The 243,793-nt window shown below is 42.2% G+C and overlaps 6 protein-coding genes across 16 annotated transcripts; 4 read left to right on the forward strand and 2 right to left on the reverse strand.

The window, feature by feature from the left end:
- Positions 1–26,671: 26,671 nt before the first annotated feature.
- xkr9 (XK, Kell blood group complex subunit-related family, member 9) lies at positions 26,672–31,693 on the reverse strand. 2 transcript variants are annotated; one of them, XM_038727532.1, is made up of 5 exons: positions 31,321–31,693; positions 30,217–30,336; positions 29,081–29,535; positions 28,529–28,743; positions 26,672–28,440 (listed from the first exon to the last, which is right to left on the reverse strand). In XM_038727532.1, the coding sequence occupies exons 3-5, from the start codon at positions 29,389–29,391 to the stop codon at positions 27,812–27,814; spliced, it is 1,155 nt and encodes a 384-aa protein (XP_038583460.1). In that variant the 5' UTR covers positions 29,392–29,535; positions 30,217–30,336; positions 31,321–31,693; the 3' UTR covers positions 26,672–27,811. The 2 variants fall into 2 exon arrangements, with proteins under 2 accessions (XP_038583460.1, XP_038583452.1); XM_038727524.1 differs by having other exon boundaries at positions 30,217–31,693.
- Positions 31,694–31,834: 141 nt separating this feature from the next.
- On the forward strand, positions 31,835–38,484 carry tram1 (translocation associated membrane protein 1). Its single transcript, XM_038727541.1, has 11 exons — positions 31,835–32,113; positions 33,541–33,604; positions 34,687–34,805; positions 34,889–35,005; positions 35,104–35,162; positions 35,330–35,414; positions 35,604–35,674; positions 35,798–35,902; positions 36,023–36,166; positions 36,549–36,700; positions 36,987–38,484. The coding sequence occupies exons 1-11, from the start codon at positions 31,991–31,993 to the stop codon at positions 37,055–37,057; spliced, it is 1,110 nt and encodes a 369-aa protein (XP_038583469.1). The 5' UTR covers positions 31,835–31,990; the 3' UTR covers positions 37,058–38,484.
- A 1,142-nt stretch (positions 38,485–39,626) lies between these two features.
- On the forward strand, positions 39,627–98,502 carry ncoa2 (nuclear receptor coactivator 2). Of its 4 annotated transcripts, none has more exons than XM_038727508.1 (22): positions 39,627–40,003; positions 54,021–54,106; positions 65,636–65,743; positions 66,290–66,462; positions 70,174–70,277; positions 72,937–73,114; positions 74,644–74,826; positions 76,620–76,721; positions 78,104–78,244; positions 78,569–78,716; positions 80,080–81,436; positions 86,675–86,873; positions 87,088–87,294; positions 88,058–88,261; positions 88,641–88,770; positions 89,799–89,964; positions 90,092–90,388; positions 90,886–90,963; positions 91,150–91,606; positions 92,993–93,170; positions 93,751–93,955; positions 95,187–98,502. In XM_038727508.1, exons 3-22 carry the CDS (start codon positions 65,655–65,657, stop codon positions 95,196–95,198), a joined length of 4,608 nt encoding a protein of 1,535 aa, XP_038583436.1. In that variant the 5' UTR covers positions 39,627–40,003; positions 54,021–54,106; positions 65,636–65,654; the 3' UTR covers positions 95,199–98,502. The 4 variants fall into 4 exon arrangements, with proteins under 4 accessions (XP_038583436.1, XP_038583418.1, XP_038583441.1 ...); XM_038727490.1 differs by having other exon boundaries at positions 39,642–40,003; positions 89,799–89,973; XM_038727513.1 differs by having other exon boundaries at positions 39,650–40,003; positions 89,799–89,973; positions 91,150–91,369.
- Positions 98,503–101,504: 3,002 nt separating this feature from the next.
- Positions 101,505–106,211, forward strand: prdm14 (PR domain containing 14). The gene is made up of 8 exons (XM_038727552.1): positions 101,505–102,129; positions 102,371–102,424; positions 102,525–102,685; positions 102,799–103,069; positions 103,161–103,363; positions 103,838–103,939; positions 104,868–105,087; positions 105,508–106,211. Exons 1-8 carry the CDS (start codon positions 101,505–101,507, stop codon positions 105,657–105,659), a joined length of 1,788 nt encoding a protein of 595 aa, XP_038583480.1. The 3' UTR covers positions 105,660–106,211.
- A 24,004-nt stretch (positions 106,212–130,215) lies between these two features.
- LOC119909397 (solute carrier organic anion transporter family member 5A1) lies at positions 130,216–171,162 on the forward strand. 3 transcript variants are annotated; one of them, XM_038727604.1, is made up of 10 exons: positions 130,216–130,336; positions 130,821–132,280; positions 152,456–152,588; positions 152,693–152,910; positions 158,214–158,378; positions 163,040–163,238; positions 166,411–166,570; positions 166,944–167,185; positions 167,278–167,342; positions 168,846–171,162. In XM_038727604.1, exons 2-10 carry the CDS (start codon positions 131,326–131,328, stop codon positions 169,301–169,303), a joined length of 2,595 nt encoding a protein of 864 aa, XP_038583532.1. In that variant the 5' UTR covers positions 130,216–130,336; positions 130,821–131,325; the 3' UTR covers positions 169,304–171,162. The 3 variants fall into 3 exon arrangements, with proteins under 3 accessions (XP_038583532.1, XP_038583539.1, XP_038583550.1); XM_038727611.1 differs by lacking the exon at positions 130,216–130,336 and adding an exon at positions 130,515–130,665; XM_038727622.1 differs by lacking the exons at positions 130,216–130,336; positions 130,821–132,280 and adding an exon at positions 151,504–151,595.
- A 1,310-nt stretch (positions 171,163–172,472) lies between these two features.
- On the reverse strand, positions 172,473–241,400 carry sulf1 (sulfatase 1). Of its 5 annotated transcripts, XM_038727588.1 has the most exons (21): positions 208,595–208,937; positions 194,545–194,830; positions 193,877–194,116; positions 193,065–193,216; positions 190,250–190,419; positions 187,406–187,556; positions 187,128–187,303; positions 186,815–186,943; positions 186,166–186,222; positions 183,833–183,959; positions 181,299–181,512; positions 180,469–180,715; positions 180,257–180,353; positions 180,021–180,115; positions 179,799–179,870; positions 178,824–178,996; positions 178,527–178,669; positions 178,200–178,323; positions 176,563–176,596; positions 175,523–175,573; positions 174,594–174,778 (listed from the first exon to the last, which is right to left on the reverse strand). In XM_038727588.1, the coding sequence occupies exons 2-21, from the start codon at positions 194,717–194,719 to the stop codon at positions 174,745–174,747; spliced, it is 2,661 nt and encodes an 886-aa protein (XP_038583516.1). In that variant the 5' UTR covers positions 194,720–194,830; positions 208,595–208,937; the 3' UTR covers positions 174,594–174,744. The 5 variants fall into 5 exon arrangements, with proteins under 5 accessions (XP_038583503.1, XP_038583494.1, XP_038583512.1 ...); XM_038727592.1 differs by lacking the exon at positions 175,523–175,573; XM_038727575.1 differs by lacking the exons at positions 175,523–175,573; positions 176,563–176,596; positions 208,595–208,937 and adding an exon at positions 241,352–241,400 and having other exon boundaries at positions 172,473–174,778.
- Positions 241,401–243,793: the final 2,393 nt, after the last annotated feature.

The following is a 243,793-nucleotide window of genomic DNA, read 5'->3' on the forward strand; positions in this document are numbered from 1 at the left end:
AGGTTGCTAACGAGGTTGGATGTCTTAGGAGAGCACTCTGAGACCGCGGGAGTTTGCTGAATTTCCTGTAGGCTAAATGACACAGTGGCTCATGTGGTTAGAAAAAAAGAACATACTATACATGTAGATATCCATTTAGAAGAGATTTACCAACATGCACATGGATATTTTAATATCAGACATTTTCATGTTGTTCATCTGGATCTAAAAATGTATTTACAGTTTAACTTTTAGATATCAACTGTCAGGTTTGACCAACATATAATCTTGATAACAACATTCATCAAGGCTCACTTTCTCCTGTGTTGTCAAATCACGGAGAATTTAGATTATATGATGGCATTGTCAGTCTGCTGCGGCACAGAGTCTCTGATTTTAACCAGAGCTTTTTTAGTGTCTTGAGCAGGCCTGGGTTTCACTCAAATATAATCATGTATGTACACACAAATTTACACACACACACACACACGCACACATCTCATCAAGTTAGTAAGCACTGCTCGGACTTGACAGGTAACGGTCCTGCGGTTAGGATACCAATCAGTCTCCGAAAATGTTTACATTTCAGCTGTGCTGCATTGCTTTGACTCTCAGGTGCCCCTATATAGATTGCTCGACCACAATAAAGATCTATCAAAATTTTACATATGGGACACACTCACACACACAGAAAGAGAGAGACTAGGTCATTGTGTTTTTTCTGTTGGAAGGAGTAGGGTTGTAAGACACACAAAACATACACATTTATTTGTTAGAAGTTTTTCATAAATATTTTGTCTGTTCTTTTGAAGTATTCCATCTGATCGTTTTGCTTTTCAGAAAGTGTGCCAGTGTTTGTTTGCAGCACTGCTCATAAGATTGGATCAACCAAAAAACTGACTCAGCCTTATCCGTTCACTAATGCTTGATTTCAATCTTTCTTTTATGTCTGTTTGGTTGGACTGCATGTGTTTATGTGTGTGCGTGCGTGTTTGTGCTTCTGTGTGTCAGATCCTGACAGCTATCACTTCTGACACAAAGTGGTTGTTTTCTGAAGGCTTTGCTCCGTTTCATGTTGTAATAGCTTCCCTGTGATGGCGGAGAGGACCTCTGCTCCACGCTGCTCTCAGCCATGACTCCTGCAATATTTACATGTTTACGCTCACAATTTCCATCTGTTGTTTCTGGAACAATCAGCAGCAGGGGCCTGGAGAGAAGCACAGAGAACTGCTGTAAGTCGCGCTCAACTTGGGTTTCATGATTGGGAGGCTGGGCCTGATTATGCTCGACTCGGGCAGAGGGGAGGGAGGCGAGGGGGGCTCGTTTTCTCTCCTTCAAGGCCCTTTCAAGGTTTCTGACTGAGGGCTGGAGGAAAGCGAGGGCTCTGGAGATCTGTGCAAACTCGCTCTCAAGAGAGAAGCTTCACCAGTGTGAGATCATTCATTGCTGGCCTGTAACCCTGCTCACCCCAACGCTCACTGGCCAGGGCCAAACTCACTAATGGCTTTAAGATACATTACAAAATCAATTGCAAGGTTCAAATGTGGTCAAAGACATTTTGATTATGATATAAATTGGTATGTTAATACACCGTGAAGTTACAACAACCATTTAAAAGAGAGCGGAATACATTCAGTCATGGTTAATAATAGGTTGGAGTTTGTCTAAGGATGTACATATTCCTTTTCAACTTTGTGCAAAATAAAAAAAAACAGTTTATTAATCAGTCTTAAAGTGTTGCCTTTCAGAAATCAAATTTAGGGGCTTTAGGAAGATGACGGATATCATGCACTGTGGAAAATGTTGTTTCTTGCAGTTATTAGATCTTCATCAAAGTAGTATCAGCGGCACCGTTATGTGTTACAAAATGGACTTCTAAATAATCATTTAGAAGTCAAAAGAAAACTATTACTGCTGAGAAGTAAAGTTAACCCCCCCCCCGAAGACAAATGGGAGCTCTAAAAGAAAGGGTGATACTGATGACTGTGAGGATAGAGGGAGAAAGAAAGCAAAGAAACACAGTCAGGATGAAAGGGTGTGTTGGTCCCTTGTGATGTGGCTGCAGACGTAGTGGGTCCCAGCGTCAGCCTGGCCCAGCGTCGGGTTTCCCCATGCCGGAAGTGGCGCATTTCCCCTGGCGACAAGCTCTTCCTGCAAAATAAAGAAATCATTAGAAAGATGACAGCTGGGCCAGCCAACAGAAAGCCCAGGGGGCCCGGCCTCAGAGAGCTGCCACCCAGCATTAGGTAGCTGCGCTTGGCTTCACCATCACCTCCTTCAGAAGGTAAACAGCGCCACTGCAATGGGCTTCTCTGCGAGATCACCGTCACGTGTTACACTGTTTCTCATTCCTAATTTTTCTTTTCGTATCTGTGGTCTGAACGTGCTTTTATGACAGTTGGCCTATCACCTCTCACTCACTCTCGCACACATCCTCCGACATCTCACGGTCCCTGAGGATGAAGGGTGGAGGAACAATGTGGGGGTTGGCCAACAAACTGACAAAAATTCTGACATGTGTACGCCAAGTCATGCGTAGTGGGTCTGGAGCTGAAGGGTCCAGGCTGGGGCAGTGACCCCTGGCAATCATGGCGTGTGGCAACCACACTGGGGCCTCTGCAGCACGGCCTTCTGGGAGCACATAGCGCCGCATTCCAGCCCAGAGCATTTCCTCCACAAGCCATCGTTTACTTCTGTCTGCCAGATGAATGTAGCCAAAGAGCCAGAGGACTTAAGGCTGCATTAAGAGAGCTCTCCCGAAAACCATCACTACTTGACCTCAGCTGAAATGATTACACTCTAAGGAAGATATTTTGAAATTGATCCCAAAAGATAGTCTCATCTTGTGCTTAAGGGCCTACAGGGGATGAACTGATGCTGCCCTTGGACCAAATGATGCTGTTCTTGCATTTAGTTGCTTATTATTTCAGGAGACAACTGAATCTTTCAGAAAGCTGTTTTACGTCTTTACCTTTAATTTTATCAGAAATAAAATCAGATTTGAAATAACCAGTAAACACAGAATGCTGAAAATATTTCCATTAGTGAAATAGCGCCACATTCTTGTAAATATGCTTAATAATTTAATAATTTCTTGAGAGAGAGAGAGAGAGAGAGAGAGAGAGAGAGAGAGAGAGATTTGTCTATGAAATATGAAGGCAGAGCTAGGAGATGCTTAGCTTATAGCCTAAAGATTGAAATCAGGTTGAAACTGCAAATTCTCTCCAATGCTCTTGGCTAAGAAATAGTCAGACACATAACCATATAAAACCATAACTTTTGTGTAGGTGTGTGTGTGTGCATGTATTGGCCGTAGGGTAATGACCAAAAACATGACACAGCCTCACAGACACCTCCAGGTGCCACGACTCTGTTGCCATGGCGATTAGGAGTGACATATAGGTTAACACCTGCTAGCGCTCACTCATGGAGATTAATGTGGCTGCTCAGGCAAGACACACACACACACACACACAGAGACCCTTGTCCCCTCTAATGGGGACTGATAAAAGACAGGCTCCATCTTTCACAAACAGGACTGACTGGGCAAGCTCCGCTGCAACCATTTCAATGTGCTGCTGCATTTAGACATACAGGCCCATGACTAGCAAGCAGGACACAGTTTCTCTGGACCCACTTGGCCTCACGACACTCCCTGCAACACTGTGACAGAAGGCTGGTGGCTACATAAGGTCACATCTGTGATATTAAGTTACAAAGACTCATATCAGCAGGTCACTGGGGTTGACAGGTAGGTAGATGTTTCTGGCTGAAGGCAGGCAGACAAAAACGAAACAAACAGTCTGTGAGAGAGCGGCTGACAGGCAGGTAAAGAGACTATGGCACAGTAAATCCTAAATGAAGTAGGATGAGCAAGTTGATCTAAACTGCTTTGAGACTGTTGACACACTGTGGTTCATTTTCATTTCCATTGCCGATGCCTGAGCTCAGACTTATTTACACACACAAATGAGCCTGACTGAGGCTGACTGAGGCTGACGTTGCCCTGATGGGAAGATTGCCAGGATCTGCATTTGACAGGACAGTCATTCTGTTGGATGTCTTGTCTATTCTGAACTTTAAGAGTCTTTTCATCCAAATGTTTAAATACATATCTTCTAATTACCTGTAGTGTCATCTAAACATGCAGATTATCAGGGTTTTATTTGTTGTTTAGCTGTTATATATCCTATATATATCCTATATGAAATACCTATGATACAGATGCTATTACAAATACATTTAAAGAGTTGCTTCACACGGTTTTTAAAATTCTATTTTCTTTCTCACCCTGGTATGTGTTTCTTAAATGATCAGCCCTTGCAAATTCTGCCTCAACCCCACTGCAACAGAGGTGAATGGAATTTCGCTTGTAGTGTTCACAGCAAAGAGAAATTATATTTGAAAAAATATCTTTTTCCAGAAACAGTTCAGACAGACAGGGGAAAAAAACGATTTCCAGAAAAAGCATCCCTGTTACTCTGGATAATCCACAGACCTCCCTGTCAACACGTTCAGAGGGACTATTTCTTTCTCAACAGAGTTGCAAAGAAAACTGTGCTTAGTAAGGTCTGTGGATTATCCAGAGAAACCTGGACATGTTTTTGGAAAGACATTTTTCTGTTGAATATTTTAGCCATGCTATTGGTATAGCTCCAGGTATGGGCAATTGCTAACTTATAATACCATTGGTCAATTACCAATTGAACTAATATCTCAACAATTATTGGATGGATTAACATTAATTTTGATGACTTGCATTGTTCCCAGAAGATGAATCCTAATGACTTTGGTGATCACCTGACTTTTCCACTAGTACCACTATGAGGTTGACATTTATGGTCATGAATTAAATTGATCTGATCTGGTAAAGAGATTTATGTGTCTAATCCTTAGGTTAATGACTAAATATCTGTAAAACTAATGATATGTATTCTTTTTCAGAGATAATTAGCACACAAAACTATGATGATGAACATGGTAAACTTTAGCTGCTAAACATCATGTTAGCATTTTAATTGTGAGGATGTTAGCATCCTGACTTTAGCATGCTCAGAGCTTTCTTATTTTAGAATTTTTGATCCTGTGAACAACGTGCATGCAAGTCAGTTAATCTCCATTGTGGTTGAGTGGTGGTAGAAATCTCAGAAATATATATCTCAAAATCTGTGCACGATACACTATGACTATCTCGGCCTATGTGGCTGGATATGGGTTAATTAGAAAATTAACTATTGCCAACTTTTTCAAATTATAATGATGTAACACTGTCCTTCATTCAAAAGTACATCTCTGACTCCACAAGTGGTTTTCATTGGGCTGTGCAGCCTAGAGCAGCTCCCATGTCCCAGAGCAGTGACTGTAAAATCCATTTGGGACACTAAGCCCTTAATGATGAGGGGATGCTGAGGTAAGGCAGGTACCTTGACTTCCCTCCTAAACTCTGATGGTTTTTGGACAACTCTAACTTCTCTGGACTTGGGTGTCCATCTGGGCCAAATCACTCACATGGTACTATTTATTTTGGCCTGTTAGAGACTCAGGGATAATCGGACCCCCCTGTTTTTTTTCTTCCCTTTTTCTCGTCTTTTTCCCCTGGTCCTAATAGCAATTGATATGCGCTATTAGAGGGTATTCACTGTGTAGTTTGTGCTCACATGAAAGTGGTCATCTGTTTACAGAATTCTAAATGATTGGGATTTGGAAAGCATTGTCATCACGGTTAAGACCAAGGAAAGGATACAGGGTACTTAATAACAATGAAGAGAAAGATCCACAGGCACGCTTCACCGACAGGGCAGAATGTTGGAGAGAACAAACTCCAAATTCATACACATAACTAGTAAACTGTGGACTGGCATGCTTTTCTGTAGCATTTATTATATTCACTGGAGAATTTAAGGAAGTACATTATTTTCTAATGACTTGAGGTTCGTAGTCAAACATAGTCCATCAGCCAGAAGATTCTTGGTTTACTATAAAACTGTTGTATGTTGTTTTTTTTAGGAAACTAATTTGAACTCAACAGACTGTTAAAGACCTTCCAAAACCGCACCTACCATAGTTATAAAAACAAACTCATTCTGGTTAAAATGGACAGTAATACTTCATTTTTGAGGAGGGTGCTTCCCATCAACTAAATCAAACACTGTAGGAATGATAGTCATAATAACAGTGTTTTTTTCCATGCAACCGTCTGCCAACTGCAGCACTCTCTAATACAAGCAACATGGAGGATCTCAATCTGTTCATGATTATCAACAATACGTCACTCAGCATTAAATCTTAAAGGAGCTGTTGTCACAGTGCTGTCACGCTATGGGCTGCCACCATAATGGCACACTCAACAATAAGGCCCTCAATCTTTTGTGTAACAGCGCTGTGGGCCACATGCACTTATTCCAAAGAGCCCAAAATATTTTTTTTGCCATTGATCGGCCCTGTCATTTTGTACATTTCACAAAAAGAGTGAGAAGTGAGGACAACAAAGCTCAGAGGTGTAAAAAAATAGCCTTGAGGCTTCGGGATGCATTGTTTAGTCTCTCGATACAAAAAAGGGAGGAGTGAGAGGAGCTGAGGCTGGGAATCACCCCGAGGGGTGAGGGTGGAGAGGTGGAGGAACACTAAGAAACAAAGTCCAGGTGACATCCTAGTGTCGGTGTCACCCATTTAGGGGGACAGCGCAGCCATATCAGTGACAAAAACCGCTGCTGGCTGTAAGCTCTGTCAATGCTGGCATGATCCTGACAGGGAGGAAGAGCGTCAAAGTTTTCAATACAAACCTTAAGATGACAATGTGTGTCTTACTTAAGGCATCCCTTATTGTACATGCTAAATGTTGCCCTGTCTCACTTGGTGATGGATGTGTTTTACCTGAGTGATTGTTCCTTAAAAACATATATGGATGGGACAAGTGAATTATACTTGTCCATCTCCTCAGAACTGTGGAATAACTCATTTATATGTTTTGAATGTACACAGTCAAATAGGTAATGTGGCTTCTCCAGCAGAACTAGACCCAATCTGCACAAAGCAGCATTCTGATAATACACACAACTTTCAGTTATAGCCATTTATAAAGTGACAGCTTGTTGTATCTATGGTCTTATTCTTTTGGTCTTTTTCAAAAATTTATGACCATTGGTGAGGATGGTGTCTTTGCCATGACAGTGGTGTATAATGGTAATATCACTAGATATAGGGGTTATGGCCAGATTTTGCGTGTAGAACTACATCATTGCCAAAAAAGTGAGGATGCCCCAAGCCATCCAACTGGACACTCTCCACTACGCCGCTGCTCCTTTGTGTTGAAAGGACCATATTTGTAGTGGTTAAACCATCTGATCAGGATACCTCCCTGCAAAGATATCCTCAAACTTGGAAAAGAACACGATGCAAAACACCCTGAAGGGTTTGCTTATCTGAACCGGTCCAGTAATGTTTCAGATTCCAAGAGTTGGCTGTGAAGAAGGACATCACTGCTACTTTGCGTAGCCTGTAGCCACCTTGATCTGGACAAATATAAGCAGCAGAAAATGGATTCAGATTACAATATGGAGCTCCAGTTTTGCCTCTGTCTCTCTCAGGTGTGAGTCTTTTCTGTTCAGAGATCCAGGCTGGGCCTCCTTCCAATCACTCTGGTGGTCGGGCATTTTCCTATGACGAAGTAGGGTCCACAGTAATGGATCTATTTAGCAGTAATATTCCTTAATGGAAACAGCCTAATTACAACCGCAAATATACACATGCCTTCACAAAGGATTAAATATACAATAGCAGAAAAAGGGCAGGTATACATTTTTCCAAATGATGAAAAAATTAAACATCTGCCGTTCTTAGCAGGTTTTAAAAAAGTCTCTGAGGTAGGAAGAAAAATGCTTTGTCACTTTAGATTTCACAGCACCAGTTTGAGCTACAAAGCGGCTGGTTTGGATTTCAAAGCCCTCTCCTTCCAGGGAGAAAACAAAAACAAATATTTGTTTTGCGGTTTATTGTGTTTTAATATGGCAGTGAGACGAGACGCAAATTGAATGCAGAAAAAAGTAAAAGATGCAGCTGCTGAAATCAAGGAAAGGGATCTGTCTCTTCCTTTGAGGAAGATTTGTGATTCTGATTGCTGCTCAGTTTGATTATTTGAGTTTTAATCTTTTTGATTATGTTACACATATGCATATTTTGTAGGAAATAGGAGCTTTTTCACTTTCTCAAAGGCTTTGCTTGACTTACCTTGTCTCGTCCTCTCAGCTATGGTCTAATTACCGTTGTTACTAGTGAGATGATCTCAGATAAGAAACACAGACATTTACAAATGTCTTTAGAACCTCTCAGACTCAAATTGTATAAAACAGAAACTTCCTCTTCCAAACAAATAACAGTAGATTCCCCTCTGCTGTGTGGACAATTTTAAATAAGGCCTGAATAGAAAAGCAAATCCGACTATCCAGGGTTATTAATAGAGTCTAAGTTGATGGCAGGCCACAGTAAGTGGCAGGTATAGTGAAATGAGGCCACCAGGGACTGCTGATTATGAGTGAGGGCCTGCAATCATCACTCATCACCCGTCGTTACACCCCTGTCGCTGCTGTTGGTTAGCCCCACTGGCTGCTAAAATTGAATCTCAAGTTGTGTCCTATTTTGGTTTGAGGAACAGGTGACATGCTTGGCCTGACATGTTCTTTGCCTCCACACCACCCCCTTGGGGTAGTTAGTGAATGCAATGACAACATAGTTTCCCAAGAAAAGAAGCGATGGTAAAGAGGGCCCTCTATGCCACAACACAGATCAATACCTAATCAGCATGTTGGAAGTGCTGCAGAACAGGCAACACAAGATTGTGTTTAAAATGGGGAAAAGACATTTATCTCTGCTTTTGTTTGGTGAAATAAATCCATGTTGGACGGCAAGCCTCACTGTTTGATTTGCTGACAGCTTGCGTAGTGCAGAGCTGTCTGTCTCGCTTTGTTGGCCTTTGTTGACAAATGCATGACTGACTTGAAAACAGCCACTCAAATTAGGCAAATCCTTTGTTCCCCATGTGCTCTGACAGAGAGTTGCACAGGCTCAAAGGCTGAAATTATCACTGCAACAAGCGAGATAAATGATACTTAATTTAACCAAGTCATATACTACAAGGGTAAATGACCTCTGGTTTGCAGCCAGAAGACAAACAGCAACACACAGTGGATCTGTGTCATTGTCAGCGGCAGCACACCTGGACTTTCCTGTGTTCTGCACCTGCCTGCCTGCTTTCAGTGTAAACTTCTCCCAACCCTCCATTTACATACAGGTCAAATCCTATTCAAATGGTTCCATCTAAACAGAGGAGCATTTCAAAACAGACACCCTCGACTGACTTGTGATTAGACATCAATTTGTATAAGCTCTCCACAGACGCAAACATGGAAATAATCAGATTAATGCTGCAGGCTATCTAATTGTTTATACTGTCATAATAGACCCTTAAATATGTTTTTGTTAATTAGTCTACACAGCAGTTTATTCTTCGTGGTCATCTTAAATCTATTTCTGGAAACCATAAACATAAATATCTTTCCTGTTACTCACAGCAGGGGTGGGATTGAGGGAAATAATGCTGCACCGCTGTGACAAAATAGTTGTTATTTGCCTGGCACCCTACCTAAAAGTTTCCTACAATCTTACAATTATTTCTACCATGTGGATGATTAAGGGGAGAGCAATAGATATGCACAGGCAAATTATAGTCCAATCTGGGATGCTTAGATTTGAATACCAGCGTGCTTAACTACAAAGGCCATGCTAGAGAAGAGCATGAATCATACAAGAGGGGGAAATAAGAGGAAGAGAGCATGCAGCCAAGAGTTCCACATCCCTGGTTTCAAGGGCACAGAGCAATACATGGATGGAGTATTAGTGTAGAGTTATATATTATGAGTTATAAGAATGAATTTGAAAGGTTTTTAAGGTAAAAGTTCTGCAGGATGCAAAGAAATTACATCCTGGGGGAATATACCCTGATACTTTAACTTCATTTAAAGAAATGAAGCGTTTATATTAACCACGATGAAGACAAAGTAGCACAGTGGCTGCTCTTTCCTGTGAAAGTGATCACATCTTTATGGCTCCCGTCACTGCTCTTTACAGATCTGTTTCCCAGAGGTATTTGATGGGGAGAGCCAAAGAGGGAGGAAGTGTGGGTCTGCAGCCCCCGTGTTAACAATGGCTCTCCTCAGACCCCCGGCCCAGGCCCAGCCAGTCATGAAACACCATGGAGATGTTATTGACCTCAAGGTTAACTCTCCTCAGGTAAGCCTGGGAGATAATGGACAAAGAGCAGTTCTTTTACAGGTGGAGTGACACGGCATATCCGCGCAGCGCAGCTCCTCTCGCATTGACAGATTTTCTAATTCACTGCAGATTCCCATAAAACTGGGTGGCCAGGGCCAGCTCTGCCCAACAGAGGGCCCATTCATGCTGGGTGGGATATGGGGCCCTGCCAAATTAACCTGGATTAATTTAAAAGAGCAAAGGGTCCTTACATCCGAATAAAATGAAGATCAATAAATTAAATGTCCGGGTCAGGATGTCAAGTTGCAGCGATGATCGACTGACATACAGAAAGCTACATTCTCTGGCTGAGAGCGGGAGCAGAAAAAAATGGACGAGAGATCCTTAATTACTTTATTCCAAGGAAGAGAAGTGCTTCCATGCGTCTCTCTTTACATGCTAGAGTTGCACTCCTATAAACACACTCATGTCAGAAAAGAATGCTCATTACTTCTCTCATTTGGCCTTGGGATTAGTTACTGTAACAGAAAAGTCATCAAAGAAACCACTTGTTAAACTTGTGTGTGTTCCACAGTAAGAATTATTATTTAATGTGTGATTTATGTCTCTCAGGATTTTCCAGCAACTTCTGTTTTTGTTGCTCTATTTGTGGCTGGATTGTTCTTTTCCTCTATAAACAGGGAATGAATGAGACTCACTCCTTAATTTTGTACCAAATCTTACAAGTTCAGCTAATTTCCAACTGAGACTCGGAAGTTCTCAAAGAAAAAGGTGTGCCGTGAAGAAAAAAGTTCAGCGTGGTGGAGCAGCTAGACCTAAACCTGAACCACATCATGTCATTCACTACATGATCAATTATCCAGCAAGGGCAGCCTTGTAAGGAGGCCATCTCATCATGCAGCCATTAATATCTAAACAGTGTCTGCCTGGAGATGACATATAGGACAATGGAAAGAGGGCCAAAGAAATGACCGAGTGGCCCAAGCCCAAGCTGTTAGCAGATTAAAGTGACTTAAAGATGCAGGGACGAATTCTCCATGACAAAATGTAAGGTAGGAGACACAGACATTTTGGTAAGCTCATGTGAAGCATTGTCTCTGCCTTTCCTCAGTATGTTAGACTCATCCTAAGTCACTGACAACAGATATATTACAAAGATAGTTCATGATTTTCATCTTATGATGCCCACAGTGGCTCTCTAAATGAAATACCAAGCCTGTCGCTGAGGCAGGCTTCACAAATATGCCAACAGGATACTTCCTCAGATTAGCAGGGCTGTTTACACAGTCCCCTGGTAATCTGGGCCACAGGGGACATACCTGTACTGTGTCAGAGACAGAGCTAGAGTTACACAGTGGGACCAACCAGCCACAACGGCCCACACCAGAATACGATCCAGAGGGTCCAGCGGGACTGGCCTGGCTCCAGAGAGGTTGGCACTGGGTACAACTGGCCTGCGAGACAAGGGGAGGAGTGGTGTGTGTGTGTGTGTGTGTGTGTGTGGTTGTGTAAGGTGGTAGTGGGAGAGGTAGACCGGTTGCCACCTCTACATCCTTCCTTCCTGTTCTTGTATTTTTTGGGGGGGCACATACTTCGGTAATTGGCTTGTCTACAAGTCCATAAGCAATACTGTTGGTACACACTGGCACACACACATGCACACAGAAAGAGGAAGCTTTCTATCAGGTAAAAAAAAGGGCAACTGTGCCTTATGGGCCCAGACAATGACAGCACACAGAGAATACTGGTGTTATTGTGCACTGAGGGGAGGGCAGTTTTAATGGAGCCTAAAGCTGATGGAGAGATAATAGGAGAGAGTTTCCCTGTTTTAACTGCAAGCATTATAATCAGACATGCGCGCACACACACAAATACAAATACCTAACTGTTTGCTCATGCATCCATGTATATGTGTGTGAGTGTGTTTCTCCCTCCCAGGTGCTCCTCACTCTTCATCCTTCAGCTGCTTCTCTTTGCAAACAGATGTCTGAGCACAAAAGACAGGGCTGCTCCCTAAGGAAAGAGACAGTAGAATATTAGTATCATTATCTCTATCCAACGCTCCAACTCTATCTCTCCTTGATCAATCAAAACAGCGCCTGAGCAAGCTCCACCCCGATGCAAGGGACAACAGGACAGGTCTGGTGAGCTTGACCAGTTCAACATTGTTTTACCCTTGTCCATCTACCCTTAAGTCCGTCCATCCGTCCGGACACAGAAAAGTCTTCAGTTCCTGTTTGTATCATGTATAGTTCCAGTTGAAAATGAACACACATAAAGGCATCTACCACACTGGAGCAGTTAAACAGTAGTAAAAGAAGAGATGAGAGATTTGTAACAATGCTGCTAATGACAATGACGATGATAATGATGCGATTACGCTGCTCCCCCGCCTCCCCCTTTCTAATGGGAAAGCAGCTACAGGGTCTGTTCAACAAGCTTGTGAGGCAAGAGGATGATTCTGGAGTAAATCACTTGTGGAAAGGTGAAATGTGGCCAGCACGAGTCGGCCTAATCCATGCCAGACATGTGCTGAACACCAGCGGAGCAGGTGCAAACAATTGAAGCAGCTGTCAGTGAGCTGCGGTGATCTCTTTTGATATCTTAATTGTTAGTCAATCCAAGAGCAATTTTGGCAACATTGCTGTCAGCCCCGGGACTTGCCCCGCTCAGCTCCCATCTGTCAGGGGCTTGCAGGGCTCTGGTGCTGCTCTCCCTCCCTGACTGAGGGCCCATGTCTGTGGGATGTGTGTGTCCAGCCCGTCCAGCATCTCTGAGGGAAATCGGGCCTGATTGCTGCCATTTCCGCTCACTTTGGCGGTTTGGGTCGGGGGTGCAGGCTAATGCTGGTAATTGCCACGTTTCAAAACTACTGGAATTCGTCAGGCCTCCCACCCAAACCCCGTCCAGCCCTGTTCCGACCCCCTTGTCGGTTCAGTGTTCCTAAACACTGTGATTAGCATAAGAGCGTGTGTGTCTGTACGGATTCAGGTCTAAGAACTGAGACTCTCCAGATACCCCCACTATGCAGTCGTTAGGATAGGGGTGATCAGGAGATACGTGGCCCGAGCTCCACTGGGACCAAGCAATCAGGCAGTAAACAGCACCACAAAAAGAATGGTGAGCTAATGCAACTCTTAGCCAAAAGTAGCTGAAACAATTGTTTTGACTGAAATGGCAATGTGTGTGCGCTTATAAAAAATATACATTCACATTTTCACACACACAGGCTTACACACATTCACAGACAGCCAAGAGGCGTCATTATAAAGAGATAACTCACAGTGAAATGACAGTGTGTGACCTGCCGGTACCCAACACAACACTAGTTGAGGCCTGACTCTACGCCCAGCCTGACCCTCCCTGTGATTTATGTGGCCCCAGTAAGCCGGGTCTATTTGAGGGCGCAGCGAGGAATGAAAGTGTTAACAGTGAATGCTGGCGAAGGTGGCCGCTGAGAGGAGAGTTATGAGTTTTCTCAGCTGAGCGCCCAGCTTTGGGTTTCTGACATTGTTTTCATCCGAGAGGGAGGAGAGAGCAGGAGTAGTAAAAGGTGGAGGGGAGGCAGGCAGAAGAATGGGGAGGTGGGGGGGTCCGTGGAGCCCGCAGGCTTGAACTCCACAGCTGAACCACTGACCCTGACCATCCATCAGTGTAGGGGTGTGACAAGGCAGCGGCAGGGGTATGTGACGGGGGAAAGGGACTGAGGGGCTATAATGGGCTCTGGGACATGGGAGGGGCCAGTCACTGGGGATGGGGGGGGTGGCAAAGAACGGAAAGGCCAGTGTACTGTAGAAGGACGGAGTGGGTTAATGGGATAGGAGAGAGGGAGGGACGTCTGGTTGGTGGATAAAACAATGAAATAGGTGTGTGTGTGAATGTGCATGTGCGTGTGTGTGTTATACAAAAAATAATTAAAGGAATATTAATATACAGAATTAAATTCCAAATCCTTTTAAATTTCCCCAAAAATCTTAATCTACTTAGTTTTAATACATTTAGGTAACAATAATTTAATATTTAAGAGGTAAAAAAATAAATAGAAATTGTTTGGAGTTAACCAGAAATGTTCATATTCTTGATAGAAATTGATACTTCCATTCACCATGGATGCATTTAAGCAGACCAGATCAGATCATTTAAACATGATTAATCAAGCCATTTGCAACATTAGTAATATCTTGGCTAGACTGAAATCCATTTAATGCCACTTTGGTGTAAAAAAAAAAAAAAAAAAGGATCAATTTATGATATTTCGTCAGGAAGATTCATTATTTGTTATTTTTGTTCATTGCTGCAAATAAAAATGAGAGGAGATAAAAGATGCGTTAAACTTAAAGCTTAATGAACCCACGTATTTGAGATCCAAAATGGAGCCCGACTATTGGAACTAAAAGCCCAACTTGTGTCCAGACAACAACTACACTGTACTGTACTGTTTCCACTTTCGTGAGATTTAGGAAGAGCCCAAAACCACATTGAACCCTCCCCCCATGTAGGCTCATACTGCCAGCGCCTTTCAGCTGTTGCCCAAGTCTCACTGTCACTTGGCTCCACACAATGCATGGCCAATGGGTAGACTGGATCCCAGCATCCATCCTCAAGAGGGGCGTTGGCCTTCAGCCAGACAAGCCTGAGCTGGGGCCCCTGTCGCACTGAATGACTAGAGCAACGCTAATGGTTAACTCTGAATCGAGCCGTGAGGAAGTGTCTGGGAGCGAGAGGGGAGGATCATTTTAATATGATCCAGTTTGGGACTCCATAACACATATTCCGGTTTCATTAGGGGCCAAAGATGGAGCCTTATGTCGGCAGCATTAGCAGTTATAGGGGTGACTGTGTTTGTCTGCTTGACACTGTGTAAAAGAGGGTTAAGTCACAGAGGATGAGATGGGGGAAGGGGCAGAGGGGGAGAGAGATAGAGGAAGAGAGAGTTCGTGGCCCTGCAAGTTAAGTTATGGCACTGCTGCATGGACAAATCCATGAGCAAGCGAAACCACTGTTTTAAATAGCAGGTATCTGGTGTCAGCATGCCCTGAGAGAGGCCCTCTCCATCAATATGTTCCTTTGCCCTTGTCTGCTCCTGATATCTTTATCTTGTCAGGACCTCTCCTGTATGTTCCACCTCAATGGCTTCCGTCTGCGCTCGCCCTGTCCTGTGCAGATGGGCCGCTGCTGTTCGGTCTGCTTTAGGCCACTAAAGCCGGATGGGGCAAGAGCCTGGAGGAGTGGGGGGGATAAGGTGCAATGGGGGTGAGCTGAATCCAGTCTTATGTCAACCTGTAGTCTACAGGGGCCTCATTACACAGACGCCAATGGAGAAGCTTTTAGAGGGTAATTAGACCATTACAGATAGCCGAGGGAATAAATGAGCGCTCCTCATGTCCTTTCAATAAATGAGATGTTAAAATGTGCAGCAGTTTTTTCCCAATAAGTAATGCATATGGGAATGTTCCCTTTACTTAACAACAATAGCAAAACATCGCACAAATACACAACCTTACATGCCAAATAAAGAAACTCACCCGAAACACGCATTTGTGTGCAATAATCAAAAACAGAAACTGTGAAACCCACAAAAAAACTCAATATAATTGAACATTTTTGTCATCTTTATATGCTACAAAAAGAAACGCAGAGCATATTTACAATCTGGTTTACCGGTTCCTATCATAAATCCATGATTCATGATAGGAAATTGACTAGACTCAGATTGTACTCTGGTCTGGTGGCAAGAGGAAGCTTTCACTGTTCTTTCCTGTAATTTCGAGCTTACCCCTGAGATGAAAATGGGAGCAGAATTGTGGGAAATGACAGATGTGGCTCGGGAGGGCCATTGAAGAGGTCATATGTCATCACGGGGTCACACACGCCCTTTGAGCGCTGGGGGCGGGGGGGGGGGGCTTCCCACACTACCTGGAGAAATGAGGCCTGGGAATGCAGCTAACTCGGACCTGACGGACTCCACTCACCTGTCAGTCTAGTCACGAGTCTGTTCTGGAGTTATGTTGGCCAGTCTGCCTGGCTCTGTCCTTCTACATGAGTAACTGTCTTGTTACAATCTCAAAAAACTGCTTCAGTAATGTGATATAAAAACAAACATTTCACTTTTCCTGAATACTTTCTGTATCACCTACATTTTTACTTTCAGCAGAAACAAACCTCTTGTACAGTGGGTTTATCAAATATTACACCTATAAATCATCACCATCATCAATGCCGTGTTCCTCTGCTTGGTATGTCCTGCCAGTGTTAGCGTTTCTGACAGACTGGCGCCTGCACTATAATTCATATCTGTCTTTCTTCCTCTGTACGTTTCATTTTCAGTCTCTTTGCAGCAACTTGCAATGTGTGTGTTTGTGAATGTGAGAGAGAGAGAGAGAGAGAGAAAGAGAGGAAGAGAGTGTGAGGAGCTCAGGACCAAGTGTGTGTGATTTTAACAGCCGTCGGTTACCTGCTCACACATGATACCCCTCCAGCCGGCTTGGGCAGATGGCTATTACTTTCCAGTTGTGAAAATCAAGCTTATACAAACACAGGCAAGACTGAGACGCGCTGGACCAAAGTGTAGTATCGCTCTGATAGATAGTATTGGTGTGTCTGTGGGTGTGTGCGTGTGTGTGTGTGTGTGTGTGTTGTGATGAGGGCTGATTCTCTGGCGTCTGTCATGCGCGGCCTATCCTGGGGAAATCATTAAGTAGGAGCACTAGGCCGTCACTTCCTGGCAAAGCATGCGAGTGAGATGAAGAGCTTTATCACTTTCCAGGACAGGTGGGGAACATTATTGAACGTAGGACAGGATTAGTGTCTGATCTGAATCAAAAGTGAAAATGACTTTTCATTTTTGATTTGTTGGAGCTTTTAATTTCATTGTCAACGTTTGGGATTTAAATAGAATTTTTAGACACAGACCTTTTTTTTGGACCATTATTTAAGGAGTAAAATATAATTACAAGTAATAAGTAAGACATGTGACAGTTTGAACTTTTAAATTTGCATCTCATTCTGCTCTGGCAAAAATAAATAACACATTTCTAAATCTACATGCAGCTGCTGTATCTTTGATTTGTAGACATGTAACAACCAACTGTAATTTTCCGGTTTCATTAATTGTGGGCACTTCATTTTAAGTATGAAACCTGAACTTCTGGCTGTCTTGAAACTCAATAGTCCTTTTGGTGTCAAGGTTGGCCCTGTCCTGCTGCCTCCCTCATGGAATCTGCCATCACGTGACTTGCCCCCACTGTCCCAAACCGCCGAGATTATTGATCACTCGCTGTCGTGAGTGAGACATTCACTGCACCCCATTATTGCTGCACACCGGAGAGCTGCTCACGGATCACTTCTTTTCTGTACAGTCAATCGATAGATAATAATGTGGTAAATTATTCAGCCCTTTCACCATGTCGACAATGTAATGTTTGAATAATATTAATGACAATAATAATACTTTTCTGGAAAATAAAGTCGCACATAGACAGGCATCCCGAGTATGTTACATTATAAATATTACCTTTATTTTGAATTGAATAATAATAATAATAATAATAATAATAATAATAATTCAAAAATTTACTTAATTTCTCTAATCAAAAGGCGAGTCGAAATAAAAATGAACGATAAACGGATGCATTTTCTAGGTAGGCTACAAATAAAATAGCAGTGTGTGCAATTTACACACTTTCATATTTTCTGTGGAACGTTTTACATGACAAAGTGCTCATTTCTACAAGAATTATACCGTATATCATAACGTCAGGCTTAATGGTTATTCTGTAATTATTACAAGCAATAACTGTGCTGAATTTATTATATTTACAAGTGTTTTTTTAAAAGCGATCAGCATTGAAAAAATAATGAATTCTAATTTTTCTCTTTAAAGTGTTTATTTTGATTATCTCTGCCTGAATTTTTGAATTAGACTACCGTTATGTTTAAAATGTCTGTTCCATTTGTGCTGTAATGTTTAGACGATGAATTATCAATTTCTGTATTTCTGGTTATCATTGCAAAATAAATAAAAATATTTTAGAACAGTGCATGCTAATTATTTGACTATCAAAGTGACATGAGCTGCAGGCCTATTGTCTTAAAGCAGCGCGTAAAGGAATTCATCAAAAGCTTAATTAGGCCAAAACTTGCCTGGGACATACAGTGAAGCCATGGCCGCTCGGCTAATTAGTGCGAAGAGGCGATGAGGCCGGATCAGGTGTCTCTCTGACCGCTGGCCTCTGATCAGACATGGGCAGCCAGTGACTGGAAGCCCTGGAGGGCCGGCACCTTAAACCTCATTGGGGGGACAGCGCTTCCGTGTACATATATCGCCATCTACCGGCAAGATAGCGGGTAGTGGCATGAAGTTATTGATTCCAAATAACACACTGGAATTTTAAACAATAAGCCAGAAGTGTTTGTGGTAGTGACAGAAATATACGATCATGGATATTTTATTAACACTTAAGATTATGATGATGTTGATGATGATGATGAGGATGATGAGGATGACTGTAATTTTGTAGAAAAGTGTTGTGAAACTAAATGTATGCTGATGAGTATCTTATCTCAAGTACTAATGAAATATTGGCCTGCTGCATTTATTTATTTATAATGGAAATGGAATTTTAGACACCATCACTTTCGTTATAAGTCTTAAAGCATTATTCAGACAACAAAAGTGTGGACAGTGTGACTAATCTTAAATGTGCATTCTGTTTCTGAACCAACGGGACCAAACACTGCAGGCACAGGGGTAGATAATCTGTCACCTTGTCATAATGAATGTGAAGGGTCCATTTAGAGCTGTCTGGTGGACCACATTCTGCATCTGTGCACCAACAGCTCCAGTTCACCCTGAGGGGCAAGAAAGCAGCAGAGAGCCTAAGCAACACATTGTCCACAATCCAAAAAATAGCTTTATAAAAATGTTGAAACTGTGTGTGTTTGTCGGTGGGAAATCCCACATGTGCCTGCCTGAACTCTCTGCCCTCTATGGCTATATATGGTTGAACCCTGCCAGGACAGGACCCCTGGGTGGCATAAACTATGCTTTCGCTTCACACGGTTCATAAAATGATCAATAACAGTCGTAAGTCAAAGTTAGAGCTCCTATCACACAATCATTTGTTAAAATTGGGAAGCAGGGGAGGGTTTGTTTGAGTTCCCCATTGCCCTTATAAGAAAAAGGCATTCATTCCTGCTTATTGGCTCTTTTGTATGTTCCTTGAACTTCACACAAACTCACTTGAATTTCATCCAGCTCAAATAGATGTTCTCTCTAAAACAGTACTTGTATCATTTCTACTTTGCTGGTCAACCTTCACCCAGCATCTCCTCTATCTTCATAAACTTTCCACAGATTTCTCCAACAACATAAACTCTCGAACATCTTTGGTGCAAATTATAGTCTGCAATCCCTCTGGCATGGGCAGAATACAAAATAAACTGCCTCTAATTGTGATGCTTTGACCGTCTTCCCCCTGATTGTTATTTAGCTTGGCCGCTGCCTGGAGCTTTGTGGTTTCAACCCGAATAGTTTAGCCGGTGTGAGAGGGAGAACACGTTATTATTCCCACTGCCTGCTACAGTGCACATGCTAATAAGGGAGAACCACTGGGATGTTTTTTTAAAAACGGGGGAGACGGTGATGTCATCAGTGTGCTTTATCTGAGTTGGGATCTAAGGGGGGTGTCATTTCCTCTGGCAGAGACTCTGAGGCCCCGGAGTGAACCTGGCTTTGCCAGGGAGTCTGTTTAAGGAGATTACTCAGTCACCGCACCTTTGTTGCATTATGGGCCAGAGTGAAAGGCCGTGCACTGTGGACATCCCAACGAGACGCCCTGCTGACAGCTTTTTGACACCCAAATGAACATGGACAGACATCAGCATTCATCTGAGTTCTCTGTTTCTGTCTTCTAAGATGGAGGAAGATTATTAATTTTATAGCCCTGTCAATAAGTAAAAACATTTTTGACAGTTTAACCCTCATAAGGAAGAGTTCACATGATGGCAAATACTTGCCTATGATGGCGCTTAGTTAATCATCTGATTCTTGATTCATTCTCAATCAATCACCAAATGTTTGATCACACACATTGTGGCATTGCTAGTGCAATGTTATACAGCATTAACTTTTCATAGTGCAACATTATACAGCATTAACTGTTCATGGCAGGTTCATGAAATCAGATAAAACTAAAGACTACCTCATACAGTACATTGGTGGCGGTCTCATATGTTATCAGATCCAATGTACTGAACAAATTACAATTACAAAATGAGAAAGACACACTTTGAAAAAAGTGGGACCCTCTTAGAAATTGCCGCAAACCCACAATTAAATTAAGTCATTTCCTCATGGTCTGGTAAAGAGATGGTTGAAGTCCTGATAAAGTCCTCAGTTACACTCGGCATTGTCAGTATTTTAGAGGTAAGAAGTTATGACCTTAGCACACAGTGTTGTGCTATTATATCTAGGCTACACAGTACATGTTTGGTCAAAATTGGGTTAAGACCAGAATTTGCCTTTTGTTGTACTTCACTGTTATGAAGTGTATAATGTATGTGAAAACAGCTATTTAAATTGACAGTTACGACAAACTACTGCCAAAAAAAGGTCAGTTTGCTGTTCATTGTGGCTATGTAGTCAGCAGCTGCATTCTGGCTTTGTATTGCTGCCCGTGTCTGCATTAAGTACACTCTGATTTGATAATCGCTGGATTCTGGAAGCCATTGTTGGGTGCACTCTCTGTTTCACTCTCTGTTTCAGAAAGACAACCAACTAGCCACAGCCAGCCTTAGCTAAAGCTAAAACTGAATTCACATATTAATGTTTCCCTAACATCTTGATAATCAGTTAGTCACTGCTCATAACAAAATGAGGCAATTGCTAAATCCTATGGAGTAGAGAAAAAACAGCTGCCAAAGCTAACTAGCTGTGCAGATCAGTGGCTGACATCGCTTGACACAAGTGGAATTTATTTGATTTGATGAAGTTGATCTACCTTTAACATATATTTACATGTATTACATGTATCAATCTATTATATAGCTATTACTATTTGAGCTGTAAATAATTAAAATAATCATTTTCTTAAACAAACTCAAATCTGTTTTACAGTCAGTAATAAGCCTAAAAACTTTAAACACTTTCCTCTGAACTTCACGGCTCTCTGCATCAGGCAAACATCACTCTTATTTTACCATGGCAGAAGAGGAGTAAGGCGAAAGTCTGAGACTCTGACCCTGGTAGGCAGGGGAGTTCCAAAGTGTATTCCAGCCACACAGAGCCTGATTTTATTGCCCTGATAAAACGTCCTCCAAGGTAATCGTGACAGGCAGTTGCCCCTTTTCATGCCCACACTGCAACGGCACTGCAAGGGACCGGAGAGAAAATCACACATCTCATTTCTCACACTGGCCTGTCCCTCTTACTCCGGCCCAAAATGCGTTTTATGGACATTTCCCCCGTTTGCTGCAGATGGGTTGAATATTACATCAAAGCGTCTTTAATGTTTCACAGTACTTCTCACATTTCTCCTCAGTATCAAGTTCAAAACTACTGCAGGGTGCATTTTTACAGTAGATTTAATGGATCAATGTCCATAATCACATTAGCACTGGCTTAACATATAACAAATTTCACCGTACCAGCATCAAAGACCTGACCTCTTGTTATAATCAGGCATAGCATCTTTTCCTTCACTCAAGATCTATGGGCCTTCTGACACTAGGAGAAACAGAAAATTGTCAAGGGGGTGATAAGTTGTAGTGTACGCAGCTCAGAGTAACTGTATGAGAGAAAAACGTTTGTCCCCCATAGTCACACAGTCACAGATGCTTTGTGAACCTCCTCGTTGTTTTCATGGCTCATGCTGATAATCCTCGCCTTCGAAAGACTGTTCAGCAGAGAATCAATGGCGACAAAACATTTTCCTTATAAAAATGAGCTTTTATTCTTAAAGGAAGGGGGCAGAGGAAGGGGGTCCGACTGAGATGTATGATGTCTGGGAGAAAAATACCACATCAGCCTTCACTCAGCACTTCCTGTGCAAGGCCAACTGGCCATCAATGAATAATACAGATTAGCAAAAGATTTAAACAGACAAACTGCAGACAAACTAGAATTGATGGTTTCCACTAAGCCACTCAGGGAACAGGCCATGACGTAAAAGGAAAAACATGTCGGGTTCCCTTGGCCAGGTTAATCAAGACAAGCTTCCCCTGTAAAAGACGTATGTGTGTGTGTGTGTTTGATTGCAGTGCTTTTCATGTGTCTGCATGTGTGAACCCATTTCTCATTCATAATATGCAATCTTATTTTACGGCTGATTGTATTTGCCATACATTGGCTGTATGCATGAGGTCTTTGCCCATATTCCGCTACCCAGCACAGCATAAATAAACAGGAACACTCTATAATCCATCATCCTGTGTGCTGTGGGAGCATGCCCAACACAAACATGGCTTCTGTTTTCTATCTGTGTGTACGTCTGTGTGAGCGCGACTGTGTGTGAGGACTAGGATGGGTAGCACTATTATGTTAGTGCTCAGTCTATGACTGTGAAACATAAAACGCCTGCACTAAATGAAGATTATACAAATGAGCTTCCTCTTTGCTCTTTGTTTCTGTGTCCCACTGTCTGGACATGACACAGAGTAGAGAGTAGCCTACTCCCAAAATTCCTTTCAAGATGACTTTCATCTGGGGTTGAGAAAGGCTAATTGATATGTTAAGAATATATGTTAGATTAGATTGATATTAGTTTAGCCATAAAGAACTGTGAATAAATTTGGCCAATAAAATAAACTTTTATAGTATGTCATACAATCAGTGCATTATAAACGAACTGTCCCAAGGTAAATCCATTGACTGGCAGGGAAAATCTGGAAGTAGAGGGTGATTAACTACCTCACCTTCCTTCCTCAACAGGTATCGTTACTAAACACTAACTGTCCCAATGTAGCTGCTCTGAGGATAACAACATAAGTCTGTGGCTGTTTCAGGCAGCTCCCAGGTGTGAGTGCTCTTGGTTGACATGTAAGGGTAGTAAAAATTGTAGAACCTTTTTACATCACAAAACTTGTGCATGTCATATATCTTCGCTGCACCCCCTGGTCCAGTTAGCTGTTCTTATTATTATATTATATATTATATATTATATAATTATATTATATTATTATACCTGGTGAACATTAGCATGTTAGCATTGTCATTGTAATCTCGTTAGCATTTAGGTCAAAGTGCCACCGTATCTAAGGTGCGTTCCAGTTGTACTGGGAGGTGGAGAATTTCCAGTTCGAAGTGGGCAGGTTTAACTGGAACGCTACCTCAAGAGGGAATTCCAACTCAGGAACTCGGGGAAACCGCACTACCCCCGACTTCGTAATCCAAGATGGCTGCTCTGTGTATTCTCTTTTAAGCAGAGTGAGATTAAATTTGCCCTAAAATGCTGTTAAAGGATTAGCAAACCAGTTTTGGACCTCACATTTCTTCTGTTGTTGTCTGTATTCCGAAAGGCTCAAGCATCACAAAGGCTTTCCAGGAGGCGTCCATCTTGTTTTCCAACGTATGACCAAAACTGTAACGCGATCATGTTGGCTTTACTCGGGTGTGACGTCATTCCCAGTTCCCACTTGGAACTTCCGAGGCAACTGGAACATGGCAGTCCAGCCTCACAAGGCTGCAAGCATGCCCATAGATTCTTCTTCTTCTATTGTAACAAACTGTGATTAAATTGATGGTGGTGGAGGCGTATTTGCACATGCTAAAACTCAAGATAAGAATAATCTTCTTGAAGTTTTTTTCAAAACTGTATTTGTTGAATTGGAAAAACAGACATTTTACTGGACTGTGATCGTACAACAATACCAGCTTCACTACAAGGGTGGGGCTCTAAATTAAGTCCAATTTCAATTAGTTTTTGACATTAATACAGTGCGAAATAAAGGATAACAATACATGTCAATGATAGGGCCCCTTTAAAGCCCCAGAGAATAAAGTGTCCTAGATAAAGCTAATCCTCTATAGTATAAGACTAGTTACTGTGGGTAATTGGTGCCTTATGTCAGATTTATGACTATAACTGACCTCATCCACAACATGTTCTGCTTAAGCCTAGATTGACTTCCCTGTTGCAGTTCTTGTCATACTACACCAACAACTACTCAGGAGCAGAAATCCAAATGGTAACAATGGTTGGGCTATTGTACTCAGCATAATGCGCTTTACAATATCCTCATTCATTGCATGAGGACTTTATTTACAGAACCCTCTGGGTAACGCAATGCCATGCTCTGATCACACACACCAGCCCACTGCATGTAATTATCCTCAGCCTGCTCTCCAATCTGTCACTGCCCAAACTCATTTGTAAGTGTGCATGTACAGTGATTAAAGAAACTTCTGTGCCATTGCAAAAACGGGGCTTCCATCACCCCACCCCCGTCCCCACCCACCCTCCTCCACATTCGGGGAATTCTCTGAGAATGAGGCGAAGCTGCCATGTCAGAATGAGCCAGGCAGATGTGTACAGATCGCCAACATTGCAAATGCATCCGCGGCACTGGTGCAGCAGTCAAGTCATAATAATTAAAGACATACAACATCTCAGGACTTCATTAATCATGGTTTATATGGACTTTGAAGCCCTAATGAAAAACAGCCTGCTTCTCTGGGTTTATTGTGTCTGTACAAATTGTGGGGACGGCGTACGCCAGGAATGCCCCCCCTCCTGACCGGCTGTTACAGGATGTGGTGATGGAAAACAAAAAGATAAGATTTGGTGAAAAGCTAGTGATGGTTATAGAGAGGTCAGTGGTCAAGATTGTTTATGCAGACGCTGAGCGCCATTCGATTAGAAAAAAACTGAGCTGTGAGGCAGTGTGAGTTTACATGTCTTTGTGTTTGCACATTCGCCCCCTTGTGTGTGTGATAAGATGCATGATTTTCTGTCTCTGTTGAGCAAACTGAAGGCCCGTGGTGTTCTGGAGATTCATCTAGCACTGTCACGTATCATCATCATTGATTTGCTATTAGTTTCTCAGATTCTCAACACGCACTCCAGCCCACCTGGAGGTGCATTACAGTGAGATCAGAGTGAGAGATTACTGGGTATTAAGCTCTCAGTGCCAGAAGTGGAAATTACAGAGAGGTTGTCAACGCCAGAGTTCCCTCTGCTTGTTTTCTCCTAGAGAGATGGAGGTAATGCTTTGCTCAACACGTTTCATCCCAATGGCTTGTGACTGGTCCCTGGCATTGCTATCAGCGGTGAGTCACAGCCAAAAGTATGTGTAGCTCAACAAAAGCAAAGGAAGACAGAGAGGGAGAGACTGCTTAGGACTCAAGCCCAGGAGACATGCATCTTCTCCCAATAAAAGTCCATTTGGCAGGTTTACATCACATTAGTTCACTGAACCCATGGAAATATACAGTGGAAGGGAGAGAGGGGAGCATCCATTATCTGAATTGGATGAAGTCATTTTATTTTCTCCCTAATGATGTGCCCTGCCTACAGGTACAATGGGGCAATATCCTTTTTTGGTTCCAAAGGTAAGCTATCAGCCTCATTTTGGAATTACTTTACATGAGCATTGTATGTCTCTTTGCTCTGTAGTTATTTAGGTAGAACAATTATCTTTGCCTATACTGTAAATACACAGAAAAAACAAGCATTTAATTGATACGAGTCAAAGACTTAAGAGTCTGTCCACTGCAGCTCCACAGTAAAAATGAATTCTGTGTGGTAACTACCTGGCAGTGATTCATTTCCTCTCCAACACAAGTTCCTCACTTAAATTTGTCATTTTATGGAGTGCCTCTGACAGAGCACAACTGACAGATGAAAGTTAAAGAGGCCCTGTAGATAAACAAGTCAAAAAGTTCTATGTTTGGCTGAATTAAAGGAACAGAGGGAGGGGGAAAAGCCTACATTTATTTGGGAGCCAGCAAGCATCTTGCACTCTGGACTCTGCGGTTTGTCAGCGTTCCTCCCAGGTGAGCTCACCCTGGGCCAGCCGAGCACACACAACCCCCTCGCACCCCGCCACACACACACACACACACACACACACACACACACACACACAATATTTTGTTGGTAGTCAAAACAAAATTAGCACTGGTTTGTTATTTCTAGTTAGCTCATCCATGACCCCCCCGTGTTCATCATTTCTAAGGATTCTAAGGAGAGGGAAATGTTTAGTTGCCACCTTTGAGGCGATTAGGATGAGAAAGAGCTGTAGCTGATATTTACACATTAATTGAAGGTCAATGAGATGATGTTGACATCCACTTTGAACAGGAGACACTTTTTTTTCAAGGTTGGGTTGGTGAGCATCCATTCTGCTGGATTGCCGTAGAGCCTTTCTTCCTACCAGGTCTTGTTAAACTGTACCCGATCTTGCATCTTAATTTATCAGTGGTGATCAATTAGGCATTTGGTTCTCATGTTTAATTAAACTAAAGAGACATTCTGGGGGAGGGGATTGGTGAAAAGAGGCTGAAAAAGAACAAGAAGATAAGATGCTCTGGCAAATAACACGCATCTCTACTTCAAACAAAAGGAAAGGATAATCTAATTAAGGAATTACTTAAATCATATAGTTCAGAATTTAAAGATTAACAAGCACTTACGTATTGTGAGATTACATCCAACTGGGCGCTGGAAATATTAAGGGAGAAGACATTAGAGTAATTGGAAAAGGTTTGTCTTGATCTTGAAATATTGACTAAAAGGATAACTCGATGAGTGTTGCTAATGTAGGTCCAGTAGTGTAGAGTAAGACCTCGCCTAGAAAAATCAACCTAGACAATAACACCACCTTGTGTTTAACATGTGTGTTACAGGCTTAAAGAAAACATCTGCCCACAAACACCAGATAGTATTCAGCTGAGGCATACCAGATGATATTACTGGACTGTAAATACCCGACTTCTAGGGTCTGACAACAAGGTGTGGAAAAAAACTTAATCAGAAAACAGCTTGCAAGTATACCATCTAACAGCTTATCATTGTGTCTTTGTCCGTCACATAAATGTGTATATCTAACATAAAAAGTAGAGAAATTATTTTTATCATGATAGAATATCTAGATTGGATTATTTACAATGCATTATTAATAGACAGTGTTGGTCACAATGATATAAAATATATTCAGGCAATCTAAGGAGAATATGCCAGCTGTCCATTAGGATCAGCAAATAAATTACTTTTTATAGATATGATAAGAATAAATATATCATTCATAACAAGTTTGTTAAAACAAGAATAAATAAAGATTTTGATTGCTACATTCAACTATTTTGCACTTATTTGCTTACCTAGTCATTTGTATCAGTAATGAAAAAGCAAACTTCACCTCAGAATATGGTAAATTAATTGATAGCAGTACTCGTATGTAGCCTAATGAATAATGAGCACAATATTAAGATGACATCTCCTTGTATAGGCTCTTTTTACCCTTTCCTCTTAAAATTGTTAGGTACCTGCAGATTCAGAATCGTTTTTCTCTACATCCCCATAACCAGGCTGGGGAAAATATTATTTCTATTTTTTTTAACAAACCTTCATCAAAGCTGCAAAAACTTCCTTATTCTGCTTGTGGTCCTGGGTTCATTACCCATGCCATCCACCTCATCTGCCTGACGCCACATCTCTCTGGGATGCAGGAGGAGGTAGTACAGCACGAGGCACACCAGCCCCAGCACTGAACCTCCAAAGATTAAACCAGTGATTGTTCGAAAAAACGTGGTTTTCTGCAACTCTGGCTTTAGAAAGGCCAGCAGTAAAGGAGCAGTAATGTTTATAACGCAATAGAACAAGTAGTAGATGATCATGGCTGCTCTGGTGTCCTGTCCTTTGATGTTGAAAAAGGTGAATATGAGGATAACTCCGGTGACTGCTCTGTACAGAAGCTCAAGGCTTCTGGATGAGCAGAAGTTAGTTTGAAGCAAGTGTGCCCAGGTTGTCCACAGCAGCCAGAGGATGGTGAGGGCAACTGTGCTGTAGCTGCTCAGTATGAGGAGGAGGGTGTAGCTGAGGATGCGGCTGGTCATGGTACAGAGTTTGTAGAAGAGGTAGATTGCTGTGGGGAGGCCAGAGGGCATCTCCTTGATGTCGCGGAGGGACCTGCGCAGGCAACGGCGATAGTTCACCAGGGCCCAGGCAATGTTGAAGAGGGAGAATGCCATAGATAAATCTAAAAGAAATTGACAGGTGGTACAAATAATCATACAGTAAGTTCATGAATATGCAGAAATATTCTCTCACTTTCTGCCTCTACTTACACTGAATGAATGAGCACTCATCATGGCCCAGCAGTATGTATAGTTGTAGAAGAAGTTGGGGAACACTCTCCAGGAAAGCCTCAAACAGTTTGAGCATGCTCAGATCAGTCGCCAGGCAAAACAGATTGTGGTGCACATCTCTTCTCTCTTCAACTATATAGGGGTTTGTTGTTGTCCAAACCACTTTGAACCCTTGTTTCAGCAGGTGATAATACCTAGCAACCGGTCAAACACAGTGAAAAAAGTCAGACAGGTGGTTGCCACCATGCAGTACATTGTTACCGATTCATCTTTTGCTGCTGCACAGACAATGATGCATTTGCAAGACTTTCTCCTAATGTCACACACTACACCTTAAATGTAGTTATTCCAGTTTGCACATTCCAGAATAATATGTCATTGTGCATGCTTAGCATACTTTACATTTTAAGTTACAACATAGAGGCACTCCTTACTGCAGCCTACACGGGCAGCTCATGCTATTTTCTTCTTAAGCTGCAGTGCTCTTATCACATCATCATCACATCATCACCATTTGTCATTATTTCATACCTGGTGAAGATGCCCAAGCCAAATAGGTGCAGGGCAGCAAGTCCACCTTTGGACATTCCTTGTATGGTTGTTTTCCCCTCAGGGTTTATCAGAACATCATTCATGTCGTCCCTGTACCAGGCATGGCTGAAGATCTGAGTCACCAGCAGCCCAACCAGAACAAACATTAGAGTCAATCCAGTCCACACAAAATGTTTCTCTTGAAAATATTTCAGTGCCAGACCGATGTCTGTCAGAATGTCCACCACATACAAGAACAGTCCAGCAATGGTTAATAACCATCGCAGTTTAGTGTATTGAATGTCTGACATTTTGCCATCAGTTGAAAGGCTCAAGCGAAGGTTTCACTTTGTGATGAAGGTAGATATGTGGTTGCTTTTTGAAGGTTCCAAAGAAAAGCTGAGATGGACAGTTTTGTGTTGGACTCCAGCAATTCAGGTGCCATTGTGGTCAATCTATAAAAGCATTACAATTGTGAAAATCAGGTGCATATTTACTACAATATAAAACAAACCTTTGCTTAAGACAGCTGAAGTTTTGAAATGCAGCGTAACTGCAGTCATCTGCTGTGTCAGTCTGCTGCCCTTTGATCACTATCATAAAAACATGATTATATGCAGTCCCTAATAAATGGCATACTACAAATGTGATATAACAATAATCAATGTCGTTATCAGCAGGAATTGCTAAATTATGATAAATCACACCTTGCTCATTCTGAACTCTTATATAAGTTATATTGTTTTTTTCTTACACTTCTCACAGAAAGGTATTTTCAGACCTTTTTACTGAATCACAGAATAAGTACATGTAAAGTCTCTTTACATCCTCTAGTTTCAATTTCATTTTAAACAGTTTATTAAGATGCCATTGGGGATTAAGTAAACCCACAAACCCGTAAATTTAAGGGCAAACAAAATCAAGGTATCACACTGTTAAACTGCCATTTATATTCTCTTCACTTAAAAATAAATAATGCCATAGATTTGCGAATTAATTACAATTATTATTATTAGTATTTTCATAAAGTTATAAAAGAAAATGATTCAGAGCTCGTATACAAATACCACTTGATCACATCCTGCCTTGAATTATCCACACCTGCAGAAAGACACAAAAATGAACATTGAACTTACCAGTAGGCTATATTCTGGCCATGGCAGACAGCTGTGTACAGTCACAGAGGCCAACACTACTGCTCCAGAGCTCTTTCTCTTTCCTTGAAACTTTTGACAAGCTCCACCTCAGTGACAACACTGTGAACAAATATAGCCACACCGGGGAAATGTGATTACATAATATATCTTGCGCCTGTGTGCATGTACTTGTGTGCGTGTCTGTATGTGTGACACAATATAATTTCCCTGTTGAGGTCTTCCATCCTTCAGACGTTAAAGACATTCTTTGGATGGCTTATACAAAAGCCAGCCATTGATGAAATGCCAAGGTATCTCTAGACATATATATATTTTACAAGTTAAAGTGCACTGCTTGGGAAATGCACGTCAGGTGAGTCTTCTGATTGCTGTGAACTGAAAGGTTGATGTCACAGCTCACACAGTGGTTTTCCTGTCATCCAAGCACTTGGGAATATCAGTATCTGAGATCAGGATCCCTGGAGCCTAATGCACTCCATTATTTTCAAATTTTTTCATCATTTTAATAGTTGTTGTTATAATTATTGGAGTTATACTATGACATAGGCAATCAAATTTAAACTTTATAACTTTTGAAAGAAGATAACACATTCTTCCTCTCACAAATATTGATCAATAAGCAGTGAAAGACACAGATGCTCAGTTCAACTCTCAGGAGTTTTACTGCTACAGCCTTATTTGGTCTGGTATGATCAATAGCTTATGGTGGCTAAAGTTAGCTAATATTACCAAACTTTTGCTAGATATTGCTGTGTAACTAACAGAGTCAGTATACTTTTCTACTTGTTTACTGTTATGCTACATCAAGCATTTAGCATTAAATTACCAAAGCTGAACTGAATAACAATATGAGAAGATTGATACCACTAGCTATTGTAGGCCTACATGTAAATATGGAGCAGAAAGTTAACTTTCTGGAGTGTTGTCCCCTTGCCTGGCAACCAGCCGACAAGAAATAGTTCCATACATAAACCCCAATGATAAATAATAAAACCTCAAACAATGACATTGTTTTAAACTTCAGTTTTTGTACAGGTCAAAGATAGGTGAGCTTTACAGGTGGTGGTAGGCAGATTTTATTACCTTTGGACTGAGCCAGGCTGAGTATCTGTTTCCCCGTTTCTAGTAGTTATGCTAAGCTAAGCTAACCAGCTGTTGCAATGTAGCTCCATTTTAACACTAGTTAGCTCCTAAAATAGACAGATATGTGAGTGTATTCCTTTATATACAGTCAATAGTGTATTCCCCCAACATGAATATAATATACTTCATCCATCCCCACTTATCCTTTGCAGGGTTGTATGGGGCTTTATACAGTCTATGAGTCTTCTTGCTGCGAGGTGACAGAGCTAACCGCCCTCTAACATACACTAATGTATGTCAAAAGTGGGCCGCATTCTACAGGACCTTTTTTAGACAGAAAAATTGTAGCTTGAACCAGCAAAATACAGTAACTTCAGCTTTAAGGTTTAGTCATTAGTATGCTCTTATACCCCAACCCTCGAGGTGGCGCTATGTAAAGATTCTTGTTGGTGAGGCGCAGGCGCAGCGGCTCTCTCACTAGGCCCCTCCCAGGCCCCTCCCACTAGCAGAAGAGTGACACGCCATTCAATTTTTGCCTGGCCCTTTGCTCGTATGAACCAGGGGAGCTTTGAGGATTCTCGCACAGAAGGATAATAATAGTAATAATATCTGATAGAAACAGACTACATCTACGCCGCGTGAAGCAAAAGTTGGGTCGAATCGTGTCGACATGGGGATCCGAAAAAAGACCACCAAGAGTCCGCCAATGCTGAGCCATGAGTTTGTCATCCAGAACCATGCAGATATTGTTTCCTGTGTTGCTATGGTGTTTCTTCTCGGGCTGATGTTTGAGGTAAGTCCTGTACACACGGTGAATGGGTTTTACTTGTGGATCACGCGGGGGTGCTGGCCCGGCACAGAGGACGGACTGCTGGTGCACAGGATGCGAATGCTGTTGTGGTGGAAACTGACATGGCTGTCTGATCTATTCTTCACACTACTTCCTCCCGTGATCGAAAGTTTTCTGCGCTCGATGGCTTCGCTTTTGCTTTTATTCCACGAGATCATCAACTCTATCGGGTAGCCTGGCCAACCAATTGTGACTTTATTAAAGCGACGTGGGGACTATTGTCCCCTTTCCATCTGGCTGCTCCCCATGATGAAATCGATATTTCAAATCACTCGTCCACAGAGGCCCGTGGTTTGATCATTAAAGAAAAAAGTTTTTTATGTGCAACTTTATTTATGGGAACATCAAGTTGTGTTGCAGATTTGCAACAGTCTATCGATCTCAGTGGTTACAATATTGTGCAACACTCCCGACTTGGTTTAGTTTATGCGTAGATGTGTTACGTGGCAATCATACAGCGACTGAGAGGGCTGTCATCACAGAAAACCGAGTCAGAAAGTTGTTCTTGGAGCTAAGCAATAGTGCAAATGTCTGTCGATGCTGCGGGCTGACAGCCGGGATCCGCTCACACAGCGTGGCCCGTGTCTGCGCTGCACGCTGGGCCACTTTCACACGCATTTATGTTTGATTTCAATGCATGTTTCGTCCTCAGTGAAAAGCAGCGCCATTATAGTCAGTGAGCGACAGCTTGACCTACTTCCTCTTTTTCTTTTCCAAAGTAAAATCCTCGTCTACTAACAGCTGTTGCAACGTGTACATTGGCTCGCAATGGCAGCTAAACTGTTTCACATTTACGGGTGTTTATGACGATGTAACTAAACAGTGCATATTTCTCTATATAATTTCATTTGTTTGGCCACGTAGTTCGTTTGTTGTGAAGGACGAATAAGCAACTTCCCATTTGAGCCGTATAATTCGGGCATCTTGATGCTGCTCCTTCAATACATTTTATTTTCACACATCACTACTAGGCTAATTATCCCTGTATCAACTTACATTCAATTATTCTATTTATTTTATTCCTCTAAAGGAGTTGATAGTGCTTTATCATTTTGTTTTCTGTTCAAAAATATAATTCCCATATAGCCTTATAGGTTTGGGTTATCTTTGTGAATTCTCAGCCTAACACTGCTATGAAATATTGCTAAAATAAAACATTTAAACTTTAGAACCAATGTGGTAAGTCAATATTCACATCTCAGTTACAGTCACTCCATTATAGGTCTCACAGGGAATCCTTATATGAGATGCACCACGTTTTAATGTGTATAAACACACTAACTCTTTTACAATTAAAATGTATTTGGTTGAATCCTTTTTTAAATGACTGTCACATATTAATATGTTGATTTTTTTTTTTCCATCTACAGGTAACCTCAAAGTTTGCAGTGTTATTCATAACAGTCCAGTACAATGTCACCATATCAACAAATGGTATGTTAAAGATTAAATTGAGAGTATAAGACATATGGTGCAGAACAGATGTTTTCAGATGATGCTTGAATGTGTTAGAATGAACACAGCGAGTTTTGGCTTTGACATATAATGCAATATTTTCTTAGAGTTTGTCTGGCTGGAAGCCTCTCATTTGGATTCTGGAGCGCTACTTGCGTGGCCTTACACAAACTCATTTGAGAGCTTTTTTTTCTTCCCCCTTTGGAGCTAAAATTAGGCCGCCTGATTTATAAAGTTCTCTTGTGGCAAGGTTGTGCTGGGTGAATTTGGGCTGAGGTGTAATATAGTCCTCTCAATCCCAAGTCCTGCTAATTTCAAGGTTAACAATTTCTTTGCCAACTTCAGATACCACTGAAGGAATGTACGACCTCAGAGCTTTTTGTACTCTGTTGCACAGGCTGTAGGGTTGCAGGCTGCCAGCTGGTGCACTTCTTATCTGGGAGACCTTACCACTTACCTAGTAACTTATTTACAGCATGTCTGTAATTGGACAAATAACTTGCAGCGCCTAAATCTCTCTGTAGTGGAACAAATTCAATAAAGCCATTGTATTTTTCCTATGTCTGTGCTGACTTTTACAAATGATTGGATTGATTTCATTATGTGGTTGCATAAACCATGAGAAAGGGAGTACATCTCCGGCTGTTTGCTGGGAACTGTGTTTATGTATCTTCTGTCGCTGTGTTTCACAGATTCAGAGTCGGAGACTTCATAGATAATATGTAACTTTAGAAAGGATGCATAAACAGGGTGCATCAAACATTTTGGATACGAACGAAACACATTGCCAGATAAAAGCAGATTTGGCTCTGTCAGATATCGTGTGAGGTTTGACTTTTGTGAGAGATGGGAAATCAATGGAAGGTTAAAAGCCTGATTATTCGTAACCCATTATGGGTGAACAAATATGTTTACCGGGTGGTAAATTAACCTGTTTTTATTTTCTATTTGACTCTAAAAATTGTTGCCTTTATGTAAAGCATTTTGAATTGCCTTGTTGCTGAAATGTGCTGTACAAATAAACTTGCCTTGCCTCTGTGTGTGTGTGCGCGCTACCGAAGGCCCAGAGGAGACGGCCGTGAACCACTTCCACCATGGCATCAAGGACTTGGCCACTATCTTCTTCTACATGCTGGTGGCCATCATCATGCATGCCATTATCCAGGAGTACGTGCTGGATGTAAGTGAGACACACGCTGCAAGCACACAGTCTTTAATCTCCTCGAACAGTTCTCCATTGTTTCTTGTTGGTCATCTTTGCAGAAAATCAACAGGAAGAAGCACTTCTCCAAAACTAAGCACAGCAAGTTCAACGAGTCGGGGCAGCTCAGCGCCTTCTACTTATTCTCCTTCGGGTGGGGCACAAGCATCCTGCTTTCTGTACGTACAGTGGCTAAGCTGGCGTTGTTCTTGTTTGGACATGTTTTAAGGCCAAAATCGGCCCGTGATTGCAATTTAACAATTAGCTTTGTTCTTAGGAAAACTTCCTGTCTAATCCGGTCACCCTGTGGGAGGGTTATCCCCACACACTGATGCCGTAAGTGGAGGTCTTGTGCTTTTTAGAGATACTGTTTGTTGTTTTTTTGTGGTTTGAATAGGCAAGAAAACCCATCACATATGTTTCCTTACTGTCAATTGCATTGAGATGTTCAAGTGTGGCTCTGAATTCCAAAAGCATTTCATTTTGTAATTGTTTTCCTTCAGATTCCAGATGAAATTCTACTTCATTTGTCAGCTGGGCTACTGGTTACACGCTCTGCCAGAACTCTATTTCCAAAAGACAAAGAAGGTAAGAGTGTGTGTGTGTTTGTGGACATAGTGAAGCGTCTGTTTAGACCATGAGGCTATATCCTGTTTGACTTCCTCGATTATGTAGCATTGTTTCAAAGAATCATACTTGTCTTGCTTAATTCTACTTACAGAGCCACACTGCTGTAAATATTTTGACCGCCCCCATCTTTTTGTGTGCACTGTTTAGGAGGATATTCCCCGCCAGCTTGTGTACATCTTCCTGTACCTGGTCCACATTGCAGGCGCTTACATTCTGAAGTAAGAACTGCTACCTAAGAAAGCCTAATATTATGTATGTGTCATTGCATGTTTGTACACCGGCCTTCTTGCTGGTCTTGTCATGTTTAATAAATGGGAATTCTGTCTCCTCGTGTCTTTCAGTCTGAACCGCCTGGGTCTGGTCCTGCTAGTGTTGCACTACTTTGTCGAGCTCCTGTTCCATGTTTCCCGCCTGATCTACTTCAGCAACGAGAACAGACAAACGGGGTGAGATTTCAGATTTTTCATATTGTATGATTGTTTGTGAATTTCTTTTACCAGTTAAGGAATTACTGATGGTTGAGAACTCTTGAATGCAGTATCATGGTCGCCCCCTTTGTCTTCCAGTTTCACCATATGGGCCGTCTTGTTTGTCCTTGGACGGCTCCTCACCCTGTCCTTGTCTGTCCTCACCGTGGGCTTTGGCCTCGCCAACGCGGAGAGTCAAGGCTTTGATTTGGCTGCAGGAAACTTTAATGTTCTTTTTGTTCGGTAAGTGTGTCTGAGAAGGGAAACAGGACCACTTCATCCTGAAATAATATTTTAAATATATGGGTAAATATTTCAAATGTAACAATCATTGATACATAACAAAAATCCTTTAGGAAATAGTATTAGTTAGCATTAGCAGTATAAAGAGTTGCGTATTGTGATGCACACTTCAGTCATGTGATGTCAAGTGTGTGTGTGTGTGGGGGGGGGGTTGAGAAATCTAGAAGCTATGCAAAAAAAGTACATTACAAAACTTAAATCACTACATGAACTGCTTTGAAAATGAGCATCTGAGATGGGACTTATATTGTGGACACATTTTTAGCTGTGTCTATGTGACCCACGTCTTTTCTAACCATTTGCCTTTTCAACTCTCCATTAGGATAACTGTCCTGGCCGCTATCTGCCTCACTCAGGCCTTCATCATGTGGAAATTTATCAACTTTCAGCTGCGCCGGTGGAGAGAGCATGCCCAGGCTCAGACCTTGAAAAAGAAACAAGTTCCTTCCAAGAGCAAATCAAAGAAAGACAAAGGTGAGCAAGGAGTACAAAGCAATTACATGATTGTGAGTGTATTCTTCTGCAAAGCACTGGACATTTCCCCAAGCAATAAAATGCATATCCAAGCACACACTGTTGTAATGAAACTGACTAATCAAATGGGAAGTAAAAAGGAGGCAACACCAAGTCTTTTAAGCTTAAGAGCTCACATTTGTTAGAATCAATTTCCTCTCATTAAATGCATAAAGGCCGTGCTTACATATGCTTCACATTGTTAATCAGTCAAATGACTAATTTGGGTGTGTCCTTTTGTTTTTAGCCAATGGAGTAAATGGAGTGAACTCCCACGGCGCTGATTCACCAAGAGCAAGAAAAGAGAAGTCCTCATAAATACATTTCCCTCAGCCCCCACTATCACCCCCTTTTCAAAGAACCATCTCCAACCAACCAACATTTCCTCCAGCTCCTCGACCATGATATGCATTTTCAGCTCCCACACAGGACTGACCTCCCAGCTGGACTTCATGGGCCAGAATGCATTTAGCTTTACTTGTCGCCAGTCGTCCAGCGCGCCTTGATCTGAGAATCATTGCCCTGCTGTGCCATTCCGAATGAAAACAAAAACCAATTCAGAAATAAACTATGAAAAAAAGAGCTTATTTAAGAAGTGCCTATTGATACGGATTGTTTTGTACAGGGTGTGTAATTTTAAAAATTTCAGGAATGATGACTTCAGTGTTTAATGTTTCTCTCAAGTCAGGTCATTTCAAGCTTTTTCCTAAATACTGTGTATTCCTGCTAGTGTTTTATCCACCCACCGCCCTTTTTTTTTCTTTGCCAATGACTTCTGTCCCTCTTTTCAGGGATTTTTGTAAACATTGTATGGAGTTTATGAATTTCCTTTATATATATATCTTATATTTTCCATGAGTGACGGTTACATACAATGTTAAGGATTCGACTTGGTTCACACATCCCAGACTGTTCAGCTCACACAGTGACCAACATTCGCCTAAAGATTGAACACCAAGTAGAATAGGAAAATTTTCAACGTCCACTCATGGATAGAATAGAGTGCATAAAAGTAAGCAAGGAAAACGGCAGATGTCACCCTGTAATACTGTAAATAGGTTCACAGTTCAGTGTTGTGCAACGCTGCGCTGTGACCTGATGTAGAACTTAATTATTGGAGTTCAGAGCAGCTTTATAATCACAATAGAACATTTTACTTGCCATGAAAGTTCTGCCTGTGACACGATTAATAAACGAACACACCTCGTGGTTTAGTTTACTTTATAAGAGATGGAAAGGATTAAATCAGGCAAAACATCCATTTAGTGAGTTTGAGTGAATCATTGTCTTGTATGGTCCCTCTTCATTCGCTGTTTAAGTGGAATGGGTTTACTGTATTCGTTTGGCCATGCATATTATTACTTGCATTAAAAATGCCCACAAGAATGATTTGTTGTAAAAGCACAGACTGGGAATGAGAGTCATATTTAGTTTGCCTGTTTCCCCCCCCTGCCCACTATTGACTGTGCCAAATGAGCCTGATTGACTGTTGATATATGCCTTTTACTTACATGCCATAAAATAAATTTACAAAGCTATGGCGTGCACTCAACTGTATTGTAAGAATCAATCACCTAGGTAACACTGACTTTTTCAAAAGAAAAAACCCATTAACTAATTTTAGGCACACAGAAGTGAGTCATGTTTGCCTCTGGCAGTACATCAGCAGTGTATGTGGTTATCTCGATTTGTCCTGAGGGTTTATCTATTCTATAAAGGAATAAAGTGTTTTATTGAAAAAAAGAGCTATAAGACTTATAATTTTGCTGCACAATGAACCAAAAAACATGATTTCCTTGTGTTGTAATAGTGACAAAGGGGGAGGTGTAGTAATTACTCCCAAACTAGGTCGCAGATATTGCTAGGAACCCCAATGCAATAAATGGAGACAAGCTAGAAGCAAGGCTGTAGTCAGGATTTATATTTTAATTTTTTATTTATTCAGTCATCATTTCAGTGACTGTACATTTTATATATTGATGACACATGAGTGTGTAAGTGTTCTTTCAAAGACGTCTCCACACTGGCAGGAAATAAATGAATGGTGAGATGTGCTGAAGCCTTTAGCATATGATCTAATAACAAGTCAATAATAACATTTTTTAAATGTAGAGGACAAACTTCAGTGTTGTTATTGGTAGCTACAGTTCTGATTCGGATGGAGCACCCTCGCACATAAATATTAAATACTGAATGTACTGAACACAAGTCCCCCCCCCTACCTTGATTTACTGCGTGGTCAACTATCCAGCCCCCCCCCAATCCCCCACTGTCGGTTTTTCACACAGCCGCCACTTGGCGGCGATGTTGCACTACTTTTAATGAAAAGAAAACGCCTGCCTGCTTGCTTGCGAGCTCAGTGGATAGTTGACCACGCAGTAAATCAAGGTAGCCACATAGGCTAAGTAGGACACGCTCATTTGTAATATTTATAAGGCTTGTAATGTGTTTTGCCGTCTTAGTTTTACTACATGTTAATAGTTTAAAATAAAATGGCATGGTGTTTCTTGAAAATGCACGCGCGTTATTGTACATTTTTCTTATGACTGTATAGTTACTACCAGTGGTAAGTGTTATAGCAAATGTAGTATCTTAAAATTAACAAGGCTGGACTAAAATTGAACTTCTAGATGTCTGAGCAAAGGAAAAATATTCCTTTTACCAGCCTTTTCATTTGCGGCACAGTGTTTAAACCTATCATTTTATAGGCAGACATAAATCTTTATGACCTTTATTGCACACTCATCCTGTACGCAGTATTCCAGCTCGTGTAAGTTATATGTATTCGCGTAACATGTTACATTTTTGTTCCCATATTGACAAAACTGAGCTGAGATGGGGGTCACAGTTTGCCCACTTTGTAAACCACGGCCACAACATACATTTAAATTAGCTGCTGACATTCGTGACACGGTGGTTTTTTTGAGTAACTGTTTTGACTGGTGGCCAGATTAAATGTAGACAACTGAATGCTATTCAATGAAATTACAGGTACTGTGTCATCCTAACAGGTAAATCGCCGTAGTATTGCTTACAAACCTCCGCGGTACTAGTGAGTTGATACTGCTGGAGCCCCGTGATGTGGTTTGGTGTGGGGGAGGATAGCAGCTACCAGCCAGATAAACACTCAGCATTGGTTTGCACAGCAGGAGTAACATGGCGGCACAGTTAGCCAGCAGAAATGTTGTTTCACTACCACGAAGGTCAGAGCTGCGTCTTTTAAACGGATTTTAACAGCGAGGACACAGCCGAAAGTATTAAATCGTAAGTAGCCACACGTGTTGGTGCTCCTTGTTGAGACGGGACGTGGTGTTTTCGTTGTGAAATCCATGAGCCGATGCGAGGTCTTCAATCTCGGTTGTGTGTCTGTCTGGCACAGGCTCTCGCTTCGGCGTTAGCTTATTAGCAAGCGTTAGCTTCTTGGCTAAGCCCGCTGCCTGTGTTCATAGTGTTTTCTGCAGCAAACTCAATTAGACTGCTCAGACAGCGGGCTTGCAAGAGACTTATTGCAATGTTGTCCGCTGTTTCTATTTGGTGGTGGTATGGTCACAAATACGTGTGATGTAAAGTAAAATGTAGCGTGCACAATACTTTCATATGTCATTGTTTTTTGTGCTGAGTGAGCGGGTGGCCGTGCATACAACACCGGACTAAGTTCGCCAGTTACAGCAAGAACGTAGTTAGCATGCTAACTGTTTAGCTGCAGGCTAGTCTGGCTGGTTGGGCGACGTTGTCAGAATATACGAGTGAGTCAGGACAGTTCTCACCATGTGTTTTAGCGGGCTGTTAACCGTGTTTGTTGTTGTATTAACCATGCCTCCGTGCTACCTGCTACGTTAGGTAAGTTGAAATTTCTGCATTTGTTCAAGGTGAAGGGACCGTTCTCATTTTGTCTTTATTTTTTTGCTGAACTGAAATATTTCTCCTGTGTTTGGCTTGCGTTACTTTGTATAGTCGAGGTGCTCTACTAATAGGCTAGTTTGCGGCCAAGCTATAACATGAGCGTTATTTCACGTAAACCAGTAGCTTCTTCAGGCGCTTGTAAAAAAAAAAAAAAAAAAAAACCCAAAAGAATCAAAGTATTCTGAAAGTTGTGCATGGATTCAGCTACACACCAGAAACCCAGACTTTAGCTCCACACTCAAGATTGAAAGAGGAAAAAGTCTGCACGGTACTTGCAGTTTGTTGTGGTATTGCTTTCCAAAGACGTCAGAACATGTTTAAAATAATCGGGTGGCGGTACAATTACTAGGGCTTCATTGAGGAGATGTAAATAGAGGCAGGTCTTTACATCGAAAGATGCTCTCTGAACACGTAGGGCAGTATGGGGGAATGCTGCTTAGAGGTTTGCTTTGTTGTGCCTGCGTGGAGGGTACACTGCACTCCTCTTAAGGGCTCTCCTGCTTGACTGATTCAGGACTATACAGGCAGACAGCTTGTGCCATTTCAATGACTGTCAACGCTGCTCTCAGTAATGCAAGAGGAACGCATCCTGTGGAACCAGTTGAGCAGTTTCTGTTACATCACTCTTCCCACCTGATGGTGCACAGTGCACGGGGTCACATCGCTGACAGGAGATTTAACATGACATGTTGTCCAGCTGGGGTTTGGCTGCATCTTCGGGGCTTCTGTGAAGATGTGATGTGATGGATTTCTGTCCGATCTACCTGTAGTCATATGCAAAGTAATCTCTCAAGAAGTTTAAAAAGAAGACAGCGTGTCATTTACAGCATATTGGAAAAGGGCCGGACCATATAAATGGATGAGTTTGAAAGATATCTGTTTATTACTTTTATCTGCATGTTTGTGTTAATCATTTTAAAAATGCTCCCCCCCTGCTAGCATGAGCAGCACTATATCTCCAAGGCATAGTGCCTGAAGTTATTAAATTTGCAGTGTAACAAAACTTGCTCTCTACTATTTCTTTTTGTGGATCGTGGCTGATCAAACGGTTTGTGTTAGACATGGAGCATGCCTATGACGCCTGTGACAGCCCTCTCCCTAGTTACAAAGAATGCAGTCCTGCGCAGATGCATTCCTATAGCTTTTGTTTGTTTTGTTTTTTTAAGGTCGAAAGCACCCTAGTCTGTTGTAAGAATGATATAACAGGTGTCCTCCTTTGGCAGGTACAGTGAAACATTAGTTTTGACTTAATAGTGCAGAAGAATAACCGTGTTGGGATGATGACAGTTCAGGAATTCATGTCAGTGTGTATGTAAGTATGTGGATGTTTATACAAGGATAACTGACTGGAGGTTTTCTCACACTGACTTGGCGCAGTCCTTGTAATGGTTGTTATCTGGAAGTAATTCTCTGCCTGAACACATTGTAAACTACAGCAATAGCAACAGGTGTGTGACAGTAATGCCCTGCTTGTCACATGAGCCGGAAACGATCTTCTACATCCATCTCTTGCTCGCTAATTGTCTTCTCTCAGTCTGGGCCTGTTCATTTCCTTCATACTAGCCTGTCTTTCTGTTTTTGTTGTTTAACTCTTTGAGGTTGCTCACTCTATGTTCTGTGTGTGTTTTTTAAATTCCACAAAACCGATTAAACTTGGAGACAAACCTTTCATCTTGGAAGCACCGACTTTTGCCCTGTGATAGGTGGCTTTGTTGCGTCACCTGAGTGATACTGTAATCATTTGACCCTTGGTCTTTTGCATATGCTGCCAGTTCTTTGGTTGTTGTCTGCCACTGTTGGCCTCATAGGATAGTCCCGTGACTTTTTTTGTACTGCAGCCCCACTATAACTTAAAATTACATTTTTGTATTGATGCCAGAAATATGCTTTGTGATTTATGCATATGTTTCATATGTGTTAATATAAGACAATTTCCTCAAATAAGCAAAGATTTTATTTGAATTTAAAGCATAAATTATAGGCTATACTAACCTATGAAACAGTTAACTACAGCCGAGGTGGTTCCAACGGTTACTGATGTTGTCTGTGGCATCTCAGTAATTTATTTGTATCTTGTTAAATTTCATTTATTAACATTTATAGATAGAATTATACTTGATGTAATACACTTTGATTGAATTTTGAGCTCAAAAGAGTTTTATCTAGCTATAAAACATTGTGTCAGTTTTGTCTTAGGGATCATCTGTAGAATTTGGTCAGTAAATTCAAGTGAAATGCGGATTATTGTGTTTCCCAAGTGACTGCACCTCATAACACACAGATGTTGGAGCGAATACCTAAATTACACAAGGTCCCCTGGTAACTCTGGCACATTGTTATTAGGGCGTTAAACTTATATTACAACTGGATTTGTTTTGGGCTTTTAACCAAAGCCCCATTCAATTCATAATCAGTTTTAGAAGAATTAACATATGTCTTCAGAACTCACTTCTAGTCTTTAAACTCCATTTAGAGCTGAAGTGATCACAATCGATTGATTAGTCTATCAATTGAAAATTAATCTGCAACGTTTTTGATATCAAATTTGAAGCTAAAATGCCAAGAACTTTGTGGTTGCAGCTTTAAGTCTTTAATTTTCCTGTTTTTGGTCTTCTATGATAGTAAATTGAATATCTTTTGGTAGTTGGACTGCCCTAAACTCATAGCTGGGCCTCTTTATTTGAATATTCTTAGGAAAATAGTCATTAACAATTCCTATATCAAGTAGTGCCATGTTGCTAATATTCTTTTAAAGCAAAAGATGAAAAATAAATGTCACCTTTTTAGACATTTCCCTCGCTAACTACGCTGTCCTCGTTTCCACACACACTTCTCTTTGCTAACAACATTAAGTTGACTCATTTGAACCAGGCTGGAAAATGACATCCATGTCTCTGACGCTTAGTACGGCCAGCTCCTGAACAACACCATCCCCGCCTGTCTCTCACAGGCTCTTTCAATGTGTACTCCTTGGCTCCTTTTTTTTTAAAATTTTTTTTTAATAAAGCAGTGTCAGATGACAACATCCAGCGCTGAGAGGCTGACAGGATTCTGGGCTTTCATAAGGAAGTTGCAAATTATTGCTCAAATCTGCACATTTCATTCCAAGACCTAGTGTTAGGAGAAACTACAAGGGCGGCTTTGCTTTTAGTAAACACTACTCTGGAGCAGTAGTATTGTCCCTTCTTCATATTAAGTGTTTTTGTAATAAACAACCTTAAATGATTCAAACTGGAAGATAGATTGGCTGCTTGATAAGGCCCATCCGACAAACACACAAGAAAGCATGTAGCTTCCACTTAAGTTTAGATGTAACAGATCGGACTGCATTGTGTTATCTGTCCATCACATGCTGTATAAGGTCCACAGTGGATTCCTGACATGATGCACCACTCCCCCCTGGTATCTGTTTGCCTTGTCTCACTGGGCATCTCACCCCGCTGTCTCTGCGTTTGTGTTGTCATGGAAACAGCAGTGTGACAGGTCCTGGGTGGGCGTGAGGGATGAGCTGTGGGGAAATGGCCAGGGTTTTTTTTTGTGAATTTTTTATTTATTTTTTTTTTTTTACAGCGGGGGGGGCAGAGGAGAGATGTCTAAAGCAAGGCGTGGATGAAAAGCTAAGAGGGCTTTGACATGGAATAAGTGCAGCAAGAGTGTTTACTCCCTCTCAGCTTCAAGGCATGTTGTCATTGTGTCGTTGAGCTGACCTCAAATCAGCCATCCCATCTATCTGTGCTGAGAGTAGGCCTCATCTTGAGTGTGCAGGATTTTTGGTTTTACTGATTTTATGTTATCCAGAAAGTACAGGGCTTGTCATTAAAGAGTTGTTACAATGAAGAGGCGTGCTGTCGGATGTAAGCTAAATTACGGGGTTTGCTCTGGATCAACAGGAGGAGAACATTACAGTGGTTTTCTGATACTATTGAGCCCATATTCGCTCTAGGATAACTTTAGGCCGCCTGCCCAGCGTTTGGCAATCAAGAGGTCCAATCTGTGATAAATGGTCATGGAGGAGTATGCCTCTCAAAAAGATATGTTCAGGAACATTTATTATATAGATATAATTTTATTTTAATTTTTTTTCTCCTCACATTTTTAAAACCGGCTGTATAAAGTGCTGTACAAGGAATAAAACAAAAACATAGACGACAAAACAAACAAATGGTTCACGAACAATTGAAAGGCAACAATAGAAGACCACACAGCTCTCATGCTGGGTTAAAAGCCAGAGAATAAAAGGGAATTAAGATGGGATTTAAAACTTTCGAGGGTGGCAAACAGATGCACTGTAGAAATGTCCCTGATTCATCTGTGATCATTTTACAGGTAAATTCCCTATAGCAGTTAGGTTGTGGTAAATTGATGTAGACTGAAGTCAATTTAGAGGATTTTATAATCTTTGTTTTTAAAACAGAGATTTGTAACATCACACCATTGGCTGCCTCATGCTCTACTCCCATGGAGACTATACGGGGCTCCAAGGATCTTGAGGCTCACAGACAGTCCAGTGATTTTGACAGTCCACACTCCTACCACTTATGTAGGTCAGCTGCTGCAAAGTGCATATTGATCTCTAAAGCTAAATGATATTGTGATGTCTACCGCTCATTGCTAAGAAGGTGCCCTCGGCCAGTTTGGCGTGAACAGAGGTCACATGATTGTGTGACAGTGCTTCTGCAGCTGTTTTCTCTTATATTGTGAGGCTGGTTTTGCTAGCTGTACATTAAAGTAGATCTGAAAACTGTTTCATTCACTCATTTTCATTTCAGAGGAGCTAACCTTCCTTGCCACAGTCACTACTGATCTGATAATGGTAATAAAATGTAATAAAATTAAATACATTTTTAAAGTTAAAGTAAACTTATTTATAACTTATTTACTTAGTAAAGTTCTTTATGAAAATGCATAAAATGTCCCCTCAAAGGTAGATCATAAATGTATAAGATTGAATTCTCTGTTAATGGAGGACATGTTGGGGTTGTACACAATGGTCAGGGAGTGTGCTTTGAAGTCTTAATTTGTGTGAGTGGGTCGATTGCATTCCCCTGCTCCACAATGTGTTTGTGGCACTGGGCGCTAGCATGTGGTTGGCACCGTTCCCACTGCCCAGGGTGGAATCCTTGGCACAGAGGGAGGGAGAGAGAACTTGGATTGAGCAAGCCGCCTGCTGGAGTTGGGTGGGTGGTCCAAAAAATATGCAGCGTGAATCATTCCTGAGAAAATCTAGTATACAGTCTTATTCTGGAACGGAGGTAAGCGGCACTCGTTTACCACCATCACGGGCCAGGCTAAGGTAGTATGGAATGACGTGCAGAGCAGCAGCATTTCTCACTTGCTTGTCATAAAGCCAGAGGAATGTGGGGATTCAGTTTCAGGCTTTTCATTTCTGCACACATTGTGAGGGTCAAACTCTGACCAGCATGATTTCTCTTTCCCTCTGTCCCATTCTCTTTCTCTCTCGCTCTCTGCTGACTCAGCAGTGCTCCTTCAGTGACCTATAATATGGTTTTGCTTGCTTTATATTTACCGTTTTCAGCATGGTAGGGAATCTCATTAGCCGACCAGGGTTTTCTATCTTGGAACACTGTAGGTTATTATGGCTAAATTAAGCACAGACCCATCAGCAGAAGTACTTGTTTTGCTTTTATTAATCACTGAGAACATGAAATTGTTGTGCAGGTTCATGAGCCTCGTATCACGCCCCGTTAACTCCCACAATGAACCATGAATGGCGAGTGAAACGACCAGTATGAATCGCTGAAGATGGTGTGCGTGTGAATCTTTACGTTGTGTAATGGACGGTAACTAACAGGTAGTTTGTTTGGTTTTTTTCAATAAAAATAGAACAAAAAACACTCAGTGACTGTGACAGAACAACAGCACATACCAATTATTTCCCCCTCATTCAAGAAGATGTAATCAGAAAAATATTAGTTTTTTTATATATATATACACTCATTTTCTGAAACAAGGAGAGGTGGGGATTAAAGGTTGATGTCAGATTCCTTACTGTTTGGCAGTCATGGTTCAGGCACAACCAGGAATTTGAGTGGCTGTAGAATATATCAAAAAGTTCTCACAGTATACAACTATTGAACATACATCCCCGCTGAAAATTCATACAGGCAAAATACACATCCCGAGTTTATTTATGTGTTACATACAGTGAGACTGTCAGGGCTCCAGATCCGTATGTTCAGAACCTAGAGCTGGGCCATACGGCCAAAAATGTTACCATGATAATAAATGTCAAATCATTATTTCAAGTTTAAAGGCAGATTTTTGCTTCTTAGTGAAAGTTGAAGAAACCAGAACCGTTTAATGGTGTTTCTAAATTTTTCTTTGTCAGAACAAATACTTGATGCCAAACAGTGATCACTTAAAAAATCTGAGAACAATTATGATAAAATCTTTTTTCAACAAATATGCAGGTGTAAAATTAAGTAAAATGTCAATATCAACAAAATAAATTAATTGCTAATTTGTTCATGATTAAAATGAATGAACATGTGTTATATTGTTGAGTAAAGTTATATTGCAAGAATTATCATTTTATTGCCCAGCTCTAGCAGAACCCATGGGGGTTTTTTAGTTTTTTTTATAGATTATATAAAAGTATGCATATATTATGTTAAACATATCATATAAGATGTTTAACATCAGGCATGTGCAACCACACATGAGGGTTCAGTGTTTAGGATTTTTTGCAGGGATGACCAGCTGAGAGAAAATAAACTTCACCTGCTGTGCTGATTTTAATGAAGGAATATGTCACCCACTTTCATTCGTGTGTTTTGAATAACAGTGGAGTTGTAGAGCCTGTGGTGATGTCAGGCTTTGGCTAAACAGACGCTACCTGCAAGCATGATAACTTTACTGTCAGGGTTTAGCTTTTTATGGGATCTGCTGAAAGCAGTTTGATGAAATAAGGCAGGTCTTGAACTTTTTCTAAAGTGGGGTCGAAGGGATAGAAAGCATTTTCCACTTTCCCCTTCTATAGGCTAATTGGCAATGAACATGCACTGCATATGTTTCAGAAAGTAAGATGCCGCCACTGCCACTACACTAAAAGGCCAGCTCTTTTGAATCAACTGGGTAATAACTTTTTGAGTATTTGGAAAGATTGTGCATATTTCCTTTCATTTTGGGTTTTGTGTATTTATGCTACTAATGCTAAAAAAAACAATTTGGAATTATGTTTGTAATTCATATGTAAGCAGTGAAATTCTAAATAATTTATTTACATTTCCCCCTCAACAGAATAGCCAAAATATCTATATTTGTCTTGCATGGAGCGAGTGTGTGTTTGTTTGCATGTTAAAATGCTCCCACTCATACCTTCCCTCAAGAGAGTTGAGGTTTTGGCACCTGAAGATGTGGGCCGTCAAAACAAAACCGCCTCCCATCTCATCTGGCAGTGGAGTGCAAAACAAAGGCATTCGTTGGAGAGTTGATTACACAGGAGAGTCAGAGCCACAATGCTACTGCTACAGAAGCTACATCTTAATTTAAAACCCCCTCAGTGTAGGGGTGGAGTTCTTTGGCCCTTGATAGAAATTATAACAGATGAAGAGATTAAGTCACCAAATAGTTCATCGCCCTATCACTATATGGTCATCATTAAAAACAGAATATTTAGACACTCGGCTAGATCACCAGTGTTTTGGAAGTTGCCGAACACTTATTGGGACACTTCTAGTCACATTTTAACACAACAATGAATGTGTGATTAGTATCGTGCAGAGTTAAACAAAGCTGCTTAAGTTGGATATTTCCCCATTTTCTGTGTGGCGTAGTGGCCATACCATCATCAATAGATACAAATGGCACGGAGGACACCCAGCCAGAAAACCTACAAGAGTCCCGTTTTAGAGTCCAGGGTTTCATAGTGGTATCTGCGGCCAATTAGATGGAAATGGCGGATATGCTTTTTGTCGCCACGAATTCTCAACATAGCAGTTAGCAAGGGTTGGAGAGGACACACACTACTTTTTTTTCAAAATGTTATACTTGAGATATCTCAACAGTGTTATTTTCATGTTGAGAAAACAAAATATGAATAAACTACATTTTAGCTCCTATTACCGACTGTAAGTGACTTGTTTTACTAAATAAAGGTTAAATAGCCATTATTGTAGAGTCTACTTAAATGGAGAGAATGACTGAGAGAAAGGGGAGAGGAAGGCTGCTTCTCTTTGCTCTTTGCTCTGTCTGGTCCAATTACATGTTCCTCTGTCAGTTAATCAGGGAATGCCGGGGTTCAAAGGCATCCCCCTAAAAGTGCGCCACAGATTATTACCCTGCTTACATGTTGGTTCAATGGATCAGACAAAGTGTTTGAACCTCTTTCTCTGTCCTTTTCACTCTCCTCCACCTAATTTAAATCCTAATTTAACTTTTTTGTGTATGTGTTATGCAGAATTTTCAGACACTGTGTTTGCTGCGAGTCCGAGCATTGGCCTGTCACATAGACTCAGTCTTCGGCTGATAAGATGACATAGTTGTGTCAGCTGATCTAGTCTTCCCCCTCCCCTCCATGCTAACATGGCACCTCCTTATCCTGAGTCTACTTCCACTGTACAGCCTCGGGCCTCCACAGGAACTAATTCCTTCCAAACTGTGACAGGCAATAAAAGATGGCGGACACACACACACACACACACACACACACACAGGCACAATAGATGTGCAGTTGACATGCAGACCAGTCACAAGATGAGCTCCAAATCATCAAAGCATGATACAGTGAGCCATGCACACACATTGTTCTTTCTGCCCACACCCTTTCTCACACCCTAACTCTGCGTTTACGTCGCTGTTTCAACTACACACACGTTTGCTCTCTCTTGTCATTATTACTCACCTTTTTACAACACGTCTTATCAGTCTCATTATGGTACTTACACATTTGTGTTTACTGTCCCTGTGGTCACAGCTGAAGGACCTGGCTGTTGCTATTTGAGCAACAGATGTAAGGGCACCTGGCACAGGGTTGCATCTGCGTCTGAGCAGCTCATTGAAATCTGCTGGCGTAGTGCCAAAGTGTAATAAAGAAGTGTTTTATGTGAGGATCTCTGTGTATGTTGATTTAACCAAGACTGCAGGATTTTCAGTCACAATTGGCCACATGTTTAGCAGCTACATACACCTCATTACATAAATGGTGAAAGAATACATTCAAATTGACATTTTTATATTTTTTGTGAATGGCAATTCTTTGTCTTTCAGGATAAATGAATGTGTCATGTGCACAGAGGTTTTCAAACATTATAGCACGCTCATACTTATTTTTCAGGCATTTTCCGCTAAAAGCATAAAACAGCGTTACGAGTTAAAGATGGTTTGTGAAAAGATCTTTCACAAACCAACTCCTCTACATCTAGCAAGGTTTTCCTGCCCATAGGCACCGTTTTTCACCTTCCCAGAGAAACCCAGTACAGCCTCAGTCCTGTAATGTTTGCTATTGAGCTTCTCCACTGACGTAAGTGGGTATCAAGTGCCTTGTTCTGGGGCATCCCTACGCATAACTGAGGCAGTAAAGTTTTAGATTTTTAAACCATGTCACATTGCCAGCTCATGGGTTTAACAACAGCTGCTATGTGCTATAAAACAATACAATTTTAAGCTTTCACAGGCCGCATATCTGCTGAAACAACATACCTTATACATATGATGATATGACACATGTTTTACAGAATAATCTGATATTGTGATTCACCACACCTCAGTTGCTCCTTTGCAGGCCCCCCTCCCTAGATAGCCCAAAATCAATTGATTATAGGTTAGGAAGAGGACCTTGGTCAAACCTTGGCGTTGGTTTCATTTGGGTGCACATCAGCCTTGATTCTTATTGGATTGAAAGCCATTAGTGGGCCATTCAAAAGCCACCCAGTAGGGGCTCCATTGGTGTTTAGCCCTTCTATGACCTGGCCATAATGGTCAATTTCTAGCACATGAACTATCTACCCTTTGTCCTATCTCAACCTGATTAGCTGGCTCATTAGCATTGTTAGCCCAGCCTTTGTAACAAAGTCTTTCACCCGATGGAGCCCATTGTCTTCTCTGGAAGGAAAAAAGGGGATTACAACTACTCCCCAAAGGCTTGGTTTTAGGCAACATTTTCTGCTCACCTCCCATAATCAGTCTGCTTGTGTCTTCTGAATGCCACTTGTCTTGACGAGAGTGTACCACATTCAAGGCTGTATGAAGTTTGAGGAGAAATCTGTTGTAGTCAATCAGTCACTCAGTTTATGGTGTTCAGTTTCGGTTCACAACGGGTTTTGTTTCGCTTTCATTTGATAGGGATCATTTTGTTTCGTCACAAACATTAAGGATAATGTGAGGTTTTACGCTGCGTAATGTATAAATGTAGGCGGCCTAATAGTTATGGTTTAATGGGCTGCAGTCTGTTTAAGGGCAGCTTGAACTTTTAACCTGATGATCTTTGACCTCTCTTTAAATACCAACAGATGGTTGGACTGTGTATTGGGCAAATTAGATTACTCTCATGATCTGTGCTTTACTGTGTTGGTGCATATTTGTAGCGTGTATATTTCCCTTGCTTCATCTATCTTTGTGACTTTTCATAGTTGCATTGAGGATTTTTTTTTTGTTGTTGTTGTTGAAACATTCTTAATTTTTAAATTGCGTGTAGCTTTACTGATTGTGTCAATCCAGTATTCAGGGTAACATAAAACTCAGTTAATGTTGCTGCTAAAAGCTCAGTGACAGTCTTGGCAGGGTTGTGTGTTTTTCTTTAGGTTACACCATGTGTCATTCAACGTGTGTGTGCCAAGTAGAAATCGCTCTTCGAGGATAGGAAGCCTAAAAGAAGCACCCCCTTCTCCCGAGGAGGTCTTCTGCTCTAGTGTGTCTATCTGATTGATTTGCACAAAGGCATATGTGCATGCATACTTCTGGTGTGACTCGCCACTGGTCTTGGATCACACCACTAATGTCACCAGCAGGTCCCCACCCCTAATCTCACAGGAAGTGTTGGCACGGCTCAGCTGGTATAATGTGTGAGAGGCACAATCTTGAATGTTGTCCATACTGACTTACACTCATAAACTCGCATATAAAAGTATTTGAATTGATGGAAGAGGCTACCACAGCAGGGTCCTGGATGCCAGCAGTCCGTTAAAGTGATGGATGTAACTGGATGTAAAGATGCATCAGTATTGCTTGTCGAACAGTATTTTTCTGTGTTGAATGACAACATCTTTCTGCGATTCATTTCTCTTCTGTTGTACTGCTGATTGATTTTCTGAAAGGAAATAATAAAACTAAATCGATCTTCTAAGCAACTGACTTAAATTTATAAACAAAAGACTCCTAATTGTAAAAAGTCTATCTCTTGCAAGGTTTTTTTTTTTTTTGAGCCAGTTTGGCAATTTGGAAATTATTACTGCTAAACTAGCTCAGTAAAGGGTTTTCACACTCTGCCTTATTCTGTCACTCAGTCTACAGATCAAGTGCCGGACTGAGACTTAGCATGTGACAGCATTAAAGCTCAGAGGAAATTCCTCCAGAGGATGAGAACTAAGAGCCATGCAGAAAGGGAAAGAGGAAGGTGCACTTGAGAAATATGGAGTTTCATTAAAAAGATGATTGACTGCAGCATTCAAGATATATCAGCAATTTTATGCTTTTACTATACTTGGTGCTTAGTCCTATACAGATGCAGAAGAAGGGCTTTTTTTATTTCCGAGATTGCATGTTTAAACTGGTCACCTCCCCTGACTCGTCACAGATTTCTGTGTGTGTGTGTGTGTGTGTGTGTGTGTGCCGCTGTTCAGAATACTGAATATCACCTTTCCACATGGGTTCTCGCTTTTGACATATGCAGAGTTCCAAGGGGGCATCGGCTTCCTCACTAGTTATGTCAGCACATGACGTGAGCGCTCTCGTCAGCTGGCTCAATTGGCAGGTATTTCGGAGAAATCACCCAGACCAAGAGGGGGGGCTAGAGCCTCAGCCGGCTATATGTAGTACAAGATGAGCTCTTCCACAGAAACGTTTCATTGGGAGCTTTTTTTCAGCATAGTTAAATAGCCTAGCAGATTCTTTTGTCTGAGAATTCTTTTTTCTGAGTTACCAGTTGCATTTTCTAATTATCCAAGTGGGAATATGATTTAAAATTGAAACTTTTCTCCTGACTAATTAATTGTGTGCCATGATTTAAAAAGCACTGTGTTCCACGATGTAATAGGCTTTGAGGTCCCCAAGGAAATGAGGAGCCTCTGTGTAGACACTTAACTTGCAGTTCCATGCTAACTTAATGCAAACAGTTAGCGCTACATATTAGATTAGATAACTTGTTGTGAGTTTGAAGGACATTAACAGTTAACTGAATCGCTGTGGATGTTTAAATCGCTGAAGTTAGCTTGTTTAGAATAGAGCTACAGCGATTTATCAAACTATTAAATGAATCACATTTTTCACCATTTAGACCAAACAACTAATCAATTAAAAAAATCGACAATGAAAATAATAATTTTGCAGCCCTAGTTGAGAAAGGTTGTGATATTTTTGTGCATGTACTTGAGCTTTGCATTCTGCTGACTGATTACACTCACTCTTAAAATGCACTTAAAATACAAAAGATCAGCTTTCTTTTTAATTAGCTGTTTTCAACTGTGCATTTAAAGCTCAGTAAACATTACTCAGTGGGGCTTGGAAGTATGATTTGTAATATATTTTCTATGTAGATCTTGTGCAGTACAGTTTTCACTGTAGGGAGTTGTAGTAGTTTTTGCTTTTTCTGCAGATTAGTGATAAAACATGAGCAGCACGAGGTTAAATCCTTTCAGCCCAATCAGGAAACATCAGGACACCCCAGCATCCTCAGGAGTCCTCTCTAAGTAGTTCTTTCAAGGTTTTCTCTTGGTTTTTCTGATGAGATTTCCATGGGAACTGTCCCTGTCCTCAGTTTTTTATTTTTTTTTTGCCTAACCGTGAATAAAAGCAACACAAATTAAATTTTAAAAAAACATCAACATTGTCTTTAATATAGTTTGAGCTAAAACAATTCATCTTTTTAATCGGCAAATATTTTGATTATCAATCATTTCCACGAGGTTCCAGCTTCTCATTTGTTAGTATTTTCTGCTTTTCTTTGTCTTACGTGATAGTAAACTGAAACTGGATTTCAGACAAAACAAGAAATTTGATCAGTAGATTAATTGATAATGAGAATTAGATAGTCGCAGCCCTAAATGTATTATTACATCACGTTTCATCATGTAACTACTGTAGTACAAAACGGCACAGTACATTGCAGCGAGAATCTGAAAGCATTCTTTTATTACATAGGGTTATACCTTTTTAGCTGAGCGTCGTGCTGATTCACTCTACATATTGCTCTTATTTCTTTCAGCAGGGAGAAGTGGATGATGCTTAAAGGTTTCCTAGGATTACCGTCTTGCAGCAATGGCCTGAGGGACTCTCTGGACTGAAACCAAGGTAAGAAGCAGAGCCACAGCCAGCCCTCTTTTACGCAACTCTACTGTGCAATGTGTCAAAGAGACGTTCCAATCCAAATGCAAACATCTAAACAAGATTAGACCTCATGCAGCATTTGGTTTATTGGCTTGTGTCGTCATTTATACTATATCTTAGATGATTTATCTCATTATAAGGGAAGTGCATAGATCATAGTTTTGATATGAAAAACCTCTAGGCATTTTTTCACAGCCATCAGATAAGCCACATAGTGAGAACTTTGTTACATGTTTACATAATGCAGTTTTCCATTAATTAAAACAGTGTTTTAGGTTAAGGGTCTCCCTGACTTGTGCAGATGTTACTGTAAAATGGAAGTGCTGAATTCTCTCCACAAAGTTCTTACTTGACTTTTAGTTTTGGTAGTGTCCAGATCTAGCCATTTTGTAAAAGTGAGGGCTGCATCCAATAGTCCCGTTGGTCTGCAGTGTTCATCCATCTTGTGTGGAGAGGGGAAAAAAACTGTTGAAATCACCATTCCTTCTGTGAGGTTCCTTTACAGGTTACAGTTCAGATGGTGTTGGCTAGAATGTGTCTTTTAGGATTACTGTATTGCCAGCAGTTCTTACAACACCATTTTCTGAGTGGACTTCTCTCAAAATAATAGTTTGCATTAGCTGACATGAGTTTGGTTGCAGTTAATGGACTTTGTTTTTGTTAACGTTGTAAGCTTTTGTCTTGCTGTATCAGAATATGCGCACCTTTTTTCTGGTGTGCAAAATCCTTTTTTTCGTCTGTGTCATGTAATGTGTGTTTTCAGAGTCTCAATCCAATATTTATGTTGTCCTATATTATATAATATAGCTAAGGAAGTGCACCCATAGCTTAAAGGTGACCTGTAGTGAAGCTAATTACATTTCCTACAGTGTCCTGCATTGTTTTGTATAATATCTATTGAGAGTTGAATACTTTTATTATATCAACAGCAACTCCTCAGAGGCACAGCACATCTGAAAAATGCAGTATCTTTAAAATGTATTTATTTCCGTAAAGCAGTTTTGCACTGTCAATGCCAGCATCATTTATTGAAACAACAGACAATAAACAAAGGTTTACAAGTAGATATGTGGCATTATTGATCAATTAACAATACCACGATTAACCCTGATGGAGGATCTCTGATAGAGATCATACATGGAGATGAGCTCAGACTGTCCCTATATTTAACCTTTATACAATAATCTGATTTCCACAGTGACAACTGAACCTCCCCTGGGGCATTGCTCTCAGCCACAGATGAATTGTTGACTATATTGCTGTGGAGAGGTGCTTATTTATACCAGTTAATCAATTTTGCCATCCGTTGACTCTTTGTCTCTCTTCCCCCCCATCTCTGTGGTTCTCTCCGACAAACCCAGAGCCCAGCATTCTGTGCTTATTATACAGAAAGCCCTCCCCTTCCCATCGTGTGACATCCTGAAGTGACTGCCAGCGTTAAAGATTCATGAGTGTGATCGTCTTTCAGTAAATGGGGGGCCTGGCTCTTGGTTGCACTCGGGCACTTTAGAGCCATTACCTTGCAGTGATTCTAGAGTGGACAAGCTCTTGAGTCGGAAACAGGCAAGGTGCATACCTTTCTGTGTACAACCTCAACAGCAGCCTGTTTGTGTGCTGTCATTTTCTGGACTCATACCATTTGAATGGAGTAGATTTGCTTTGTGTACTGAGTAGGGCTGCAACAGACTATTTTCTTTGTAGTCTAATCTGTTAATTATTTATTCAATTAGTCGACTACTAACGATTATTTTTGTCACCCCCTAACCCTAATTAAACCATTTAACTATCTTTCAAGTGAATTACTGATCTCCACCACACAGCCTAACTAGCTAACGTTCCCATTAAGCGAATGAGGCTTACTATTCAGAATGAACACCAGTATCAACGCCATGGGGAAACCAGGGAAGAAGACAAGACAGCATTGGCTACTCCTACAATTCACTGATTTATACAAACTTTAAAACGTTTAACTGTTTAACAAAGATTGAACTGTACACTAACAATGCATAGTCTGTTTAGAACAATAAAGCAACAGCCCCCTTTCATACTATTTCTGTAGTTTTATTTTTCAGAAGTGTTTATAAGTTTTAGGCTATAACTCAGTGGAGAATGTTCTGCAACCTACATCACGAGCGAGATGTTCGTTGATGTACTTTAAACCATTACTCATTACTAATAACTTTTTTTAAAGCTGGTTCGCCGACATTGCCAGCGTTGTGTTGGGCATTTATGCTGCGGTGTTTACGAGAGAGAGAGACGAGCGAGAGGATGTGCTGCGCGACTGCACTACGGCGCTGATCTACAATCAAATAAGATTTTAAATAGGCCTAGTAAAATAAAATAAAAAAACGAAAATCAGTATATGGCAGTCAGCGTTGATACTGTGGCGGGCCGCCGCAAATAAATGAACGTAAAGGAAACACTGGCTTTCCTCTGTCTCTGCAGCTCTGCTGATGCTGCTGCAGTGGTCTGAGTAACTGGGACCAGGCTCTGTGGGCGTGACTGGCCGGCCGGCTGGCACCGCTAACCTTGCGGGCGCTTGTGGAGCTTCTCAACCCCAAAAACGTTTGAGCGGATTTTCGATTCGCCATCAACTTTGGTTAAACTGTCAATATTCAAATTCTACACATTTGATTTCTCGCCTCAAAAGTGTATTTAGTAATTAAATAACGTACAAAACATAAAAACGAAAGCCATTCAGCTGTCCGTTACTTTCCGCTTCTCGCATGAATGCAGACCAAATGCAAATTTAATCCACACAACGCTCTCCTCGCGGGGGTTTTATCGCTGGACAACTGCTGAGTGTTCACACACAACGCGATAACGCGAATAAACACAACTGGCCATTACTACAGCTGTATGAACCCAAAGTAAACATTTTGCTGTGATTAAATAGCAATAAACTGTCAAACTGGTGCCGAAATAACTACAATATGATGCAGATTTATGAATTCATGCTTTGTCATGTCTGTCAGCAAGACAGCAGGGTTGTCTGAATGGAGTTCGGATCGATCAGGGCTATGCTATGCTAAGTTGGTCACAGTAAAGTACAACAATAGCTGGAATAAAGTTACATACACATGTTTTCTGAACTCACCAGGTAGTTCAACCTACTCGCTTTCTTTTTTCGAAGCAATGTCTAGTTTTGTCCAGGTTTTTATATAAAAATGAAGTAGTGCCAAACGACACTAACAACACTGGAACCGGATGTGCACGGAACCTAGCTGCTGAGAAGCTTAAGTGAAGATAAATCAACGTTGTAATCCCAAAAACTAAAGTAAAAAGCTAATTTAATAAAAGCAGTTTACTCTGAGCTCCTCCCTCGAGCAAACGGCGTAGTTGTCGGAGCAGAATCCAGTCCGACTACGGGTGTTTTTGTCCAAAACCTGGAGCACTTCTCCCTGCTCCTCTCCCCCAAGTTTAGCAACTCTCAGCCGGCCAGCAGATTTTCAGTCGCCTGCTCTGTCTGGCCCTCACCACACAGCGCTCTGAAGCCGTCAGTGACGTACGGACAATCTCAACGCTGATAGGCTATTGCGACTCAGCGTCATGCGAATTTCTCGCTTGAGTTAAAAATATTAACTCGCTTGCCTTCGCGTCGCCGGCACCGCCCTTTTCGCGTTGCTTCGCACAGCCTGACAGGAAATCGTGGCTCTACGCGTCTTTGCATTGACTTTGTATGTAAACTCACTGCCCCGAACGCTCGCTTCGCTTTTGGTTTGAAAGCACCATTACAGTCAAGCATTCATGGCAGACAGTGGAAGTGTTACTGCCCCGAGCACTTTCTGTAGTGCATTGCAGTTAAGAACATTTCTGGTTGTTTGTTTCTAATATGAAGATTGCTATCTCTCCCTTAAACGGCATCTATGTAACGATGCGTCGACAATGAAATTTCACGTCAGACATCGTCGATTACGTCGACTAATCGTTGCAGCCCTAGTACTGAGTAACCTAGTAACTAGAGGGGTTTAAATGTCATTTAGCTGACTTGAAGTAAAAAAGAGTGGGCTTGAGGAGATGACTGAAAGTGAATTATATGCACTTATATAATGCAATGCAATTTGTGCTTTAGCAGTGCTGTATATGGAAATACAGTGACACCCAGGGTCTACTGAACACGTCGTCATACACTCAGTGAACCTTCACTGTGAAAAAGGCCCATGACCTATTTTTTTGTTCTCGTTGTTTCCGATCTTCCTTCACCGTCTCTACACTCTGATCGCTCATATTCTCCCCTAGCTTGCTCTTTGTCATCAGCCCGATCCCCCTATATGTTCGGAGTAACAGGCCCGTCACTCAGGTCTTGTTAAATTCAGCCAAGATTTAAGGTTTCAAAATCACATTGCTCTTAATCTCTCTCAGTCCATCATCACATTCCGTCCTGCATCTCACTGTGCTTCTCCCTTGACCAAAACCTAATATCAGAACATCTGGTTCAAGGTAACAGCTGCTGTCAGCGAGGCCAGAGACCCCCACCCAAGTTGCATTCTGTTGAAATGGATATTGTTTTAAAATACGTGTTTGTCTTTAATACCATCTGACATGGTTCTAGCATGTTTCTGTGTGTTTTGGCTCTCTCTGCACTTCTTCTCACCCTTGCAAATATTGAGACGTAAAATGAGAAGACATGAGTCCTCTGGGCCCCTCCCCTGTCATGATTTTGTCTTCAGTTTGGGGGGAAATAAATGGCCCATGTTGCAGCCCTCCAGAAGCGATCTTTATTGGTGCGCTCTTGTTCTCCAATTCTCTCTCGGGGTCTGTTGTGCCAAGAAGCAATGTGAGGACAGATTACACACCAGCCAGACATTGTTCAGTGCCCCTCCATGGGTTTGCTCTTTCTGGAAGGGCCCTTATTATTATTATAGTGCAGGAGACTTCAAACACTTCCCCCAAAAACTTTTGATGCAGTTTAATGCACAGTCATGCCCAGCACTCTCTGAGCTCCAGAAGCACTGGGTGTGTCTTTATAATCAAAGCCCTGCTAACCCACATGATTACAGGAATGGCACACTGGCACATGGCCCTCTCCCCATGGCAATCAGATACTGATTTTTTTCTTCCCCCCCTGTGCATCTGTTTTCCCTCCATTATGCTATGACTGGAATGGGTGATTCAGTGTTTTTGAATCAATAATACAATAATACACTCAGTAGTCACTTTATTGGGTACACCTATAAAATCCAGCCAGCTCAGCCATACATTCCTTGCCAAAGGATGTTCATTTTGATTTACACTGACAGTGTATGTTACTAGATGGAAAATGTATACAAAATCACATACCGTACAACATAACTGGATTTATTTTATACTTTTATTTTGTTAGTTTTTAATTAGAACCTGCCTGAAATCATTCACTTGGACCAAGACAGGGTCATATCTTCATGGTACAAATTTAGCTGGAAGTCAATAAATGATGTAGTTAATGTCTGCTTAAATCAAAATATCCCTATATTCCTTTTCTGTACTGTTTACTTATTTTTAAAAGTAATTGGCAAATGTATTATCAGTGATTATACATCTTGTTTTAGTCTGTTACACCTTTCAAAGTCACTTTCCCTTTTGCTATCAGATGATGATGGTGGACGTATGAAATTTGGACAATAGCAACATACTGCTATCCAACTGGTTTTAAGTCCCCCTGCAGCCGACAGCACCATGTCGTTTGGCATCACTGTTTAACGCAACAGTTGGAAAGTAGTCCTCTGTTTGATGAAACATTTTGTGTCATGTCGTTCGGACAGCCTTACAGCCTAACAGGTGTAGTTAAAGGTTTCATTTGTTGCGCTTTGAAGTGTTCATTGCAGTCTGATGCAGCATTTCATCTACAGGCTGTACCAGCTGAGTTTGCCTGGACGAAACGTTGTCCCCCTCTCGGGGCAGGAACAGCAGCAGCAGCCCCTTGTTGTCTCTGCATTCCTCCCTCGCCAGACTGGTTGGCTCCAGCTCAGTTCTGGAGAGTCTGCACTTGTGACACCTAAGACATAAGCAATGACACACCTATGATCACCTCCCTCAAGTGCACCTAGTGCTTTCAAAGTCAGTTGATTTTTCAAACTTGAATTTTATCTGTATTCTTTTTTTGTTTAGTCAAATGAGCTGTTTATTACTGTGTAATCTACAGTTAAAAGTTAATATTTCATATTTTGCATATCTCTTAGCAGATCAATGCTATATATGATGGAATCGGGGCAATAAAATCTCATTTGTGGTGCATCAGTCTAATAAACAGGTACAGATTTTGGAAAATTATCAATGTTGTGTTGCTGAGGCAGTGTTGTGGCTGTTACAGTGGTTTGATAACCTTCTCATTAATTTAGCTGTGTGAGTCAGTCACACAGATGGGCCATGATGAAAACCTATAATGAAGTGAAGAGTTCACACTGGCAGGGCTGACCTGTCAGCGCACAAATACACAATTATGTTTCGCTGTCTTTTATAAGCGCGTGTTTGTATAAGAGACGGGAAGAGGGAGGCAGAGTCTGTGTAGGTAGGTGTTGTACTACACTTGTGTAAGTGGAAACCTAAGCTCATCACAACTTCAAAGTAGCAAAACAACCGCATGGAAGGCTATCTGCTCCAGAAACCCCAGGCATTATTTCCAGTCAAATTTGGGTTGTACTTTCCCAATGATCATCAGTCTGCCCAGTGCGTTGCCAGCAACAGCAAGCAGTTGGACAAACTGTAGATAGCAGTTCATACTTCAAGACAAATGGATGTCATACAGACTTTTTCTTGACTCGTGTTTGTTACTAGTATAGTATTATCTCTTTTGATATTTCCTTTGAATTCAACTTTTAAAAGCTGACAAACTGTCCGTGCCTTTTCCCTTTACCTATTTCGTTTTACTCTTTCTTACTCTTAATAAAAGTGTGGTGTGGCCAGCTGAAGTACTGCCCTTGATTTGAAAAGATGTTTCATTCATCATGCCTGTGTGAATTCCCATTTATCCTAACAATGATTTCACACCGCCTAACATAAGTAGCCATATGTCTCAACATACAGTACTAATGAACAAAAGGAAGTGACAGCTTGAAGAACTGCAAATGTGGTAGATGCCTTCCAGAATATGCCAATCAGTCCTATACGTAATGAGGTTACTTACCCAACCCCCACATACCCTACATTGCTTTGAGTCAATGTTATTGGCACACAGCACAGGTGTCCCAATGGCCGACAGTCTCTTATGCATGCATGGATCTGTACTCACGTAATGTAATTTAGTCTCTTTTAAATGCTATAAACTAGGAGTGTAACGGTACACAAAAATCTCGGTTCGGTATGTACCTCGGTTTTGAAGTAATGATTCGGTTTATTTTCAGTACAGTAAGGGAAACATTAAATTGCTGCTGATTTTATTATGAACTTTTGTAAATGTACAAATTAGTTGATTAATTTTTTTAAACAAACCTCCAAATTATACATAATAAATAAATTATATAAAATAAAAAAGAATAATAAATAAAATACTGCTGCAAACCACTAACAAGTTCTCCACTAACAAACATTCGCAAAACAATACCACATATAGCTAATAAATTATATAATAATATGGATTACAGTGCAGCATTCTTCTTAGTCTTTTTTTCTGTATATGAGCATTATCAATCCCAGTTTGAAGGCCTGCTCAAAAAAAAAAAAAAAAAAACTTTTCCGAAGTCTAAAGTCTGTTTAAATGTCGAAAGGCGTTTGCACTGTGCTCGTTTTTGTTTTTTTCCCTTGTTGCAGTGACGTTTTCCTTCGTGTGATACCGTTAGTGAGTTAGCAAGTTTGACGTGTTGCCAGAAACATACCCGATCCCTACTGAGAAATGGCGGCCCACTGCTTTCGTCTTATCGACTTGTCCGTTGTTGTATTTCACTAAGAAACCAAAGTGTTCCCAAACAGAAGACCTTAACAATAAGGGAGGGGTTTCAAGCTCTGGCTTCTCTGAACTGGCCATGATGCTTAAGTCACTAGTTAGCGAGAGGCTGGGCTAAAGCGGCTGCTTCTGTAGTGCCGCAAGGTGGAGATTTGGTCCGCCACTTAATACGTCCGTGTGGAAACTCGGAATTTACATATGTTCCACACACACAACAAGCCTAATATTTGACGTTAAAGACTGCATTCGGTGGACATGTGCACCGTTCCGAAAGTCCTGTATCGAAATGGTCCGGTACGAATACATGTACCGTTACACCCCTACTATAAACACTTAGTTATATTACTGTGTCATTTGCAGTGAATAAAATCAAGGCTATAAATGTTCTGCCGATTTAGCTAGACCAAACTTCGACCACAGTTTAACAATTGTGAGTATTAAAGATCAGTTTGTTTGAAAACAAGTTCCTCTCTCATAAGTCTTTCGGGCAGGTTAAAGAGCTGTTGTGTACACAGCGGGGAACTCATGATTGAGCCTTGCTGTCCTCGCAGCCTCTTACTTATGTGGGACATGGCTTCTTGGGTTCCCTTTTGAAATTGCTCAGTTTAACGAGGTGAAATTGATTGTTCTTTTTTCAGTCACAAAGTGGCAGGAGTGAGTGAATCATCTGCATGAGTGTTTCATACTGAAGGGAGATTGGTAAGTATCTTCGCAGACTGAGCTCGGAGCCTTACCTGCGTTGAGAGCCATAAACGTGATTGTCTGCGTCATCATCATCTCCCATTATGATCACCCTAAACATCACTGCCTTGACGTCTCTGACTCGGTGTGTGTTGTTCGCGGTCGAGTGTGTAACAGACTGCTGCATAGAATAATGTGCTGTACAATTTCTTTTTCATTGCTAAAAAAATGGTTGTGTTTGACGATTAAAGTCATCCTTTAAACCAGATATTATTTTTTTAGACTTTCAGACCTCCATGTGACCTGCGAGAGCCTTGGCAAGAAAAGGCAACTCCCCTAGTGGCCGATGTTGATAATTAACTCAGTGATGCAGCTCTGTACAGTAAGTGCCAACACCAGTGGCCAGCTGTTTATAGCTGCCAGGGGAACCAGGGCATTCTCTAGGATTAGAAATCCCTCGCTAGTCTGCCCATATGAAGATCGGACTCCCAGCAACAAAAACAGCCTGCCAGCCTGCTGCCCTAGCTGTCTGGCTGTCTGTGTTGGTGTCATTGAGACGTGCCTGGTACTTTTCAGTCTCTCTTATTTGTCTGAACATACACTGACCCATCATTACTGCCATGTCAAGGAGACGTAGGCAACCAATCATATCCGGCCCAGCGGGACAGGCGCAACCAATCAGGTCTAGAATCCCCATGGTAACTTGTGCTGGAAAGCCCAGGCACGACCAATAGGAGCGGAGAGTGCCACTTAGCTATGAGAGTTTAATGGCCTGTTTCTGTTGTCATTAATAAAAGCACATAACCTCTGCTATGGAGACTGTTGCAATTTCAGTGGACAGCATAAAGACACCCTGATGGTAGGGCTGGGCGATATGGCCTAAAAATAAAATCTCCGATTTTATTTACTTTAATTCAATTTACGATTTTTTCCGATTTCCCCCCCTACTTAAGGAAAGCAATAAGGTTTGTTGGTCAGTGCGGCTTTGTTCATCGCGGAGAGACTGGCATTTTTCATATTCGGCTGGATGTCTCTGTTTCAGGTGTTGGAATAGGTTTGTGGTGCTGCTGCCTTTCACTGCGATAGGCTTTAGGCAAATGTTGCAGCGTGGTGTCTGTTGTTCCACATCTGTCGCAGCAAACCCATACCAGTTCCAAACAACAGATGACTTTATTCCTTTCTTGGGAACAAACTTCCCGCTCTCACCGGTAGCCATTTTGTCGCTTGCTGTTGCTGTTTAGTGTATGATGTTGTCGCTATGGGAAACGAACACTACGGAAACCCCGGGGAGCCAAAAATGTGCTATTACACAAAAACTCGATTTACTTATTTTTTAAATCGCCCGCAACAAAAAATTCGAATTAATTCATTCAATCGATTTTTCGCCCAGGCCTACCTGATGGCATTCAAAAGGGCATAATGCAAGGACACATGTACCGTGACGTTTGTGTTCATTACCTGTCCATACACTGTACAGCCCAATAGTATTCAAGTCACTTGTCAACAGAACAGTGGAAATGTGTTTTACCCTTCAGAGTCTCCTCTGCCTCTCTGCCCAATCACCACTGCTTTGGCTTCATCCTTTTGAGCACAGGCCCTACCATTAGCTTAAAGTAGGTCATTCCAGGCCAGGAGGGATCCAGACTCAAGTTTGCATGGTCACTAGCTCTCTTTTTTTTAGTTTAGCCTGCTTCTGCTAAGCTATGCTATTCCTCTCTGCTCTGCATTGTGCTGTGCTGTACTCTGTTGTGCCTTATGTAATGGCTGAGCAGTAAGCGGTGTGTGTCGCAGCCGTTTCCATGGTTAGAGTGGCTGTGAGTGTATCACAACACAGCATGCCCCAACCTTGTGCACTGTGCTGGGGGAAAAAATCGTCTTTTTCTGTCTCTAGGTCTCTTTCTGTCTTTCTCGTCCCCTCCTCCAATGACCCTCTAAAGCAAAGGGCTGCTATCACCAATCTTGCATGAACCGAGAAGAAATGATTGTCTTGCACATATTTTTAAATGTCACTATTTCCTTTGGAAGACATTCACATCATCTATGTGGCAGATATCGTCCTATATTGAAACCCAAGCCCATTAGCCGCCGTCAAATAATGGTGCAGATGATGGTGCAGATGATGGTGGTAATTAATAAACCATTTCTTTGATCAATAATTGATTTTCTTTCATTTAATAGCAGGAAGTTCAGCCTGTGCTGACTTGGAGGGCAAGAGGAGGAGCAGAATAAAAGATATGTTGATTATGGATGCTCAACATCTGCAAAGGGACAAACTTGGCCAAAGTCTCCAAATGCTCTCGTTGTCAGAGAGAACACATGCTATAACCGAATTGGCATTTTGTCTTAATTGCAGTGTGTAAGGTATCTGTAAGAGAAAGAGCTGGCTGTGGGTTGCCACAGCCAGCTTGTCACTTGATTTCAGAAAGAGCTGTCAAGATATTGTCACATTTGATTTCTGAGTGACTTACAAGGCACTGCAGGTAAAGTATTATCAGAGGTACTCAGTAAATACGGACACATGTTGTGATTATAAACCCACTCGGCTCTTGCTGTCAGCTGACTTTGCTTGGTATCGAGTAACGAATGGGTTTTTCTTGGTACATGGTTGAGCACGCAGTCTGGTGCTGTGGGCAAAGCGCCGTGTTCTCATTTCAGTCTCTCTGGGGAGAGCTGCGCCATCAGAGAGAAATGATTGAATCTCTTTCTCCGCTCCATTTTCACTCATTTCTCCTGGAGTGGATCAACCTGTGCCCCCAGCGCTGGGGTGTGTGTGTGAATGTGTGTGTTGTATGCAGATACCCATGCTGGCGTGCTCACACACCTGCAGTGTATCCACATAAATCTGCTATTGGCGTTTTGATGTTGCTGCATCACATGTTGTATGTGTGTTTTACGTGTATCAGTGTCATGCAGTTACATTTATGTTTTTTTTTCTCTGTGTGTTTATTTTCCAGACGCTGATATGCATTGAGGATGAGTGGAGTCGGTGAAAACTCATCTGACCCTGCCAGGGCAGAGTCACGGAAACGCAAAGAATGTTCTGCCGAGCTTCTAGGACCCAGGTAAGACTTGTACCTCTGGCCAAAAGTCAGATTTCTCTTTTAAAAAGTCCCCCATTTGGAGACATTTGTGCTTGATTTGATTGTATACTGTTGAAAGCTATGACAACAGTGTGGGGGACATTTTTATGCAACAAAAGGTCAGGTCCAGATTCAACCACTCCGTCATTTTGCCCACTGAACTTTCCCAACCCTCCTGCACCATCTATTACCCATTGTAAGACTTTGTAACTAAGATGATGACTGAGTTTTGAACATGGTTAAAGTAAAATCATGTTCTAGCTGCTATCTGGAAATACTGTATACAATAGCTTTCCAGTAGTCCCAGTAGAATAGCTGTATGCTACTAAGGTAGCTAACTCTGGAGCACTGTTGAAATCTGTACAATAAATCTGCATAATTTATCTGTAGTTAAGCGTTCAAGAATAAGGGGATTCTTTATTGATGCAGTGCTCCATGTTGGTGCATTGAAGAGGCCTAGAGACATATTTCTCTGTCACCGTCTTCTCCATTGCTTTTCTCACCCAAGTGTTCTCTTTGCTTCTGTAGTCCAAAGCGGAGCAACGAGAAACGCAACCGCGAGCACGAGAACAAATACATCGAAGAGCTCGCCGAGCTGATCTTCGCCAACTTTAACGACATCGACAACTTCAATGTCAAGCCTGACAAATGTGCAATCCTGAAGGAAACTGTGAAACAGATCAGACAAATAAAGGAGCAAGGTACAAACTATAATGTTTTTTTTGTTTGTTTGTTTTTTTACACTTTATGTACATCTTCTGAAGTAATAGCCAAAGAATACTGAGTTACCTTTCAGCTGGCTGCTTTTTCTGAAGCATTTCATTTGCAATATCTGTTCATCTACGGTATTTCCCTTTAGGTTTTATGACATACAGCACAGTAATATACCAAACCTAAATGAATACCTTCGGATGAATTTAACATTGGTTTGATTTGTCGCTGTTTACTCTTGTGAATAACTTGCGATCCTATCATAAATACCCTTAGGATGTTGTTGTGGTTATTATTGGAGCCTTAAAAGGGCCACAGGTGGCACTACGAAGCATCATATTTGATTGCATAAATATTATGGTTTGGGAACTGCTCCACACACAATAATTGATGTTGTTATTAAAGAGCAGCACAATTGATTTAATGTTCCCTCCATCACTTCATCATATCATGCGGATGAACCAGAGCAGTTTTTTGTTGGCTGCTGATCATTCCCACTTCCACCCTGAGCCAGAACATCAGGCAAATGGATCAGCCTGCTCAGGTGTACTTGCCAGCTTCTCCTTTTTAGCACTCTTAAGCAATGTGTTGAGGTCTGTGTTTTTAAGTACTTTACTTTTTTTTAAATGTTTGATTTGCTAGACCAAGATGATAATTGGAATCCAAGTTTTTTTTTTTTTTTTCTTACAGGTTCTAATATAGCTAAAAGGGTTGTAACTTTCTCTAGTGAAAATGTTAAGACAAATACTAAATTGTGAATAAACTCGGACCTTGCATACAAGAGAAGCGGCTGAGTGACTGGTAGACAAAGAGAAGCCCACTCGTGGTGTACATGAATCAGTCCGGCTGATGACGTTGTCTTGTTTTATGTGACTCACAGAGCCAAGCGTTATGTAATGGTGAGCAATGTGATGCAAAAATCACAAACTCTAGCTACCTTCTGTCCGTCCGTCTCCCACTCTACTGTCTTATTCCACTCTCCCTCTCTCTAACCCTTTCTTTCCTCACTGTCCTTTTTCTTAAGACTAGGCTAAAGTGACATCCCCTGCCTGCCTGTGAAGGCTTCACTGTGTTTTTACAGGAACCACAGAGGGAAGGGCTAAACAGTCTTTGCTTTTCTGCTTTGTTCTTCCGACCTCAATGGCCAACAAGAGACACCTTTTTATAGCTAACGGGGAGCTTCTGCATCTCATATTGCACGGTTCAGAGGGGAAGCATTTTCAGCAGCCAGTCATTTTTCTTGTTGCACCTGTTGTTGCACAAGGGATGCACTGAAAGCTCATTTAAGATGTCTTTATGCTCAAATTGGATGTTACAGCAGTTTACCACCACCATTTGTTCTTTTCATTACACCTCATCTGCCATCTGTTTAGTGTTGTGTTCTAAGGATTGTTTGTAGTACACAATCTCTCTTTCTATAGGCCTGTAATGTGACTTAATAACTCTCACTGATTGGTGTCACAGCCTTGCAGAGAAGTGCAATGCAGCAACGATGGCCTTTGAAAAAGTGGCCTCCTACCGAAAGCTGTTCATTCATCCTGGTTTGTTCCTCTCCTGCTGGCTGCATACATTCCGCTGATTTAGAATCAGGGTGGAGTTGTGTGCTTAGCATAGGTTTGGCGCTTTTTCTGTTTCCAGCTTGTTGCATCTTAATAGACAATGTGTTGAGTAATGATATGTTTATAGAGTCTATAAAATAAGGGCATAGCCAAGAGTTTTACACCTTCCTTTACACTCTTAACTACTCTTGCCAACACAAAGACCAGCTCTCATTGGCTGGAGGCTGAGATGCAGAGTACCTGCTGAGCTGCTGCTAGCAGATGGTTTAGTACATTTTTTTTCATTATACATAAGTGAAAAATGTCAAAATACACTACATGTAAAATGTTAAACGAGGGAGAAGAATAGAGTTATAAAGCAAATGACTTGCCAGTTACAGATTATGTAGTTATTACCCTTATAAATCTATCCGCGGCACAGTTCTGCAGACGGACAGAGAGCCAGTGAGTGCTGCACTGACATTGAGTGATAGGTCTGTACCCAGGGCAGCTGTGCTGGTATACTGGGTCCCGCTGGGCCTGGAGAGGTCCTGCTGATGCACACATCATTAATGCTGAAAGAGATGAATGTGGGTGTGCGCAGTGTTGCACGAGCCCACAGAGCGGGGGGGGGAACCTGCGTTTGCATCCGCTTTCATACATCGACACCAAAAAAAAAACTACATGGACTTTGTTTGCTTTTCACCACAACATTCTCTCACCATATGGTCAGCCCTCTTCTTGGCATGGTGTGACAGTTAAATGTGTCCCCCCCCAACAGCCCACTCATATTCCGCCTCTCATCATCTTCTCCAAAAGTAGGGCAGCCTACGCTCTGAACATAAGGCTTCTCTGCATGGTTATTAACCCAATCACTCACATGGACAAATGCACAGCATCACAGTGCAGGTACAGGAGCTTACAGGGTACTCTGTTTCACTCCTAAGTAAACCAATCACAAAATCATTGCGTTCAGTTTTGTGGCAGTATATTGGGCAGTGGATACAAAGGCGCTATTCTTATTATTATTTTGAAACATCAGCGTGTAGCTAGTCAAATTATTGTAATTGTGTTTTGCTAAAATCCAGTTTGGTAATATTATAGACTATACGTACCTGTATAGGCAACAAGCCCTACTCTCTATCCGTACAGGTTACAAGGAGACACTGCCAGTTATTTAAAAAGGCATATGACAAGGGAGGCAACACCTGGCTAAAGAGCATCAAATGCTGAAGAGTTTCCAAAATGAGATGTGGTTCTATAGGAACAGGACAAAATGAAGACTCATATTTTGCTCATAGTTTATGACCTGAATCACAAGCATACTGTATATCTGCTGTGACAACACCTCAGACCAGCTTAGAGAGGTTGAGTGTTTTGTTGAGCCATTTCTTGTCTAGGTATATTTGATTTTTTTTTTGTCAAGATTTCATACTATCACGTCTCTTAATTAATCACAGGAAGTTATTTACCTAGAACGAAATCCCTATTTTTAATTCTCTAGTTTTAATTACTATTAGTAATCTGATGAATATAAAATACACTTAAAGTCTACAAAACTGTGACCACAGGATTTATAAGATTTAAAATGAGAGAGGTTTATGGTCAACCTTTTGGGTAAACATTTCTATGTCCTGCCTTTGCTTCTTGACTACATAGTAAGAACTTGCTGCTCTATTGGGGACATGAGTTGTTTACACACAGTCAGTGTTTCCGTAATAGCCGCCCCCCCCCCCCCCCCCCCCTTTTTTTTTTTTTTTTTGGTACATGACAATGCAAGCCATCCAGTGGCTACCACCAGCGTGGCAGCTGCGTGCTCTGACACACTCATTTACGACAACCTTTCACTCTGCCTGCTGCTCAGTGCTTGGGTTTGAGCCGTGTCAACATGTTCTGACAAAGGGACAAAATGTGTTTGCTGTGTTAGCCAGAAAGATACTTGTTAAGTCTTGTCAACAACTGACCTCTTTTAAAAGTATGTAGGTCAATTTTAGGGGCAAAGCAAAAATTGTTTTCCTCCTTGTTATTTCTTTTAGTTTAGTTTTTTTTTTTTTTTTTCTTTGACCTACATGTTTTGGTGTTGTGTTTCGCGATGCGGTTTTGTTCCCCCATAATCACACATTTTGCCTTTTAAACTTTTGTCATTAACTTTCCTGTTTGCAGAAAAGGCTGCGGCAGCAAATGAGGAGGAGGTACAGAAGGCTGATGTCTCATCAACAGGCCAAAGTGTGATTGATAAAGATGCCTTGGGACCAATGATGCTGGAGGTGGGTAGAGGGCCTTGTCGTGCTTATTCATAGTGTCATATCTAAACACCCCACACTGAACACTCATTCTCTCACTCGTGCAGGATATATTCTCCTCTTTAAATCACTATTGGAATATAATAAAGAGTGTTATCCACAGAGACCAATCCCAAATAGGCCAGTAGTGGTTGTGCATGAGTGTAGCTGTGTGCAGTAAAAGCTGCCAGCATCTTGTATCTGCCCTGGATTGGGTGTAAATCACAGAGCGGAGCAATGGCCTCGTTGTCCTGTGGAGGGCCACTGAAGTGCTTACGTATAATGAGAAAGAAAGCAACAGCCTGGCGAATGAATCAGTCCATTGAGCCTGTCCTCTCACTCACTTCCTCCCTCCCTTTCTCTCTCTTACTTGTTCAGTTCTCTTTTCTCTCTCCCTCCATCTTCTCTTCATTCGCCTCCAGATCTGTCCTGTCATGGAATATTTATAGCTCTCCTGGTCCAGCGTCACTGAATCGACATACTAACTCCCGGCTAAATATAGCCCGGCGCAGCCTGCATGCTTTCCCATCTGTCAGCAGCACCAAAACACTGCGATCGGCCATTCACACCCTCCCTGCTCTAGCCATGTCCCCGTCCGCCAGCCCGGGCTCATTACAGGATGCTCTGAGGAGAATGGCTGTCGGCAGGAAATGCACCCACACGCCCCATGACCCTCCTCAAAGGCCTCTCTGCTGCCCACTCTCATGCAAGAGCACGAGCACAGAGAAGGCAGTGAAAGAAAACATTAGTTTGCTGCTGTTTTAATCTTGTGGGAGCAAGCCTTGTCCTGTCACATGACTGTTGTGGCATATAGTTTGCATTCCGGGTGCTCCGTACGGTTGCTGATGTGTAGGATGACGACCTCGTCAGAGACCCATTCAGACTTTAAAGACTAGGACTGAGTATATTCTGAAATTTACTAGTGCCACTATGATACAAATATTATACTACAGTTTCAGTATTTACTATATTTAAATCTGTAAATATATCATTAAAAAATAAGTAAACACAACTCAACAATTGTTGATTCTCCGTGCTTTAAAAGTATTTACATTCAATACTGAGCCACACAAGAGACCTGTTGTGTTTAGAAAGACAGTAATGCTTTGTCATGCTATAATGCAGCATGTTTAGCAAGAATTTATGTGAAGAGAGACCCTGTTTGCAAAGCACCAGTATCGTATCGTATCATAAATATTAGTAACACTCAGAGGGGAGAGGGAAGTTGACCAGAACCTATTCCCTGCACTACAACAATTCACTGCCTGCTGTACATTGCTGTGGGAGATTAAACAATATAGTCATATATCAATAATAAAACAATAATAAAGGTGCAACGTGGAGAGTACATTGGCGTAGATTATGTTTATTAAGAGTGTATTCATTTGTATCAGCTTTAGTCACTTCTACAGTGTATATTTAATCAGGGCATTGTAAATTAAGGTATTGGCTAATGGCAGTATGCAAGACTGTCTGGAAGAACGCAATAGTTGGCACTAAAAAGTGTTTGCTCTGTTTGTGTTTGCCCTACTTGTCCAGTACATGGCCTTTCTTCACACATGGTGGACTTACACAACCATGTTGCATTTTGGAAGCGCTCCACTTCATGCAGTGATAGATGAGATCTCCTTTAGTCTATTTTCAGCCCGTGCTGTGTTAATGCAGGCAAGGGAAAGCTTATATCCCAATGTGATCATATGTAACCTGGGGTGTATGAGCTCGCTACACCCCGAAGTTTAGCCCGCTGGTTGATCGCAGGGATGTTATGCAGTGTAGTTACAGAGACAGGCAGTGGATTATAGGTACACAGGGTCCTGTATCTGTGGAACGATAAGACAACCAAATATGCAACAGTCAATAATATGCATAATATCATGAAAATATGTTAGGCTATTTGGGTCATAGCTTATGCATGACTTGTTAAAAGTGCATGTAAACTGTGTGTGGTGTGTAGGTAATGATTATTTAAGCTGAGGTTAGGAGCTTGGCAGGAGTCTCTTGTCTCTTATCTTGACACTCGATTTTACAGCTTTACAACCACCAGAATTCCCTTTAAGGGCTCTGGGTGATTTGATGGTCTAATTGACACCATCTTGTGTGTAATGGCTGACCTGGGGCTGTATACTTTCAATTAAGTGCTCCTCCTCCTTCACTTCCTCTGGTCTCCGCAGGCACATGCTTTTATCCTGCTTTTTAAGGCACACTGATGTTGTACATCTGCAGGAGTGATGGATGTGCCCAGCACACATTGTACCAATCACCTTGTACAAAGTAGATGTTGTGCATATTACACAACTTGATAAGACATTTCAGTACTGTATGTGCATGCTAGCTGATACACAACACCCCAACGTAGGCACAAGTGGCACATCACTAAAGATAATAAGCTGTAGAAATCCTGTTCATGAACCATATTTAGCTTGTGAGTTATGTGGGGGGGGGGGCATATCCGGGTTGGACTAGGCTTTTAATAACCTACTCAGCTGCAGCTAGTGATCAGCCAGTACTATTGGAAAATACAGGTGGTCAAACATATTTTACTCTCTGTTTTTTCTCACTCCTTCACTGTCAGAGATTTGTTATGTGTAAAAAGAAAACGATCAATAAACAAACCTCTTATTTTTCCTCTCATTTGCCCCTCCAGGCCCTGGATGGCTTTTTCTTTGTGGTGAACATGGAGGGGAACATCGTGTTTGTGTCTGAGAACGTGACCCAGTATCTGCGTTACAACCAGGAGGAGCTGATGAACACCAGTGTCTACAGCGTGCTGCATGTCGGGGATCACGCAGAGTTCATCAAGAACCTGCTGCCCAAGTCCCTTGGTTAGCCTCAAGCATATATATATATATATATATATTTTTTTTTTTTTTTTTTAAACATTTGCTTTGCTCTCTGGCTTTTTCTATCTGTCAGTTTGTGTCTCGCTTGTGTTTTCCACGTCTCTCTCTCCGTTTTTCTAACTCCATGTGTATGTCCCCTATGTTACATCACTCCCACCTCTGCTTATACCTTAGCAGGCTCTTGGTTACACCCTGGCTTCTTCTCCCTGTTCAGACAGGTATCTCGTAGGTGGCTGTTTCATAGCGGTCAGTTCAATTAAAACGCTAAAATGTTTATGGTTAAACTGCTTTTGAGAGGATGTGGGAAAACTGGCTGATAGAAAATGTTATGTAAGCTTTATATACAAGGTTGGAACCGTGCATAAAACCTATAGCTTCTTCATTTTCTCTTTTGCTGATGCTCAGCCCAGACATTCTTGCTCATCTCTCCTTCCTCCCTCCCTTTTCAGCTAATTAACTTCCTTTTTGGCGTCTCTCCCCTGTCAGCAGCATTGCTCCCTTCCTATATTTTCATCTCATGCCCTTCCTTCCCCTCTCTTCAATTTGTGTTATTCTCACTAAGTTCCCATTTTCCTATGTTCTTTCTTTCTCATGTCCTAGCCTCCCCCTGAAAAGCATTGTCTTTATCCTTGCATTGCTCATCTCATGGAAACAGGCCATTTATTTCTGTAAGACAGACATTTGCCTTTTTCTTTCTCTCCTCCAGTGTGACCCTCTTCTTTTCCCCCATCTCCTTTCTCTTCTTTCATACCTACCTCCGTTCCTCCTCCACATCCTACCTTTCCATATCCTCTGTGCAAGAGGTGATTGTAATGTATGTCAGCGTGCCCCAACTCTTTCTAAGTCACTTCTCCCCATCCTCTCTTCCTCTCTCCTGGTGCCTTGGATTGAGGTCTTAGTGCCCCCGCCATCTGGGTGGGGGGAGCAGCAGGGAGCGGAGTACCCTGGAAACGATCAGTGGGCTGTGTCCCAGATACTGGGAGATTATCAATGCACTGAATGAGATCACAAACCAGATGGAGTGTGATGCGAGTTTGCTAAGAGTTAAATGAGTTGTGTGTGTATGTGTGTGTGTCTCACTGTACATGTCTCTTTTTCTTTTGTGTGTGTGTGTGTGTGTGTGTGTGTGTGTGTGTGTGTGTGTGCGCGCGCGCATGCGTGTTTGCTCATGCCCCTGTAAGTGAAGAGAAGAAGAAAGATTGGCACTGATGTTTTAGAGGACATGCATATGGAGGCCTGGCTGTGACGCATGGCTGTGGAAGGATGGCACTGGGTTCCAACTGCTCATTATGACTGATCTCTACCCAGCAACTGCTCTCTCCTTTTTACACTTTTGTCGCCTTCATTTTCTCTGTCTTGCTCTCATTATGTCTTTCACATTCAGTGCGGTAGCCTCACTTGGCTCACTCACTCCCGATCTCCTCGCTTTGGCTGCAGTAAAATTCATCAAATAAAAATCCCCGGAAAGCCACATTGTAAATCTCCCTTGCCTCCTTCTTGCTCCCCTGTAGTGAATGGCGTCCCGTGGTCCAGCGAGGGTCCGAGGAGGAACAGTCACACATTCAACTGCCGAATGCTGGTCAACCCCCACAGCGAGAGCCAGGATGAGCCGCACGAGCATGAGCAGCAGAAATACGAGACCATGCAGTGTTTTGCCGTTTCAGAGCCCAAGTCCATCAAGGAGGAAGGAGACGGTATGGAAGGAGAGAGGGAGATTGTGTGTGTTTGTGGGGGAGGGGTGGGGGTGGGGTGGGGGTGTACCTCAGAGACCTTGATTAGGACAAAGTAGTTAAGAGGCTTGCTTCGGTCTAAGAACTGTCAGAAAATGATTACTGCAGAATGGAAATTGTCGTATATAATAATAATCAATAACCAGTTGCAACCATTTACATTTAGATTTATTATGAATAGATCATTGAGATTTATCCATATTTAGCCGTATAACTGGCATTGCATGTGAAAAGGGGTATAAGCAACTGATGAAGAGCAGCACTGGTGCCACTCAACTTCTATCCATGAAAAGTTAAGTGACACGAGGGAGAAGAGCGGCTGGGCAGCTGTCATTAAAGCCTATCTATAATTCATGCACATCCCTCACAAACCTGGACAAGGAAAGGATGTAGCTGCCTTTTGATAACCTTCAAATCATTCTCAAACACAGCAGCACATCAACACTACGCTACACAAGTAGCCACTAGTATAAACATCTGCTCCCCTTTCCTGGGAAATGATTTTAAATTGTATGTTGTCTCTGCTCTCCTTACAGTGTTCAGTCACTGAGAGGTCACTGGGCTTTTCCAGTGGTTTTAATGGCTTTAGATGGGAACTTGAGATCCTGTAGTTTTGAGTAAATTTCCATCACAAGTGACTGTCCTTTTTATCCAAAAACTCCCAGCACTTTGAAAAGCAGTGATACGCAATGCTCTAAAAATGCAATATTTTAAAGTTAAATCCTATTTGCTCAGTGGCTTTAATGAGCCACTATAATTTCCCACTGCCAAACTATAACTCAGTGGTTAATTAAAACAATAAGGGAAAATGCAAATGTTTCACTCTCAGGCTTCCTTTGTGCACCAGCTGCTTGCCAGCCATACTTTGGCAAATACACTGACTTGGCTCCGGGCCAGAGGTGTGTCAGCGTTTGTGTGTATGTGTGAGAGTAGCAAGGCAGGATCAGTGGTTACAGTTGCAGGAATTTGTCCAGCCAGAGACAGGAAGGAAGGAAGAAAGGAAGGAAGGAAGGAACTAACGAACGAACGAGAGAGAGGGAAAGAAACCCAAGAGAATTTAGAAAGATTCACAGATCTTAGTGCCGGACCACCCAAGATGCTCTGTTTACAAGTCAAAGTGAGGTTTGTGTGTCAGCCCTGGCATGCATTATGTTGCCAGACATATGTGTGGGCTCGTGGGTATTACTGGCACAGGAAAGTTGGATGGCAGACCTTTTGGGGTCACCTCAGTCCTGGACTTGGCGGTATCATGTATCTGTGTGTGTTAGAGGCAACTGTCATGATTGAGCGATGGCAATCTTTAATGTTGGGCCAACGGAGGTGTTGTCTCTGTGAGATGGCACTGTATGTGAGCAGAGCACACACACACACACACACGCGCATATATGCACTCACATGTACGTACACACACACACACACACACACACACACACGCGCGCGCCTTCAAAGGTCACACTTCGTCATTTCCCTTGCCAGTGATGGCTGCTCCTCCTCATGAAAGGAGCAGAGCCCTGATCCCCATGCTCATTAATAACTGTATTAATTATGCTGCCTGGGAATAACATACATTTAATTTTCTTTCCCTCCCTCTGTCTCTATCATTCACGCCCCCATCCTCCCCCCTCTCCTCTCTCCTCCCCATCCCCCTTTATCCCTTCTGTTTCTGCCCTGTCCTCTTTGTTACATCCTCTACCTACTCTTTTCTTTCTTCCATATGTCCCCTCTGTTCTCTCTCTCCTCCTCTCTCTCTCTTTTAGACTTTCAGTCATGCTTGATCTGTGTGGCTCGCAGGGTGCCCATGAAGGAAAGACCCATGCTTCCCACGCATGAGAGCTTTACCACACGCCAGGACCTGCAAGGTACACGAACCAGTCACACAGCCAGAAACTACAATCTAATACAGTGAAAAAGAACATTAACAGTAAACTTGATTTCTTACTCCAGCAGACAAAATGTATTTTTTTTTTATCGCACAGAAAAACAGTGTCCAGTAGAGGCTAATAGGGCATGGCGATCATAGTAGCCATTTTAGATCCCCTGCTCTCCTTTGCATACTGCATTTTCACATATACAGCTGTTTGAATAAAGCTGCTTTGCAAAAAGTGTCTCTACTCAGGCACATGCTCAGCACCACCTCATCCCTTGTCGCCAGCCTATAAATCACTTCACACTACAGTTTAGGTATTTAAAGATTATTATATCCTTGGTAAAGGCCCTTAGGATTGAACTTGTTACTTGAACACACTGCCCACCTCTGTCTGCACTCTGGGAGGTAAAGTATCTGTCTGAACACTGGCGCATCAATGCAGACAGTTGTCTGAGTTTTACCTGCTCTTTGATGTGTTGCTACCATTTTTTGTGTGGCATACACATACAGACACAAGACACACTCAAAGTTCCTCACTTTTTTATCTATCTATCTATCTAGTAATTTACTGTAGTTCCTCATCTAGACTTCTGTAGGTGTGCATGTATGCTTGCCTACATTTGTTTACCTGTTTGCTAGGATTGCACATTTATGAATAAAATAAACATCTGACTCTTAATCAATAGTATGGTTTTTATGTCTTTGATTAAAAAGTATTTCTCCTGCAGTCTTCTTTTGCCCATTAGAACTTATGAATGTTTGTGTGACAAGGCTGTAGTCTGTCCCTATGGCTGTCATTCAAGCAGCAGTCTGCTTGTCGGCCCTTTTTAAATGCATCACTGCCTCTATTTAAATTGCAGCCTGTTGTGGGAAAACTGTTACACTGCTACGAGTGACAGTGCGTGTGTTTACACACGTAGCATGGGTGTATTTGTTTGGACAGATAGTTGAGACTAAGCTGACCTAGTGATGTTTAAAATGAATCCTTCTACCTGTTGTATCGAGTTTCTAAATGGCAACAATTTGCACTGACCCTATTTGTTCTTCTGTTTGCTTTGTCTAATTCTGTGTAGCCACCTTAGATAATTTCAGTGCCTTACTTACAGAAGAAACTTCTAGCTAAAGCTCTTGACAAGTTGCACTCGGAATGTAAATAGAGTAAATCCTCAATAGTTTTTCAAGATCAAACTACAGAGCTTTTGTGCAGCAGAGTGGCCAAGTGAAGAACATCTTCTATAGCCGCTGTACATATTTATGTTGGAGAGAGACATTCAATCCCCATCAGCTCAGCTGGTGTTGGTTTGTGCATGTTTTATAGATATCCTTACTTCCATTTCTGAATAAGGCCTCCCTAATCCGGTCCTCTGTGTTTAGGTAAGATAACATCCCTGGATACCAGTCTCCTGAGGGCGTCCATGAAGCCGGGCTGGGAGGATCTGGTGAGGCGCTGCATCCAGAGGTTCCACCTGCAGAATGACGGAGAGATGTCTTTTGCTAAGAGACATCAGCAGGAAGGTAATGCCACTTACTACAAAGAGTATCCTGTTTAACTCTTGGCTCTTGATAATTCCTTCCTTTGGTCTTGGTGTCAGACGACTGCATGTGTATCAAATAGTGATTTGATCATGGGTCAAACCAACTTCTAACCTAAGCTAAAGTCTCTTATATGCTGCTGCTTTGAGGCTCTCAATCAAATCACTATTTCAACAAAGCTGAAAACCTTAACAATACAAAGTGGGGAAACCCAGAGTGGGTTGCTCATTATCGTATACAAGTGAATCATCTACGCAAGAAATGTTGTGTGCACATCTACTCATATAAAAACATGTGTGTCCTCAGTGCTCCGCCACGGCCAGGCATTCAGCCCCATCTACCGTTTCTCCCTCTCTGATGGAACCATCGTGTCAGCCCACACCAAGAGTAAACTGGTGCGCTCGCCCGCCACCAGTGAACCCCAGCTCTACATGTCCCAGCACATTCTTCAGAGGTATGTCTCGCTACCTACACCTGTGTCAGAAAAAGAGAGACAAAACTACAGCATGAACTGGGTTACATGTTTTAGCCTGTTATTGCCCTGCAGCACGACCTGTTGTGTGGATGGGTTAATATGTAAATTCATGCTAGCTAGTGGTCTGGGTCTTAGGGAATAGGGTCACAATAAAATCTGACATATAAAGGTTAGTTAATTAAAAAGGAAATTAAAAACATACTTTTCTACCTTCCCATTTGGTATAAGCACATAATTGTGGTTTTAAACTTGTCTTTATGGTCAGCACAAACACTTGATGCCAAACAGTGGATCACTTCACAAATCTGTGGTAGAACATTCAAGACAATTATGATAAAATCATTTTTCAACACACATGCAGGAGTAAAAGTTTAAATAAAGTTCAGTCCCTTTCCTTTAACAACAATTAAGTGCTAATTTGTTTGTGATTCAATTAATTAAATTGAAACATTGAAAATTTGTTATTGAGAAAAAATAAATTGCAATAATTGTAATTATTGTTTTACTGCCCAAGCCTAGTTTTGTATTTCTGGCTGTATACACTGTGGTGAACTATGTGTTTCTTGTCGCCTGTAGGTTATTACAGCCAAAATTGTGAAATGTGTTTAAGAGATACTGTGTTTCCTTGATACAAAAAAACCCATCAACAGACAGCGTGCAGTCTGTCTCGAGTAGGTTAAGCAGTACGTGAATGGATGTCTGTTGCTGAGCTCCTGTTTTTGTTACGCTTCTCAACTCAATGAGTAACGTTTGAAAGATGTGTAGCCTCTGTTTTGACTGAAATATGATAAGACCGTAGCCATACAACTGGGGTTGATAAAGTTGAAGCATTGTGGAAGTCCCATTGCCAGCGTGGCCGTCAGTTTATGTTGTATTTTTCCACCCTCTCCAAGCTCACTTATCTCAACCAAGGAACACAGACACAAATTGTAACAAGGTACATGGTTGTTAAGTAAGGTGGAGTGATAAAAGTGATTCCCAGTCTCTTCCTCACAGTGTGGAATACAGCTTATTCATTTTATTCTGGCATTGGATCAGTACTTGGCATCGAACGATGCCCAAAGCCCTGGTATTGGTATCGGGACTGAAGAAGTCAGATCGGTGCATCACTGGTTTTGACAGTATTTACTCAGTTGCTTCTGAGACTTCTACCACCAGTACAATGTAGATTTACAACAGCAAAATAATCATCAACAATGACCCTTTTCCAAAAACAATGTTGCACTTACTCAGGATAATCCCAAACACCTTACAGTGTCCAATTTTCTACTTTCTATGGAAACATCTTGGTAATGAAAACTGTTAAACTAATCAAATGTACTATCTGTGTTTTTAACTCAAGGGAGCAGACAGTATGTGGAATGGGCCAGGACATGGGTCCTGGCAGTCAGGCCACAGGGATGGCTCCCAAACCCATGAACTCCTCCACTCCCTCCATGACTCCTCCAACCCCAGGCAGTTTGCCGGGTTCGGGGCCTCAAGGCCAAGACACTACCATCAGCAGCAACAGTACGCCTTTTTCCCCTCCAGGCCCTGCTGGCCCCAGAGAGCCAGCAGCCATGGGGGGCCATATGCAGGGCTACCGTTTTGGCTGTCCCCCACCACACAACCACACTGGGGGCATGCAACCGCCACAGCAGGGCCCCAACTGGAGGATGAACAGCCCCTCTCGCGCTAGCCCCAGCCCAGCTGGTGGGCCCCATCCACCTCAACAGAACTCTATGCTGTCACCCAGGCACAGAGGTAGTCCTGGGGGGGCAGGCAGCCCTCGTGTAACAGGCCTGCACTCACCCTCCCCAGTGGGGATGTGTGGTGGAGGGCCTGGAGGTGCAGGTAGTAGTAGCACAACTAGCACCCATGCTAACAGCTACACTAGCAGTTCTTTGTCAGCTCTGCAGGCCCTTAGCGAGTGCCACGGTGTAGGACACGGGCATGGGCCCCCTCATGCACACACACTGGGGTCTCCGGACAGAAAGATAGGCTCCCCAGCTAGTGTCACACCAGGGTCAGGGGTAAACACTCACCTAATGTCAAAACTTGGAGGAGGCAATGGTGCTTGTGGTGGCACAGGAGACTCATTTGGACCTCACACAGAGGTGGGTCAGGGCCCCCCCCGGGGCCAGACAGAGAGCAACCTAGCTGAGCCTAAGGAGGAGAGGGAAGGGCCCTCCGAGGGCCACGATGCTCACAACCGCCTTCATGACAACAAGGGCCACACCAAGCTACTGCAACTGCTCACCACCAAGCCAGAACCTCTGGAAACACCCCTGTCTCCTGGCGCAGGAGGTGAGGGCAAGGACCAGGCTGGTACAGGGATCCGGGGTGGCCACAATGGAGGGAACACTCATGCCACATCCCTTAAAGAAAAACACAAGATCCTCCACCAACTGCTTCAGAACAGTACATCCCCTGTGGACCTGGCTAAACTCACTGCAGAGGCCACAGGCAAAGAGCTGGGCCAAGACCAAACCCAGGGTGCTGGTAGTACAGCTTCTGGGGGAGAAATTGCACCCAAGCAGGAGCCCTTGAGCCCTAAGAAGAAAGACAATGCCCTACTACGCTACCTACTGGATAAGGATGATACTGTACTGAAGGACAAGGTCCCTAAGCTGGAGCCTGGGGAAGTGAAGGTCGAAGGGGGCAAACACCCCCTTGTCAAGGCTGAGAAACAGGACGCAGGATACGACCGGGCTGAACAGGTCAGTATTTACAAAATCTTTATGCCACCTCGTGTGCACATTAAAAGGAACTTATTGTTGTTTTGGTGTTTTGGTGTTAGAAACATTTTGTCTCCCTGTTTGAAAAATGGCTTGTTACATTTCCATCTTTGAAATGATAAAAGATTTAGAGCTGCCCTCAAACTGATTTTGTAACCTCCTTATCTTCAGCCTGTTTGCAAAGACCAAAACTTTTTTTGCCCTGCACTGCTCCACTTGCCTCCTCTCTCTGTCTGATCGTTAATCTGGGTTAGGTAGCAGATGTTGGCTCCTCCAAGTCCCATGTCCACACAGGATGCTACAGCTACACACACAGACAGTCTGGTAGTGTAGAGGTTAGACAGACATTTGTGGCATATATATATATATATAAAATTATAGTCACGTTCAGATTTAAGTTTTTGTCCTTTAGTGTCGGAAGGTTTTTTTTATTTTTTATTCACACATCTAAACACATCTGGTCCTTTCACTGCCTATGTGTTGGCAGCACAAACTGAAGGGAGCTCTCCGCCAGCTTCAAACAACTGTGACATTTGGAAGGAGCCCCTGTGGTTCTCCAGCCATTTGATCCTGCTTGCGTTTGGCCAGAATCCTCTGCTTAGGTCAGGCCTGGCGTTGAGCGAGAGAGAGAAGTGTAGGAAAGAGTAAAGGGGAGTAAGGAGGTACTGTTGCTGATAAAACTCAACATTTCTGTGTAGCAGAGGCTTCAGCCTGCTGATTCTCTAATGCAGGAAAGAAACAAGTGTTTGTTGAGACCCATAACCTTTTATACAAAGGAAACCTGTGCACGACTCGCTCTACTAAACACACGTTAAGACATGAGTCTAGCAAATGTAGTTATATCACACACATCACTGCTAAACCACAGAATTGCATAGAATTACACAAAATGACATGAATCATCTTGCACGCTTTGCTTCTTTCATTACCTCCCTCTTCTTAAACCAGCCATTAGTCTAGGTGACATCCATACCATTTAAATGTCAACAACAATATGGTCATCCTTGTTCATCCATTATCCTAACAACTCTTGATCCTGGTCTGGAGAAACTTGCAGAGAGGTTGGCAGGTTTAACCAGAGTCAGTGTGTTTGTTTTAAAGGGTCGCACATATCTGAAGAAACTGTGGTTTTCCCATGCAGACAAAAGAGGCAGTGGTACAGAATGTCAGCTAGCTAAGCACGCTAGCTCTGTATGTGCAGTATGTGCTCGGGTACATAAGAAGAATAGGAAACGGTGATTTGGATGGATAATAAAAGCTGCTGTTGAACTGAACAAAGAAGGAGAGATGAGAGAGGTGTAGATACCCCCAGGAGAGCCCAGCCTCGGCAGGCAGAGTGAAAATGATGAGCCATATGCTCCTGCATGTCCTCTCTGCTACCATGGAGATAGAGGGGAGAGGGAGTGGTGTGTTTGTAGAACAAGCTACGTACCAGAAACAATAGAGGGAAATGGAAATTGGGATAAATAGGGTCTTAATATTTACGTCTTGCTACTGAAGGTTTTGTTTTCTATAAGTGGACAATGTACTACACATAACAAAATTAAATTGGTTAATATATGCCTTGTGTTGACCGTACAAATGATATGATGGTGATTAAAGCCCTCGTAGCTTGATGGTGACAGCTCATTCTGGCTTAACAGATTTCACTGTCTGAGCTTTCCAACCCAGAAAAAGGGGCATTAGACATGATCGAAGCCACGACTTCATTAGAGCCATTACATGTCTGTGAGTGTGTTTCGGTTCTTTACTAGTGAAAGCTGACTGTACTAGTTAAAAGTCCACTCATTCTTCTCTTAACTCACCTCGCCCTCTGTTGTCTCCGCTGTCTCGTCCTCCCTCTGCCTCCTCCTTATGATTGTTTGAGGGCTGAATAATTCATGGCTTGAGCAGAGCTAAGTGAGAAATCAGAGCAGAGCTCAGTGGTAGTGGCTTAGCTGTTAGCTGAAGGAAGTATAGGTATGGTCATCTAGTCCCGTGGCCCTACGGGAGGCAGGATTATCTGTGTGTTTGATTTGTTCGTGTTCCCAAACAGCGTTGTGTAAACCCACTGTCTACTGAGGCTGAATAAACCTGTTTCCACTACATGCATGTAATTAATTTAGTTCATGTTTCAGTTTCTCTTTATACTACAACGTATTATGGCATGACAGTAAACGCATTCTTCATTATCACATCAGTTAAATCTGTCACATTAAGCAAATATTTATCTGTAATTATAGAGTACACTCTGGTCCTTTTGGTAAGTTGTTTGTCAAAAACTGTGGAGCCAGTAATCCTCTGAAACATAAGAAAGGGAGATTTAATATTTTTTTTAATAATTGCTCCTCCATTACTTGAAGAGTAGGCGCTGCCATCAGAAAAGAGAATTTTATACAGGTGAAAATGTAAAAATCTGATTTCTTGGAATACTACTTTATCACCAGTCCTGGATTAAAACATAACCATTCAGTATGTTGCAACCTAACACCGACTTCCCCTTTTTGATGGCACTTTTTCTCTTTCAAAGCCCCAAAATATCGAGAACTAACCAGTTAGTACAAATAATGATAAATGATGTATTGAGATTCATCTCATAATAAATACCAGCAACAACGATGGAACAAGAAGTACTCTCTAGTGACACTCCCAAACACTGCAGCTAACCTTCAAATTTTGCGGTACGTAAGGATTGCAATTAATGTTGCAGCCATCCTTGTGACTTTCAGAATTGCCATTTCAGCTCTTTCAGAAAGTGTGGTAGATTTTTGCCAAGTTGTTTTTGTTAAATTCCTTTTGTATTTTTAGCTGACAAAAGGCCAACACGATTCTTGGGTGAAATTACTTTTCCTTTTGCCTTACTTGACAGTGGCAGTTCTGCTTTAACCACCCTGTTTCTCAGTTCCCTTTCTTATGAAAAGGCATAGGATCGGTCAGAGAGGCATATGGTCCGACTGACCTTAAGTGCACATTGACATTAGGGCACATACTGTACTTGAAATTGGGATCAGGAAGTGGATCACATAATAATGATTACAACTCGCTCATTTACAGATGTGATCGTTTAAGTCCCAGATGATTCAAGTCAAATGTTAAAGAGTACACATTAGGCAGAACCCCGCTGCCGCCCTGCTGTGACAAAGTTGGCCATTGCTTTTTCTAAGAACACTGTGATGTGTACCAGTGTACAGTGTATCAGTGAGTCAATGCGTTGTCAAAGTACATGAAAGTGGGCCCATTAGAAGTGCTGCTGATAATTGTATCTGTATTTAAGTAACTACAATTGAAGAGGATTAAGTAACATTTTCACTATTTTTTTTCAACTAGGTAAGAGATTCTTGTATGTCTGTTGGGTGTGTGGGGATAAACAAAGAGAGAGTGCCTGAATTGAACATACATCTACCCTTAAACAAACTGCATCTTGTACTGTACAGTATGTCTTTAGCTGCTTTTCCAGCGAGAGTACCCTTCTGATGTGAAGTACTTTAATAGTGATCTGTATATAGGACATGGCTTGAGACAAAATATTTAATGGTTATTTGGCCTTACACATATCTCGCTTTTTTAACCAGATACAATATACCAGCCTGCGATGCGGAAAAGAAGGGCATGGATTGCACTACATGTGCTGACATGCATTGACAGAAGAGAGTAACCGGGATTGATAGAAATGGGACCCATTAAGGGTAAAAGCAAGTAGAGAAGACGACAGAATAGAAAGTGGGAGGAGAGAGAATTGTAGAGGAGGAGGAGGAGGAGGAAAAGAGCAAACTGAGAGTACAGGAGCATTACATCATTCCTGACCTCATTAGGGCTTTTCTCTCTCCCACCACCGCCACCCCCCCACCCCCCCACCCCTTCACTCTGCTACTCTCTCTAGCTCTCCCACATATCCTGTATGCTTGTCTGCTGCTTAGAGTGATCAGCAGTGTGTCTGCTGCTGTGTATATGGAGATGATTTTATAACAGAATCTTGGGAGATGGAGTAGCAAAAGGTCTTAAATGACATTAAAAAATATGTAGGTTTTAGTCCTTGGCCACTAAAGACGGCCGTTCTCTTAGGCATTTTTGGCGGCTTTGTAATCTTCAATAGCATTAACATGCCTAACCGATATATGTCGTTGTGCAGGACATTGAAGTACATGGGAACAGTGGCTGGTGTGCTGTTTTCCTGCCATACAGTATGTCACGATCAGGAGCTATCAGTGATTCCATGTGTGCTGCACTCTTGTGGGCAGCTACAGCCAGTGCAACTTATTTATCTAAAGTCCCTCAGGTCCCTCTAGGAAGCACTACTGACGTTTCTGTTCAATTTTGATCCTAACCCACATTTTTTTGTCTAAATTCAATACAATAATGCTGGTATTAATGTTGCCTTTTATAAAGATAATAATGTTTGAAATTGTATCAGTTTGGTGTTGTATTCGACTGCATTATCTAGGTGTTCCCACTATTTTGTCCACCCCTTGTGTGTCAGAGAGAGAGAGAGAGAGAAATACAGAGGAGACGGTGCTTGTGTCCTAAAACAAAAACAACTGTTTCCAAGACAGTAATCTTTTCATTCTTCAGTTCAGCAAGTGAATCCAGATCACAGCATGGCCTTGTCTTTGTTTAAGATAGTTGTGTGAAAACTAAACAAAAACTGTCCAGATAGTCCAAAGCCCAGCTGCGAATGAATGTAGCCTTGGGCTGTACTGGGCAGGCTCAGTCCAGCTGTTTGCAGTAGGGGGGCAGAGAGCAGTTAAAGCTTTGGCACCAATCAAACTCCTGTCGCCTCATGCTGCTCTCCCGTGTTACTCAGCAGAAAGCAGCATCAGTAGCCACATCTTTTCTGTCTTTTCTTTCTCAATGCGGACAAAAGTAAATAAATTGATATAGCATATGTGCTGATAAATTGTAGACTTTTAAAAAGACTTCAGTTTGAGAACACCAGAAAGTAAGTGAAGAGTAGTATGTGTCTGATAAGCTAAGTCAAAGAAAAGTGTGGCCTAGATTTGATGCAAAGTGGTCCATTTTATCCCGGGGTAACTGCTGTAATATAAACAAGGCCAGGCCTGCTGTTTCCATCTCCCAGATAAAGACTCCAAGTGTTTACAGACCAAGTTTGCTCTCAGTAAATGTGTATGCCTGTCACATGTATATTTGTGCGTCTGCAGGTGATGCAGCAATTGGTTTCTAAGTGGTTCATCTGTTTCTGGTTTTCACGCTTTCCCTTTTTCTGCCTCTCTCTGGCCTCTCCAGTCGTCAGAGCTGGATGACATCCTGAACGACCTGCAGAATGCTCAGCCGCAGCTCTTCTGTGAGCCGCGGCCTGTTTCGCTGCCCAGTCCCATGGACAAACAAAACATCATCAATGACATCCTGCAGATGTCCGAGACCAATCCTGGCATGGCAGCGCAGCAGCAACACAGGGGCATCGGGACTGGCATGGGCCCAACGAGTGAGTCCCATGCTTGCAAAGAAGTTCACACAAGGGTTACCCCCTCACAGTAGACCACATGATATTAAAACTTTACAGTGTTCAGAAAATACTCCCATCATGAGTGTAATAATATAAAGTTCTAAATACATAACAATCAAATCATTTGAACTTTTTTATTTATTTAGTTTTCCCTCGTCACATATTTGGCTAAAACTCTTATTCCTGTCTTCAGACTTTGGAGGTGTCCGACCAGGCCAGCCAGGCAGGGGTCTGCCTGTGAGGAGCGTGTCTCTAGACATGAATGTGTCACCCCAGAATCCCTCATTACAATACCCCATAAGGGCCACCAGCCCGTACACTCTCATACAGCAGCAACAGCAGCAAGGCATGGTGGGAAGTCACGGCATGATGACTAACCAGGCCAGTATGGTCAACACAGGTGGGTGTGACAGTTATGCATATATGTGTCTGTTTCCAATAATGATTCCATCTTTGATTTAGTTCTGTACATTAAATGGGAATGACCAGCCCACAGAGTGACAGACTTCTTTATAGGTGTGGTCTGATACAGTGTCCTGGACATAGTCACAAAATGTCTATAAGTTTACATAAACATCAAGGTTACTAAAATACAGAAATCTCTTTTAGTTGATGTGTGTTGTCTCACATTCAAGAAAAGAGCTAGACTAGAGTAGGCATTGAACTAAAAGCACTAAAATCTGATTAGAAATTTAATTAATTTGAAGTAGTATCATAGTAGTTTAATGGCCTTTTTTCAGTTTGGGCTATTACAACTCATTATGTCAGGTTTTTGTGTGATTTCAACCTGGCAATGTCACAATAAAACCAGTGGATGAAGCGAAATTGCATTATTTTGTTAAGTTGTTGCTGCTGCTTTCCAAATTCTGAGGAAAGACCTTTTTCCCCCCTATCTGTGTCGCTTTCAGCCTCTGACATATCATGTTACGGCGCAGTGACTCACTTCCTGTGACAGGAAATGTTCAGTCACCCACGCTGGCACAAAGTTTCTCTCAATGTCACTCCCACATATTAGCAGTCCTCAAACATCCCCCAGTACTATATAGGTGGTGTTTCCCCTTATATTATACCATTGCATCATGGGGACAGAGGATATCCACTGAAGTCCAGTCTGAGATACTGCTCACTCTTTCTCATCTCCTTATGTGTGTTTGCTCCTTTAGGACTAATGGCTCCAGGTGGTCCACGGCCGGGCATGCAGCAGCAGGAGGGCTGGGTGGGTTCCGCTTCTGCCCCTCCTCTGGGAGCGCCCGGTCCTGGGCAGCAAGGTGCCATGCAGGGCAGGATGGTGCCAAACATTACTCCCATGAGGCCCAACAGCCAACAAGGGCCCCGACAGATGCTCCAATCCCCAATGATGGCTAATGGTGAGAGCTCAATACACCCTAAAAAGAGGAGTAGAATTAGATGATGAAAGCACCTGCATTGTATATTGTAGTAGTGTAATATAGTAATATGGTGTAGGGGGACTGGTGAGGCGCAGAGGAAAAGAACTCACCTACAGTATAATGTTATTGCTGCTGAGGGTTAAAGGTTGCCACCCAGTGGCCAACCATAGTACAGCAACAAGAAATTAATGTGATATGAAAGGCAGTGCTGTATGCTGGTTGTTCTGGGTTTAAGAGAATATTGATCATTATTTAGGGTGTTATATTGTTTTCCTCATGATAACCGAAATTCAGAATTGACTTTAGACAGCAGTGTACAACCATGGCTTAATATGTTTTTTTTTCTTTCTATATTTAGCCCAACCTGATATGGATATTGGTATGGCCGGCCACCATTTCTCCCAACAACAGGCTCCACCCAACCAGACAGCCCCCTGGCCAGACAGCATGATGCCAATTGAGCAGACAGCTTTTGTAAACCAGGCCAGGTAAGCTTCTTACTTGAAAATTACGATTACATGTTATTAATAGTGCAAAACTAACTAATTTTGACCATTGCATGTCACTAACGATATTAATTGAAGGGTTCATTTAAATGTGTCTAGCACTAGCAATGAATTACTTGGTGCGTACTATTTTAACAGAGAAAGCAGAGTTCTTCTACAGGGCCATGCCATCAGTGCCTACATTTAAGATTCATTGCACGCAAGCTTCTGATGCCCACGCCCATCCAACACACCACAGCAGCTCTGAGCCATCTAGCCGCTGGGTGCTAATCAAAGTTACACAACAGTGCCATCAGGGCATGTCTATCAAGTCAATTTACATACAGCAGCAACACACACGCACACACTGGCTGAACGGGCTACCGTATAACAACAGCGATAACACTAGCTGAGCTAGCACTGCTGTATGACGTTCCACAAAAATCAACATGACAAAACCGTTACCGGTATCCAACCTACTACTCTCGTTATTTAGTTTGCTTCAACTTTTGCTGAACTTTTTTGCGTAACGTTAACACAGTTTCTCTCGACTGCCCCTCAGTAGTACAACATTAGCCTTGAATAAATACGTCAGCCAAATGTAATGTAGCATGTATCCTTGTCCATAATATTCCCTGCACTCATGTTTTGGGATGATATTTTTGCTGTTGGAAATGTAGCTAGTTTTGCAATACAAGCGAAGAGAGCGGCATCTAGAGCATGCTCCCTGGCTACACAGAGGTGGAAGTTGGAAATCCACGCTGAAATAGCCTGTTGTTCTTCTGTATCACCAACTACAGCATGTACTGAGGAATTCATGGCATCAGTTAACTGCATTTACCTTCAATACTTATTGAACATCCACATAAAAAGTGCCAAATTGTCCCTTTTAAGATTAAGATTTCTCTTCTCATAAGACTTCCTTATATCAGTATTTTTGTTGTTAGAGTTTAAGAGTTTGTTATATAGTGGACAAAATGTTCTCATTGAGAAAATATACTAAGCACCTTCTCTGTCTCTTCTTTTCCCAGGCCGGTGCACTCAGCTCCCCAGGATGATCTGCTGTGTAGTACAGGGCTCAGCTCTGGTGATGGCAGTGGAGTAGACGAGGGCGCCCTAATGTCCCAGCTGTACACTGCACTAAAAGATTTTGATGGCCTGGAGGAGATTGATCGTGCTCTGGGGATCCCTGCTCTGGTAGAACAGGTTTGATCCGTCCTTCCTAACCTACATCGTCACATTTATTTTTATAGGTTTTTAGAGACTTTTTATTTAAAATTTTTTAGGCTCTAAATTTTTCATCTGTTTCTGTGGTCTGTTTCAGAGCCAATCACTGGACCCAGAACAGTTCCCCCAGGACCCCTCCATGATGTTAGACCAAAAGCCCCCCATATACACCCAGCAATTTGGTCCCCCAACATCCCACATGGCCCAAAGGGGCTACCCTGGTGCCCCTATGCAGGAGCAAGGCTTCCACCCAATGCCTGGCCAGATGGGTCCACGGCCAGGTTACCCCATGATGAGGATGCAGGCCCGGCCTGGTCTCAGGCCGGCTGGTGTCGTCCCCAACCAGCCCAACACACTACGGCTGCAGCTCCAGCACCGGCTGCAGTCACAGCAGGTACACGTACATCTAAGCTGTTCTGACACTGTCCATTGATTTAGTCTTTGTGATGTAACCATGCTGTTTGATCAGCAGCGGTGTGATTGAACATGCAGATGGGAGTTGTGTAATTATCCTTGAGGTTGACATTTTGGCAGGTCTTCTGTGCACACAAGGAATAATTGGGACATTTAGGTATACCTGCCACCTGCTGGTCTTTCACGGCATTTACTGGAATAAACATTATGTTGCACTTATGTGCCATGGGGAAAAAGTGAATTAGATCCATTAATGGTATCATTATTTTTATTAAATCTTTGTAATATGATCTCAATACAAATTGTCTCCTGTAGGATACTTATTGTTGGTATAGTGTGTACACTTTACCTATTGACTAGCTGGAAGTAATTGGTATGTTTGGGTATTTTTGTAGGAATTAAGGATTTGAACGATATTTCAGTTCATCAGAGGATGGTGTTTATCTAAACCTCTTCTTCTGTCTCTAATCCCACCAGAACCGTCAGCCAATGCTGACTCAGATGAGCAGTGTGTCAAATGTGAACCTACCTCTTAGATCCAATGCTCCAAACCAGGTAGGTCACCACTGCCATCACACAACACAGACATGCTGGCATAACTGTAGGCAATGTTTAGTTTTTTATTGACTTTTTGTTGTATATGTTGCAGAGGCACAATTAGACTTTCTTAACGTAGATCTATGTCGCACTTTCTTTTTTGCACTCCTCTATTCTTACACATGATTCCCCTTCCACTTCCAGGGGACCATCAATGCTCAGATGTTGGCACAGCGTCAGCGGGAGCTGCTGAGTAATCACCTGAGACAGAGGCAGCAGCAGGCCCAGCAGGTCCAGCAGCAAAGGAGCCTGGCCATGAGGGCCCAGGGCCTCAACCTGCCTCCCAGCATGGCCGGCGGAGGCATGAGTAACCCCCGGATCCCCCAGGCCAACCCCCAGCAGTTCCCATACCCACCCAGCTACGGTACCAGTACAGGCCTGGCCTCGCCACCTCCCTCTACCAGCCCCTTCTCCTCCCCTCTCTCCCCCAGCCTGCCCTCTCTCCCTCCCAACCCCCAGCTCCACCTGCATGGTACCTCCTCCTCTTCCTCCACCACCTCCTCACAGATGATGATGGGAAACACAAACATGATGGGCGGACAATACGGGGCCGTACTCAGCCCCCAAATGCAGCACAGTGCCTTTCAGTTTCCCAACTCAGGTACTGCTCCCACAACCCAGCCCTGCCACACACTTAACCCTAAAACCTGTGTGTGTCTGTGTGTCTGTGTGTGCGCGTGCGCCATTGTGTCTCTGCGTCAACGTGACTCCAGTTGCACAGCGTCACTTGCTCTTTAGTTGTGGCTATCATCTGATTTGTAATGTAACATACTGATGACTCTATCATCAGCAGCCAGTGAATGATCCAAATCATACTGCATATGTTACTCTTCAATTTTACAACAAATGAGTTGTTTTCAGGAAGTGTGATCATATCAAGAGATCGGACCGTGAACCCGACCAAAGCCTGCATGGAGGGTTCCATGTAGGCCCAAAAATGACGTCAAAACCCTGTGACATCCCGTTGCACATGAGAGATGTAACCGTATTGCTTAGATTCTAAACTCTCGGCAATCTAAAAAAAAAAACTATACAGCGATCAGTGACGCTGCATTGGTGTTTGACAGGTGAACCTCGTAGGTGGGCTGATTAATCAGTGATGATCCAAGTCAGACAAACACACTGAGCCATGAGACTTTTTGTTCCCGCAGCTACCAGAATTGCAGTGTTTCTGCCATTGTTCTACATCATTAAACTACAGTTATGATGCACGATCATGCGCAGTAGACGCTGATGCCAACAGGAAGTAGTCCTGTAGTAGTATTTTATTGGTCCAAAACTGCCTTCACTGCTCTCATTCAAATCAGCGGGGTGGCTTCGTCCAGTAATATACTGTCTGTGGATCATATACACTCATTTCTGTGCACTGTCCAAAATGGTGTCCTGGCTGTACACTCTTGCACCACCAGAGGGCACCAGGAACATAATCGAAGCTTAACTCATGACACACACTGACACCTGACTCCTAAGATTGTGAGCAGGCAGAGCAGTAATCAAGGCTGTACCTGTCTGTCTGACAGCATGGCGTGTAATCTGGGCATAATCTGATAATCTAGTGTAATACTGATTTGTATAATGACATGTTTGAACTATCCTTCACTCCTTAATCTGATTCTGGCCTGTGGGTTTGTACAGAGCGATAACTTACACTAGACATTACTTCTCTTTTTCCCCTTTTTCCTAAACCATCTCCTTAATCCCATTCCCATTATTCCTAGTTAATTGCCTGTTCACCGCTTACATGCATGTAGGAAATATTGTCAAAATATGTCAGTTATCCTGAATGCAGACTGGAACGGGCATTCTTCAGTCATACTAATAATCATGCTTGCTCAGTCGCTCATTCCCTGCCAGAACGTTCGTCTTCACATGGCATGATAGCTTAAATAACGTGGATTGCTTACATTTGCTCCAGTCAGTACATTGGTTTGCAGTTGCGTCTCTGCAGGTCCAGTCTGGTTGACCTGTCTTGATGCGTCCACCACAGGTATGAGCCAACAGGGAGACGGAGGCTTTGGAGGTCCCGGCACACCACAGAGCCCCCTGCTTTCTCCCCGCATGGCCCACACTCAGTCCCCAATGATGCAGCAGGGCCAAGGAAACACTGCTTTCCAGGGCTCCCCTGACATGAACGGCTGGCCACAGGGCAACATGGGAGGCAACAGGTAAAGATGGATAGAACTTACTCCCAAATAAACCCTAAGTGTCTGATTTAGACCCTTAGATTCACTTTTCAAGGATATCAATATATCTTACGTCCATTACAGATAAATGTCCATATAATGTATCTTTTTAGAAATCACAGAAAGAATGATGTTCCCTATAACTTCAGAAGTTGCCCAAGAATCATCATGATGTTCATTCATTCAGTCTGTCCATGGATACAGTGAAAACAAGAACTGCTAATTTGACATATCTTTAACCGTACAAATTTGCCAAAATATAAACCAAGATAGGCAAAAGAGAGAAATAAAGGACTGATGACTGCAGATTACTCATTGCATCCTTATAATTCCTGTTTACATCCCTCAGCAGGTTCAAGCAGTGACAGCACGGGTGGTTCAAGAAATTGTAATACATGCTGTTTGGAAAACATCAAACTTTAAATAATGCTAAAGAACTGTTCAATCTGTTCATCCAAACATGTACTTTCCTAAGAGCATCTAAAGAAACATTTCTGCTCCCAATGGAGAATGAGCTGGCCCATCTTGATCAGCTTGTTTGCTTTTCCTCCCCTCTCCCCAGTATGTTCTCACAGCAGCAGGCATCGCCGCAGTTCACCCAGCAGAATAACAGCAACATGTACAACGGCAATGGCATGAACCTCAACAACGTCTCCATGGCCACCAACATGGCAACCAGCAGCATGGGCCAGATGGCCGGACAGATGAGTGTCACGTCCATGGCCTCAGGGCCCTCCCCCGGCTTGCCCTCCATGGGGCAAGAACAGGTAAAAACACCAGGCCAATCCTGAGACATTCATTCTCTAAATGGGATAAAAATGAAGATTCTTTTGGAACTGGTGGGTCGAGAATTATCCAAAATGTAGCACTGGAGAAATAGCTTTCTGTTTTCAAGTGTTCAGTTAACCATCGTTAAAAATGGCCAGACCAAATTAGAGGTTTTTGAGTGGCCCAGTAATCTCCTCAGGGTGTCCTTTTACATTAGCCCCTTGCAGGAATATAAGGTAGACACACGAGAGTTTAAGCCTTAGAGGTTAACAAATTGGACCCCTTACCGTTTTACACAGTAATCGGGGGACCAAGAAAAACTAAAAGCTTCACCTTTCTTTCTCTGCACTCCAGGCTGCTTATATACGTGTTTGTCTTATCGTAAGACCCTAAGTGTTTGGGTACACTTATTGAACAGCCATGCTGGTGAATAATTTACTCAGTAGTTTACGTAACTCCTCTAGCTTGAGTTCTGATGCTTCACTTGAACTTAGAGGACAATGATGTAATAAGCAGTGGGCACTTTAGAGCCAGACCATTTAGACTATATAGATGTTACTGTATGATGTTCAAAGGCTGGCCTGTCTGGACTTAAGACTAATCAGCCCTTTAACATGGAAACCTCAGATCTGTCAAAGCTGCACACCCTCTACACACAGGATAAAATTTGATTTGGAAAGATGACAGCTCAGTCTTTCTCTCGCACGTAGACAGCTGACCTCACTCACTGAAAATTCAGGCAAACGGACAAATATTTACACTTTATCAGCGCCCCATTTCTGGTGATTATTTAATGTCATCCAAGTTAATCCCTCTTCCTTTGTCTCCCTGGTATTGTTAGCTTGGTATGTGGAATGCACTGTTGTTGTCCATGATGCTTTTAAGCCCAATAAAGCGCCATGAATATTTAACCAAGGTGCTGCTGTTTGATTGTCTGCACTTCAGACTGTTGCAGCATACCAGTATATCTGTCACTTGATTTATCCTCCTTTCAGGATTATAGAAATATATTGGCACTTAGATAATTTCAATTATTTACCCTTTGGCCATTAGTGCAGGCTTTTGTGATTTACTGTCTGTTGGTGTGTTCCAAGATGGTTTCTAATTGTTTATAGTCTCTTGCACATATGGCTGATTTGCTCCAGACAGGTTCAAGTTCTGCAAGTTCAAGTTAACCATTCACTCGTGCTGTTGGATTGCTTGTTTATTAAATGCGTTGTTTCTCTGCAGAAATACTGTTGACCCTCATGGAGGTCTGAACCTGAACCTCAGTGATCAGCTGGTGCAAGGAGCACGTCGGCCCTTTAAAAATTGTATAAACATGTAACCATCCGACTGCCCTTTGAACCAGCCGAGGCCGTGCCCTGACCCAGTCTCCCCAGCCCAGGTTTGCCGTCCGTCCCGGCTGGGCCTCTTCAGCAGCCCCGGAGGAGCCCGGCCCCGAACGGACACAAGGAGTGTGTGAAGAGGGCTGGGGAAGGATTGTGGATCTCTGTCCAACATGCCTAACCCTCCTGGAGGAGAGCCTTGAGATGAGCCAGTCTGTCTGCCTGTCCAGCTGCATTCACCGTTGTGTGACTTACTGTAGGCCTCCCGGAGGGGGACATTGACCTAAGGGGGCAGCAGTGGGTGGGATCTCTTGTTCTGATGAATGTATTCCTCTCAGTGGACAGCGGCCATTTACAATCTCATCTCAAAAAAAGACGTACACTGATTTTTCTTTTGTGTCCTACCTTTCTCACACATTTGTGACATTTCCACAAAGACTCCAAGTTATGTTCAAATTTATGGATGGAGCTCAAACACTTAGCCGGATTTGCCTTTTTGCTGTTCTTTATTTTATTATTATTTTAGTTGTTGTTGTTTTCTTGTTTTTGTTTTCTTGCTAAGATGTAGAAAGAAGATATGGTTGAAAAAAACTGATCTTGAACAACACTGCAGAAGAATGGTTTGAGTGGAATGGTGATTTGTATAATTAGACTAATTTAGTCAAGAGGTTTATATAGTGTATTAAATTAAGTTTTATTTTTCTGTATAGATTCATTTTAATTATTGTTGATTCTTTATCCTAGTAGCAACAAGAAAAAAATATTTCTAAAAGTGTAAAAGAGGCACTTTTTTATAATTTTAACAGTAATGGTTGTATTCTTTCTGAGAAGATTCCTCTATTAACCTGAAAAATGGATTATACTTTGGTCCTGTAGTTTCAGAAGAAGATGTCAAAATCATATATGGTTTTAAAATGAATTACAGAGATTGTACATAACAATAAGTAAAACATTTTCTTTCCTATTTATTTTATTCCTTAGGGTTTGGTTCCCCCGTCTGGTAACAACTGCCTCTTGAGGCAGAGCAGGTTTTTTTTTTGTTTGTTTTTTTGTTTGTTTTTGGGAAGTGGAGTGGGAGCCTTCACGTTCTGATGTTCTGGTACGATGCAGACGGGTGGGGGTGGGATATAAGGGTTGTAAGGGGGGTGTGCTGTGTATACAGTGTACAGATTATCGCTTGCTTCTCTGCCTTTAGCATAGAACACCACAACAAAGAAGAAGAAAAAAATTGACAACTTCAATACAGCCATACAATAACTCAAAAAAAAATTAACAGAAGTGTGCTTTCTATGTTGTCTGGAGTGAAAAATGCTTCATTCAAGCTGCTAGGTGCAAACTGTTCTGGTGTGATGTAAACAAGCAATAATGATTACTTGAGACACTCTTGGGGTTTTATTTGTGTTTTTCTTTTTGTAATTTTTGTACAGTTTCCTGAATAAAAAGGATACCTTTTTGCTCCACGTTTGGATGCAGTATTAAACACAGTTTTTTATTGCAGTTTGTACCAAGAAAGTCTACATCCACACACAGCGTTCCTATTAGATTATGCAGCATTGGCTGAGGCCTGGAGAGGGAAGTAGTTTGTGGTCCCCTTGTTGACACACGCCCTCTCTGCCTCCAGCCAGTCGTCTATAGCAGAGGTCAGAGTTAAGACTGCACGGTTCATGAGACCTGCTCTGACAGACACTTAGCCATATTTTATGACCTCAGGCAGTTAGTTCAACTACAAAGTGTTTAGTAATGACGTGCTATTCTTGTGCCCCAGTAGGGGTTTGGTTTGACCTTCACAAGAACTAAAGCATGTCATCTTCTCTAACCTCAAAAGTACACTTTCCTCAAAAAGCAAAACTTTTTATAACTATTTTAACCCAGGACAGACTTGGAGCAAGCCAAATAATCCTCACCTTTCAATTGGATTTGAAATTCTACCAGCTTTTATTTTCCTAGTGAGAGACGACCTGTTGGTTAGCATGCTTTGAGGCCCACAGAAAACAAGAAATTTATGATGTCACTAAACAGGGTCTAATGTAGATGTTGCATCAAACAGGAAAGAATCATTCTGAATGTATTGTCATGCTAAGGATGTGACTGATGGTGTTATTGTCAACGTGGTGTTGTACAGTTACACTATGCTCTTCTCAGCATGTAGGTAGGAATTTTCCCATTGTTGCTTCTTTTTTTTCTTTTTCTTTTTTTTAAACTTATGACGTTGTAAATGAAATTTGAAGCTGTAGCAAGTCAACTTTTGGACAAAGGAAAGTCTGCATTATTGTTTTGGTTGTCATCATTGCAGATGTCCTGCAGTTGTTTTGCTGTAGGCCTACAGGAGATCACACTTTTTTGTTTTGATAAATGCTGTTTTGATTGTATCATACAGTCGTGCAGAAGAAGCCTTTTTGAGACATTTTAAAGAATGATTCACAGCCCTTTGCAAATTTCCAAAGATTGTCAAGATTTTGAAAAGATACAAAGCCATGTGGTAGCAATGCATTTTATAGCATTTATAATGAGGACAGGTGCAAATAAATGATTTTGCCCCTTTACAAATATCCAGGCTTCGGACCCACTAAACAAATATTTTTTGTCTTTAACTTATGGTTTTGAAGAACTTTAAATGCCCTTTTGTATTGTCTGCCAATTTCTTAGAGCTAAGATGCAACCTTGAAATGCTAAAACCCCTAGCATAATGCCTTAGATTTCGTCCGTTCTCGTTCTTGTACAATACACCGCTGTCTGTATAAATTTGTATAATGACTTATGTACAATATTGAATGGGTGCACCAGTTGGTGGAGACTAGGTCAAGGTTAAACCTGTCCCTCATCATTGCTCTCTGTTCTGTGTTGGGTTGAAGACTCTGTTATTTCATTTCCCCCCCCCTCAGTGTTTGTATGGAAAAGATTATACATAGGGATATTGAAGCAATATGTAATATACTATATGGACTTTCTGAAGAAAGCCTATTGTGTTTTCCCGAGATTTTTTTTTCTGCATTGTTCACAGGAATCACACTGTATACCCGCATCCATCTTTGTACCCCTAGTGTGTGTGTGTGTGTGTGTGTGTGTGTGTGTGTGCGCGCGCGTGTGTGTGAGCGTTTTATGCAAAATTAGATATTCAAGAGAACTTAAAAACCACAGTTATGCAAGTTGTGAACTAATATGGCTTCGCTGATGCTATTTGCCTTGTAAATAAAGAATTATGTTATTGCAGTATTTAATCGAGTGACTCATCTTTTATTTGATTGAAAGTGAAGAGCCAAGGTTTGAGCTAAAAAAAACATTTAAAGGCCCTCATGTAGGCTACCTTTCATTTTCTTTTCTACATAGCCTATAAAAATGCACGAAAAGGATTTGTGTTTAGCTTTGTAACTGTCAGAAACAACAAGGAAGTGATAGGCCTAATGTTGTCACTGTCGTCGTCTTCTTAAACGAACCAACAGCCTTATCGAAAGTCAATAAAGAACACAATATGCAAATAACCAACTGTAATGAGTTTTAACAGAACACTGCATTTTAAGATAATGCATTAGAAATAGCCTATAAAGTTTACCTTAGGCCTACTCAAAAATCACTAGGCCTACAGACTCGCTGCAAATTCCTTCAGAAATATAGGCTACTTTAGCGAGTTTTCGATTTGGTTACAGGCCAGCAGGCTAATGCGAATGGCCTACCCAGGCTACACTAATTGGTATGTAAACTTAATTGTGACAGGATACCTACCAATTTATCTTGTGTTTTAGGGACACATAGGCTACAGCATTTTTTATACCCGCGCTAGCTTGCACCGCCCTGTGAGCCTTTAGGCCTACAGGGTGAGGTCCGCTAAAATGGGCCAAATAAGTTTGGAGCTTTATAGCACTCCAAAATTTTACAGCACAAATACTGATTTTGAATTGTTGTTACAACACTAGTTAACATGTAGTAGTAGTAATATTTTTAATTGGTCTGAGATTTATATAGTCGGTGGGGCACAGCCTGCATGAAGTAGCCTACAGAGAAATACTATGGAAAATGAGCGTAAATTTCGCTCATCACTAATAAGGGTGATAAGGCAATTATAAATAACCTTACCAACAAAGCGAAATTTTTATGAAAAATGTTTTGCCAGGCTCTTTCAAATAGGCCTAGCTCAAATTCGTAAAGAAACTTAGATTTTTGTGAAAATAGTCATTTTGGGTACTTTTTAAGCTCACTAAACTAGCGATTTCATGATTTCAGCTAAAATGACTGCATTGTTCTCTCTTTACATTTAACCTAGGCAGCTGGCCCATTTTGCCTGAGATCCGATAACATGCTGATATTCAAATCCTCATAATTACAAAACAATTATACTTTTTCACTTTTTTGCATGCATAGCTTATTAGATGGTCTTATTAGGCATTTACCAAAAAGTGGCCCATTTTAGCTGACTTCACCCTATACAAATGTCTTAAACAAAACCCAATAAGAAAATGCATTCAAAATATAGTCAACAAGAAAACACACTGTAGTGTGCGGTCTAAATTATACCATGTATTAATACAGATTCGTTTCAGTTTTATTTATTTTCTCAGTGAAGTTTGGTGTAATGATAGAGATGTAGGCCTAGGCCTGTAGCCGATAATCTATTCCGACCATTCTTTTCTCTCTTCCTAATTCACCACACTCAAGTCATAACAACACATGTCTATACTCCACTGGGGGTCTCTTAGATAAAATCGTATCGGGGTGGGGTGGGGGTCCTGGTATGGAAATGTTTGGGAACCTCACTCAATCACCCTCATTGTAACGGGGGAAAGCAGCCTGATGTGGAGAGGTTTTAAAGGGGTGGGTTGTCCCTGAGAAAATGTATTCCTATGGGGGCATTGAGATGTATGAGGTTGAGCTGATCTTGGCCAATAGGGAGAAGGCATGGGGAGCATCTCCGGCAGCCCTGACTGTGTACAGTATAGGTGCCCTCAGATGACCACAGACCAACATAAAGACAGAGAGAGAGAGGTCCCTGCGGCCCATACGCACTGAAGTTTCGACCTGCTGGGCTTATACCTGCACAATTTGGACATTTGTCTGCTGTGTTTGATTTTATACACGAGGGGGTTGTTCAAACTGCGGACATGACAGAGACAACTTCAGTGTGAAACATCTCTCATTTATTTAACAAGGTAAGTTTGTCTTCCAGTTTATGGAAAATCACTGAAACAGCCCATTGCTGTGTATTTATACAGGACATTACAGTCTGTAGTGCCCACTAAGTTAGTGATAGGCCTGTTTGTAGGCTATATTCGTATATTCTTTAAAATAATATTATAGGATTAAGAAGTCAACTTTGTTTAATCATTGGTTTGAAATTACGCACGAAGCATGACATACTCCTGTCTCAATTCCCTTTCATTAATTTTCTCTATTTCAAATCATTGTTTTATTTCTCTTAATTATAATTTCCTTGAGCCCACATATTGCCCCAACAAATCTACAGCTGATGACTTTTTTGCTTTTTGCTTTTTTGCAATGACTGTACGTTAATTGTAAAGTCTATAACAAGCTCCATTAATGTTGACCTCTGCTCCGACCGACTGTTCTTTAATTAGTGTCATGACCCTGATTTGTCTCTCTATTTACTGGCTGATTGGTAAACGGTTCCCAAAAAGAACACGCCATATCCCAGGCAGTCATTTAAAGCCCCTGATGAACATCTGAAGTGTGTCTGGTGTGTGTCCTCTCAGCTGGAAATATTGCAAAATCGGCTGTCCAATTTCACCGTGGATTGCTTTTGCTTATTATGCAATAGCTTTGTTCACTATTTGCCCAATAGTTTCATCTGCGGGTAGGCATGTACGCCGCATCATTTTAAATTCAGATGGTGTTGTTTTATAAGTAATTTATTCAAAAATATTGTTATATTATTCATTTAGAGGAAATAACGCGTTAATTTACATAATATTTCAATCGAGGGTTATCTAAAATGACAACACTAAGTTTGCTTACAATTGTTTTGGCTCTGTTTTGTTAGGGGAAATGACACTATTGAATGACGAGTAAAGGCTTAGTCCAATTTAAATCACAAATTCAGGTGTGGTCAACCTGTCTTGATGTCATGTTTCCTTTTTTAGATTTCTTGCATTAAACTTTTATAACTCACCCCCCACTCCCTGTCCCACCCCCCTCTTCTCTCCCCCTCTCTCACCCACTGAAGGATACACTACCATCTCCATTTGAACCTTTGCTTCACCTCCGTGCTGACATGTCGGTGTCCCTGTCCAGCATCCCTGTAGTGCTGAAGGACAAGAGCTACCATGGCGGCATGCTGAAGGGCAGTCCCGCTCGCGGCTTCTACCCTGCCCCTCTCCCCGGCCCCCACCACTACTTGGACTTCTTCCCGCGGACTCATAGCCTCCTCCACCCGCTCAAGTCTCTCGGTCGCCTGGTGTCCGACACTCAGGCGCCCCTGCAGCTCAGCCTGCAAGGCGGAGCCCCTCCGTTCCTCGGCCAGGGCAGCCACCACGCCTCGGTCCTGCACGAACACATGTTGAACGCCTCCGGCATCCCCTACCTGAGCCAGATGTTGCCCGGACACCCGCTGTACTCCAAACCGGAGGAGCTGGCCGCTGTGGTGACCGAGCACGCCGCTGGCCCGCTTTCCTCGGACTTCAGCAGCCCGTCCAGTGAAAGGTCCTCTTCTTCCGCCACCTCACCGCCCAAGGAGAGTTTGTTTCGCCTCCGGGGCGCAGACCTGTCGCCAGAAAAAACGCTCACGTCTTATAATTTTAGCGAGGACGACTTGTTCATGGTTCTTTACGGTTACTCCAGCGGCCAGGAGCGAAACATGGGTCATGCTATATCAGGACTGGCCCTGCCGGAAAAGTCAGGTGAGACTTCTGCAAAAGTTATTGGATGTTCATTTAGTTTTAATTAAAACGGTATAGTCTATCATGCAAGCCAAAATTTCCAGAAATGTCAAAAAAACACATGGACATCTGTATGTTGACTATATGTCTAACAATCTAGCTTCTTATCAATCTTATCATTAGTTATCATAAACTGCTGAATTTCCCCCAGAAATGGGATTAACAAACAAATGAGCTCATGTGTGTTTGTTTCCTTTTCCAGTTTTGGACTCTCACATTCTCCCACTGGACAAAGAAACGCTTGAACTTCCAGAGGGTAAGACCTGACAGCTTTCTTTTCATAAATCACCTATATTCCGTCGCGAGACATTGAATTCATGATGAGACTTGACATTGTTTTTGTCACTGTGTCGCAGGGTTAACCATCCTCCAGGCAGCTTGGGGAAACATCTCGCACCATGGGGTCTTCACAGACAAAAACAGCATCCCTAAAGGGACGCGCTTCGGACCTTTCCAAGGAAAGCTGGTCAATACAAGCGAGATTAAAACCTACGACGACAACACCCTGATGTGGGAGGTAATGTGTTGAAATTGCTCCCAGAGTCATGTTCCAAGTCCGGTCTAGCCTAAGAAATGAGTATAGTCGTTTTAACTCAAATCTAATGTGAGGCCACTCTTTTCCTCCTGCAGGTGTTTGAAAACGGCCGGTTGAGTCATTTCGTGGACGGCAGGGGAGGCTCGGGAAACTGGATGTCTTTAGTGAAGTGTGCTCGCTTCCCAGATGAGCAGAACCTAATTGCTGTACAGGTCCAGGGTCAGATCTTCTATGAGGCCTGCAAAGAGATCCTGCCTGGACAGGAGCTGCTGGTGTGGTACGGAGACTGCTACATGCAGTTCCTCGGCATCCCCCTCACCCTGAAGGACTCCAGAGAGGACAGCAACGTGGTTCCCGCAGCTGAAGGTCAGAATGTTGATTTGACTCTCGTTTTAATCAACGCCTCTTTGATTAGTTTTACCATCACACTAAACATGTTTTTTTTTGTCTTCTCTAGATTCTGGTGAGGGTTTCAAGTGTGACAGATGCGGGAAGGTGTTTGCATACAAGTACTACCGAGACAAGCATCTGAAGTACACGCGCTGCGTGGACCAGGGCGACAGGAAGTTCCCCTGTCACCTCTGCAACAGATCTTTCGAGAAGAGAGACAGATTAAGGATCCACATTTTGCACGTTCACGAAAAACACAGGCCTCACAAGGTACGGATACAGTGCGCGTGCGTATAGTTGGCCTATGTTGATTCTACTGGAACGTACCATAGCTGTAGCCTATTACAGCCTGCAGACCATTACGCCACTGCATGAGGCAGTATGGATAGGTGCAAAGCAAAAGTTTGCGTGGTGCTGAAAGAACAGCTCCCCACAGCTTACCTTAGAATCGGATGTTTCAGCCTTTTATTAGCCCTCATTAAAATAGCAAATCACTGAAAGACTTGTAGTAGGAGATAAAGCATCGCAACTAAACAAGGTTTTTCTTAAAAGAATACCGATTCGTGGTCCCCCCCCATAGAAACATCCAATTATTCATAAATAATAGACCAAAATCAGACCTGGATAAGCTCTGGACAAAATGTAAATGAGTTTAGGTTAGCTCACTTTCTTCAAACATTATGACATATTTAAATGACTAAATAACGTTCACTCATGCTGATGTCTTATCTGTCTGATCCCCAGTGCTCTGTATGCGGGAAGAGTTTCTCGCAGTCGTCCAGTCTCAACAAACACATGCGTGTGCACTCTGGAGAGCGGCCGTACAAGTGTGTCTACTGCAATAAGGTAAGAAGCCTGCACAGAAGAACCACGGGCCATAGGCTACAGTGTATCATTTAACCATACAGCTACAACAAACACTATAAAGAGAAATTTCCAGCAATGCTTCAGGTTGAGACATTCCACTAAAGGAAGTATTCAATTCAATTCAATTTTATTTATATAGCGCCAAATCACAGCAACAGTTATCTCAGAGCGCTTTTCATAAAGGAGCAGGTCTAGACCGTACTCTGTGATGTTATTTACAGAAACCCAACAAGTAGCCTGTAAAAGGCTTTTATTTTTTTTAGTCCTCCCTCCCTCTGGTTGTATAAGTAGTAGCCTACAGGACCTGCAGGGCTTCTCCTACTCTTCCCTACTTCTCTTCTTCTAAACCCGCAGCATTTTGGATCCACTTACTGCCTCCTCGTGTCACGGTGCATTTGGCGCGAGCCCCTCATTATTGTCCCTCTCGGTGGGCACGCTCCGCGGAGACACTTACACGCTAATTATCGCCAGATGCACACCCATCCTTTTGTCTGCCGAGATTATACTTTTATTTACGGCTCTTGAATGAGCAGACGTGTTTTTGTTCTTTCTCCCTCTCTCTCTCTCTCCACATCCTCCCTTTTTTATGCACCCCGGAGAAGGTTTTGTTTAACCTTTCCTCCTTTATCTGGACACGTGACGTTTACAGGCATTTTGGAGAGAGGCGCTCGGCTTTCATAAAAACACATAAAAACACATCATTTTTTTACTCAATAACCGTTACATAAAGTTTTTAAACGGTAAAATAAAATTGGCCATGGTCTTTTTTTTGTTATTGCTGTTTACAAACTGTGGTTTTAAACCATTTAGTGCCATCCTTTTGTTGCCGAAATTGGGAATTGAACATAAAGACAAATGAAAATCTCATCCTCACCGGTTGTTTTGTGCCCTCTTCCTTCTCCTCCAGGCCTTCACCGCCTCTAGTATTCTGCGCACACATATCCGCCAGCACTCCGGAGAGCGGCCGTTCAAGTGCAAGCACTGCGGGAAGGCCTTCGCCTCCCACGCCGCCCACGACAGCCACGTCCGGCGGACCCACGCAAAGGACAAGCCCTATTCCTGCAGCCTGTGCGGGGTTTCATTTCAAGAGGAACAGGAGCTTCAATACCACACGAAAAGTCATAAAAGTAAGAAATTTGCTGTTGTTTCCGGCCTTAATTGAATTTAGGATTAAAGGCAGACTCGCATGAAGTCTCTTTTTACCTTTTTATATTGAGGATAAAGTTCGAAGTCGTCATCTATATATATAAGAAGTAGGCTATTTAAAAATGAGTATTAGAATAGAATAGAATAGAAATGAAATAGCGTTTAGATTATTGTCCCGTAAGGAAATCGAAAGTGTTATTGCCAAAGATGTGGGACATTGTGTATAAATGAATGCTTTTTAGAAATGTAGTTGTTTATTATTGTGTTGGTTTATAAGTAACAAGCAGATTTTAGTCTTTAGTTTATCAATTCAGAGGGATAAATATGATAGGTCTGCAAAAATGAAAATGTCTCCGCCTTGAAAGCTGGTGATTTACTGAGCTATTTTTCTTGCTCTGCAGAAGTCTTGGACAGCAAAATTCCTCCGTCTGGATTACAGGAGGACTCCGTGTTTCCAGCGAAGGACTATCCTAAAATACAGAAAAACGCCGGACAGAACCTCCCTTACACCGGGTTAACAGTTTTAAATCCAGAATATCGGCCCTGGAACTAGTCTACACGAGCTAAACTGTAGGACTGGTTCTAACCGTGTGTGATATTTTAGAAGACGCAGATATCCCAGGAAGACTGAATATATACATGAACACTGTGGTAATACCATGAGAGATAAATAAATAAGGCCTGTAAGGTAGGATCTCGTGGTTTTTCTTTATGTAATTGCTGCTTAAGAAAAAATATATGTTGTTCTGTAGCAGGCCTATTTAAATAGGCTCATCCTAATTTAAATTGTTGGCAAAATGTGTCTAAATCTATTTATAATATGTTAAAATATGTTGTCGTTTTGTGGCTTAAAGGTTTCACTTCAATGATTTAATGAACCCAATGCGATTCAATTATAGTAATAACCACAGTTTATTATTATTATTATTGTTGTTGTTGTTGTTGTTACGCTGGGTTTTCTTGCATCGACTAATGCTTGAAAAGCAAAGTATTTGTATCATTGTAGATTTGAGCCTATTTGTGTACAAAATCAACGTTAAACTCTCTCTTAATTTATAATGTATGATAATATTTTTTACTGTAATGTACTGCTGCAAAGGCAATCGAAAGTGTCCTCGTTTGTTCTCTATCAGTGTGTGCTTTTTATTAATAAATAATAAAAAAAATCAGCGCATGGAAACAAGATTGTTGGTTTTGGTTTCTTTCCCACTTCCATAAAATGATTATAAAAAACAAATTAAGATAACACTTTCATTCTGGGCTGCATTAATTTTTAGAATCTATAATATTTACAAAATCCTTGTAAATTGTAATTTTGAGGACAAGACTAATGATTTTTGACAGACTTTGTTGTAACAAGCAGAGATTTTATTTACTCCAACAGTTCAATGAAAACAATTACACTTTGATCAGCTATGATATTTTGTTTTTTTATTTTGTTGTGTGTCTTCTTCTTCTCTCAAAAGTGTCAATTATGTCCATCAGTGCAGTTAAGAAAGAGAGCTTACAGTTGTTAAATAATTCAGCTAATGCTTCATGATGGTGTCTTGGTTCACATTTTCCGGACAGTTGCATGCATACCTGTGTGTGTGTGTGTGTGTTTGGATCCTGCATTTTGCCTGCAGGTTCGTTGCATGTGTCCCTTTTTATGCCTCCACTTTCTACTGTGCTTATATGTAGCCAAGAGGCTGTGTGGTCACAGTAAAAATGAACAAACCCTACTGGACCAAATGAATTACAATAGAGTGCAGCAGTGAGGTGGTCTATTGCCCCATGCACAAAGGAGCTTGCCATGACTGACATCTGCCCTCACACTGTCACCAACTGTCCCACATGTGTTGGCCTGGGATAGATAGATAGATAGATAGATAGATAGATAGATAGATAGATAGATAGATAGATAGATAGATAGATAGATAGATTGATGGTCATTTGCATATTGTGTGTGTGTGTGTGTGTGTGTGTGTGTGTGTGTGTGTGTTGGGGTTAATTTGAGGAAAGCCCCAATTGGTAGTGGTGGTGGCAGCAGCATGGGGTCTGACAGATGACACAGTGTCCAGCCTTTGCCCCAGTGCTCTGTTATGTCACCGCTAACCTCTGGGTCACCATACTTCAATCTGACGGCATGTAGTCAGATGTGACAAATGTTGCAAAAAAAAAAAGAGATTCAAGCAGTAGGACAACAGAATAAAGTGAAAAAGGCAAGTAAGAAGGAAAGTTATTGAGAAAATGGCATTGTCACTTTCCATGAAATAAAGGACGAAACAGGTGTTTCATCCTGCATGATGTGGATTTGAAATATGCACATTTAGCTATCACATCAGAGTGATAATGGCCTGAAGATTAAGCTTCCTGCTCTTCTATTCTGTACTTCTTTCTGGCCTGTCTGCAGGGAGAAGGGCAGTAAAGTCAGCACCGCTCTGCCCAGCCTCTCTGTTTATTTTCTGTAACGCATGGGCAGCAGCCTTCAGGGTCAGGGGTCACCTCCTCGCTGAATGTTTAACAGCCTCCATCTCCCTTCAAATAGCCGGAATATGGATGCTTGAACAAGTGTAGATCACCCTTCATTGGACCTGTGCCTCCCATGTATACAACCCCCAAGCCTCCACGAGAGGCCTGCCGTGAAAAGAGCGGATACTCCCCTTTGTGGCCTTCCTGGAGCGGAGGGGTGGAGGAGAAGGATGGGACAAGAAACAAAGACAAAAAGAGAGACAGAAGGAGCAAAACGGAGAATGAGCTGCCAGAACTGAAATACTGAGATTGTTAGCGAACTGTGCTAAAAGACTGGTTTTACTAGCGCCTCTTTGATTGGCTGATTTAGGACTCAACGCTCCAGCATGGAAGAATTTTTATCCAGGTCGTTTATACAGATTGATTTCACACTTAACCTCCTGGCAAGTTAACAGGGCCTCTGGAGGGGCATCCATCAGATTAATCTCTATATTAATGTGATATTAATGATAGGAGTACTGGAGTTTTATGGCATAGGTTTAGGCTGAGGTTAATTCCCTCTGAGGTTGAGGCAAACAGCCATAACTCTCTCCAAAACAATGTCACTCAAGTCAGCCCAGAAATGCGGCCACAACTGAATTTGATGTTGTTATTAATTTGTAATGTCTATTGATACATAGAGGAGATTGCTTTTGCTCGATTAAATTCTTACTTCTTCTTCATATGGTGTGATTGATAGATTTCTTCTCTTCCTCTCTGTCTGCTAAGCTAGTGGAGCTGAGTGGTCAAATGCTCTGATGTATTAGTTTCCATTGATTGCCTAATAGCTGTCAGTGTAGCTTGTGTGTGTGTGTGTGTGTGTGTGTGTGTATGTGTGTGTATGTGGTAGTCTGGATGATATTGAGGCTATCCCCTCGTTCCAGACAGGCCTCAGCCTGTCAGCTGAGTGGACTCATAAAGTCTAACCACCACCAGCTCTCCGTCCATCTGTGACTCAGTTGGCCTCAAACCACATGAAAACTCAGCAATGATGAAGATAAAGGAGAAACCTGAAACAGTGAAACGCACTTTATCTATTTTTCAAAGATAAAGGCACTTTTTAATGCGATATGCTTAATGTTATATATATATTAGAGTTGGACATTTCCTACCATTTTTGTTGTTGTACCAAGGTGTTGTAGTTCCTTTATTGCATTTGGAGCAGTAACTGTAACTCCAGTATGACTGCATTTCTGGCCTTCTGTTTTATGTTGTATTTAATTTTATTTGATCTTATTTGATCTTATTTGAATTGATTTTCCCCTTTTTGTCGTATTTTCAAATGCATTTCTTCGCCTTATATAAAGTCCTTTGAATTGCTTTAGTTTGAAATGGGATAAACAAATGAACATGCCTTGCCTTGTTTTTTTTTAGATTGTTTTATGTGCATATTTGGTTTAGCTTTGCTGCAGTTTTAATACCTGCCTTATTTCGTCGTGAGAATTTCGTCAGAACTCCGTCACATCACAGTGGCATGTTATCTGTCTGACTTCTGCCTTTAAAGAAACATTTGAGTTAAGTGAATGGGTCCACTGACCTGTGCCCCCCTCCTGTCAAGAGATGAGGCTGATCGGCTTGTGCCCTGCCATTCATGCGTTAGGTTGGAGCTGTTGTTATCGGCTGGTGATTTCCACTGGGACAGTGGACAGTAAAGCAGGAGACACACAGAGAGGCTCAGTGGCCTGCATGCTGCTGACTGGATGAAAGGCAGATCAAACACTGTCTGCAAAGCCTCTCCTTATTTCTACCCAGCACTCAGTGTATGTGTGTGTGTGTGTGTGTTTCTTCTAGGTGGGATTGATGCGTGAGGGGGGCAGATGGCCTTATCCTTCTCTGTGGGGGCTGGTGTGAGGTTCCACTGTGGTCCCATGGGGCAACATATTTGGGCCTGCCGCCCCCCGACACACACACACACATACACACACACACACACACACTCATACCCCATATAACCCCCAGCAACCCCCAAAGTTACCATTATAAAATCTACTGTATACGTGAGCTTAAAGTCACATAGGGTCGATCTATCTATCTATATATCCTAATTAACTTAAAAAAACACGATTTCCTTCCCTGTTTGAACTATTTAACCTCTGATGGACTGCCAGGCTCTTCTTTTAGGCCGATTCATATGCAACAGTGCTGAAAGGAGTAAATCTGCTTGTAGGTTGACATCTGGCATTGTCATTCGGGATGTTAGAAAGTGTTATAGGGTTCTTCTCCCCATGCGTTGCGCTTTACAATAGTTCTCAGTGTGCTATTTGTGTGTCTTTATGCGCAAGGCTATTGTGTGTACCCAACTGTTATTCCTGTGGGTGATGAAGCTAGCAGTTTGGTGGCGAGGAGAGGACCTACTGTTACAGTACTCCCTAAAGCCCTCCCTCTCTCACACACACTTCTGTATCACCACATCTCTTTGTTTGTGTATGTACGTTTCCTCATACCTGTGCAAATAGCTGAACAAATTGCCAGAAATTGCAGCCTGATGCTGCCTTTCCAACAAAATCACATGCAAATTCTGTATATGTTTTGACTGTGACCATGTAATTCCCCTGCGACGGTTACCCCATGGTATTGGCTGCCCCTGCTGTGCCAGGGTCTATTCTCAGGCGAATGTTTCTCTCGGTGGGGTCATGGTGTTGAAAGGCCCTTGGATGTCTTTAACTGATACTTTAGGACTGCTGGACCGCATGCTGCTACAACACATACTGGCCAGAGGAAAGACACAGTCTGGTGAATACCTGCATAAATCCACTGATGTGAATGTTCAGCGAGTATTCCCAAGGAACATTTAAATTTAGACCTTTCAAATGCATTTGTTAAACACTTATCTATAAGAGGTTTGAGGTTGCAATTGAAATTTCATCAAACATAGTTTGGGTTTTCAGAGATCAGAGGTGGATTGCAATGTTAAATCTTTTAATAATGTGTACTTTCTACTTTCCAAAAGAAGGCCTGCATGTGTTGTCCCCCAGGGAAGGATTTACAACATATGGACACTGTACTCTTGCCACATGCGCATCCATACCCAGTCGTGGTGACCTCCCTGCCTCTCAAGATGTTTGCTGTTAGTCCAACTAATCCAAACTAAGCTGTCCATTTAGACGACACTCTAGGGCAACACTCACGTATGGCAGACATCGACTCCGCGGTATCCTGTCAAATAGAGATCCGCTTGCCTTATCTCTGTTAGGGGGGGAGGTGAGGGGGAGGAAGGGGAAGAAGTGTGTTTTATATAGTTAGGACAGAGGAAGAAATGTGGGAGATTTTAACCCCTCTTAGATTAGCTAATAAGCACATCTTTTCCTCCCCTCACTTGTTCCCTTCATCTCTTCCTCCTGGAGAATGCACCGTCACCAGCCACACAGGGCAGCTGATTGATTTCCCCAAGGACCATCATGAGAGTGCAGGACTGAGCCACACAGTGCACTATAACCCTGCAAAACAAGCCCTCTAACGCGCAGGTATATGCACATGCATGCAGCTGAGCAAAAATCTACACATGCATTCCCATAGATGTGTCCTTGCCCATGCCATGTAGAGACACACACACACACATGCAGATGATGTAATGGACAGAGGAGGGGCAGGTCAACTACATAATCATCAATAGCTGTCAGTCACATTTAACAAAGCTAACACCACAGAGACAAGCAAGGACCACTTCTTTATCAGCTAGTTAGTTCCCCCCCTCCTCTCATCACCTCTTCTGCCCCACCTCACCCTCTCTAATGACTGTAATTCTGCCGCTCTATCAGCATACAGTCAGAATTGGGGAGCCAGTGGTGTAGCTAAAAGAAGTTAGGGTGTGAGGCTGCAAAGGATTAAGCTCAAGGGGAGCTTTTACGGCTGAAATCACGGGGTGTAACTTTTCAGATTCCACCAACAACCTCCTTACTTCATGTGATATGTCAAATGCTGCTTCCTATGGTGTTTTGCAGCCTGTCTTCTACAGTACACCTCCAGCTGGTTTGAGCCAGGATCACAACATACTGTCAAACAGAAGTGTGAATAACTAATTAAGTATGTAAAGTTAATTTAAATTTCCTAACCTTTCACAGAACAAGTCACAAAGTGCTTTACAAGAGTAAAATAATAAAACCACATACACACAATAGGCGACAACAATAAAACAAAAGGAACAACAATGTAAAATAGTAAAAAATAATAATCAATGAATAAAACATAAGCAACACCAACATAAAACAGTAAAATAATCAAGCAATTAAACATAAGCAACAACACTATAACATTTGTAAAATGGTCAATAAAACATGTGCAGTAACCTTTAATACCTTAAAACACATCCGTTTGTATACTTGGCCAGCTGAAATAAAAGAATCTTCAACTTCTTTCAAAGGCATCAACAGTGACCGCAGAACATAAGTGTAAGGGATGAGAATTCCACACTTAAAATGCACAATCACCTTTTGTTTTCAACAACTAGTAAGCCCTGGTTTGAAGACATAAGAGGCCAAGTGATGATATACATGTGAAGTAGGTCGGAAATGTACCCAGGTGCCTGATCAAGCGGGGCTCTATATGTGAAAATGAGCACTTTATACTCTACACACATGCACAAATCCTCTTGTCATGCATGCCGCTGCAAAGAACAGCCCTGCGACTCATGCAGAAGCTAGTACTGACACTTTTGATGATGAAACGTTGATGCCAGGGTCAATATCATCCTCTTCCAGGGTCTACTCCTTCCTTCCACTACCTTTGAAACACGCTGTTTACTAACCAGGTTATTTAGTCTCTCTTGCTGTTGCAGCTACACTTCTATTGTTCACGGGACAATTGACCGTGACCCCAGGCAGCTCCCAAAGGTCCGCAGGGTCAAAGGAGAGAAGAAGCTGGAAGGCCCTGAGGTGTGAATGTTTAGCAGCTACCTCGGGGCTGGAATGAGCATTTAAGCACCTGATGCTTTGCGATGGTGCCAAACATGTAAAGCTGAGAGGTCTTAAACCCGCTCATCCAGGAGACAAGAGGCAATGATTCAACAGCAAAGCTGACAGTGATGGAGATAAAAACTGGGAAGGATGAAGCGGGCACTGAGTGCACTACCACAGCTAAGAGTATATGTGCTTCTGTTGGTTTGTCATGCTGTGGCTGAGAGTGTCTTGGCCCTGGAGCCGCCCCAACCCCCAACACTGAGTCATGATGGCTTTTTTACAGAGGAGCTGGAAGACAAGTGCCCCCTGTCCTGCTGAAACATTCATGAAGCCTTATGACCCTCTCCTCCACCTAATGTACCCTAACAGGCCTTTATGGCTTCTCTCTAGCCTAGCGCCACCTTAGTGCTGCTTCCCGGCATCTAACTTCTTAACACCCCGCCACCACTGGTCTTTTACGTCCTTTCAGCAGTTTGCTGGAGAGGCCTCGCCCTGGTGGGTTTCCTGAGCACATAAAGGATGGCTGCAGCACAGAGACATCCATTAAGTCAAGCAGCAGATAGGTGGCTGCGTTGCTATGCACGTGTCTCTGCTCCGTGTCTTCAGGGGCAGATCGGACCGACAGTGCCATGTTGTTCCCCTTCTCTTTTCTCCCCTCCTTCACGTGTGGTCATTGACAGTCTTTGTAATCTGACTCCTAACGGGTGCATTGATCTGTTAAGATTGTCACTTTTAAAAACCCCATTAGGGTTTAAGGTTTGACAGTTGATATCAACATCCTTTGGTGTTGTGACACGGTTAAATGCACCCAAAGAGGGAGGGGAATAAAGTTTGGAAGGTAGGAGGAAGGGACTGCAGATGAGAAACTTTAAGATCGAGTGTGGAGAAAGTAAGACCGGGTTCATTATTAACTTTTTAGTGAGCCTGACATAAGACTTAAGTGAAAAAAAGAGATAGAATTAAAGGACATACTCAAAGAAAATGGAAGTATAGATTCCTGTATTGAGCAGAGTGACCTCAGCTTGTCATTGGGGCTGGACACTGTGTCCTCTGTGTGTGTCCACGCTGTGTGGGTCCACAGGGAGCTCTGGCCTGAGCAGTGTGTTTTACTATTCTCTTGGCCTCCCTACTGTGTTTACCTCTCCGTGGTAAAAAAAAAAATGCCATATGCTAAATGGGCTTATGTTACGGCTCTGGTTACCAGGCGGACCGTCGGCCCCACACACACTCCGACATCAAGCAGAACGGATATCTAAGCCATATCCAAGCCTATAAAGTGGAGCTCCATTGATCTGTTTATGCTTTTTTAACAATCTCCAACACATGAGATTCATCTTGGCCACAGACAATCTTCTGATGGTCATTGATTCATCTGGTAACACCCGAGCAATTAATTAGGGGTGGCAATCATTGCTGCTTTTTGTACTCAATCATTATCGAAGCATTATCAGTTACCTTGTGACCATTTGCCATTTCCGTAATGCAAAACTCCATAAAGACTCTTTGATACACCAGTTTGTTTAATTTTAACTAAAAATTCAATACAAAAAAAGACACAAACCCTTCACTTAACACAAACTACACATCCCAGGCTACTTATTGACTGAGGTAATAGAAGTCACAGAAGACGGCTCAGACGGTAAGAGTCAGTCTATATTTCTGATAATGTACATTCATCAGAGGAAAACTGCAGAGCTCTGCAAGTATTTTCTTCACTTCAGGATTTATTGGTGCCTGCTGAGTGTCTAGAGTCTGGGTCTAAAACACATCCTTGGCTTTTTTTCATTGATTTTGTCAAACCTTCTTCTCTTGAATTATTTCGATAACATGCGCGGTTTTTCCATACACATCAAAACCAAGAGCTTTTCAAAACTGCTACAACATATCAAAGCATTTGTCAAGATGTTATTTTGGACATTCATATGTTTAGTGCAGTCAGGACACTATGTCAAAGTTTTAACCAGTTATTGCAACAATATACATTTTAGTTTTGCGGTGGGCCTCTGCTCATCTGACGCACTGGAACACATCGTAGCTGTGCCTGAACTCATCAATCTCCCTAGAAGAGCCTGAGATACACAATATTTAATGAACATTAACATATTCCAAATTCCTGTCCCAACTAAATCTAATACAGGAGGAGGTGGGAGATTTATTTCTGAAAGCGGGCAGCTGTCTTGCAGCGAGGATGCAGAGCTTGGCATTGTATGAGCACCAAATATTTTATAAGGACTGACGACAAATTGTGGACATACATGATTAGAGGGTGTAAGGAACATGTAACTATAAAATGCTTGAACTACCACAAGGCTCCATTTGTTTTAAGCTGAATTTAAGGATGGGGGATCCTAATTAGCTTTAGCTAGACACCCTATTAACATTCATTCATGTAATACATGACTACTACACTTGAAATAATGTTTGTCTGTATTGTCTCTGTTAAATAAGCTATAAAAAAAACACTGCTATTGCTTTTTGAATTAACCAAATCAAAGCAAACTTTAACATTTTCGTTTTTTTTATTTTGTTTAGTCCACTTGTCATACTACAATATCAGGCAGATTCACTGAAAATCACTGCACTAGTGCATTCTCACACTCTCCACTCTCTTGTAAAATATAACCAGTTAATATGGATCAATATAACATCTGGAAATGAAAGAGCTAGTAGTGCAGTATCCCCCACCCTCACAAAAACGATTCCTGGGAAACAAGCAGACCACAGGTTAAAATCACTGAATATAGTGAAACATTTAGTTCCCACAGTATTCCAGCATTAGCACGCCTAATTTTGTCATTTTTAGATCCAACTCTGGTTCTTCTCTCCAACCTTTCAGGCTTCGGCTGTGCTTCCACAGTGCTCTGTGAGCTCCAGCAGCAGATCAATGCCTCTGAAATGGAGCCGGCCTACAGTCACAGTAATGGCGTGCATCGGGGCTCTTCCTAAAAGATCTTCATGCTTACACTCTCACACATGCTCCAAACACAGCGGCCATGCAAAGGGGAAACAGAGGTCAACACAGGCCATCCTGCACCAAGTCTTGTTTAGCCTAGCCAGGCCTGCTAACAGTTAAAGGCTTACATTACAAAGTCCTGTTCATTAAGGACCCTGACAAAACCAGAGATAGTTCTCAGACATGAGGGCGTATGGGTGGGTGTGGGTGTGTGTGGGGGGGTTGGGTATCATATGATCTGCATCTTCTCTACAACAGGAAGCATCTGTTTTCTTGACATGAAAAATGAATCAAACACCTTTTGGCTCACTTGTGTGTGTGTGTGCGTGTGTGGGCTTGCTGTCTGTATCACTGACCACAATACATCAATACTGGCACCTCTTACCACAAAAGATTGAATCTGCTGCACATAAAAAATGATCAATATCGAAATGAGAAGAATGGGAAGCATGCTTTTTTTTCCCTGTGGCTCCAGGGTGCAGACAGACACATGGCTCCTTCCTCAAGGATTACCAGTTGAGATGTCACCTTCAAAGAATATCTGCCCACTGCCGTATGGGCTACGTGCATGCTTGCTGCTTCCATTGGAGGTCAAATTAGCCTCAATGATGAGCCTCTCATGTCTAAAGGCCCTGGTGGTGCTGAAGGGCTTCCTCGGGGGAATAGGGTTTAGATGCAACCCTTCCTCATTCGCTGCCTCCTGTATGCTGTCAGAAGGCCTCCGGAGTATAAATGAAAATGAGGGGTATTCTCTGCGGGTGATGTTAACAGTAATGGTTTGAGCATTATACTGAATGATTGGCTTTGAGCTCCAAAACAAATTAGCATGTGAAGCCGCTTGGTCGAAATTAAATTGGTCTTTTTTGTAGTTTTTAACTAAAGTTGCCACGATGACATAAACTGCTATAACCCTTTCTCTCCATTGCTCATTAATTGGGGATCTGGCTTTCATCCGGAGACCATTGTGTGTTATTTTCTGCAATTAGAAGCGAAATTCTTATTAGATAACGTATTTTCTGATATGTTGTCAGGATGCCAAGGATAATAAGTGCTGAAATCATTGGCACCCAAAACTTTATCTTGCCAATTGTGAAGTGTAGGACAATTTGACCTTCCAGTCTAATTCCCTCCATGTCAAGCTCTTTTTAAAAGTCTATGTCCTGATTTGTACATCTTAAATTTAATATTTTATGATCAATTTCAACCTAAAGAATGGAATAAGTTTGCAAAAACAGCAATCTCTATCATGACAGACGCGGGACGAAAGCTCTTAAGTCTCTGCAACTGAAAGTAACCTGTATTCCTCTCTCCACAGAGCAGCCGGATTGGTTACACAGGCTAATCATGTGTTTTGATTTCCTCCCTGCAGCCAGCATTTGAGTGCAGCAGCACAACAGTTTCTCTGTCCTTGCAGTGTTCAAGCCCAGCACCTTATTGATTGGAATGAGTAAGTTAATAAGCTTTAGGCTCATTCATCAGCAGGGTAGAGACTGGAACTGCACACGGCAGGCTTAATCAAGTCATCAGTGCCCGTCAAGCATGAAGACAGTAATTAAAGGAAGAGGGAACATGGAGACGAGGAGAGAAGAGAGGAGCAGGGGTCCACAGGGTTCGCTTTGGAAAGAGATAGAGAACTTCAGTCCTCCATTTATAAAGCACCGATTTATAAAGACAGTGGCTGAAGAACGACACAGTCAGATGAATCACTCTTTCTTTTTTTGCCATATATAGCATGCACATTAATCTAGCCTTAGTTAATCAAGAGCTGAAATACAATCAGCCAGGTGATCCAAACAGTGACCTGAGGACAGACAATTCATCTCGCCTTGAGTAGACCTTCACACATAAATAAGACAAAGAACAACAATCCCCTCCTCCCCTCACTGACACACACAGCTAAGGAAATCACCAATAATCGCCATCATCATCTTCCTCGATATTTTACTGCTGCAACAGAGGTGTCACGTGAGGCCAGAGGGATGAGCTCATTTGGGCTTTCTTAGCCTGCCATCTACAGCAACAGCAGCAGCAGCTGTGAGCGACGATGCTCCTCTATAGGCTGAGATGTGGATCTTCACTGTTGCCACAGAGGTAACTGTGTGTGAGTTATGCAAGGTGGAGCTGCTCTGTAAGCTCATGGTCAGACAATTGTGATAGGCATCCTGCTTTGGGAGGTGTTTTAAAGGACAGGTTTCACATTTTTTCTGTCTTAAAACAACACTCACACACTTATATGTACATCACAGTTGTATTATGCTGTTCCTCCTGTCCATACTGGCCAAGAAGAGATGTGATTAATGTGATTCCAGTGTAGGTGATGAGGGACAGAAGAGGGGACAGAGGTTCGGCTGAAGCTAATATGAGGTTTAAACAGTCTGAATTAGCCAAATCAAGTGGGTATGTTCCAATGTTATTGTGTTTTTAGCTCTAATGTCTCTTTTTGAGTTACTATCCCTCCATCGTAGCCCTACAAGAAAGCACCTTGGAACATGCCAATTTGATTTTTCTAAGTTGGACTGTTGCTTAGAACAAGGTCTCTGGATTTTGTGCCCCATTTCTTACCTTGGATTTCTTCACAGCCAGTATGGACAGGAGGAATAATTACAGCGACCAAAGGCTATTTTAATGCATATATTGGCATGTAATTATTGTTTTAAGACAGACTTGAAAGGGATAGTTCACCCAAAATTACAAAAAGATATGCAGTATTTTCCCATTTTGGTTGCATCTGCTAAAACTTTCAGGTATCTGTCACTTAGAATGTTTCCACCATCCCAATGAGTCAGTATTCCTTGTGGTGCTCAGAGCCTTTTAAAAATTCAACAGCAGCACCCCTTTCCAAAAACAATATCCCAGATACTCAGGAGTATTTACAGATCTCTCTATTAACAGTTTTGATTCACAATACTTTCTCGGGAAAACAATTAAAAGGCCACATGGCTTGATACCTTTAAAGTGAATATGTAGAAAATATGTAGAAAATGTTCTGTGTAACAGTCTCTTTATTGTCTTTTGTGTATCATCCTCGCTGCTTTCCATGCATTAATATGTTAGAGTGTGTCTGTAATATGCACTCACTCAGGTGCTGCTATCCCCCTGTGCCCTATTAGCCTTAAACCTGACCATTAGACTGCCCCTTCAACTCCTGTGGAAAAAAAACTCCACATCTAATCACGGCAGCTCCCAGACTGCGTGTCCATTAATTGTGACTGTTGTTGTCCTGCAATCTATCTCCTGCCGGATGATTGTGGCCTGTGTGTGTGTGTGTGTGTGTGTGTGTGTGTGTGTGTGTGTGTGTGTGTGTGTGTGTGTGTGTGTGTGTGTGTGTGTGTGTCGCCGGTAAGGCTGCTGTGGTGAGGGTGCTGACAGGTAGCATTAGCGTCACAGGTGGTCACAGAAGCATGGAACACACACACACACACACAAAAACTGTTTATGGCACTATCACGTCTTGTGTAACTTAATTAGTATCCCCTCTGAAGTCTATACACATTAGTGGTGTTCATATCAGCCAGACCCAGAACTACATCATGATTAGTTTTTATGTATCTTTCCTTTCAAAGACATTTTTCCAGCCTTGGCCGGACAATAAAGTGGTATTCTATTCTATTCTTTTTGACACTTGCTCAGATTTAATACAAGTAACACGTGACGGTAAAAACAAAATAAAATGGAACAAATAGCTGTCATGGGGTACTCAGATGTGTATAATATATACATTCTCATTTCCACTTAATCCATATGTTATTATTCCATATCTTATTTCATATAAAAAGTAACAATGTTTGCTAAATCTTTGTCAAAAACATTATCTTTAACTATCAAAGGTTTGGTCACTTTTTACTTTGAAAATGTAGCCATTACTCTTTCTTAAGCTCATCAACATTACACCAGTGTCTTGTTACAGCTACTATTATCAGTGTTGTGCAACATCATGACATCTGAGCAACAAAAGTCACAGCTGATGATTTCTAAGATGAAAATACTTGTTAAATAAAACAAAAATGACATAACAAAATTTGTTCCCGATATCTCGGTCTTTGCATTAAGTGGTCCAACATCTCAACCTAAACTTTACCCTCCTCCTCTCCCCTGTCTTTCTAATCACACAGCGCAGTGGACAGACTGAATACTGATCCCCCTCTGGGACTCAAACCAACAACTGCAATCACAACCTGCTTTACAACTCATAATTAGCACGGGGAGCACATCTCCCAGTTGGGTCAACAGTGTGAAACACGCACAAAAAAAAATAAAAACACTATGTGCTGAAAGTGTGCTGATCCTCCAGGAGCATACCTTGGGCATACATGATGTGCCTGTAAACGCATGTGCTTGAACAGGCACATACACACACACACACACACAGACTCACACAGAGCAACTCAATTACAGCATGAGTCCCTCATAGATCTGTTAGCTTATCTGATAGCCAGATCGCCTGATCGATAGAGAACAACCACAGAGGGTTTATTTAAGTCTGCCGATCATTAATGTGGGTCCTGCACGGCAGATACGGAGTAGTAGTGGAAACCTGTTGAACGGCTTAGCATCACAAACAAGAGCAAGATGTGTGTGTGTGTGTGTGTGTGTGTTTAAGATTCTGTGTATTAAGATTGTGTAAGGGGTGTGTAATTTGCAAACCAAATGTCTTACTCCACTAATGCACTGGCAGAGCTGTGTGTGCTCTACAGTCACAAACACTGGGTGCTCTCCCCCATCTAGCAATTCCCCTTACTGTATTGATCCCCATATAATGATTGACAGAGCAATCTCTGGATGACTAGCATGGGATTCAATTAAAGGCTCAGCCTACTGATGATTTCTTTTTTTTTCATCCAGCCGTGTAATACCATCTCCCTCATTGCCTCAATGGCAACACTGGGCCTCCCCAATTAATGGTTAACTAATAAATGAAATGAATGGCCGCTTGTTTTCTCTGCCACAAAGGCGTGGGATGGGATTGGCCAGGCTGTAAGCACCGAGGCACGAGGCAGCACACTCCAGTGTTTGCTTTAAAGTGTCGTATAAAAGTTTGCCCCATTGTGCGGTATGTTTCCTGGCCCACGCCTGGGCATACTGTCACAGGCCTAATTGTGCCTCTTTTTAGTGCCTTTGTGGCACAGCACACTTCTCTTGTGTGTGGGGCGGAGGGGGTGAAAGAGAGACAGCCTTTTGGAGGAGTTTGGGGGTGGTTTGAGGGACAAGGAGGAGGGTGAGTATGGGTAATAATGAAGGAGCAGGCACGTATGACCAACAATGGATCCCCCGGATTATGTTCCAGACAAAGACAGTGTTGCAGTAATTACAGCGCAAACACCGCTGCATTGTGTGTGTATGTGTGTGCTGACGTGTGGTCGGGGTGAGGGGGGGAGAAGTCATTGCTCTATTAGCAGCTGTGTCTCAAGATCCTGACTACTGTAAGGAGAGGATGTGTGTGTGGGGCCATTCGGATGATCCAGAAGAGGGATAATGAACAAAGAAAGGGAGACCTGCAGTGCTTACTAAAACAAAAGTACCTCCAAAAAAAACCTAACAAATTAAAGGACAAGGCAGGTGATATTCTATACTTTTGTTATTGTGAAAAAAATGCATGAAAAGAATAAAACCAACAGTGTGTTAGTCCATCTCTTAATATTCCAAGACTTTCCTATCATGTGATGCTGGACCCTAAGCCCATTTGTTCCTGAAGAAGTACATCTTTTCAAATTGATCAAAAATATATTGTTGAATTTTCAGCTGCACACTGTAGTATATATCAAAATGTTACTCAAAGTAAATGCACAAGTAAGTGTTTACAGCACACAGACGTATGTGGGTTTAAATCAGAATAAACTGCAGGGCCCATGTTCAGCATGAAGGATCATGTCACCTGCTACAACAGAGTCACCTGCTACGACAGAGTTTCAATGGAAGTCTATGGCAAAAAGGAATAATATATACCAGGCTTTAGCTACACTGATAATACTTGTTAGTAGGATCAATTCATGGGGTTTTGTCTTTTTGTGGGATTTGCTGACAATAAGAAAAATACAGAATATCACCATACGTATCTTTTAAACATTGTTTGATTCGAGTATCCCAAAAACACATTGCAGTTGTACTACTTAGAATATATGGCCTATATGTGTCCTAATTAAATGCTCAAACATCAAAGTTTCCCAAACATTGAAATGCCTGTTTGTATTTGCTCCATATTTGAATGTTTAAAATGTCACGGCACACACATGAAGCCATAAAAGCGTACCATATTATGCTTCAGCAAACCTCCAGGGCCATACACTCTCAACCACTATTGAAACTCCCCAACCTGTTTCTGTTTTAAATGATTAGTGAAACATTCTCTGAAGTTTAAACTATGTCTCGGTGGAGAGGACTGACAGTACAAAAACCGACATGTAAAAGAGATGTTACACTGCTACCACGGCATTTTGTTTCCCAACTCTGTAAGCAGAAACACACTTAAGAAAAGGAAATTAATCCGCTGCTCAGTTGGGGGTTGATCTTAAGCCACCGTATGCATCCGGGATGATGACATCAAAACGTTCTAAGTTTTCAAACTTTGGCCCCGGCTAATCAGTTTCATTGAAACACCCTCTTTCCTTTAATCCACTATCCCTCCATGTCTCCCTCTGTCCCCGCTTTTATCTGACCTTCCTTCCAGCTTTAGGCTGATTATCAGGAGTGGCCCATTTACAGCATGGCTAGAAGGTAATTAGCGGGATGAGCTGGGCAGAAGGATCTCTTCAGGGGTTGAGAAGGCACACGCTCAAGTACTTCTAGCTTCTGATGAGCTGATGTGTGTCAGGGTGGTATGACAACAATAGGACAGGGATTTCCCTTTAGTTTCATCCAAGCAGGACCCACCCCGTTCAGAGGAAAAGAGGTGCACCACAGCTTGATGGTTTTCAGATGGTGACATCCATGTTTTCATTATCAACAGCTGTCACCAAAAACTTAATTTAGGTTCACATGAATGGATACAGTTGTCATGATCTGAAGCCGTTTTGTTTGAAATACTTGATTCAGCAATCTTTAAAAATAGAAATGACAAACCTGCATTTGTTCCAGCTGACAGATGGGTCATTTTCCTTTCGAAGCCATGCATCCTAAACGTATTTGTTGCTGCTTAACTATAAGTTAATGAGGGAGGTTATTTTACTGCTATCTTTGGCAATCGTACTTCCTTTTCCAAACAAAAACAAACAAAACAAATGATCAGTTTAATGTTTAGCGCTTCTTTTCACCCGATTTCAAGCGATCAGATAAACAGTTTGACTTGCTGTGCACACACACACACGTGCGCACACACACACACACACACATACACACACACGCATGCACCGTTCATTACACTTAGACCTATGTAATGTACTTACGCACAGAGGCTGACACAACAGTCAAACTACCCTTCACTCCAACAGCTGATAGAGCACACCATCTGCTTAGGTGGCTGATCACCTTAGCCTAAGGGCCCGGGAAACACACACATACTTCAGTTGGTAGCTTAAGCCTCTAAAGAGCAATTATTCCATTCACATGGAGGTAATTGTTTCACATGAATATGAAATGTTTGCCAGTCCCTCCTTTAACATTGTGAGGGCTGTGTGGATGCTCTTGGAGAAGGACAAAGACCTAAAGGTATGGCCCATTTCCATATGTGTTAGGAGAATTGAGGAGGGCTTGAAACAGCCCCCCTGTTTACAGTAAACTCAGGGACCCTTCTGGAAGGACAAACGTGCTGAAGTTAAACTGCTTCTTCCAATTAATACCAGAGGCCCAGTCCCCCACATTCACCCATCAGTTGGTGTCTATTACAGTTTTTTTCAATTGCTAACCTGCGCTGGTCAAAACTTAAGTCACATTGTCAAAACTCTTCACACAGTCAGCGCAACAGAAGTGTATTTTGGACCAAACTGTGAATCCTTTTTCATTGCTTTCACACAAAATGCATTCAATGTCCCCTTTCTCCAAAATTCATGAACTCTTTTTGCATTTCTACTTCACCACCTGCAAAACACTGTATATCTGCAGCACATTTTTCAAATGCTAACACAGAGTCCAAAACTGTTAAAAACACATTCAAAACAGATTGATGGTAAATGTACTGCATTTCTGCAGTGACCAGATTGAAATAAGTAGAAAATCTGAGAAGGCAGACAATATCACTTTTGGAAATGTGAATTCGGTCAGCACAACGACAATTGCCAGAGTCCTGGAGAAACATAAAATAAGGACAAAGCAGTTTTCCACTGTACCATTCAAGAGAAACTGTGAACGTGTGAAAGAACTCTGTTATCAATATGTCCAGGTAAGATGTCTGTTCAATAATCAGTCAGGGAACATACACAGTGATGCATAATGTGAAGTTCTGTAAAACTGTGTATTTACTGTATTTTAGTAATGGAGCTGGAAGCCAGGGAAACTGCACATACATTCATCTTTGTGGATGAAGCTGGATTCAACCTGGCAAAAACACGCCGCAAGGGAAGAAATGTGAATGGACAGAGAGCAACCGTGGATGTCCAAGGGCAGAGAGGAGCTAACATCACGATGTGTGCAGCACTGTCCAATGATGGTTTGCTGTTACACAAACCACTCATTGGACCCTACAATACGGAGAGGCTCATGTCTTTCCTGGATGACCTGCATGATCACCTTGTGCCAGCGGAGGAGAGAGGAGCAAGAAACTCACCTATCTTTGTTGTTGTGTGGGATAATATGGCATTCCACCACTCTGCTGCAGTTACAGACTGATTCACTGCACATCCCAGGATGTCAGTACTACTCCTGCCTCCATACTCCCCCTTCCGAAACCCCATAGAGGAGTTTTTCTCTGCATGGAGGTGGAAGGTGTATGACCACCATCCACATGACCAGATTAATTACTGGATGCCATGAATGCAGTATCTGGAGACAATTTTCCTGTAGACTGCCAGGGTTGGATTAGACATTCCAGAAGATACTTTCCAAGATGCATCGCCAGGGAAGACATAAGATGTGATGTTGATGAGAACTTGTGGCCAAATGCAGCAGAGAGGGAGGACTAGCACCCTCAAGTACTGTACATCATGAGTTTTTGAGGTGTTTCTTATTTGTATTACTGTTTGCAGAAATTTGTGTGTGTGGGGGGTTGTTTCAATTTACAGTAAAATTTTTTACAGTTTACAATACTATCCACAGATATGGAACAAATAAAGGATATTGAAGAAAATTGCTGCATTTCTGATGTATTCTTGTTACATATACTTTAGTACTGTCAAAGTGAAAATAAGTTATTGTTATTGTATAATGAAAACCTAATTTATTCGCTCGTGCTTCAAAGATAAAAGTTCTTCATTTATGTAATGCTCCCTGTTTTTAGTGTTTTGTAGGTCAGTGCGTTATGAGTGAGACTGTATGCTTTCTAAATGAGAATTGTTGCCAGTGTTTGATTGAACGAGTCTATTTTGAGACTTGTACAAAGTGTTTTGGTGGTTTGAGTGACTTTTGGAGGTCAGATTAACTGTTTGGCCAAGATGCATGTTGGTAATACAGACTGTGTGAAGAGTTTTGAAAAAGTGCTTCAGTTGTGACCATTGCATCTTAGCAATTGAAAAAAACTGTAAACAGCATGTATTGAGCTAATTTACTTTCATGCATGGTCCTGTTTTGATTCAAATCCTTAAATTCACATTTTGCTTTAGTCATTCATTTACATTTAGTTTAATTCTATGTGTTATAAGCTGAATTAAAGTGAGATGACAGATGTGTGCAATGGGCTGCTGATATTCTATTGAATTATTTTCAGTTAGCTGTATTTCAATGCTCAAGCATGACTTTTAATGACTATTTCAAATTTTCTTGATATAAAAATCAGCATTGCAGTAACTCATAATGAGTTTAATGTTTTCCAATGCTCCCTTCAGCAGGGGGGGAGTTCCCGGTTTGTATTTGTTAATCGAAGCCACGTGTTATCATTCTTAACGATCCCTACAGGGAAGGGAGCTGTTATGCTTTTCTTAGCAAGGAACATATTTGTTAATGTCCTCATGATTTATTAGGAAAGGGACATTCAGCCAGCCTTTGTCACAGAAGGCCCACTCACTGGGTGACCTGGCCTACCAGTGCTTTTGGAGGTGATGGCAGGGTTGAGGGTGATGTGGAGTGAAGGGGGGTGAGGACTTTTGCATAAGCATGGGGCCCAATCTGCTGGGATTGCTCTGCACAGTAAGGGGGCCTCCACAGGCATATACTGGGGGTCTTTATTTTGGGGCCCTTGCACTTTTTAACACAATTACTACACCACCCTTCTGTCCTGATCGGCTTGCCTTATTCATATGGATCAGTCACTCTCCGGGTTGCAAAATTTCAAGTTGCAAGACCCTTCTGTATGGATAAACTCATTTGGGGAGTAGTCCTGGCTACAGACCTGGGAGTTTGTCCACAGCACAAGAATGTTGACCTTTGAAAAGCAGCACAGAGAGAACAGCCGATTTAAAAGGATGCCTTTCCGGTAGGCAGAATGTGGTAAGACAGTACCACAGAGGGTTATAGTTCAGGCATAGAATCCTCCTATATCTTTGAGTGCTGCTGTAAAGCCATTAGCTGATGAAACCGTGCAAAAGTCTGAGACGATTGGACAGTTTACTTCAGCTCTTCATAGCAAAGAGTCAAGAAGCCCTGAAATGAAAAGCTCACTAAATATTTGGGATAAAACATGCTTGTTTATGAGGCAGGTGTCCTGGAGTCCTGGATTTCCTAGCAACACCCCTGACTTCCAGTTACAGATGCACACACCTCAATGTCTGTCATCGCTTCATTTTCCCGTACGTTGCTTGGTGGATCCGATAGCCAAGGCTACATACAGGAAAATGCTGCTGTGAAAAGTGAATTGTGTGTGTGTGGGGGGTGGGGGGTGGGGGGTATATTTATGAACATGTAGGTCTATGTATGTATGTGTGTGATTCCCTTTAATAGCTTTGCAGGCAGACACAGTTAGCTGAGAAACAGACGGTGTTTCATTAGTGATTCCTGTAACGTCAATAAAGTTGGGATGGTTAACAGGAAGCGTGTGGGATGGAGCAAGGGGGAGACCGGCCCCAAGGCCGAGAGAAGTGTCGGACCAGGCGGGAGATCATGATGATGATGATGATGTCATCACTCATAAACTGACAGGAGGAGATCTCACTGGCACAATATCTTTGTAACAAGCACTTTGACCAGACATCGTTAAGACTAATCTAATGTGTGTAGCTGGGAAAGGAAGACAAAACAACAACAGAATGCCCATCAAAGGCATAGATAATGTTAAATAATATATAGTACTAAAATGAAAAGAAATGTCTTTAGACAGGTTTTGTTTACAGCTAGATTAACTTGTATGCCTTTTCTACTTTGGTAGCAGCTGGCAAGCTTTTTATAAGGGGTACTCCAGTGATTTATTATTTTATTATTTAAAATTTAACATTAAAGAATGGTCAAAAGTGAGACAGCAGAGGCAGCTGTACCTTAACTTTTAGTTCCTAGTATGATACAAGCTCTAAAAACTAAACAAAACCCTGGATCCTTCAATTTCCATAATGCAACTCGATCTCCTTAGATTGTGCCTCCCTGGTAAACTCACATCCTTCGAACTCCTTTCCCCCAGTTTGTAACACAGGTTTCAGTTAAAAAGTTGAAGTCCAGTCTGAGGTTACCTGATGGGGATCATTAGGGTTAGTTTCTAAGACGGCTCTCTCCAGACCCACAAAAGACAATATACAACAGTTAGTGTGGGCTGAGTCATGACGGTTAATAAAGGGATCTTTATATGTGAAGTCAGTTGATGCTGCTTTAACAAATAAATATAAACGGTAAAATAAAATAATTTACATCAATAAATGCATTTTGCATTTCCTTGGAATAAATTAATTATGTACATCCTTAGATGCAGTCTTACTAACCAACCTGCATGCTGTACGGTAACAAGCAGCCCAGGTCTCTGCTGCTCACGCTAACAATCTTGAGTACATAGCACCATCTACTGGACATGTTCAGAAACACAAGCAGTCTGTAGCGCCAGGCCTCATTGAACCAGATGATGCACCAGAGGGTGGTGTTGTTCTTCTCTCCTTTGTTGAAGCGGCACTCAGTTTTGAAATCAGTAAGTTGCTCCAACAACTATAAATACATAACTTGCAGAGTTTAAGGTTTAATTGATTTTCTCAATACTTTATCACATTATATCTATTTGAGTAATCATTCTCTCTTGACTCTAATCACCATCTGCAGAGCAAGTTTAACTGGGAATAATCCATTTCTGCTCGACACTGGTCTGAACATTGCCTACAAATATCGATATTTTAAGTAGGTTTTGATTTCTGACCCCCTGTGAGCGATAAACAGTTTTTACCATTGTCCTAATAAGAGGCTGTGCATTTTATTGCTGAGTATATGAGAAATGCAATACAGCAATAACTGCTGGCAATGATTGTGGGAAATATTTATATATAAAGGAAAGGTTTGTAGCGACACCCCACTCACCCACCCACCCTTTTTTTCAATGCAGGCATGCTTGTTCAGTCTCTATTGTACTGGTTCATTCGTTCACATGGGAAGTTTTCTGTTTATTTTTCTGCACCAAAAAACAGACACTCTCTGTTCCTCTGCTGCTGCGGGGCATTAAAGCCAAATTCTTCACAGACAGGCACAGACATATTATTCTATGGAAAAGGCTGCTGCTGTCATCAAAATCTCTAGTCACACTCTATCTGTTTTAAGAAAGGTCATGGTTAAGTAAATGCCCCTGGACTAACAGTGTAACATCTCTATCTTCTCTAAATCAATGGCATTTGTCTGGCAAAATGAATATATTGTGTATTATTTCTTCTACTTCTCCTTTTGGATCACAAATAATTAGAGTATTACAGTATTGTGTTGGACTTGAAAGACAGGTCTCTGAATCACTATCCACTCCGCTTTCCATTTGGTGACCTGGTGCAAACCCACACCTTTGCATCAAGAATTCCTTAAATATAATATGGATGAAGCGCACAAATTAAGTTATGAAAAGGAGATCTGTACAAAATAAGCTATACTTCACTCACTGAAGTGTCTGTTGTCAGCCAGTAAATAGCCCGCCCAAAAAATGAGAAAGACCCAAGAAAAACTGCACTATATATGTGTTGCTTTTTGCCTTTTATGCTAAGTGATAACTCATAAATGACTTTGGTTGTAATAACATGCTCTTACCAATAAGAACAAATCATTTGGATCATTGTGATTTGCAGAGCTGTTCTATGAATAAAAATACTTTAAATACTGTGAAATCTTTAATAGGGGGTTTAAATAGCAATTACAACATATATGTTGCATTAGCAGTATACTGTAGGTAAAGGTTATAATAGATTTACTGTAGCTATACTTGCAAAGGTGCTACAATAGAGCTGCCACAATAATGCAGTGCCACTATCTTCTAAATAATCCCTCTCACCCTTTCTGCTGTTGTGAATTCATGCTGGTTTGTGGTATTGATTAGCTTGCTGCGTGCTGATAGTCAGAGACAGAGTGCTAAAAAAAAGTGTTTTTAATGTCAGGAGACAAAAATATTAGACTAAACTTTAGACATTTGCTTCCACCACACCTACCAATTTTGGGTAGTGAAGCAGAGATTTGACATTCAGGCTTCGCTCAAATGCTGCTCCTCCAAAGGGGAATCAGAGAGCATCAGAATGAGGCGCGGAGGAGGAGGCAGGGGATTGATCACCCAGCCTACCTAGTCCAGGAAATGAATTAATGACCTTGGGGGAAAGTCATCCGTCCCTTTGACAGCAAGGAGGGAGTCAGCTCTCTCTACAAAAAAGTACATCTTATTCTCTGTCAGCCCAGATGTTTTCATTTAATCTCCATTCAGTGAAAATCTACCTTTCAGAAAGAAAAAAACAAGTCAAATGGAAGTTATTTCAGTGCTGTCTTCATTGTATGGGTTGAAGTACTTTTCATCAATGACTGAGTGGTTATGTTCTCTGCAGAAATAAACTGCCGTCAGTAGACATATTTGTTTACAATTTATTGCATCTAATAGACTGCCAGGCACAGAGCCCATTGTACATATGAGCCTGTGACCAGTCAACCACTGCTAGGTCAGCAAGGGTCCCAGCTGTCCAGATCACGTGGTGTACTAAACAAGCCACCATATGTGCCGACAAGCATGCTGGTCTATGACGTCCTACAGTTAGTGTAATTGAAACTAACTGAATGAAAATGTGAATCTATTTGCATTTCCAGTAGTATTCGGCATGGTTTATGTCTTAGACAGCTGATGTTACTCACCCCAGTTTTACATGCAAGCAGATACAGAGCTGAATGCACGTTAGACTTAGGAAAGAAACTACAAGTCCCAGTGTGGCTAACGAGGAAAACAGTTCGCCCCCACGATTTGACGCGTTCAGGTTGCCTTCTCCTCGTTAGGTTTTATCTATTTATATTTATCTATGAAAGTTGTAAATAAGACAGTCGTATATTTGCTGCAGATACAGACAAAGAAGAAACAATAGCCCACATATGTTTCTTGGTGAGGGTTTTTACATTTAACAATCACATTAATACTGTAGCCTATTGGTAGTCTTCATCTGTAATATCATTGCTGAATAAACTTATCTACAAAACGATGTTGTCTTTTCATCTCAGATACCACTCTCAGTCTTTTTTCCCTATAATCTTTTGAGCTGATGTGATCAAAATAAGACACATTCAGGGTTTTTCCTCGCTCTAATTTTGCTCCGAACTCCGAATTATACCATTTCCCGACAGTCATTGAAGCTAAAATTTTGCCCACCAGCAGCAGCAGCAGCAGCAGCAGCCATCCAAACAGATTTCATTCACTCAGTGGCCGCTCCGTGGAGAACAACAGGCTACCTCCCGCTGTCCTGTGTGAGTGTTACAGCCTTCTCTACCTTGAGCCTTTCCTGGAAGTTATGTCAAGTAATATCTGTCGCCGTTACAGTCGAGGACGAGGCTTGTTGCTTAATTTCAGAAATGTCTCGCGTTGAATCTGGGTTTTTATTTCTTTTCAAAGTCATGCCTGAGACGTTTGCTGGACAGCGTGGTCTTTTGTTCTCTAGGTATATTCCTCGTTTTGACAAAGGATAGCTGGGTGTAATTTAGCCTTACCCGCTGCGACAGTTTGACAGCTATGCGACTGTTTCGTGTGTTACTTTTGGTGGGATATTTCACTGTGTTTAGTAATTCAGCGATATCAGGTGAGCAGTTCAGTCCAGGGTGGACATACTACCAGAATGCTATAAGTCGAAAGGGTTAGATTTTCCAGCTATATAAACGTGTCCACTTTGGAAGCAGCAACTATTTTTGATATTTGCTAATGTTTTAATTTTCTGTTGTGTTTTTTTCCCCCTAGGATGCTGCACAGCTATGGGACAAAGGAAACAAAAAACCCTTATGAATCAAGGTTGCTATCTAACAAAGAGCCATAAAATCAACATCAACTTGAGGTCCTAAATTAGGGGAACACTGCAAAGACAGCACCTTTTTATTATTGGTTTCATGTTTTTTTGTTGTTTTTTTTTTTATTTAAGAATCTTATAAGCTATTTAATGTATCACTCCTTAGACAATATTCTAAAGTGTCAAGCTAAGGAAGGTGATGTTATTCTGTATTCAGTCAAGATACCCCTACCACTATTGTGCAGTGGCTTGTAAGAATATTTTGGCACTAATGTTGTGTTTTGAGAGGATGGAATAAAATATACTCATAACTGGAGGGGTTCAGTCCGCCCCAGTGCAACTGGCAGGGCAGAGTCTTTTCTCCAGCTCCCAGCTCTGTCCTCATGTGGCATTAGATACTGACTGACTTGTCAGCACAGCCAGGAGTCTGCAAACGGAAGCTGCATCTCCAGCTGCGCCATGACTTCATCGGACAATGAAGAAACAGGGAGCGACCTGTCTCTGGAGATCCACGAGCTCCAGGATCAGTACACGGACCCAGAAAACTGCTTCAAGTCCAAAAGCTTACCCATCCTGAATGGACCGTGTCAGCCGGATCGCATGGCGGCAGAGCCTCGGCTGGTCAACACAACCATTACCTGTGTGGCCGTGCGGGAGAGCAGCGAGCTACAGTCAAAAACCCCAGACTCCAGCCAGGCGGAGTCCCCCTCCTCCAGGACAGATTTCTCCCCCTCTTTCTCCAGCATGGTGGGGCTCAGCAGCTCTTTACCTGTGGAGGGCCACAGGGCTGTCGCCTCCGGGGGCAAAAAACTTGGTTTCTCTCTAACACGCCTTATCCGCATCCCAGCCAGGAAGTATGTGCGGGTCATCCTCAGTGACTCCCGCTGCTTCCTGTTCTGCATGTGCTACCTGACCTTCATCCAGTCCCTGATGGTTTCGGGCTACCTGAGCAGTGTCATCACCACCATTGAGAAGCGTTACAGTCTGCGCAGCTCTGAGTCCGGCCTGCTGGTCAGCTGCTTCGACATTGGCAGCTTGCTGGTGGTGGTTTTCATCTCCTACTTTGGAGGCAGGGGTCAAAGGCCACGCTGGCTGGCTGTGGGTGGTGTGGTCATTGCTGTTGGGGCAGCATTGTTTTCCCTGCCCCACTTCATCTCGCCACCCTACCAGATCCAGGAGATGAACTCCTCAGCGGGCCACGAAGGTCTCTGTCAGAGTGGCAACAACAGCGGGCGTGAATTGCACGATGTGGCATCATGCCCACGCGACCAGGAGGGAAATGAGCACAACCTGTATGTGACTCTGTTCATCTGTGCCCAGATACTTGTGGGCATGGGTTCCACGCCAATCTACACCCTGGGCCCCACCTACCTGGATGACAATGTGAAGAAAGAAAATGCATCTCTCTATCTAGGTAAGACAATCTGGATCCCCTAGAAGTTGGAACAGGAGGCTAGATTAATGGCGCATGTAAGCACTCTAGTCAGACTCTGTCATGACTAACATTTATAAAAAAAGTGCAGGAATCATGTTGCATCACAAAAACAGTAAGGTGGTTTTACACAATCCAGACATGCTGAATTAATTTGAATAAACACGGAAGACAGGCTCCTTTTTTAGAGTTGAGCAGCTTCACTAACTGTGCAGCTCTGGTGTGTGACTGTGTTAGGACATAATTAGTGTCAGGTAACTCGGCTGATTTCATTTCCATTATAAATGGATTAGATTTTTGCATTTTGACAGATTTAGAAGTTGGATTCTTACAGGTTTGGTCTTGCTAGAGGGTATGTGTATGTGTGTATACCCAAAGATTTCAACAATGCACTCATTACCCCGCCAGCCCTCTGTCCTTTTGATTTAATCTCCATGGCATGCAACCTCTGCACCACACTGGGGTAAATACAGAGACTGCAAAGTTAACCTTGGGCCAGAATCGCATGAGAGGAGTGTGAGGTGAGAAGCAGAACTGGGTTGCTTATGATTAATGGTCTCATACTGTCTGTGTGTGTGTGTGTGTGTGTGTGTGTGTGTGTGTGTGTGTGTTTGCACGCGCATGCACAACAATACGGCTGTGTCCTCAGGCGCGTGTGTCTGTGCGCACAGAAAGCTAGCGGCACTACACAGTAAAGCAACATGCTCTCATGTTTAGCCAGAAACGATAAGTTTCTGTTGTGTTTGAGTGTTAGCAGATTAGCTGTTGTATTCTTTGCCAAATCATCCGTACATTTCTACACAGGCATCCCGTAATTCATCTGGTATGATGGGGCTTTGCTGGCCTTAATTAATTTGCTCAGAATGATTGCCTGTACATACACACCACATACTCTACATAGCTTAGAGGAGTTCACGACCGCTGAAGTAATCCTCCTGTCTGTCTGCACACTGTAGTTAGGTTATTGGGACATGGGGCTCCTCTGCTGGTACAGTGTCTTACACAGATGGTCACTGACCTGTGTGTAGGGCTGCAACCAATAAATATTTTCATCAGCAGTTAATCTAGTGATTATGTTTTTGATTATTCATCATCTTGTTTACACTATAAAACAGTCAGAAAATAGTGGAAAATGGCTACCACAGGTTCACACAGCCAACTAACAGTTCAAAACCCCAAACTGTTCACTTAGCAGTGACGTAACCCTCACATTTCAGAAGCGGAAACCACTGAATGTGTGCACTTGATAAACGAATGATTAATTGATTGGAAGTATTGCCGATTTATCTTTTGGTTGACCTGCTAACCAAGTGATTGACTTACTGTTTCAGTGTGTGAGTCGTATGCAGGTGTAATGAATGCATGCGCTCAGTTGGACGAAAAACATCGCCGAGATGGTTGCACAGCGTTAGCCACAGCGCTCCCCTGATCAAACATTACAGCCTATGGAGCACATTCGCTGTCAAGTCCTTTCGCTGCCTGCTCCGCTGCCCTCGAGACCCAGTATTGATCAGATCCCTGCGTTACAGGGAGCCAATGCAGCATAGCTATTGAACCAGCTATAAAAACAAGGGGGGAAGCAACCTCAAACTCAAGACTTTCTGTGCCCTCACCTTGGTGAGGCACTCCAGTGCAAATGCGCCAGGGCTCATAAAGGCTCATTGAGTCATCACAGTCAAGACTTCCCCTTCGTTGTACAAGATATCCATCAGAGGCAGCACTTGGCTCCAGTGACCTTGATGGAATTTTTTTTTTTTTTTTTTTTCTCAGAGGACTCGCAGAGGGATAATCTGTTTCATTCCAGCAAAGCATTGTTTGGGAAACACAGACATGTCAGAGGGAGCAGATAAGTGAGGAAAATGTCCTTGATTTGCATTCCAGATACTCACAATAACCATGGTAACTGGGCTTGAATTTTATTATCTAGGTGTTTAGAATACATTTTTATCTGTGTCATTCTCTGAGGCATGTGGTAGTATTTAGTGAGTCAATCAGTCACAGGTGAAGAAGTCCAAGCAGCGGGGGCTTGAAAAGAATCCACCTTTTTTATGTTACATTTTCAAAGCTCAGGAAAAAATCATATTGTTGGGCAAGTGCAAGAATTAACATCGAAATGTTAGTTTTCTAACCTCCGCCTTCCTCCCCGCAGGAAAGAAAATTGAGTACTAATATAAACCAGTTCACCCAGAAATCCAAACAGCCATTTCTATATTATCCCAACTTAATTTTGTGGTGATATAGGCTACCCATATCTCGAGGAGCCTTCCCCCACACTTTGGTGCCCCCCCAACTTCAAAACTCATTAATGTAAACCCCATCTCAATTTACACTGGCTCAGAGGGGAGGAGTTGCTCGCTTTTGTAGGACAATGGGGTTTACACTGAGGGGTACTTCTGGCGCCCTTGGAGGGAGAGAAAGAGAGTGTGTGTCTTTTTGTCAGGATGTTGTATATGCATGCATACACAGTAGGGCATTCCCTCTGACCTGTCACCCCATTTCCCAGCTCCGGCCCCATGTCACTATGGTAATGTAATGGGCACAGCATCTGAACTTTACCTCTCTACTCTACTTTGTATGTGAAAGTGGGGAAATTAGGGTATAGCTAATATAGCTTCGCTTTTTAGATTTTGTGGTTTTATAGTTTTCCTCTAGAGACAATAAAGACAAGAATAAGTTGCTTGAGTGTGGAAGTAGCCACCATGTGCACATTCCTGCTCATTTTCCCCGAGTCTTTTCTCTTTCTGCTCCAACAGATTTACAACATACCATTCTTGGCGTTACTGTGGTGAACGTTTTGTCTGCGCTCTTCTTTGAGTAGCCGCTCCGTCTTGTGTGAAGGTGGCTCGTTGCATTGGACAAGGTTTCTGTTCTTAAGCTAAGCAACTCATACATTGTAAAGGTACAACTGGATGCGAATTTACCTGGAAAAACTGCCCAGCTTTAGTTGTTCTCTTTTTTTTGTCTCTGCTGTTTCCGAACGTCTCCAATCTCTTAGCAATCTGTCACCATCTCACAATCGGGAATCAAAAATCTCCTCATTGAATTGTTGGTTCATTTCAAGCTTTGGAGAGTGGCTATGACCTCCGGTTATGAGCAGGAGTGGGGTTTTTTTCTGTTCTTTTTTTGCATTGATTACTTCTGTGATTTACAAGCTAATGATGCTGAAAAGCTGTTATTGATGGGGGATGAATGGAGAGGTCAGCTCTGCTTAGAGTGCTGTCTGCATGTTCCACATTACCGTCCACAGGAGGTGTATAATCTCACCTTGCAGCAAAGATTTACCTAAAGTAAATTTATCCCTTTCTTTATGCACTGTTCTTTTATAACCTTTTTTTATTGTCTAGACTTTGCAGCCTCTTTGCATACAAATATGCATGTAGCCACCCTTTCTACATGCAGGATAAGGTTAATTGATTCCCTCTGGCAGAGAGAGTCCCGCTGCCTCTGCATGACATAGTTTGCAGTGCAGATGACTCTGAAACTGACATGCTGGTGTGTGTGTTGTTTGTGCTTGTGTATTATTCATGTCTTGTTAGATACTCATAAAAAACCGAGGGCACATCACGTAGCCCCAGCTTGAGACAGTGGCACTGTAGAGGGCTGTTTATTTACTGAAGAGGTGGAGGAGGAGGAGGAGAGGTGGTGCACAGTTTAGGAATAGAGGAGCTTTAACACCCGCAAGGGACAGCTTGAACACCAGTCTTGTCTGCACTCTCCAATACATACACTCATGTTCGTGTAAGCACAAGGGGTGTGTACTCTGCTCTCTCTCCCCGACAAATATAGAAAGAACAGTTGCTCTCAGTCTCTCTCCAGAGGTGTGTTATGTGTGTCCCCACCAGATCAGAAAGGAAAAAACAGGAACAAACAGTCGGTTTTACAATCACACCTCACTGTGCTTTTGTTTTTTTGTGACTCAGGATTATCTGTCACAGCCCCCAGCATGTCCCTCTCTGTGCACTCTCAGTCACTTTCATTAAATTGTATGTGTCCTGTTCTGTTAGCAGCCAGAGCAAATGCAGATTGTGCGCACACACAGACGTAAACACACAAGTCCCCCAGAGAACCTGCCTTCTCCCCGCCGCTCTCTGCCCCGCCAGGCTGACAGATCACATTTCAGGATTGGTTAGTGTACACGTTTGGTCCTGTCAGAGGTTGAGACACACACACACACACACACACACACACACACACACACACACACACACACACACACACACACACACCTCTGCCCCCTCTCCATCCACTCAGTCCTGTTGGCCACACAGGCCCTCAGGGTTACTCAGCATTAGGCGACCTTTTTAGCTGCAGACTGCAGGGCTGCCAGCTCTGACTGCTACTACTACAACTCCCCTGTGAACCGCTGACCCCTGTGAGGCTGATCCTCTGCCGCTGATGCTGGAAAATCTTTTACTGTTGTTTATCTCTCCACCAACCTGCACTCCTCACAGCCAATTTTACTATTCCAATCAGTCTGCAGAAAGAGTAGGAGTGATGGAATAAGGCAGAGAAATTTCAGGCAAGTATGGGAGTCTGTTTTTCAACAACTGTAGTATAGTCGTCACTCAACCTCATTGACCGATGACTTCTGGCCATTTTCAGTCTTGTGGCCGGGTTATTTTGACAGTGTGGGAAGGTTCCTGGGGAAATGCCACAAGAGTTTTTTTGCGATAGCAGGAACGCTGAGAAACCTTTTGTTTTCAGCTATGCGGGAAAGAAATGGACATTTTTTTCTTTGTTCTTGCTGGCTCTCTGGTCCATGTTGTTCCGCCAAATCCTCCTTGATCCCAGGCTCTTGTTTGCTCGGCTTGAAATTAAATAATGCCACAAAACGGCTTTGAAGTGGTTTAATTGTCCCCGCACTGAAACACTGTAAGGGATTGTTACTACTTGTAAGTTTTTCTCGTACGTTTACACATTAGAAATGGACTTGGATAATAAAATGTGATTTAGATTTTCAGACAGATTCACTTTATGGCTTCAAAAAGCTCAGGACTGCAGACACCAAAGCCATGAATCCTAATTAGTGAACATCTTGAGAGGTTATATACTGAACATCCTCTATCTGGACAAATGACAGTGCCTCATTAAAAAAGAATCCGATTCACATATAATTGATAACAAATCTTTGTGACGTATGTCAGCAGTAATGCAGTTGTAGTACCTTGATGTATTGCGATGCGTTTTGTGATATGTGAAGTTGTGACTGAAGCAACAATGCATTTTGCCCAAGCCAAACTTACATTCAGGGATGATAAAGTTTTACGTAACCTAACATGTTGAAGAGGGAGCTGTAGCAGAAGGCGAAGCTTTTGATTTACAAGTCGATCTACGTTCCAGTCATCACCTATAGTCATGAGCTAATGACCGAAAGAATTAGATCGCCGATGCAAGCGGCCGAAATGAGTTTCCTCTGTAGAGTGGCTGGCCTCACCCTTAAAGATAGGGAAAGGAGCTTTGGACATCCAAAAGGAGCTCGGAGTAGAACCGCTGCGCCTTCCTCCTCATCAAGTGAGCCAGCTGACGTGTTTCGGGCATCTGATTAGGATGCTTCCCAGGCGCCTCCCTTTGGAGGTTTTCTAAGAACGTCCAACTGGGAGGAGACCCTGGGGTAGGCCCAGAACTTGCTAGAAGGAGTATATATCTTATCTGGCCTAGGAACGCCTCAGTATCCCCCAGGAGGAGCTGGAAAACGTTGCTGGGCAGAGGGAGGACGTCTTGAATGCCCTGCTTAGCCTGCTGCCATTCCGGCCTGCCTTTGCATAAGCGGAAGAGAACTGATAGATGGATGGCTTTAATACTTCTATCTCCTCTGAAAGTGTTTTATGGCTAGTAACAAAAAAAAACAAGAGGCCACTTCACTTTAGATGTCCTTTGCCTTTTTATCTCTGCTGACTGAAAGCACTTAAAAACCTGCAGCCACTCTGTGTATTCTTTCTGATGAAGCTAATCAGAATTGTGAAAAGCAAAATGCCTGTGTCCAGAGAGGAAATAAGTTGTTGTCAATAATTACCAGATGTTTATCTGTTGCCAGGGGTACAGTATGTGTTGTGATGGCTATCAGCACAGAGTGTACTTTTGCTAACGAGCACCAGATTCCCAAAAAGTCAGAAAGTCTGACTTTGGGATTCGATATATCTGACCTGCGTCAAATCGCTGAACTAGTTACATGAACAGGGAGAGCCTATATGTCCACGTCAAGCTGAATATCCCATCTCTCCCTAATCTCTCTGTCATCTAAGTGAATTCAGCCTTTAGGGTGCTGTTAGGAGTGTTTTTCTACAGAGATGAAAAAATATTCCTCTACTCTTATGCCCTCAAAGCAGGAGACTGGCTATTGTTCTCCTTGACCCTTGTGCTGCAAAGTTGGAGGATGAGGGACGGGGAGGGCTGCTTAAGGGAGAAGTGGTAATGGCATTTACGTAAGTGTAAGAACACGTGGAGCACACAAAAGCTGTGGTTTTAGTGCTATGGTTCACAAATATGATGATAGTGTCAACAAATACTGATCTCCATGTGGACATCCAAACAGTTTTGCTCAGTAGAATAACATTCTTTTATAACATGCGTCAACATATTTACACACTGTGTGTCCTTTTTATGTGGACTTTTTCTTCTTAAATTGGCCTTCCTCCCCTTCTGACCTTCGACTGTTTTTTCTGCTGTGTTGGCTGCACATAGAAGACCCATCTGTGTTGAGCGTCCTGGAGGGACAGGAGCCCACTCTGAGGGGAGATGGATGGCACTAAACGTTTTCTGACCTCACCCTGTGGGATCGCTGCTCCACACGCACACACGGTCAGACACATACAGATGTGCTGAAAAATAATGCGCCAAGACCAAAAATGTAGCCTGACCGGCGTACAGACCGGGGCGCTCTGCACATTCATTTTTCTGTCTTAGCGGCTCTGCCAGGCTCTGTTATGCCACTAAATGTAGCGTTAAGCTGGTTGTGCATTATATAACGCAGGCTAATAGGCTAACAGGCTAACATGGAACTGTGATACAGCTCATTGGAGAGACAGTGTTTTGGTTCACTGATGTTAGCTGACTAAGTTGCTCATCGTTGTGGAATGCTAACTGTTTATTATTTAAATAGCCGGTTACAGGTACTTTATAATAATTTTCCAAAGCCTGCTGCTTTAATGCTATATTTTTTCTTCAGGTTTTTGTTCCTGTAGCTATATGTTAAACATTTAAGATGGTGAGAGAGCAGCTGGCAGGGTGCTTGCACGGGGGAAAAGGGTTCTACGAACATATATGTGTGTGTGTGTGTGTGTGTGTGTGTTTCTGCGCACCTGCAGTTGGGGGTGGGTGAGGTTTGGGGCTTTGGGGGTTGTTGGGAGCAAGCGTAAGTGTTTGTAGGAGGCGGAGTTTTATGGTGCAGACAATACACTTGGTTTTCCTGCAAGCATGCAGTGGTATATAGACATCTGTGCCTGTGTAAAGAGACTGCAGGGAAGTCTGACCCATCAACGTCAAGACAGGCTTCATACACTCCTGTCACATTGTGTAGGAGGCACTTCTGCCGCAGCACAGTGTACTGAGTTTGTTTTTTACCTGCATTAACACCAAAGGGTGTGAATGAAAGCAGGGCCGTGGCATTTAGTCAATCCATCTGCTGTGTGTTCTGCCACAGTAAATATTCTCATGAACAGTAATTTTAGTATAATAGTATCCCAGATTCATGGTTAAGATCACATAAGCTCGGCTATTTATACATTCATTTAGCCTTTTTACACCCATTCTCTTTTCCAAGGAAATGGGGCTCACAAAGGAAAACAGATTTGCAGAACACCCTTGCAGGCATAAAGAGCAGCAGTAAATACATCCTGATATCCTGGTTAATCTCAGATATATTGTATTTTCTTAAGGGCAAGGCATGAGCCAGTGAACACTATTAGAAATGGCTCTTTGTGTACTTTCACCACGTCTTTCGAGTGAGCTCAGTAGACTTCTTGTTTGTTTTCCTCTTGACGAATAGCTGCTGCAGGAATTGGAAGGAGGAGGATGTGCTGATGAATCGGCCACATTCTTGGCACCGGCTGGGATGGGGCCGGGGGGGTGCTGCTTTAGTTCTATGGACCAGATTGCTGTGCCATGTCTGTTAGTGACAGAGGCTGAAAAGCTGCAGGTGCAAGCTTGTGGCTAATAAACACCTAAGCCCCTACTCCAATGGATACACGCACACACTAGGTCCTTATGTATAATGTGGTTATACCCCCTAGCCCAGATGCCCCATTGATGGCCACTCATCAGTTGAAAGATTATCTGCCACCCTCTCAAATGTTGGAACATTATCTATGCATAGACAAACACACAGACTTGGTGGGATTGACGCTGAGAGAGAGAATCCCCTCCAAATGGCAGGATGACGCACCGTTTTCATCAGAGATTGATAATGAAGCAAGTATGGCATGATTCATGTTCTGTATGTTTGCAAGCTACGTACTGACAGATCCATTTCCCCCCCAATGTTTAAATAGGAGCTTTCATTGCCAGAAAACGCTTGAAACTGCCCTTATCAACCATCAATTATAAGTAGTTCGTTAGATAACATACAAATGGAGAATCTGCTCATATTTTTAAAAAGGAATAGGTTAAAATTCAAAAAAAATAGATGGTTTAGGAGGAAAATCAACTAAAGATGATGGATTAGACAATTAAGTGGAGAGCAGAAGGATTGACTAAATGTGGCAGTGTGTGAAATACGCTGCTCAAAAAAATAAAGGGAACACTTGAACAACACAATGTAACTCCAATTCAATCACTCCTGTGAAATCAAACTGTCCACTTAGGAAGCAACACTGATTGACAATCAATTTCACATGCTGTTTTGCAAATGGAATAGACAACAGGTGGAAATTATAGGCAATTAGCAAGACACCCCCAATAAAGGAGTGGTTCTGCAGGTGGTGACCACAGACCACTTCTCAGTTCCTATGCTTCCTGGCTGATGTTTTGTTCACTTCTGAATGCTGGCGGTGCTTTCACTCTAGTGGCAGCATGAGATGGAGTCTACAATCCACTCAAGTGGCTCAGGTAGTGCAGCTCATCCAGGATGGCACATCAAAAGGTTTGCTGTGGCTGTCAGCGTAGTGTCCAGAGCATGGAGGCGCTACCAGGAGACAGGCCAGTACATCACGAGACGTGGAGGAGGCCGTAGGAGGGCAACAACCCAGCAGCAGGACCGCTACCTCCGCCTTTGTGCAAGGAGTGGCAGGAGGAGCACTGCCAGAGCCCTGCAAAATGACCTTCAGCGGGCCACAAATGTGCATGTGTCTGCTCAAACGGTCAGAAACAGACTCCATGAGGGTGGTATGAGGGTCCGACGTCCACAGGTGGGGGTTGTGCTTACAGCCCAACACCGTGCAGGAAGTTTGGCATTTGCCAGAGAACACCAAGATTGGCAAATTCACCACTGGCGCCCTGTGCTCTTCACAGATGAAAGCAGGTTCACACTGAGCACATGTGACAGACGTGACAGAGTCTGGAGATGCCGTGGAGAACGTTCTGCTGCCTGCAACATCCTCCAGCATGACCGGTTTGGCGGTGGGTCAGTAATGGTGTGGGGTGGCATTTCTTTGGGGGGCCGCACAGCCCTCCATGGGCTCGCCAGAGGTAGCCTGACTGCCATTAGGTACCGAGATGAGATCCTCAGACCCCTTGTGAGACCATATGCTGGTGTGGTTGGCCCTGGGTTCCTCCTAATGCAAGACCTCATGTGGCTGGAGTGTGTCAGAAGTTCCTGCAAGAAGAAGGCATTGATGCTATGGACTGGCCCGCCCGTTCCCCAGACCTGAATCCAATTGAGCACATCTGGGACATCATGTCTCGCTCCATCCACCAACGCCATGTTGCACCACAGACTGTCCAGGAGTTGGCGGATGCTTTAGTCCAGGTCTGGGAGGAGATCCCTCAGGAGACCATCCGCCACCTCATCAGGAGCATGCCCAGTTGTAGGGAGGTCATACAGGCACGTGGAGGCCACACACACTACTGAGCCTCATTTTGACTTGTTTTAAGGACATTACATCAAAGTTGGATCGGCCTGTAGTGTGGTTTTCCACATTGATTTTGAGTGTGACTCCAAATCCAGACCTCCATGGGTTGATAAATTCGATTTCCATAGATAATTTTTGTGTGATTTTGTTCAATTCAACTATGTAAAGAAAGGAGTATTTAATGAGATAATTTCATTCATTCAGATCTAGGATGTGTTGTTTTAGTGTTCCCCCTTTTTTTTTTTTGAGCAGTGTATATATCTGAGGAATATTAGAAAGTGAAGTAATATGAAAGGGATGAGGCACAAAGGAATTAGCACATTTCTCTTATGTTGTGCCTTTGAATGACAGTCCATCACTAAGCTACTTAAAGAGAACTGTTGTTGGTTTGATTGGCTTGTCACAAGGGGAGATTGTGAGGAAGAAAGAGTGAAATAGATTTCCAACTGTCTAATAAATAATGCTTTGTAACGCTGGCAAAGATGATGAGAACTTTTCTCCTCCTTTCCAACAAACACTTGACTTACAAAAAAGTCGGACTGCTTTGTGCAGAGCATTCACAAAAATACCAAATAAAATGGAATGCAAAAATGTACAACAATTGGGACACATAAATCACCAACAAAAACACTGTTTGATTCAACGTACATCACAATTGTTTTTAAAAGGATTAAATAGATCAAATTTGACTCCAAAAGCGTTTTCTAAACTCAGACTTTAAATCTTTTGTCCCAAAGAAGAGCGTTTGTCCATCGGACAGTGATGGATTTAGAGGCCCAGTCACATGTTTTAATGCAGCATAGAGTACAAGAGTAAGCATCCGAGGATTGCTTTGCTATGCATCACTGGCCGGGTTCTCCTTCCATCACCATGTTCCCAGTTGACTTTCCGACTTTGCCATTTAGATTTCTTTGCATTCAGCCGTACTCCCCCAGCCTTCAGCCCCCAGAGTGGTTTCTGGTAGGCATCAGCAGCAGATTTGCGGTCTTATGCTGTCTCTGCAGGTCCAGAAGCCTTAGGCTAGCATCAGAATCAGCACAAAGTGGTCATTTGTTGTCAAGGGTCAGGATCCGTGACCCCTCTGATGCACAGTGAAGCTTTACTGCTCAGGAAAGCCTTGCATGCTAGAAACGGAAGTGGTAGTGGATGAAGGTTATAATTGATTGAACAGGGGAAGGTAAGACGGGTCTAGCTTAGAGTCATTAGCTGACCACACAAATGTTCACTGACCTTCCAGTTCTAGTTATTTCTCTCATGTTACTGTCCTTGTTAGGGAGACAACAGTTAGATTGATAGGGTAGAGACAGTAGCTCAAGCATCAGGCTAGTAGATTTCTGTGTTCTCTGGGAATCTTATCGTCTTAATATGACGTAGCATTGGAGTCTAAACATTAGATAGATTAGTTGTTCTAGTTCAAGGCTAGCTGAAAATGACCTAATAGGGAAACGTAGAGGCACTAGGGGGAAGACAGAAAAGTAAAAGGGACTTAAAGATGCTATCCTTCAGATTTGGTGCTGGCATTCGATGTGTTCACATATTGTATGCTGGGACTGTATCTCCTCGGCCGGGCTCAATAAACAATGCTATCACCTCCATTCTCTTTTGTCTAATTTTCTAAATATTTGATTTAGCGAAGTGAGCTTGGGGAACCCCTGCATGGAAAGTATAGCAGCTGGCATGAAAAATGGATTACTGTGTATACCAGTTTGCACTCCTGTCCCGTCCTATAACAAAAGAGGACACAATTTCTGACAACAGAATTCCTATCACTCCAGCGCAGCATGTACGTTAGATTTGTGAATCGGATATTCACTTGCCCTTATTGTGTGTCTCACCTCTGCACCATCAATCATGCACCACATCGCCTGGATGTGGATCTGGATGAGAGGCAAGGTCACAGTTTTTCTATACAGAAGAATAGAGTAGGAGGGATAAAGGAAGGGAAATGCAGATCTTAGATCCTGATCAAGTTATTTGCCCCCCTTGTGACCAGTCATGTCTCTGCTTAAGGAGCTTATAATAGTAATGCCTGGGGCTAAAGCGGTACAAAAGCCTGATGGGTGGCTTGAAAGTTGATTTCTGAGGAAGAAAGGCTTTGATGTAGCTTTTTATATGGCTCTGAGAAGTCAATTCAAGTAAATGAAGTCTTGAATCTTGGTCTGTGCCAGCCTGTACGGACTACACACTGAGATCAAGGTTCTTTACTTGATCCATTAGAATATCCACCACAACCTGCATCTTACTCTGCTTTGATGACCTGAACTTCATACTCACTGTAGCCATTTACCACCCACTGTTCTCCCCGTGGGACGCCAGCACTGTGTAAAACTTTTATTATTAAATGTTACATGAAAATGAAATGATGATCAAATATAATTACTATATAGAATAATTAATTTAAGATTAATTTAGCTGGAATAAAGACCTGGGTTAACCAAAATTACTAGGGGTAAATCTAGTAGATCTCATGCAATATCATCACAGTATTAAAACGTGACGATATTTCTCGTCAAGGTGAAAAGCTGTCTCACGATATCAGCATGACTTGGTGTGAAATTAGCAGGAAAGATGACTCTTTTAAATTGTTTGTGTGGCAGCATTTTGGGTACCAGGTGGAAGCAATAAACGGCAACAGAGTGAGTGACAGACGTGAACAATATATAAGCAACATTTCAAAATGCACCTGCATTGTTTTGCATTCTTTCTGTCATATAAAAGACAAATTTAATAAATTTCATCGTTGAAGATTTCTTCTTTCTAAAATATTCTATTTATTCTCGTGAACCCAAAGTAGTTTGTCGTCTCGCTTTGTGAGCTAAGTGTATCGTCACACACCTAAAAATGATATACTATATAATTTCCTTCCTAAAATGCAATTAAATGTCATCATTTATTTTAAAACAATTCTCACTTTAAGGAATCCAGAATAGAAAAGATATTGTATTTTGCAGTGTGTCAAGTCCACACTGTTTGCTGGCAATTGTATGCGCACACATGCAGGGGCATATTTATATGTGCTCTCTGTTTGGGTGCCCAAACAGATGGGTAGCGCTAAACCAACCGGGGAGCCACTGCAAAGCTAAATCAGCATGATATTATCACAGAGACAATATCTGCCAGCTTAACACATGGCAGAAAATGGCTTCCTGACCTGTTTGTACCATATTGGAGCCATGCAGCTGCACAGCTAGTGTCTGGCTTTCGTCAATCTGTGTCTATTATTGTACAATATGTACTGGTGAGGTTCAGATTTACTTGTGTGTGAGGTTGTGTGACAGCGGCTGGATTATCATTCCACACTAGCAATCCCACCCTAATCTAATCACTCGTCTCATTCCAACATGCCAATATAATGTGTCTCTGTTCATGAATATCTGACTTTGGGAGAATTAGTGAATGTAGTTGGGTTTATGTCGATTTAGTCTCTCTGACTTTATGGAAATTGTGATTTTGCGTCACATTTCACTCTCATTCATTTCCAGCACCTCTACTACCTACCTCTACTTTAACTTTGTCTGGCCTTTTTTTCTGTTTAACCTCTCACATCCTCTCTTGACTGACTGTTGACTGTATAGGAAGAACTTGTGCAAGTACCCATATAGAACTCTTTTTTTCCATTATTCAGTTGCTTAATGCAAAATCATGCACAATCGTGCGAAGAGAACTACACTGTTAAAGGTATGAATGAGAATTTCCACTTACTTATGAGATGGGAATTACTTGCTGTAACATTTTGGACCCTACTTTTGTGGCGGCAGACCCGACCAAAGTCACGCACTTTAGTATTCTGTTGACCTTTATTTTGCTTTAAAAGAGCTTCACATAAAAATGAACTAAGTTAATTGAGCTCTCCCCAGCCAGTGGAGTGTTTAAATCTGCATCAAACAACAATGTTTAATACGGTAAAAGCATGAACTCTGGTAAATCAGTCTGCATTTATCTATGAAATAATGAGTAATTCTTACAGTATCTGTTTATCCACTGCTGCTACATGCTGTATGAAAAGCTTCTCCTTCACTTCATTAAATCCCTGCAGCCATCTGAAGGCAGCAAGACAGATGTTGACAAATCTGTAGCCTCCCATATTGAGAAGTGCCACTCCAGGGCGCAGTGCCATTATGCACGGCCCTCCACTGTGCTTACCGTCATTAATTCGCATGCAAATGACACCAGGCTGCTACAGAATAACCACACATACCTGTACACACATCAGGCCGGTCAGTATACAGCCTGTTTTATGTGATACATTTTATTACCAGAGCTCCGTAATCAAGTGTATTACCATTATTTCCAACTTGTTTAAAAAAAAAACATTTTCAGCAGTTCATGTTATTGAAACAAAATGATTTCCTAAAGAAGCGTCCTGGGCTGTTATTTAATTTGTTGTGTTCACCTACTGCTTTGCAATTGCACGATTAAAACAGGGCCCCTGCAGCCTGTTTCTGCATTATGCAACATGAAAAATAGGATCAACACACTAGCTTTCCACAGCAAATGGATTTAGAGAAATATGCAATGTTGCATTCTGGTTGTGTATGGGTATCGTCTTTATAACTCATGCATGTTAATGCAGTTTGTCCCTCTGTCCTTACTGTGTGTGTGTGTGTGTGAGAAAGAGGCCACAGTCCCCATGCATGCCCTCTGGGTATAACTGTAAGGTTAGGACTTGTAAGAAGACACTGCTATGTCAGCAAGTCGCCATTACAATGCCGTCATCCCCCTATTTCATTGTCTTTTTCCTCCTCTTGTCTCTCGGCTGGGGAAGGTCACATGACTGGATTGATCCCCATAACAGAGGGATACATGGAGCACTGTTCCTCTCCCTTGGTTCTATTCTAACAGCAGCACCCGCACAGATCATTGATCATACAGCTTTCACCTGCAGCTCCACTTTCCAAAGAGCTTAAGGCCTTGAGCTGGACTGGTCATATCAGAATTCTGAAGTGTGTGCTGACGTATCACATAAAGTAGATGATATTAAATAAAGCGGGAGAGCTCATTTAGATTTTTTTCTGTCATACAGCAGGGGTGGAAATTGATTATTATCCCAGGTCAGAGTGAATTGGTAATGTGTGATGCATAATGCTACATTAATCGACTCTTGGGGGGGGGGGGTTGACTGAGCTTTGTAGGCTAATAGCCAGGTGGAGCGATGCATAATTCACTGAAACTAAGTTTCCAGCCAGAGAGCGGAGAGGTATTACAGAGCCATGCTCATACCTCAGGGGGCTTTTTTGCAGGAAAGTCACAAGAGAGAAACAATTCCCAAAACAAATGAGACATACTGCACATGGCCTGCACGTAAACATAAACATGCTTGCATACACACATTATGCTCATTTCAGTTTATGTGCACTTTCAGAAGTGTTAATGTGGCAGTGTAACGCTGATGATTCTCCTGTTGTATCCTCAACCTTTTAATCATACTGTGTTCTGACAAGGCAGTCCTGTCCTTTTTTTTTTTTTTTTATTTTGTCCACGTAATTAAATCAAATCATGAATCTGTTGTAATGAGTTTGGCCACCAGGGAGCTGCTTCATTAGGTGCAATGTGCTTCCTCATCAGGTCCGGTTGCTTTGCGTTCTCTCCGTCCTGTGCTGCTCTGGCTGTGTCTCCAAGGGTGAGGGGTTAGGAGAACAGAAGGTTGGGAGAGGTTGTGGGATGGGGGGCACTGCATTTTATTGTGCCTGAAATTCCATTTACAGCTAAGGCAACTATGGACACAGCAGAGTGCAGTATTTCCCAGAATTCTTTGCAATTCTTGCACAAGTTGTAAGTGATGCTGTGTGACATGTGGAAGAAAATCTGGTGTCAAGGTGTACAATCTGTAATGAATGAACTACATCGCTGAAATCAATAGTCAATTAAACAGTAAGTTGTTCAACTGAAAATGTAACAACGAACTTTGATTACTGATCAGCTATTAAAGGCATTTATTGAACAAAAGTGCTGCTTTTCTCTGTTTTTATATATATAAATAAAATATTTATTGACTGGTGGTTGGACTAACATTCTGATGACAGCATTTGGCGCTGTGGAAAATTGTGATGGGCATTTCACTATTGAAATATCTGAAATTTTAAAGAAGTTAATCTGAAAAGAAAAGTAATTCGTTGAAGTTCTAGATGGCTCCAAAGGACGGGCAAAATAACAAACACCTTAATTCAAAAATATCAGCAGCCGCCTGGGCGTTTACTTTTCTTGTAATCATACTTTTAATTCACACCTCTTCTGCTCTTTGCTGCCACTCTCCCCTTTTCTGTTTCACCCTCCATTCATTTCCTATGAGCTCTGAATGAGTCAGTGCTGCTCATGAATACAGAGAGTCACTCACAGAGTGTGGAGGAGGCAGAGTGGAGACAACACAGCAGCGCTGGTCCCTGAAGGTTAGACGTGAGAGGGATGTTGCTGAGCAAGCTTTATCACTCTTTTTACATGGCAGGATCAGTCACTGTAGCCGGGCTCTTCTCCTTTCCCCTCCTTCTGTTCTTTATGTTCCATCGCTCTCGCTCCCCTCTGCAGATGTTATTCTGTTTCTTCCTACCTCGTGTTTTCTTTTTTCTCGTTCGTCTCCACTTTCTCTCCCTGCCACTTTTCTCTCTGTTGATCAGTTTTTATTTCTTTCTCTATCCCACTAAATTGCCAGTCTCTTTCCAGGTTATTGTCCAGTAAATCTCTTCTTCCTTTGCCGTCGTGCCAATACATCCATCACCAACGCTGGAGCTGAAACAGTAAATTGGACTAAATGATGCGTTATAAACTCACTAACCCTATCCGTCCTTCACTCTTACCCTCGATGCCCTCGCACCGCCCTTGTCACGTGTCCCATGTGCATGTACGTAAGCGTTCATGTGTGTATTGAAGGTGCAGGAGGTACTGACCTTGGTTGACATTGAAGCCCCTGTGATGTTGTAATTGATGCTTTGGTGCTTCTTGATGAGTTCTCGTAAATGTTCACGTGTGCGTTTTTTTCCCCCCCTGGCCTGTTCAATAAACATTTCCTCAAACCTCATTAATATTGTGTTGCTCATATTGGATTTGTTTTGTAATATTTGAACTTGCATGCTCTGTGGCTTCATCCTCAATTTGTATCTTTTCATGCATGTCTAATGCATATAACAAAGTCAGCACAAATTTACCACAACATAGTGAAAGTCAGACTGGATGGTCACGTAGATGGCTTAGATGCTGACTTTGTACAACATGAGTAAAAAGCCAGAGACCGCAATGGAGGGCTCCTCATCCATTTCCTCCACATGTGTAAAAAGACATATGAAGCCTATAATGTAATGTATTGTCCTTCATGTGCTGCTGGTAAAGGTCTATTGTGGTTGATTGAGTAAAGTGAGCCATGCTTTCTGCACTGGTATGCTCCACTGACGTATGTAGTCACAGCATGTGTGATGGAGCGCTGCTGCTGTGCCAGCATATTCCTCAATCCGATGGCTGTGCCCTGGCCGCCCTTCAGCCCGGCCGCAGCCCTCCAATCCCTTCATCCCTAAATATCCCGGCTCGGTGCCAAGCGGGCAGGGTAGGGTGACGAGTCAGGCACAGTTTATGACCCCCCCACCCCCCTCGCGTCCTCCAATCGGGCAGAACACTGTTAATGTGATGGATGGAATGGCAAGACAGGTGCTTTCACAGTTGCCCCAAGGGGGATAATATATGGTCCTCCCCGCCTGGGTGCCCCAAAAAAATGAGGATGGAGATTGGAGGGCAACCAACAGACCGTACTTGGTACTCAACCTTTGCCTGAGGAGTGTACGCATGGATGCACCCGATGTGTCTGGCTCAAACCAGAGTGTTTCAATGATGGGCTGTTATATTTGGGGCACAGGAAGGGTCTGCGAGGTGAGGTGATGAGATTGATTCATTGATAGGGTTTTCTTTCTGTGAGCTGATTCACACACTGCAGTCACGTCCATTCATATTTCCATTATTAACCAGCTCAAACCTACAGCTCCAGATGATTTACACTTGTTAGACTGGTCTAAAGCTCAAGAGGCAGGAGGTTTGAATCTGAAACCCCTGCAATCCATAATATATTGTGTACTAGCTGTCATCCTTAAACTCACTTGTCAAAGTCTAGTCGGCATCATAGCCAGCGTTTATATTATGGTCTGTGTTCTGTGCTTTATAGGTGGAAATAATTATGCTGTGTGTCACAAAAGCGTGATTCACTAGCTTGTTTTTTGTGAGACGTTTTTAATTTCAAGATGGAGACGGTAAGATAAGACCTCTTGTCGTCCTTGCCAACTATAATTAATTGTTTATTGTCTCTGGGTGGTAATTTATCCAGTTGCATTGTGTTGCAACGGTTTGACTGCTGCGGTGAATTGGCTCTCCAGCCAGCAGGATATGAGAAAAGGCATGGTGAAAGGAGTTAAAAAGATGAAATACGATACGCAGGGGAAAAGGAGAAAGAGGCAGGACAAGTGAAAGAGGGACGGACCCCTGCTTTAGGTGCTTAGAGAAGTGATTTATAGGAATGAAACTGCCGCAGACCTTCAGGCTCACACACAACATATATGTTATATGTATTTTAAAATAAGCATGCCCCCTAGCTTTTCTTTTCCATCGCATGTATGTGTGCAGAAACTCACATGAAACCTATCACCAGAGTCTTTGGAGCTGCAGGAGTTGACCATTGTTGTTTTGCATTTTGTGTGTGTGTGTGTGTGTGTGTGTGTGTGTGTGTGTGTGTATGTCTGCTTTAGGCTGATAAGAGGATTTGTTGAAGGGCCTTTGTTCTTTAAGCAATATTTTCCTCTCTGTCTCTTTTTTCCCCCAATAGTTTTGTTTGAGGAAGCCATGATTTAATTAAGTCTAGATAAGCATTTGTGCTTTGGGGGCATTGTTGGAACCACACTATAGGAGTAAGCATGCATGTCCAAAAAATGATGGATGAAAATATGAGGGCAGTAAAAAAGACGTAAGCCTCTTGGTATGTTGGCATGCTATATGCAAATGTTGGCGGGGCAGCTGAAACATTTGGTGGAACAGACTGAGATGAAATGGCTTTTGAGCTTCGATTCTGACAAAAACAAACTGTGTTGATGGAGGAGAAATCTGAGCGTGTATTGCATGCATGCATTTGTTACGTAATCTGGCAGACAGGAGGTGCTCCTCTGGTCTCGGGGGGGACCTTTTGAGTAACTAGACATTTGAGTAAGTCTGTACACACATCACACCTGCTGCTAAACGTGTGCGCAGACACACAAACGCACACAGCCGATGGGGTTTAGTGCTGGCATCTAACAAAGACCCAAATAGAGGAACAGGGGCATTTGTGGGTGAGAATTTTGTCATTCACAGAAACATTTTAATGCATATGCACAAACCCACAACCATCACAGAGCTAATCCGACCCTTCAATCACACACACTCTCTCTCTCACACTCTGGCGGCTAGCAGCAATGTTCCCGGTGTAATTATAGAAAGTTTGCCCCCTGATTACAGCCGGTAAATGGCTTTGACTCGCGTCTCTGCTGGATGTCCGCAGGAGGTTTTTCCACTTGTCCAACTAAGGTTATCTGACTTTAATGAGTTTTTCCCTTCCTACTGTGGCAAAGTGACGGGGATGCGATTGGCTCACCTCAGTGGCAGTCTGAGAGACCCCTAGGGTTAATGTTTTTCCCCCACGCGCTCCGAGGTTTGCTGGTGTGCTAGAGCTGCAGGTGTGCCCTCGGTTCAACGCGAGACTGTTGGGCTTGTTTGGCTTCTGTAAATAACATCACAGAGTACGGTCTAGACCTGCTCTTTTATGAAAAGCGCTCTGAGATAACTGTTGTTGTGATTTTGCGCTATATAAATAAAATTGAATTGAAATTGAATTGAAGACCCCTGGAGCTTCAGGTCCTTTATTATGGACGCTTCAAAAGCTGGGAGAAATGAACAGCTCTCGCGGGTCTGATTTAAACTATCATCGTTAACATTAGCTCATTTTGAGCATTAATGAGTAAAGTGGAAGAACGAGTAGGCTCTGAAACAATGTGCTGTCTTTCTGTCCTCATGTAACAATGACCTTCCTAATTGACCCTTTATGCACTTCAAAATGTATTAATTATTTAAAGCATTTCCAGTTAGGAAGGAGGATTTAATAATATTTGATGTTATAGAGGTTTCAAATCGGTTCCTTCTGTGCCTCTTCTAGCCGTCATGTATGTGATGGGAGCCCTGGGACCTGCAGCTGGCTACCTGCTTGGAGGCGTCCTCATTGGCTTCTACGTCGACCCCAAAACTGTAGTCAACATCGACCAGAGTGACCCTCGCTTTGTTGGCAACTGGTAAATATGCATGTGCATCTGTGTGGCTGCCAGAGCCCTTATGTGCGTTGATCAGTCTGTTCTCAATTGTCTTTACAAACGCATCCGTTGTTTCCTCCTTTCAGGTGGAGTGGCTTTCTCTTGTGTAGCGTAGCCATGCTTCTGGTCATCTTTCCCATGTTTGCCTTCCCCAAAAAGTTGCCTCCGCGCCACAAAAAGAGGAAGAAGAAAAAGATAAGCTCGCCAGGTGACGTGTCCAGCGACGACGATGTGATGAAGGAAAAGTCCAGTAGCAAATGCCAGAACGTCTCTTCTTCAATCGGCTTTGGAAAGGACATCAAAGGTGAGGACCTGATACAGTCTATTCCACCCCTGGAATCACTGGTGTTGAAAGTACCTTACATAAAGCAGCTGTGAGTTATTGATGTACAAATGGCCCATAATCCAATCAATGGCCGAGATTAGTCATTTTATCTAATTGTGGAAGAGATCTCCTTTTAAAGATGTTATTGATTGGCGACGGAGGAGGTTGTCCACACAGCTGACTAATGAAGCAGGTAAGTCACTGTGAACATGGGCTTTTTAGTGCATTTATTTTAGTAAATGAACGTGGCTAAAGGTCACACATTATTGCTCTTTAATTGACACAAAAGACTTAGTGTTTAGCATAGCAACCTTGATTTTAAATGAATAACAGTACATTTCTGACATTATAAGTCCCAATAAAATATCTAAAATATATATAGAATAAAATTATAACATTTTAAAAAATTTGGAGACTGTGTTTGTTAAACTGCCTGCAGCTGTGCTCCTTTGTGCATTTTCTATGTCTTCTCTGAGCCAGATAAACCAGGAATCTCCCGGTTTTCCCTGGGAGAACCCCCTGGTTAAGCTGAATTGTGCTCCAGTGTCTCCCAGTTTCCTCTTGTCTGATTTTTTTTTTCTACTCCTCTCTCTCTCTTTTTCTCTCTCTCTCTGTTAAATGAGCTCTTGGGGGAAGTCAGTCACGTTTCTGCACACAGGAGCAGACAGACTCTGCAGCAGAGCGAAACTGTAGCATGCACGTTTGCTCTCACACTCTTTATTGTGATGCAAAATAACTGAAGTGAATTCTAACACACATTTAAATGGGTGCATACTCCAATTCACGCTTATGTGCATTCCCCCTCGGAGAGCAGATAACACAGACTGCTACCATGAATGCACAATAGCTTCCTCAGTCCAGTGGTAGCTCTCCTGCTGTTTTACTCAGGATGTTTTGGACTGTTGTGCAAACTATGGCCAATATTGCAGAGCCAGGCACTTCAATGTTTGGATCTGTAATGTATTTTAGCACTGTGCATGTCGTTCTGTTGAGGTGTGTGTGTTTGTTTGAAGCACAAATTCAGCACTTTCTGTGAAAGATGTTCTGCACTGAAGTGGCTGTTTTCACCAAGCACTGAAAAATGCTAACGCTGACTGTTTTCAGTAATGCTCGTCAGATGGACACTTTTTGATTATGGAATGTTCCAGAACTTTGTCAACTGCTGCTTGCAAGCAATTCTTAATATTTGTTTGACTTCAGCATTTTGTGGAATTTTAGTCAGCATAGATGAATAACTGCAGCCACATACTGTATGTTGCAATCATATTTAAATGTCTGATTGCTTACCTGATTTAAAACAGAGACACAAATCTAAATTGATATTTTACCCTGAAGCAGGACAAAAGTAGTTTCATTGATTGACTTGCAAGTAAGATGTGACTCTCCTTTGACACAGACCTTAGCAAGTACAAATTAGGGTTGTGGCTAATCATTTAAATTATTGATTAATCCATTGATTAGTGATAAGTCAATTAATTTTTACAAGTACAAGCCAAGGTGATTTCTTTAAATGCTTGTTTTGGCTGATAAACAGTCAGATATTCAGTTTACAAAAATATATTGGAGAAGCTAGAACCAGATATAAGACTTGAACAAGTGATCAATTGTTAAGGTAGTTGCTGATTCATTTTCTGCCAGTTGTTTATATTAATCATTCAATACTAGCAGAATTAGCATCCTAAGCTCTTTGTTAAGAAGTTGATTGATATAAATGTGTAGTTTGTCCAATCCATGAATTATTTTACATTCAGATTTGGATGAAAGTGACTTGCTTTCAAATGTTCAGATTACAGATTAGTTCAGTCATCTGATTAATTAATTATATCTCAAAATGATTAAATGATATCCTTTGAGACATCTGTGCAGAACTCCAAAGACTTTACTATCTTCATGGGTCAAAACATCACTTATATAAGCTACAGTGCATTTACAGATATTAACAATAGTTACATATATTATCACTATTGTAAATGTTTAGTGAAAGCAGCATGAATGAAACAATTTGACCGAATAAACTCACAAATGTGGCAACTACTGCGACCCATTGGTCTGTCTGACTGAGAGAGCAGCTGCTGTAGACGTCAACAGGACCTCGCCATCTGTCCCCCTCCAGACAAACATTACAGGAATGAAATAAATAGCATCACTATTCTATTCCTACATTTATCTAAAATAACAGTGACAGATGCTAACATTTCCCCACCTACAAAAAGATTAGTATAATTAGTGCTGAGACGGTGATCCCCAAACCAAGACACTGTGCCGCCCAGTGAGGTCTGCAAGTTTAATAATAGCCTCCCCAATAAAACGCAATAATAATGCCCTCTACATACTTCCTGCCTTTTCGTTTGTCCATGCTTTTAGGCTGTGGGTTTGTGTGTGTGTGTGTGAAGCATGTGAGACAGAAGAAGCCTTATGACTGTAAAGTCATAACATTTGCCCTCAGGGCTTTCAACTCTAGGGACACACATGGGACAAAATTGGAGATGCCAGCTGAGTGCTCAGTTAGACGAGTTGTCCCCAGCCAAATGTTGTGAAGTCTGACTTTTGTTCACCAATTTGGCCCATGACAGATTACACACACTTACAGAGATAGTGAGAGAAAAAGACTGCACAGAAAAAGACTGGTGTAAAATTATGAAATCTAAAAAATGGAATATAGTATTTTATTTTGAAAGGCTTAAATAAATGCTTACTTTGTTTGCTGTCCTCCCACATCTTTCAACCCACAGATTGTTAAGGTCAAGGTTAGACAACACAACAATCTGACTGGAATCCCCAAAGTTCAAATTCATCTAAATGGAGAAACCTTGTTGCACATAAGCGACCTCGATTCTTTAATTATCTGATCATTATTTTTGATGGAGGGACCTTTCCTGGTCTTTTGGAATTTCAGTGCATAAAAACCAAAGAGGAAAATATCTCTTTTGCTGCTTTAGCAGCAGTTTGCTCCAGCTCAGGTTTGTAGATGCAGTCCCAGCAGAATGTCCTAGGTCTTCCTCACAACATCCCAACTACATCAGCTCCTTCTCTACATCTGTTATGTAAGGAGCATCTTTAATCTCAGGTCCCTATGGATTGCGGAGATCCCTATTCTGTCAAATCTGCTCTTGAAATCTTTTGCCTCAGTCTTATTGAGATGAAGGAGCCTGTATGTTCCAGTGACCCTGAGAACAGTCTTTTCTGGCAAGCACACTGCAAACAGAAGTCTGATTGTATAGAAGTCTATGAGAAAATGACTTTACTTCTCACTTAATTTATTACCTCAGTAAACACGTTCCTAATGAGTTTATGGTCTCAATCACTAGTTTCAAGTCTTATTTAACACAAATGATGCTCATTTAGTAAATTATGGTCCCATGTACAGTAAGATAAATGATAAAGCAGGTTATACTTTAGGGCGTGGCTACCTTCAGACTGACAAGTCGCTACCATGGCAAATTAGCAATCTTCTGAACACGATATCTCAGGAACGCTTAGAGGGAATATTTTGACATTTGCCACAAACGTCCACTTGGACTCAAGGGTGAACTAATTAGAATTTGGTTCTCAAACATCAAGATAACTGTGACCTCACAAAACACGTTTTGGGCTATAACTCAAAAATTGATGTGGTAATTCTGGCAAAATTTCACACAGAAGTTTAATGGATACACTGATGAAGTGATGATTTTTTATTTTTATTTTTTACCCAAGAGGTCAAAGGTCGCCTTGACACTGTTATATCATAATGTCATAGTGACCAGATTTCACAGTTGGTTGGACGCTGAATAGGTGACACTTCTGACTCAAAGGTCAAAAGTCATTGTGACCTCAAAATACGTTTTCCACCATAATTTAAGAATGAATTGGGCCATTTCACACAGTTATTGACATGGATGACACAATGAGTAAACAATAACTAGGACAGTTCGGGCTAACGTCCATTTCGTCCATTCTGACGTTCACTTCCCCTCTCATTCTGAATTTCGAGCATTATAGGAATCAGGCAACTTCAAACAATATGTTGGAGTGCGCCTAGCTAATCATGATCCTGTGAGTGAGTTTTACCTACAGCTCATAGAGAGAACACAAAATCACCACATTTTGTGTAGCTGTACTCTTTAAGAATCCATCTTTACATAGTAATCAAGGATGTTTACCTCTTTAGCCAATAATCCTTCATTAATCAGTCCAACAATATATATCCACTGGAATCATATACAGTGAACAAAATATTTTTGTTTTTGCCCCCATTCATCATGAGCTTAACTCAAAGATCTAAGACTTTCTCTATGTACACAAAAGGCCTATTTCTCTCAAATATTGTTCACAAATCTGTCAAAATCAGTGTTAGTGAGCCCTTTGCCGAGATAATCCATCCACCTCACAGATGTGGCATATCAAGATGCTGATTCAGACAGCATGGGTATTGCACAGGTGATTACGCTTTTATTGAAGAAAATTTTGTCTACATGCCCCAGTGCATGATGAGATATCAGGAAAGTAGATGGTTGGGATTCTGATATAAAGTAAGCATATTTGGGCATAGCACATTGATGGGATACATAGATTCTTCCAACCACTTCCTGTTTGTCAGCCAGTGCAAACAAGATGCAGTAGTACAGACAAAATTAAAAATGGTTCTTTCTGCCTAGTAACAGTAATGTACTTACAGTTTGACCACGTGACTTTTGATTGGCAGGATCAGAGGGCATTCTGCATCATGCCAACCAAATCACATGGGCGCTGTCCTCAAGCAGACATAAAGGGCATGTTTGCCCTTATTATGGTGAACAAAGGATGACAGCATTCAGGCCAGATTTGCAGAGCTTGGTTAGTTTTGGCCTCGCAGCAGAGATACACATGATCCATATCCTTATACTGTACAGCAAACATGCTGATAGCTATATGAGTTTCTTAAAGCGTGAAAGGGTTTGAGGTTACAACGTGCACCTGTGTGTTTACGTATAGTTTGCTTCTGCACAAACAAGGATGCTTATCTAGATGCAATGAGACAAGGTTGAATGCATGTTCGAATGTGAGTTCTTTATGTGTTTTAGAGATATTTAAAGGTTATTCTTTTATTACCTAGGGTTATCATTACATAAGGTTTATTTGGGTTACAGATGCACCCCTTTTTCTGTCTTTTCTTAATTACAACTTTCCAGTAAGAATTCTTCTGATGATGATTCCATGGAGTTCAGTTTGTGTGGGAGTTAAAGCCAAATGAAGAGAGATTGTGTGTTAATTACAGCGCTACAGTAATGAACTGATAAGTCTGTTCTTGTATTCCTGCACAGACCTCCCCAAGGCAGCGCTGAGGATCCTCAGCAACATGACCTTCTTGTTCGTCAGCCTGTCCTACACGGCGGAGTGCGCCATCGTCACCGCCTTCATTACCTTCATTCCCAAATTTATTGAGTCACAGTTTGGTATCCCCGCCTCCAACGCCAGTATATACACTGGTAAGTCTTTCTTTATTTCACCTCTTTATGTCACTTCAGTTTTTGTCTTTTTTCTTTACTCCTTCACTTCATCTCAGCTGTACATCAGAGCCAGACACATTTTTTAGTTGCCTTGTGAGTCACTGCAGTCACTGTCCCTGTGGGCCGCCTTCAAGGATGTGTGGGAGCCTTTAATGAGGGATTCTTTACAGGACGTTCTGAGCAATACAGTAAAATAAAATTCTCTATTGAAAATGATGCAGTAGAAGATAATGGTAGTACATAGCTGCCTGTAAAAGAGAGTAGAATGAAATAAAGGTAAATTAAAACAACTAGAGATGTAACTAAGTATAAAGAAAATGCCCGCTGTAGTTTCCCAGAACCGAAGATGCAACTTCAGAAATGTTGGACATTTTTTGTCGAAGAAATTGTGTGTTTATTTTTTAAATAAAATTAATAAAAATAAAAAAAAACTATCAGATCAATGATGCAAAACTGCCTTCAGCAGAGAGTTAATTAGAATGTATAACTCTGCAGCATTAAAAAAAAAGAAGCTAATTTCTTTTTTGAGTTGTATTTAACAGTTACAAGGAAGCAAATATATCATTATTGTGAGACTTTTGAATTCAAAACCTTAATGTATTTTGCATTATGCAAGTATTTACATAAATACCATAACGTATTTCGTTTTCTCATTGTAGTGAATATGGTTTATTCTACAGTATGTGTTGCTTTCCTTTGTGTTGATTTAATGTGTCCTGATCCAGGACGATAAATAATACATCATCACGTACAATGTGCGCCATCAGTCTGTACCAGTTTAAGCTCACATCTGTTCTCACCTCTCCACGTGCACTCCAGTGAATCATAGCAGCGCTATGACTCATGCTGTCTTGCTGACTTTCATTCATTGATAAGCTTCCATTACATCCCCTGACTGCAACACACAAGTCTGTTGACTGCGGGAGACACATTCATCATAACGTGGTCATACGCTCTGCTCTGCCTGTAATCCGTGCACCACATATGTTGGTTGAACCAGTCTAGTTCTTCAGTCATGTCTGAGCCAGCGGTGATAATACACAAGTAATCTGGTATTTAGATTATTACAGCAAAAGGGTGATTGAAGGCAAAAAACTGTGTTCATGTGTGTGTATGTGTGTCCAAGTATTCTGCTGGCTAACATATGGTCATCTCTAGACACACATGCATACACACACCCACACATAGCACAAGACGATTGCCTCATCTCATCTGCCAGTTGCCAGGATACAAGGGGTAAGGGCAAACAGGTGGTGCGATTGCCATGGCTACGCAAACGATGCCAAGCTGCCGGGATGTGATGGTGGTTGGCGGAGGAGGAGGAGAGGGCACGCCTGTGATTGGGAGCATGGTGCTTTCTCAGGCAGCCAGATGGACTGACGAACTGTGACATTTCCCTGATGATTGTGAAAGACTGATCGATTAGTGATGTTTTCACATAAATAGTGTTTTGATATCATCAATAGAGTTAGGTTTTGATTTGGTTTTAGCTAGGGACCATTTTCTGAAACCTGTCAAATCTAGTTGGGGTTGGCTTTCAACAGTTTTAAGCAACAAAATTGACTTTGCAAGACAAATATATGAATTCAATTTTGATATATTTGCTATTTAGCTAAATGGCTACCTACAGTTGATTATGGGTACATCACTTGACATAGCCTCCGGTTCTGTGGCGGCTGGGTAGAAGTGCTTAAACCTGCATTCTTTCTAATGGCCAGCAGGGGGAGACTGGTTGCAAAAAGATGTCTGATTGGATAGAAGTGTATGAGAAAATGACCCTACTTCTCACCTGATTTTTGACCTTGGTTTATGGTCTCAATCACTAGTTTCAAGTCTTCCTCAGTGCAGCACAACATTCGTTTAGTAAATTATGGTGCCATGTAGACTAAAATAGACTATAAAGAAGGGTATGCTTTAGGACATGGCTACCTTGTATTCAGAAGAAGAATCAGAAGGAGCTTTATTGCCAAGTAGTGTTTTACACATACAAGGAATTTGCTTTAGTGTTAAGGTGCTACACGCACACAGACATACAGCTTACATAGATTTATGTAATAAATATATAAATATGTAATAAATAAATGCAAGTTATATAAGAATAACAGAAGAATAGAGAAAAATAATACAACAAAAATATAAAAATAAAAATAATAATAAAAATAAAAATTACAATCCTATGCTGGGCCTTCTTGGTGAATTAGGTGATGTTCAAGCTCCCACTTGAGGTCCTGGGAGATGATGGTGCCCAGGAAGCGGAAGGAGTCCACAGTAGCGACGGGGGAGTCACTCAGGATGATGGGGGAGGGTGGGGCTGGGCTCTTTCTGAAGTCCACGACCATCTCCACTATCTTCAGAGCGTTGAGCTCCAGACTGTTCTGGCCGCACCAGGTCACCAGATGGTCAATCTCCCACCTGTAGGTGGACTCATCCCCACCAGAGATGAGCCCAATGAGGGTGGTGTCGTCCGCAAACTTCAGGAGCTTGACAGACTGGTTACTAGGTGAACTGCAGGGGGTCCAGGAGTGGGTCTATGATGGATTTAAGGTATTCAACAAGTTGCTACCAAAGCAAAGCATATCCGTCCCCAGCTCCACCCCCTCCGAACACGGTCACTTCTGCTTTCAATAAACCAAATTCAAAACCATACTCGAGGCTTTAAAATAGTAGTCCACAAACCAATGGCAGCCTATGGCATGCATTGCTCTTCACTACTTAAAAAAGAGCTACAGTGATAAACAAGACCATAGACATGTTACCTGCTCTGTGAGGCAGTACAAAACACAGATGTTTTGACAAAATACTAAAGTCACGTATTCAGTGCAGATGTTTAGCATATTAGTTTAGTGTGGTGTCATGCTAAGCCATGCTAATATTTGCTATTTAGTGTTAAACAAGTACACAGTTGAGGCTGTTGGGAATGTCATTATTTTTGCAGGTAGCAGTGTGGTTTAAGAAATCCAGGTCTTTCACCAACTTTATACCAGATCCAAAATGGAACCAGCCAACAGAGCCCAGCACTAATTGCCAGTGGATTTAATATAGTGTTGGTTCAGTTTATTAAAGCTTTAAAACAGTGCTGGGTGAGTCTTTAGGGAGACGTTCTGAGCTGCAGAGGGAGTTCAATGTTTTGGCTGCACCAACAGTGTTTTGCAATGAATAAAAAGATGAAGAATTAGGTATCTAGAATAACCAGCAATAGCCACAATGGCAGACAAGTCCTAAGAAGGGTTTATTTAAAGAATAAGACGCCATAGCTTTGTGTTACTGAATGCCGAATGATCAGTAGGAACAACCATAAAAACAACACAGAAATGAATAGACCAAAGATGTCAACAAGATAAAAGTCCCGGTTAAAGAGCTGCCACTGCTACATGCTTATTAGATGTTGCTACAGATATAGCGCTGTAACATATCACACACGCCTCGCTCAGCATCAGTTTCCCCCATGCTGCTACTGCTGCTCCCTGCCTGCATCTCTGACTTTTTTTCACGTAGTGGCTCTGTTAATCTCAGCCAGTGTTCCTTTGAGATGTGCACTTTCCATTGTTATTATTTTTTGCATTTTTCTTCTGTCTCTGTTTTGCCTTGAGAGTCATGGCTTCTTTGATGTAGGCTCTCTATAATAGATTAGCACTGACATGCATACACATTAATCAGATAACTAGGAAATAATCACTCACATTAATGCCAGCATAGCTGTTAATCCAGATAAAAATATGTGTATGTCATTCGTGTAGCATTTAACACTGCAGGATAGTGTGTGTGTGTACCTTCTGTCACTGATATGATATCTGGTTTGGCTGTGTACATGTTTAATCCTTCAGAAAGGACATGGTTTTCAATCATAAACATGCACTTACAGGATAATGTTATGCTACATCTGTCTGTTGCCTAGCTCTCATTGAGCGTGCAAAAAGAGGCACTTTTTCTATATTTTGCCTTCTCTCAGTCTTTCTCTTGATCTCTGTTACACACACATACATACAGAGAGGGAGAAGCCAGATGACATTTCTGTGTACTTGGATCACTTCTCTGTTAATCCTCTATCTTTGATGACACCCCCCCCCCCCTTGCTGACAGACCCCATCTTGCTCGGTACCCGGCCGCGAGTGCCTGTAGCTGGGCTGGAGGGCTGCCATGTGCTGCCTCCCCTGGCCTTAACTCCTGCACGCTGACACTTTCCACCCGGTCAATCCGGCCAGCAGCCAGCTTTGCCTTTCTTCATGCTGTCAGTTAGACTAGTTCTGGTAGACTGAGAGTGCCATGTGCCACAGCCTGAAATGACTCACTGGTAGCCTGTACCCCTGCCTGGTCACATTGATGAAGTAAAGTCTTTATTTTTCTTTATTCTTGGTTTAACGGGGGATGTCACTTTGACATTGATGTTTCTTTTTCAAACAACCGTGTCTAACAAGATAATCAACAACAATAATACAATCATTCTATCTTTCAAATGCCAGATTAAAATACTGCACACGAGGTGCTTATTGCAATTCAGTCAGTCGAGCTTTACAGCAATTAATTCAGTGTTAACATTTGTTCACACAAATTAGCTGCTCTGTTTCTTTGCTGTTTGCAACACTTCTGAAGTTTCTCCTCCATCTCACCCCTACTCTTCTTTCCTCTGATCTCTCTCACAGGTGTGATCATCGTACCCAGCGCCGGGGTGGGCATTGTGCTGGGGGGCTACATCATCAAGAAGCTGAAGCTCGGTGCCAGAGAGTCGGCCAAGCTGGCCATGATCTGCAGCGGGGTGTCTCTGCTCTGCTTCTCCACGCTCTTCATAGTGGGCTGTGAGAGCATCAATTTAGGAGGCATCAACATACCCTACACTACCGGGTAAGGACAAATGTACCAACAGAGCCAGGTATACATCTGTCTTTGAAGTGCATATTCAAAAGAACCGTAGTCTACATATGAAGTTATATCTTAAACAAACGCATACTGGGGGAGGGTGTGGGGGATGCTGTCACTGCTCCCATCATCCTCATGTGTCGTGTTGGAGTGCGAACGATTAATTAGCAACACGGGCATCTGTTCTCGTGGCTCCGTTGAATCACTCTGCCACCTCTATTTCTGAAGCCGCTGCTCGACACCACATCAGCAGCCAGGCTGCACAGTTAACAAACAGTCATCCGATGTGTCAGGCCCTGCGGACAGAAATGCGCAGCGGACGTCTGTTGGCACACCCGGTTGTGAACACACTCATGCAGAGTAACCATGGATGATGCACTGCAAACATGTTATGCATCTACTGTGTTATATCCCATCTCATCATACTGTACGCTGCTATCTCTCAACAATTTCAACGTTTTGATAAAAAATTCAAAAGTTAATTCTGCAAGCTCATAGTCATTAGTATTAGATATATTAAAAATACTTTTTAAATCAAGGGGTGGACAGGCACCATAATTCAGGATGACTCCATCCTAGGCCACCCTGTTCACCCCAACCACCAGACTGCTAATTTTGTAGATTAACCCTATTTGTTGATGTAATAGGTACCCAACTACTTATGGATTTAGCCACTACGTTCATCTGGGAAGAAAGTTATCCACATTACAAAATACAAACATTTGGGACTGACCAAAAAGTAACCTATGTGTGTCCTCAAAAACTCCCTAGACATACACCAATCAAGGACATAGAAATGTAGCCTACACTTTTACAAAAGATAATGAGATATACGGAGTTTACTCAAATGATTATCGTATTATTCAAGCATCAATCCTATCAAAAGTAATATAGCATGCTATATTATCTCTACCGCTGGTCAAGTTGAGAGTTAACGGCAGGCCTCAACGGCCCTCAGGCCACCAAATCTCCCAGTGCTCCCGATGGCCAGACCGCTAGTGTTGATAATGGACCAGGTTGCCTATGTTGTCTCTATGGGCCAGGCCAACAGCACCATCTCAGAAGTTCACTAAACAGTGAACACACAAAGGTGAAACTGCAAAAACCCTGTGAAATGTACTTTTCACACGCCTACGTTAATCAGAGTGATTATTTGCCAAATAGTCAGTGTGCCCTTTAAAGCCCCATAGCTGACCCGTTAGTAACTGTAGTCTTTGTTTAAGCCAGGGTTTATAGAGGGGTCAACAAGACGTGTGAGCCGGTGGGGCTCCTCATTATGAACAGTACTGGTCACTGGTCGCTGATAGCGCCCACATGAGGAATGTTTAGCCCAAGCCGACCCTTTGTGTCACTCGCGTCTGTAGTCACACACTAGTCTAGACGCAGCTCTGGCCTGCTGACAGGCTGGAGACTATTTGACAAAAAAAAGCACATCAAAGTCAAACACCAAAGGTCCACAACCTTTTCATGAATATCTGCAAGTGTTCATGATTATGGGTTTGGCCTGTATGATTAATTAATAGCTGCTGTGTAGTCATCTTGGTCTTTCAAAATAAAGCTGTCAAATGACCAGAATCTGTTTCCTCTGTTACAAAATCAAACCTCAGAATTTTTACTGACACTCTCACTGTTCAGCACTTCTAAACCGCGCTAAGCCACTCGCTCTCCTGGCTCTGGGTTTTTATGCAGTGCAGCCTGCACACGGCGACGCAACATCTGGAGGGTTCAGCGAAGGCCGGGGTTAAGTCGGGGGGGGTGGAGGGGTGGACATGTGCAATCAGTGCAGCGAGCCTGCGACTCCGGCAGGGCTGATGCCTTTTTTTCGTGCATGCAAATACACACAGGAATGTGACAGTGCTGTCAGGACAGGCCCAAATGTGCATCCCCTGTTACAACCAATATAAAAATGAGGAGTACCACTTTATGGTCTTGTGAAAAATGATGGTCCACTGATTTTAAGAGGTAGCATAAAATAATTTAAGCTTTTTACTGCATGGCAGGTTGTCATTTGTTGTGGTAATATAGTATTCTTTGACAACATGTCTAATGAATGACTATTTGACAATGGATACAACCAGGCACTATATCATAAAAACAATAACCTAAACACATTCAGAGTCAGAATCAGAATACAAAGAGATGTCATGTTGGAGTGTGTGTGTGTCACTCCGAGGCTGTGTTGTTAGGGCCTGTCCACTGCTGTTCCGCAGGGCTCAGTGCGAAGCTTCCCAGAGAAAACCCCGGACTCGCTTCACCGCTCCTGGTTTAGACTAGGCCGAAGTCCTGTTTAGCTTAGAGCGGGTGTTCCCACACTGCCTGTCGAGTCACCGGAAGTGTCCCTTCCTCAAGCCCCTCGTCTCTGTCCTTCCATCACCACACATCACACGAGCTGGTGGAGGGCTAAATTAAATTGAAAGGATTATGTTCAGCGAATTAATAATGAGACACAGAGACTACAGTAAACGTTGTCCAGAAGATCTTCTTCCAGCTTTCACTCTACATTTAGCTTTTTACATTACTGCACTGAACTTACTTTGCAAATAATGTATGTTTTAGATTTTTTATTGGCCTTTTCCCTGCTGAAACAAACCCTTATGGAGTGATAACATGCAGAGAAGGGTAATGGGGACAATATATATCATCCTCATTGCAGCAGGAAGGATTGGATTTTATGAGAAATGTAGTCTAAAATGTGACGCATAGCGCCATAAATTTGTTTTCAATTTTTCTGGAGCTAAATTGAGAGGCAGCTATCCCAGCAGGGCCACACTTATAAACAAGGTTGCACTGAGACTAACCTTAATAAATGTGTAGACAGTTGATAAAGGTTCCTACAGATTGGTGTCCCCTGCCCCTGGCCCTTGCTGATATAGCATTACTGTGAAAATCCATCCAAAATCTCCAAAGGGTGAATTTAAAAAAGAAATTTTAACATTTTCCAATGAGTTTTGAAAGGCAAGGAAAAACAAGAGTTACAAAGAAGCACATAGCCCCTGCACTGACATGAAAACCTCTTATATGTAAATATTTTAAACAAAAGTAAGCCGCACCAAGAATCCAGCCTTGAAAGTTCAGCTTTGTCGTAATGTGGTCCAGTAAACGGACACAGTGGGTCCCTCTTGTTGTTAACAAAGGTTTTCTGTGTCCGTCTGTGCAGTCCGACCCTGACGATGACCCACAGGAACCTGACGGGCAGTTGCAACGTGAACTGTGGCTGCAGGATCCATGAGTACGCTCCGGTCTGCGGCTCTGACGGCATTACCTATTTCAACCCCTGTCTGGCTGGATGCAGCACTGTGGGCAATGACAGCACCGTGGTGGGCACACACACACACTGATGCACTCTGTACACTCACAGCTTTGTTGTTTTCCTGCCTTAGAATAACTGCTATGTGGCCATTCATACATCATGTAATAGAAAATGACTAATGAATAATGAATACACAAAGACCTGTTCTTCGTACATTTGTCACAGGAAGTGTCAGACTCCACAACAATGTCAGATAGGAAATTATAACAACTTTTTTTTTTAGATTCTTGTCCAGATCACTGATTGCACTGATTGCTGGTGCCACCCAGTCTGTCTGTGTGCATTCATATCAGACTTTTCTTAATTGGTATTAGCTTCAGATTTGAGTCAATTTATCTTGAGTGTATAGTAGGATTTACTCCAGTTGTTGATGACTACAGATCAGGAACTACACCGACTGCGGCTGCGTGCAGAGCAGACAGGTCATCACTCCGTCCTCAGGCGGCCAGGTCAACCAGCTACAGCTGGTCATTGTTAAAACCTACCTGAACGAGAACGGCTACGCTGTGTTGGGGAAGTGCGACCGCACCTGCAACACTCTGATCCCTTTCCTCATCTTCCTCTTCATCGTCACTCTGATCACCGCCTGTGCCCAGCCCTCCGCCATCATCGTCACACTAAGGTAAGGAGGAGCCTGACCTATGCCAGTCATTGCCAGAGTTTAATTCATCTGCCCCATCCTGTATCGTTTACATGCCATTTCTCCTTTCTCAGGTCTGTTGATGAACAAGAGAGGCCTTTTGCTCTTGGGATGCAGTTCGTCTTGCTCCGAACTCTTGGTAAGTTCATGAATATTTGCACTATGATGAATGGAAAACATATTGGAACTGGGAAACATTATAATCTCTTGTCTATTGTATCTACTTTGGTCATAAAGAATAGATGTTAAAGGTTATTTTCAGAAAGCAAAGGGTGTCATTTAGTGAACTTAATGTATTTCTAATTGGACAATAATTGGACAGTAAAGGCCAGCTAAGCAGGACAAGTCTCTTGGTTTCTCCACTTTTCCAACACTCTGTGGCTCTAATTCTCTCTCTTGCCAACACCCTACAGTTTTAAAGAGAGCAGGGATGCAGCACTGCAATGGACCTCTGTGATTATTGTGTAGACAAGTGTAGAAAAGTCCTTAGGGTTAGTAAGCGCTGCCCTAACATGCCTCTGATCTGCTTGGTATGGCTGTGTGAACAGAAAGCTGTCACATCACTTCCCTTAAATCATCTCAAGATGTGTGTATGGGCGGCAGGAGGGAGTCTGTACTTGTGATGGTTATGCAGTTAAACAGTTAGATTTAAAAAATCTGAGTTATCAATGTAATTATACAATCTGATGCAATACTATGCGACAGCTCTGCAATACATTTTGCTTTCATAAAGTTACATATGTTCCTTTTATGTGTGGCGACTGTGCCAGCAAGTATGCTGAAGTCACTTAATTTTTGAGGCTGTAGTGAAATGGTGTTGGATTCATTATTTTAAAAGGTCTTGGTAATATTTTGTCCACTTCACTGAGATGCATGACCCCTCATGCATCGCAGCAGCTACTGATCTGCATGAAATGCTGCCACCAAGTGGTGGAATGATGGTGCTACATTAAAGGGCCATATCCTGATCCCATGACAGATTCATTGTATGCATTATAAACAAATTGTGATATTTTTGTGTTTTTGTAGCAAGTATATATGAAATTATTGTAATTTACTGCATTGTATTGCAACAGAAAATGATACAGTATTTGCACTGGCCGGCGTCAAATAAAGTGACTAAAAACTTTTATGGAGCATACTTAAAGCCCTTGAAAACTTGATATCAAATCTTAAGTATTTCTATATAAGATTAAATATTTATGACTAAATTAGCAAACAATCAAAACACTTAAGTTAATTTGCTTAGTCCATGAACCAATTGGTTTAGCAACATTTGTAGGGCTGTTTGCTTATCTTGCCAGCAGTGTCAATCAAACTACAGCCACACAGACCTACAAATTTTGCTAAACTAATTGGTTCATGGAATTATATTACATCACCTTTTTCCAGCTGAGCTTCGTCCACTTTAAATTTTGAGAAATGCAAGAACACAAACACGGAAATAACCAAAACTGTTCCAAATCTGGAAGAAAATAGCACTTTTGGACCCCTCATAATAAAAAATTTATTGAGAAACTAGGTTTTCAGGGCCTTTAACTTTGGCACGTTTGCAGTGTGAACACACTATAGATTCAAACAACTGGAGTATGTAGTTTGTTTACTAGATCAAGTTATTTATCACATCTCTCTACTTCCTCAGCCTACATCCCCACGCCCATCTACTTTGGTGCTGTGATCGACACCACCTGCATGCTGTGGCAGCAGGACTGCGGCGTGCACGGCTCCTGCTGGGAGTACGACGTCACCTCGTTCCGCTTCGTCTACTTCGGCCTGGCCGCCAGCCTGAAGTTTGTCGGCTTCATCTTCATCTTTCTCACCTGGTATTCGATCAAGCACAAGGAGGACCGGGCCGAGCGCTGGCGCCAGCACCTGCCTCCGCTGGGCACCGTCAGCGAGCTCATCTGCCACGCCGGGGGCCAGAAAAGCCACGCTCGCACCCGCTCCTGCCCTGTGTTCATCCCGCCTCGGCCCGACCCGCCGGCCGCCCTGCTGCTCAACCGTGGCCACAGCAGCCTCAGCTGCCCCGGCAATGCCCTCAAAGCAATAACCCCGCCCATCCTGTTGCCACATCACCACAGAGGCTCCGCCCAGGTCTGAAAGCGCACCAAGCCTTCTCCCGGGGGTCAACGTGACATGTGCCTTCCTGTTTGAGTTTCTGCTTTCCACCTATCAGACACCAGGCAGGGCTCCACAGCTGCTGTGGGGCTGACTGGCAGAGACACCGGTGCGCCCACCATACTTAAAGGGCTGCTCATTGTTATTTATATTAACATGACAGATGTTCTTTTATTCTGACCATGTCTTCAGCTGCAGCCACACACAGCATCCACCCAGAAGGTCAGACTTCAAGGTTCGGACGATGTAAAGACATCACATGGTGCTACTGTTTAAAAGGCGGGGCATTAAAATCTCTGTACAGACAAGATGTGTCCTCATCAACACGGCATCAAAAGCACAACTGACAAACCTGTACTATGCAAGATCCTGTGTACAGCTCCTCCCTTCTCAGTACTGTACAGCTCCCTCTGTATTCAACACCTGTAGCTCTTTCTTCTTCCCTGCTCAATTTACACATACCACCATGTTGTTGTCTGCTCACAGTCTTAGCTGTGAGCATGTCGGCCTCTTCTACCTTTAGAATTAACAAGTGGGATTTTTTTTCAGTGCCTCTCAGGCTGATTCGGCCAGTCCAGTATACAAAGCTAGCTACCAGGGTAAATGCTAGCTACTGAAAAAGCCAGTCACTATCCCCTCAGCTGAGTGACAGTATTCTGCTATTTATTTTTTTTTCTTTCATGTTTGGGAGCATTAAGTGTTGTCACAGAGATCGAGTCATTGCGCTTCTCTCGCCTCTGCAAGGTAACCATGTAACTTAAAGCACCAATGTTACAGCGGTAAATTACTTCTCATCAGTGAGCAAGATATCTGTATTTCATTACACGTCATCACACTATTTTATTGTGACAATGTGTCATAACAGGGGAAAGGAACAAGAATGATATCTCATCTCTGACCATGTGCTGAAGCTACTGTGTCCAAAAGGTGTGATTGTACTTGAAACTGGAAAACATGACAGAGATGTAAGAAAATGTGGCAAAACTGCTGTTTTCTGAACAAATTTGATTTGATTTTTAAACACAGCTTTATCAAAGTAAAAATATTTTGTATCTGATGTATCGCAACAATCAACAACAAACGCTGCATAATTTTGGCATTGTATTGTAATGGCTTCTCCATTCTAATGGTCATCAGATGTACATAGTAGTTATCTAGTAGTCTAGGCTTTTAAAATAAGTAGTGCGGAAAGCATGAATAACGGTGAACCTAATTTTATCAGCAAGGGTTATCGGACGATTATTCAGCTCCCGGTGTGTTTGTGGGGCCTCTAGTGGACAGGGATTGTGAGAAGGCCAGTGAATGTTTGTCAGACCTACTACTATGAAATTCTTGGTTAAAAGGTTAATTGTTAAACTTAATCACTGCATCGAATTTAGCACTCCAGTTTTCCAAAGATATACCTGAGCAAGAGATAACCTGCTGTCTCTGAACGATGTGTTGCTGCCGTTCATGTGACTGAGACAAATTCTAAAACTGTCAGTTTGGTGGTGAAGGAACATTCACTATATGACACAAATGAGCCTTAACTGTTAGCAGGTACCATCTTTTAATAGAATCGTCTAATTTCCTTTTGCCTTGTGCTCTTGTTATTTTCTAAATTATCTTTATGGATTATTTACCGTCCTTTGAATAGGACAGGTAGTGTTTGCAGAGGAAACAGAAAAAGTGGTAATATGGAGAGGAAAAAATAAAAAATAAAAGCTTTGTTCGATATATATTAGGTGCATACAAAAAGTCATATCCGTGGTACATGTTTTAATAACCACATTTTTATGAGTGTTTTCTTTTCTGGGGGGGAATAAAAGATGAGTCTAATAAAGTACTGAATATTCTGATCAGTTCGACTTTGTTTTAGTTATTAAAAGGTTTGCAAAGGAATGGAGAATCTGATGCAGTGAGTAATACATTTTAAAAGTTAACGTTTTGGGCCAAGATTCAGGGTGTTCCGCCGTGGTAATGGCAGCGACTACTTTTAGTATTATGACTTAGTACCTCAAATGACATATTCATAAGCGGTTCATCGTGTAAATACTGATGAAACAAATGAAGCGTATTATAGAGCGCACACGTAGTTAGAAGAATATTTATGAACTAACCCATTGTAATTAAAAAGAGGGGGAAAAAAAGACTTAAAGCTTGTAAAAAAAAAAAATAAAAAAAAACTTTCCGTCATGAGTTAGTTAATTGCGATGTATTTTGTTACTGTCGAGCGGACTACGCAGTTAAATGCCAAAGTTACGCTACCCAGAATGCCCTTCTTTCCATCTGTAATGATTCTATATCCTTCCTTTAGTGCTCCGTATTTATCACAGTCTCAAAAAAGGAATTCCAGTTTAGGATTATTGATCCGGTTATGGCTGCTTATGAAATTCTGTTCTGATAAAATACCAAATGTTGAGTAAAAATTTTTAAATAGATTCGTCTTATACTTACTGAACTTTGCAAACTCTCTCTATAGCTTTTAGTTAGTGACTCCCTTGCTAGGCAGAACATAATGTTATACTGCTTGGTTTCAGGAATATTTGCATTTTGTTTCATCAGAATAAAAAATTGTTCACATCTTAGAAAAGTAATAATCTCAAGGCCATGTTTTACAGGGATTTAACAGCTATGTGTATTGTCAAATTTGTGATATCTTAGTTACAGGTTGGAAATTGGCTTTTATACACAGAACTCAACGATGAGGTGACGTGAACCAGATCGTGCACTCTTTGCAGGGATGGGTCGAGAATCATACAGTAATGCCACACTGATCATTAGACACAGTAAATGCAGGGCTGTCTGCCTTTTACTGTACTGCTACTGACTACTTGGAATTCAGTGGCCTGCTGTTCAAATGCCTGGACTACTACTGACACAGACGACTTAAAGTTGCCTGTAGATTTGTTTTAACACATTTTCCTTTCATCAGTATTTCAAATGAAAATGCATTACCTGGACAGAACAGAAGCTATATTCTGAAAGTTGAGCGCTTATTGCATTTGTTCCTCCAGAGCAGAAGTATAACTGATGTTTGTGAACGCTTGGTTTACAAATGCCTTGAATACTTGATATTTGTCATTAAAAAAAACGGGAGAAAAAAATCGACTTGGCTGGCTTATTTGAGTTATTGCAGAGTGTTGTTCAAAGAGACTGAAACATCACCAGGAAAGGTTCAAAGGTTTATTTCTTAAATGGCTTCACGGCTTTCCTGAAACCAGAGTTGTTCTAACACCTCTACACACACTGTCAAGAAAGAAAAGGACAACATCAGGCTTTTGCAGAACCAGTTTTCAAACATCTCGAGTGCTCTTGTGAGGCACCAACTCTACAACCACCAACAGAGATGAACCACCGGCAGAAAGGTTAAACATTTTGCCCTCACTGACCCCATTATACTTTAGGCCAGGTCTGCAGATTATTTTACTGACATTATGGTCATAGACGAAGCTGTAACAGGCACATTCAAAATGAATTGGCCCCATGCATCACTATACTCTGGATTATCAAAGCTCTACATCATACAAATGATTAGTGGGTGACATTTCCACCCAAAAAGTTACAAAATTAACATTTTCTAACCCCTGGTGATCCCATACGCATGCGCTTGTGATTAGTAAGAACATTTTCACTCATGTTAAAAAATAAAATACTGTGACCAGTGACAAACATGTAGGAGCTGGTGCAGTGGTGCAACTAATCGGTAAATAGTGAGCTCAGTATCAGATGTGTTTGTTGCGGCTGGATAATTCAGATAATGTCAAGCCATCAGAAAATTAACTGTTAAACTGCCCCGTGATTGTCAAAACTGTCTGATACTATGTGGAGGTAAAAATATTCCCATTTAGCTCATTTTTAAATTATTTGTCAAACAGATGTGTATTAATGTTGATTCTGTAACTTCAGTCTTATTTTTAAAAAGTAATCAGATATGATCATTTCATAAAATTAATTTTACAATGGAGGCAAATTTCATATCCAAACAGTGGAGGGCGAAAGTTGTAATGTGGAAAAGTTCAAAAGTGCATTTGGGGCCAAATTTTGCCTTTATGTTTATAGTGAATGTGTACTGAACTGAGGAAGCGTCCAGTGACTGGGCAGGTTGATGACATAGATTCTTTAAAGACTGGAGCGTACCAAAAGCTGACTAATGCTAGCTACTCATTCAGATGTTGAAATGGTTTCACCACTCACACTGTAAAAAACATATATTAAAAAACCTCAATGGTGTTGTTCATATGGAATTAATAACTTTAATCCCAACACTTAAGTTTAGCTGCATTAAGTCTTTTTCTTTTCTAAATATATATTTTTTTAAAAACACAACACTGTTTACTAATAAATGTAGGCACCTGTAAAAAAATAAACAATAACTTTAATACTCGTTATACAACTCTGACTGACTGAGGTGGCATCACTTGCCATTGCTCTTGGCAAGCTCATCTCCCAATCACTGTGTGTCTGTGTCTCTGTGGTGACCAGCAGCTCATTGGCTAGCTGGCCAGCGCCTTTGTCTGCCTCAGAGGGTCTGATTGGAGGGTTGAGGCAGAGAGCCGCTGCCCTCGTAGTCCAAGGTGAGGGGCCGCGCCGACTGAGGCAGCGCGCGTAGGACCAACCCAACACTCTGTGGGGTGCTAGTCTGTGCAGTGGGGGGGCTGCTGGTGGTGCTGGCCTGCACCTTGGGCTTCAGTGTCTGTGGGGAGAAAGGGAGGTAGCCTTGGGCTTGGAAAATGTCCTCCTCTTCTTCGAGGTCCAGGCCAAGACCATGAGGGCTGGTTTCCTCTCCACGGTCCAGGCCCGGCTCCAGCTGGACCTGCAGGCTGTTGTGAGTGCGCAGCAGGTTGCCGTGTCGTGTCTCCAGCTCTGTCAGTCCGTTTCCGCTGAATGTCTCTCCTTCCATTTCCTCCAGCTGCTGCGCCCACATGTCGCTCTGCAGGATAATTCTGTCTCTTCTTGGACCTGGTGATGATGACGATCGCGCCACCGGTGATGCTGACACAACTGACACTCCAAGTCTGTCTATAAGCCTCTCAGGAAGGTCGTTGACAACAGATTGCAGTTTCCTTTCCAGTGTTGGCCCGGGTGTGGGTGGTGCTAACGGTGTTTTGCTGGGGGCGGGGGTGGTGAGGAGAATCCCTGTGGCCAGGCCTGGCCAGACGTCGCTGGCTGAGGCCAACTCTTCTCCACTGCTCTCTTCAAGGCCTCCACCCCCGGCCCCGGAGCCCAGCTCTGGCAGGCTGGAGTCATCAAGCTCTTGGGTTCGGTTGAATTTGTTAAAAACGTGTAGCAGTGCAAACATATTATCTACATCCTTCTGGAAGTTGACCCAGTTGTCTGGGCTGGGGCTGTAGTCAGGCCTACATTCGTAAAGGCTTTCGTTTATGCTATACAGATCCTCCAGTCCCTGCCAGTTCACCTCCTCGTCTGTCAAGTTGGGCAGCTTAACCCTGTCGTCCGTCCCATATTGGCTGTGTGCTGCCAGAAAGAAAGAAACAGACGACTGTAAGGATGTGAAAGAACAGGGAGCGCTTTTCAAGTTTTCTCAGACACCATGCAGTCATGCCCAGCCTCTGGCTCTCACTAAAGCAGCCAGCTCCATGGGGTTTGAAGCCCCAAGCAACACACACACACACACACTTCAGAGCAGCATTAGATAAACTAGAAAAAACACAGCACCCACACTAAGCTCAAGCCATGAGTAGTGCAAACACATGCTGTCTTAGAAATTCACAATAAAGAAGGACAGACTGAAAAGAAAAAAATATTTAATGATCCATCATGATAGACTAAGATACTGAGCTGCACAGGAAAAACGTAATGGCATAGTTAATGATAGGCCTGGGCTGCGTTGAAATGCAAAGTGAGGCAACCTGAAATAAAAGCACTCAAAAGCTGAGGAAACGAAAAAAAGGTAATCAGCAAAACAAGAAGATGCCCAGGGAAAACAAAATAAGACAATGCACTTTGCTGCTGAATGGTGTAGCCCCCAAAAAGAAACAAATAGAGGAATTCAAAATGCTATGAGCAAAAAAAAAAGGAAAAAAAAAAAAGAGGTAAATTAACGAATATCGCAGCAAAAGGCTAAAACAGAGTTTAGCTCAGTCTGAAAGTAAAAACTGAGGAAAAGAAGTATCTTTAGGTTGGCTTTCCATTTGAGACTGGCTTTCTTGTAACTACTTGCAGCTAGAGATGGTTTGACATGTAGGCTTAGGGACTCACAGGAAGGAGAGGCTTGGTCTCCTCTTTGACCACTTTCGATGCTGCTGTTGCCTGGTAAGCAGGTGCCAGAAAGAGGTCAAAAAGGCAGAGGTCAGTGGGAGGACAGAGAGGTCACAGCAACTCAAGTGTCCACTCTACCACAAGCTAATGGCCATGAGCAAATGTGAGAGGTATCTGAATGGAATGTTATACTGGAACACTAATGTGACGATGTTTATTTGTGGATATGGCTGAAATGGCATTCGGGGTGATGTTAAAGGAAATAGTTTGACGTTTTACTTATTTCTGAGAAGATTAATAACACTCGTGTCTGTCTGTTAAGTGCATGTATGAATCTACAGACAGGAGACAGTTAGCTTAGCTTAGAAGCAGGGGGGAAAACAGCTAGCTAATTAGCTGTTGGCTGAAGCTTCATATTCAAGCGTACAGACGTGAGAGAGGTATCAATCTTCTCATCTGCCTCTCTGTGAGAAAGCGAATAAGCATAATTCCCCAAAATGTCAAACTACTCCTTTTAGCTTTCATGTACAATGTGATGCATGTGGGTGGTGGTGGTGGTGGTACAGTATCATGCATTGTCATTCACGTGCACTTTCTTCTTGGGTGGGTCTCAAGTAGAAGCACATATTCAGAAGCTCACTTACATGACTTTTACTTTCTTATTTAGCCATGCTATCATGAGAATAGCTACAAAAGGATCAACTTTGAGTTTAGATTTTAATACTGCTGTAAATGTTGCACTCTCAAGCAAAAGGTGTGAAAATATGTGGAAGAGAATATCCAAACTGCTAACTGCAGACTGACATAACACAGCAGATAAAAGTGAAGACCGATTGTGTGCACAGAGGTGACAACAAATGAAGCTGCTTTAATGAGAGAAAAACATCATCTGTTATGATTTGTTAGCGTGCCCCCAGCATGCAGCCACAGATTGAGTGCCAGCACTCCATGGATGGATGTTATTAGTGGGAATGAGGCAAATTCGGCTCATGCAGATGTTAAAGAAAAAAAGCCACTGAAGAGAAACAAAAAGTGGATACCTGTGTGGCTCATAGCTTCCTCCATCTTTACCTCCTGATCAGAAAAATAAAAGCAATCGATTGTTAACGATTTAATTCAAGGAGATGTGGGAGGGAAATAAATAGATCATTCACAGTGGAGATGTCTTCATGCACAGCTGCCACTGCCTATGGAGAAATGCGATTATTGCACGGTCAGAATGAATAGAAAAGAGATTTGGATTTGAATTGAAGGAAACCGGGAGGAGTTTGAAAGATCATATTATTGGGCTGGATGGAGAGATGAGAATTTATCCAGTTGAGTGGTTTGTGAGGTGTAGAGTTCAACAGGGTTTCCCCTTCAAAGCAAAATACATAAGGTTATCCAGTTAGGTGATAATGACGGTTAAGTCACCCTCCATAAATAGATACAAGTAACTGCTAGATCCATTTCGCCGGACCAGTTAAATTTTAATAATCTATCCCTCCAACAAAAACATCACTTGATGTAACCACAACAGCAATTTCATTGGTTCATGGTCATGGCGTCATACCCGAGCAAGGGCAGCCAGTGCGAGTAAGAGATTTTAGGCTGCTATGTGACATGTGTTGGCATGTGTTTGACAAGTCCAGCGTGCCAGCACTGAAACACAATCCGTTTTCTCAGAGCAGCTTGGCCGCTCCAGTGCTCAACTCTCCAGCTGGTAATTACAGACATTAAGTTTTTATCCTGGGGACATAAACAACGCAGCCAGCTCATGCCACACACAAACGCTGCAGGCCTTGGTCATCACGACGTTACTTGTTAGGCACCTCTGTCACTGGGACGTCTGCTCTGCAAGGACGCTCGGACCATGTGGCGGTAGTAAAAAGAAACATATTGTGGCTGATTACAGCAGCGATGCATGACAGGCTCAGATAAAATGACAGCCTCAATTGCAGTGATGACAGCATCCTCCAAATAATATCTCCAACACTCAGTGAGTCACAGAAGGGATGATGGCCAGGGCGTCCAACTGTAACATGGCCTTTTTTTTGTATAATACTATAATTTAAACCGCTAGGAGTGAGTATATGTAAACAGGGATAATATTCCAGCAGAGTGGAAGGTCCTGGGCTGGGGGGGGAGGGGAGAGAGAGAGAGAGAGAGAGAGAGAGAGAGAGAGAGAGAGAGAGAGAGAGAGAGAGAGAGAGAGAGAGAGAGAGAGAGAGAGAGAGAGAGTGTGTGTGTGTGTGTGTGTGTGTCTTATCGTGAAGAAAACACTGAACACACATCAACAAGGGAGACACGCAAGACTGTGTGTCATGATTCCTTGACCTCCACCTGAAATTTCCGCATACGTCACTAGGTGGATCATCCCCAAACACATGCAGCATGCAGATATACACACACACCACTGCGACTGAAACAGATCTGGAACACAGCAGAAGCCTAGACTGAAATCTATGAAGCATCACTATTACTATACAGCCAGTCAATTACTATTTCAGTGTACTTTCAACTCAACTTCAAATTTAATCATCTGTCCGCTTCACTCTCGTTGTTCCGTGAGCAAAATTTGCTTCAGTCGCTGTTGGCATAACAACTACCACTAATCCCAGTGTAACAGAACATATATCCATCCATTTTAGGACAGGCAGATAGGAACAATAAACATGCTGAAAGGGAGCATTTTTACCTGCATCCAAGCCCTTTGGGCGAGGGTTACACTGCTTATAACCTTGACAACTCCTCAACTCCATCAGCTGGGCATGCAGCGCGTTCAGTACCTCCCGATCCACTGCATACACTGCATTGGTCAGCTGCACAGGTGAAACGGAAATTGTGTTTTAGTGTCATGATGCTGTATTTGCATGTTTATCCGTCTCCAAAGAAAGCACGTGATTAAATCACAGTTCATTGTTTACACATAGAAACAAACAAGATGAGTAGTTCTTTAATGCAGGGACCAATGAAAACGGTTCAAGAGATACAGCTGAGGGGCTGTAGGCAGATGTTCACGCACCTGGTACGGGTCACTGTTGAGGTCAAAGTACTCCAGAAAGCCAGTAGAGAACTCGCAGAACAGTGTGTTGTGGGTCTCGTTGATGGTTCTCAGGCACCAGTAGGTGTTGTTGTTGGAGCTGGTGCATGCACAGAATCCACCCACTGGACAGTAATAGAGATTCATTGGAATCAGTTCTACTGCAACTACTGAAGAATATCTTAACAGATTTTACCATTAACCATATTTATATAAAGTCATAAAGTTGACTTGTGTTATTTTGATTGATTAAACAATCAACAATGTCGATATACATACACGACCAGAGGGGTGCAGTCTGCCAGTGGTCATTGTTGTGTGTGAAGCAAGTAAGGCCGGGCAGGCTGCAGTCGTCGCCCTTCCTCTGCCGCTTCTTCTCCTTCCTTTCCTTCTTCTTCCTCCGGATCTCATTGTACAACTGGGTCTTCCCGTCTATTTCCTGCGCAGCCTCCCTGTCGGACAGAAACAGGAGAGAATTAGAAAACAGCACGATGCAAAGATGACATCAGCCCCTACCCTCTCTAATGCCGGTAACCGCAGTGGCGGAGGATCTGGAGGGGACTTCCAGAAGGCACCGCCGATTGCCAGGATGTGACACTCTGTTTACTTTTATGTTTAAGCTCTCACTACGTCCAATTTTCTCTGGGATGACATTCTAGCCACTGTCCCCTCTTCCTCCCTGCCTGAACACAAAACAGGCACTGCAAAAAAAAAACAACCAAAAAACAGCTGCTTTGTATTGGCATAATCTGTTCCCAATGTTTCCTGGTGCAAGTTGATCACTGTGTTTGAGGAATTGACTGGTTTCCCCTCTTTTGAGTCATTTTCTCTTTCCATGCAACTCAATCACTTCCAGAGACACAAACACACAAAATAGGTCCCTGACCATTCATCTGTTTTGTCATTAAAACTACATTCAGGCATCAAACACTGAATGAATGTTTCTAGGTAACATGCTTCCTTTAGAAACTTATTTGTGTATTAGGGCCACAAACATCTTCAACACATCATAGTCCACATATAACACACACACACACTGGACTGGTCATATGGGGTCTACTAAGTCATCTAAATGAAGGTGAGTTTTATGTTTAAACTGGACATGCAGTGACCGTGCAGATATTCAGCAACAGCACAATACCATACAGTATTTTCACACTTGATCAGTTGCAAGTCAATGTCAGTATTCATTAACAAGCAGAGGGGTGACTCTAAATGGGGCAAACCCACAATTAAAGGGGAGGAGAAACTCACTTAAATGGATGGAGTTGATCATTCCTGCTCTTCAATCTCTCTGCCTTGTTTCTGTCTCCTTTGCTATAATAGCTGGTTTTATAAACAGAGAAAGAGACTAAGGACCAGACAGAAAACTTTTCAGGCGTGGACTACAATAAGGTTTCGCATAAGGCCTCAAACCAGTAATAGAGTCTTATAGAGTCTAAACGTATTTTTTAAGGTGAAATTTAAACAACTAACCTCTTCTTCCCACAGTCGCACTCGTCTGGCCGCGTCCTCTTGAGATGGCCTCTTACTTCGCGGAGGTTTTTGATTTTGTCTTGAAGTGCTTCAATCTGGAATGACGTAAGAAAGAAATACTTTCAATTATCTCTAATCTGTTATGCCAGATCCTTGACCACTGACAATTAGTAACATGGAGAAAGATGTGTGTGTAAGAGAGTGCCAGGCTTATTGTCTGAGCTTTGTACACTCACCTCCTGGTCCACATAGCTCTTATGGTCTTTCCAGGCTCTGGAGGACTGGTAGATTTCTCTTTCACAATGGACGCTGTCATTCATCAAAATAAAACACCTGAAACAGATGCAAAGAAACCCCTAACATCATACACTGCTCTTTTTACATGCATGTGAGAAGTGAAGTCATTATTGAGACATGCTTTAAAGATTAAGGGAGGCTGCCTTCTTACTTGTGGGTAACCTTCACAGAGTTTGCGTATCCCACTGCATTGGTATCATCGGCCAGCATTTCCTCTGAACCATCATCTGATCCCAAATCAAACTCTGGGTCCTCTGGGTTGTGGTGGCGCTTTGAGATGACGCGGCGGCGGACAGCTGACTGATCATCTGCTTGAAGATCAACGTCGTATATGTGACCTTCAAACTCCACAGACAGAGACCTGGTCGACCGGGTGTGGACAAAACGTGGCCGATAACCTATAAAAATAAATACATTCTTAATAAGTTGAGTCAAGCAATGCTTTTATGCACCCATTTTACTAATTTAGCATACTTTTGATTGACGATAACTCCTTAATTCAGTTTTTTAAACCCCAAGGTCTAACCGATCATACTTTAGTTGCATCTTTTCTAAGCAACACTAGAGGGCATTAAACCATACGAAACCACAATCCCATCATTACACACACACACACACACACACACACACACACACACACACGGCAACTTCCACAGAACAAATTGCAGGACTTATTGCAGGATGTTTGCCTTTTCCATGCATCTGTCTTCCTTTAGAGCATAAATAATCCATTTCAGGAAATCAAGTCTTGAGACTTTGCAGACTTCTTTTCTCCAACTGGCATTGAGAGACAGACGTCAGTACAAGGTTATATAAGTTAAACCAAAGCCTGGTTGTTAAATGAAGCAGTTTGGCCCATGCCAGATCCTCTACTGTTGAGTTGAAACAACCCTACACATATCTAGTCCTTCATCACTTTAAATGATTTTTATCTTCTTATACAGTATTAGATGAAGAAATCACAGATTCTTGTAGACTCACGTTGGCCTGATGAGGAAGAGAACTGTCGGTGGGAGCGGCGGTCCGTTCTGGGGGATCTGAAGACACCGTCTCCGCAGTCACAGCCCCTCTCTCTGTTGTCATAACTGCTGCGGGGCCTCAGGCTGCGGGCCCTCTTCCTGGAGCTTTCTTTTGAACCACCTTTACACTTCTGTATCCTCCACTTGCCCTTGAGCTCCTCCACACAATGCCACTTCTGTCAAAAACAACAAAAGCAGAAGTAAACTGGGAGAAATAATGTTCCATCGTGACTTCTTCCGAGCTTTCTATCTCCTAACTTATTTTTTGTGTGTAGATTCCTAGAAATCAGAACAAACCAAAGTGTCCTTGATCTAAATTTCCATTTTACTTTAGCAATGGACAGATTCTTCTGTCTGGCATAGCTAATAAGCTCTATAGATGTCAACAATATTAAAAACCTAATCTCAGGTAGAGCCTCTGCTTTGCTGTGATCTGTGAAACTCCTTAAGAAACACGTGTTTTTGATAGATATATCTCAAATCTCAGCCTGTGGAGAGATTTAAGATATAATGGCATCTAAAAGCAGCAGGAAAGATAAACCAAAACAGCCACGTGAGATGTACTGGGTCTGTCTGATGTTTCGAAAAAAAGTGGAAACCCCCATCACTCTCACGCTGGGTATGTCTGTGCCAAGTGCATCACCAGTGCAATTGTGTAAATACATTTCCATGCATTCACTTGCATCCTCCATGTCTTTCTCAACGTCTATTCTCACTAGGAAAAGAAAGTTGAGGCTAATTGCTGTGAGTTGTACTGCTGGTTAGGCCTCGCATAAATGGAAGAGACACATCTGCAGAGCGCAGTGCAGATGATCAGCGGGGAGTGTGGGAACGAGAGTCCACACAAAGGGCCATAAGGCAGATCAGGTTTCTTTTGGATGGCTCAAATAGTGACGGAGAGCTTACGGGCCCTAACAGAGCAGTTATATCAGCAGCAGACAAGACGCGAGGGAGAGCGAGAGAGATGTATAGTCACTCAGGGATTTCTTTATCCTTCTCCCTCGCCCTCCCTCCTGTGAGTACTTTAAAGGCACTTGCAGCAGCAGGGACAGCAGAGATGGTAGAGAAACTTAGGGGGAGGAAGGGATGAGGGGAGGGGGAGGTTAGGACCAGACGTGGATGACCATGTAAGCTGAAAAATGAGCAGTAAGTGGAAAACCCAAAGTACCACAAGTCACTCACACTGTCATCTACCCGCAGAAACATACAGTAACAAAGGTTTCTCTACGTCCTTGGTAAATCCGGCATACCCACAACAAACCCATACATTATCACATGATCGAATGTAAGAGGGCCGCAACAGCTCTGTGAAAAAAAAAAAACACAACAGAGGCTGCGCTATTAGAAAAATCTGGTCTGTCTGAACCAAGATCATGCGGTCAGGTTGAAAAGGCAGTAACGTTTAAGGCTTTTCAAAAACAAAACGACTCTTATTCCAACCAAAATCAGGTTCAAGACTGAGGTTTAATGTCCTTGTTGAAGATCCCTTTAACTTTTTCAGTACAATGCTTCAGTTCTAGCCAAGTTTTTTATTTTTTAGTCTGCGACACTGTGGTGGTTAGATGGCATTTAAAGACATAAAATATTTATCCTGATATTGATCCATGCTCTTTTTATAAGGCTTTTCCTGTGTGCATGTGAACAACAGAAGTGGAGGAGCTGGAACAAGAGAGATTAGAACAAAATGAAGAGCAGAGATGAAGCACTGGCCTGCTGCGTGTAAGCACCATTTCCCCTGTAATTTAGTAAAAAACACTCACGCTCTCAGGCTGCTTACTGGGAAGCTGTGTTAAATCATGCCAGACAGGCCATTTATAACCAAATCTTATTCTTCGTGCTATGCAGCTACTTATTATGATGCATACTGTAGATGATTACAGCTACAAGACACATTTTACACATCTTTTGCACACTATTACAGGTGCGCACACACACATACTCTCTGTACACACACTCACATGCATTCACGTGACACAACACACACTGCTGAGCTTAACTAGAATTGCTCCATTGCTGGCTTTAATAACTGATTGTTACATACACACATTTATGTGACCATAAACTGGATCTGGATTGCATTAGTCAGCCCCTCAGAAACTCTGCCTGTCATTTAACGCTACCTGAAACTTGTAGCAATTTGTATTGTTCTGGTCTGTGTGCTCCAAGGCCACATACTGTAGCACTTGGCTGTTGGTCTGCCAGAAAATTAATGGGCACAGATGAAAGAGAAGTACCAACAAATTAATGCACCACATAATAGTGCAAAAGGGTCCAATTATGAACCAACTTATGTTCTGTAAATGGCTATTTCACTTGTGGGTCTGTGGAATAATTCAACAGGCAGCAATGGAGGTCACTTTAAGAGTTTTACTTCTTACTGTTAGAAAAGTGCTGAAGATACTTTCCTTAGTGGATAACAGAGGAACTAATTTCTACTCACAAAACATTGCAGAAATAAGCTGTATACTTGTGTGCACATGGGTGTGTTTGTTTTACCTGTCCAGGCTGTTCGCAGGGTGTCTGGAATTCGGCCTGCTGGCAGGTCTCTTTGACCTTCTTGTACTTGGGCAGGCTGTTGGTGTGCTGAGTGTTCACTGAATCATCCTTCTTTCTCAGGATTTTTCTGCACGTAAACAGAATTAAGAGGAAAATTAGAATCAACAGACTTTTTCAAGGAGTCAATACACTGTTAAACTATTAAGATATTACTGAACTTAAGTGAGCTGAATTTAAGTTTTATTCAGTTTACGTTTCCTGTTTTTCACTTTCTGTCACAGTCAGTGAATGGGTTGAATGAAGTTATACAGCATCTGTAAGTTTGCCAGAGGGTCTGGGTATGGAGCTCAGCTCAGCCTCACTCCAGTGTTCAGCTTCAGGTCAAGCTTTTTGACCTTGGCTTGGCATCACGCTCAATTGCCCTGCTCCCTTTTCCTCTGCCACCACCACAAGGGCTGGCTGCATCTCTGCTAAAGCAGTGCCAAACCCTGTCACTCGCTCTGTCCCCAGCTCTCTGCCAACATGCCCTGGCAGCTCGCGACCAGCCAACCGAATGATGGCGACAACGAAGCACAGAACAACCTTTACCCCTTTGAGAGCAGGGCCGTTGTCTTGTCCGATCCCGTCTAGCACTCTGTCCAAGGAGAAAATAGCCAATGTTCACACACTGGGCTTGGCTATAGTCTCCGGCCTTTAGCCAAGGGCGATTAAAGAGCTAACAGTTGTTGTGGGTGTCACTCCCTGACGACTACATTACGTAGATGATTGGATTGTCAAACAACACAGTCAGTCCCAGCTGTCAGTCCGAATTTCACGGGCTTAGAGGTACAGTACTGTAAGGTCATGTGAGGATATTAAATCATAGAGCATATCACATGACCAGCGAGAGAATGGTACAAAAAAACGTTAGCTACTGTGTATGTGCTTCTACATCTGCGCCTGAGTAACAAGAGTGAGATGTCTGTGGAGGCTAACCTCAGCATTTAAAGACAAGCGCACAAGCTGACAGCTTTCATAAAAAGTGTGGATTAATGGAGCAATGGATTGAAAGAGCTAAAGCCCCTGCTGGTCAAAGGTCACAGTATTTTTATTTCATAGGAAGCAGTCTGTAGACCAGACAAACATACACTAGCAGGATACCGACCTGTATTGTGTGGTAGCAGAGCCAACTAATGCTTCTTTTATACTCTTGCATATGTCTGCTCTTTTGCCAGCGACTGCGTCAACATCTGCACAAATAAGTGGAAAGGAGATGGGACGGCCAAGCCAGCGATTTGGAAAAAAAATAGGGATTGTGAGGAAATGATAGTGGGGGGAATAACAGCAGCTGTATGGGAGAACATGACATACTGTAATATACAGTATCATTACACATGCTGCCAGCACAATCTGGCCTCAACCACTGTTACGGCTCCCTCCCCCTTCGTTTGGATGCCCATATGTCTTTCTTCCTTTTTTTTCCTCCCTTGGGTACCTGTATCATGTAAAAACAAGCTTGGTGGGATTATTTCTCTCCAAGTTGTCAGGCTTCTGTCAGTGTACCCCTGGCATTACCACAGCTTAACATGTTAAGTGAACAAAAGCAGGCTGTCATATTGGAGGCATCATCTTCTACAACATATATCTGGCAGCAGAGGAAAGGTTAAATAAAGACCTGACAGGGTTTGTGAGAGAGCACATACTGTATGCGATCGCGTGCACTACAAAGAAAACAGTCTTGGGGAAACAGTCAAGCGTTGGCTATAGAGAGTGGCTGCTGCATTCCACACTGGGGGAGCTGGTGACTTGAGTGTGAGCCTTGTAGCCATTTGTCAGGTAACATCATCCTGAGCCTGGCTAGCCTTTGTTTATTTTGCGTGTGACTCGCTCTACCATGTTACTGAAATGTATCTTCCATCCGTCTCTGCCAACGCATGAACAGCAAACTAAGTCAGGTTTCGAGCCCAGATCATGTGCTCAATATATGAAAGGCCCCTTCGGAAGACAAAGACTCTGCTTGTTTTTCTTGTAAATGATCAAATGACCTGGTTACACATGTGTCAGCGCCTCTTACGTGAACCGTCATAATTGGCCAGCCGCTTATAGCTTTACCAAACAACTTGGAATATTTCAACCTCTTCCACCGCCTTCCAAGCCAAGTGTGGTCAGGAAATGTCTGTCAGATAACAAATAACTGGGAAAGGCGGCTGTGTTGCTGGAAGAGGGAGCGTGCTTTGAGCCTTGCACATTTCGGGTTCATTGAAATGTTTTGTCAGGTTTGTGTGACAGACAATGCTCTGCAATGACATGGATGTGTCTGTGGTGTGGAAAGGGAATAAAGAACCCCAGTTTACCCTCGCTCCACCAGGAATGTGTCCCTCCAGACTTTGGGTTTCCGGTTGGGTTTGAATCTGGGGAAACAAAACGAAAAAAGTTTATAGAATTCATATGCCCTAAGCACTCACCATCAGCTACAGCATGTCGGGCATGCAGCTAGCCAACATTATCTTCATCATAGCGAGCTCAAGACCTTGTGGGTTCAAAGGAATGGTGTAAATGTTCTTTGAGCATTAAATCAATTGTCCCAGTTCTTTCTGTTCCTCTGGAGATGTTTTCCAATGTGACAGATTCCCCCCCCCCCCAATAGTGCAGATACAGTATATCAACAGTTTCTGTTGGTGCTTTTTTTAATGCCAAGTTAAGGACAACAATTGTGCAGTTGGGTTTTGCTGGGGAAACAAATGATTCAACTTGCAAACAAATTCTACAGGAAACTTCATAAGAAGAACCTCAGTGAGTCCCAGTCCCACAGCCAAGGAAAATCCACCAAATTGCCCTGAACTCACTTTGTGCTCAGCTAGAGTAAAAGCAATTATTTTGGCTAAAGAAATGTGCATTTGCTCAATACTGTCAAATGAATAGGACTGTTGCACATATCATGCACACTGTGCAATTACTGTACATAATATCCATTACAGCATGGCATGACAGATCCATACAGACCTATTGCCAGTCCTTTCCTGTTCCAGCAGCTTAAGGATGGACTTTCCATCCATGTCTGGAGGGGTGTCCAGGCCAGCAATGTGGAGGATCGTGGGAGCTAGGTCAATGTTCAGCACCAGATGAGGGTTTCTGAAGAAGCACATACACATAAAGTTTACTTAATCTTCTGAAATGCATACAGTGATACTAACTAACAAAACCAAGGAACCTAAACAAACGTGAGAGAAAGAACATCATGGTACACACAGTATGGGGACAATGCAATTTGTAAGCAAAGAAACTAATATTGATTTTTGTTGTTGTTTGGACTTACACTGCTCCTGGCTCTACGTTGGGTCCTCTAAGGAAGAACGGCACATGGATGTCAAAATCATAAGGCATTGACTTGCCCTTGACCAATCCAAACTGACCAATGTGGTAGCCATGGTCTGCTGTATAGATGATGTAAGTGTTGTCCAGCTCTCCAGTTTGCTCTAGCATGTCATAAACCTGTGAAGCAAAATGAGTGACGTGACAAGACAGACAGTGTACTACCAGGACAGTAACTACATCACTCAGAGGAACAGATATTAAAATCCTGAAAAACCTTACCTTCTGCACTGAGTCATCCACAGACAAGAGTGTCTGCAGCCTCTTACGATGGAGGAAGTTGGTGAACTCCATGTGGATGGGTCTCATGGGGCCTGTGTACTGCATGATCCAGTGTTTGTCCATATTTGGGGCATAGTTGTAGCTGGGAGTGCTAGGAGGGCACAAAGGAGGGAGAGAGGAGACAGGCATGTCAAAAAAAATGCCTCTCTTTAGCACTGATAGAGCATACATGTATTCTGTGTGCCTGATGTAGTCGCACAGAAGTAAGAAAATATTTCTGTATGTCTGTTATCAGAGCACGTAACAGCTATGAAGACTCCGTTTAAGATGCCAAAAAACACCTGTCTACTACTTTTCACAAACTACTGCTCAGCAACAGGTGCCGCAGTTGTCCACTGTGTTTGAAATGCATCAATAGCTGCTCTGTTTGTTGAAGGAAATGTCTTAATAATCAGCAGCCAGCACCTTAGCTGTTTTTCCACACCTTTCTCCGACCATCTCTCCCCTCACACAGAGACGAGAGTCTCCTTGCTCCACTGCGCTCTTGGCACAGACAAGTCATTTGAGGGTTGGCACATGCTTAAGAAAATAATAGGCCCCAAAGTCAAGTTTGCAACAACTTCTTGACCATAAACCCGATAAGTCATGGTCACTGGAAAGGGGGGGAATCACAAGAGTGGATAAAGAGCAAGAAGGAGGGAGAAGCAGTCTTGTTTGTGGTGTTATAACTCAGAAAGGCTGTTCACCTGTCTGTGGTATAACCTGGAAAGTAAATGAGGGAGATATACTAATATATGAAGGTGACTTGGTGTCTGCAAAGTTTCTGCATTTCAAAGCACAATAATATATGATTAATAAACTGCAAGCATATGTAGTTAGCCCCCAAATCAGCTTTGTAGTGTTGGAATGTAATGTGACAATAAACAATAATTTACCTTCTACTGTAAGCAATTCACCCCTAGAAAACTATAAATGGACAGGTTTCTACCCCAGAATAAGCAGCAGCTGGACAAAGTAGAGATAATGAAGACCTGCTATGGGAGCTGCTTTGCTCCGATTGAGTGAGCTGCCTTCTGCTCTCGTCTCCTCAGGCCTGCTTTGTGTAAAGGGTGAACTCTTCACCCACCTAGCCAGGCGGTCTAATAAGCCCCACAAAGGAACCTGTCTCTGGGCAATGGGCCACCAAGGCATGAGGCCCTGGGCACCAGGGAACCAGGAATGCAGAGGTCAGTGGAATGAAGCCAGTCCATAGGAGAGGTCACACCTGCCACCTGTCACATATAGGTCCATGTTTTGTGGTATTAGTCCTGGATTACAGCAACCCAGGGTCCACTGTTCAGCCCACAATGCCTCTTGACTTTACAAAACTTAACATAGACACATCCCGCATGAGGATTAGAGACATTCCCTAAAGCAAGTTGTTGAGCTACGCCCAGAATAACTTCCATTCACTCCTTGATTTAGAGAGACATGCCATTGAGAAACTGCACCACATCTATAGTGTTTTAAATAAATTTGGCTTACATCTAAGAGACAGGGTAAAAACACCTTCAGTGAGGAATGTTAATGACTTAACTTAAAACTCTCCCCTACTATTGTTGCTGTTAAAAGTACAGACACTCATATGATTTATGAGGCAGCTCCTCTTTTACTGCCACATACTCTCTACCCAAATCAATGTGTTACGCATTAGAGGTACATTGCATCTGCTGCAAAGACAGAAAGTGGCAGACCAGACAACATCAACACAACATCCGCAAGTGGGAAAAAAATGTTTTTCTGTTATGGAAGTGTGTAGTCGACAAACACCAAAATAAAACACCCACCCATACCAACCACCTGTGCTGCCACAGTAACCACATCATATATTCCACACACACTGCACCTACACACAATCACTGGGGCAACCCCTTTAGTCACCCACGGGCCCCAGCCCCACCCCCTTCACCAAGAGGCTTGAACTAAAAATAAATGAATAATGTCACAAAGGGTGCTCCGAAGCACACAATGCATTCCTCTCGTCCCAAGAGCTGCGGGGAGAAGCTACTGATTGACATGGACAGGATCAGGAAGTCCGTCACAGGAGGGTAGGGAAGGGTGGGTAGAGCGCTGAAGGGATGGGAAAATGAGACAAGACACTGGGAGACACCGAGGGAGAGATAAATAGAGAGACAGACGCAAACAGAGATATACAGATATAGCGACAGAGCGGTAGGGCAAACAGACTGAGGGGAATGTTAAGTGGACAGAAAGTGAAAGGAAAGGCTTGCAGCCTTGAACCCAACATCTCTAAAATATCATCCCTCCCCCTACCCAGTGGAGTAGTGTATTCTGGGAGGCTGTTAGAGGGCCTGTCAAGAGATGGCAAGGCATGTTGCCATGGAGCAACCCTGAGTATTGCAGCGCTGCCTCAACCCAGGGGTGAGAGTTGTGGGAGGCCAATGTGGCCTTGGCATGAGGACAGTGCTCCGTAAAAAAGCCATGCCTGATCTTCTTGATGGTCTGTGTCCCAGCTATTCTTGGATGATAAATCATTTTGATTTTACGGCTGCCGAGTCGTTGACCCTAGCAGCTTCTAAGCAACCTGTCATCACTGGGGATTGAGGGGCGTGAGCACTGTAATAATTTTAGGTACACTAAGTCATAAAAACTCAAATTGGATGTTAACAAGAAACATTCTATACGATGGTAGAGGAAAGCTGCTGTAATGACTGCGTATATAATCCCTAAATATGGGCCCCACATTCATTTTCCATTATTTTAAAGGGTTAAAAGTCCTGTGTAGGAACTCGGATGAGTGTATGCGTTTGCGCGTGTGTGATAATGTGAGTGAGTGTAACTTACATGTGCTGCGAAGCATTCGGGAAGTGCTCAGCGTACTGCGGTGCGGAGTCCTCTGGGCCATGAGGAGCAGCATGACTGATAACCATCATCACAGGACGGTGAGGGTACATCCGTTTGGACATGCGGAAAAAGTTGATGCTGTCGTTGGTGATCAGATCTGTGAAGTAGTCCTGGAAAATAGAGCAAATACCACCAATAAACAAAAATTATTAGGTGCTGCAGGGCTAAAAATCCCATCTCGAGAAGGTGGAATTGGGGGTGGAATGCAAAACAATTTGAGCTTTGATAAAACTCGTTTGCAGTCCAATCACCATGTTGCTTTCCCTCATCCAGTCATTTTCAACTGAATGGAGAGGGGCCAGTGGGGATATGAACTGGGGCCATTGAGTACACTACACTACCAATCTGTCGAGTCAACAGCTGGCAGCTTGCCAGTGCATGTGTGTGTGTGCGTGTGGAAATGTGAGCATGCGCTTCAGTCTGTGTGTGTATGTGTATACAGTATATGGGCTGTTGCCTCATCAGTGAATCGCTCCACTATTGAATGTGACAACGCTTGATGGTGAGAGGAGCCTAGCGCTCTCAAATGGTATGTTGTTATGACAGTTCCCACCCTCTACTCCTCTCCAGACCATCCATTCTCTTTCTCCTATTTAGCTTAATTTTATTCTATCCTGTTTCTCTTAACATGTGTTTTCTTTCCTTCTCACTGATTCACTCTGAGAAATAATGGAACACACAAAACAGAACCAGGGAAAAGGGCTGGGTTGTGTACAGGAGATGGGAAAGACAAAAGTTCCCTAAGACCTAAACTCTGTTTTTCACATTTTACACTGCGGTACAGGCAAAGAGAGGGCAACTGAATGAATGAACGTGTCACTTACTGTAAAGAGCTTAGAATCAGGAAATATGAAATTGTCAAATCAAAAAACCCACAGACGTAACATTTTATCAAAACCTTTATTCCAGGCATGGTGGAGCCTCTCTTTTAAATGTACGGTAGGTCACACCCTGAACTGAAATCACAACAGCATTTGCCAAGTTTCTAACAGTAGATTAACCATTCTACCTGCAGTTTTGGCATGCAACTGTTTGGCATACAACATGCGGAAGGGAGTGCCAGGTTCAGAATAAAAGGCTAAAGGGTGATTTCCCTGAAATGTCAGAAGTGGGTTTGGCTGATTCATCCTTTCTCTATTAATAGGCTTTATAGGCAGGCCAGCTTTAATGGCCTGGCGGCTGCACATGCCCATGGAGGATGGTGATTGCGTGCACATGGCAATATTGCCATATTTGATTTATCTGTGTTACCAGCCCTCCAAAATCTGAGCCACGGCAGCTAAGGGCTCTGGCAGGTCAAAGGGAAGTGACAGTGTCATGTGGAGTGCCTGGCCAACAGCTATTAAAATGGTCATGGAAGTGAAGAGTATCACTTTTCCCAGAACCCTTTGGAGATGATTAGTACTAAGTGGCAGTCATGTAATTAAAACTCTTCCACACATGGGTAAATTTCCCAATGATTTTCATATATTTGAATTGACATTTTAAGTTTTATAACAATGTATGTGGTTTGACTGTAAATGCAGCAGGGCGTTGTGGCTTTGTAGATGAGGAGTTGTCTATTAATTTCAAGCTCTCATCCATGGAAAATTTCTGTTAGCACTGACGACACCAGGATATCACATCTGGCTGCTTTGAGTCTTCATGACATTGTCTTCTGTCATGGAATTTGAAGAAAGTGTATGAATCATATTCTCAAACTAAAACCTCACACAAAAGGTCTTTCACAAAAGGCCTCAACCTCAATGAACTCATCCTCCTACAGATGGAAAATCAAATGGGACCAAAATGAATGAAATCACTGGGCAAGTGCCTCATCTAATCACAATGACTCTGTGTGCCAGCTGCGCTCTATGTACCATGACCTTCTCACCCTGTGTGAATCTAAAAAGAGGACTTGTGTTTGTCCCAGAGGTAGCAGGTTAATGGGTTTTGGCAGTAAATAGCAAATAGTGTGTCCATTTGGTTTTAAACCACAATCTGCTGACCAAGCCCATGTCATGTAAACACCTTGGCCTCAGCTTGTGGGTAACTTTACACCTCAGTCCAAGTTGGCAGAGAAGTAGCAGTCCAAACATTTGTTTGCCCATCTTTTGGGCAGGGATTTTGAAACTGGACATGTATCCAAACTATAAACCCTCCTCATGGATTCCTCGGGTACCCAGGCCTACGCTACCTGGGAAGATATTGGCATAGGGCTGCGAAAACAAACTGACAGCTCTTACAAAAACATTTGGGGAAGATTGATGAACGATGCAATCCAGAGCCACAAAAAGACAGTGTAACAGTGTTCATATCTAGAGTCTGCCAGTGGTCAAGTGAAATTTCTTCGTTTTTTTTATTGTGGTATTATAGCACAAAATCATTCTGAAAAATGTCTTAGTGAGACAAAAAGAAGACTAAAAAGGCAGACAGAAAGAGAGACAAAAACAAGGGCAGGCTTGTATTTATCACAGGCAATGTTGGCTTCTCATAAATATGCTTCAATTTTACAGGGTCTAAATGCTGAGGTATGGTGCCATAATAAAAGGATGCTGCAGAAAGAGGAGACGCCACCTCAAGTCGGCTCATTCCCTTTAATTCTCAAATGAAAATTCCTGTCAGCCTGGATCACAACACCATGATAAGTGAAGTGCTTCAGTGTCTGAGTAGAACCTGCAATTTGTCAGGTGAAGTCTTTAGATTAGGTCATAAAGGGAAAACAAATGAGTGATTGAGTTAACGGTCCCTTTTTAGAAATTATGGGAACACATACCTTGGCATAATCGGCACCATGTTTCTCCTTGTAACCATTCCGACAGACAGTGTAATTATAGAAGCGGGAATTTTTTATCAATCCAACCCATTCACGCCACCCAGGTGGGATGTAGCTGCCATTGTACTCATTGAGGTACTTGCCGAAGAAGCCTGCATGAGAGAAAAAGGAGGGTTTCTTGTCATTTGCACGTTTTCTTTGTTTGCTTATGCCTGTACCTGTGAAAATCTAAATCCTGTGCATCTGTGTGACTTTATCTGTGTGTGTGAGTATGTGACGCATAACTTTTTTGCTTGTCTCTTTTTTCCTCTGGGCTTGGAGCCAGCCTGTCCCAGAGAAGGCTAATTGCAGACTAACGCATCATTTTGAAAACCGCAGGCCGTGCTGCAGCCCACAGAACCGCACTGAGCTGCCCAGTCCAACGCCTGCCCATCACTCACACGGACAACGTCTGATGAGACATGACAGCGACTTGGCACGCTCACCATGTTTGCATTTCTCACAGCAGACAAAGCCAGGCAGGGCTGTGGAGTCTAGCTTACAGTAAAAAAAAAAAAAAAAAAAATCATTGAGTGAATATAGAGGGGCCAGGATGACATTTGAGCTGGTCGTGATTGACAGTATATGGGCCAAAAAGTGAGATAGTAACCTCATAACCTGAAAAATGACACTTTTCCATATTAAACAACGGGATAACAGCACCAGCACTGCATTTAGAGGTCTTTGGTGGACATGCAGCAGGCCTGTGACGCTGACTATTGTATACAGAGACGTGCCCATATATCTATGAGTGCGTTTCTTTGTTCACCAACCTGTCCTGTAGCCGGTGTTGTTGAGATAGACAGCGAATGAGCGTGGCTCGTGCTGAGCTTGCCAGGAAGGGGACGAGCAGTTCTCATTGTTGGTGTAGGTGTTGTGGTTGTGCACGTACTTGCCCGTCAACATGGAGGACCGTGACGGGCAGCACATGGGTGTGGTGACAAAGGCATTAGTGAAACTTGTGCCTCCATCTTCCATGATCTTCCGGGTTTTATTCATCACCTGTAGAGAGCCTGGAGGACAAGGCATGGAGGTCAGTACCGAGTGCTGTAGTGTCGCTGAAATCTTAATTTTGTTAAATCCATTGTTAATACTATGAAATATAGGTTGTGTCAAAACTTTTTTTCAACAAAGATGCAATGATATTTAATTTATTTTCATACAGATAAACACAGTTCAATCAATTAAGATCACTTGAGCTTTTCTTACTGAATTCTCTAGTAGTTAATGGGCCAGATGGCCATTCAGCTCTGGCTTATGGCCTCTATTTAATATTTAATGTGTGGCGAAAGACAACATAAATCCTGATCTAAATACCCACAAAGACAAAGAAATAGAAATTACAGTGGGGTTTTTTTATGTAAGGAAAAAAATAGGACCCAAACGAAAAGTTAACTGGGCTGTAGAATTCCAAGAAGACCAGGAAGTGTGCCAACCTTACCCAACTCAACATCCTGGTCATCAGTCATGATGAGGATAATGTTGGGCCGGATGTTTCTGCGGTCTCTCTGGATGCGACCCCTCAGGCCCTGAGCCCTGGTGGTGATGAAGGCCCAGCTGCCTGGAGCCCAGTCCAGAGACAGCAGGGCCAACCAAGCAAGCCACTGGATCAGCATGTTGCCGGGACGACAAGAGATGGGATGGATAGATTGCAGGATTAAGGGATGGAGAAAAGGTCCAGTCAGGCCACTCACTCACACCCGTGCAGCCCTTGCAGCTGTGGTCAACTATAAAGAGACAGAAGGAGAAAACCCATGGACACATTACAACAAGGAAAACTGGGGGGGATGATGTGGGCAGTTTTAAAGGAGTAGAACAGAGAATTGCATTAAATCCCTCTAGGAACATTTAAGCACATTTACTTCAGAGAAATTGTGTGCATCTGGTTACAAATCATACTCAAACACAACAGTTTATCCATAAACAGAGACGCCAAGGAAAACTTAGCCAACAGTTCAAACATGTGTTGCATCCTGACTGAAACCCCAATAATACTCTCCCCTGAAAACAAAATCCCTCAACATAGACTTTACTGACCTAAGACGAGAAAAAAACAACTAAATCACAGAAACCAGTGAATGAAACCAGTTTAAACAACAAAAGAGAGCAGCCAAGACGTAGAAACACAGATCTCACCTCAGAGAATCCCGTAAGTCTCATTCTGTTTGGCCTCTTCTCATATTATCCAAGTACTTTTTTCTTGTGTTTTTCACTCTCTCCTTCTGTGTCAGACAACACACACTCACACACGGAAACTCTCTATCACTGCTGGAGAGCTGTTGTTCAGCTAACTGTGCTGAGACTGCGCCATTGGCTGTCTGTGCTCGAACACCCACAGCCACTCTCCTGTGCCAGCCAATCGCGGTCCGCCTTCCACCTGTCACTCAAAAGTCACCCCCTGGTGAGTCAAGCGTGACAGAGAGCCGGTTGGGAGGATGGGACCACACTAGGGGGGAGGGGGTTAGTGGGCACGGGAGGCGGAGATAAGGTTCCGCTACATTAACCCCAGTGCCACTGTCGCCAATCACAGATTACCACTGAGTCATTATAGCACTTTGCAGCCTCTTGCTCACAATGTCATGAATGGTCATAAAAAGTCTGCATTTCACTTGCGTCAATGCCAGGGACCAGTGTAAAATATATACTACAGCTAAGCCTCAGAAGAGCCTAGATATTATGTCGATAATTATGCCATCACCAATAGAGAGATCAGACTTGTTTAAATTAGTTCCAAACGTTGATCCCTAAATCCACCGTATTATTATAAGATTGAGTGCCCCGGTAATATGGACAAAAAATACAGTGATGATTTAAATTAACAGGTAACTTTCAGTGACAATAATGTGTGTGGAAGAATGGTTTGTGACAGTGAGATGTACTATGACGCTGCAACAATGAGTACTCCATCACTGCCTGTGAAAAAGTGCCTTATGGACAGCCGTCCCGCCGAGTGGCACCATACTGCTCGCTATTCTGAGTTAATGGCCTGAAAACAAATGGCAGGTCTATGACACCTGAGCCTGGTCAAACCCCACTGGGTGGCTCCGCCCTTACCCTCATTTCCACAAAAGGGCCAGTCCCCATTGGCAAAGAGTAGAAACAATAAGCTAAAATAAGTGATCATTTTTGGTGTCTGACTTACAAAGGAATGCACTCTGGGTAAGTGTATTAACATTTTTTAAATGCTGACATGCTAATTATTTGTGTCATCAATGCACCACGTTGATATGTAGCCATAGTCCTTAGACAAATATTGCCTACTTGATGATGAAAGAATGACCAGATGGATAAAGCCTAGCATGATATACACTAAGACCATTGTCACAGATCAGACCTTATCATAATGTTTATTTGTGCAAATTATCTAGAAAAATTCTACATCTTGCTCTCACTGATGTGCTAAGACGGCCCTACATAAGATAACACACAAATGACCTCCAACCGACACATCAAATGGGTTTTCATATTCTTTTCCTTGCAATGCATCGTTTATCTGTTTTCCCTGTGGCCGTCCGTGATGAGAGCTCTTATAGCTCCAGACGGAGCTGTAAGAGCACTCCGGTCTGTCATCATTTCAGATGAGCAGTGTCCCAGCCAGCGAGCCCAGTCATCGTGACAGCCCTGTGCAAACACTGGCGCCGTTTGCACAAACACCCCTCCAGCGCAGGGTGGCAGAGTGCACAGAATCTCACAGTGAATTACGCACACACACACACACACACACACACACACACACACACACACACACACACACACAAACAAAACAAACTGCTGTACAAACATATGGTGACATGCAGAAACTCATAAGACACTCACACACAATGCTCTCTCCCACAAAAACACATTATCCGGCAGTGAGGGTCCAAGTCCTCCTACATAAATGGGAAAGCTTCCCAGAAACAATAGACGCAGCCCAAATCTAGACAAAACTCAAGTTGCTATTTCTGTCAGGCAGTGGAAGACTCGAAATCAACCATAAGCCATTCAGCTAACAAGTGTAACGCTAGCACCCAGCACAAATTCAATTTTACATGCCAATGGTTCCGAGCAATAGCCGCTTCATGCAAACTAGAGAGGTGAGAAAACAGACAAGTAGGTTCATTGTAGAACCTGATACAAACCTCGTGGTGGTGCTGCTGATGTGATTAGCTATAGTGGTATCAATAGCTACACTATTTGAAACTGACTGAGGTGGCAGGGCTAATAAAGTGCCACACATAACCACCAATAGGATGTGTGCTGAAGTTACGCAGGCAAAACGCCACAGCTGCTGCCACGGACTAGAGCAGACCTCCCTTTGTCCTTTGGGCTACCGCTCACCCTAACTCGATTTCACCTGATCCACTTTCCTCACGAGGTCATCTGAAGTTCAATTATGACCAAAAGGATTTCTAGGATTTCTTTGACAGCTGTCCATCTCAAAGTCACCCCTCATCAAAGGAACGCCACAATTATTTATTTATGTAGCGTCCTTAGTAACCTGACTTTTCCATGTTAATGTGACATATGGAGCTTTAAGCTGCTCAAGAGAATGACCAGCTAAGTGACAAGAGCAGTGTCTAGAGATTAGCAGCTGCCGTTTGTAGAGCAAAGGTAGATTGATGTCAGTTGGCTGTATTAAGACCTATTGCAGCAAGTTTCCTGTCCACATGAAGGAAAACTACAGAGTCACTTTCCTCACAATCAAAATTACAATTAAGGATATTTCTTCTTTGCATATTTCAGATTAAAAAAAACAAACTTTGAAGCAGTCTTAAGTCAAAGTCAGTGGCTACAGATAGGGCAACGAGGATACCATTAACGTGTTCTCTGGGCTGTGTTGAACTGGATCATTCCTATCTGCCCGGAGTATGTATGCAAACACATACACAAAAACACACAGTATAGCCACTCAAAATAGATGCAACTGCTCTAGAGGAAATAAGAATGAAGGCAAAACATGGTGTGAATATCCATAGAGTTTTACTGAAACCCCTGCTCCAGATTTGAAAGTTGGAGAGCATTTAAGATTTAAGATTCTCCAGGTTGGACAGTTTAAATATTGCTTTAAGCATTGGTGGTTATAAGGATTAACTGCATCAGATTAACTGAATTAGATCAGTGTGTTCAAACACAGTCACTTACTCACTACTGAGTGTTTTGTTTTGTACACACGCTTAAAAAAAAAAGTGTTATCCAGAGTTCTTGCCCTCAGGCACACACGCAGCAGAGAACTTACCCAGTACATCCTGCTCTAAACAATGCTAGATATATTCAAAACTAAATAAATACAAGAAACAATATGAGCAAATATGCTAAAATCTGAAAGTTAGTATACAGTTGGCTTCTGAACCTCTGGTCTGTTGCTGCCACTGCTTCTTACCTCTAAAATCCGAGTTTAAATGCATGTTGCCAATTTCAGGAACCCCTTGAGAAACCCTTATGAGAAAAATGTCATTTTCATAAACGCTTCGATTTGAATGAGTCATTTATTTATGTTATCTAGCGTGATATAAGTAGAACAGGCTTCTTCTACACATCTGTGGAACAGACAAGAGGTCTTTATTCCTGGATAGAGTCAGAGGACTAGGAGCACACGGTTTCTCTTTCCTCATTGTTTTGGAGGATTAGCACTAATGACCCTTTAAATGAGCCTTTACTGTATTCATCATGGTTAAGCTGGGGGAGGAATATTGGGGAAGGATGGGAGGAACGTAAAATGCCCTGGGGTTCAAAGGACTGGAACAAAAAGCCCACTATGAAGTTTTCAGACACACAGCTGCCAGATATATAAAATATGTGCAATTTTCAGATTAATGGCCATCAACACAACAGACTTCTAGCACACCTCAACACCCTACTAATCTTTACTTTCATGCTGGTGATGTTTTTTTTCCCTACTTTACTTGCAGAAAACAGCTCTTTCACTTACTCTCCTTTGGCACATGCAGCATTGCTCAGTGATTTGGTATGGCTGCACAGACCACTGTGCTTTGTGCGCCGAGTAAAGCTGAACATAATAGAGTTGCTGCTTGGTGTAACCATCCAGGGCAGTACTCTTTGGATGGTTGGCAGTTGTGCCCTCCAGTTAGGGCCTCAAACCATACACCCTGCTGCACCCTGACCCTCCTCTGACCCGAGTGGTAATATGGCTTTGATGGTGGCTTGTTTAACCTAACCTCAGCAACCTGAGGTTTCCCACACACAGGGGTTAAGAAGGGAAACTCTGAGGGAAGAAAACATTTTAGTGGAGGGGGCTCAGCGCAGAGGTATGAAGGTAACAAAAGTCTTGTAAAAGCCTGGTTTGTGATTGGCCTGCGTATTTATTTCAGCAATGGCAGCAACAGGCTGCATCTGGCTTAGGTTCTGTTCAGCCAGCAGTGGCAGTTTATACATTTATCAGCTGTCACTGAAAAAACAGCAGACGCACCGAGAAGACGCATAAGGAAATTCGTCTGTGAAAAACACACTGACAGAATCCATGTATCCCTTAAAGCAGGGTATTTATCCTCTAATGCGTGTCTGCCACGGACTTTGAATCTTGTCCAAGTTAACATGGAGAGTTTGGAGGTGAAGGGGTTCACCTTCCCAAAACAAGATGCAAGTCAAACCCAAACCAGATGCCATGCCCCACTAAAGTAAATCAGTCATTCATAAAAGGGCCTTACTATTAAGGACAATGGCCATTTCAAAGCACCTCAAATCCCCTCTTGTTCCTGTCCATTCTCTCTCTCGCTCTCTCTCTATTTGCCCAGTCCATCTCTAAGGCAGCCAAGTCACAGAAGAACAATGGCAGAGAGGGGGGAATTAAAGTCTGATGGCACTGTTTGAATTCTGTAGGCTCCACTGACTAGCAATGACGGCAAAGGCCTTTCTGCATACAATCACAACTTTGTGCAGGTACTCCACTCAAACGTCTTCCATGAGAGAAAATACACATTACAGACAGTAGAGATACAGTACATGATTGCAAACTAAGAGACAAACCAAAATACATGAGACATTTTTCAGTGCACGCTGATTGCTCCCTCTCCATTTCAGAAGAGAAAAAAAATGATTATGGCGAGACCTTAGATTAAGGTTTGTCCAAATAGTTCTGTAATCTGAGGGATTTCAGCTGGTCTGTTGCCATGAGGACCGACAAGGGCCTTTTACACTGAGGAGGGCCTGTGTCTGGGCCCGCTGTGCCCGGCAGGCCAAGGGAAGCACATTGTACCAACCGAGACCCGCCCGTCAGCCACACTGAACCGACTGAAGGAGAGCTCTGTCCCAGTGCACTCACTTGGCTGTGGGTATGCACTCGGAAAATGCTCAGACCTTGGTGTTTTCGGACTCCTACCTCTACTGATTTGTTTGACCAAAATGCCCAAATTGGTGTAGGATCTATGACAAAATTCCAGTGAGAAAACGAAGCGCAAGGCAGCGAGGAGAGCTCACTGGCTCTTTGTTCCAACATGTTTATGGCTACACAACTCTTAACATTGACAGGCGCATGCAGGATCTTCGTTTTCGTCCACATTACAAATATAAAACTTCAGATTTTATAGCTAGAAATCATTCCCCTCCACTGGTATGCGGTGTGTTTGGGGTACAACGCAGGCCACTTTAATGAAGAAGAATGGCCTCAATTCAGTGAAATGTGAACCTGGAGCGAGTGCACTCACGGCCATTAGTTAAACCCCTTATGTTTCTCTCAGACCTGGTAAGAGACCCCTTTGTAGTGCCAAGGCTGCCAGGCCACCCCATCAATATTATGGATGCATCTTAATGTATAATTAAATGAATCCTGGTACAAAAGACTTCAAAGTGGGAATGGCTTGCGGGCCACCAGGTGGTCTGTTGGAAATCATGAGGAGGTTTTGAGAACCCTAAGAGGGAAATGATTAAAAAACACACAAGGTCACTTCAGAAATGGGGAAAGCTGCCTGTGTTTATTTGTGCATGTGTGTGCGCATGCGTGTTCTTGTCCTGAAGGTGGTGTATATTTAAGTGTTCATATCCTATAGACGCCCTTTTTTGAGGTCTCTATATCTAAGCAAAGGCCTCATGCTGGTAACACAAAAAAACGGGGTTTAGGGTCAGTCAATACAACTGCTGTCATTATGTTCAGTGCCCTGATGGAAATTTAAGATATTCCAAGAGACCAGTCTGTGCCCCTGCCATTCAAAAATCAGTACTGTATAAATGTGCTCTTCTTAGATAATGTAAGAAGAACAAATTTATAATTAATTGTATATGAAAAAACTGTGCATAATAAAAATGAACATCAAAATACATGATCCCTAATATTTATCTGTACTTTTCTTAAGACATATACTGTTCTTCCAGGAGGCTTGCTTTTCAAGTAAGGTTCAATTTTACAGGTGGAAAAACACATTTACCATTCAAGGGGGGAGGGGGGGGGGAGTTAGAGAAAGAGAGGGATGGTGTAGGGGGTAGGGGTGAGCGTGAACGTAAGGGAAACCACTCGTCTGATTTATAGTGTGATATGAAAACACGGAATCACAATGAGAGGATCAGCAGCCACAGATATATGATATGAGCCTAAAGCAAGCACTTTCTTGTTAAATCTATTCTAAGCCATGAATGGAAACCATTAGCGATAGAAGACCTCAGATGAATAAAATAGAGTGCATTTATATTCCTCCAGCCACTTTCTCGTCACAACCCACACTCCCATCAGAAACACTCTATCAGGCTGTGAGAGCTCCAGAGAAAGTCGGAGCGAGAGGGAACACGACGTGTTGCTCACTCCCGGGTGGCTTTCTTCTCTCTTTGACTCGTCAAATATACCCCAGATAAATTATTCCATTTACCACAAAAGAGCTATGGCAAATTGCTTCAATGGGTTTCCACTGAGGTAATTGTCAAGAATAAAAAGATTGACTTCTTTTCCATGAAATCAGCAGCATGGTGGCACAGAGAAAGAGTGAGAGACTGAGAGAAAGAGAAGAGTGTGAGAGTGAGAGCGTAGTCTGAGGAATTTTTAAAGATCGGCACTTTACCAAGTTCAGTAGCCATGTAATGTTCACCGACTACTGACAGACTGACTTGTATATTGAGGTAATTGACTTGGGGAAAACCTGTGTTGTTAAATGTGAGTAACTGAACTTCTAACTCAACTAATAACATATCATTAGGAAGTCTAAAGTTAGAGCTTTTCTTTCTATATGCACTGAATACTAATTGACAAAATAAAGATCCATATGATCCATGCTGAGTGACTGATACACCAATCTCCTGAATAATGTTTTGACTTGATTTAAGTAGTACATGTTTGACACAAATTGAGCTTTACTTTTTCCCATCTCTGTGTTTGTCTGTGCTTAGAATTAAAACAGAATTCTGTTAACTCACAATACAGACTTATGCGAATGTCAATACAGACAGAGCTGTGTTTAGCGGCAAAAAAAAAAAAGGAAAACAAATAGGTAAACAGAACATCCTGGGTTTAAACTGAACAAGCACTGTGCTTCTGGGGAAAGTAAGCCTTGAAACATCCCATTTATGACATAATTCCAAACGGAGAGACAGTCGGACATCTGTGTGCACCTGGAATAAACAAATTCAAGAAAAAAGCAAGTTTAGCAGCTTTTTTGTCTGTTATGATGATCAATAGCTTTCAAACTCAACCAATATACAAATTATACACTGTTATAAATTCACTGTTACCAATAAATGTTTAGACTGAGCTGATAAAGCTAAGTTAGCTACAAGTTAAAAATAGATCAAATGAATTTAGACTTATACTATTAATAATACTGTCAGGATGACATTCTTCCTACAAAGTCATTGGGTCGTTGGGCACAAGTCAAGGGACCTGAACTTTGCTTAATTTTACAGAAACAGCGCTATCTACTGCCCCGCAGAGCTAGCTGATGTAAGTGAATGAAATATGAATGACGATTTACCATTTAATAAAAGTCCCTCTAATTATGCAAGTACAAACAAAATCAAGTCTGAGTGTCAAAACATCAAAAGAGGGCAGGAAAAAAAAAAAAAAAGGTAAATTCCTCAAGGTGAGGCGGCAGCAGCTCAGTCAGCAAGCCGTAGTCAGCAAGTGTAGTGCTGCTGCTGCCGGCGCATGAAACTAAACACCCCTAAAATGTGGAACATGTGTAGGCATATTCTCTGGGAACCGTAGACAACATAGACCATGAGAACCAGCCTGCATGACCCTGGACGTCATAAACAAACTTCTCCATGGCTGTGACACACTAACATGATACCACTCATAAAAACGCATTCATCCGATTGCACCTGTGCCCGTTCAGCACTCCCCTCTGCCCACGCCTGTGGGCAGATATGTGCGTGTGTGTTTGGATATCATATCCTCTGCGTGTGTTAGTCAGTAGGCGCTAGTCATTCACTGAAACAGCCAGAGTAAGAATTAGTCAGACTTGAACACAGACACGTAACCTGTAATTTGTACACAGGGGAGCTCTCCTTTCCATTGCCTCTGGCTCAGTGTGTGGCGTCGCAAAGCTGCAGTAATTTATTTCATTTGTAATTTAGTTAACTTTATCCCGTCTGGTAAAAAATTCCAGCTCTGTAAAATATCTAAAATACGATATCTACTGACCAATCAGCTAATAAAATAAAACAGGAAGCTTACCCCTCCAAAAGTCTCCATTCCTTTACATTTGAGCCAAAGTTGAAGGAATGCAGTCAACACATCATCCCAACATGTTCGAGAGACACCAGCTAAACTCAGCTGAACTTGCCGCAGGCAATTCAAGAAAAGCGGAGCGAAGATAATGTGTGTCATGCAACGCTGGACCTTGTCAGTATAAACAAAGTTGCTCAACCTTTATTACTACAACTGTTCAAATATCCAGCCACTCTGCATCCACATGACAAAGTCAAGCTGTTCAAGTAAGGGCAAACAGGACCAGAGGCTATCGGCAGCACATGGCCAAGTCCACACATATAAGTATTTGTGCATGCACGCACACATACAGACGCACACGGGCAGAGGAGGGGAGTGCTGGCAGAGGCTGAATGTGTTTGCCCGCTCCAGGGGGAGAAGGGAAGAAAGGGAGCAGAAGAGCTGAAACAAACGCATGCTGGCTTCTATTAGTTGAGCTGTGGAGCGGGATGGAGGGGTGAGGAAATGCATTCATTCCTTCTGCCCCATCCCTCTAACCCTCCTACCCCATTATCTCCATTCTGGAAAGCGGTGGATGAAAGGGACAACCCCCCAGTGGCAGCACTTCTCCCTCCAAACTTACGCCGACGCTTTCTGACGGCAGCTTAATTGTACGTGATACAGGCAGGGCCCTTTCTCTTTCAAATCTAAAACAGATTGCTTCTCCCTGGGGAGGGGATTATTGGACAAGAGAGATGACAAAGCAGGGACAGTGAAGCCCTCTGGGGGGTGCAGGGCGGAGGGGGGGGCACGCTTGTGGATAGTGTGTGTGTGTGTGTGTGTGTGTGTGTGTGTGTGTGTGTGTGTGTGAGAGAGAGTGTGTGTACACGTGTTTTTCTAGGTTTCCCTTTTGTACATGCCTATGTCACAAGAAGATTATGTTTGTGTCCATGTGTTTCAAATGCGCACACGTGTGGGTGACAACCAAGATCTTGTGTGCAAGATCCAGCCTCTGACCACAAGATCATCGGCTCTTTTTGTCCACTTCAGACAACTACTTTCTTCCCCTCTTTATCACATTTATTCACACCTCCCTTTCTGTTATCTTGGCCTCTTCCACTTCCCCCTCTGTGTCTCTCTTGACCCTGCTTTCTCTTTCTCCCCGTTAAGCCCGTGCTGCATCTATGTGCAGTGACATTTGAACAAAAGCTGCTGCAGACATCACAGAAAAAGCATGAAAACCCTCTCGCTCTCACTCTGTGGTTAAAAGTGCACATTAATGAATAAAGCCCATCAGCGATCCCGCATCTTTTCTCTCTCTATTCATTCTCAGGCCAAAATAACAAGGACCTTGTCAGTGGTCATTCCTGGCTGCTGCATAGCTGAGCCATCTAGTGAAACCCTTTTTCTTCAAAAAACATTATCTTCTCTTTCCAACTAGTCATCAGGGCAGAGGCTCAAGAGAATGACAAGTTGAACAATGCCAGACGCAGAAAAAATAAAAAACATCAAATACATCTGATTTGCCGCCCTGTTTAATGTGTGAAAGTACTAAATCAAAAGGTTGGAGGATCAGGAATTCCTACCAAGGATGACAGAATGAAATGTTTGCATGCCCTGCCCTTTACCGCTCAGATGAGAGGCTGAACAAACACTTGGGGGTGCTATTGTGAGCTACCCAATACCCCAAAATAGATTTACACAGTGTGTCTGTGTGCACCCAGATATGCATACTTCCCTGGAGATGTGTCCTCAAAAGTCATTTTAAGGGCTGCATGTAAGTGCATTGAAAACTCCATGGAAATGTTTCATCACTGAGGACAATAAAGGATCTGAGAAAGTGGCTGACTCATCTAAAGATAGCCTTTCTAGATCCCACATAAATAAAAGCATGCCAAATGCTCACTGTTCAAATACTGGTCATTTGCAGTGATAGGACTGTGCAATCTACTCCGGCGCTACTATGCAATCAGGCTAGTAAGAGGAGCACTATCATTAAGCTGAAGAGATAAACAAGTGCCGGAGGAGAGGGTGGTTTAGGAAATCTTTTCTTAACATGCTCGCACACAAGAGAACACACACAAACTATAGTTATACAGCATCTCTTTCTGTGTTTTCCAGAAAAAAATGTGAGGAGCCGACATTCCATTACACTTCCAGAGCAAAGATACTGAATAATTCAGCACGAGAATTTATTAAGTCATCAGCCAGTTTAAATGATTTTGGTGCAATTTGATCAAAACATTTCATGGCAGTTTGGATAATGCATGATTCCTCCAGTTCCAGGTCCAGTTTCTCTCCATTTCGACACCATCTCAACTCAACTTTTGTGTTGACCCAGAGTAGATCCCTATTTTTACAGGACAATGGAAAGTCCTCTGCGAGGCTTTCAATTTCACTGCCACCAACCCTATAACAATAGAATTCATAAATGTGACTTATGTCACTGTAGGGTCAAGATGAAATGCAGCATGATAACAGTCTGACTCAGCTGAGAGTAAAATGATGGTGCTGATTTGGAGAAAAGAGAAGGCAGAGCTTTTTTATATGGAGTTAGAGAAAGAAAGAATGGAAAAGGTAAAATACTTGCATCCACTGCTCACACATACTAGAATTTAATGAAATTACTTATGAATCCTTTCGAGAAGTACAGCGCATATTAGAACCAATGCATATATTTAATACCCCTTTTATTTCTTACAATAATTAGTCTAGCTGTGAATGCCCTTGACCTTGTTCATCAGTCGGCGTGTATGAAGCCATGCAAGCCATCTGGGAAGTCTCTGATTCACTGTGGCTGGCATTTAAAGGACGCACGCACACTTTACACACACACACACACACACACACACACTTTTGGTTCTATTTGAACAAATAATGAAAAGCACAGATATTACCTCTTCCCTAACACTCGGTCACTCACCCTACTCATCAGAAGAACGATTTACTTAACTTAGTGCTTTCCCGAACGTGTGTGCGTGCACACACACACACACACACACACACACACACACACACACTCTAGACTCAAGCGATGGCAAAGCTACTACTGGAACAACGTTTGTCTTGGCAAGCGTCAACCCCCCCCTTCAGAACCTAATTATTTGCAGCAGCTGCTCGTGCTCTTGTTTGTAGCACAGTGAAGCTAAACTGTTTAAAGGATCTCCCTTCTCTTCTCTCTTCTGAGCTGGCAGCCAGCGCTGCGCTTTGAAACTCCCCATAGCTGCTTTGCTACGCTGGGTAGGGTAATCAGAAATTGAATCTAAAGGCTGCCGGGTGAAACTGAAGTGAAGGGAAGATTTATGGATCAGTCTTGTCAATAATGAAAGTTTCAAGTTGGGTTTCTTCATATTTTTCATTCAGTAACTCAAATTGGTACTGCCAGTGTTTTGAAATGTAAGCCAGTTTGCTAATTGTGACTGGTGCAAGCAATCGGCTTTGAAAAGGACCGCAGCATAATTTTGCCAGTTACGAAAACTAGCTCAGAAGGATCTCTTATTTAGTTTTTTTGGACTGGTACAGTAGGTGAGCACATTGATCCAATTCACATTAAGAAGAAAGTCCCGAGTCACTCACTTGGTACATAAAATGAATTAACTTTAAAATCATTCAGATGCTATGTTATATGTCCATTTTATGCCTCTCTCTGGTTATTAAAGAAAAATAAATCCATAAGTCAAACATCTTACCTCTTATGAAACTGCACCAGTGTCTAATACAAAAAGATTGATCAACCTTCCTTCCCAGTCTCTCAATAATCTTTCAACTGTTCCCCTCATCTGTGAGTATGTGAAATTTTGTACAAATGTCTCCACTGACCTTAAAGCAGTGGTCATCACAACCTATTGGTGGTTGTGTTAAATACTTCAAGTAACAAGCAGGAAGTGTAGCTACGGCTGGTTTACCAAGGTAAACACAAATTCACACAACAGCAGCTTTCACCCTTACAACCTCCTCTCCGCCCGGCTGCTGTTCACACAGCCTTTCACAGCTGCACAATCTCCATTCGCAAACACCCCCCCACACACACACCCTGGAGCTAGGTATAAATACTATACATCATATTCCCACTCCACTGGCAAGTTTTCCTTCTCACTTGACTTGAGTTAAATAGCTGAAGTGAGGTGTACATTCTCTGAGTCTCTGCCTCTCAGCTTAGCTCTGACAGTTTGTCCGGAAAGCGCTCTTCAACAGCTCATCCATTTAGCGTATACTGACACGATCTGCCAGAGGTGCACTCTGAATAAGATTTATGAAAAAACTTATCTGGGCTGAAGGGAGGGAATGTTAAATGCCACACTGAGTTTTGGGATTGTAGAAAAATTCTGCTTTCATTTCCTATTATAAGAACTGAACCGTTAATAGAACATAATTCATCTTTAGTAAAGTTTTAAGATAATAAAAAAATGATACATTCAGGATATCCAAACAGAATAAAATACAAACTGAGTGTTTTAACCCTTGTACCTATTATACCTGAAAGGATGCCCCCACTCATACAGTTCATTATGCAGCATACTTTTTAAGTGACAGCAAGCTTTTTAAAATCCAATCGCTTAATTTCACTATAAAATATCTGCCATTCAGAAAACTAGACATTAACAGATGGGTGCTTATGGATAGGGGGGAAAAATGACATTAATGGAATGTGCTGCCTTCTAATCCCTTGAGACGGAGGAATTTGCGACAGAGGGAATTCCTGTCATTCAGGGGGAAAACTATGAAGTTCAGCACACACAGAGCTGCTGTACAGGCAACACAGATTTACTGCACTTGTAGACTCCCACTCCTGGCTGTATGCTGCATCAGACATTTACCACCAACTGAACAAACTAACAGGCACAGACACTGCAAAAGCAGTTGTGAAAGGAAGGAAAATAGCAGAAAATACACTAAAACAGACAGTGAGAAAGTTGTTAAGTACCTGAAAGGCAGGAGGGTGAGAGGCACGGCTAGGATTCCCCTCTGTGTTTTCTTCTCTCGTTTCTTCACCGGGTCTCCCTTCACTCATAGAGGCGTTCGTGTCTTGGTGCTGGGATTTTAGGTTGAAGACTAGGGGGGACCACACAGCTCCTGGAAGACAACCACTCTCCTCTAATCCTCTCTCCGATGTGATGACACTCTCTAACCTCGACCATCTGTTGAAACACGTCCCGGAGCAGTCAGCACCGCGCTGTGTCAAGAACCCCACTCCCCTGCCCAATCACAGACCGGCTGCTGGGTGGCTCCTTGCTGCCAGGAGGCAGGGACAAGGACACAGCTCAGCGCTGAGGGGAGACACACACACATGCAGTCACATACACACTCTCCGAGATGGAAGCAAGAAACCCCCCAGTCATCGTAACCTGAGAGGCAGAGTAGGAGGAAGGGACAGGGAGAGTGAGAGGAGTGGAAAGAGAAGGAATGGGAGGGAAGAGAGGGAGAGAGAGAGAGCAAGAGTAGAGGAAGAGAGACAAGGGAGCACGTTTAAGTTTAAACTGCTTTACCCTCTTTCACAAGAGAGCTCTCCCTGCAGCCACAGAGTATGTGGTCTAAAGAATCAAACCAAAAAGCAATAAAATTCAGTATTGGCTCTGTGGTGGGAATGCCGTTGCCACTAAACTGTTACATCTCCAGGCACAGAAGCACAGGCAGTAGCCCTCACACCTTAGTGTAATAAATCCTTACAGTCCCGCAGCTGCATTCCTGCCCCCTTACCACCTATTGCCGTAAGTTAAAAACAAGGGCAGAGGGGAAGACACTAAAATTACAAAGCTAAGGAAAGAGTAAGAGAAAGGAAAGGAAGAGAAGTAAAGATAAGAGGGGGTATGGGTTTTACGCTTAGATGGCAGCAGACTGATAAAGCAAACATTTACTATCAGCCCTTAGACAGTAACACCATTACTGGCGCATTTCCTAAATGAATCAACCAATTTTCAAGCCATTCATGCAAAACACAGGGAACGTTAGGTGAGAAAGGCTGTCACATTAATCATTTTGTTGAACCACTGTCCTACTCACTGATCCATTAAAAAGGGATTACAAGACCCTGATGATATTCAGGAGCAACTTCAAAGGCAAACCCTAATGAGTTAATTCCCATTTGATATCCGACATCATCACAATGAGTTAATCAGAGGTGTGAAAAAACCAAAGCAAGACTTCTAAGTGGCTCATTTACATTCTATAAGCTTCATCAACACCCTGGCCTCTATTTCAAGTTCTCCTTTGATTAAAAACTATTAAGTTTAAACAGGCTTACAGACACTTCTTAATGAAGATTTTGAAGATTGCCCCTCTCCAATTGACCCTTAATCAATGGTTGATTTAATTTGCCCATATAAACATATTTATGTACTTTAAAAACATTTCTTGCTGAGCCATCTTTATCATTATTTGCATGACCCAACTGGTAAGATTTCGCACTTTTTATGCTGCATCATTGTTCAGATTTCCCATGTGTATCAGCTTTCCATTTTAATTTGATTGCCCTGCATACAGATAGCAGAGAGATACTGCCACTTTTTTTTAAGTGGGTGCGCGCAGTTATATTCCCCTCAGGTTTACATGAGCATTTTGGATTAAACTAAACAAAGCCTATTTTCACCAGGGACACGTGAAACTTTCCCCAGCTTGGACTGATGTTTGAAACAGGGGTAGTGGTGAGGGAGAGAAAGGGCCTTAGGGGGAAAGAGCTCAAATTAGATTAACTAAATTCACAAAGACTGTCCCCAGCCCCTCCTGCATGGCTACACACATCCCAACCCACACCTCCAACCCCAGCCCCCATTCTCACGGCCGAGAGGTTTCCAAAGGGCCTTGAGGCAGGCCAGGGGCGACCAAATCCCTATGCTCTTTACTGGATTAAAGATGGCTGCCTCACTGAGGGAGAAGGACTGTTTCATCATATGCTGAGCACATCTGTAAACATCATAAATCCATCCAGACAGAAAAAGGTTATCAGGCTGAGTTTCTGTGATGAAAAACACCTACAGCCTTATCCAGCAAGGACTCACCTAGAAACCAAACTTTTAAAGGGGTGGTCATCCACTTATGCCAACACACATTATCCATTTTACGCAGCCACTGCTAATCTCCATTTTCACTTCCACTGACCGACACAACAGCGACAAAAAAAAGCAAGGGCAGAGGGAGGTCTATAAAATGGCCTCATCTTATGAATGACCTGCAGGGGGGCTAACAATTCTCTGGTAACCCCCATTCACTCTCCTTCTCCCCAGCCTTACCTCGCAAAGAATTCACCATCATGGTGGACGTCTAACCCAGAAATTAGCTTTAAGGTGTCCTCCCTGATTGTATCCCCCATTCAGTATGTCCTACTCTCTTATCTTGTTCAAGGTTTACTTTTAAACTGGATTCATGCCTCCTCAGATCTCAACTCACTTCCTCCCCTCTTCCATCCAGCTTTCCAACCATCAGTAGGGACTGCAGGTGCAGGCAGAGGCCAGTTTTGGGGGGCTACTCGGTTCACTAGTCCCATTCTGTATGGCTGAATGAGATACATAGGGGTGTCATAGCTGTGATCCCGCCTCTGTGCAAGTATAGCACGCTAGCTGAGGGATACAGCCATGATGTGGAGGGAGGAAAACCTTGGGGTGTCATTGTCTTGTGCTAGACAGCATTTTAATTGCCAAGCGAATGGCTACTGCGAGACTAACCTCCCTCTGTAATGCAGTGCTGTAGACTCGTGTCAGATATCTGGTGGTTATCTAAGTATTGAATGTGTCAGCTGCTTAAGATCCCTTTGAGTCAGGATGTAAGACACTGAAGACACTACATGTATCAACTACCACCTAATTAACTGCTAACTATTAGAGTAGGGCTTATGGCCACAGTAGAAAAGACAAAAATGTTTCCTAAAAGCTAAGCCCAGGTAAGATCGGGTCAGCAAAATACTCTGTGGTGGTGTTGATGTTCTTCTTGTTAGGTACTACATTTGCATAGATCCTGCTGGTTACCACGACCCCTTACACTTCAGGGGGTTGAATCAGTGTCATCTTAAGTTCATGCCAGAAAGTCACAGCTGAGAGCTTGGGATGACTGGGATACAGCAGGAAAGCAGGACAAGACACGCAGTTGTTCATGAATGTGCAGGGCTGTGAGGAGAAATGAAAGGCAGGAGAGAGGAGGACAGAGGGGGGACTGGAATACAGTAGGGAGACAGAGGGGCAGCGAGGGCAAAGGAAAAATAGAGAGAGAGAAAGCGGGGAATGGAGGAGGAGGAAGGGCTTCAGTGGTTCGGTAACAGCTGAACATGCAGCACACGCATGTGGAGGGAGCTCTCCTCACGCCACCCTCCTGCTGGGCCATGCATGTGTCCTTGTAGTATTTGTGTGATGTGATTTAACACGCATGAAAACCACCCATTCATGCATCGCAGCATCTGCCAAAATATCTTGAATACAGTAAATTGACAAATCCCTACACAGTCACATTAAAAACTATTATAGACGCAGAGTATACCAATGCATTCATTATTGAAAATGGCCTATTAACACATTTACTGGGTTAGTATGTTTTTTGGTAACTCAACTACCAAAAACACATAAGTTGGAGTTACTAGGGTTTGGTTACTAATTCTTTCACAGCTTAACTGAGCTATTACCCTTGTCTTGGTATTCACAACAACAGAGTTATGTGTAGAGATGTAAACATGCTTTTTACAACTATTTACAGGAAATACACCAAACACTACATAGCACAATATATCACTAGTCTTTTTTGAACTTAAAAAAGGTTTCTACATTAACATCAAGGCTGACACCTATCTTGAAAACCCACTCTCGAGCAGCTGACAGCTTGTGCTGCAGACAAAAGGGAATACACTAACACATGATGAACTCATTAGCAGTAACCTGAGATCAAGCATTAGGTAATGATGATAGGATTTAGAGGTCTGTTAATAAAGACATCCACCAACAGACTTCAGTGAGATGCCAGATGTGCTATCACCTCACTGGCACATGTTTACATGACAGTGAACCATGGCCACCAACCATTAGTGTAACCAAGAGTGTAAAGGCCTGTTCCGCTCACGATGCAAGATAATATTACATTTTGATAACATAATATAATTCTAGGGCCTTTAACCAACTTAAATATCATTAGCTCAGAGCAGTTAGCATTTTTATATATTTCCCCATAACATAAAGCACAAGTGACTATCGTACATTGAAAGCAATTGTTTCCATAAGCCACAATGCCTTTATGTCACAATCACCCATGTTGTTCGTCCAGCTTCCCCAAACTACAGATGACTTGATTCTTCTGCTGATCATTTTTTATCTGAAGACAATTCTAAGCTTGATTTCCATTCAAAACATCAAACGACAAGTTGTACCATTAGTAATGATAAACAGGTGCAAATACTACCTTCCACATATCTAGTTCAAAAGGAATGTAGACTATATTGGATAATTTTTGGCATGAAAAAAGGTAAATGCATCCAGATTTCCAAATAACAACAACTGTCAGCATAGACTACGACTCCTTGGCTCTTACTAGCTGCCAGAGGCACTTAAGAACACAAAGACCCCTACTGATCAAGCCTTTAGACATTGTGTGGCAAACAGGGGGCCCCATATCTTCCAAAACCATGGACAGATTCATCAAATCCAAGTCAATGCATATTTCAATAGCGCCTTGCCTGGAATACAGTAACAACAGACCTCTTATTCATTTGCTTTCCCATACTTTAAGTATGTTTTATGTTCAAATAAATGATAAAAACAGTGATAATACATAAAACAACTTCTGTAAAATCTGTCAGACCACCCAGGGAGCCACCTTAAAGCAGGATTAAGACCTTGCAAAAACCTTTATAAAAGTTAGGAAAAGATAGAGAGAAACCGGCCCTATCATTCCCTCTGATCTGGTGAATCACAGGATGACGGGAAATGATTTGGGATAGCCTTAAGCTTCAGTAAATGGGTAAATGGCCAGGAACCAGTGCTGTAAACCATGAAGCTATGAGATACAGTGGGGAGATAATGATCGCTCTCCATGGGTACAAGTAAGAAGATGAAAGACATTCTGACAGCTAAGACAATGGAGGTCGTGTAGTGACCAGGTTCCACAAGCAAAGCCCCAGGGACCTTTTACACTGCAGCACAACTGAATTCTAATTGTAGGGTTGAAGACAGAACATGATGGTGCCTTTTGTCAGTCTTTTAAGGCAAAATCAGTACAACTGAGCGCAACATTCGTTAAGAGACCATCAGCAGTGGATGTTGGTTAGATTAGGAAAACAACACTGTAATGATGGGGTTATAAAATGAAAATGCCACTAAGTTCTGGCTTGTGACTTAATCCTACTTCTTAAAAGTGGGCCTCACGTGTGGAAAGTACCCTTAACATCTCACATGCTGGAACAACAGAAGCGGCACAAAATAGCAGGTTTTTATATTAAGACATCTAGATGGACAGCTCTATTACAGATAGATCAAAAACAGCTGTTTTTCCACTCCAAAATATGACTCACAATGAGGGTCAGGTCACCTTCACTCAGGAAGAAATGTCGGTGCAACATTCAACAACTGAAAATCGTTTTTGAAAGCCTTTGAATTCTAGGCAATTTCCCCACCCCAATTCTCATTATTTCTGGGCTTACAACAGTCAGCACACATGCTCTACTTTTGTTTCGTCTTCTTCAAGGACAGACATCATCATCTGGTATATGATTGGTGCCAGAAAGGAGCAGGGACACATTTCCTCAAAAACATTTTTGTTGGAATCAAATTCGCAACATTTTTCTCAGTTCTGCGTGTTCATTTTCTGGGTTTGATCTTCAGACATCACTGGTTCTTAATGCTAGGCAAATAGCATCTGCTGAATTAAGATCTTTCTTTTTTTAAACAAGATTACTCGCCGACCCCCCCTTGTTTACGGTGTCTGTGCAGCCTTGTTTATTCACAATCTCCATGAAAACTACCTTGAACTAAAGGTTTAATAAAAAGGTAATAAAAGGTATGGTTTCTTTACGCAGATGAAAACATGACTGCCTAACCCAAAAATGTTCAGATGAGCTTGATGCTTGGTTATTTGTGATGCAATTCAAAGATATTGCTGCATTTTCTTTCAAACTAATTTGGTGAAACCTGCTTGTATGACCAATATGTATTTAGAAATTCAGAAATTTATGTTTTTAGAAAACAGAAGAGGGGCAACAGTCTGGAAACACATTTTCCCCCCATACTCTTTTTTTCTCTTATACTTACCCCGACCTGGAAATCTAAAACCTAAAATAAAATTCCATACGGTGTAGAAACCCTGGAATATGAACCCTTTGGCTCGAACTGTCAATAAGCCAAGTATATATTTTAAGCTCAACAAAGAATGCATTTTTGCCTCCAAAAAGATTTATTAGAGATAAAGGAAAAAGGCATTGGTAAGGCATATCATTGACCCCGTGAGCAGCGTTCCTCTGTAGCCACAAATCAACAGACTCCACACCACTAAACAATAATGCATTCAACAAATAATCATTTCCCTTCATACCCTCTGATTCCACAGACTCCACTCAGTCTCTTGGGCAGCAGAAAAATCTGTTTGTTTACACTGATATTCTCGAAAAACAGGCCAACTCTTCTCTGTCAGCTCCTAAAAAGGACCCCCAAGAGACATTGAGGGAAGGCAGTAATTGTTATCATAAAGCCAGTGTCCAGCTCCTTCCTGTCTCGGAGGAGCTTTTGGAAGTGTCATTCTCACAGAGTGGTGCTCCGTTTCCGGAAGCCTGACTAATCCTCTCAGGAGAGAAGGTGAAAGGCAGGGACAAGGAAAAAGGGGGGAACCTGTACGTGGGAAGGAAGGCCTATGTACGCTACAACATTCAAAATGCCTGGTTGAAAATAATCCCATAAAGCACGCCGCCAGTGGCCTGTTGAGGGGGGACAATTAGGATTTGCGTAGTGCAGATAGGACGCTCGATTATCCCCTCAGAGGCCTTAAATGGCCCTGGGCCACGATAAGGACAGACTTTTCATTTGTCAGCAGAATGTGGCAAGAACAAGGGGGGATCTGGTTAGAGCACACATAGCATGCTCACATAGAGCAGCTTAATGATACATCACTACATAATAGCTCCAGTGACTGTTCTTAATAGCCATCACCACACTAAGTGCAATCAGCAAGCAAAACACCCAATAATAATGAGGCAAAAGAATTAAACTGGCAAGCTAATAGACATCCACTGCAGCACATGGAAAACTTGGTACACACACCATTTTAATTAGAATACACACACTATGTTTTCTGTGCCCAGTAAGATGAAAACACAGGGATGTGGCTGCGGCTTTTAACAGGGTGTTTGTTGGGTTCCTGGGTGAGGGGAAGCACTGCGGCTCTATATAATTTGTGATTCGCACGCGGGTGGGAAGAGAGGCCGTTTAATCTTAGCCCTGGACTCTGCTTCCTCTCTCTAGTTGAAAATCAGCAACATGAACTGCACAACCACTGGATGTTTATGACCCACTGAAGGGCCACACAGCGCAAGAGATCATTTGTATGAGAATAGGTACAAGAGCAGCCCCCCCTCTGAGTAAGCTCCCTCTTCTAGTCTCCTTTATACCCTTAGGCCCTCTGATCATCCAGTATGCCCTTTACCCAACTCTCTCTACCTACTTTCCTTCTTTTAAGATTCAATTTACCACTTCTATACCACCATTCCCAGGTCTCTGGTCATCCCATAGCTTATTAATGAATGCCTATTTCACAGAGAGAGCCAGAGAGAGAGCAAGCAGGAGAAAAGACCACAGCAGCCAGGTCTCCAACAGGTGCAAATTCCAGTGATGCCTGCGTGCGTTTGGACACTGTTGTGTATAAACCTGAGCCAAGTAGCACACTGAAGGTGATGGCCAGCAGAGATGTCTGACAGCTAGACGTATCAGCTTGATTTGCCACATTGTTTTATTATTATGTGTATGTGAGTGAGACAGAAAGAAAGAGAGAGCAAATAAAACATTTTTTTCTTCAGTTAATGTAAGCTTACACAGGACCTTGATTTGAAAACTGTTTCACAATCATGTAAGTGAGTAAACAAAATGTCTTAACATCATGAATATTTAATCATATGTATGCTAACTACTATGATTAAATAGTATTAAACTGTAACACACTGCCAGGTTCCCATTTCACGATCATCCCACAGACTGTGGAGTCTGGAAATACGTATCGGACAGCCCATGCCAGAGGAGAATTCAGAGTCTGGGGCTGCGTGGGTGGGTGAGCACTCATTTGAAGAAAACTCCCAATAATCCAATTAAGCACATAATTTCCTTTAGTACACAGGAACTGAATCAACTGTCAGAAAGCAGCCAAGTCAGAGAAAGTGAAAAGCGAAAAAGAGTGGACAGAGAAAGGGTAAGAAAGGGCTTTTCTGTGTACTGTTCAGCTGCTGCAGTGAACAAAATGCAAACAAAGCTTACGTGAAAGAGGCTTTAGATCTCGGCAAACATGGCGGGGCCTCCCGTGCTCCACTTTGTAACTGTCCTGCTTGGCTGGCGATCAGCTCTCTCGTCCAGGACCGGTCTTAAGCAGAGATCCCTTGACCGAGAGCCAAGCTGCCTTTCACAGTGTGTGTGTGTGAGAGAGTGTGTGTGTATCATGGTGTGTGTTAGAGCATGCTTGAATATGCATGAGAGGAAATGGGTGTCCTCTACCGTTCTGAGTGCTGTTCTATAACTGCAGAGAAAGACGGAGAACAATAAGAGGGAAATATGGATGCAGGGGGGTACATTAGCTGCATTATGTGACAGAGTGATATGTAGCACGCAGGTGAAAACTAACATAATATCTTCATCACGAATCGTATCTGAACCCCATCATTTACCTCTGATTAAGTACATTTCCTTCTTTCTGAGATAACGCAGCTATGAAGTTCTTTCAGTCAATACACAACAGCAAAGACAGGGACATTAGAGGGCAGAAAAACAGCACAGGAATTCAGAATATCCTCCTAGTAAGCGCTTATCTTCCCTCAAGGCATGGAATCTCAGCCACAATGACGAGGCCAAAAAGGAGAAAACAGGCATTATCTTGAATATTTCAGTAAAAAAAAAAAATCTATGTACATCTTTTAGCTATGCACATCTCTGAGCAGCGGTTTTCATTTACTTTTTAAATGTGATTTTATATATCTTATCCAATCAAATGCGTAAAATGATGGTAAAATTTTGAAGATGCTCTCAAGTTGTGTTTTTTACCACAAAAGATTTCTAAAACATAACTTTGGGTGAGAAGGTAAAGCCTGCTGATCTCCTGAATTTTACAGAGACCATCTGATGACACTGCCGAGTGCAAAGTGAATTATTACGGGCAATATGCTAAATGATAAGATTGTATTGTAAAGTTTAAATCAAATTTACTTGTGACAATCCTCACAACAAGGAACGATGTAAAGAAAAAGATTTACAAAGAGGGACAAAATACTTGCAAAACACTTGCAATAATAATGGCACAGCATTATGCCACAGCATTCATAATCAAAATTATTCATCAACTCAGCATTTGTTTAAGTTTTACAAGAATAACAGCGCTTTCATGCTCAAATTTAAGTTATCGTTCACTCCACGTAAGATCTACAATCTGTTTTCTTAATGAATGAAATATCTCTCAGCTCTTGAATAGAAGGCAGGATGGAGGAAAGGGAGGAATGAACAAAAGAAAAAGATGGGAGGTAGCAAGGAAGGTATAAAAAAAAAAGAAAAAAAAAAAAAAAGAAGAGAGTGTGTAGCCTCAAGGCTTAAACTGTGAAAAGGGGTGCTCAGCTTTTCTTTTTCAAGCTTTCATATCCTAAAAAGAACCCCTCTTAATTCCTCATTCTTCATTTCCTGTTCCTGTCTGGGCCCAGATGGCCAAAGGATCCCGAGAACATCCGTAACGGAATGACTGAAGACTTTCATGACCGAGCTGGTGCCGAGCAGGATAAAGTAAGTGGGAGGTAGAAGGATTTGTATCATAACGGTACATATCCAGCTTCTTTCACCTATAAATCATCACATGTATTTTTGAAAGGAGAAAAAAAAAACGATATACAACATTTCTTACAGGAGAACATTCCCTGGAATACTAACCAACAGACATGCTGTAATAGACACAGCACATGTAGATATGTTTAGAAATCCCCCATTTCTAATACAGTTGACGAATCCCTAAAAAGCTGGAAAAACAGTGTGTCATTTTATACAGTGATGAATGTGTTTAGCTTGGTGTCAGACACGCTGAAACCATACACCTAAGAAAGAAAGGGATAAAACATGTTGAAGGCTTTATGGACCCCTTGCCACATATTGTATACCACTTGGGCTGATGGTGAAATCAAAACTGCACGCTGACTGAATTAAAAAACAGTCATAAATATCACAGCCTACAGCTTAGACAAACATGCTTCAGAGGATCATAGCTGTGGAAGAGTTTGCTGCACTTGTCTAACCCCATCCAGGTATATTAAGAGGATGGCAGGTATTAACTGACAGGTTTACAGCAGGCAATAAAGTAGTCTTCTTATAATCTGTTAACGCTTAAAATTAGAGACATACCAGCAACAAAATGCAAGCAGTAACAAAAAAAGGAAACCTTCTCATGTTCTACTTACACTGAACAAATTTATAAATGCAACACTTTTATTTTTGCCCCATTCATCATGAACTGAACTCAAAGATCTAAGACTTTCTCTATGTACACAAAAGGTCTATTTCTCTCAAATATTGTTCACAAATCTGTCAAAATTTGTGTTAGTGAGCCCTTCTCCTTTGCCAAGATAATCCATCCACCTCACAGGTGTGGCATATCAAGATGCTGATCACACAGCATGGGCATTACACAGGTGTTGCTTAGCCTGGCCATAATAAAAGGCCACTCACAAATGTGCAGTTTCACTGTATTGTTGGGGTCCACGGGGGCCATAAACCAGTCAGCATTTGGTGTGACCATCATTTGCATCACGCAGTGCAACACATCTCCTTCCCATAGAGTTGATCTTTGAGGTGAAGATGCTGGATCTGGAGGTCCTGGGCTGGTGTGGTCTGCAGTTGTGGGGCCGGTTGGATGTACTGCCAAATTCTCTGAAATGCCTTTGGAGACGGCTTATGGTAGAAAAATGAACATTCAATTCACAGCTAACACCTCTAGTGGACATTCTTGCAGTCAGCATGCCAATTGCACGCTCCCTCAAAACTTGCGACATCTGTGGCTTTGTGCTGTGTGATGGAACTGCACATTTTCGAGTGGCCTTTTATTGTGGCCAGCCTAAGGCACACCTGTGCAATACCCATGCTGTGTGATCAGCATCTTGATATGCCACACCTGTGAGGTAGATGGATTATCTCGGCAAAGGAGAAGTGCTCACTAACACTGATTTTGACAGATTTGTGAATATTTGAGAGAAATAGGCCTTTTGTGTACACAGCGAAAGTCTTAGATCTTTGAGTTCAGCTCATGATGAATAAAAAATAAAAACAAAAGTGTTGCGTTTATAATTTTGTTCAGTGTATATTACAGTCATAACTGTATGAGCCTATTTGTCTCTTTCTATCATTCTAGATACTGCATTATATGAAACAACATAAATGATGTTATGGTTGCTATGGTTTCTGTTTGCATCCATTTAATCTGGCATGAGCACAATCTACTTGATTAATTTCTATTTGCCAGGAATAGCTGTCTTGGAAAGTGTTGATAAGGGAGAGGAGAGCTTTACACACCTAAGGTGTTTAGCTACAGGTAAAGTGAGATTACAGACTGCCAAAGAGATCAAGGCTGTTTAAGCAGGCAGATGTATAACCCAGCCACATGCTGCAAACCTATTGATATATCAGGTTAAATCATTCTATTTAGGGAAACTGTCTGAATCCTGTTTTGGGGAAACAGTAACTCAGCTCAGCCACAAATATGTAGTCAAGAGGTTTGACAGAAATTGCCTACAAAATGTGCTCTGTGCACTTTCCACATCACATCAAGTTTGCCATATGAACCCCATGCTCTTGGCATCCTCTGTAATGACATTACACAATGGTGTTCCATGTCAAACAGCAAGCTGGTCCTCTCGCATCACCGGCCAAATAGAAAGTTTTATATCCAAGTCAAAGAAAACTAGGCTGCTGGCACCACAAATGTAGAAATCTGGATCAGCAGGAAGTCAAAATGACTTTCAATTCAATGTCTTTGCTACCACAATTAAGACTTCATAAATATATCCCAAAATATAAAACACTTAAAATTGAGCCTTTCTGTACTGCATTTGACTGACAAGGCCACTACACTCCAAATTACTCACAGGGATCCAGCAGGCAAACAGAGTGTTTGGCCGAGATGTGTGTGTGGTGCCAGTGCGCTGTACACAAGCCAAACTTTTGGAGTCAATTGTCAAGGGCATGCAAGGCTTGGCCATGAAAGCCATCTGGAAAGGAGCAGAAATCTGACTATTTACTGCTATAAATAGAACAAATAAGGCCCACAGTCAGAGTGATAATCCCTCAACAATGTAGCGGCTTTGAGGCATTACTTAATGTTCCACGACAAGACTTGGAGGAAATGTCTTCAGCCACCTAAGCATCACGTTGTTCCTCTTAGATAAAATGACCCTGAACACATTATAATGCAGTCAGAGTGGTGGGAAGGGCCGGGAAAGGGCACATGACCTTTGACCTGGGTTGGAGGAGTCAGAGCGGTCTGGGATTAGCAGGGTACGACACTTTAGTCATGGACTCTCACTAAATCCCCCTCTTCAGCACAAATGGACCGGAGGCAAATGCTGCAGTCAGGTACACCACAATCTGTTAAGTGAAGATTGATGAGGCAGGGCAAAAAGGTCAAGTTTAAATCATTTCTCTTAATTTGGCTGTAGGATTGAAGACATTTAACAGGTGGTTTAAAATAATCTGATTCTATAACTGGTATAATTGATAGGTGTTTTACAGCAACAGGAACCCGCTAGTCTTTCTCTCTCCAGATGTCCATTTGCTCTGTTAGGTCACAAAAAAAGAAAAAAAACCTACTGTATCCCACATCTTGTCTGTATATATAAATACAGGGCAGCAGATCCCCTTTTTAAACGCTGCTGCTGAAGCTGATTCTCATTACAAAATAGCATTTCACCCTGTGGCATTGTGTTTGCTCCTTCTAGCTTGACATGGGGGCATTATATTAAAATGTATGAGCCTTTATTCTACCCTGTTCAAACAGAGCCAAGTTGGATTTGCCCAGACCACAATACAAAACACAGGGACACGTGCACACACGCACACACACACACACACACACACACAGAGGACAGTCAACACTTGCCATTGTCTAATGGTAGGAGGGCCAAATATCCATGCTGGCAGTGTGTCTCAGATGAAATTGTGTACAGGGAGCCAAAAAGGGCCATTACATTACTAGCAGCACGATATAAAACAAACCTCCAATCCACAGAGACAGCCATGCCAAAACCAAAGAACATGTATTAAAGGTAAAAGTCAACATTTTCTTTGCTACTGCTTTATGCTCTCTCACCATTTTCTTCAAGTTGTTTTATTACAAATCCATCTCTCATTTCACCTCTTGTTTCGGCTTCCACACTTGAACATTAGAACACTGCTTAATATGATTTTAAAGGATCTCTTAATAAAAACAAATCATTACCCATTGGTTTGTTCCTCATCTCCCAACACACAGTGAGGTACACACAAAACATGGGCTTGACAAAAAAAGTTATCTAATAACATGTTTAACTCCCTGAAGGAGGCAAACGTGCTCAGACTTAATGTAAAACATAAGTATTAAAGCCCCACACATCCCCTTCATGTGAGCAACAGAACAACACAGCAGCAATCCTCGCAATGTTCCCCTAATCCCCTCTAAAATGGGCCTCATCAATGGAAATTAAGATCAGGCAGTTTCTTTTTAATAAGGAGATGGTATGAGAGAGTTTTTTTGTCCTACATCATCATCAGCTCTGAGCTCAGTGTTAAACACATACCGGTCATTATTGGCAAGTTTGTTCTGGCCATCCATTGGATAGGAGAAGGTTATCAGATATCTGCCCTCAGAGTCGTGTGAACCAAACCCTGAGGCAGTCTTTTCTTAAAAAGTAAAAAGGTCTTGCTGTAGACTTATCTATCGCATATCACAGATCCGTACACAGTGCTGGGCAAAGACTCTTTGCTGATAAGGCTGATCGTTTCCATTGTAATAGTGAAGACACATGGCCTAATCAAGTTGTTGCAATCTTGGTGTTTTTGTTATGTTGACACAGCAGAGGCTGTTAACAAAATGGGAAACAAGAAATGACGACCCAAAAGCAGAAACACACCAAAGTCCGGATAAAACCCGAACATAAAAGAATACAGCACTCATGACAGAAGGACAGAGAGCACCTGTGTGTGTTTATGTGTGTCATTTTCACTTATAGAGTTTGAGATTTTACGTATCAGATATAATAGCTAATGAGAAACTGACAACGATAACTCTCCCACATCAATCTTCCCGGACAGCTGGTGTGCTGTGTGCCTATTTCCCTGAGAGTGGAGGGGTCTGGTGGTAAAGGGAAGCTCAGGTTAAGCTCAGACTGCAGATAAATCAGCCGCTGCCCATATCCTCTTCTAACTCCTTTCCTTTCCTTCCCTCCAAGACCTCCCGGTTTCCCTTGGCCCAGCAGGGCCACAAGCAGCTGTATCAAAACAACACTAAATCATCTCCACCACTGGTCTAGATAAACAACCTTGCGCAAGAACAACATTACATTATGCCAAACTACATAGCACACCAAAAAATGCTGTATTTTTTATACTGTTATTAAATTAACATTAATTTTACCCACATTGAATAATGCAGTTTGTCCATTTTATTATTAAGGGAATGTTACTGTAAATTAGAAAGTGTTAAGTGAAACTGTAACTTTCAGGGGCTTAATACTGTACTCTGAGTTCATCTGAATTTTAGCTAAATCTAATGCACTATTAATTTATCATAAGTTGCAAATCCAAAAGGAACATGGTTCATCATACACTGTTGAGCGTTATTGTTTCTTATTTCTTCTAATTTCCCTCTCCAACTGGTAAAATAGAAAGTTTCGTTTAGTTTTTCAATAGTTTATTTCAGTTTAGCACAAATTTACCTAACAAAACAATATTTTATATGCTTTTAGTATAATATTTAATTTACCATCTACAGTAGTGTGAGAGTTTGATCTCAGTCTTGTTTCTGACAGCTACACATTACAGAAAATTGTATTCACTAAACATATGACCCGATGGTATACGTATATTTATTTTTTACAGTACTGACAGTTTCATAACATGTCCTTTATTATTTTGACAGTACAAAGCAGCCAGTGTACATGAAGGCCACCGTCTCTCTTACATCATCATCTTCCTCTCACTATTTAGGATAAGCATTTAATTGACCCTCTTTCCAACAGTCAAACACATGGATTCTGAATCATACTGAAATTAATTTGTTACTATCAGCTTCACCATAATAAAGCTACCGTTTATAAAAATAATATACTACTAATAATTTACAATCCTTTTTTTCCTGTAACATTTAATTTTATTAAATATTTCAACAAATCTGTTATCTTGATATGAGGTTGCACGCGAAAGCTGTTGCAGACCCTACTCCTGTAACAAATTAAAAGATAGAACAGTTTGTGGTCAAGTGGGTACCAGAACCTCCTGAAAAGTAAACACATGTGGGCCACACAAGGCAGCAGACTACAAAACATTAAATTATCAGCATCATTAATATTACCTCTCTGCAGTTGTAAAAAACAATGTAACATTTTAGTTTTAGGCAACCTAGTTCTCCTTTCATTTACGTCCTAGTATAGTTTGTGTGTGTGTGTGTGTGTGTGTGTGTGTGTGTGTGTGTGTGTGTGTGTGTGTGTGTGTGTGTGTGTCCTCTACAATCTTAGTGGAGTCGAGCGGCAATGTGGCATTGATTGTTTGCAACTCTGAGCCTTCCTGGTAAGCCTTCTCCCTCACCCAAGATCCCCTCCAATGAGAAGCAGACCTGACTAGGCATCAGTTGTGGTGTAACCGCTTTCAGTGATTTTGTTCTTAACCCCAGAGCTTGTTTTGAAACCCTCCAGGGGGCATTGGAAAATGAAATGCAAGTGTTGTGGAAACCTTGTCCTCCTCCCCCCTCATTGCCCTGGTTAAGGGACAATTGCACTAGGAGATAGATATTGCTTGGTGGAGAAGCACATCTCACTTAGCTTAATTGACCGTGTCTCATCCCTCAATACCTACTGTTCTCATGAGGAAAATGAACTCCACCAGGTGCTATGTAGGATCTTTAGAGTCTCAAGAATTTTTGGAACTTTTTCCCACACCCTGCATTCCTGTTATAGGTGTGGAGACTGGCCAGTCAAGCATGGATAGCCTTGGTCAACACCGAACCACCAACAAACCATGTCTCAGCAGGGTTTTCTGATGAGTCATACAATACACCTCTGGCATAAGTCTGCTCACAAGTGCAGCACACAATCTTATTCTATTAAGCATCACATTTTCAAGAATTTGGATGGAGGGCAAATTGTCCAGATGGCCCTAACTCAGCAGTAGCCATATTAACTTTCAAAATGTCCCGGCTCAGTCCTGAGTTACCATTTACCTGGGGCGGCAGGGCACTTCTCTTTTGATTTCTGCACAGTTGCTCTGATCTGTCAAGCAGAAAAATAACCAGAGGCTACTTCAAAGGCCACGTCTGAGTCCAAAATGCTACAGCCTTCATGCAAGGAGCCAAAGCTAAAAGGTGTCTTTATATGAAAATTGGTTTCATTAAGATCACTGGAATCCTTTGAGGGTCAGTGGAAAAAAGAAAACACATGTTGACAAGCACAAACGTCTGCACCTTCTTATAAACATCAACCTCAATACTTTTCACAAAGCGTTTATGACGGGATTTTTTTTTCTATTCTGTGAGACAGCGCACAAAGGATAGAATGCAGGTACTCAAAAAGCGACTGTGTAAGTCTGTTGGCATGTTGAAGTAGCTTTCTCAACAGCAAGACCCTGTTCTTATACCAGCAGCTGGCATAGGTGGTTGCTGTGTTCGTGAAAGCATGCAATAAAAGTTTATCTTAAGGAGGTGTTTTACAGTGTCTAGAGGGAGACTGAGAGGAAAAGGATAAATTTATTTTTGCCTAACATGAAGGTCCATATACTGCAGTAAGTTTGCAAAGGCACTAATTATCTTGCAACTAAAATCATCACTAATGCTCTATTTTCCTTGCAGAGAAACTTGCAACCTAAAATAGGTAATGGTAAACCAATAAAAAGTTCTAACAAAGACAATAGACAGACACGGAAGAAGAGCAAAGTTCAGCATTGAAGTAACTGGATAAAAGATTTCAAAGACTGCTACAAAAGCCTTTAATTCCAGGGGCTAATTTCAAAACACTTAAGGCTGGAATGTGAAATTATGGGTCAGCTGCTCATTCACACCCTCCAGGTTGTCCTAGAAAAGCTTTCCAGCTGTAACTTGGCTGCAGTAACACACCCAAACCCTGTCAAGTCAACTGATATCAGAGCATGGAAATGATTAGACATTCTACATAAGAGGAGATGGGAGAACTCCAACAGGGAGGCATTTTATACCAGTCGAGGCTCAGGACATGCTGATTTTTCACTTCCAAGTCTAGGAGGGGGGTAACCCAATCTCATCAAGTAGTTCTTTATCTGGCCAGGGATCAAACCCTCAGGAGTGTGCAGTAATTTCTTACCACGGCTTTGACAAGCAGCATTTTGGTGCGGTTTGGTCCAGCTCTGGAAAGCGGTGGGGCTCCTGTACTATGTGAAATGCCTGTACACTATACAGGACTGAGCTATAAAAAGGTACCTGGGAGTGGAGTGGGAAATGATGAGGTGTTTTAAACACCACATGAGGGGACGTCTTAGGTAACCTGACCACTATCATGTTCAAGCTCTTTTCCACTAGCTCCAGGTTAGATGCTTTGTCATCAAAATCACAGAGTGAGAGGAACTTAGACTCACAGCAGCAGGTCTTGTAGATAATAGGTTTCAGTTAGGCTACCCCTCGATCATAGCTCACTGAGCTCCATGTGGCTTGGTTTTTAGAAGAAGTGAAGACGTTAAAGTCATCTGTCTGGGTCTCCATGGATTCATTTTGGAGGATGGTTAGTTTGGCTCGTGTTACCTGGCTCTGCTGGAGCTGACCTGAGTGGGACCTGCAGATTAAGGAACCATCTGGGAGCTGCAACTTGAGCTCAGAAGAGGAGGAACAGCAGCCCGCCCAGGACACTGCTTTTGCTCATTTACAATGATGTGCACTCACACATACACATCAGCCTCCACTGTTGTTCAGAAGTATTTTAACTCAAACTGGCTTTTAAAAGGGGAATGCCTGTCATAATGATCATTCACATCTGCCATTTCTTTGGCACGCAACCACTCAACTACAGAGCAATAACTGTAATGTCATTAGGGATGTCCCATGCTGATCCTAAGTTTTGATATCGGGGTTGATCCAGGAACTGAACTTTAACGTGTTTTGTCCACCTCAGCCTGCTAGTATTACAGTGCACTGCTCTCATTAACAACCTCCAGTGCGAGTAGTTACTCGTCTTCTATTTCATCCTCTTCGTATTTATTTTTGAATGTGCAACAATTTTGGATGGAAAAATATGGACTTGGAGAGCAAAGGCCTTATGTATATGCTGCAATTGTTATTTCAATGTGTCAGATAAATTTAATCAATATTTAAGGAAGTATTAGATCGAACTCAGTATCATCAGATATCCAATATTAAAAAGGACTCGGAAGTTGATCAGTAATATCCAATGATCAAAATTCCCCTTTAAGCAGACACTAGCTGATGAAGAAAAATAAGAAGTACTTTAAAAAATTAATGGTAGGGTTTAGTCCAAAGACGGTTTGGCTCTCAGTAATTCATTTCCTATCTGAAGAGGCCCAATCCATACATCATGCCAAAAGGATGCTGACCTACACCAGTGTAAATATTTCAGTGAAGCACTCCAACGATTGAGGTTTCCCAACAGTACAATGAAAAGAGTACCTCATCCATCCACATTACAATTCAGAGTTCAGCACAAGTGCAAAAAAATCCATAGATGAAAAATAATCTGCCTTTAACCACATTAGCTGCAACTCTCTTTTTCTTTAGTTTGACTCCATATGAAGACTGAACCATCCAAGTGGCCACGGATATCCCCAGGTCCAGATGTGAAATACAGTAGGCATTATTGTTGCTTTACTTATTTTCTGGCACTTTGATCAGTAAAAATTGAGTGCATCTGCTGGACATTTTGCCAAGATATTATCCCCTATACAGCCAAGGGGAATAAGTACCAAACATTGTACTCTATTCATGTAATGTAGGCAGGCACTGGATCCGTCAGGATGTATCCAGTGCCTGCAGTTCTTTCACCTCCAGTTTGACAACCTTTACACAATCTCAGTTTGACGCTGCCTTGCTGATATTCTTCAAAAGTCGGGCAGTTCACTTCAGCCGCAGAAGCTCCCTTCAAAAAGTTCCATGTGATTCTCAAAAGGCTTCTTTAGGTCCCTGTGGTGGCAGTCCTAAATCAGTGTGTTGCACACACTACCCAGCCAGAGGGCCAGAGGAAGGCCTGGTTTCCATCTAAGTAAACAATAATGGCTCCTAATGCCATCCTCAGGACCCTTGTCCTGTCAGACAACACACACTGATAGATCAATTTATAGAAATGACTCAGGGCTTTCATGTCTCCATTAAAAAAGGGCCGTTCCCTACAGCAAATGTCAAAGCCAATAACCACTTGTTTAATGATTATATACAGATTATGGGTGCCGGTTAGAGCATGCGCACCCTGTTCTTACTGCAGTGGCCCGGGTTCAATTCCTTTACTGTATGCCCTGCCTTTAAAAAATGATTATAAACAGATTATGTGTGTCTCTGCATGTTGGGGAATACCTCTGATATGAAAGCATAGGAACAATTACACAGAAGAGAAACAGTGGGTCATGACTACACTGAACGCATTAATAGAGATCCTTTTAAAAATCACCATCATACTTTCCCCCTTACGCCACTGCTGTCTCTCAAGCCTCAAGAGCCTCAGCAATGGCGTTCTCGTCAAGTATCTGCCCACCCATCTGCAGCCCACATAAGGCCAACAACCCACCAGGAACTGCCATGGACTTGTCTCCAGGCAGTCACAAGTGATTGGACTCCATCTCCCCTATGAAGTGCTTGCTCTAATGACAGCCCCGTGCTCCACACGTTGCTATAAGCACAGGCCTCACAGCTGCTGCTCTCAAACAAGCTCACCAAAAACATGAGATCAGCATACCATCTGCTGGTTGTGTCTCCTCCAGATCATTAATCAAACTCCCTATCGCTGCGTTGATGCTGTAGAAGATATTGTTCCCACCACATCATTAGGGGTGCATGGTCCCACATTGTTTAATATATGACATCATCGTGTAAAAAGCAGTTGAACTTGAATGTGTCTAATGTGGTTTGAAGTATTTTGGGTTATCATCAATTAATGCATAAATCATTTAGAGTAAGGCAATAAAAGTAACAACATTTTACAGTAAGTTTTTCTTCATACACACACTTGAGATTCAAGTGCCATTGATGGGAGTAAACAATATGCAGGACAGTGAAAACATGTTGACTGCTACGATACAATTTTTATTATTAAACTCAAAGGCAGAACAAGGAAAAAAAATTACATCCTTCATTTCCAACAAATCAAGAAAATGGAAAAACAGCCCATTCTATTTGGGGTTTGGTGATACCCGCTGAAAACCATGTGGCCGGCACCAGACAAACCATCCCCACATGTCAGAACACCAACACACTAATACCCTGAGCACTGGCTGCCACTCTTGCACCCATGCTGCTGTGCCACCCAGAACACCACTAACCTCAGACCTCCAAATGGAGTTTGTGGAAGGAATTTAAGGGAAGTAGGGAACTGTTTTCTGCAATAAGATGTTTTACCCTTATTTTTGATACAAGGCCACGGATATCCCCAGGTACAGCGAGCTCAGGTGTTAAAATATTCATATTCTACTAAAGTATATACTATACTACTATATTACATACATACTACTATACTACAGTCCCAAGTCAGAGTTCTCTCTCAAAAAGGCAGTATCTAAACAAAATGTAATGCATGGATTGGGACATTTAGCGTATTTATCATTTTCCACAGAGATGAAACACCACGAAAAGTGCGTTCATATCCTTTTAATTAAAAAAATGCATGGTTGTCGCTTTGAGCGGTGGTTGGATATGGGCCGCCAGCACACACCAACACCAAAATAAAAATACAGGGCATATTTTTCCGCACAAAAGGACCACTAGTTGTCAAAAGCAATAAATCAACAACAAACTTGGCATCCATCTGCTTCTTTGAACATGTCATCTACAACAAATGTTGCATGACCACCCAGCAACTACACTACAGTATGCTGAAAGTGAATCCCCTAACAAATAGTGTTGTAATTCTCCTTTTTGTGGGGTGTTTTCTAGGTTCATTACGGGCAATTGTTTGATGGACCTGTCAATGCTCGTTCAGCCTTGACATCTGGATATCTATCAAAAGTGTTGATGGTTTAATGTCCGATTCCAAGTCAAGGTTGTGTATTGATTTATGGCACAGTGAGCTTCTAGGACAAGTAGCAACCTTGTTCTGCTGGCAGCTGAAAAGAAGGGGCCTGTGGGCCTCAGTTGTAGGGCTAAATGTCAAAAAACAGCTCTACCTCCCACCCATGTGAAAACCATCCCCTAGGTTTCAAAGTGTCTATGTGAAAGTGATGGAGGGAAATGAAGAAAGCCAGTATTGTTAAGAAAAACAAAACTCGCTTCTTTGCGCCGTGTCAGGGATTCCTCTGTGTGAATTACTATCTGGTTGTTGGCCATTAATTGTGCATAACTGGAGATTTGTGAAAAATGTTGACCATTTCCTCTGATAAATATCTGGGTTATGCAGCTATTTGAATAAATGGTCCTCTGTACTAATGCCTCATATTTAGACCAGTGGTTCAAGCTTAAATAGAAGAACACCAGCTGGGATCCATACTGTAGATTTCTCTCTCTGACTTATAAAAGATGTATACACCATATTAGGACGTCTTTGTGTTGGATCATAATTCCATTTCGTAACTGCTAAATGGGCTGTTTCGTGTCCCATTCACTTTGCCTTTTCAATTCTAAAATCTTTACTGCAACCTACACCTTCTGTGTAAACTGGGGGAAGGCAGTTATTTACTAGCATGACCATTACAACTTAGCACTGTAAACTCAGTACTGTAAATATTTTATTAACATTTGGGGCAAATAAACTGCTCAAAGCAGCTTTAATTTGCAAAGAGTCCAGTTTTTCTATTCTTTGTCAACTTTAAAAAAAAAAAAAAAAAAACTGTATTAATTGTGAAAGGGAGAAACTCAAACTCAATTTCAACTATTCAATGAAACATCTTCGATGGGAGGTGCCCATTTGATAGACTCAATGACCCACTCGCCTGCATGTTATCCATCCCCAGATATAATCGTGGCTTATCCGCACAAGAAATTGTCAAGGCTATATCATATCCTCTGTGCAAGCAAAAACTATACTTTTAACTTGCTCTTATTGACATTTTTGCAAAACAGGTGATTTTACGTGATCCCCAGTAACTACATACATTTACTAAAGTTCCATTTTCTGCTAAATCTACCCCATAAAAAAAAAAAATCTGAGCCAAATATTATGATTTTTAGTCCACTAGATTTGATAACTTTAGGTACTTTCCAGATTCAGATTAATACTACAACATATCATCAACAATACATCACAATATTATTATACCTAAAAGACTTTATTGATCCCCATTTAAAAGTAATAAAATACATTACTACATTACATTACTAATACATTAATAATTAAATAATTACAATGAGCCCCACATATCCCGGCCGCAATTCTAAAGTGATGTAGACATCAATGTATCAATAACGATAATCTGTTGTTTTTACTCAGCCTTCCAAACTTTTAACACCACTTGATGGGACTCTCCAACTAAGCCAGCGTGGGAGCCAGCCTTGACAGTAATCCTGGGAGTGAAAGTACATCGTGGGCACAGACATCACTAAAAGGTGCAGGGAAGTGGGGTGGGGTAGGACCTGTCCTGTTGCTTCTTTACCAGCTGCAGCCAGCTGTGATGAATGACAGTTGAATGTTTCTTTAGGATGATTACTTATCTCAAAACAAATGACATGCATTTAGCATGCAACAAAATTTCTCTCATCTGCACAATCTTTACAATTTACAAGCTAATGGAATTTGGTTAAGCGAGAGAAGGACAAGAAAAAACAACAACTAACAAATCCAACGAAGGTTAAAATGAAGGGCAACTGGACTTGGTTAAAGCTACTGGAAGACGTTTCGTCCCTTATCCAAAGGACTTCTTCAGTTCTGACTGACTGGCAGGGAAACTCAGCTATTTACCTCAGTGGGGTCGTTATCTCGGGCACTGAGGTTAAATAGCTGAGTTTCCCTGCCAGTCAGTCAGAACTGAAGAAGTCCTTTGGATAAGGGACGAAACGTCTTCCAGTAGCTTCAACCAAGTCCAGTTGCCCTTCATTTTAACCTTCGTTGGATAACTATGACCTGGATGACTGAGAATCTTCATAGACAACAACTAACAAATAAAAACTATAACTAATATTATAGTTAAACACAAGAATCAAAACATTTTGCATTTATTTCTATTTCTTCTCCATTCTTAAAGATATACATGTTCTCCCACTCATGCTCAGGAGGATGGTCGGAGACAGGCGGCAAACTAAAAAGACTGTTAAGGAACAACATAAATTAAAACACCTGTTATTCCAGGTTTGAAACAAGACCGCAACAGAAGAACAAAGTGGTGCGATAAGAGGGCTTCTGAAAGTGTGGTGTAAGACTGAAAACTCTGCAATCTGAAAAGATCTTGTTTTTGCCCCCTTCTTCCCGCTCTCAAATTTACTGCCTCTATGACAATATGCTCACAGTTTAATAAGTGCTGCAGAAACATCTGGATCTACTGACAGAAACAGCCTGTCCATAAACGGCTGAGGATGCAGTGACTTGGCTCAATTTGCCTTTGTGTGGCAGGAATAGATCTTGTGCAATACAGACCATTACCACCAAAACCTATATACAATTAAAGATGGATTTATTGCCCTTTTCGAAAAAACAACTGCCAGCCAAGACTCATTTACTAGATTAGACCCCTCAGCGGATACGTTGTAGGGGTCACTTGATATACACAAATTGTAAACACAGGCAAATGTGAAACATCATTGTGTGAACACATAGCTTAGAGAAACCCGAGCAAGGCAAATAAATGGCTATATTCAGCTGACGATACAATATGTATATGGTACAATCCCTGCCGCTGCATTCTCTGCATTATTTACAATGAAGTGATACACCAATACGTTCACAGTGAAATGAAAACCACTTGAATTAATCAAATCACTGCAAGCCATGTCAGTGCCCCATGTCATAGTCCTTATTATTTAAAAAAAAATATTTAGTTATAGTGTATCAGCACAAAGAGTAAAAATTAGAATGACAGAGAAAAAGGATTTGAACAATAATCTCTATGTAATACTAGCGCAGAAAGTGAACTCTCAGGTGAAGATAAGAAGAGCCGACTCTGCGAAACTGACATTCATTTATCACAACTGAAGCTCATCAGAACCTGCTGGCTTAACCTTGAAGCTTTTCATATAGAGACCAAGCCAGCCAAAGAAAAATAACAAACGTTTGATGGAGTCAAAAAACAGCCTGGTGGTGCATTACACGTAGTTCCTATATTTATTTGGACCGCACAGCACCAAAGGAACCGTGATAATCTGACAAATAAATGAAAGGGATGGAAATTGAACACACCTGCTAAAATATACCCCCACCCTTGCCCCGCTGACAATTGATAAGGCTCAGACTGAAATATCCCATGCATAATTCCGGTGTAAGAGAGAACAGACGCTGGCGTTTGCACTTTGAAATGTTTATTTTTGTAGCATTGTGTTACAAAAAGCCTGCGACTAACGGGCCGCTTGGCTAAAGACGCACAGATTTACCCGAACAAGATGGATTTGGACAGACAATGAGAAGGCAGGACAGGCTTGAGGAGCAGGAGTCACCCCTGTCACAAGAAGGAAATAAAGAGCTTTCATTGCTCTCTTCGAAGTAAAGTTCATAACCTTCAGACTGTCATCAAAGTTGGAGGTCTCTTGCTTGTCCAGGGTTCCCCTATGTCAACCTATTACACTGCAACAAGCTTGTTTTTCAAGGACGGACTCCTAATGGAAATGATTATTTCCTTGATGATACAAAAACTGAGCTCCAGCTATGAAGCACCCATATTTAAACAGCTATATAATCACAGTAAAAAGAACCATAGCCCTATAATAATCTAATGAAAGGATTGTCTTATCCCATAGTAATGTTAGCAGTGTTGATGAAAGGAGAGCCCTTTAGACCATTTAATGCACTTTTAAAAATACAGGTGCTATAATAATAACAGTTCATAGCGACCCTATTTTTCCTTTAATAGTTGGAAGGTGACCATGCTAAAGTTTTTAATTTTTCCATGTAGGGTTATTAATGATTTGTACTGTAAGGATATTTTCTCAACATAATACCTTACCTGCCAGTTAAATAAAATGCTGCAAAGTGTAAGAACTGAGGCTACTCTTCACCTGTCCAATTCTTTCTTCAAGGAAACAGAGAGCAGCATATCACATGTAAGGTAATAATAATAATAATAATAATAATAATAATAATAATAATAATCCTTATTTGTAGAGCACTTTTCAAAAACAAGTTACAAAGTGCTTTAACAAGTGTAAAGAATAATACAAAAAAAAAGATAAGAGCATGAAAATTTAATATAAAATTAGTAAAATACAATAAAATAAAAGGGATAAAATAGAGTCAAATAAGATCGGGAAAAGCTCTCCTATAAAAGTATGTTTTAAGAAGGGACTTAAAAGAGTTCACTGACTCAGCCGACCTGATTTCCTCGGGCAGGCTGTTCCAGAGCCTCGGGGCCCTGACAGCAAACGCTCTGTCCCCTTTAGTTTTCAGTCGAGACTCTGGAACAGACAACAGACCTCTGCCCGAGGATCTCAAGGTACGTGCTGGTGCGTATGGGACTAAAAGGTCAGAAATATAACAAGGCGAGAGGCCATGAAGAGCTTTAAAAGTGATCAATAGAATTTTAAAGTCAATTCTAAAACATACTGGGAGCCAGTGTAATGAAGCTAAAATAGGAGTAATGTGGTCATATTTCTTTGTTCTGGTTAAAAGCCTGGCAGCTGAGTTCTGGACAGTCTGGAGTCGATCAATAGATTTTTGGGTTAAACAGGTGAAAAGGCTGTTGCAATAATCCAGGCGTGATGAGATGAAGGCGTGTAAAATGGTCTCGGTGTCCTTAAAAGTTAACATAGATCGAATTTTAGCTATATTTCTAAGTTGATAAAAACATGATTGAACAAGCTTTGTGGTGTGCTGCTCGAAATTTAAATTACTATCAAACCAAACACCAAGGTTCTTTGCCACAGGCTTAATGTGATTTACTAGGGAACCAGCAGATGGCAGTATTTGATTTGCCATCTGCTGGGACCCGATGACCAGGATTTCTGTTTTGTCTGAGTTCAGCTGGAGGAAATTATTTGACATCCATTTTTTAACTTCACAAAGGCAGTTGTTAAGTGAACTCAGCATTCCAGGGTCTGTGGATCTGACGGGCAAGTATATTTGTGTGTCATCAGCATAAATATGAAAAGAAATGCCATGTTTATGGATAATATGTCCAAGGGGAAGCAGATACAAGGAAAACAAAATGGGTCTTAAGACCGACCCCTGAGGCACACCATATTTAACTGGACAGAATGAAGAGACATAGTTGTTTACAGACACGCAAAACTTCCTATTTGACAGGTAGGATGAAAACCATTCTAGAGCAGTACCAGAGATCCCCACCCAGTGCCTCAGTCTGTCTAACATGATGTTGTGATCAATGGTGTCAAAAGCAGCGCTAAGGTCCAGGAGTACAAGGACTGAGCACATACCTTCATCAGCAGACATTAAAAGGTCATTGGTGACTTTAAGCAGGGCAGTCTCAGTGCTGTGGTACTTCCTAAAACCAGACTGAAACTTTTCAAATATTTTGTTATTTTCCAGCACAGTGAGCAGCTGTTTGGACACAATTCTTTCTAGAATCTTTGCAATAAATTGAAATTGGTCTAAAATTTTGTGGGAGGGAGGGATCTAAACCAGGTTTCTTTAAAAGTGGGTTCACGCAAGCCGTTTTAAAATAATCAGGGACACAACCAGTAGATAGGGAGCTGTTGAAAACAGAGATCAAATGGGGCCCAACAGAATCTATTACTTTTAGTAAAAATTTTGTAGGTATTATATCAAGTGGGCTGGAGGACACTCTCATTTGTGATATTGTTTTTAAAAGCTCAGACAAGTCGATGGGATAAAACTGGTTAAAACTCTGTTGTTGCTGGTGAGGAACCTCTGAGTAAGAGGCCACGGGGGTAATAGAGGCTCTGATTGACACCACCTTATTGGTAAAATAAGATAAAAACAATTCACAGTCATCATTACTTCCAGCTGAGGCACAAGGAGGGGTTGGGTTTACCAGCTGATCCACAGTCTTAAACAGAAACCTGGGATTGTGTTTATGTGTAGTAATGAGTTCAGAAAAATAGTGTGTTCTCGCATCCTTAACCATGTTATTGTAGTTAATTAATAAATCCTTCAGACTGAGGTAATGGACTTGGAGATTGGATTTTTTCCATCTGCGCTCTGCTTTCCTGCATTCCCTTTTTAGGCTGCGAATGCTGTCATTTATCCAGGGTTGCTTACTAGCTTTAGACGTAGGCCTAACCTTTAGAGGAGCAGTAATATTTAGTGACGACAAGCAGATATGATTGAAGTGATCAACCAGATTGTTGGTGTTGGAATCAGACAGGTGTTGGCTTTGGCTCTGAAAGACTGCGCAAAACTTTGAAACACTTTGTTCATTAAAGATGCGAGAACACACGGAGCTTGGTGAGGCGGCATGAGTAACAGGTGAATCGCAGCTAAAAACAATACATCTGTGGTCAGATATGGTCATGTCCACTAATTCCACAGAGGAAATGCTGACACCCAGGGTAAAAACCAAGTCCAGTGTATGACCACGGTTATGTGTTTGCCCTTTGACATGTTGTTTGAAGTTAAAAGAAGTGGCCAAATTTAAAAAGTCAGTTGCATTAACATTGTTGGGGTCATCAACATGAATATTAAAATCGCCACAAAGAACAATTCTGTCATAATTTAAAACCAGAGTAGATAAAAATTCAGGAAGTTCTGATAAAAATCCTCCAGGCGGTTTTGGGGGGCGATAAATTATAACAAATATGATAGGTTGCAGCCCTCCAACTTTAAGAGTGAGAACTTCAAAGGAGCTAAATTCATCACAGCGTACTTGATGACATTTAAAATTTTTCCTATACACGCTCACTAGCCCACCACCACGACCACTGACCCTCGGTTGACTAAAGCAATCATATTGAGGCGGACACAGTTCAGCTAGCTGGCTATAGTCATTCATTTGCAACCAGGATTCAGTTAAAAACATAAACTCTAGATTTGCAGACAAGATAAAATCATTTAAGATAAAAGTCTTACTTGAAAGTGATCTCACATTGAAGAGAGCCATTTTAAATGAGTTTGTTCTGGGTGCTGGAGTTGGTGCAGTTGTCCTAATCCTTAAGAGATTACTATGATTTCTGTGTGGGATGTGCACATTTCGGTTTACTGGTCTATGCGTGATGATGACAGGAATAGAAGTCTGTGGAACAGCGCTGGGAGCAGACGGCTTTACATGCCAGCAGGTGGAGACAGTTGTTAGTGGCAGTGAGGCAGAGATCTGTTCTGTGAGTGGTGGTGTGTCCAGGTGTGCTGCATGAATGATGAGTCATTCACGTAAGTCATGTGTGGACCGCACCACATGCTGTATGTGCGCAGCTAACATTTCTGAGCCCCGTTTGTTTGGGTGAAGTCCGTCTGTCTTAAAAAGAGACATTCTTTGCCAGAAAATATTAAAATTATCCACATAACACACACGGTGAGCCCTGCAGGCGGACTGGAGCCAGTCGTGGAGGCCAAGGAGTCTACTGAAGCGGCCAGCACCGCGACCGACTGTGGGAATGGGACCAGAGATAAAAACGGACTTTCCGCACTGCTTTAAAAAGTTAAGGAGACGGTTAAAATCTAATTTTGTTACATAACTGCTGTTAGCTAGTTAGCCATGCTGCTAATTTAGCGGTCCTACTAGCTGACTGAACGGAACCGGCTAAGTAGTCTCCCAGTGAGCACAGCCGGACCAGGACAGAACAACGCCTCAGACAACGATGGAAGCCAGTTTGCCGACGTGGACCAGGGTGATTTACACTCCGGGGCCAAAGACATGGCGGGTTCAGGAGAGGTGTCAAGGGGGAGCGAAGTGAGAGGGGAGGTCAGGCATCAGAGAGGCAGCCATCTCAGAGAATTACGGGTTTATTTCCACCAAACCAGAGTCGGTGATTGTTGTAACAGTAGAAAGACTAACCACGGTGGTTTTGAAAAGGGGAACCTGAATTCAGAAGGTGTACATTTGTATAATTCCCTTATTGACATTTTGGAAGTTTATTTTGTTTATTTATTAGACCAAACAAATCTAAGAACTTGTGCCACATAGCAAACTTGCTGCTTGCACACGTCTCCCAGCTGAAAGTACAGGGCGAAGGCCTGAGCTGCACTATCTTACTATCGCCTCTTGAAGTACAAAGTGGTATAGGAGACAGGACGGGCCGGGGCTAGCAGGTTAGGATGCTAACTTCGGTAGATATCTCTTTAGGTCATAGGTCAGTCATCACTCCATCTCCTCTAGCTACCCCTCCACCCACTCAGTAATCAAACCTCACTTAAACTACCCCCGTATCCTTATATCTGGACTTGCTGAGGCGGCGTGTTTTCTTTAGGAAATGACTCATAAATTAGGGAAGCTCCCAGGCTGGCTGTGAAAGAGCCAGACAAGCATACACAAGGGTCCCTGATTAGTGTGGCTGGGAGAAAGGCCAGACAAGCCAAGGCTGCAGGACCCATTTAGGACCATCACAGACTTGAAAAAGGAAAGGAAAATGTATTGATCACATGGCACTGGCAGGGTCATTTTTAACAGCTGGGGAACAGGGATGCCTAAGCTGCCACTTAAGCAATGCTTAAAAATTTTCTTTGTTGAAAGGTGATTTTGGAAAAAAATATATAAATTTTGAATAAATAGTATGTATATTTAGAAGAAGTTTGATGATAATTTCACATAATATCCCAATAACCCTATGCTTTAACTCATTAAATCTTCTACAGTTGCACCAAATTTCATATATCCCTTTCCAGGTATTATGAATTGAAAACATTTAGCCTACAGTTTTTAACTGTTATTAAAAAGTTTAAAATCAAATTGGCTCATGTAACTTTTGACATGTCTTTATGTTTGATATTTAACCCTGATTAAACGGAAGAATAAGCAACAATGAAAAAGCTAGTTGCAACTCTTTTTTGGCTAGGTGGAGATGCAGTGTGAATACATACTGCTCTCAGACAAAGGACACTATCTGCAAGTACATTCCACTAACTGAGATATTATTGCCATGAGATTCTTTGTGCTCTGGAGGCATGGTGTGGCTTTAGACTGGACAGGAAGAAAAGGTTTTCCTGTCTATGTACAAGTGAGAGTCACCCCGCCCTTAACTGCAGTTATATCTCCCATCAGATGTACTGACAATGACAATTTAAAAGTACAGTCCAACTCCTCTACAATCGTCAAACACCGGAAAACATGCCTGTTGGGAAGACTCCGTGTCCAGGAGATGAATGCCAGAAACCTTTATATAAAGTTGTAAAAACAAAGTCTGCCGATGAGTTATACTAGCACTCAGGGTCTGGACTTATTTCAATGTTAAAAAAGGCAGTCCATTGAGGAAAACCAGGATGATATGCTGGTGCATATCTTAAGTGTTCACCCTAAACATATTTTATTGAGTGATGATAGCCTTAAATTCTGAGGAACAGACGTTTTGCATCAAAGACTGGCTACATTTCAAGGAATTTTCTGTTAGTAGATGATGTAAACATAAGGGCACGTTTTAAAAAATTAAGACTAGAAAGCTCCGTTTAAACCTGTGTTGTTGCTTTTACAAAATTACAAGCAAAAATAAATTAATATGCATGTGTGCAAAGATAACTGTTTCAAAAGATCACCACTTTGAATGGCACTTGTCTTTTTGATCCTACAGTCATATCTCCCCCACATTGACAATATCTGCACTTCATTGTAATTTACGTAATCTAAAATTGAATAATATAATCCTGCTCATTCTGCTCAAGCAGCATACCCGTCTCAAAAGCAATACTTCTGACAGACAAGCAAGAGAGAATGTGTGGAAGAAGAGGACATCTAGGCCAAAGAACAGGCTAATAAAAGGTTGTTCAATTATGTCTTTAAACGGAGACACGTAAAAGAGGAAATGACAGCCTGCAAAGAGGGACTCCACTAACTCCAGGCATCTCTTGATCTTATCAGCAGGTCTAAGCCACTTTACCTAGCTGGTGTCTTCAGTCAACAGACGGATGTTAACACAGACACACATTCACTTACACCTGGATGTTTGCTTTCCTCTCTTCAACACGAATACAGCTCGCAAGTTTTGAGGATTTTACAAATTATGCCAGTTAATTTAATATGAGTTATAAAGACTAATTAAAAGGTTTCATGGGGCTAAGGTCATACCATTTGCAATGGGGACTATAGCTGATAATGGACGAACTTGATGAAAGTATTTAAAATACAGGAGAAACCTTTAAAACAATCTCAAATCTATCATTTATATGGACCACTTCAGCCTATGCAGACAGTCTAAGTAAGTCAAAATTTACTCAGCACTCAACACCTAACAACTCTTCAATGCTCAATGAATGTCCTGCAATTTTCCATTAACATGTTTCCAAGAGACAAGGGGATTTCAGTTGTGAGAGGAATTTGGGTTTATGGGTACTCCCTAAGGATCGATAGGGGCATAACAGTTTATTTTAGCACATTCTCTAGGGAGTAACCTCTAACCCACTGCTCAGACAGACATAAATCCAATTTGAGTACATACTGAACTATCAAAAAACACATTTAGCACAAGGTACATAGGAGCCACACACCAGTGGGTCAATCAGCCCGACATGATGCCATCCATCTTTATGCCCTAACTCTACAGAGAATAAAAGCACACTCACTCAAACATTCCTGGCTGTTCAACAAGGCATTCAAAACGTCAAGTCAAGCATGTTTCTCACATTATTAAATGAAGTCTTTTTTTCCCAGGAATGCCCTTCAGTGCAGACAGCAATAAAGAAAGATGCAGAAAAGTCTGAACCTTACAACACAGAACCATATTCAGTCTAACTCAAATGAGTATTTCAGAATGGCCAGGTGACGTCTAGCTTTTGGGACAAATTCCCTCAAAGCAGACAACAGCAAGCTCTGTTGGTGCAGTGGCGGGGATATGAGTCTGAATGGCCCTGTGCCTCATTCCCGACAGGACAAAACACGGGGGAAGAGAACAGTAAAGCCCCGAGGAGAGTCCTGCAGAGCAGCTGTCTCTCACCTACCTTAACTGTCCCAGTCTGGTCAGGTCTTCCCTCAGCTTCCAAAAACAAAACCCTGAGACAACAAAACGGTAAATTAGCATTTTATAGTCTTAGGTTGTAAGGAAGGTGCAACAGAGAACAAGGTAGGAGGTGGAGAAGATGGTGGGAGAGAGGAAGTGAGGGCTTGACACGAGATACAGCAATGACTGTTGTAAAAGTGTAGCTGAGTGTAATGAACGTAAATTGATACTAAAAAAGGAGTCATTATTCACAAAGGAAAACGCTGCTGATCATCTAACATCTATCCATCATCTGTAAAGTAGGCTAAAAACTACAGCTGGAAAGACTGAAGCTGATTTACAGACTGCCAAGGAAACAATTCCTGAGACATTAGAAAATGCCACGCTGGACCCAGCACCTGCTGAGTGAGGTCACCAGTATTAAAAAGACACATTTCATCCAAAGTGAAGAGTCCATCAAAATACTGGCAGTAAAGTGGTAAACAAAATATTCAGCAAAATAATGGATAAATGCCCTCATGGAACAGAAAGTTTAAAAAAGCATTTAAAAAAAGATTTGAGATGCAACTGTCCTGAAAGGTAATTACAACCAGGTATGGCTAATAACAATTTAATGACATACCTGATTACATTCTGAATCTAAAAGACACCAACCTGGTGCCTTACCAGAGCTGTAAAGATATGATTGCATTACACCCACTAGTCCCAACCAAATCTAAGCAAACCACCTCACAGTAGTATATACAATGTACTCCCGCTGAGATGGACTGGCCGCCAAAATATCTTGAGAGCTGTGGGAAAGAAAACTGAGTTGAGCTGGGGAGGAAAGCCTCCCCATGTCCAGATTTCCCTGGAATATCCAACAAAGATGAGCAGAGCATGCTGATATACAGTGGCCCCACAGTATGGCACGGTGTACCCTGCCAGATGTACTTTTGCATGAAAACCCTGAGGAACTGGCTTAAGAAATGAATATCTAGGGGAAACGTTACAGCTATTGTCACCCTAATAAAACCAGATTAGTCTTTGTATTATTACCTCTTGAAGAATGAACAAAAGACAATAGCATGAAATAGACATGAAATTATCCATAAAATACAACCAAATAAGAATAATGACTTAATGATTAACAACACTGCCTGGCCTTCACATCAGAATATCACCTACCACCAAAACTTTATTTTCCCCCCATATCCATCCATTATTTGCGGCGCAACTACAAGAGTAGAAACAACAGCGGTTATTTATTTTTGTGTGATAGGCAGTGCTTGAGTGGGAAAAAAAACAGGTGCCAGTAGCAACAATATGCTAGAGGTCTCTCAATCAGCGACAGTAGGTTTATTTTAACAGAAAAAATGCACATAACTATTGACGCAGCATAGATAAAATAGAGTGATTCAGTGCATAGCCTTGTCAACACAAGGGAAAAAATGTTTCTTCAGGTGTTTCAAACTTGTCATTTAATAAGAGAAGTGTTTCTGCCGTCCCATGGTAATAAAACCATAAATATATTCCATTCAAAATATTTTGAAAGGTTACTATTGGCTCGCAAAAGCCAAATATGAAGTCACTAATTTTATTCGAGGGCTTGTTCACAGTCAACAGAAAATGGTTGTTACTAGATACTTTATCAATACACATTTTATACTTTGTACAGAACTAATCAAATATCATAAAAAGGGACAATATATCTAGTGAAACTAAAACCAACAAAGACAGCAGTTAAACTGGGACCTGACTTCCTTTTCCACTGCTACCACCTGTGCATACAGCTTAAAATGTTGTACTCAACAGCACACGGACAGAGCAAACTCTCAGCCGATCTGAGGAGGTGGGTGTTTGTATAAATCTAGGAGGACAAGTCCCTGTTGATCCCACCACACCCACTGGTTTCCTCTCTGAAGGGCCTGGAAGGTAAATAACAGCAGGACAGAGATCATTCTGAGCGCTCCTTGACCACAAATGCAAGCACACACATGCACAGGCAAGCATGCACACACATTATCAACCTCGCAAGTTGTACCCATCCTCTGACATTCTCATCACCTTCCCCCGCACAGTCTGACTTCCTCCATTTCACAAGCCTTGTAAACAGACACACCAAACGCTAACATTGCATAACCCAATCGGTGACCCTAGCCAAATGTCACCTCTACACACACACACACACACACACACACACACACTTCTCCCTCCCTTGTGGACGTAAGCTCTCCCCAAGCTCTGTTTCAAGCATCCGCAAATTTGCTTATCATTCGATATATCTGTCACAGATTCTCCCCCCCCCCCCACTCCTCACCCACATTCCCTTCTTCTCCTTCACTTTCTGGGCCAACAGGTCCTTCCATCTGTTAGCCAGCTGGTGGAAGAGTAGGATGGGGATAAGGGGAGGGGTTGGAGTAGGAACGGAGGAACTCTCAACCGTCTAACTTTCTCCCACTGT

Source organism: Micropterus salmoides, unplaced genomic scaffold, assembly GCF_014851395.1.
Source record: "Micropterus salmoides isolate LMB-PRFRI ecotype aquatic unplaced genomic scaffold, ASM1485139v1 Ms_hic_scaffold_1, whole genome shotgun sequence".
NCBI classification, from domain to species: Eukaryota; Metazoa; Chordata; class Actinopteri; order Centrarchiformes; family Centrarchidae; genus Micropterus; species Micropterus salmoides.

Excerpts from the sequence above, each read along its gene's own strand:
- ncoa2 (XM_038727490.1), top strand. The coding sequence starts at position 65,655 with ATGAGTGGAGTCGGTGAAAACTCATCTGACCCTGCCAGGGCAGAGTCA. Across the intron at positions 70,278-72,936 it reads TGGGACCAATGATGCTGGAG|GCCCTGGATGGCTTTTTCTT; the intron begins GTGGGTAGAGGG and ends TTGCCCCTCCAG. Across the intron at positions 88,262-88,640 it reads ATCCCCAATGATGGCTAATG|CCCAACCTGATATGGATATT; the intron begins GTGAGAGCTCAA and ends TTCTATATTTAG.
- prdm14 (XM_038727552.1), top strand. The coding sequence starts at position 101,505 with ATGTCGGTGTCCCTGTCCAGCATCCCTGTAGTGCTGAAGGACAAGAGC. Across the intron at positions 102,130-102,370 it reads GGCCCTGCCGGAAAAGTCAG|TTTTGGACTCTCACATTCTC; the intron begins GTGAGACTTCTG and ends TTCCTTTTCCAG. Across the intron at positions 103,070-103,160 it reads CGTGGTTCCCGCAGCTGAAG|ATTCTGGTGAGGGTTTCAAG; the intron begins GTCAGAATGTTG and ends TGTCTTCTCTAG.
- sulf1 (XM_038727575.1), bottom strand. The coding sequence starts at position 194,719 with ATGCTGATCCAGTGGCTTGCTTGGTTGGCCCTGCTGTCTCTGGACTGG. Across the intron at positions 181,513-183,832 it reads CCTGCGAACAGCCTGGACAG|AAGTGGCATTGTGTGGAGGA; the intron begins GTAAAACAAACA and ends TGTTTTTGACAG. Across the intron at positions 178,997-179,798 it reads GATCAACTCCATCCATTTAA|GGAGGCTGCGCAGGAAATAG; the intron begins GTGAGTTTCTCC and ends TCTGTCCGACAG.
- LOC119909397 (XM_038727604.1), top strand. The coding sequence starts at position 131,326 with ATGACTTCATCGGACAATGAAGAAACAGGGAGCGACCTGTCTCTGGAG. Across the intron at positions 152,589-152,692 it reads CCTCGCTTTGTTGGCAACTG|GTGGAGTGGCTTTCTCTTGT; the intron begins GTAAATATGCAT and ends TCCTCCTTTCAG. Across the intron at positions 152,911-158,213 it reads CTTTGGAAAGGACATCAAAG|ACCTCCCCAAGGCAGCGCTG; the intron begins GTGAGGACCTGA and ends ATTCCTGCACAG.
- xkr9 (XM_038727532.1), bottom strand. The coding sequence starts at position 29,391 with ATGTCAGACATTCAATACACTAAACTGCGATGGTTATTAACCATTGCT. Across the intron at positions 28,744-29,080 it reads GGCTTGGGCATCTTCACCAG|GTATTATCACCTGCTGAAAC; the intron begins GTATGAAATAAT and ends ACCGGTTGCTAG. Across the intron at positions 28,441-28,528 it reads TGAGTGCTCATTCATTCAGT|ATTTATCTATGGCATTCTCC; the intron begins GTAAGTAGAGGC and ends AATTTCTTTTAG.
- tram1 (XM_038727541.1), top strand. The coding sequence starts at position 31,991 with ATGGGGATCCGAAAAAAGACCACCAAGAGTCCGCCAATGCTGAGCCAT. Across the intron at positions 33,605-34,686 it reads TGTCACCATATCAACAAATG|GCCCAGAGGAGACGGCCGTG; the intron begins GTATGTTAAAGA and ends GCGCTACCGAAG. Across the intron at positions 36,167-36,548 it reads TTTAATGTTCTTTTTGTTCG|GATAACTGTCCTGGCCGCTA; the intron begins GTAAGTGTGTCT and ends ACTCTCCATTAG.